Source organism: Periplaneta americana, chromosome 6, assembly GCF_040183065.1.
Source record: "Periplaneta americana isolate PAMFEO1 chromosome 6, P.americana_PAMFEO1_priV1, whole genome shotgun sequence".
Taxonomy (NCBI): Eukaryota; Metazoa; Arthropoda; class Insecta; order Blattodea; family Blattidae; genus Periplaneta; species Periplaneta americana.
Genome location: NC_091122.1, coordinates 60098589 through 60386946, shown reverse-complemented (window position 1 = coordinate 60386946; position 288358 = coordinate 60098589). Strand labels below are relative to the sequence as shown.

At 36.4% G+C, this 288358-nt stretch overlaps 2 protein-coding genes across 7 annotated transcripts; both read left to right on the top strand.

Annotated features, from left to right (window-relative positions):
* Nucleotides 1-95148: 95148 nt before the first annotated feature.
* On the top strand, nucleotides 95149-234506 carry LOC138701358 (fatty acid CoA ligase Acsl3-like). Of its 4 annotated transcripts, none has more exons than XM_069828164.1 (13): nucleotides 95167-95297; nucleotides 202425-202449; nucleotides 204022-204160; nucleotides 208680-208895; nucleotides 212567-212744; nucleotides 213900-214151; nucleotides 216320-216517; nucleotides 218166-218302; nucleotides 220616-220755; nucleotides 224200-224372; nucleotides 226958-227221; nucleotides 228929-229204; nucleotides 232933-234506. In XM_069828164.1, the coding sequence occupies exons 2-13, from the start codon at nucleotides 202436-202438 to the stop codon at nucleotides 233085-233087; spliced, it is 2142 nt and encodes a 713-aa protein (XP_069684265.1). In that variant the 5' UTR covers nucleotides 95167-95297; nucleotides 202425-202435; the 3' UTR covers nucleotides 233088-234506. The 4 variants fall into 4 exon arrangements, with proteins under 4 accessions (XP_069684267.1, XP_069684265.1, XP_069684268.1 ...); XM_069828165.1 differs by lacking the exon at nucleotides 95167-95297 and adding an exon at nucleotides 150272-150383; XM_069828166.1 differs by lacking the exon at nucleotides 202425-202449 and having other exon boundaries at nucleotides 95149-95297.
* A 4135-nt stretch (nucleotides 234507-238641) lies between these two features.
* On the top strand, nucleotides 238642-283808 carry LOC138701359 (fatty acid CoA ligase Acsl3-like). Of its 3 annotated transcripts, XM_069828168.1 has the most exons (12): nucleotides 238642-238685; nucleotides 240531-240669; nucleotides 242957-243172; nucleotides 250800-250977; nucleotides 251397-251648; nucleotides 258095-258292; nucleotides 260825-260961; nucleotides 262629-262768; nucleotides 270379-270551; nucleotides 271806-272069; nucleotides 275357-275632; nucleotides 282238-283808. In XM_069828168.1, exons 1-12 carry the CDS (start codon nucleotides 238672-238674, stop codon nucleotides 282390-282392), a joined length of 2142 nt encoding a protein of 713 aa, XP_069684269.1. In that variant the 5' UTR covers nucleotides 238642-238671; the 3' UTR covers nucleotides 282393-283808. The 3 variants fall into 3 exon arrangements, with proteins under 3 accessions (XP_069684269.1, XP_069684271.1, XP_069684270.1); XM_069828170.1 differs by lacking the exon at nucleotides 251397-251648; XM_069828169.1 differs by lacking the exon at nucleotides 260825-260961 and having other exon boundaries at nucleotides 238643-238685; nucleotides 258095-258288.
* Nucleotides 283809-288358: the final 4550 nt, after the last annotated feature.

Sequence of the window (288358 nt, the reverse complement as noted above, 5' to 3'; positions counted from 1 at the left end):
AGGATAATATTGAAATGTATTTGAGGGAGGTGGGATATGATTGTAGAGACTGGATTAACTTGCTCAAGATAAGGACCGATGACGGGTTTATGTGAGGACGGCAATAAACCTCCGGGTTCCTTAACAGCCATAAGTATTGTTGTTATTATTACTATTACTACTACTACTATTATTATTATTATTATTATTATTATTATTATTATTATCATCATCATCATCATATTAGAGTGTTTGATTAATATTAAAATATGTTAAAAAAGGAAGTGCATTATATTTGTCTTCTATTTGTGTTTATTGGATTTATGTTACCGTACCTCATCAGTCATCATTTTATTTGTATTTATTTCTACGAATTGTTTTACCTAATTACTTTAATTTATCAATAATATTACTGTTCACCAAAGAGAACATGGTTGTATTGAAGGCTATTAATGTTATAAAAGAAATAAACATTATGTTCTTCAGTTTAAGATTCCACGTTGTATAGATGATTTTATCCACTTTCCGTAATAGTAAACAATTTTGTGTGTTATTTTGAAGTATTTTAGGCAGCGCTTCATGGAGCTCGTTTCTTTCTTTCTTCTATTTTACTTAGCTGCAGAATTTTAACGTTTACGTCATGTTAATTTATTAGCTGTTAGCATTATAAATTATTGTATCAATTTTATTTCGTCTGTCATATATAACAACACTTTAAGGCAAATAGGTCTTTCATACAAAATAATTCCGCAAATAATTGTAATCACGCAAATGAAATTTGCAACCGCCACTTTGCAATGAAGAGAAGCACTTTTTTCTCGTCAATTGGCAAAGTGAAAGCGCTTAACTACAACTCTTTAAAACACGCTTGATTTCACTTTCAAAGCATGTTTTATAATCGACTCAATCTATCTAAATTTTAAATCTGCCGCCACAATCTGTACTCTGCACTGTACTTGGTTCAACCGAGTAATGACGTCACAGTAACTGCTCCGAACCGAACCGCTCCGTCCCCAGTCCTATTTAAGATGCCAAATTTGGCCTGGCAGTGAATTAATTTCTGACATTGATGTCAATTTTCCTTCAATTTCAAAGAAGGGAAGACTAGACACGGATTTTGAAGAGGGTATTGTGAGGACAAAACGAAGGAAAGCAGAAACCCTAAGAAGTTACGAACTTGTGGAATTATTAACTTTCGCAGTGGAAATGAAATACAGGTAAAGTGGGAACACTGATTCGGCACAATCGCTAGCTGAAATGCAAAAAACATCAACAAGACTATTAAACATACAAAAAGTCTGGGCATCAGCATCAAATAGCACTAATTTCGTTGACAGTTATACCAATGATGATGTTTTAGCTCTCTTTCTAGAATCTGTTGATGCAAAATTGTTAACTTTTGCGTAGACACAGAGCAAAACAGCTTAATGCTGAGATCTAACATCATATCAAAACATTTTAACTGCTAAAAGAGATTCTATCCAGAAAATGTTTTATTACAAGACAATGTAGAATTTAAACATCAAGATTTAGTAGAACATACAGCAGTGGGATTGATGCAAGTACAAGAACCAGTATTATCCATGACATAATGAAAAAAACATACCATTTTTAATACTATGTCTAATACTATTTTAAAATGGCACTGGTTATGATGAAATCAGCGGACAGTCAAATATAAGCAAAGAGCAGAACGAGAGTATTTTTCAGACTGAGTTATATTGTTCACGTTCTTGGTACCAAGACAGCTTTACTGTATTGTTGAAAAATCTGAAAGAGTAGTGTTGTGGTAGAGTCCTAAACCTTCTTCTATTCTATTTTGTCGACTGATAAAATTTCAGTTTAATAGAAACAAAAGATCTTGTTAAAGAAGAAGCTTCCAATATGGATACCCAAATAAAAGATCTGAGAAACTTCATGTAACATCAATGGAAAACAGGCACAAGTGACTCAACATTTAATCTTAAATATGGTAGATGGCAAAGTGTGTAACGCTGTAACCTAAACTTCTTCACAGAACTGTTACGTTTCTGGAGTTAACCCGAAAATTATAAACCAACTGGAGGCTTTGGCTGCGAAACATTTTGATTTGGTCTTTCGTCATTTCATGCTTAAATTCGTTTTTCGAATGCTTGCTTCACATATCTTAGAGGCTGGAAGTTAAACAATGGCAAGTCAGAGGAAATCAAAATAAAGTACTGTAGCAGTTGAGAAACTAATGGATTTTAAAAGACCACCCCGTCCTAATTCCTCGTGTAGGTAGAATGTGAGCTTGATGTAAAATTTTAAAATGAAAATGTCAATATTCATAGTTTTAAATTAAATGCTATCTAATGTAATGAAAACTTAATTTAAAAAGGAGGGTTTCGCGAACCACTGGTTGAGAAACAATGGTCTAATTGGTAATAAATATCATGACGTCTTTTTATTTTTTGTGACTTAAGTCAATGTAGTATAAAAAATGTATACAGTGCATGCTAGTTAGCTTTAAATATTTTTAGCTGTGTTTTGAGGTGATCGGTACTACTGTGCAGTCGTCTGATTCACTTATTGAATTTGTCGCAGTTCGTAGAACCTGTTCTTAAATATTTGACGTTAAACATATTAGGTCCTTCACAGAAAGGAAGAGCATTATTTTAACATTCTAACACGAAATTCTCTAGCGTTTTAATAAGACAGTGACAGTAAACATAACATAACGTAACATAACTTAACCCTTAGTTGCCTGACGGTACTTAGAAGTACCGTGATTTATTTTGCATACTGTAAGAGTAATAAACCGGCATAAATTACGTGCAACCTGATAAATAAAATCCATCAAGGATACTGACAGTACTGTACATAGAAATACGACCTTTTTTAAAATAAAAAAATAAAAAAAATAAATAAAAAATTTCTGAAAAAATACTGTATGTTTTGAATTCATATTCTAATAACATTCACTAAAGAAAACGGATTTATTTTAATTTTTTCTTATGTCCGGCAACAAAGGGTTAATGTAACGTAACATAGATAACTCCCAGAGCACGAGTTTTTCCTCCTTCAGGGAAGAATTAAGACTGTATTTTTGTACATGTTATTTTACTAACAATAAACAACAATAAACTACAATCATATCATATTATTAAATAGTTTCTTATCAAAGTATGCAGACAGGAATACGATATCGACGGTCCATTGTGAGTTGGTTTAACTCAAAATTTAATGTTTTGAGAAATCTGAATTTTTAAGGTTTATGTTGTAAAAAATCGAATAATCGTCATGAGCATAAGCAACGGGGGGGGGGGGGGGGGGGTTAACCTGAACTTAAAAAAAAAAGACATTTTTAGATTTGAGTATTTTTTTTATCCACAATCGTTTCCCTTTTTCTAATTTTTCACTGTCAGAGTAACAAAATCTACATCGACATAAGACATAGTCTTCCTACCTCTCCTTCAATATAATCCCAGTCCTAGGTGCTACGGCATATTCGAATTATAACAATGCGATGCTTTTTTTTTTTATAGAGAGGCCTAATGCCTCGTACCAACCTTGTAATAAAATGAAGCTGACACAGTATGAAATTGAGGGGTTGGGTGCAAGAAAGACACTTCTCTCAAATGCAAGTTTTGAGAAAATTGATGTTGAAAATTCAAACCATAATAATGTTACCTATGCACGCCTTTACATTTTTGGTACTCCTGAACTCTATGATCACAGTATTGAACTACAACTTGGTGATCATATGCATAACAGATAAGAGACCACAATAAAGCGTTTTACTCAAAAAGCGCACCCAGCCCTCAATTGAAAAGGTTGTTTTGTCAATTCTGTAATGCAGATGTTAAATATTGTTCGCTGCCGACTTTAACTCAATTTAAGAGTGGTATTCACCCATTCGTTAGAATTCTGACTTAATTGTGAAACGTTCGTGTAACGTTTTGTGCATTTGACAGTTCATATTTTTAATATAAACTTCATATTATCGTTCTAAGTTCTTTGATATGTCTAAGTAACCGCAAAGCACAATTTTACAACTTTTTAAAATCAAAAAGTCGCGTAGTGGTTCTCACGAGTATAGTGAAAATTTTACATTGGCAAATGTTTCTTTGAAGCTGCAGCGTGATAATGTTGTCGCTAACGTTCTTCCTGGAACTAGTTTCACATCCCTCTGTAAAAAAATCAATTGCTGCTCATAATAATAATAATAATAATAATAATAATAATAATAATAATAATAATAATAACAATAATAATAATAATAATATTAATAATAATAATAATAATAATAATAATAGACAAAATTTAAAATACCGATAATGTAAATTGTAAACAATTTTAATAACGCCTCCCCCATTAAAAAAAATTCTGTGTATGCCACTAAAATAATGTATTATTAATTGGATTTTCACAGCAACATGAAGCTTTGAATTTCAGTTTTCTCAAAACTTTAAATTTTGAGTTCTTTCCGTTTAGAACTGCCCCGTGAATATTATGCTTGCAGGCTTGAAATCCATCTGCAATTACTTTGGCAGTCGTCTACCAATATCCCTTTCCCTTTGAGTGCTAATACTGCATACACTACAATGAAAAAATTGTTTATTATTCAAAAACACAATTTAAAAAATAAATGTACTTTAAACTAAAAAATACACAATGAAGCACATTACTAATATTCTTCGTTTTCCTCTGTTAATAGGTTACTTCTCCCTCAATTTTTTATTCCACTTGAATGAATTAGTTTATTTTTTCATTAAAAGTATTCACAAAATACAGAATGGTTTATGATTACTGGGTCAGTTTAGTCAGTATCATTTAAGCTGCGTTTATATTTGAATTTAAATCCCAGACTGAAATTAGTGTAGTGCACTGAAATGTGAGAGAGTTCCATCAAGTCTTTCAAGGCTTGTTTTTTAAGAAATGACGCATGCGAGGTGCGAGGCCGGTTTCGTACAAATCCACACTACACGATCAACAGTGAGTGGTTTGTAAAGCTAAGACGTACGCGGAGTACACACCTTCACAAATTTCCAAGGACAGATAGGCTGCTTCACTGCAAATCCAGCATTCTCCAATCTTCCCTATTTTCCGCCTTTTTTTTCTGAGTCTCTGCATATGATCCATAGGCTATATCTTAATGTTATCAGTGGTTTAACTTGGGAGGACACTTATAAACATGCCAATGTAGGTATAAATTTGATCAAAAACTGGCTTGATGCAAATTTGCTGTCTCTAAATATAACTAAAACTACTTTAGTGCCATTTTCTTTAACAGTCTCTGGATTGAACAAATCGAAATCACTTTCTCATTTAAAATTAATAATCCACAACTCATTTTGTAAACTCTCTACAACCTGTAAATGCCCTTGCCTGAAAGAATCTGTAGATGTGAAATACCTGGGAATTATTGTTGATCAGCACTTGAAATGGGATAGACAAATCACCTTTTTATGTAACAGGATACGTAAAACAATTTACAAATTTGTAAACCTTCGCCATTACTTGCCTACTCATGTATTACGTTTGGTTTATATGGCTATAGTTGAATCTGTTATCCATTATGGTATAACTGGATGGGGAGGCATTATAAAAACTGCTCTTTTTCCTCTAATTATGTTGCAAAAACGTATAATCAAAATTTGTTTGAAAGGCGACTGGATTATCCAACAAATTTGATCCATTCCGAATTGAATGTTTTTAGAATTGACCAAATTTATAAATACTCTTTAATGAAATTCTATCATAAAAATAGAATGAAATTTGTAGCTCAGCCACATGCTCATAATACAAGACGAAATGAAATTCTTAAATTAGTTGAACCTAAATATTTCACATCTGCTGCTTTACTACACAGTACAAATTATGGTCCACGTCTATATAATTCGATAATAAAATTTCATCCAGAATTGACTACTTTAAGCAATGAAATTTTCAGATACAGAATTAAAAAATTTATATGACAGACTTCCCTGTATATATATATATATATATATATATATATATATATAATGTACCATGTATTGTAAAACAAGTTTATTTCTATCCTAAGTGTATTTTTCTATTTTATCTTGGTTACTATATCAACATGACCTGCACTAATTATACTTACTTACTTACTTACAAATGGCTTTTAAGGAACCCGAAGGTTCATTGCCGCCCTCACATAAGCCCGCCATCGGTCCCTATCCTGTGCAAGATTAATCCAGTCTCTATCATCATACCCCACCTCCCTCAAATCCATTTTAATATTATCTTCCCATCTACGTCTCGGCCTCCCTAAAGGTCTTTTTCCCTCTGGTCTCCCAACTAACACTCTATATCCATTTCTTGATTCGCCCATACGTGCTACATGCCCTGCCCATCTCAAACGTCTGGATTTAATGTTCGTAATTATGTCAGGTGAAGAATACAATGCGTGCAGTTCTGCGTTGTGTAAATTTCTCCATTCTCCTGTAACTTCATCCCACTTAGCCCCAAATATTTTCCTAAGCACCTTATTCTCAAATATCCTTAACCTATGTTCCTCTCTCAGAATGAGAGTCCAAGTTTCACAACCATACAGAAGAACCGGTAATATAACTGTTTTATAAATTCTAACTTTCAGATTTTTGGACAGCAGACTGGATGATAAGAGCTTCTCAACCAAATAATAACACGCATTTCCCATATTTATTCTGTGTTTAATTTCCTCCCGAGTGTCATTTATATTTGTTACTGTGCTCCAAGATATTTGAATTTTTCCACCTCTTCGAAGGATAAATCTCCAATTTTTATATTTCCATTTCGTACAATATTCTGGTCAGGAGACATAATCATATACTTTGTCACTACTAATAATAATTTAATATTAATCCATCAATCTCAACATCGTCTCTTTTTTCACTCAGTTATTACTAGTATTATTATTTACTAATTTTATTATCATCTTTATGTGAGCTTTTTTCTTAAGTATTTTGTCTACAAGGTATGTGTATCTATGTAATGGAACTGTTCCCGAACACGAGCTTTGCTCTTTCGGGGTATTTTAATATAACGTTTTTATGTATATGTTATTATTAAATGAAATCTAAAATCTAAAAATCTAACTAATATATTTCTCTGCATAAAAGTTTCTACCGTTCACCATTCCTTCCAGTAAGCAGTTTCTTCTCAGCCAGTGATCCAGCCAATTTCTTTTTCCCTTCCTGATCAGTTTCAGCACTAATCTTCCCTCACCCACTCTTTCCAACACAGCTTCATTTCTTATTCTGTCAGTCCATTTCACACGCTCCATTCTTCTCCATATCCACATTTCAAATGGTTCTAGTCGTTTCTCTTCACTTCGTCGTAATGCTCATATCTATGCCCCTTACATTGGCCATCCTACACAAAGTACTTCACTAGTCTCTTCCTTAGTGTTTTTTCCGGATGTCCACAGAAGCTGCTGCTTTTTCTATTAAAAGCTAGCTATCCTTTTAACTTCCTGGCAGCAGAAGATACACCCAAAATATTTGAAGCTGTCCACTTCGCATATCGTTTTTGGAGGATGCATTTATAACGTAGCTCTGCCTTGAGTAGATAAATAAAGTTTTATTAATAAGGCCGTGAAACTTATTCATTATTACAATAAGATGAATGTTTCTATTTTAACATGTTGATGAACGTTTTAGGTTGAAGGAACCATCATTAGATCTCCAATTAACCTACAAAATCTTATGAACAAAGTATTATAAACAATCAGTGAAATCATGGGTCTTATGAAATAGATTGGGATCCATAATGAATTATGATAGCACATATGGAGTCACAAGTAAATGAATGAAATTTATAATAATACCATAAAACAGTGAAAACTATATATACTAAAATGAAATTGTTAAAAAATAAACGATCACTCCAGTTTTATGAGTATAAGATTAAGCTATATAAATAGCATAAGCGCTATTCATTGTGACTATATAACAAGATTAAGATGAAGTCTGCATTTACAAATGTCGTATCGATGTGCTGATGCAAATTGGCAGAGTAGTAAGAGAGGTGAATAAGCAGCTTCAGGGGTAGTAAAAATGGACGTAATGCTCGAGACGTGTGGTCTTGTAATCTGAAAGTATGTAGAAATTCTTATTTAGGCATACTATGTTGAAAAGATTAATAATTGAAATTATTGTGATTTGTTACCAAATTATGTTAATTCACGAAACACAAAAAAGGGGGGGCAACCAATTAAATAAAGAAATTACTTACGGAGACGGAGCAGAAGAAAATATATCCTTGTTGTAGAAAGTTCAGTCACAAATGTTGACGAACGTTACGCTTAAAATCTAAGTAAAATAAAATTGAAAGGTAGCGGGGGGGGGGGGGGGGGGGAATGGAGGCGTATTGGTGTACCGAAAATCACGTGTGTAAGTAGAATTTAAATTATAAAGCAGACTATGTATGTTCGGGAGTTGCTCATTCAAAAGGGATAAACCTTTGTTTAATGCTTGTGAAATATATAATTCTTCAGCGATATTTATACGTGGACTTTATTGATAGGGTGAACGACGTGTTGTATATAATTTATATTGGTTAATTCATGACCTTGTTCTACCAGATGTGTTGTAAACTTTGATTTTCGTCTATTGTATTTGAAATTGGAAACATGTTCATTAAACCGGGTTCTGTAATTTCTGCGAGTTTGACCAATGTATTTGCTGGGGCAATTCTTGCATTGTGGTATATATATGCCACTATTTTGACATCGATCTCTATTATGAAGCTTATTAGGCATGACTTTATTTAATTTATTATTAGTGCGGAAGGCATTCCCCCCCCCCCCCCCCGGGTTTAGGGGTTACCGGTTCAAGAAAAGTGTGTTGAGTTTTTTGTAATTTGTTCTTACGTTTTTGAGCAGGTTGTATGACATGAATTTGCTTGACTTGCAAATGGACAGTAGAAATATGCAGCTGCATACAAATCCTCGCCCTGTTAATATGCCATTCACTGAAAGCCTGTGAATGCAAGGACACATGCTTAACGATCAAGTTTACTTTATTTCTTGCAGAGTACATGCCAATGATCCCAAACATGCATGGTGCCATGCCCGACTCAGAAGACAAACCGCATTGCGCATCGCTATGGGAATTTCGCATGCCATATTCCATACCAGAATCACAAGACCAACCAAAGTGCGCATCAGTATCGGAATATCGAATTCTAGATACCACGCCAAAATCAGAAGAAAGACCGAAGTGCACACTAATACGGGAATTTGGCATGCCAGATTCCACGCGACAATCAAAAGAAATACCAAAGTGCTTATCAATCTGGAAATTTGGCATGCCAGATTACGTCCCAGAATCGGAAAACATGCCACATTTCGCGACAATCGAATATCGCATGCGAGATCCCACGCGAGAGTCAGAAGATCGACCGAAGTGCGCATCGGTATGGAAATTTGCCATGCCATATTCCATCTCAGAGTCCAGGGCAGCACCCATGTTAGATGATATGTCAGAAGAGTTGCCACCTACCATGCCAGTTGACATTCCATCCCTCATGCCAGATACGATGGCAACACTATCCATTACCATCAAAAGGAGAAGAAAAAGAAGAAGATGAAGAAGAAGAGGATGATGACAGAAAAACGAAGAATGGCCGCTGGTCATGTCTGAGAAGTATATTTGGTGGGGTTTGCCGTCTTTTTAGGCGTAAGATTAGATCGGTTAAGATCAGAACCCAGACGAGATCAGATCAGATCACATCCCAGAATCAGATCAGATCAGATTAGATCCCAGAATCAGATCAGATCAGATCTGATCAGATCCCAGAATCAGATGAGATTAGATCGGATCAGATCCCAGAATCAGATGAGATCAGATCGGATCAGATCCCAGAATGAGATCAGATCAGATCAGATCCCAGAATCAAATGAGATCAGATCAGATCAGATCCCAGAATCAGATGAGATCAGATCAGATCCCAGAATCAGATGAGATCAGATCAGATCCCAGAATCAAATGAGATCAGATCAGATCCCAGAGTCAGATCAGATCGCATCAGATCAGATCCCAGAATCAGATCAGATGAGATCAGATCAGATAATCAGATGAGATCGGATCGGATCGGAACGGGGATCAGATCGGATCGGATTGCATCGCATCGGATTGGGGATCGGATCGGATTGGGGAACAGATCGGATCGGGAACTCGACATGCAGCCACCTCCACGTGGTGAGTTCTGGGTTGTTTCAGTTCATAGAGAATTAAACAAGCAAAGAGCTGCATCTCGACTGTGAATGGTGGTACAAAAATGTACATGATAGAAAGTGTTCCATAACAGTAACTTCATACACTAAATCCTTAACATGAAAGGAATAGAATCTCTCTTCGCCATTTATTCTTTTTTAGTTACTAAGATATTGATTTTTTTCTAGGAGAGACTGCTACACGGCAGTAAATTCAGCGCACTTGCCAAGAGACGGAAATGCTCTTTCCTGCTGCACTTATGGCAGTCACAAGGAAACTGCCCTTACATCCTGTCCTCGCAGTGCTCAGTCTTATTTTGAAGTACGCGTCTTGTAACAGCGTTCCAAAATAGCCATTACTTAAACTGATTTACTACTAATTAAAGTATTAAAATAGTAAATGTAACAACATTATGAATAATTATTTGTTGCAACTGGAAAGTGTAATGTAGGCATGTTCACAATATGTGTGTTTGTAAATGTGTTTAAAATATAATGGTATCAAAAATAAAATAACTTTTTATGCAACAAGTTGCACGAGAGGTGTACAACACTGCAAGTGCTTAAAATTGCTAGTTTCACATGTGTTTCATACAAGATTTTTTAGGCAGTTGCTAGAGAATCCCTTATGTATTTATATTTTAAAGAAATGGCGAACTTCTGATGTTAAAGACAAAAGAGTATTACTTTGGTATGGAAAGAGATATCTCACGGCTGGATGTTAGTAAGTTTTATTCTGCTTTTCATGCAATTTGGAATGTACAATTACTGTATAATAACGAAAGTGATAAAATATAATAATACCTAAGTAAAATGAGTGATTCGGAAGTGAATAATGTAGGTATCAAATCTCCAAATGTTGCAATTTCTTATTTAAATAATTGTGTTGTGAATATTTATAATAAATAAATAGTTGGAATTTATTTATGTTTTCAGTTTTTGTAATTAGCGTGCTTAAAAGTACTTTTAGGCACGGAAATTTACTTTTGGGTACTCTAATTTATGGATGTGGAAATTAATGACTTTTTGATGCTAAAATGAGAATCGAAAAGTCGTCTTTATGAAAGAAATGTCCGGAAAATAATAAAATTATTTCTGAGAAATGTAAGCCTAAAGAAATGATATGTTAGGGAACTTTTCCAGTTACACTATGCTTAGCATTCATATCCCAAAGGACTATTACCGAAATTGTTCCGTCCCGTGTAATCTGTATTCATTTTTACAGTGAGATAAAATATCAGAAATAGTTTTCAATTTAGTGCTTAAACTTCATAAAATGTAACAAGGATAAAAGAAGCAGAAACACACATTAATTAGCAGAGTCCATTAAAACAAGAGAATAAAAATATTAGTTTCTTCAGAAAAATTACATTGAGGTATGATTAGGGTAACTCATCAAGATAAAGAAAATGTTCAAAATCGCTCCTTGGCTCCTTGGGATAACAAGTCAGCATAATCAAAGAAAAATCGGGCTTCCAATCATGTAATAATTTATCAATCATTTAAGAACTAATTGACGTATATTTTCCATTCTTAAAATCGCGCTCTCATAACTTGAAGGGTTGTCTACTGTGCTAAGTCTTTCGCGTCTCGCTAGTTAGTCTCTAATTGTTTGGATAGCTAGATGACCTGGGAGATTAAGCAGTCTTCAGTTTTTGGGGACTTGGCCCTTTTGATAGTACCAGAAACTAGGGACTGATAATTAAATCTCGATTGGACAGGCACATTTAAAAACATTACGGAACGCGCGACGCAATTAAGAAATTACTGAAGTGAATGAAGTGTTATGGTTTCAGTACATTACATTGTTTTATGGCCATCCTAACTTATCAATAAATACAAAAAAATAAATCGTATAATTATTGTATTTAATTATTATTAATACTATTAAAGATCTAAAAAGAAATATAATATTGATTAGTTTCATATCTGGATTTTCTGCGTTTTTATCTCGAAAATAAATGCAGAAATAGGAACTAGAATACTGCTTTCCGCCCTAAAACTCGGTAATTATACAGAGCCATTCCATTTGTAACGGATGTTACAATTTTACTCATATAAAGTTCAGTATTTATTAAAGTTTAATACATAATATCAATTCTTGCCATCCTAATTCACTTGAATATTAATTTGTCTGACTACTGAAAACAGGAACCTAAAAGTACAAACCATATAGGAGCCCCATAAAAAACAGTTTTAACGGATGTTACAATAAATGGAAGTGTTGCCTCACTTAGTATCCATTTTCTAAAAAAACTCTGTTCACTTTTGATTCTCATTTTTGATGAGCTGATGCAGAAAGTTTGAAAGAGGTCTGGTAAATATTGAACTCACAGAAATATTTAAATATGAAGAAAAATTGTTTAATATTCTTTGTAACGGATGTTACAAGTAAGTACCAAACAGCAAGTTTATATAAAATATGCAATGGAACCCTACAAATGGAGATATACCGGTACAAAATAAAACAACTTGAAATAATTTCCTGGGATCACTTTTTGACATTATAAGTTATTCATCTCACAATTTAAAAAATTTTTTTCATACACATCGACAGGATTAGTGAACTCATAAGAGACCCTGGCTCCCTTTGTACAAATAATTTGTTGCCTTTAAAAAGAAACATATGTAACTTATTCTCTGAATGTATTCAAGGTAGAATCATGAAATTTTGCACACTAGTAGACAAGAATGTTTTTAATCATCCTTGGATTTTTCAGATTATAATGTTAGAAATATTGAGATTTGTTACCAAACATACCTACATTCTCCCCTTAAATCATCCTTGAAGACTAACTTTCTTTTTTCTGTTCAATAAGGATGTTAGTTGGTCTTTTTAAAATGATGATCTTTGTAATGCTTTAGACTCAATAAGGGGGGCAAAGGCTAATTGGGATTTCCCAGTCTTTGATCGGGTCAAAAACCCTGATGGAACTGATATTTAACCTTTGCGGTGAATTTCGGTGAAGTCCGGAGGGCCTAATTAGTCAAATCCACTCTCCTCACCTCCACGCGGGGCCCCCTGGGATCTTTTAAGATGCGAAAGAGAGAGTGGTGTGCGGAAGCAATGGGGAACTTCCGCATCTATCTGTCCTGGAATTGAATTGAAAAGTGCATGATGAGTTCGGCCCTGGTAAAAAATTCCGGACATAAACTATCCCCCCAATCGGATGTCCGGGTGGGGGATACCAGGGAAGGGCACATTATGACGCAATTTAGTAGAGAAGAAGAGAGAAGATTGCCTATTGGAACCCTTTCGTCGCCAGGTAAGATGAAAATTTGAAGAAAGCAATGAGAAAAAATAGAGGAGTGAATGTGATGGGAATATCAGAAGGGAGGTAGGAAAATAGTGAAGAGTTGGTGAGTGTTGAATAGGGCCGGAAGTTGATGAAATATCCTATTTTTTCTGAGATATCACAGACAATGCAGGATACAATACAAACTCGTTTCATTTTAACACGAATCAATATAGTCTATGCCTACTTTTATTTTGCATTTATTTGCATTTTTTGTCTTTCATTGTTTATTGGTCAATTTTTAGGAAATGTTATTAGCAAGTACAAGTAGTTGCAAACTAACTTACGCTGGTCAGATTAGTTTACGAGCAGAATAATGTTAAGAACATTTTTTTCATAACCGGTTTTTGTTTTATTTGTTATTTTGTTTGAAGAAGACAAACTATCTCCCAAGTAATGTTCGTTTTTTATATATTTTTTGACGAGGTAAAACGTAATAATAACTGATAGGATTTGGGCAATAATATTATTCAACTGGGTCATTGATTATACAACAAATCCATTTTCTTCGTATTTTCTCAAGTGCGTTTCAGAACGGTATACGACAGCACTCGAAACAGAACGAATTTCATTAACTCCCTTAGCGATAGCTTGTGTATCTATGTTCTATGTCTCTGAGCATGCGCAGTTTCTTGTATCTGGAAATTACAATATTCAACGACTCATTACCTTTTTCTCATAGAAGCAACAGTGAGGAGGAAGAAGAAGAGAGACGCTGCAACACAGGTGCCCGAAGTCATTGAGAAGAACGACGCATGGACGCAGACGGAGAAAATAGAGTGTCCTTCTTCTGAAGGTACAGTTATTATTTACATCAGTGACTCGTAGTAATATTTCAAAGTAGGGAAGCAGTAACTAAGTATGGTACAATGAATATTTAGAAAATAAATTACCTACTCATCTATAATTTAAACTGCAGCACGACTTTCCCGTTATGTTTGTGAAACTCGTCTATGACGACATCGTAAAATCGAAATTGTTGTGACAGTTTCTTAATAAAAGGTTTACCAATTTCAAAGCTGCTGACTGTGACATTCGCTCTTGGCGTATAGAGTTTCTCATAAATGAGGCACTCAGAAGCAAAGTAATATAAGTGACATTTTTTTAAAAAGTGAGATAAGTATATATTCTAAATCTTTAACGTCACTTCTGTTCAGAGAAAAAGTAATATAAGTGCAGTTCCAGTCAGTGCTGCTACATGTTGGCCTTACACTTGTATTACAATGCATACAGAGTTTTCACTGAGAGGCAAACTAATACAAGTGCGTTGTTTACATATTGTTGTTCCGTTTCTTCTGTGTATGACTAATTCATTTGCCATAATGGAGAGAGGTAATAGATTACATATTCGTGTACACATTAAGCTGGACCAACTATACAATAAGGATAACTTTTGCTAAGTGGAGCAACTTGCAATAGCTAACGAAATTCATCCCACTCATACACCACTCTTTCTTTGATGACCTGAAGCATTAGGATGGGCCTATAATAAGGACTCTGGGACGTGGAAAAGTGCGTGGAAGAGGAAGTTGAAGGAATATTCGCGGTAGGAACACTACAGATGCACTTCATGACAGAAACATAGATGTTTCAGCAGAGAGAGATGTGACTTCATTAGATGAGGCTAGTAACGTAATGAACAGCGACTGAGGCTGAATTTCATTTAAAATTTGAAATTTTCTTAGCCCTCTTCTTTCGGAGTACCGAAAACCATATCAACTGTTGCCCTAGAAATTGAATATAATATTTAACCATTCAGACACTATGTATTAAAAAATAATCTAAAAGTACATTTAAAATTGCAAGCCTCATCCAGATCTCAGATGTTCTTCAAACTGTCAGATAATATCCTATGTAATTTCTACAAAATAAACAAAGAAGAAATACCAGTCTATATCACAGACACACTCATTGCTAAAACTCCAGTTGTAAATGAAATTCCTCCATGAAAATGGATAATTCCAGAACATAGCCTACAAATTCCACGAAATCATTTCAAAAATGATCCTCCATACATTCTTAAGTTAGATGCCATGAAACTACTCTGCAGCACATATAAGGATTACCTTCAAATTTATACAGATGAATCTCTAAACCCTGATGATGGAACACCAAGAGCAGGGTATTATATTCCAAAATATCAAGAAAATTACTTCATACCATGTTCATCCTCCTCCAGTCTTGACACTGAATTGCTAGCTATTGATGCTGCTCTTTAGTGTGTTACTCAAATTTCTAAAAGATCTATTTGCATAATTACTGACTCCAAGGGGGCTATATTTAATATAAACAAATATGTACCACACCTATACGCACATAGAATTATTCCAATTCAGAAAAAACTAAATGAACTAAAAAAACTCCAAAAGAAAATATAATTTCAATGGATACCTAGTCATTGTGGTCTACCTGGAAACGAGAAAGTTGATAACGTTGTGAAACAGGCAACATATTTGCAACCAAGACCTCTTCAAGTGATATCTCTATCCAATGCCTTTACTTCAGTAAAGTTTCATTTTATAAACTTATAGATCAACAATTGGCTCTCTTCTGACAAAGAAAAATTTTACAGACCGTTAAAAAGAAACCGAATGACCTGGAAATTCACAAAAACTTGCCCAGACATGTTCAAACATTTTTAATAAGAGCCAGAACAGATCACATTCTCACTCAATTGTACCTACACCGATTTCACATTTCTGATAATCCTACTTATCTGTGGTGTAATAATCATGATGAAGATCTGGAACAATTCTTCTATACTGTCCATCCATAAACCACAAAAGAAGTAAATTAAAATAATCGGTATCAGTTGCAGAAGACACATCTCTGCAATATATATTGACTACACCCCAACTCTGGCTACTAGCAACAGGCGTCTATAATGAACACCGATCAAAATACCCCTAATTTACTATGAAAAAGAAGAACTGAAAATACTACAGTGGACTATAGTTGACTTCATGTTGTCTGCAAACAACTGGATACATTAAGAAGATTGATTGATTCTTTCAGTTATACAGACACATTTTTTGTTATAATACGATGATAAGAAAGCTCAAGTGCCGTTAAGACAGAAATGTTTCAATGTTGTAAGCAATGTCCTTGTTCTTGTTTTAAATAATATAAAAATACTGAAAACCCTTGCACTTATATTACTTTTCCACAGAAATATTTTCGTGGAAAAATAATGCAAGTGACTTTAGAACCCTATTTTACCTAAACTGTTTTAGAATAGATAATTTCTATTTAGAAGTTAAAAAATATAGGTACCAACATACACAACTGTAAATTTACAGCAACATAGTCCTGTAACAGATTTTTTAATTTCCGTTTCAACTTCAAAGTCACTTATCTCAAAACTTACTAAATGTCACTTGTATCACTTTGCTTCTGAGTGCCTCAAATGTCTTTACCCTCTTGCGAATAGAATGGAAGTAGTGGTAGGAATTGTTAGTGTAAGTTCACAAACTTGACAACTGCAGAGTAGCGGCCTCTAGTTTATTTTCCTTACTAAATTGCAACAACTCAAGATAATACAATATAATGGATCTTGAAACTCTTAACTTTCTGTGCTGTGAAAACAGTAAAACGTGACTTATCAGAGTTTTCCCTGTACTATTCATATCATATGATATATGACGTGACATGTGGTTTGATGTAATGATGATATGATATTACAGTATGATATATTATATAATTATGATATGATATGAAGAGCAGAGTGGAAAACGTGATAAGTCCAAAATTATTCAATTTAATTTTTAATAATAATAATAATAATAATAATAATAATAATAATAATAATAATAATAATAATAATAATAATAATCCGTGGCATCACAGTCGTTGAAGGGCCCAGACAGACCAGCCTACAGCTGGTCTTGCATTCCATGCCGAAACAGAGGTGGACGATCATCCAACCAGAATGGAGGTATTATGTGGTTAGCACGATAACCCCCCAGCTGTTATAGCTGGCTTTAGCAATCGGATTTTGCCAGACGAAACACTAATTACTGCAAAGCGATGTATGGAGATGGATGGACATATTGTTGGCGTACTTGACAAACAGATTTTTTGTAAATCATCTTCTGATTTAGCGATGAGAACCTGATCTTGGCAAACAGTAATGTATCGAGAAGCATGTTTCGATTAATTTGAATTCCAGCATGATGATTTTGACTCCAAATGTACAAAGTATGGTTCATAAATAGAAGAGGGGAAAAACCTCACCCCTGTCTAATACCTTGGTTTATTGAAATCCAACTAGTAGTTCCACGTTCAGTTCTTATGGCAATTTCACTTTGTTGATAAAAATAGATGAAAAAAAAATGATTTGATTTGCTACATTAACATGGAAAAAAAGCTCTAAAAATTTATTTGTTAACTTTATTGAATGCTTTTACGAAGTCAATAAATGCTAAGTGTGTTTCGATATCAAACTCTCTCTCTGTTTTTTCTATTAAAATCTTCATAAATAGCTATCACAACATGATCTTCCTTTCCGAAGTCCATTTTGATCTTCAGTGATTTTGTCTTCATAAGAATGTAATAATTTATTTTTGATTATCTATAAGTAAATTCTTCTCCAGCGCATTTAAAAGGCTCTATATTTAAACCATCTTCACTTGGAGCTTTCCCGTTATATACCGTACTTCATGAGTTCGTCATAAGTAATAACATCTGTTATGTTGTTGTTTGAGTTCTTTAATGTAAGAGGCATATATCTGTGGAAACATATACGGTATTTTAAAGTGATTAAGTAGAGATTCATTTGGGATAGGGTTTATAACAACATTTTCTTTTATCTCTGAGTTTATTTTCTTTAAAATTTTGTAAGTTTTAGGCCTTGGTAATGATAAGTCTCTTCCTAATCTTGAAACAAAATCATTCCATTTCTCACTGTGTCGATTTCCTGTTTTGCAATATTGACCGCTTTCTTTCATATTCTATTTCAAATTTAAGTTTTTTTTTTTTAATTGTAAATATCGGAGATATGCTTCCCATTTATCATTTATCACCTCTTTGATATCCTCATCCCATATCCCTCTTTTTCTCTTTCGTCTAAAATTTTTTAGGCCAATACTTTCAAATGCGATCCCTCTTAAAATATCTGTTAAGTTCTTCTATTCTTCTTCTATGTTATCTGAAATTTTGATTTCTTGAAAGTGTTCCTTTATACTAGATTCATAAATCCATTGAATACTACTATCTCTCAATAAAGCTACTTAAAAAAATAAGCCTATTATTTTCTTTCTTGGAATTTTTATTGTTTCTTGTATGCCATGGTGATGTTATTATAATAGGGGATACAACTAAATAAAGATCGGTCTCTAATTGAGGACCGTTTTCACAAAACTCAACGAACGCCATTTAAAAAATTTTGCAGGAAACTTTTTTTTAGTTTACTCTCAGATCTTTGACATAATAATTCTGAAAAAAATATATATTGTTTCTACTTCAGAGATGTATTAATTGATATAAAATGCAACTACTATTCTTATCTTATTTGGAAAAAAATATGACAAAAGTTAAGAATTTTACAGAACTCAACATATCCACTTTTTTAAACGCACATACCTTAAAATTGTCAATTATTTTTCATTTGCAGGTGGTAAAATCTTCATCAAAATTATTACTGCGTATTTTAAAATAATGCTTGAGTACTGCTGAATTAAAAAACAGTTAATTGAACACAGTAAAACCTAATTTCAAGCCCTTTCCTTTTTTCTTATTTTTTTTTTCAAAATTTGGTATTGACTTACAAGAACTCTTTTATTTGCGTTATTGAAATATTTTTATTTGTGCAATACATTACCCAAATCACTGAAAATCAAAATCGTGCAGAATAATCTCAGTGCAATAGTTTATCATAATCCATTCTATTGTCAGAATCTTTGGCACATCTCTTTAAAACTTTGTGATAAAATTCCTTGTCCTCTACCGAAATATCATTATGGAACTAACTCTTAACTTCCTCACATCATTAGCTTTGTTTTTGCTGACATGGTTCACCAGTGGAAGGTCAGGTGCTTTAAACATTACAGAAGCACTTGTCTTTCTTGGTTTAAACACTTGAACTTCTATTGGTGCGGAAAAATATGTTTTGTACATAACACTTTACACGATTCTTACCCGTACAAGGTCTTCGGTATGTAGGCCTAAGTATCCTCATCTCTGACATTTTAAATGGTAATTTGGTTCTACAATATTTTTTCAATCGATTTTAAGTCATAAGTATGCCAGTCTTTGCCCAAAACTTTTACGTCCCCAAACATTGCCATAATTTCATACTATTCTGATTGCAATGTGATGTATTCATGTGTTCTCAGCCCTTTATCAATCGAAACACACGGTCCAGAGGCATATAGCTTTCCACAGATAGGAAAGAAATGTTTACTTTCTTTAAAAACTTCAGAGCTTTCCAGATAACCAACAGGGCATTAGTCATCATTATGCAATTTTTATTCTGAGATCCATAGGAATCTGAAAACGATCTAGGAGTCAAATTTCTGGATTTTTCTGTGAGTAAACATTTTTTCTAAATTACCTATGTAATCCTTCAATGTCATAATAACAATGTCTAAACTTAGCAGCACATATTGGGAAATCTTCTCCATTTTCACCTCTTATGAAATATGAAATAGACAGATCTTTCTAGCTTTTTGACGTCTTCCTTTACTCTACGCCGTTTAGGTAGATCAAATTTCATAAGTCTTAGTAAAAAATTGTCCTGTTCAACATTTGTACTATTTCTGTATAAATTGTCTCGAAAATAATTTAGATCATTTAACCACAAAAACCTGCAGCAAGATTTTTTCACCCTGTTCTCAATTATTACAGTTCATTTTGGATGAATGTCGTTATTTTTAGGCCCAACTGTATGTTTCTTCCTCTTAGATTAATGTACTCTGCTCTTAATCTTCGTGCCCCTTCCAGTAGCTTGAACGGATTTGAATACTCAGGGTTCTTATCCATTTTTCATCACTACTCACAGAATACATGCACTTAGGCTACAACAGCGGCCAGATTTATACTGAATTAATGCGGAAACAACAAAATATTATATAATGTTTGATCTCCGAAATGTGTTACTGTTGTCAAAATGCAAATGTATTACATTGTTGTAAAATATTTTAGCTTGTGAAACAGGATAAAAGTGTGAAATGTTGAGTTAGAGGATATGTTGAGTTTTGTGAAAATTTAAGATATGGATTTGTGAAAACTCTCTACATTGAGGCACAATTTTCACCGGAAAATGTTGAGTTTTGTGATATTATGAGCATTGCATCATTTTCCTCTCATTACAATTGACCAGAATCCGTCAAAACCCGCAATTCGAAAAAGAATGGCGTTTGTTGAGTTTTGCTAAAATGGTCCTCAATTCGTTTACTCCAAAGTGTTTAATACATACAGCTGAATGCTTTGTTAACGTGAAGACATTTCTTGGTACGAGTAGCTTCTAGCCATGTAACTTAATCTTTTCGGTTGGAAATTTGAGAACTGTAACATAACGTTCTCATTTATACCAATCTGGTAATTGCTGGTACACACAGGCATACAACATTTAGGAGCCACCTGTAAATAAAAGAATATGGATAAATTAATTTCATTTTTAATTAAAGTCTAAACTTTCTTTATTTCAGTTCCCTGAATTTATTTATCTATTTTTTTTTCAGGTTATACCTACATTAGAAGTATTGGTAACCGTTACCACAGTCTACTATATACAGTCGCGAAGCTCAATATGTAGTAAAAATGCAAACATGGATAGTTGCCCACCACTAGGATCGCTACTATCGCCTCATCATCGCAGATCTCTCTCCTAGCAGCCGACAAAATATGTTACACTTTCGTTGTGTTCTTTTGGAAAAATTAACACCTTCCTTCCATTATTGAAATATTAAATGCATAAAGTCAATTATTAGTTTAATGAAGTATATTAAATTCCACCATAAACTCGAAGGTACCTGCAAGAAATAGGTTAATATTATTTTTGTTTGTGCAAAACGAACTGAAATTTACTATAATCGCTTCACTCATTCAAGATTATAGCGAAATTAACTATGAAACCAATAAATATTAATTTGCATTTCCTTTTACAACAATAATAATGGAAATATGAATTATTGGATTAACTTATGTGTACCGGTACTTGTAGTGTAGGCTTACGTAGTTAAAGTGGGATGAGGTTAAGCAATAATAATCACACCAGAATTGGAAATAAAACGTGATTAATAAATTTTATTGTAACAGACTTCTTCTACGTCTCTAGTAAAGTAACAAATAAAAATAACAACAAAATTAACAGCTATAATTAAAAACATATCCTTTGAAAAAAAGTAGGCCTAAGCAATGATAATACCACCAGAATTGAAAATAAAACGTGATCAATAAATTTCATTAAAACGAACTTAATTTTTCTACGTCTCTAGTAAAATATTATTCCAATTATTGTATTTAAGCCATTAACATTTTCATTACAACCAATAACGAACATTTCACAAGCATCAATGTGAAATACGCAACGAGCTAGCACTCGATGGAAATACGATTCAGTCCAAAGTCGACCATGGACAGTCTATTGTTTCTAGTTGCTAACCGCTTGGAGCGCTTTATCACGAGATTTGCAAAAAATCACCTCAAGCTTCGTGACTGTATATAGTAGACTGTGCCGTTACTATGTGCTTCATCTTTCGATTATTTTTTTCAGACTTTACTTTTATAATTCACATATTGTTAAAAGTTTGGTGACGTACATGTTGTCATGCTATTGTTCATTCGAGTGGTTATGTCACATGGTCGTCAAGACAGGGGAAATCACATGACATTTACTTACTTAAGGGGACCTTTTTCTTTAAATTACTTTAAGCAGCTGTATAATACTACGCAAACTTCCAGTCCCATACAGAAAATATTTGCAGACAAGAACCTAACAACTCAGGCACTAGCCCTTATAGAGAGGACAGGAGAAACAAGTGGGACAAACCAGGATGCGACATAACCATTCGGCTGGACAGTACCTATTTATCCTCTTCATAGTTAGCAAACAGTGTATTATGAAAATTTCAACTCAGAATTACACTGTCTTTTAGCTGAACATAAAAAAACTGCAGAGAAGAAAATGGTAGATGCTGCCACCAACAGCAGCGATCCCGAGACCAGCAAGAAAGATGACCACTTAATGCAGGTGCAGAAGCAGCAAGAGCTGCAGAGTAGTCTTGGAGCCTCCGAAATCGGTGGAAGTTTTGGAAGGGAAGGTACAGTAATTGTTTATTTCTGAAGTAGTGGCGTTTTCAGCTATGCACAAGTTCAGGAGATTTGAATTATTATTGGTACAAGTATGCCTCGGAAATTAGATAATAAGAGCCTACAATGGTTTGGGCACCTTAAAAGAATGGACAGGGAAAGTCTGTCAAGGAGAATATTAAATTTAAAAGTGACAGTACCTATTTATCCTCTTCATAGTTAGCAAACAGTGTATTATGAAGATTTCAACTCAGAATTACATTTTCTTTTAGCTGTACAAGAAACAGAGAGTTCATATCTGAAGAGATGGGACGAAGAGTTACTGGATTTCAACAGACGGCACAGGGAGTGGTTGATAAAAATACGGGAGATTGATTTCATGGAAGCTGCTGAAAGAAGAAAAGGTACAGTAGCTAATTGTTTATATTCTGAAGTAGTGGTGCTTTCAGCTATGCACAAGCTCAGGAGATTTGAATTATTATTCGTACAAGTACGCCTCGGTAATTAGAAAATAAGAGCTTACAATAGTTTGGACACCTTAAAAGAATGGACAGAGAAAGTCTGTCAAGGAGAATATTAAATTTAAAAGTGAAAGGAAGAGGACCAATGGGAAGACCACGGGAAAGATGGATAGATCAAATTCAGAAGAACTTAAAAGAACGGGGATACAAGTGGGATGAAATAAACAGGAAAAGGCCACCGGCGTGGCTCAGTCGGTTAAGGCCCTTGCCTGCCAGTCTGAAGTTGCGCTCGGGCGCGGGTTCGATCCCCGCTTGGGCTGATTACTTGTTTGAGTTTTTTCCGAGGTTTTCCCCAACCGTAAGGTGAATCCCAGGTAATCTATTGTGAATTTTCGGCCTCATCTAGCCAAATACCATCACGCTATCACCTACCTCATCGACGCTAAATAACCTCGTAGTTGATACAGCGTCGTTAAATAACTAAAAAAAAAATAAAAATAAATAAACAGGAAAAAAGCTTGGGAAGATAGAGATGAATGGAGGCATATTTGGAATCGACCTTCGGAAATGAGGACACGATGATGACTGGTAGCGAATAGGGCTTTATCCAGAGGTGTCATTCAGCCATTGCTCACCAGTTGTCCAATTCACTTATTGAATTTGTTGCAGTTCGCAGAACCTGTTCTTAAATGTTTGACGTTAAACAAATTAGGTTCTTGACAGAAAGAAAGAACATTATTTTAATATTTTTACCACGAAATTCTCTAGCGTTTTAATAAGACAGTGACAGTAAACATAATCATATAAATATTATTAAATCGTTTCTTATCAAAGTGTGCAGGAAGTCAAAACAGGAATGCAATATTGACGGCCCATTTTGAGTTGGTTTAACTCAAAATTTAATGTTTTAAGAAACCTGCACTTTTAAGCTTATGTTGTGAAAAATCGAAGAATCGTTCAACTGACGAGGGGTGGGGGGGTTAATGGGTTTGAACCCCCCTGAACTTAAAAAAAAGACATATTTAGATTTGAGTATTTTTTTATCCACAATCGTTTCCCTTTCTCTAATTTTTCACTATCAGAGTAACAAAATCTACATCGACATAAGGCATAGAAAGGTGTATTAATAATTATTGACGTTAAATAATTATTAGAAAATGTATATAATTCTTCAATTCTTCCTACCCCTCCTTCAACATAATCCCAGTCCTAGGTGCTGTGGCACATTCGAATTATAACAATGCTATCTTTTTTATAGAGAGAGATCTATCACCTCATACGAACCTTGTAATAAAATGAAGCTGACACAGTATGAAATTGAAAAGGTTCTTTTGACAATTCTGTAATGCAGATGTTAAATATTGTGCACTACCGACTTTAAATTCAATTTAAGAGCAGTATTCACCCGTTCGTTAGAGTTCTGACTTAATTGTGAAATGTTCATTTAACGTTTTGTGCATTTGACAGGTCATATTTTTAGGTCAGGGCTGGGCATCGGGAGCGAAACTACACTCTAAACGGGGACACTTAATATTCATCAGTCACTGCATCAACGGTGTGTGGTGTTCGGCGGGGAAGAAAGGGGATGAAGAGAAATCATATGGCTCCCCATGAGAGAGTAGAATCCGCTCTTGCTGCCCAGCCCTGTTTTAGGTGAAGTTTCAGTCATATATTGCCAGTATTGTGAATTAAAACCAGACACTGAAAATACCTTAGTTTTGTAGTGTGGAGTAGTAGGAACTCGATGTGATCACTGGGAGAGCTGTGGTCCCACCCAACCCACCCTAAATAGGTTCCTTACTTAGATATGAAAATCGTCGTACTTGAAGGAAGAAGGCGGCCATATTCCGTCGTTGTGACGTTATTTGAGATGGAGTGGGAGAATGATTGCAGCATCGCCAACTGTGGTAACCATTCATATCTTACACACCTAACAAAACCTAACCTAATGTGCTACACACCTATTGTAACATGCCTCACAGTTTCGTTTCGTTTGCCGATATTGGCATCCCTGCTACGCCTGCTACGCTACGCAATCTAGTGGAAGTGAAGTAAAACTGCAACTGTTAATTACGATTCCGAAGTTGTTTTTGTGTTATATGCAAGAATTATTGTCATTGTAGTGATAATTGCATTTATATTGTACAATAAAAATTGAAATGTGTTCTAAATTGATTTCTAGCGCCACAATCCCAGTGATAAACGTGTGAATATTCGTTAGGAATCCATTGGAAGTGCCTGTAGGGGACCGAAACTTGACCTATTTTTAATATAAACTTCACATTATCGTTCTGGGTTCTTTGATATGTCTAAACAAACGCAAAGCTCATTTTACGATTTTTAAAATAAAAGAGTCGCATAGTGATTCTCACGAGAATAGTAAAAATTTTAAATTTTAAATGTTTCTTTGCAGCTGCTGCATGACGATGTTGTCACTAACGTCTTCCTGGTAGGCCTCTGTACAAAATATACCGATAAGCAAATTGTAAACAATTTTAATAATGCCTCCCCCATTTAAAAAAAAATTCTGAATATGTCACTGGTTGAACTTAATCCAAACTGAAATCATGTTTCATTAATTGGATTTCCACAGCAACATGAAGCTTTGAATTGAGGGGGTCCCGGAAAGAAAGTGCCAAACCACATTTTTGTCCAAATTGAACTAATCATGCGTTTTCATGGGAAATAATACATTTAAAATTATGGTGCCAAGTGTTTCTGCAGAAAACCTAACAGATGGCTCTATTATCCGTTGTATGTTCTTACCCTAATATTTCATGCACCTTCTATAACGGCAAGACAATGTCAAGCAACAAAGATAGTTTGGAGAGAATGGTAAATATGTAGGAGGAAGCTTAAGTTTTCTAATGAATCGAATGATGAAGGAAGTAATTCCAGCTCTGATTCTGAATATTTGCCACTTTCTGAAGAAGATTTAACATCAAAAACTGAAATATAGTTAAATGTTGCTTGGCATTATATTGCCCTCAGAATGTTAAATGTAGATGTGTTGCTTGGACAAAGTACGCATTTCATTTCATAAAAGATGTTTCTAATTGATTTTTCATTATTTATTTAAATTAATAATACTGTCCATTAATGTCTAACGTTTTGTTCCTTTTGTTACCTTATGTGAGTCAAGATATTCTTAAATTTAAAATTGTTGCTTGGCATTTACTTGCCCTAAATTTTTGCAATATGTTGCTTGGCATTCTCTTGTCCTAAATATTTAATATTTATATGAGTGCATTACCATATTATTGAATTGCCATCAAGTAGATTTTTGAGTAGTATAAATATATGAACTAATTTGACTTTTATAATACGGTATTTTATTTTGGGTAGAAAAAATTCATTATTAAAATATTGTTTCAAAAATCAGCTTAAACATTAAACCCCTATAAATATTATAATATTTGGGATGGGAAAAAAACCAAAAACATTACAGTGCTGGGCAAACAACAGGGTTTACAAAACATTGGGAAGATGTCCGTCGTTCTCTTGTTCAACGTATAGCATTCTGTCAGATAATGTCTTGGAATATTGGCAATTTCTTGCGAGATGGCATCTTTCAGTTGCAGCAGGGTTGTTGGATGTGTCAGAAAAACTCGTTCTTTAAGGTAACCCCACAACCAAAAGTCGGCCGGATTGAAATCTGGAGATCGTGGAGGCCACATTGTTGGAAAGTGCCTACTGATGACACAATCACCAAACATCTGCGTAATTTTTTTGCAGGGATAAAGATGTGGGGTGGAGCGCCATCTTGCATGAAGATTATGTTTTCCATATCGTGATTCCTCTGTCTAGGGATGACGAAGTACTTGTAACATGCTGTAGTAGTGTTCCCTGTTTACTGTAAGTCTGTTTTATTGCAGTATTGTCCGCACCTGTGGAGTGACGGTTAACGCATTTGGCCGGGAAACCAATTGGCCCAGGTTCAATTCCCGGTCAGGGCAAGTTACCTGGGGTTTTCCCTCAACCGAATATGAGCAAATACTGGGTAAGTTTCGGTGCTGGACCCCGGACCCTTTTCACCGGCATTATCACATTCATCTCATTCAGACGCTAAATAACCTAAGATGTTGATAAAGCGTCGTAAAATAACCTACTAAAAATTAATGGTGGAGTTAACACGCGTAATTAAGGTTCGTTTTTCGACCAAAGTCATCAGTAGGCACTTTCCAACAATGTGGCCTCCGCGATCTCCAGATTTCAATCCGGCCGACTTTTGGTTGTGGGGTTACCTTAAAGAACGAGTTTTCCTAACACATCCAACAGCCCTAAAGATGTCATCTCGCAAGAAATTACCAATATTCCAAGACATTGTCTGCAAAATGCTGTTGAACAAGAGAACAGTGGACATCTTCCCAATGTTTTGTAAACCCCATTGTTTGCCCACACTGTGATGTTTTTGTTTTTACCCTATCTCAAATATTATAATATTTATAGGGGTTTAATATTTGCACTGACTTTTGAAATACCCTATATTTTAGGTTACTGTTTGTCTTTTGAGAAGTAACGAAATTAATATCAAGTTTGTTTGTCTTAAAAATGATAAAATAATAGTTGAAAATATAACATTTCTAATGTCAATAAAACTTCACACTATAATATAATTAGTAATTCTTTTGACCAAGACAGTGTCAAGCCACAGAACAGTATAGATTATACATTAAAATATAAATTTGTAATATAAAATAATAAAAAATGTGTATAATGTATTTCATATTTTCATTAAAAGTGTATCAGGGAAATTAATTATATCTATAGAATCAAAATTTAACTCTTTCTGTGATTTGAGGATTTGATCAAACATTCAACTTGCATTATCTCAAAAGTGTAAAAATGTGGCTTGGCACTGCAATTACTACCAATACCCATTTCCCTTTGAGTGCTAATATCGCATACACTACAATGAACCACTGTTTATTATTCAAAAACACAATTTAAAAAATAAATATACTTTAAAGTAGAAAATACACTATTAAGCAAATAACTAAGATAGGGTACTTCGTTTTCCTATTTTTAATAGGGTATTCCTTCCTCAATTTTTTATTTCACTTGAATGAAATAGTTTATTTTTTTCATTAAAACTATTCACAATTCAGAGTGATTTATGATTACTGGGTCAGTTTAGTCAGTATCATTTAAGCTGCACTTTATGTTTGAGTCTAACTCTCAGACAAAAATCAGTGTAGTGCACTGAAATGTGAGAGCATTTCTTCGACTTGTTTTCTAAGAAACGACGCATGCGAGGTGCGAGACCGGTTTCGTACAAATCCACACTACACGAGCAATAGTGAGTGGTTTGTAAAGATAAGAGGTGCGTGGTGTACACATCTTCACAAATGTCCAAGGACAGATACTTCACTGCAAATCCAGCATTCTCCAATCTTCCCTATTTTCCGCCTCTGGATCTAGATCTGGATCTGACAGGCTCATGTCAGTAGATTTACCTGCATGTAAACACACCGGCAATGCTGATATAACCTCTGCAGTTGCTAGCGTCATTAAATAAATCATAATTTAATTTAATTTCTATCAACTGATATATATCCCTGCATCAAATTTTTTCTACTGTTCACCACTCCTTTCAGTACATCCGTCAGAAAACAGTTTCTTCTCAGCCAGTGACCCAGTCAATTTCTTTTTCCCTTCCTCATCAGTTTCAGCACTATTCTTCCTTCACCCACTCATTCTGTCAGTCCATTTCACACGCTCCATTCTTCTCTATATTCACATTTCAAATGATCCTAGTCGTTTTACTTCACTTCGTCGTAATGCTTATATCTATGCCCCTTACTTTGGCACATCCCACACAAAGTACTTCACTAGCCTCTACCTCAGTCCTTTTTCCTGATGTCCGCAGAAGCTGGTCCTTTTTTTATTTTAAAAGCTAGCTATCCTCCCTTTAACTTCCTAGCAGCAACTCGTGTTTACTTGTAGAAGATATACCCCAAGTATTTGAAGCTGTCCACTTCACATGTCATTCTGGGAGGATGCATTTATAACGTAACTCTGCCTTGAGTAGGTTAATAAAGTTTAATTAATAAGGCCATCAAACTTGTACAATATTACAATAACATATGTGTTTTATTTTAACATGTTGATTAACATTTTCAGTTCAAGGAACCATCATCAGATCTCCAATTAAGCTACAAAATCTTATGAACAAAGTATTATAATTTATAAACAATCAGTGAAACCAAGGGTTTTATGAAATAGATTCGGATGTATAATGAATTATGATGACACATATGGAGTCACAAGTAAATGGATAAAATTTATAATATTACCATAAAACAATGAAAACTGTATATACAAGAATAAAATTGTTAAAAAGTAAACAATCACTCCAGTTTTATAAGATTAAGCTATATAAACAGCATAAGCACCATTCAACGTGACTGTATAACATGATTAACATGAAGTCTGAGTTTACAAAATGTCAGATCGATATGCTGATGCAAATTGGCAGAGTAGTGAAGAGAGGTGAATATGCAGCTTCATGCGTGGTAAAAATGGATACACGTGTGGTCTTGTAATATGGAAGTACTTAGAAATTCTTACTTACTATGTTGAAAAGATTAATATTGGAAATTATTGTGATTTGTAACCAAACGATGTTAATTCACGAAACATAAAAAGGGGGGGAGCAACCAATTAAAGAAAGATATTACTTACAGAGACGGAGCAGAAGAAAATATATTCATTGTTGTAGAAATTTCAGCCACAAATATTGACGAACGTTACACTTACAAAATGACTAAGTAACATCAAATTGAAAGATGGGGGGGGGGGGGGAGGAAGCGTATTGGAGTATCGGAAATCACGTGTGTAAGGAGAATTTAAATTATAAAGCGGACTACGTATGTTCGGGAATTGCTCTTTCAAAAGGGACAAACCTTGGTTTAATGCTTGTGAAATATAAAATTCTTCTGTGATATGTATACGTGGATTGTCATTCATAGGGTGAATGACCTATAGTGTATCATTTATATTGGTCAATTCATGATCTTGTTTTATCAGGTGCGTTGCAAACTTTGATTTTCGTCTATTGTATTTGAAATCGGAAACATGTTCATTAAACTGGGTCCTGTAATTTTATGCGAGTTTGACCAATGTTTTTGCCAGGACAATTTTTGCGTTGTAGCATATACAAGGTGTATGACGAGGTTTTCCCCCCGTTTTTGGAGGTGATACCTGGTGTTATTTGAGACTAAAAATGTAAAAACAGTAATGGGGTTACATTCATAATTAAGGAGTTATGGCAATTTGAAAAAAGCAGAAAAAACATTTTTATTTGGGGATGTCACTGACAAAAATTGAAATCATAGTTAGAATACAAACAAGTACTTCATTTTGTACCAGTCTCTTGCATGTAGAGTAGATTTAAAGGAAATAATCAAAATTTCCTCCCAGCATCTGAAGGCAAAGATTCGCACGGGTGTGAACTGCGCGTGTAGCATTTCGTAACTTCACATCGACGGCTTAGTGTCAAAGGACACTAACTCCAAAAATCGACTTTTTGGGTTATTTATAGTATCATATTGTACAAAGTAGCCTTTATATATTGTGAAAGTAATATGTCTCTACAAATAATAGTTTTATTTTTTTTTTGGAGATAGTGTTGTGTTAATTTAGACAGATGCTGAGTGTCAAACAACACTATCTCGACTTAGTTTTCTTTGACAGTAACAAAATATAGACTAGAAGAACACTAAGTCGAGATAGTGTTCTTTGTCTCTAAATTATATATCATTTCTAAGATTTTATTGTTGACACTGCCTCAGAACATACAAGCAAGAATGTAATACAGTCACCATACTGTTCATTGTTAGAGTACTGATAATTTTTTAATTAATAGAACAAGCATTCTTAAATCAATTCAGTTTGTAAGAAATGCACCACAGGATTGCTCTGATAATTTGATACTCTTTTATTAGAGCTAAAAAATACTCAGTTCGAATACTAGGGGCAGGTTAATGGTGAAGATGGCTTTAGCGACATCTAAAATTTCACAAGGAATGAGTGATGAAGCTAATAAGAGCATAGTTGTTAGTAGTCCATGTCCAATGCTGGATAACAGGGAAAGCCCACAAGTCCTTAAATAGTGGAAAGAAATTGCTGGTAAAAAAAGTTCTAGACAAAGATTGTACAAAATGTCCCCTTAAATGCAACCTCTCATTTAGTGCTGAAGACAAACATGACATTCATAAACAATATTGGAATATTGAGAATAACGATGTGAAGCGGCAATTTTTTATGGGCCTGCCTTACAAAAGTGAAGGAAATCCAAATTCAAAAAGGATGAATCTAGAAGGCAAAACACCATTTTTTGTCTTGTAAAAAATAAAGAAAAGATATGGGTATGCAGGGGTTTTTTTCTCGCCATCTTTGACATATCCAACACAATAATAGAACATATTGTATTTTCAAAGAAAGTGACAATTACTTAGTGGATACTGATCGAAGAGGAAAGCATGAACACGAAGTAAAGAAATCTAAAATACTCGTGAATGTATAGTGAACCACACAAACATTTTCAAGAGTACTGTCCAACACGAGTACAAGAAACGACACTGCAAGAGAGTATCTGTCTTGTGATTTAAATTTACAAAAAAGATACTCAAAGCAAATACTGAATCAAATAAAATATAATATATTCAGATTATAATTTATTCAATGTCATTTAGGGTATAAATTCTGAGTTAAGTGTGTATTTTCTTTTTATTACGTGCAGACAGACTTTTAAATCAACTGAATTTGTAGGCTTTGCTATTTTTAAAAATAAATTGATCATTAGTTAAATAACTTTTTTGTCCAAACCCCTCATCAGCTGTGATAAATTAAAGTAGCGTAACATTAGCAACTATTTAAAAACACTGTTGTTCTAAAATGCAATGTAAATTGAAGATAACTTTGCTCTTTTATTATTTTATAAATGCACTGTTAAAATTATTATTTCAGATAATAGTATAAATTAATCTAATAATGATAATATTATGCTTTTATGCTATTAACTGGCACTTTTATAATAATGCTGATAAGTTTTGAGTGTAGATAATGTTCCTTTATAAACAAGAAAAAATATGATAATTGTAGCTCTCCACAATAAGTTAAATTTATTAATTTGCATTGTCAAATAGATATATAATTTTTTATTAGAGTGTTTAAATTCAATGTTTTGGCATTTATTTTTAACACTATCTACTAAATTGAACGCTTCGTGTTAGTAACAAAGAACACTATCTCCAAAATGTGTTAATTTTTAAGACAATATTAAATATTGCTAGAAAATATGTATTGTATTGTCTTTAAGGTTATATTCTATATATATGGTTTAAATTTTATCAACATATCTCTTAAATTAAAGCAGTAACATAAGAAAATGTACACAATTAAACTGTTTTTTGCCTCTCCTGAAAAGTTGTGATTTTGGAGTTAGTGTTCTTTGACATTAAGCCGTCGACATGTTCGTTCCTTCTTGTTGCTGTGGCATCAAGAATGCGTTGAATCAACTCTTCTCGTATTTGCACTCTAATCCAGTACACAATATCTTTCATCCACCCCAGATGCAGTAATCTAGGGTGTTAAATCTGGGGATCTGGCAAGCAAATGGTTGGCATGATCATGTGGTTCTAAATGCTTCACTTTCTGCACATGAAAAGGATACAGTCCGTTCTCATGAAGAATTCTCCATACCTTGGAATGTGAAACGTTAAATCTTCCCTCCATACATCGTTAGACCTGGGCAAACATGTCAAGTGCTACATACATCATGGCATGTTTCGAAAATCTGTTGTAACTCCTTAATTATGATTGTCACCTCATTACTGTATTTACATTTTTTGTTCCAAATAACACCAGGAATTATCTCCATAATCCAGGGGAAAACCTCGTAATACACCCTGTATATGCCACTATTTTGAAATCGAAGCATATTACGTATGATGTTATTTAATTAATTATTAATGCGAATGGCAATATTTATGTTGTGTTTTCTTAAGAATTTGTTCAATTGGTTAGAATGCATGTCCATACTTTTTTAGACTTAGAGGTTATCAGTTCAAGTAAAGTGTGTTGAGTTTTTTTGTAATTTGTTCTTACGTTTTTTGAGGAGGTTTTATAAAATGATTTTGCATGACTTGCAAATGGACAGTAAAAATATGCATCTCCATAGGAAACCTAGCCCTATTAATATGCCATTCAATGAAAGCCTCTGAATGCAATGACATATACTTAACGATCAAGTTTATTTTGTTTCTTGCAGCAGAAGAAGATGCCAGAAGAACGAAGAAAGGCTGCTGGTCCAGATTCCTACATACATGTTCTGGGGTTTGCCGTTTTATTAGGCGTAAGTTTAAGCGTAAGCGTAAGTAGATCTGATCTGGATCTGCGGGTCTGGATCTGGATCCTGGATCTGCGGGTCTGGATCTGGATCCTGGATCTGCGGGTCTGGATCTGGATCCTGGATCTGCGGGTCTGGATCTGGCTCCTGGATCTGCGGGTCTGGATCTGGATCCTGGATCTGCGGGTCTGGATCTGGATCTGTGGGTCTGGATCTCGATCTGCGGGTCTGGATCTGGATCTGCAGGTCTGGATCTGGATCTGCGGGTCTGGATCTGGATCTGCGGGTCTGGATCTGGATCTGCTGGTCTGGATCTAAATCTGCGGGTCTGGATCTGGATCTGCGGGCCTGGATCTGGATCAGCGGGTCTAGATCTGGATTTGCGGGTCTGGATCTGGATCTGCGGGTCTGGATCTGGAACAGCCGGTATGGATCTGCGGGTCGGGATCTAGATCTGCGGGTCTGGATCTGGATCTGCGGGACTGGATCCTGGATCTGCGGCTCTAAATCCTGGATCTGCGGACCTGGGTCCTGGACCTGCGGGTCTGGATCTGGATCTGCGGGTCTGGATCCTGGATCTGCGGGTCTGGATCTGGATCTGCGGATCTGCACCCGGATCTGCGGGTCTGGATCCCGGATCAGCGGGTCTGGATCCCGGATCTGCGGGTCTGGATCTGGATCTGCGGGTCTGGGTCTGGGTCTGCGGGTCTGGATGTGGATCTGCTGGTCTGGATCTGGAACCGCGGCTCTGGATCCTGGATCTGCGGGTCTGGATCCCGGATCTACGGGTCTGGATCCCGGATCTGCGGGTCTGGATCCCGGACCTGTGGGTCTGGATCCCGGATCTGCGGGTCTGGATCCCGGATCTGCGGGTCTGGATCCCGGATCTGCGGGTCTGGATCCCGGATCTGCGGGTCTGGATATGGATCTGCGGGTCTGTATCTCGATCTGTTTGTCTGGGTCTGGACCTGCGGGTCTGGATCTGGGTCAGCGGGTCTGGATCCTGAATCTGCGGGAATGTATCCTGGATCTGCGGGTCTGGATCTGGATCTGCGGGTCTGGATCTGGATCTGCGGATGTGGCTCTGCGGCTCTCGATCTGGATCTGCGGGTCTGAATCTGGATCTGCGGGTCTGGATCTGGATCTGCGGGTCTGGATCTGGCTCTGCGGGTCTCGATCTGCATCTGCGGCTCTGGATCAGGATCTGCGGGTCTGGATCTGCATATGCGGGTCTGGATTTGGATCTGCGAGTCTGTATCTGGATCTGCGGGCCTGGATCTGGATCTGCGGATCTGGATCTGGATTTGCGGATCTGGATCTGGATCTGCTGATCTGGATCTGCGGATCTGGATCTGGATCTGCGGATCTGGATCTGGATCTGCGGAACCGGGTCTGGATCTGGATCTGGATCTGGATCTGCGGATCTGGATCTGGACCTGCGGATCTGGATCTGGATCTGGATCTGCCGATTTGGTTCTGGATCCGGATTTGGATCTGGATCTGCGGATCTGGATCTGGATCTGCGGGTTTGGATCTGGGTCTGCGGATCTGGATCTTGTTCTGCGGGTCTGGATTGGTATCTGCGGGTCTGGATCTGGATCAGCGGATCTGGTTCTGGATCTGCGGATCTGGATCTGCGGACCTGTATCTGCATCTGCGGGTCTGGATCTGCGGATATGGATCTGGGTCTGGATCTGCGGAACTGGATCTGGATCTGCGGATCTGGATCTGGATCAGGATCTGCGGATCTGAATCTGGAACTGCGGATATGGATCTGGATCTGCGTATCTGGATCTCGATCTGGATCTGCGGATCTGGATCTGGATCTGCGGATCTGAATCTGGATCTGCGGATCTGTATCTGGATCAGCGGATCTGGATCTGAATCAGCGGATCTCGATCTGGATCTGCGGATCTGGATCTGGATCTGCGGATCTGGATCTGCATCAGCGGATCTGGATCTTGATCTGGATTTGGATCTGCGGACCTGGATCTGGATCTGCGGATCTGGATGTGGATTTTCGGATCTGGATCTGGATCTGCGGATCTGGATCTGCGGATGTGGATCTGGATCTGGATCTGCGGATCTGGATCTGGATTTGCGGATCTGGATCTGGATCTGCTGATCTGGATCTGCGGATCTGGATCTGGATCTGCGGATCTGGATCTGGATCTGCGGATCTGGATCTGGATCTGCGGAACCGGGTCTGGATCTGGATCTGGATCTGCGGATCTGGATCTGCAGATCTGGATCTGGATCTGGTTCTGCGGATCTGGATCTGCGGAACCGGATCTGGATCTGGATCTGCGTATCTGGATCTGGATCTCCGGATCCGGATCTGGATCTGCGGATCTGGATCTGCGGATCTGGATCTGGATCTTGATCTGCGGAACTGGATCTGGATCTGCGGATCTGGATCTGCGGATCTGGATCTGGATCTGGACCTTCGGATCTGGATCTGGATCTGCGGATCTGGATCTGGATCTTCGGATCTGGATCTGCGGATCTGGATCTGCATCTGCTGATCTGGATCTGGATCTGCGGATCTGGATCTGGATCTGCGGATTTGGATCTGGATCTGCGGATCTGGATCTGCGGCTCTGGATCTGGATCTGGATCTGCGGATCTGGATCTGGATCTGGATCTGCGGATCTCGATCTGGATCTGCCGATTTGGATCTGGATCCGGATCTGCGGATCTGGATCAGGATCTGCGGATCTGGATCTGTGGGTTTGGATCTGGGTCTGCGGATCTGGATCTTGATCTGCGGGTCTGGAGCGGGATCTGCGGGTCTGGATCTGGATCTGCGGATCTGGATCTGGATCTGCGGATCTGTATCTGCATCTGCGGATCTGGATCTGGATTTGCATCTGCGAATCTGGATCTGGGTCTGCGGATATGGATCTGGATCTGCGGGTCTGGATCTGGATCTGCGGATCTGGATCTGCGGATCTGGATCTGGATCTGCTGATCTGGATCTGCGGATCTGGATCTGGATCTGGATCTGGATCCGGATCTGGATCTGGATCTGGATCTGCGGATCTGGATCTGGATCTGCGGATCTGTATCTGGATCAGCTGATCTGGATCTGGATCTGAATCTGCGGATCTCGATCTTGATCTGCGAATCTGGATCTGGATCAGGATCTGCGGATCTGGATCTGGATCTGCATCTGCGGATCTGGATCTGCATCTGCGGATCTGGATCTGGATCTGGATCTGCGGACCTGGATCTGCGGACCTGGATCTGGATCTGGATCTGCGGATCTGGATCTTCTGATCTGGATCTGGATCTGCGGATCTGGATCTTCTGATCTGGATCTGGATCTGCGGATCTGGATCTGGATCTGGATCTGGATCTGGATCTGCGGATCTGGATCTGGATCTGCGGATGTGGATCTGTGGATCTCGATCAGGATCTGCGTATCTGGATCCGGATCTGGATCTGGATCTGCGGATCTGGAACTGGATCTGCGGATCTGGATCTGGATCTGCGAATCTGAATCTGGATCTAGATCTGCGGATGTGGATCTGGATTTGCCGATCTGGGTCTGGATCTGCGGATCTAGATCTGGATCTGCGGATCTGCATCTGCGGATCCGTATCTGGATCTGTGGATATGGATCTGCGGATCTGGATCTGGATCTGGATCTGCGGATCCGGATCTGGATCTGCGGATCTGGATCTGGATCTGGATCTGCGGATCTGGATCTGAATCTGGATCTGGGTCTGGGTCTGGGTCTGGATCTGGATCTGCATCTGGATCTGGATCTGCGGGTTTGGATCTGGGTCTGCGGATCTGGATCTTGATCTGTGGGTCTGGAGCGGGATCTGCGGGTCTGGATCTGGATCTGCTGATCTGGATCTGGATCTGCGGAGCTGTACCTGAATCTGCGGATCTGGATCTGCGGATATAGATCTGGATCTGGATCTGCGGATCTGGATCTGCGGATCTGGATCTGGATGTGCGGATCTTGATCTGCGGATATGAATCTGGATCTGCGGATCTGGATCTCGATCTGGATCTGCGGATCTGGATCTGGATCTGCGGATCTGGATCTGGATCTGCGGATCTATATCTGGATCAGCGGATCTGGATCTGGATGTGAATCTGCGGATCTCGATCTGGATCTGCGGATCTGGATCCGGATCAGCGGATCTGGATCTGGATCTGCGGATCTGGATCCGGATCTGCGGATCTGGATCCGGATCTGGATCTGGATCTGCGGATCTGGATCTGGATCTGCGGATCTGGATCTGGATTTGCGGATCTGGATCTGGATCTGCGGATCTGGATCAGGATCTGCGGATCTGTATCTGGATCTGGATCTGCGGATCTGGATCTGGATCTGCGGATCTGGATCTGGATCTGGATCTGCGGATCTCGATCTGGATCTGCCGATTTGAATCTGGATCCGGATCTGCGGATCTGGATCAGGATCTGCGGATCTGGATCTGGATCTGTGGGTTTGGATCTGGGTCTGCGGATCTGGATCTTGATCTGCGGGTCTGGAGCGGGATCTGCGGGTCTAGATCTGGATCTGCGGATCTGGATCTGGATCTGCGGATCTGTATCTGCATCTGCATCTGCGGATCTTGATCTGGATCTGCGGATCTGGATCTTGATCTGCGAATCTGGATCTGGGTCTGCGGATATGGATCTGGATCTGCGGGTCTGGATCTGGATCTGCGGATCTGGATCTGGATCTGCTGATCTGGATCTGGATCTGCGGATCTGGATCTGGATCTGGATCCGGATCTGGATCTGGATCTGCGGATCTGGATCTGGATCTGCGGATCTGTATCTGGATCAGCTGATCTGGATCTGGATCTGAATCTGCGGAACTCGATCTTGATCTGCGAATCTGGATCTGGATCAGGATCTGCGGATCTGGATCTGGATCTGCATCTGCGGATCTGGATCTGCATCTGCGGATCTGGATCTGGATCTGCGGACCTGGATCTGGATCTGGATCTGGATCTGCGGATCTGGATCTGCGGATCTGGATCTGGGTCTGCGGATGTGGATCTGTGGATCTCGATCCGGATCTGCGGATCTGGATCTGGATCTGCGGATCTGGAACTGGATCTGCGGATCTGGATCTGGATCTGCGAATCTGAATCTGGATCTGGATCTGCGGATGTGGATCTGGCTTTGCCGATCTAGGTCTGGATCTGCGGATCTAGATCTGGATCTGCGGATCTGGATCTGGATCTGCGGATCCGGATCTGGATCTGTATCTGGATCTGCGGATCTGGATCTGCGGATCCGGATCTGGATCTGGATCTGGATCTGCGGATCTGGATCTGGATCTGGGTCTGGGTCTGGATCTGGATCTGCATCTGGATCTGGATCTGCGGGTTTGGATCTGGGTCTGCGGATCTGGATCTTGATCTGTGGGTCTGGAGCGGGATCTGCGGGTCTGGATCTGGATCTGGATCTGCGGATCTGTACCTGAATCTGCGGATCTGGATTTGCGGATATGGATCTGGATCTGCGGATCTGGATCTGCGGATCTGGATCTGGATGTGCGGATCTTGATCTGCGGATATGAATCTGGATCTGCGGATCTGGATCTCGATCTGGATCTGCGGATCTGGATCTGGATCTGCGGATCTGGATCCGGATCTGCGGATCTATATCTGGATCAGCGGATCTGGATCTGGATGTGAATCTGCGGATCTCGATCTGGATCTGCGGATCTGGATCTGGATCCGGATCTGCGGATCTGGATCTGGATCTGAATCTGCGGATCTGGATCAGGATCTGCGGACCTGGATCTGGATCTGCGGATCTGGATCTGAATGTGGATCTTCGCATCTGGATCTGGATCTGCGGATCTGGATCCGGATCTGCGGATCTGGATCCGGGTCTGGATCTGGATCTGCGGATCTGGATCTGGATCTGCGGATCTGGATCTGGATTTGCGGATCTGGATCTGGATCTGCGGATCTGGATCAGGATCTGCGGATCTGTATCTGGATCTGGATCTGTCTTCTGCGGATCTGGATCTGCGGATCCAGATTTGGATCTGCGGATCTGGATCTGGATCTGGATCTGCGGATCTGGATCTGGATCAGCGTATCTGGATCTGGATCTGGATTTGGATCTGCGGATCTGGATCTGCGGATCTGGATCTGCGGATCTGGATCTGGATCTGCGGATCTGTATCTGGATCTTCGGATCTGGATCTGGATCTACGGATCTGGATCTGGATCTGGATCTGCGGATCTGGATCTGCTGATCTGTATCTCGATCTGGATCTGGATCTGCGGAACTGGATCTGCGGATCTGGATCTGGATCTGGATCTGGACCTGCCGATTTGGATCTGGATCCGGATCTGCGGATCCAGATCTGGATCTTGATCTGCGGATCTGTATCTGCATCTGCGGATCTGGATCTGGATCTGCGAATCTGGATCTGGGTCTGCGGATATGTATCTGGATCTGCGGATCTGGATCTGGATCTGCGGATCTGGATCTGGATCTGCGGATCTGGATCTGGATCTGGATCTGCGGATATGGATCTGGATCTGCGGATCCGGATCTGGATCTGCGGATCTGGATCTGGATCTGGATATGCGGATCTGGATCTGGATCAGCGTATCTGGATCTGGATCTGGATCTGCGGATCTGGATCTGGATCTTCGGATGTGGATCTGGATCTGCGGATCTGGATCTGGATCTGCGGATCTGGATCCGGATTTGCGGATCTGGATCCGGATCTGGATCTGCGGATCTGGATCTGGATCTGCGGATCTGGATCTGGATCTGCGGATCTGGATCTGGATCTACGGATCTGGATCTGCGGATCTCGATCTGGACCTGCCGATTTGGTTCTGGATCCGGATCTGCGGATCCAGATCTGGAACTGGATCTGCGGATCTGTATCTGCATCTGCGGATCTGGATCTGGATCTTCGAATCTGGATCTGGGTCTGCGGATATGGATCTGGATCTGCGGATCTGGATCTGGATCTGCGGATCTCGATCTGGATCTGCTGATCTGGATCTGGATCTGCGGATCTGGATCTGGATCTGCGGATCTGAATCTGGATCTGCGGATCTGGATCTGCGGATATGGATCTGGATCTGCGGATATGGATCTGGATCTGCGGATCTGGATCTGGATCTGGATCTGCGGATCTGGATCAGCGTATCTCGATCTGCGAATCTGGATCTCTATCTGGATCTGCGGATCTGGATCTGGATCAGCGGATCTGGATCTGGATCTGAATCTGGGGATCTCGATCTGGATCTGCGGATCTGGATCTGGATCTTCGCATCTGGATCTGGATCTGCGGATCTGGATCTGGATCTGCGGATCTGGATCCGGATCTGCGGATCTGGATCCGGATCTGGATCTTGATCTGCGGATCTGGATCTGAATCTGCGGATCTGGATCTGGATTTGCGGATCTGGATCTGGATCAGGATCTGCGGATCTGTATCTGGATCTGGATCTGCGAATCTGGATCTGCGGATCTGGATCTGCGGATCTGGATCTGGATCTGGATCTGCGGATCCAGATGTGGATCTGCGGATCTGGATCTGCGGATCTGGATCTGGATCTGCGGATCTGGATCTGGATCAGCGTATCTGGATCTGGATCTGGATCTGCGGATCTGTATCTGGATCAGCGGATCTGGATCTGGATCTGAATCTGGGGATCTCGATCTGGATCTGCGGATCTGGATCTGGATCTTCGCATCTGGATCTGGATCTGCGGATCTGGATCTGGATCTGCGGATCTGGATCCGGATCTGCGGATCTGGATCCGGATCTGGATCTGGATCTGCGGATCTGGATCTGGATCTGCGGATCTGGATCTGCGGATCTGGATCTGGATTTGCGGATCTGGATCTGGATCTGGATCAGGATCTGCGGATCTGGATCTGGATCTGCGGATCTGGATCTGGCTTCTGCGGATCTGGATCTGGATCTGCGGATCTGGATCTGGATCTGCGGATCTGTATCTGGATCTTCGGATCTGGATCTGGATCTGCGGATCTGGATCTGGATCTGGATCTGCGGATCTGTATCTCGATCTGGATCTGCGGATCTGGATCTGGATCTGCGTATCTGGATCTGCGGATCTGGATCTGGATCTGGATCTGCGGATCTCGATCTGGACCTGCCGATTTGGATCTGGATCCGGATCTGCGGATCCAGATCTGGATCTGGATCTGCGGATCTGTATCTGCATCTGCGGATCTGGATCTGGATCTGCGAATCTGGATCTGGGTCTGCGGATATGTATCTGGATCTGCGGATCTGGATCTGGATCTGCGGATCTGGATCTGGATCTGGATCTGGATCTGCGGATCTGGATCTGCGGATATGGATCTGGATCTCCGGATCCGGATCTGGATCTGGGAATCCGGATCTGGATCTGCGGATATGGATCTGGATCTGGATATGCGGATCTGGATCTGGATCAGCGTATCTGGATCTGGATCTGGATCTGCGGATCTGGATCTGGATCTTCGGATGTGGATCTGGATCTGCGGATCTGGATCTGGATCTGCGGATCTGGATCCGGATTAGCGGATCTGGATCTGCGGATCTGGATCTGGATCTACGGATCTGGATCTGGATCTGGATCTGCGGATCTCGATCTGGATCTGCCGATTTGGATCTGGATCCGGATCTGCGGATCCAGATCTGGATCTGCGGATCTGTATCTGCATCTGCGGATCTGGATCTGGATCTTCGAATCTGGATCTGGGTCTGCGGATATGGATCTGGATCTGCGGATCTGGATCTGGATCTGCGGATCTGGATCTGCTGATCTGGATCTGGATCTGCGGATCTGGATCTGGATCTGCGGATCTGAATCTGGATCTGCGGATCTGGATCTGCGGATATGGATCTGGATCTGCGGATATGGATCTGGATCTGCGGATCTGGATCTGGATCTGGATCTGCGGATCTGGATCAGCGTATCTCGATCTGCGAATCTGGATCTCTATCTGGATCTGCGGATCTGGATCTGGATCTGCGGATCTGTATCTGGATCAGCGGATCTGGATCTGGATCTGAATCTGGGGATCTCGATCTGGATCTGCGGATCTGGATCTGGATCCGGATCTGCGGATCTGGATCTGGATCTGGATCTTCGGATCTGGATCTGGATCTGCGGATCTGGTTCTGGATCTGCGGATCTGGATCTGGATCTGCGGATGTGGATCTGCGGATCTGGATCCGGATCTGCGGATCTGGATCCGGATCTGGATCTGGATCTGCGGATCTGGATCTGGATTTGCGGATCTGGATCTGCGGATGTGGATCTGGATCTGCGGATCTGGATCTGGATCTGGATCTGGATCTGCGGATCTGGATCTGCGAATCTGGATCTGCGGATCTGGATCTGCGGATCTGGATCTGGATCTGGATCTGCATCTAGATCTGCGGATCTGGATCTGGATCTGGATTTGCGGATCTGGATCTGGATCTGCGGATCTGGATTTGCGGATCAGCGGAACTGGATCTGCGGATCTGGATCTGGATTCTGGATCTGGATCTGGATCTGGATCTCTTGCCCACATGGTAGGGTGGTTGGGATGGGCAGGGCGGAACTCGACATGCAGCCACCTCCACGTGGTGAGTTCTGGGTTGTTTCATTTCATAGAGAATTAAACAAGCAAAGAGCTGCATCTCAACTGTGAATAATGATGATGATATGGTTTATTTAACAACGGTGGCAACAGGAGAGGTGTGCCGGAATTTTGCCCCTGAGTAGTTCTTTCACATGCCAGTAAACCTACTGACATGAGCCTGCCGCATTTAAACACACTTAAATATCATCAACCTGCGCCGGAATCGAACCTGCAATCTCGAGCATAGAAGGCCAGCGCTATGCCAACTACGCTACCGAGGCCGACTCTCAACTGTGAATGATGGTAAGAAAATGTACAGGATAAAAGGAGTTCAATAAAAGTAATTTCACATACTAAATCCTTAAAATAAAATGAATAGAATCTTCCTTCGCCATTTTTGTTTTCATTATTTATAAGAAATCGGTTTTGTTTCTAGGAATGGTCGCTGTGAATTCAGTAGCACTTGCCAAAAAACGGAAACGCTCTTCCCTGCAGCTCTGATGGCAGTCACGAGGAGACTGCCCTTACACCTCATCCCCGCGGTGCAACTGGAAAGTGGAATGTAGGCATGTTCACAGTATGTGTGTTTGTAAATGTTTTTAAAATATAATGGTATCAAAAATAAAATAACTTTTTATGCAACAAGTTGCAAGAGAGGTGTACAACACTGCAAGTGCTTAAAATGCTAGTTTCACATGTGTTTCATACAAGATTTTTTTTAGACAGTTGCTAGAGAATCCCGTATGTATTTATATTTTAAAGAAATGGCGAACTTCTGATGTTAAAGACGAAAGAGTATATCTTTGGTGTGGAAAGAGCGATATTTCACGGCTTGATGTTAGTAAGTTTTTTCTGCTTTTCATGCAATTTGGAAAGTACAATTACTGTATAATAACGAAAGTGATAAAATATAATAATACCTAAGTAAAATGAGTGATTCGGAAGTGAATAATGTAGGTATCAAATCTCCAAATGTTGCAATTTCTTATTTAAATAATTGTGTTGTGAATATTTATAATAAATAAATAGTTGGAATATATTTATGTTTTCAGTTTTTGTAATTAGCGTGCTTAAAAGTACTCGTAGGCACGGAAATTTACTTTTGGGTACTCTAATTTATGGATGTGGAAATTAATGACTTTTTGATGCTAAAATGAAAATCGAAAAGTCGTCTTTATGAAAGAAATGTCTGGAAAATAATAAAATTATTTCTGAGAAATGTAAGCCTAAAGAAATGATATGTTAGGGAACTTTTCCAGTTACACTATGCTTAGCATTCATATCCCAAAGGGCTATTACCGAAATTGTTCCGTCCCGTGTAATCTGTATTCATTTTTACAGTGAGATAAAATATCAGAAATCCAGATATAATAATGAGATATACGAACTGTACAAGGAATCGGATTTGGAGGCGCACATAAGATGTCAAAGACTGAGATGGTTGGGACACGTCACAAGGATGGAAACAACAAGGAAAGTGAAGATTGTCTTCAATAACAACCCAGATGGAACCAGATTAAGAGGAAGACCGAGAACAAGATGGTGGAACTGTGTACGAGTGGATGTGAATAGATTAGGAATAAGGAATTGGAGGGAGTTGGCGACGGATAGAGAAGGATGGAAGAGAGCCATAGAGGAGGTTAAGGCCCACCTGGGCTGTAATAGCAAATAAGAAGAAGAAGAAGAGAAAATATCAGAAATAGTTTTCAATTTAGTGCTTAAACTTCATAAAATGTAACAATGATAAAAGAAGCAGAAACACACATTAATTAGCAGAGTCCATTAAAACAAGAGAATAAAAATATTAGTTTCTTCAGAAAAAATTACATTGAGGTATGATTAGGGTAACTGAACAAGATAAAGTAAATGTTCAAAATCGCTCCTTGGCTCCTTGGGATAACAAGTCAGCATAATCAAAGAAAAATCGGGCTTCCAATCATGTAATAATTTATCAATCATTTAAGAACTAATTGACGTATATTTTCCATTCTTAAAATCGCGCTCTCATAACTTGAAGGGTTGTCTACTGTGCTAAGTCTTTCGCGTCTCGCTAGTTAGTCTCTAATTGTTTGGATAGCTAGATGACCTGGGAGATTAAGCAGTCTTCAGTTTTTGGGGACTTGGCCCTTTTGATAGTACCAGAAACTAGGGACTGATAATTAAATCTCGATTGGACAGGCACATTTAAAAACATTACGGAACGCGCGACGCAATTAAGAAATTACTGAAGTGAATGAAGTGTTATGGTTTCAGTACATTACATAGTTTTATGGCCATCCTAACTTATCAATAAATACAAACAAAATAAATCGTATAATTATTGTATTTAATTATTATTAATACTATTAAAGATCTAAAAAGAAATATAATATTGATTGGTTTCATATCTGGATTTTCTGCGTTTTTATCTCGAAAATAAATGCAGAAATAGGAACTAGAATACTGCTTTCCGCCCTAAAACTCGGTAATTATACAGAGCCATTCCATTTGTAACGGATGTTACAATTTTACTCATATAAAGTTCAGTATTTATTAAAGTTTAATACATAATATCAATTCTTGCCATCCTAATTCACTTGAATATTAATTTGTCTGACTACTGAAAACAGGAACCTAAAAGTACAAACCATATAGGAGCCCCATAAAAAACAGTTTTAACGGATGTTACAATAAATGGAAGTGTTGCCTCACTTAGTATCCATTTTCTAAAAAAACTCTGTTCACTTTTGATTCTCATTTTTGATGAGCTGATGCAGAAAGTTTGAAAGAGGTCTGGTAAATATTGAACTCACAGAAATATTTAAATATGAAGAAAAATTGTTTAATATTCTTTGTAACGGATGTTACAAGTAAGTACCAAACAGCAAGTTTATATAAAATATGCAATGGAACCCTACAAATGGAGATATACCGGTACAAAATAAAACAACTTGAAATAATTTCCTGGGATCACTTTTTGACATTATAAGTTATTCATCTCACAATTTAAAAAATTTTTTTCATACACATCGACAGGATTAGTGAACTCATAAGAGACCCTGGCTCCCTTTGTACAAATAATTTGTTGCCTTTAAAAAGAAACATATGTAACTTATTCTCTGAATGTATTCAAGGTAGAATCATGAAATTTTGCACACTAGTAGACAAGAATGTTTTTAATCATCCTTGGATTTTTCAGATTATAATGTTAGAAATATTGAGATTTGTTACCAAACATACCTACATTCTCCCCTTAAATCATCCTTGAAGACTAACTTTCTTTTTTCTGTTCAATAAGGATGTTAGTTGGTCTTTTTAAAATGATGATCTTTGTAATGCTTTAGACTCAATAAGGGGGGCAAAGGCTAATTGGGATTTCCCAGTCTTTGATCGGGTCAAAAACCCTGATGGAACTGATATTTAACCTTTGCGGTGAATTTCGGTGAAGTCCGGAGGGCCTAATTAGTCAAATCCACTCTCCTCACCTCCACGCGGGGCCCCCTGGGATCTTTTAAGATGCGAAAGAGAGAGTGGTGTGCGGAAGCAATGGGGAACTTCCGCATCTATCTGTCCTGGAATTGAATTGAAAAGTGCATGATGAGTTCGGCCCTGGTAAAAAATTCCGGACATAAACTATCCCCCCAATCGGATGTCCGGGTGGGGGATACCAGGGAAGGGCACATTATGACGCAATTTAGTAGAGAAGAAGAGAGAAGATTGCCTATTGGAACCCTTTCGTCGCCAGGTAAGATGAAAATTTGAAGAAAGCAATGAGAAAAAATAGAGGAGTGAATGTGATGGGAATATCAGAAGGGAGGTAGGAAAATAGTGAAGAGTTGGTGAGTGTTGAATAGGGCCGGAAGTTGATGAAATATCCTATTTTTTCTGAGATATCACAGACAATGCAGGATACAATACAAACTCGTTTCATTTTAACACGAATCAATATAGTCTATGCCTACTTTTATTTTGCATTTATTTGCATTTTTTGTCTTTCATTGTTTATTGGTCAATTTTTAGGAAATGTTATTAGCAAGTACAAGTAGTTGCAAACTAACTTACGCTGGTCAGATTAGTTTACGAGCAGAATAATGTTAAGAACATTTTTTTCATAACCGGTTTTTGTTTTATTTGTTATTTTGTTTGAAGAAGACAAACTATCTCCCAAGTAATGTTCGTTTTTTATATATTTTTTGACGAGGTAAAACGTAATAATAACTGATAGGATTTGGGCAATAATATTATTCAACTGGGTCATTGATTATACAACAAATCCATTTTCTTCGTATTTTCTCAAGTGCGTTTCAGAACGGTATACGACAGCACTCGAAACAGAACGAATTTCATTAACTCCCTTAGCGATAGCTTGTGTATCTATGTTCTATGTCTCTGAGCATGCGCAGTTTCTTGTATCTGGAAATTACAATATTCAACGACTCATTACCTTTTTCTCATAGAAGCAACAGTGAGGAGGAAGAAGAAGAGAGACGCTGCAACACAGGTGCCCGAAGTCATTGAGAAGAACGACGCATGGACGCAGACGGAGAAAATAGAGTGTCCTTCTTCTGAAGGTACAGTTATTATTTACATCAGTGACTCGTAGTAATATTTCAAAGTAGGGAAGCAGTAACTAAGTATGGTACAATGAATATTTAGAAAATAAATTACCTACTCATCTATAATTTAAACTGCAGCACGACTTTCCCGTTATGTTTGTGAAACTCGTCTATGACGACATCGTAAAATCGAAATTGTTGTGACAGTTTCTTAATAAAAGGTTTACCAATTTCAAAGCTGCTGACTGTGACATTCGCTCTTGGCGTATAGAGTTTCTCATAAATGAGGCACTCAGAAGCAAAGTAATATAAGTGACATTTTTTTAAAAAGTGAGATAAGTATATATTCTAAATCTTTAACGTCACTTCTGTTCAGAGAAAAAGTAATATAAGTGCAGTTCCAGTCAGTGCTGCTACATGTTGGCCTTACACTTGTATTACAATGCATACAGAGTTTTCACTGAGAGGCAAACTAATACAAGTGCGTTGTTTACATATTGTTGTTCCGTTTCTTCTGTGTATGACTAATTCATTTGCCATAATGGAGAGAGGTAATAGATTACATATTCGTGTACACATTAAGCTGGACCAACTATACAATAAGGATAACTTTTGCTAAGTGGAGCAACTTGCAATAGCTAACGAAATTCATCCCACTCATACACCACTCTTTCTTTGATGACCTGAAGCATTAGGATGGGCCTATAATAAGGACTCTGGGACGTGGAAAAGTGCGTGGAAGAGGAAGTTGAAGGAATATTCGCGGTAGGAACACTACAGATGCACTTCATGACAGAAACATAGATGTTTCAGCAGAGAGAGATGTGACTTCATTAGATGAGGCTAGTAACGTAATGAACAGCGACTGAGGCTGAATTTCATTTAAAATTTGAAATTTTCTTAGCCCTCTTCTTTCGGAGTACCGAAAACCATATCAACTGTTGCCCTAGAAATTGAATATAATATTTAACCATTCAGACACTATGTATTAAAAAATAATCTAAAAGTACATTTAAAATTGCAAGCCTCATCCAGATCTCAGATGTTCTTCAAACTGTCAGATAATATCCTATGTAATTTCTACAAAATAAACAAAGAAGAAATACCAGTCTATATCACAGACACACTCATTGCTAAAACTCCAGTTGTAAATGAAATTCCTCCATGAAAATGGATAATTCCAGAACATAGCCTACAAATTCCACGAAATCATTTCAAAAATGATCCTCCATACATTCTTAAGTTAGATGCCATGAAACTACTCTGCAGCACATATAAGGATTACCTTCAAATTTATACAGATGAATCTCTAAACCCTGATGATGGAACACCAAGAGCAGGGTATTATATTCCAAAATATCAAGAAAATTACTTCATACCATGTTCATCCTCCTCCAGTCTTGACACTGAATTGCTAGCTATTGATGCTGCTCTTCAGTGTGTTACTCAAATTTCTAAAAGATCTATTTGCATAATTACTGACTCCAAGGGGGCTATATTTAATATAAACAAATATGTACCACACCTATACGCACATAGAATTATTCCAATTCAGAAAAAACTAAATGAACTAAAAAAACTCCAAAAGAAAATATAATTTCAATGGATACCTAGTCATTGTGGTCTACCTGGAAACGAGAAAGTTGATAACGTTGTGAAACAGGCAACATATTTGCAACCAAGACCTCTTCAAGTGATATCTCTATCCAATGCCTTTACTTCAGTAAAGTTTCATTTTATAAACTTATAGATCAACAATTGGCTCTCTTCTGACAAAGAAAAATTTTACAGACCGTTAAAAAGAAACCGAATGACCTGGAAATTCACAAAAACTTGCCCAGACATGTTCAAACATTTTTAATAAGAGCCAGAACAGATCACATTCTCACTCAATTGTACCTACACCGATTTCACATTTCTGATAATCCTACTTATCTGTGGTGTAATAATCATGATGAAGATCTGGAACAATTCTTCTATACTGTCCATCCATAAACCACAAAAGAAGTAAATTAAAATAATCGGTATCAGTTGCAGAAGACACATCTCTGCAATATATATTGACTACACCCCAACTCTGGTTACTAGCAACAGGCGTCTATAATGAACACCGATCAAAATACCCCTAATTTACTATGAAAAAGAAGAACTGAAAATACTACAGTGGACTATAGTTGACTTCATGTTGTCTGCAAACAACTGGATACATTAAGAAGATTGATTGATTCTTTCAGTTATACAGACACATTTTTTGTTATAATACGATGATAAGAAAGCTCAAGTGCCGTTAAGACAGAAATGTTTCAATGTTGTAAGCAATGTCCTTGTTCTTGTTTTAAATAATATAAAAATACTGAAAACCCTTGCACTTATATTACTTTTCCACAGAAATATTTTCGTGGAAAAATAATGCAAGTGACTTTAGAACCCTATTTTACCTAAACTGTTTTAGAATAGATAATTTCTATTTAGAAGTTAAAAAATATAGGTACCAACATACACAACTGTAAATTTACAGCAACATAGTCCTGTAACAGATTTTTTAATTTCCGTTTCAACTTCAAAGTCACTTATCTCAAAACTTACTAAATGTCACTTGTATCACTTTGCTTCTGAGTGCCTCAAATGTCTTTACCCTCTTGCGAATAGAATGGAAGTAGTGGTAGGAATTGTTAGTGTAAGTTCACAAACTTGACAACTGCAGAGTAGCGGCCTCTAGTTTATTTTCCTTACTAAATTGCAACAACTCAAGATAATACAATATAATGGATCTTGAAACTCTTAACTTTCTGTGCTGTGAAAACAGTAAAACGTGACTTATCAGAGTTTTCCCTGTACTATTCATATCATATGATATATGACGTGACATGTGGTTTGATGTAATGATGATATGATATTACAGTATGATATATTATATAATTATGATATGATATGAAGAGCAGAGTGGAAAACGTGATAAGTCCAAAATTATTCAATTTAATTTTTAATAATAATAATAATAATAATAATAATAATAATAATAATAATAATAATAATAACAATAATAATAATAATCCGTGGCATCACAGTCGTTGAAGGGCCCAGACAGACCAGCCTACAGCTGGTCTTGCATTCCATGCCGAAACAGAGGTGGACGATCATCCAACCAGAATGGAGGTATTATGTGGTTAGCACGATAACCCCCCAGCTGTTATAGCTGGCTTTAGCAATCGGATTTTGCCAGACGAAACACTAATTACTGCAAAGCGATGTATGGAGATGGATGGACATATTGTTGGCGTACTTGACAAACAGATTTTTTGTAAATCATCTTCTGATTTAGCGATGAGAACCTGATCTTGGCAAACAGTAATGTATCGAGAAGCATGTTTCGATTAATTTGAATTCCAGCATGATGATTTTGACTCCAAATGTACAAAGTATGGTTCATAAATAGAAGAGGGGAAAAACCTCACCCCTGTCTAATACCTTGGTTTATTGAAATCCAACTAGTAGTTCCACGTTCAGTTCTTATGGCAATTTCACTTTGTTGATAAAAATAGATGAAAAAAAAATGATTTGATTTGCTACATTAACATGGAAAAAAAGCTCTAAAAATTTATTTGTTAACTTTATTGAATGCTTTTACGAAGTCAATAAATGCTAAGTGTGTTTCGATATCAAACTCTCTCTCTGTTTTTTCTATTAAAATCTTCATAAATAGCTATCACAACATGATCTTCCTTTCCGAAGTCCATTTTGATCTTCAGTGATTTTGTCTTCATAAGAATGTAATAATTTATTTTTGATTATCTATAAGTAAATTCTTCTCCAGCGCATTTAAAAGGCTCTATATTTAAACCATCTTCACTTGGAGCTTTCCCGTTATATACCGTACTTCATGAGTTCGTCATAAGTAATAACATCTGTTATGTTGTTGTTTGAGTTCTTTAATGTAAGAGGCATATATCTGTGGAAACATATACGGTATTTTAAAGTGATTAAGTAGAGATTCATTTGGGATAGGGTTTATAACAACATTTTCTTTTATCTCTGAGTTTATTTTCTTTAAAATTTTGTAAGTTTTAGGCCTTGGTAATGATAAGTCTCTTCCTAATCTTGAAACAAAATCATTCCATTTCTCACTGTGTCGATTTCCTGTTTTGCAATATTGACCGCTTTCTTTCATATTCTATTTCAAATTTAAGTTTTTTTTTTTTAATTGTAAATATCGGAGATATGCTTCCCATTTATCATTTATCACCTCTTTGATATCCTCATCCCATATCCCTCTTTTTCTCTTTCGTCTAAAATTTTTTAGGCCAATACTTTCAAATGCGATCCCTCTTAAAATATCTGTTAAGTTCTTCTATTCTTCTTCTATGTTATCTGAAATTTTGATTTCTTGAAAGTGTTCCTTTATACTAGATTCATAAATCCATTGAATACTACTATCTCTCAATAAAGCTACTTAAAAAAATAAGCCTATTATTTTCTTTCTTGGAATTTTTATTGTTTCTTGTATGCCATGGTGATGTTATTATAATAGGGGATACAACTAAATAAAGATCGGTCTCTAATTGAGGACCGTTTTCACAAAACTCAACGAACGCCATTTAAAAAATTTTGCAGGAAACTTTTTTTTAGTTTACTCTCAGATCTTTGACATAATAATTCTGAAAAAAATATATATTGTTTCTACTTCAGAGATGTATTAATTGATATAAAATGCAACTACTATTCTTATCTTATTTGGAAAAAAATATGACAAAAGTTAAGAATTTTACAGAACTCAACATATCCACTTTTTTAAACGCACATACCTTAAAATTGTCAATTATTTTTCATTTGCAGGTGGTAAAATCTTCATCAAAATTATTACTGCGTATTTTAAAATAATGCTTGAGTACTGCTGAATTAAAAAACAGTTAATTGAACACAGTAAAACCTAATTTCAAGCCCTTTCCTTTTTTCTTATTTTTTTTTTCAAAATTTGGTATTGACTTACAAGAACTCTTTTATTTGCGTTATTGAAATATTTTTATTTGTGCAATACATTACCCAAATCACTGAAAATCAAAATCGTGCAGAATAATCTCAGTGCAATAGTTCATCATAATCCATTCTATTGTCAGAATCTTTGGCACATCTCTTTAAAACTTTGTGATAAAATTCCTTGTCCTCTACCGAAATATCATTATGGAACTAACTCTTAACTTCCTCACATCATTAGCTTTGTTTTTGCTGACATGGTTCACCAGTGGAAGGTCAGGTGCTTTAAACATTACAGAAGCACTTGTCTTTCTTGGTTTAAACACTTGAACTTCTATTGGTGCGGAAAAATATGTTTTGTACATAACACTTTACACGATTCTTACCCGTACAAGGTCTTCGGTATGTAGGCCTAAGTATCCTCATCTCTGACATTTTAAATGGTAATTTGGTTCTACAATATTTTTTCAATCGATTTTAAGTCATAAGTATGCCAGTCTTTGCCCAAAACTTTTACGTCCCCAAACATTGCCATAATTTCATACTATTCTGATTGCAATGTGATGTATTCATGTGTTCTCAGCTCTTTATCAATCGAAACACACGGTCCAGAGGCATGTAGCTTTCCACAGATAGGAAAGAAATGTTTACTTTCTTTAAAAACTTCAGAGCTTTCCAGATAACCAACAGGGCATTAGTCATCATTATGCAATTTTTATTCTGAGATCCATAGGAATCTGAAAACGATCTAGGAGTCAAATTTCTGGATTTTTCTGTGAGTAAACATTTTTTCTAAATTACCTATGTAATCCTTCAATGTCATAATAACAATGTCTAAACTTAGCAGCACATATTGGGAAATCTTCTCCATTTTCACCTCTTATGAAATATGAAATAGACAGATCTTTCTAGCTTTTTGACGTCTTCCTTTACTCTACGCCGTTTAGGTAGATCAAATTTCATAAGTCTTAGTAAAAAATTGTCCTGTTCAACATTTGTACTATTTCTGTATAAATTGTCTCGAAAATAATTTAGATCATTTAAGCACAAAAACCTGCAGCAAGATTTTTTCACCCTGTTCTCAATTATTACAGTTAATTTTGGATGAATGTCGTTATTTTAAGGCCCAACTGTATGTTTCTTCCTCTTAGATTAACGTACTCTGCTCTTAATCTTCGTGCCCCTTCCAGTAGCTTGAACGGATTTGAATACTCAGGGTTCTTATCCATTTTTCATCACTACTCACAGAATACATGCACTTAGGCTACAACAGCGGCCAGATTTATACTGAATTAATGCGGAAACAACAAAATATTATATAATGTTTGATCTCCGAAATGTGTTACTGTTGTCAAAATGCAAATGTATTACATTGTTGTAAAATATTTTAGCTTGTGAAACAGGATAAAAGTGTGAAATGTTGAGTTAGAGGATATGTTGAGTTTTGTGAAAATTTAAGATATGGATTTGTGAAAACTCTCTACATTGAGGCACAATTTTCACCGGAAAATGTTGAGTTTTGTGATATTATGAGCATTGCATCATTTTCCTCTCATTACAATTGACCAGAATCCGTCAAAACCCGCAATTCGAAAAAAATGGCATTTGTTGAGTTTTGCTAAAATGGTCCTCAATTCGTTTACTCCAAAGTGTTTAATACATACAACTGAATGCTTTGTTAACGTGAAGACATTTCGTGGTACGAGTAGCTTCAAGCCATGTAACTTAATCTTTTCGGTTGGAAATTTGAGAACTGTAACATAACGTTCTCATTTATACCAATCTGGTAATTGCTGGTACACACAGGCATACAACATTTAGGAGCCACCTGTAAATAAAAGAATATGGATAAATTAATTTCATTTTTAATTAAAGTCTAAACTTTCTTTATTTCAGTTCCCTGAATTTATTTATTTTTTTTTTTTTTTCAGGTTATACCTACATTAGAAGTACTGGTAACCGTTACCACAGTCTACTATATACAGTCGCGAAGCTCAATATGTAGTAAAAATGCAAACATGGATAGTTGCCCACCACTAGGATCGCTACTATCGCCTCATCATCGCAGATCTCTCTCCTAGCAGCCGACAAAATATGTTACACTTTCGTTGTGTTCTTTTGGAAAAATTAACACCTTCCTTCCATTATTGAAATATTAAATGCATAAAGTCAATTATTAGTTTAATGAAGTATATTAAATTCCACCATAAACTCGAAGGTACCTGCAAGAAATAGGTTAATATTATTTTTGTTTGTGCAAAACGAACTGAAATTTACTATAATCGCTTCACTCATTCAAGATTATAGCGAAATTAACTATAAAACCAATAAATATTAATTTGCATTTCCTTTTACAACAATAATAATGGAAATATGAATTATTGGATTAACTTATGTGTACCGGTACTTGTAGTGTAGGCTTACGTAGTTAAAGTGGGATGAGGTTAAGCAATAATAATCACACCAGAATTGGAAATAAAACGTGATTAATAAATTTTATTGTAACAGACTTCTTCTACGTCTCTAGTAAAGTAACAAATAAAAATAACAACAAAATTAACAGCTATAATTAAAAACATATCCTTTGAAAAAAAGTAGGCCTAAGCAATGATAATACCACCAGAATTGAAAATAAAACGTGATCAATAAATTTCATTAAAACGAACTTAATTTTTCTACGTCTCTAGTAAAATATTATTCCAATTATTGTATTTAAGCCATTAACATTTTCATTACAACCAATAACGAACATTTCACAAGCATCAATGTGAAATACGCAACGAGCTAGCACTCGATGGAAATACGATTCAGTCCAAAGTCGACCATGGACAGTCTATTGTTTCTAGTTGCTAACCGCTTGGAGCGCTTTATCACGAGATTTGCAAAAAATCACCTCAAGCTTCGTGACTGTATATAGTAGACTGTGCCGTTACTATGTGCTTCATCTTTCGATTATTTTTTTCAGACTTTACTTTTATAATTCACATATTGTTAAAAGTTTGGTGACGTACATGTTGTCATGCTATTGTTCATTCGAGTGGTTATGTCACATGGTCGTCAAGACAGGGGAAATCACATGACATTTACTTACTTAAGGGGACCTTTTTCTTTAAATTACTTTAAGCAGCTGTATAATACTACGCAAACTTCCAGTCCCATACAGAAAATATTTGCAGACAAGAACCTAACAACTCAGGCACTAGCCCTTATAGAGAGGACAGGAGAAACAAGTGGGACAAACCAGGATGCGACATAACCATTCGGCTGGACAGTACCTATTTATCCTCTTCATAGTTAGCAAACAGTGTATTATGAAAATTTCAACTCAGAATTACACTGTCTTTTAGCTGAACATAAAAAAACTGCAGAGAAGAAAATGGTAGATGCTGCCACCAACAGCAGCGATCCCGAGACCAGCAAGAAAGATGACCACTTAATGCAGGTGCAGAAGCAGCAAGAGCTGCAGAGTAGTCTTGGAGCCTCCGAAATCGGTGGAAGTTTTGGAAGGGAAGGTACAGTAATTGTTTATTTCTGAAGTAGTGGCGTTTTCAGCTATGCACAAGTTCAGGAGATTTGAATTATTATTGGTACAAGTATGCCTCGGAAATTAGATAATAAGAGCCTACAATGGTTTGGGCACCTTAAAAGAATGGACAGGGAAAGTCTGTCAAGGAGAATATTAAATTTAAAAGTGACAGTACCTATTTATCCTCTTCATAGTTAGCAAACAGTGTATTATGAAGATTTCAACTCAGAATTACATTTTCTTTTAGCTGTACAAGAAACAGAGAGTTCATATCTGAAGAGATGGGACGAAGAGTTACTGGATTTCAACAGACGGCACAGGGAGTGGTTGATAAAAATACGGGAGATTGATTTCATGGAAGCTGCTGAAAGAAGAAAAGGTACAGTAGCTAATTGTTTATATTCTGAAGTAGTGGTGCTTTCAGCTATGCACAAGCTCAGGAGATTTGAATTATTATTCGTACAAGTACGCCTCGGTAATTAGAAAATAAGAGCTTACAATAGTTTGGACACCTTAAAAGAATGGACAGAGAAAGTCTGTCAAGGAGAATATTAAATTTAAAAGTGAAAGGAAGAGGACCAATGGGAAGACCACGGGAAAGATGGATAGATCAAATTCAGAAGAACTTAAAAGAACGGGGATACAAGTGGGATGAAATAAACAGGAAAAGGCCACCGGCGTGGCTCAGTCGGTTAAGGCCCTTGCCTGCCAGTCTGAAGTTGCGCTCGGGCGCGGGTTCGATCCCTGCTTGGGCTGATTACTTGTTTGAGTTTTTTCCGAGGTTTTCCCCAACCGTAAGGTGAATCCCAGGTAATCTATTGTGAATTTTCGGCCTCATCTAGCCAAATACCATCACGCTATCACCTACCTCATCGACGCTAAATAACCTCGTAGTTGATACAGCGTCGTTAAATAACTAAAAAAAATAAAAATAAATAAACAGGAAAAAAGCTTGGGAAGACAGAGATGAATGGAGGCATATTTGGAATCGACCTTCGGAAATGAGGACACGATGATGACTGGTAGCGAATAGGGCTTTATCCAGAGGTGTCATTCAGCCATTGCTCACCAGTTGTCCAATTCACTTATTGAATTTGTTGCAGTTCGCAGAACCTGTTCTTAAATGTTTGACGTTAAACATATTAGGTTCTTGACAGAAAGAAAGAACATTATTTTAATATTTTTACCACGAAATTCTCTAGCGTTTTAATAAGACAGTGACAGTAAACATAATCATATAAATATTATTAAATCGTTTCTTATCAAAGTGTGCAGGAAGTCAAAACAGGAATGCAATATTGACGGCCCATTTTGAGTTGGTTTAACTCAAAATTTAAAGTTTTAAGAAACCTGCATTTTTAAGCTTATGTTGTGAAAAATCGAAGAATCGTTCAACTTACGAGGGGTGGGGGGGTTAATGGGTTTGAACCCCCCTGAACTTAAAAAAAAGACATATTTAGATTTGAGTATTTTTTTATCCACAATCGTTTCCCTTTCTCTAATTTTTCACTATCAGAGTAACAAAATCTACATCGACATAAGGCATAGAAAGGTGTATTAATAATTATTGACGTTAAATAATTATTAGAAAATGTATATAATTCTTCAATTCTTCCTACCCCTCCTTCAACATAATCCCAGTCCTAGGTGCTGTGGCACATTCGAATTATAACAATGCTATCTTTTTTATAGAGAGAGATCTATCACCTCATACGACCCTTGTAATAAAATGAAGCTGACACAGTATGAAATTGAAAAGGTTCTTTTGACAATTCTGTAATGCAGATGTTAAATATTGTGCACTACCGACTTTAAATTCAATTTAAGAGCAGTATTCACCCGTTCGTTAGAGTTCTGACTTAATTGTGAAATGTTCATTTAACGTTTTGTGCATTTGACAGGTCATATTTTTAGGTCAGGGCTGGGCATCGGGAGCGGAACTACACTCTAAACGGGGACACTTAATATTCATCAGTCACTGCATCAACGGTGTGTGGTGTTCGGCGGGGAAGAAAGGGGATGAAGAGAAATCATATGGCTCCCCATGAGAGAGTAGAATCCGCTCTTGCTGCCCAGCCCTGTTTTAGGTGAAGTTTCAGTCATATATTGCCAGTATTGTGAATTAAAACCAGACACTAAAAATACCTTAGTTTTGTAGTGTGGAGTAGTAGGAACTCGATGTGATCACTGGGAGAGCTGTGGTCCCACCCAACCCACCCTAAATAGGTTCCTTACTTAGATATGAAAATCGTCGTACTTGAAGGAAGAAGGCGGCCATATTCCGTCGTTGTGACGTTATTTGAGGTGGAGTGGGAGAATGATTGCAGCATCGCCAACTGTGGTAACCATTCATATCTTACACACCTAACAAAACCTAACCTAATGTGCTACACACCTATTGTAACATGCCTCACAGTTTCGTTTCGTTTGCCGATATTGGCATCCCTGCTACGCCTACTACGCTACGCAATCTAGTGGAAGTGAAGTAAAACTGCAACTGTTAATTATGATTCCGAAGTTGTTTTTGTGTTATATGCAAGAATTATTGTCATTGTAGTGATAATTGCATTTATATTGTACAATAAAAATTGAAATGTGTTCTAAATTGATTTCTAGCGCCACAATCCCAGTGATAAACATGTGAATATTCGTTAGGAATCCATTGGAAGTGCCCGTAGGGGACCGAAACTTGACCTATTTTTAATATAAACTTCGCATTATCCTTCTGGGTACTTTGATATGTCTAAACAAACGCAAAGCTCATTTTACGATTTTTAAAATAAAAGAGTCGCATAGTGATTCTCACGAGAATAGTAAAAATTTTAAATTTTAAATGTTTCTTTGCAGCTGCTGCATGACGATGTTGTCACTAACGTCTTCCTGGTAGGCCTCTGTACAAAATATACCGATAAGCAAATTGTAAACAATTTTAATAATGCCTCCCCCATTTAAAAAAAAATTCTGAATATGTCACTGGTTGAACTTAATCCAAACTGAAATCATGTTTCATTAATTGGATTTCCACAGCAACATGAAGCTTTGAATTGAGGGGGTCCCGGAAAGAAAGTGCCAAACCACATTTTTGGCCAAATTGAACTAATCATGCGTTTTCATGGGAAATAATACATTTAAAATTATGGTGTCAAGTGTTTCTGCAGAAAACCTAACAGATGGCTCTATTATCCGTTGTATGTTCTTACCCTAATACTTCATGCACCTTCTATAACGGCAAGACAATGTCAAGCAACAAAGATAGTTTGGAGAGAATGGTAAATATGTAGGAGGAAGCTTAAGTTTTCTAATGAATCGAATGATGAAGGAAGTAATTCCAGCTCTGATTCTGAATATTTGCCACTTTCTGAAGAAGATTTAACATCAAAAACTGAAATATAGTTAAATGTTGCTTGGCATTATATTGCCCTCAGAATGTTAAATGTAGATGTGTTGCTTGGACAAAGTACGCATTTCATTTCATAAAAGATGTTTCTAATTGATTTTTCATTATTTATTTAAATTAATAATACTGTCCATTAATGTCTAACGTTTTGTTCCTTTTGTTACCTTATGTGAGTCAAGATATTCTTAAATTTAAAATTGTTGCTTGGCATTTACTTGCCCTAAATTTTTGCGATATGTTGCTTGGCATTCTCTTATCCTAAATATTTAATATTTATATGAGTGCATTACCATATTATTGAATTGCCATCAAGTAGATTTTTGAGTAGTATAAATATATGAACTAATTTGACTTTTATAATACGGTATTTTATTTTGGGTAGAAAAAATTCATTATTAAAATATTGTTTCAAAAATCAGCTTAAACATTAAACCCCTATAAATATTATAATATTTGGGATAGGAAAAAAACCAAAAACATTACAGTGCTGGGCAAACAACAGGGTTTACAAAACATTGGGAAGATGTCCGTCGTTCTCTTGTTCAACGTATAGCATTCTGTCAGATAATGTCTTGGAATACTGGCAATTTCTTGCGAGATGGCATCTTTCAGTTGCAGCAGGGTTGTTGGATGTGTCAGAAAAACTCGTTCTTTAAGGTAACCCCACAACCAAAAGTCGGTCGGATTGAAATCTGGAAATCGTGGAGGCCACATTGTTGGAAAGTGCCTACTGATGACACAATCACCAAACATCTGCGTAATTTTTTTGCAGGGATAAAGATGTGGGGTGGAGCGCCATCTTGCATGAAGATTATGTTTTCCATATCGTGATTCCTCTGTCTAGGGATGACGAAGTACTTGTAACATGCTGTAGTAGTGTTCCCTGTTTACTGTAAGTCTGTTTTATTGCAGTATTGTCCGCACATGTGGAGTGACGGTTAACGCATTTGGCCGGGAAACCAGGTGGCCCAGGTTCAATTCCCGGTCAGGGCAAGTTGCCTGGGGTTTTCCCTCAACCCAATATGAGCAAATACTGGGTAAGTTTCGGTGCTGGACCCCGGACCCTTTTCACCGGCATTATCACATTCATCTCATTCAGACGCTAAATAACCTAAGATGTTGATAAAGCGTCGTAAAATAACCTACTAAAAATTAATGGTGGAGTTAACACGCGTAATTAAGGTTCGTTTTTCGACCAAAGTCATCAGTAGGCACTTTCCAACAATGTGGCCTCCGCGATCTCCAGATTTCAATCCGGCCGACTTTTGGTTGTGGGGTTACCTTAAAGAACGAGTTTTCCTAACACATCCAACAACCCTAAAGATGTCATCTCGCAAGAAATTACCAATATTCCAAGACATTGTCTGCAAAATGCTGTTGAACAAGAGAACAGTGGACATCTTCCCAATGTTTTGTAAACCCCATTGTTTGCCCACACTGTGATGTTTTTGTTTTTACCCTATCTCAAATATTATAATATTTATAGGGGTTTAATATTTGCACTGACTTTTGAAATACCCTATATTTTAGGTTACTGTTTGTCTTTTGAGAAGTAACGATATTAATATCAAGTTTGTTTGTCTTAAAAATGATAAAATAATAGTTGAAAATATAACATTTCTAATGTCAATAAAACTTCACACTATAATATAATTATAATTAGTAATTCTTTTGACCAAGACAGTGTCAAGCCACAGAACAGTATAGATTATACATTAAAATATAAATTTGTAATATAAAATAATAAAAAATGTGTATAATGTATTTCATATTTTCATTAAAAGTGTATCAGGGAAATTAATTATATCTATAGAATCAAAATTTAACTCTTTCTGTGATTTGAGGATTTGATCAAACATTCAACTTGCATTATCTCAAAAGTGTAAAAATGTGGCTTGGCACTGCAATTACTACCAATACCCATTTCCCTTTGAGTGCTAATATCGCATACACTACAATGAACCACTGTTTATTATTCAAAAACACAATTTAAAAAATAAATATACTTTAAAGTAGAAAATACACTATTAAGCAAATAACTAAGATAGGGTACTTCGTTTTCCTATTTTTAATAGGGTATTCCTTCCTCAATTTTTTATTTCACTTGAATGAAATAGTTTATTTTTTTTATTAAAACTATTCACAATTCAGAGTGATTTATGATTACTGGGTCAGTTTAGTCAGTATCATTTAAGCTGCACTTTATGTTTGAGTCTAACTCTCAGACAAAAATCAGTGTAGTGCACTGAAATGTGAGAGCATTTCTTCGACTTGTTTTCTAAGAAACGACGCATGCGAGGTGCGAGACCGGTTTCGTACAAATCCACACTACACGAGCAATAGTGAGTGGTTTGTAAAGATAAGAGGTGCGTGGTGTACACATCTTCACAAATGTCCAAGGACAGATACTTCACTGCAAATCCAGCATTCTCCAATCTTCCCTATTTTCCGCCTCTGGATCTAGATCTGGATCTGACAGGCTCATGTCAGTAGATTTACCTGCATGTAAACACACCGGCGACGCTGATATAACCTCTGCAGTTGCTAGCGTCGTTAAATAAATCATAATTTAATTTAATTTCTATCAACTGATATATATCCCTGCATCAAATTTTTTCTACTGTTCACCACTCCTTTCAGTACATCCGTCAGAAAACAGTTTCTTCTCAGCCAGTGACCCAGTCAATTTCTTTTTCCCTTCCTCATCAGTTTCAGCACTATTCTTCCTTCACCCACTCATTCTGTCAGTCCATTTCACACGCTCCATTCTTCTCTATATTCACATTTCAAATGATCCTAGTCGTTTTACTTCACTTCGTCGTAATGCTTATATCTATGCCCCTTACTTTGGCACATCCCACACAAAGTACTTCACTAGCCTCTACCTCAGTCCTTTTTCCTGATGTCCGCAGAAGCTGGTCCTTTTTTTATTTTAAAAGCTAGCTATCCTCCCTTTAACTTCCTAGCAGCAACTCGTGTTTACTTGTAGAAGATATACCCCAAGTATTTGAAGCTGTCCACTTCACATGTCATTCTGGGAGGATGCATTTATAACGTAACTCTGCCTTGAGTAGGTTAATAAAGTTTAATTAATAAGGCCATCAAACTTGTACAATATTACAATAACATATGTGTTTTATTTTAACATGTTGATTAACGTTTTCAGTTCAAGGAACCATCATCAGATCTCCAATTAAGCTACAAAATCTTATGAACAAAGTATTATAATTTATAAACAATCAGTGAAACCAAGGGTTTTATGAAATAGATTCGGATGTATAATGAATTATGATGACACATATGGAGTCACAAGTAAATGGATAAAATTTATAATATTACCATAAAACAATGAAAACTGTATATACAAGAATAAAATTGTTAAAAAGTAAACAATCACTCCAGTTTTATAAGATTAAGCTATATAAACAGCATAAGCACCATTCAACGTGACTGTATAACATGATTAACATGAAGTCTGAGTTTACAAAATGTCAGATCGATATGCTGATGCAAATTGGCAGAGTAGTGAAGAGAGGTGAAAATGCAGCTTCATGGGTGGTAAAAATGGATACACGTGTGGTCTTGTAATATGGAAGTACTTAGAAATTCTTACTTACTATGTTGAAAAGATTAATATTGGAAATTATTGTGATTTGTAACCAAACGATGTTAATTCACGAAACATAAAAAGGGGGGGAGCAACCAATTAAAGAAAGATATTACTTACAGAGACGGAGCAGAAGAAAATATATTCATTGTTGTAGAAATTTCAGCCACAAATATTGCCGAACGTTACACTTACAAAATGACTAAGTAACATCAAATTGAAAGATGGGGGGAGGGGAGGAAGCGTATTGGAGTATCGGAAATCACGTGTGTAAGGAGAATTTAAATTATAAAGCGGACTACGTATGTTCGGGAGTTGCTCTTTCAAAAGGGATAAACCTTGGTTTAATGCTTGTGAAATATAAAATTCTTCTGTGATATGTATACGTGGATTGTCATTCATAGGGTGAATGACCTATAGTGTATCATTTATATTGGTCAATTCATGATCTTGTTCTATCAGGTGCGTTGCAAACTTTGATTTTCGTCTATTGTATTTGAAATCGGAAACATGTTCATTAACCTGGGTCCTGTAATTTTATGCGAGTTTGACCAATGTTTTTGCCAGGACAATTTTTGCGTTGTAGCATATACAAGGTGTATGACGAGGTTTTCCCCCCGTTTTTGGAGGTGATTCCTGGTGTTATTTGAGACTAAAAATGTAAAAACAGTAATGGGGTTACATTCATAATTAAGGAGTTATGGCAATTTGAAAAAAGCAGAAAAAACATTTTTATTTGGGGATGTCACTGACAAAAATTGAAATCATAGTTAGAATACAAACAAGTGCTTCATTTTGTACCAGTCTCTTGCATGTAGAGTAGATTTAAAGGAAATAATCAAAATTTCCTCCCAGCATCTGAAGGCAAAGATTCGCATGGGTGTGAACTGCGCGTGTAGCATTTCGTAACTTCACATCGACGGCTTAGTGTCAAAGGACACTAACTCCAAAAATCGACTTTTTGGGTTATTTATAGTATCATATTGTACAAAGTAGCCTTTATATATTGTGAAAGTAATATGTCTCTACAAATAATAGTTTTATTTTTTTTTTTTGGAGATAGTGTTGTGTTAATTTAGACAGATGCTGAGTGTCAAACAACACTATCTCGACTTAGTTTTCTTTGACAGTAACAAAATATAGACTAGAAGAACACTAAGTCGAGATAGTGTTCTTTGTCTCTAAATTATATATCATTTCTAAGATTTTATTGTTGACACTGCCTCAGAACATACAAGCAAGAATGTAATACAGTCACCATACTGTTCATTGTTAGAGAATTGATAATTTTTTAATTAATAGAACAAGCATTCTTAAATCAATTCAGTTTGTAAGAAGTTAACAGTTTGTAAGAAATGCACCACAGGATTGCTCTGATAATTTGATACTCTTTTATTAGAGCTAAAAAATACTCAGTTCGAATACTAGGGGCAGGTTAATGGTGAAGATGGCTTTAGCGACATCTAAAATTTCACAAGGAATGAGTGATGAAGCTAATAAGAGCATAGTTGTTAGTAGTCCATGTCCAACGCTGGATAACAGGGAAAGCCCACAAGTCCTTAAATAGTGGAAAGAAATTGCTGGTAAAAAAAGTTCTAGACAAAGATTGTACAAAATGTCCCCTTAAATGCAACCTCTCATTTAGTGCTGAAGACAAACATGACATTCATAAACAATATTGGAATATTGAGAATAACGATGTGAAGCGGCAATTTTTTATGGGCCTGCCTTACAAAAGTGAAGGAAATCCAAATTCAAAAAGGATGAATCTAGAAGGCAAAACACCATTTTTTGTCTTGTGAAAAATAAAGAAAAGATATGGGTATGCAGGGGTTTTTTTCTCGCCATCTTTGACATATCCAACACAATAATAGAACATACTGTATTTTGAAAAAAAGTGACAATAACTTAGTGGACACTGATCGAAGAGGAAAGCATGAACACGAAGTAAAGAAATCTAAAATACTCGTCAATGTATAGTGAACCACACAAACATTTTCAAGAGTACTGTCCAACACGAGTACAAGAAACGACACTGCAAGAGAGTATCTGTCTTGTGATTTAAATTTACAAAAAAGATACTCAAAGCAAATACTGAATCAAATAAAATATAATATATTCAGATTATAATTTATTCAATGTCATTTAGGGTATAAATTCTGAGTTAAGTGTGTATTTTCTTTTTATTACGTTCAGACAGACTTTTAAATCAACTGAATTTGTAGGCTTTGCTATTTTTAAAAATAAATTGATCATTAGTTAAATAACTTTTTCGTCCAAACCCCTCATCAGCTGTGGTAAATTAAAGTAGCGTAACATTAGCAACTATTTAAAAACACTGTTGTTCTAAAATGCAATGTAAATTGAAGATAACTTTGCTCTTTTATTATTTTATAAATGCACTGTTAAAATTATTATTTCAGATAATAGTATAAATTAATCTAATAATGATAATATTATGCTTTTATGCTATTAACTGGCACTTTTATAATAATGCTGATAAGTTTTGAGTGTAGATAATGTTCCTTTATAAACAAGAAAAAATATGATAATTGTAGCTCTCCACAATAAGTTAAATTTATTAATTTGCATTGTCAAATAGATATATAATTTTTTATTAGAGTGTTTAAATTCAATGTTTTGGCATTTATTTTTAACACTATCTACTAAATTGAACGCTTCGTGTTAGTAACAAAGAACACTATCTCCAAAATGTGTTAATTTTTAAGACAATATTAAATATTGCTAGAAAATATGTATTGTATTGTCTTTAAGGTTATATTCTATATATATGGTTTAAATTTTATCAACATATCTCTTAAATTAAAGCAGTAACATAAGAAAATGTACACAATTAAACTGTTTTTTGCCTCTCCTGAAAAGTTGTGATTTTGGAGTTAGTGTTCTTTGACATTAAGCCGTCGACATGTTCGTTCCTTCTTGTTGCTGTGGCATCAAGAATGCGTTGAATCAACTCTTCTCGTATTTGCACTCTAATCCAGTACACAATATCTTTCATCCACCCCAGATGCAGTAATCTAGGGTGTTAAATCTGGGGATCTGGCAAGCAAATGGTTGGCATGATCATGTGGTTCTAAATGCTTCACTTTCTGCACATGAAAAGGATACAGTCCGTTCTCATGAAGAATTCTCCATACCTTGGAATGTGAAACGTTAAATCTTCCCTCCATACATCGTTAGACCTGGGCAAACATGTCAAGTGCTACATACATCATGGCATGTTTCGAAAATCTGTTGTAACTCCTTAATTATGATTGTCACCTCATTACTGTATTTACATTTTTTGTTCCAAATAACACCAGGAATTATCTCCATAATCCAGGGGAAAACCTCGTAATACACCCTGTATATGCCACTATTTTGAAATCGAAGCATATTACGTATGATGTTATTTAATTAATTATTAATGCGAATGGCAATATTTATGTTGTGTTTTCTTAAGAATTTGTTCAATTGGTTAGAATGCATGTCCATACTTTTTTAGACTTAGAGGTTATCAGTTCAAGTAAAGTGTGTTGAGTTTTTTTGTAATTTGTTCTTACGTTTTTTGAGGAGGTTTTATAAAATGATTTTGCATGACTTGCAAATGGACAGTAAAAATATGCATCTCCATAGGAAACCTAGCCCTATTAATATGCCATTCAATGAAAGCCTCTGAATGCAATGACATATACTTAACGATCAAGTTTATTTTGTTTCTTGCAGCAGAAGAAGATGCCAGAAGAACGAAGAAAGGCTGCTGGTCCAGATTCCTACATACATGTTCTGGGGTTTGCCGTTTTATTAGGCGTAAGTTTAAGCGTAAGCGTAAGTAGATCTGATCTGGATCTGCGGGTCTGGATCTGGATCCTGGATCTGCGGGTCTGGATCTGGATCCTGGATCTGCGGGTCTGGATCTGGATCCTGGATCTGCGGGTCTGGATCTGGATCCTGGATCTGCGGGTCTAGATCTGGATCCTGGATCTGCGGGTCTGGATCTGGCTCCTGGATCTGCGGGTCTGGATCTCGATCCTGGATCTGCGGGTCTGGATCTGGATCTGCGAGTCTGGATCTGGATCTGCGGGTCTGGATCTGGATCTGCGGGTCTGGATCTAAATCTGCGGGTCTGGATCTGGATCTGCGGGTCTGGATGTGGATCTGCGGGTCTGCATTTGGATCTGCGGGTCTGGATCTGGATCTGCGGGTCTGCATTTGCATCTGCGGGTCTGGATCTGGATCAGCGGGTCTGGATCTACGGGTCGGGATCTAGATCTGCGGGTCTGGATCTGGATCTGCGGGACTGGATCCTGGATCTGCGGCTCTAAATCCTGGATCTGCGGACCTGGATCCTGGCCCTGCGGGTCTGGATCTGGATCTGCGGGTCTGGATCCTGGATCTGCGGGTCTGGACCTGGATCTGCGGATCTGCACTCGGATCTGCGGGTCTGGATCCCGGATCTGCGGATCTGGATCCCGGATCAGCGGGTCTGGATCCCGGATCTGCGGGTCTGGATCTGGATCTGCGGGTCTGGATCTGGGTCTGCGGGTCTGGATGTGGATCTGCGAGTCTGGATCTGGAACCGCGGGTCTGGATCCTAGATCTGCGGGTCTGGATCCCGGATCTACGGGTCTGGATCCCGGATCTGCGGGTCTGGATCCCGGATCTGTGGGTCTGGATCCCGGATCTGCGGGTCTGGATCTGGACCTGCGGGTCTGGGTTTGGTCTGCGTGTCTGAATCTGGGTCTGCGGGTCTGGATCTGGATCTGCGGGTCTAAATCTGGAGGTGCGGGTGTGGATCCTGGATCTGCGGGTCTGGATCCCGGATCTGCGGGTCTGGATCCCGGATCTGCGGGTCTGGATATGGATCTGCGGGTCTGCATCTGGATCTGCGGGTTTGGATCTGGATCAGCGGGTCTGGATCTGGGAGGTGGGATCTGGATCTGTGGGTCTGGATCTGGATCTGCGGGTCTGGATCCTGGATCTGCGGATCTGGATCCTGGATCTGCGGGTCTGGATCTGGATCTGCTGGTCTGGGTCTGGATCTGCGGGTCTGGGTCTGGATCTGAATCTGGATCCTGGATCTGCGGATCTGGATCCTGGATCTGCGGGTCTGGATCCTGGATCTGCGGGTCTGTATCCTGAATCTGCTGGTCTGGATTCTGGTCTGCGGTTCTGGATACTGGATCTGAGGGTCTGGATCCTGGATCTGCGGCTCTGGATCCTGGATCTACGTGTCTGGATCTGGATCTGGATCTGCGGGTCTGCATCCCGGATGTGCGGGTTTGGATCCCGGATCTGCGGATCTTGATCCCGGATCAGCGGGTCTGAATCCCGTATCTGCGGGTCTGGACCTGGATCTGCGGGTCTGGATCTGGTTCTGCTGGTCTGGATCTGGGTCTGCGGGTCTGGATCTGGATCTGCATCTGCGGGTCTGGATCTGGAACCGCGGGTCTAGATCCTGGATCTGCGGGTATGGATCCCGGATCTACGGGTCTGGATCACGGATCTGCGGGTCTGGATCCCGGATCTGCGGGTCTGGATGCCGGATCTGAGGGTCTGGATTTGGTCTGCGGATCTGGATCTGGGTCTGCGGGTCTGGATCTGGATCTGCGGGTCTAAATCTGGAAGTGCGGGTCTGGATCCTGGATCTGCGGGTCTGGATCACGGATCTGCGGGTCTGGATCACGGATCTGCGGGTCTGGATCCCGGATCTGCGGGTCTGGATCCCGGATCTGCGGATCTGGATCTGGATCTGCGGGTCTGTATCTCGATCTGTGGGTCTGGATCCTGGATCTGCAAGTCTGGATCTGGATCTGCGGATCTGGATTTGCGGATCTGGCTCTGCGGCTGTCGATCTGGATTTGCGGGTCTGAATCTGGATCTGCGGGTCTGAATCTGGATCTGCGGGTCTGGATCTGCATCTGCAGGTCTGGATCTGGCTCTGCGGGTCTCGATCTGCATCTGCGGGTCTGAATCTGGATCTGCGGGTCTGGAACTGGTTCTGCGGGTCTGGATCTGCATCTGCGGGCCTGGATCTGGATCTGCGGGTCTGGATCTGGATCTGCGTGTCTGGATCTGGATCTGCGGGTCTGGATCTGGGTCTGCGAATCTGGATCTCGATCTGCGGGTCTGCATCGGGATCTGCGGGTCTGGATCTGGATCTGGATCTGCGGAACTGGATCAGGATCCGCGGATCTGGATCTGGATCTGCGGATCTGGATCTTGATCTGGATCTGAGAATCTGGATCTGGATCTGCGGATCTGGATCTGGATCCGGATCTTCGGATCTGGATATGGATCCGGATCTGCGGATATGGATCTGCGTATCTGGATCTGGATCTGCGGATCTGGATGTGCGGATCTGGATATGGATCTGCGGATCTGGGTATGGATCTGCGCATCTGGAACTGCGGATCTGGATCTGGATCTGCGGATCTGGATCTGCGGGTCTGGCTCTGGATCTGCGGGTCTGGATCTGGATCTGCGGATCTGGATCTGGATCTGCGGATCTGGTTCTGGATCTGCGGATCTGGATCTGGATCTGGATCTGCGGATCTGGGTCTGGATCTGGTTCTGCGGATCTGGATCTGGATCTGGATCTGCGGATCTGGATCTGGATATGCGGTTCTGGATCTGGATCTGCGGATCACGATCTGGATCCGCGGATCTGGATTTGGATCTGAATCTGCGGATCTGGATCTGGATCTGCGGATCTGGATCTGGATCTGCGAATCTGGATCTGGATCTGCGGATCTGGATCTGGAACTGCGGATCTGGATCTGCGGATCTGGATCTGCCGATCTGTATCTGGATCTGCGGATCTGGATCTGCCGATCTGTATCTGGATCTGCGGATCTGGATCTGCGGATCTTGATCTGGATCTGCGGATTTTGATCTGGATCTGGATCTGCGGATCTGGATCTGGATCTGCGGATCTGCATCTGGATCTGCGGATCTGGATCTGCGGGTCTGGATCTGGATTTGGGGATCTGCGGATCTGGATCTGGATCTGGGGATCTGGATCTGGATCTGGATTTGGGGATATGCGGATCTGGATCTGGATCTGGGGATCTGGATCTGCGGATCTGGATCTGAGGATCTGGATCTGGATCTGCGGATCTGGATCTGAATCTGCGGATCTGGATCTCCGGATCTGGATCTGCATCTGGATCCGGATCTGGAGCTGCGGAGCTGGATCTGGATCTGCGGATCTGGATCTGGATCTGCAGATCTGGATATGGATCTGCGGATCTGGATCTGCGGACCTGGATCTGGATCTGAATCTGGATCTGCGGATCTGGATCTGCGGATCTGGATCTGGATCTGCGGATCTGGATCTGGATCTGCGAATCTGGATCTGGATCTGCGGATCTGGATCTGGATCTGCGGATCTCGATCTGCGGATCTGGATCTGGATGTGCGGATCTGGATCTGGATCTGCGGATCTGGATCCCGGATCTGCGGGTCTGGATCCCGGATCTGCGGGTCTGGATCCCGGATCTGCAGGTCTGGATATGGATCTGCGGGTCTGTATCTCGATCTGTGGGTCTGGGTCTGGATCTGCGGGTCTGGATCTGGGTCAGCGGGTCTGGATCCTGGATCTCCGGGTCTGTATCCTGGATCTGCGGGTCTGGATCTGGATCTGTGGGTCTGGATCCTGGATCTGCGGGTCTGGATCTGGATCTGCGAATCTGGCTCTGCGGCTCTCGATCTGGATCTGCGGGTCTGAATCTGGATCTGCGGGTCTGGATCTGGATCTGCGGGTCTGGATCTGGCTCTGCGGGTCTCTATCTGCATCTGCGGGTCTGGATCTGGATCTGCGGGTCTGGATCTGCATCTGCGGGTCTGGATTTGGATCTGCGGGTCTCTATCTGGATCTGCGGGTCTGGATCTGGATCTGCGGGTTTGCATCTGGATCTGCGGGTTTGGATCTGGATCAGCGGGTCTGGATCTGGGAGTCGGGATCTGGATCTGCGGGTCTGGATCTGGATCTGCGGGTCTGGATCCTGGAACTGCGGATCTGGATCTGGATCTGCTGGTCTGGGTCTGGATCTGCGGGTCTGGGTGTGGATCTGAATCTGGATCCTGGATCTGCGGATCTGGATCCTGGATCTGCGGGTCTGGATCCTGGATCTGCGGGTCTGTATCCTGAATCTGCTGTTCTGGATTCTGGTCTGCGGTTCTAGATACTGGATCTGCGGGTCTGGATCCTGGATCTGCGGGTCTGGGTCCTGGATCTGCGGCTCTGGATCCTGGATCTACGTGTCTGGATCTGGATCTGCGGGTCTGCATCACGGATGTGCGGGTTTGGAACCCGGATCTGCGGATCTTGATCCCGGATAAGCGGGTCTGGATCCCGTATCTGCGGGTCTGGATCTGGATCTGTGGGTCTGGATCTGGTTCTGCTGGTCTGGATCTGGGTCTGCGGGTCTGGATCTGGATCTGCGGGTCTGGATCTGGAACCGCGGGTCTTGATCCTGGATCTGCGGGTATGGATCCCGGATCTACGGGTCTGGATCACGGATCTGCGGGTCTGGATCCCGGATCTGCGGGTCTGGATGCCGGATCTGCGGGTCTGGATGCCGGATCTGCGGGTCTGGATATGGATCTGCGGGTCTGGATTTGGTCTGCGGGTCTGGATCTGGGTCTGCGGGTCTGGATCTGGATCTGCGGGTATAAATCTGGAAGTGCGGGTCTGGATCCTGGATCTGAGGGTCTGGATCACGGATCTGCGGGTCTGGATCCCGGATCTGCGGGTCTGGACACCGGATCTGCGGGTCTGGATCCCGGATCTGCGGGTCTGGATCCCGGATCTGCGGATCTGGATCTGGATCTGCGGGTCTGTATCTCGATCTGTGGGTCTGGGTCTGGATCTGGGTCTGCGGGTCTGGATCCTGGATCTACTGGTCTGTATCCTGGATCTGCGGGTCTGGATCTGGATCTGTGGGTCTGGATCCTGGATCTGCAAGTCTGGATCTGGATTTGCGGATCTGGCTCTGCGGCTCTCGATCTGGATCTGCGGGTCTGAATCTGGATCTGCGGGTCTGGATCTGGATCTGCAGGTCTGGATCTGGCTCTGCGGGTCTCGATCTGCATCTACGTGTCTGAATCTGGATCTGCGGGTCTGGATCTGGATCTGCAGGTCTGGATCTGGCTCTGCGGGTCTCGATCTGCATCTGCGGGTCTGAATCTGGATCTGCGGGTCTGGATCTGGATCTGCGGGTCTGGATCTGCATCTGCGGGTCTGGATCTGGATCTGCGGGTCTGGATCTGGATCTGCGTGTCTGGATCTGGATCTGCGTCTGCGGATCTGGATCTGCGGGTCTGCGGGTGTGGATCTGGATCTGCGGATCTGGATCTGGATCTGGATCTGCGGAACTGGATCAGGATCTACGGATCTGGATCTGCGGATCTGGATCTTGATCTGGATCTGCGGATCTGGATCCGGATCTTCGGATCTGGATATGGATCCTGATCTGCGGATATGGATCTGCGTATCTGGATCTGGATCTGCGGTTCTGGATCTGCGGATCTGGATATGCGCATCTGGAACTGCGGATCTGGATCTGGATCTGCGGATCTGGATCTGGATCTGCGGATCTGGATCTGGATCTGCGGGTCTGGCTCTGGATCTGCGGGTCTGGATCTAGATCTGCGGATCTGGATCTGGATCTGCGGATCTGGTTCTGGATCTGCGGATCTGGATCTGCGGATCTGGGTCTGGATCTGGTTCTGCGGATCTGGATCTGGATCTGGATCTGGCTCTGCGGATCACGATCTGGATCCGCGGATCTGGATTTGGATCTGAATCTGCGGATCTGAATCTGGATCTGCGGATCTGGATCTAAATCTGCGAATCTGGATCTGGATCTGCGGATCTTGATCTTGATCTGGATCTGCGGATCTTGATCTGGATCTGGATCTGCGGATCTGCATCTGGATCTGCGGAACTGGACCTGGATCTGGATCTGCGGATCTGGATCTGCGGATCTGGATCTGCGGATCTGGATCTGGATTTGGGGATCTGCGGATCTGGATCTGCGGATCTGGATCTGGATCTGAGGATCTGGATCTGGATCTGCGGATCTGGATCTGAATCTGCGGATCTGGATCTGCGGATCTGGATCTCCGGATCTGGATCTGCATCTGGATCTGGAGCTGCGGATCTGGATCTGGATCTGCGGATCTGGATCTGGATCTGCGGACCTGGATCTGGATCTGAATCTGGATCTGCGGATCTGGATCTGCGGATCTTTATCTGGATCTGGATCTGCGGATCTCGATCTGCGGATCTGGATCTGGATCTGCGGATCAGGATCTGGATCTGGATCTGGATCTGTGGATCTTGATCTGGATCGGCGGATCTGGATCTGGATCTGCGGATCTGGATCTGGACCTGCGGATCTGGATCTGAATCTGCGGATCTGGATCTGGATCTGCGGATCTGGATCTGGATCTGCATCTGGATCTGGAGCTGCGGATCTGGATCTGGATCTGCGGATCTGGATCTGGATCTGGATCTGCGGATCTGGATCTGGATCTGCGGTTCTAGATCTGGATCTGCGGATCTGGATCTTGATCTGCGGATCTGGATCTGGATCTGCGGATCTGGATCTGCATCTGCGGGTCTGGATCTGGATCTGAAGATCTGGATCTGGATCTGGATCTTCGAATCTGGATCTGCGGATCTGGATCTGGATCTGCGGTTCTGGATCTGGATCTGCGGATCTGGACCTGCGGATCACGATCTGGATCTGCGGATCTGGATTTGGACCTGAATCTGCGGATCTGGATCTGGATCTGCGGATCTGGATCTGCGGATCTGGATCTGGATCTGCGGATCTGGATGTGGATCTCCGTATCTGGATGTGGATCTGTGGATCTGGATCTGCGGATCTGGATCTGGATCTGCGGATCTGGATCTGCGAATCTGGATCTGCGGTTCTGCGGATCTTGATCTGGATCTGGATCTGCGGATCTGGATCTGGTTCTCCGGATCTGGATCTGGATGTTCGGATGTGGATCTGGATCTGCGGATCTGGATCTGGATCTGGGGATCTGCGTATCTGGATCTGGATCTGGATCTGCGGATCTGGATCTGGATCTCCGGATCTGGATCTGGATCTGGATCTGCGGATCTGGATCTGGATCTGGATCTGCATCTGGATCTGGAGCTGCGGATCTGGATCTGCGGATCTGGATCTGGATCTGCGGACCTGGATCTGGATCTGCGGATCTGGATCTGCGGATGTGGATCTGCGGATCTGGATCTGGATCTGCGGATGTGGATCTGCGGATCTGGATCTGGATCTGCGGATCTGGATCTGGATCTCCGGATCTGGATCTGGATCTGGATCTGGATCTGCGGATCTGCGTATCTGGATCTGGGGATCTGCGGATCTGGATCTGGATCTGCGGATCTGGATCTGGAACTCCGGATCTGGATCTGGATCTGCGGATCTGGATCTGGAGCTGCGGATCTGGATCTGGATCTGCGGATCTGGATCTGCGGACCTGGATCTGGATCTGGATCTGCGGATCTGGATCTGGATCTGCGGATCTGGATCTGCGGATCTGGATTTGCGGATCTGGATCTGGATCTGGATCTGCGGATCTGGATCTGGATCTGCGGACCTGGATCTGGATCTGCGGATCTAGATCTGGATCTGCGGATCTGGATCTGGATCTCCGGATCTGCGGATCTGGATCTGGATCTGCGGATCTGGATCTGCGGATCTGGATCTGGATCTGCATGTAGATCTGCGGATCTGGATCTGGATCTGCGGATCTGGATCTGGATTTGCGGATCTGGATCTGGATCTGCGGATCTGGATTTGCGGATCAGCGGAACTGGATCTGCGGATCTGGATCTGGATTCTGGATCTGGATCTGGATCTGGATCTCTTGCCCACATGGTAGGGTGGTTGGGATGGGCAGGGCGGAACTCGACATGCAGCCACCTCCACGTGGTGAGTTCTGGGTTGTTTCATTTCATAGAGAATTAAACAAGCAAAGAGCTGCATCTCAACTGTGAATAATGATGATGATATGGTTTATTTAACAACGGTGGCAACAGGAGAGGTGTGCCGGAATTTTGCCCCTGAGTAGTTCTTTCACATGCCAGTAAACCTACTGACATGAGCCTGCCGCATTTAAACACACTTAAATATCATCAACCTGCGCCGGAATCGAACCTGCAATCTCGAGCATAGAAGGCCAGCGCTATGCCAACTACGCTACCGAGGCCGACTCTCAACTGTGAATGATGGTAAGAAAATGTACAGGATAAAAGGAGTTCAATAAAAGTAATTTCACATACTAAATCCTTAAAATAAAATGAATAGAATCTTCCTTCGCCATTTTTGTTTTCATTTTTTATAAGAAATGGTCGCTGTGAATTCAGTAGCACTTGCCAAAAAACGGAAACACTCTTCCCTGCAGCTCTGATGGCAGTCACGAGGAGACTGCCCTTACACCTCATCCCCGCGGTGCAACTGGAAAGTGGAATGTAGGCATGTTCACAGTATGTGTGTTTGTAAATGTTTTTAAAATATAATGGTATCAAAAATGAAATAACTTTTTATGCAACAAGTTGCACGAGAGGTGTACAACACTGCAAGTGCTTAAAATGCTAGTTTCACATGTGTTTCATACAAGATTTTTTTAGACAGTTGCTAGAGAATCCCTTATGTATTTATATTTTAAAGAAATGGCGAACTTCTGATGTTAAAGACGAAAGAGTATATCTTTGGTGTGGAAAGAGAGATATTTCACGGCTTGATGTTAGTAAGTTTTTTCTGCTTTTCATGCAATTTGGAACGTACAATTACTGTATAATAACGAAAGTGATAAAATATAATAATACCTAAGTAAAATGAGTGATTCGGAAGTGAATAATGTAGGTATCAAATCTCCAAATGTTGTAATTTCTTATTTAAATAATTGTGTTGTGAATATTTATAATAAATAAATAGTTGGAATATATTTGTTTTCAATTTTTCTAATTAGCTTGCTTAAAAGTACTTTTAGGCACGGAAATTTACTTTTGGGTACTCTAATTTATGGATGTGGAAATTAATGACTTTTTGATGCTAAAATGAGAATCGAAAAGTCGTCTTTATGAAAGAAATGTCTGGAAAATGATAAAATTATTTCTGAGAAATGTAAGCCTAAAGAAATGATATGTTAGAGAACTTTTCCAGTTACACTATGCTTTGCATTCATCTCCCAAAGGACTATTACCGAAATTGTTCCGTCCCGTGTAATCTGTATTCATTTTTACAGTGAGATAAAATATCAGAAATAGTTTTCAATTTAGTGCTTAAACTTCATAAAATGTAACAAGGATAAAAGAAGCAGAAACACACACTAATTAGCAGACTCCATTAAAACAAGAGAATAAAAATATTAGTTTCTTCAGAAAAAATTACATGAGGTATGATTAGGGTAACTGATCAAGATAAAGAAAATGTTCAAAATCGCTCCTTGGGATAACAAGTCAGCATATTCAAAGAAAAATCGGGCTTCCAATCATGTAATAATTTATCAATCATTTAAGAACTAATTGCTGTGTATTTTCCATTCTTAACATCACGCTCTCTAACTTCAAGTGTTGTCTACTGTGCTAAGTCTTTCGCGTCTCGCTAGTTAGTCTCTAATTGTTTGGATAGCTAGATGACCTGGGAGATTAAGCAGTCTTCAGTTTTTGGGGACTTGGCCCTTTTGATAGTACCAGAATCTAGGTTCTAATTTGAATCATCTGAGATGTTAAGTGTTTGTGTACTGTTGAAAGCCAAGCCGAGAAAACCTACAGTGGAATATTATCAAATGCATTATGATTTTTATATTTGGCTTTTGGCTCCGGTTAATACTTGTGAATGAGACTAATTTAATAAAACATACAAGTAGTGTTAAATCTATTATGGTAGTCCTAAATTAAGGAGCCACGGGAAAAACAGAATTTGCTGCAGATTGAATGCTAACCCTCCAGGTGAGTGGATACTAGCTTATTTCACTGTAATGCGACTGGTCACCAATAATGTGCAAGACAAGGTAGGTTAAAGCTGTTGAGTTCTCACAATAAACAATAAAATCATTCTGTACATACTTTTAATATTTCACATCACTGATTGAAGACTGAAAACAAAATGAAACTCGGAGATTATGAATGTAGGTTGAAGACTGGAACATTGGCCTACAGTTCCAATTTCTGAACTGTAAATTAACTAGAATCAAATTAAATTTGATATTTGTGGTTATGACAGTAACTGTGTGATTTAAAATATACACTTTAGGCTACATTTGTAAACACTTTCAACGAGTAAATCTGAATACGAGTGGGAACTTTACTGATTTTATTAATCAACTTAATATGCCTAATCTATGGTTTCGTTATATATAAAGATTTACTTATATCTAAAATTACAACGTCATCTTTAACTATTTCAGCCGTTAGAATTTCCTTCTTGTAAAACATTAAGAATGCCATTGAATTTCAGAAACTGATTTTTTTACAACCGCAATATTGCAATAATGTCACAGTTTAGTATGTACATTCGCGAAGCTCAATACGTAGTAAATATGCAAACATTAGATAGTTGCTCACCACTAGGATCGCTAATATCGCCTCATTACAGGCAATGCAAAATAGTACCGTCACAGTCTATTGTTTCTAGCACCCTCAAAACTCAAGCTTCGTGACTGTATATAGTAGACTGTGATAATGTCTTAATAATCATACATTAATACAGGCAGGCAGACAGAGATAGATAGGTGGATGGATGGATTTATTTTACTTATTTATTTATTCAGCAATATTATACATACAGATACATTACACCAGTGATCATCAACTCGCATATGAACGGGCGCGGGAAATGCTTGGCTGACGCGTGCTACTGTACTGGGCAGAGGACCGGTTTGTGATGTTGCATTGTAGTGAATAGAGGCGGTTCTTGCCATCCATTCAAACAAGAGATGTGAGGAGCAGAAAACACTTCAAAACGTAGGCCACACTGAAAAAATACAACTTATAGATACATTATACAACTCACAGTAATGAATATGGCAGATATGAAGGTGAAGAGCATCCAGCATTAATTCAACAATTGAAGGAAAATGAGCTAGAAGTTGTTTAAGATAAATAATACTAGTGAATCGGCTGTGTGACAGAGTTATAACATTTCACTTGTAATAGTAAGATATTAGAAACCTTTTAAAGATTGAAAATTTGAAGAATACAGTAGCGTGCAAATTAATCCGAACACAACATATTTTTACATTTTCTGTCATTGTTGGCCTCACAGCTGCTCATACCGCATCTGTAGTACGTGTAATTCCATTGTTGAAGGTCTGTCGTTATTATTTTTTTTATAATATGTAACATTTTGCCTGTCGCTTTGTACTTATAAGCATTTCAGTTGTGTTGAAGACTTAATACTGTACATTCTGTCGTCTTCACAAATGGATACAACTCCACGAAAACGGTCTAAAATTATAACATTAGCAGAGCATTCTTCTATGACACAGAGGCAAATTGCTGCAGAATGTCACATCGGTTTGGCTACTGTTAATTCGATCATAAAACGATACAGGGAGACTGGATCCATCACACCCCAGAAAAAAGGAAACTGTGGCCAGAAAAGGAAGACTTTACCTGCAGATGATCGTTTAGTTGTCAGGAAAAATAAATTAAATCCTAGACTAACTGCTGTCGACTTAACCCGCGAGTTAATGGCTACCACTGGGGCGAATATTCACGTCACAACAGTGCGGCTTAGGCTTTTGGAAGCTGGATGAAGGGCTCGTAAGCCTATTAAGAAGCAACTGCTAACTCCTGTTATGTGCAAAAAACGCTTAATGTGGGCAAAATTACATCAACACTGGACAGTGAATGACTGGAAGAATGTACTTTTTTCCGATGAGTCTCATTTCGAGGTCCACGGCCACCATGTTTCTTACATAAGGAAAGGATCCGAAAAAGTAACAGCAGCTCATCTCCAACAAGCACCCAAATACCTCCCTAAAGTAATGTTTTGGGTTTGTTTTATACATGAAGGGCCTGGAGCATTAATACCTATCAAGGGAATGATGAATTCTGACAAATATATTCACTTATTGGAAACCAGAATCGTACCCCAGCTGCAAAAATCATTTCTGGTTGGCAGAGTGTGTCCCAACAAGACCTGGCACCATGCCATACGTCTCCAAAAACTACAGAATTCTTCAGCAAGAAGAATATTCAGGTACTCCCCTGGCCAGGCAACTCACCCGACATCAACCCCATTGAGAACTTGTGGTCAATTTGCGAAAGAAGAATGCAAAAAATGGATTGTTCTACAAAGGAGAAGATGAATTCTGCCCTCATTGGTGTATGGTTTCGCGATGAAGAAATGAAGAATATTTGTGGGAAATTAGTGGAATCCATGCCAAAACGTCTCAGAGCTGTTATAAGGAACAAGGGAGGCCACATAGATTACTGAGGTATGTCTTAGATCCTTTTTTTTATCCCGTTTGAGTGTTTTTGCATAAGTAATTACGTTGTTCGGAATAATTTGCATGCTACTGTATTTCATTACATCTGAAGAACTTCTCACAACAAGTGTAGGAGTTTGAATCTATCAGCTTGTCTCCTTCCACCGTGATGCGTCCCATCCGAGGTCTAGCCGAGGATGTTCAGGTGCAACTAGTAATTATTTGTCAGTCTTTCATTTATTATTCTTTGACAGTAGATGAAAATACTTATGTAAGTGATAATCCCCAAGTGGTGATTTTTGTAAGAGGCATTATTGAAAACCTTCAGATTAAAGAGAGCTCTTACATATTGTTCTCATAAAGGATACTATTACTGGTTCCGACTTTTCATGTAGAGGTTGTAGAAATTATTTTGGACTTCCTTGGAATAAACTTATATCCTTGGCAACTTGGCATTGTTCATGGAGAAAAAAGAAAAGCCTGTATCATAAGTGAAAAACGAAAAAAATAATGAATTTGTGAATTTGCCTTCTTAATGGAATAATCTGAATGCTTTAAATTGTTTTCGACAAGGTAAGAACAAGATTATTATACAGTTAAATGACAGAGTGAAGATGTTTAATATGAAACCACGTCTAATTGTGGAACATTAGGTTAACTAAAAGGATAAGTTACAGCATATTTTTCAAAATTAACAACGATATAGGCATACTAGTTTCTTAAGACTTTGGATTTCGAAGAATATATTCACACATCATGCGATCTGCGCCAGGAATTTGATTCTAGATTTAAAGACTAGGAAAATTTTCAATTTGATTTTTTATTATTATTTGTAATTGAAACTTATTGATTTACTGTACGATAGTGAATTGAAGGGCAAATATCAAAATAAAAGAAGTTATCTGACTTTTATATGAACTTTCCATGTGTTAGATTTCCCCGATTGTACCGACATGCATTTTCGGATTCACATATCTGTGCGAACAGTAATTTTTTCGTATGATGAAGATAAACAAGCCATGTCATGGAAGCCAAGTATCAGATCACAACTTAAAATGTGCTGTCACATTATGCACTATACAAACAATAGTTCCAAACGTTGAGAAATTGCTGAGGGAAAAGAGAATTAAACAAATCCTGAAAAATCAGTGCTAATGCCAGTGTTGAGTGAACTGAATGGAGTTAATTCCTACATTACTATTCCTAGAGTTTATATATGTTTTGTTCAACATTTTCTTTAACAGAAGCAGTTCATACATTTACAGTAATTGTCATGCATTGCCCGAATAATTAACATGAAATGTGTATTACATTTCTGAAAGTAATTATAAATTTCTTAACTTCTAACTTTGTTGAAAATAGGCTAGAATGTTTTTTTTTTTTTTTTTCATATTGCTTAAGATAGTTTATTTAGTTATTTCTATTTAGCCCGTATCTTTTTTCATCAAAAAACAATCATAAACCTGTGCAGTAAATTCATATTGTGGTCCCGCAGCTGAACGTCTTACCTGCCCTGTTACGACTTTCCCTTGCCCAGCGGGCAAGCGGGCAAGGCTTGATGACGACACAGTGCTCTGAGTTGAGGACTACTGTATTACACTATCAGAATTTTCTCTTAAATCCAATGCACGGGTCTTTTGACCGTACGTACTTTACAAAACAAGTCCTATTTTGTAGGTTTCACCTCCCTCAACTATTTCATAAAGTACGTAATATGAACCGTGCAGAACGCATTCTATGGACAAAAATTAAATGATTAAGTTCATGTATCCATGATGGAATTATGGCGAGCATTCGCGGAAACAAGCAGCGACAGTACGTGGGAATCTTTCCAGTGGTCGGCCTATTTACATGATGTCACTGTTCACTGTGACTTCGAATTTTTAACAAGTCTGTACAGCATCAGAAATTATGATTTATAAATAAAGAAGAATGCTAAGAGTTCTTGCCAATGTTCTTTGAATGTTCGATATAAGAGAAAGAGAAATGTGTTATGATATAAAGAAAAATAATTCAAGTGTACTCTCTTGTGTGACAGAGAAAGACGTAAGTAGAAGAATAAGTTTGGCGAGGAAGAAATTTGGAGTTTGAAATTCACAAAAAATAGCACGAAAATAAAATTCGCCATCACAAGAACAGAAGAGGCAACATCTGATAGTGCTGTACATATTCCAACTCTCATTTCCGGTCATGGGATCCTGGGTGAAAAATCTGCACGATATAACCTTCCATGTCCACACCTGTGGAGTAACGGTCAGCGCGTCTGGCCGCGAAACCAGGTGGCCCAGGTTCGAATCCCTGTCGGGGCAAGTTACCTGGTTGAGGTTTTTCCCGGGGTTTTCCCTCAATCCAACACGAGCAAATGCTGGGTAACTTTCGGTCCTGGACTCCAGACTCATTTCACCGGCATTATTACCTTAATTTCATTCGGACGCTAAATAACCTACATGTTGATACAGCGTCGTAAAATAACCCAATAAAATTTTAAAAAACTCCATGTCCCCCAAATTTTAAATAAATCGTTCAGTTACATCACGATGGCAGTGGTATAGCCAAAGACATTATAGTTATATTATTATAGCCCTGATCATTCTCTGCATTTAGTATCCAGCGGGCAGTGAAATTTTCACGGTTTTCTAAACTGCAGACCTATTCTAAAGTCTCCACACCACCAGTTGCGCACTGCGCAGAAATTACGACGAGAGACAATTCAGGGGCGTAAGCAAGGGGGGAGGGGGTGTTACCAGGTTTGAACCCCCCTTGAAGTTTAAAAAAAGGATTACATATATTTTATTGTTTTCATGGATTTTCCTCTTATGTAGAGTCTCTTACTTAGTATATAGCCTACAAATAAATGTTGACTATATACCAGGATATTCGAAAAGTAATGGCCATAGATTTATTAGGTAATGGCAACATAGTTGCTGTTTCACACTACATTTATTTAGGTTATTTTTGGCATTACACACTTCAAATATAGTCCCCTGCCATGTCAACAATATGTTGCCAATCTTTGGAAGACGACGGGCTTCATCTGTAGGATCATTTCTGGAGCTCTCACTGATCGATCTAAAGCTCTTTGGATGTCAACTGTTGATTGAATGTGTATGCCTCGCTTCCATCATCTTGCAATAGTTATGGTTGGGCTACTCTCCAACAAGCTTCTTGTAGGGCCGGCTTCTGAAATGTGTACCGGTATCTACTACATAGCTTTTTCCAATAGAGAAGTGTTGCCGAAATATGAGATAGCATTTATCCAATGTATAAATTTCAAAATAACTTATCCCCCGAAAAATGAAGGAATAACTCTTTATCCACTGAATAAGTTATACAGTATGGCGAAAGCATAAATGTTACAAATTACTAGTAAATATTGTATTAATAGCAAGATGAACATTTCTTCATTCTCATCACCATCATCTTCCTCGTCAGAAGAAGAAATGTTAATGCTGATACGACAGCAACAATTTCGTGACCGAAATAACTCTTTTGATGTATATGATGATGGTGAATTCAAGAAACGATTCCTGTTTATCGAAAGAACTTGTAATGAATCTCCTTCATGAAATTGCCCCACATCTGGAACCAAGAACAAGAAGAACAAGGTCGTTGGTTGTTAGCAATACAAACTTTAGAACCTTTACTACAATATCCATTACAAAGGTTTGACAGTTATTACGAATTCAAGGATGTATTAAAATTTTAACATATCTTTGCAATTATTTTCTAGCAGAAAAATGAGCTGTTTTCTTGCTTTTCTTCTTCTGACAACAAGAACACATGGCAAAATGAGAAAGCTTCCACTCTACAGACATTCAACTGTCTCAGTGATTATGAAGACATGCACATGGCGTTCTCTCTTGGAAGAATGTGAAAGTACAAAGCAATAAGCATCTTCCCTCGATAATCATCTCCCCCCGATTCACTCTGTTTGTCATGGTACTTATCGTGGTTTTGGTCCTTATCGTGGTTCTTTCATATTCCTAGTCGTGAACTATATCGTAGTCATTATTGTAATCCTTGTCGTGGTGCTTTCCGTTGTCCATCTCGTCATCATTATCGTAGTCCTTGTCGTTTTTCTCGTGATTCTTATCGTCATCTTGTTGCCTTTGTTGTAGTGCTAATCATGGTCATTGTTGTCTTTGTCATGGTTCTAATTGTGGCCTTGGTGCTTATCATAATGCTTGTCATGGTCCTTGTTGTGTCCATGTTGTAGTCCTAATTGTTATCCGTATCGCAATGCATGTCCTGATCCTTATTGCGGTCGTTATTATTCTTGTCTTTGTATTTGACCGTTTCGTGGTCCTATAATGGTCGTTGTTTCTTTGTCGGAATACTTGTCATGGTCATTATTGTTGTCCAAGCCATGGTGTCTTATTGAGATTATTGTCGTGGTGCATGTCATAGTCCATGTTATGATATTTATCGTGTGGTCCTTGTCCTTATTGAGGTCCTTATAATGGTCCTTGATGTCTTTGCCATGGTTTTTATCGTGATCATTATTGTCTCTGTTGTGGTTATTCTCTGCTTTGTTGGGGTCCTTATCACAGTACTTGTTTCCATTGTAATGGCCTTTTTCGACCTTGTTTTTGTCATGGTCGGCATGGTCCCTATCGTGGCCTTGGTCCTTATCGTTGTCCAGCCCTTGTCTTTGTTTTGTTGTTGCCATGGGTCTTAACATCGTCCTTGTCTTTGACGAAGTCCTTATGGTGATTATTCCGTGGTCCATGTCATGGTCCTTATCATGATCATTGCCATAGATCTTGTAATGATCTTTGTTGTCTTTGCCACGGTCCTTATCGTGGTCACTGTTGTCTTTGTCACGTTTCTCATCATAATCCTTGTCTTTGTTGTGGTCCTTATCATGGTATTTGTTGCCTTTGTTATGATCCTTATCACGGTCTTGGTCCTTATCGTGGTTCGTGTCGTGACTCTTATCATGAACCTTGTCTTTATCATGGTCTAATTTGTAATTATTATCGTGGCCCTTGTATTTATCCATATCGCGTTTCTTATATTGCTTCTTGTTTTCCTTGTCATGGTCCTTATCGTGATCCTTATTATTTTGTTGTGGTCCTTGTTGTCTTTGACATGTCTCTTATCGTGATCTATGTTGTCTTTATTGTGGTCATTGTTGGCATTGTAATAGTCCTTATCGTCCTCCTTGCTGCTTTTGTCATGGTCATTAATAAATGTTTGTTGTCTTTGTCATAGTTCTTATTTTGGTAAATTTCAAAGTTCTTATCGTGGTATTTATCGTAATCATTGTCTTGGTGTTTGCCGTAGTATATTATCATGGTCATGATTTTGGTCCTTATCGCGGTCCTTGTTGTCTTTCTAATAGTCCTTTTCGTGGTCCTGTTTCTTTTAATCCTTATGGTGGTCTGTGTCATGGCATAATCCTTGTTGTAGTGTTTGTCGTGTTTCTTGTATGTAACAATAGTCCTGATCTTTGTCCTTGCGTGGTCCTTGTTGTCTTTGTCGTGGTCCTTACAATGTTCCTTGCTGTCTTTGCCATATGTCTACATTTGTCATTTCAAAATTAATATTGTTTTTGCACTTTTGCAAATGACTTTTGTATTGCACGATATATTTCAATCTTTCATTAAAGGTAAACGATCAAGGACGTAAAAAAAGACCTACACCAGAATACACAGATAACTGATAATATTTTGCACTGGTGTGCACTTTGGAGTAGGATGAAAATAGGCCTACGCATGCACGACCAGATGTCTTCCTGGCTATGTCGATATTGAGTGAACTGCGCTGTAGAACTTATCTTCCAACGACCAAGAGTCGCCTCATTCTTTTTAAGGGCAACTGTACATTCCATTCTTTCATATGGTGTAATGCTTTGGGGCATGTCCTCTGAAGCTATAAAATATTTAAACTTCAAAAGAAAATAATAAAAATAATAAAACAAGTCCCTATATACACTCCAAGCAAAGAAATTTTTCAAGAATTAAATATTTTACCACTCCACTCCTTAAAGATTCAATCACTCTTCAAATAAATCATCTCAGATGATAAACATGTTTAATGTAATCTCATTGTGTAGGCCTATCTATATTAATCTATTTATTTAATATCTTGTAAACTGAAAATGTATTACATTTCTTGTTTTTTATTGTGTCTTTTGGTAGTTTTACTATTCTTTGGAAAAAAGAGTGTTAAAATTAAATTCATACTAGAAATCTTATTTTGTGTAGCCTGCATGTGTGTGTGTTTGTATCTAATGACGAACCTATAATCTGTATTAGATTGGACAGGGAATAAATAAATACAATAGAATACAGAGTATTATTACAAAAAAAAATAATTCTGTGGTGTTTGGGTAAAGGGAGATAAGTCATAAAAATGAGTTCGGAGATAAATGAAAATTAAAGTTGGAATCCTTATTACAAATAATTTTCTACACAAATAAAATACATCAACTGCTAGTATTCTTTGATTTTTTGCATACCCACTTGTATAATTTAACTTGTGTGTTAATCTGGGGAACAAAATTCCACCACAGAATTAGAATAATAGTAAGTGCCAAATCTAGGGAATCGTATAGACTATTAAAAAAAAAACTACAAATAATGCCCATGGCTTGTCAGTATATTTTTTCATTAATAAATTTCCTCGTATGTAATCGCGAAAACTTTGTAACTAATGCAACAGTTCATAGCATAAATACTCGCCCAAAAGATGACTTTCATACTCCATCGGAAAGTCTATCATGCTATCAAAAAGGAGTGCGTTATATGGCAGTAAAAATTTTAATAGCCTCCCTATGAATATAAAAAGCCAAACTCAAAACATAAGATTACTTAGTGCCATGTTAAAGAAGTACTGGTACCTAATTTCTAATCCCTTCTATTCTGTAGTAGAATTTATGACATTCAACAATGCTGCATGAATATTTCTGTCTTGTATTAAGTATCGATACTAACCCCTTGTATTGTTAGTATATTGTAAAAAACCTCTGTATATATTTTAAATAGACTGTAACTATTGAGACTTTGTAGTACTATTAAGATTTTTTTGACATGCTCCATATTCTAGCTGTGAAGCAATATATGAAAACCATGGAATGTAAATAAATATAATACAATACAAACAGATACTTCAGAAATCTTATCTGCATAGGTAGGTCATAAATTGTTTGAAAGAGAATGAAAGTGTGTGTATATGTATGAGCGTGAGAGAGATGAAGAAAGTATTATTTCATTCAGAATTGGCAAATATCTCAGATGAAGCGAGCTTCAGTTGAGACGGCACCCTTGCACCCGATTCAACCTAATAACTCCCAGCACATAATCCCTTTCTCGCCCCTCAAAAACACATTCGTTACAGGCCTGTAACCGAAGCACGACATGTCGACATAGCTAGTGCTGTCATGGTAATTTTTTTCTTGGTCATATGACCCACCCCTTGTTTTTTCCCTTGAAATATATCTTATTCTCCTCACTCTATCTTTCCGACTGTCATTTAATGTTTTTTTTTTTTTATATTAAAGAAGAAGTAAAGAAATTGTTTTGCTTTACATTTTAATTGTATAACAAGCTTGATTTAAAGAATATATCATGTAGCATCACCATAGATGCACACTTGTCTCCACGAATCTTGAAGTATGTATTTGCAGCACTTCTTGTTTTTCAACCTTTATTTTATATAATTGTGGATTTCAGTGCTGCAGAGGTGGACAATTTTTGTGTATGAGCATAAAAAAAAAAATACATTAGGAACAGTAGGAGATGATCTAAGATCTGTACAGATCTCTGCGTACAAAAGTTAGGCACCTATATTCCGTATGGCTCCATATGGACAAAATTTTCTTTTCCCCATACGATTAATTAAAAAAATTGTAGGTTCCCATACGATGTATGGCCATATATGGCAGCACTGGACATATGATCTCTTTGCAATACTTTTCTATAAAGAAGTTTTAACAATGAATTTTCATTGGTGTTCCAAAGAATAGTGGCACTGATCACACTGAATTAGTTTTAAACTGGTTTTTTTTTTTTTTTTTTTTTTTTTTTTGTGCTGGATCTAATCATCATTAGACCGAGTTTTATGCGATATTACTGATGTAGCACATAGATTTCCGTACTTGTTTTTATATATTTCCATTTTCCATTTACTGAAGATATTTTGTTGAAATTGCGAGATTCCATTTTTGGTAATATCACAGTGTACTCAAGTACATCTTCAGCATTGTTTTCACAATCTCTGTCCACATCAGAATTTTACTAATAAGCGTATACTCACAGAGAAGTAAGAATAAGAGAAAAGAAAAAGTGGGTATAACAATTTTTAAATATTAAAAGGACACTGAAGAACACAGTACTTGAGGTTCTTAAAATTGTATTACTATTAAACTGTTAATTTTACAAAAAATGCCATTTACCAGTATGTTTATCTCGTCACAATTTCTCACACTTGAAATCGGGGGGGGGGGGGGGAAGCACGGCGAAACTAGCCCACGGGAAAGTTCAAGTGATTTTAAAAATGAAAATCGTCAGATATATAAGGGTTTCTTTGTGGAGTTGAAATTTAATATTTAAGTCGCTCTTCTGTAGTGAGTCACTGTAGTACTATTTGTAGAAGACGAATATTTTCCCTGGACCAAAAATACAATACAAATGTACTAAATCAAAATTATCATACATTATTATTATAGATACAAAGCTTGAAATTATGGTAGTTAATATATGATACAGAAAAAATTAAAAAAATGTTGAAGGTTTTGAATTTTTTGTTCAATTTTGGAGTAAAATGCAACGACAAATTTAGAAATTAAAAGAAGATTAATTGATGGTAGGGGAATTACGGTAATTGGAATGTTGAATTCAATTTCATGGAGTATGAATAACTTATTTTGCACAACACTACAAAAATTAATTTTTTTAAGGCACTACTACAAAGCACCCATGTATGGTGGGTCCCTATCACCACAGCATGGCACGTCCTCAGGTTGCGGATAGAGGAGACGGCCTCCAGATATGGAGGGTAGCTGCGAATATATTGAATAAGCAGTCGTGGACAGCCAATAAGGGGTGGTCCTCCAGCTTGGGGGTTGGGCGAAGGGCTAACAACCCATCACCGTAAAAAACAGCTTGTTACGAATTCCTACAGTAAGCCTCGGAATAGGACTGATTCTCTGGCACGATCACAGCAAAGGAATAAGGTTTTGAGATTTGGCACTTGGAACGTAACTAGTCTTTATAGAACAGGAGGGGTAACATTAGTAGCAAAAGAATTAGCTAGATATAGAATAGACTTTGTGGGAGTACAAGAGGTTAGGTTAGATGGGAATGGCATATCACAAATAGGAGATTACTTGTTGTATTATGGGGAAGGAAACAATAATCACCAATTAGGAACAGGATTCTTTGTACATAAAAGAATAAAATCAGAAGTAAAAAAGGTCGAATTTATCAGTGACAGGTTATCATATTTAGTACTTAAGGGTAGATGGTGCGACATCATAGTTATAAATGCTCACGTCCCTACAGAAGAGAAAGACGACTATATAAAGGATAGCTTCTATGAGGAATTGGAACATACTTTTGATCAGTTCCCTAGGTATCACATGAAAATTTTATTGGGGTATTTCAACGCTAAAGTAGGATGGGAGGATATTTTTAGACCAACTATTGGAAAAGAGAGCCTACACGCAATTAGTAGTGACAATGGAGTTAGATTAGTCAACTTTGCCACATCGAAAAATTTAATTGTCAAAAGTACAACATTCCCCCATAAGGATATACATAAATATACTTGGACTTCTCCAGATGGATTGACACACAACCAAATAGATCACATCTTGATAGATAAACGGAGACATACTAGTATAGTAGATATTCGAAATTTCAGGGGTGCAGACTGTAATTCTGACCATTATTTGGTGATTGGAGAATTAAGAGAAAGATTATCAGTAGCCAAGCGAGTAGAGCAACAAGTTAATATTACTAAATTCAATATTTTGAAATTAAAGGACGAGGAAGCTAAGCAAAATTATCAGGTCGAAATTTCGAATAGGTTTGCCACTTTAGAAAATTCCGACGAAGTTGAGAAAGAATTAGATGTTAATAGCGTGTGGGAAAATATCAGAGATAGTATCAAAATTGCAGCTGAGCAGAGCATAGGTTATTATGAAACTAAGAAAAAGAAACCGTGGTTTGATGAAGATTGTTGCATGGTAGTAGAAAGAAGGAAACAGGCAAAATTGAAATTCTTACAGGATCCAGTTGAGGAGAAGAGAGATAATTATTTCAATGAAAGACGGGAAGCAAGTCGTACACTTAGGAATAAAAAGAGAGGTTACTTGAAGGAAAAACTGAATGAGGTAGAAACAAATAGTAAGAATAAAAACATTCGAGATTTATATAAGGGTATAAAGGAATTTAAGAATGGATATCAGTCAAGGGTAAACGTGATCAAGGATGAGAATGGTGACTTGCTTGCAGACTCTCCATCAATTCTAAACAGATGGAAAAACTATTTTGCGCAACTACTAAATGTACATAGGCCAAATAGAAATGATCGGGACGATATTGAAATACAAACTGCTGAGCCATTTATACCCGAACCCACGCTTTCAGAAGTCGAAATTGCGATAGAAAATCTGAAAAAGTACAAGTCTCCAGGTATCGATCAAATTCCAGCAGAATTAATACAAGAGGGTGGAAGTGCATTATATAGCGAAATTTATAAACTTATACTTGCTATTTGGGAAAAGGAAATTGTACCAGAACAATGGAAGGAGTCCATAATTGTACCTATTTTTAAAAAGGGGGACAAAACCAACTGTGGTAACTTTCGAGGAATATCACTTTTGTTGACGTCGTACAAAATTTTGTCCAATATTCTTTTGAGGAGATTAATTCCGTACGTAGATGAAATTATTGGGGATCATCAATGCGGTTTTCGGCGTAATAGATCGACTATTGATCAGATTTTTTGTATTCGGCAGATAATGGAGAAAAAATGGGAGTATAAGGGTACAGTACATCAGTTATTCATAGATTTCAAAAAGGCATATGACTCGGTTAAGAGGGAAGTATTATATGATATTCTTATTGAATTTGGTATTCCCAAGAAACTAGTTCGATTAATTAAAATGTGTCTCAGTGAAACATACAGCAGAGTCCGTATAGGTCAGTTTCTATCTGATCCTTTTCCAATTCACTGCGGGCTAAAGCAGGGAGATGCACTATCACCTTTACTTTTTAACTTCGCTTTAGAATATGCCATTAGGAAAGTTCAGGATAACAGGCAGGGTTTGGAATTGAACGGGCTACATCAGCTTCTTGTCTATGCGGATGACGTGAATATGTTAGGAGAAAATACACAAACGGTTAGGGAAAACACGGAAATTTTACTTGAAGCAAGTAAAGCGATCGGTTTGGAAGTAAATCCCGAAAAGACAAAGTATATGATTATGTCTCGTGACGGGAATATTGTACGAAATGGAAATATAAATATTGGAGATTTATCCTTCGAAGAGGTGGAAAAATTCAAATATCTTGGAGCAACAGTAACAAATATAAATGACACTCGGGAGGAAATTAAACGCAGAATAAATATGGGAAATGCGTGTTATTATTCGGTTGAGAAGCTCTTATCATCCAGTCTGCTGTCCAAAAATCTGAAAGTTAGAATTTATAAAACAGTTATATTACCGGTTCTTCTATATGGCTGTGAAACTTGGACTCTCACTCTGAGAGAGGAACATAGGTTAAGGGTGTTTGAGAATAAGGTGCTTAGGAAAATATTTGGGGCTAAGCGGGATGAAGTTACAGGAGAATGGAGAAAGTTACACAACACAGAACTGCACGCATTGTATTCTTCACCTGACATAATTAGGAACTTGAAATCCAGACGTTTGAGATGGGCAGGGCATGTAGCATGTATGGGCGAATCCAGAAATGCATATAGAGTGTTAGTTGGGAGACCGGAGGGAAAAAGACCTTTGGGGAGGCCGAGACGTAGATGGGAGGATAATATTAAAATGGATTTGAGGGAGGTGGGATATGATGATAGAGACTGGCTTAATCTTGCACAGGATAGGGACCGATGGCGGGCTTATGTGAGGGCGGCAATGAACCTTCGGGTTCCTTAAAAGCCATTTGTAAGTAAGTAAGTAAACTACAAAGCACTTTATTATATGGGACAGAAACATGGATGGATAGTGACCAGACTACAGGCCGAAATTGTCGGTATTCTCATCGATGGAAACCCAAATTGGACCATCTTTAATTTCATCTCTTATCTTCTACACTGTTTCATGGTGGATGGATGGCGTATACTTCTTCCTAAGTGTTAACTCATCCAGGATTGTATGTTCAAGGAATTCCCTGAAGCATTCATTCTTCAGTTTGTAGAGAGGAATGTCAGCAGAGATGAGAGAGTGGCATAGGTCGATGTTGAACTCGAGCCTTACATTCGATGTTTTTGGTTCTGTTAAAAGCAATTGTCTCTGCTTGGAATTTCGTTGTTTGTTAGCCTTATGTTTGAATATCAGGGGCGTATATTGCTGATGTTCAAGGTGTGTGCTGGACACCCTGTAAATTCGGTAATCTCATTTTTTATTTTAAGTTGTTTTATATAATGCAACAATAATTTTAATTTATCACAATTTAAATGCGTGGTAATCTCATTGGAAGTTGACGTATATAGTTCAAGACTAATTTAATTCATTACCATTTAAATATTTTAAATGCCTGCTGGTTGAATGTGCACACCATCCCCAGAACGGCTTTCGTTTTATAACGTACGCTCTGCCTGACGAAGTGGGATGAGTTCTGGTCTGGTTGTCCTGTCCGTACAAAAGAACATCCCCTGCTGAGAGTTACTGCTATAATTCTCTGCACGTGCAAGGTGGCATGGTGGGGATACTCGCGTCTCTCAAGATTGCAGCTCGTCCTGTATACAGGCAGCTCAACTTGTCAATAGCGTTACAAAATATTGTTTGACGTGTGTGTTTACTGCTTGTGTGAGTGAATTTACTGCGTTTAGGTTTTACTAGGGTTCATAGTTGTGTGCCAGCGCAGGTGAACAATTTAAATTACTTATTTAATGATAATAGTACTTGGAAATGTACACTATAAAAGATCTTTTGCAAAAGCCATTCTCTTCTCGCCCACTAGGAGAGAAATTACATGTAGTGAATAAGGGTAAACCTACCCCACCACTTCCGAATTTAGTGTAACAATATAAAACAAAAAGCGAACAATACACTAGACATTTTTCTATTTCACAATATGAAATTGTAGAATAGTTAGTAGGTTGTGGAACTTCAAACAGGTTATTTTGCTGGCCATGCTTATTGTTTGATCATAAATAATGCAATTTTGAATAACGTTATTTGTAGTTGCCTCCTTTCTCTGGCATTTGCAGGGCAGTCATTGAAACAAGGTGATTAATTTTTAAGAAGTTGTGGTGCGAGTACTTTGAATAATATTTAAATGTCATTTTCTTTTAATTTCATGTCATTTTTCCTTTAGTTTAAGGGCATTTTAATGATCATTTAAGTAGATTTTTAGGTCATCAACATCCGCCCCATAGTTGTTATTTATAAGTAATACTAAATTATATATTAAAAATGGCAGTTAATATTGACCCGATATTTCATTTAGGCCTATAATAATTGTGCGACATAGACCAACTATATATTTTTTAACAGAACACCCAAACTCCAGGTTCAGCATATGCCACTATTGAATATGTTGTTGCACGAGGAACTTTTATGTAGACGTTACTACACACTGACACAGATTACAAAATAATATTTTATTGTCAGGATAAACCGCCATCTTTAAATTTTGAAATGTAGAGTGGTTAAATGTGATACTTTTGTCATTTTTACCATCGTTATAGAATGATTAACAGAACTGAACCAATGTGTATCTGACTGGCATATACCTGTGGAGCTACACATCTGTTTTCTGTTACTTACAAACTTCAAAATTAGAATAATACAATTTTTTATCTTGCTTTCCCATTGTTGAGAGGACTGTTAATTTTCAAATAACTTTGATTTTAAAGGAATTAGTGAAAATGTTTAAAACTCTATTGTTGAGATGTATTTTTAAAAGTTAAATGGAATTTTATTTTGTTTTATTGTTAGTATGGACTTTTTATGTCAAATATGAAAAATTTGTGCAAATTAATTAATCCTCTCATTACGAATGGACCCCACTACCGCACTTTTTAAATATTATTGAAATCTTGAACTCCTATCTTGTGTTATTTTTTCTTTGCCTTAATTGCACTAAGATAAATATATATTGAAAATAATTTTCTCTTCCCACTTAGGGAAATACTATTAAAAAAATCTGGATCAAAATGATCTCCATACTAACTAATAATAATAACTGTGACGAAGCTACTATTCACAAAAAATGACTTTACACAGCTGCGAAACATATTGTTGATAGATCCCAAGCTGTTTATTGCCCTTTACAGTTATATTGGTGGCAGTTTTCCCTCATGGCGTAGATTTCATCGACAAACTGGCAAGAAAGTACATGTGTGGAGGAATGCATCAATGCCCTTCAGACTCTTCTGCAACATGGTGGACATAAATTGCATAAATGCATTCTTCCTATTGAAGCATCCAGATTGGAAGACTAAGGTGCGACATCGTCGACAGTATTTCTTGTTGGAACTGGGAGACGAAATGGTGTGACCATATTATGTTATAGAAAGGGCTTCGAATTGCAGTTTCAAGAAGCCAATTCGTGTAGCAATGGAAGCTATTGGAGTGAATCAGAACATTTCTACAGTAATCACGCCACCCCATCAAGGGAAAGAAAAAGGGGTCGCTGTCACATGCGTCTCAGAATACCAGACAAGAAGACAGAATTTAGGTGTGGAAAATGTCACTGTGGGCATGCATAAGCAATTCCATAAAGAGAACTGTAATCCAGTACGCTAAGTGCAATGAAGACTAGAACTGACATGAAATGTCAAAGATTACATCACTGAAAAATGTTCCTTTGCTCGTGATGGGCCCAAAATTGATAATGTTTAATATAAATAAGCCATGTAATGCAAAACTATGTATTTAATTCTCATATCAAATAAATAAGCAAGAGGTCCAAAATGGACCCCATGCAGTAAAAGGTGTGAATAATTTTGTTCAGTAATGCGAAAGTTAAAATATGTACTAAACTCTGAAATAAGGAAAATAAAAGTAGCATTTTTCAACTCTACACATTGTGAAACAAAAAGATAATGCAAAATATAATTGATATTAGCTTTATTAGTAAATATGTATTTACATAGAAATCCTTTCCCTGATGATAATTATGTGACATTACTGACATTTTTGTTTTTCCGTGACTAAAATTAGTGTAAATTTTCTTCGTTTCAACTTTCCCGCCCTTTACGCCTGCGTACTGATAATATGAGTGGATACTAGTTCATTGATCGCCGTACCGCCAAACGCTAGTCCTGTGTTTCATGCGTGTCTACGTCAGCAATCACGCCACTACCCTCCCACTAGTGTTCTCGTTCCTGATTGGCTAATTGTGAAGGTCCGAAAATACGACCGAAGCGCCGCGGTATTGTGTTTTATCCAGGCATCAGTAGTGGTTGGTATGTGTACGCAATTGTCATTTAGGTGCTGAATATAGCAGATATAATCAATTATTGGATTATAGAAGCTTCAATATTGTGAGTATATTTAACAATACTACTTATTACGATAGTTACAGTAGTAAATTCGTTTTTTAAAGTTGATGTTTATTTTTTTAAAATAATTTTCCATTTTGTTTGTATCAAGTGACAGTTCACTACTTTCGTACTAACATACGAATTTATGGAATGTGACAAATTGTGAAAATTATCATGTTATTAAATCTAACATTATGTGACCTTGAATTAGTTTCGCAAACCTTTTTAGGTGTGGAAACTAATGCCATGCGTATTTGGGGAGGTTGGATTTGAACAATTTTGTTAAGAGTTTTCTTGTACTATTCAAGTGTAGCCGTACTTTTTGTATTAAAACTAAAAATACACTTCACTTTTACATGATCAGTAGGCTGTGTGATATTTTCCAAATTCATTGTGTTGGATTATATTTAAAAGTAGGCCTAATTGCACAATTTTTACATTAATGTTAAATTGAACACATTTGTTACGTTCATTCGGCACTTAAAAATGCACCAAAAGTACAACACCCACTGGTCTCCTGCAAAGAGAAATTCCTCGTTTGTACAATTATTCTCAATTTACAATAATGATTACTTCTATGAAAATTGTAGTTTGTTTTCTCTGCAGTATTTTTGCTTGTAATGTGTATGTTGATGCTGGATAGCATTTGAAGTTATTACTTCTCTCACTTTAAGCTTTGATAAGTAGCCCCTGTTTCTTTCAGCTCAGAAACTGTTACATACGCCTTTGGCTTTCTAATTCATGGCTATTTCGAACAGGGGTGAAACGAGCGTTGAGGGACTTCCGCCGATTTTGGAATAGACACCTACGCACTTGAACTGCCAACATAGAAAACAAAAAATTACACTCAATCGCTTTCACTTTCATCTTGACGGGATAATAAAAGCCTAAACTAACCTAACCTAAGTGCGTCGGTGTCTATTCCAAAATCGGCGGAAGCCCCTCAACGCTCGTTTAACCTTTATAATTTCCTCAGTACCGTATTAAATGTCGGCTTATTAAAAAGAGCAAAACAAACGCGTGGAACGACTGACGAATGAGTATCACGTGAACGAAACAAAACAACTATAAAGATTAATTTAGGAAAGATCATTAATTTAATGGTATTAAATGCATGTGCCGGTAATTGTAATACTCGTTGATCAGAAAAATGTAATACTCATTGACAAGAAAAATTGATATTTCAGTGGTGACCGAAAAATTACTGTAATACAATCTTGTGTGCATTTTCTGACGGAGTCATTGACTGTCTTCGAATAATAAAGAAGGAATTTGTTTTCGCCGTATAATAGGCCTATATTGGATTCAGATTCGAAGCTAAACTACCGCTGAGGTAGTTTCCTTCATACTTCGCTTATACACCTTCCATATACTAATGTGACAGATTAGGTTTGGTTAGTTTAGGCTTTTATTATGCCTTGCATATACGATCAACTGGAGCTCCACCAAAAAATCCCTTTTAAATTGAACGATTTTCGCTTCCTAAATCACCGGAACTATCTCAGCACTAGTTTCACCGGTAATTTGAGAAAAACCAAGTTTCCATATTCGTAAAACTGTTGAAGATTGTAATTTTACTCTTTCGCAGTTTCCTCGCATTGCTTACGAAATTTCAATTACACATGTAGATACAAAAATGGTACAATAGTGAATTTAATTAGGCTAATCTTTAACACATGCCTAACTTACATACATTTATCATATTTGACACACTGACAATGTTGGTGATTGTTTAGTCAACTGTCCGAAGACAGTCTGAACCTCTCAAGTGATACCAACAAGGCACCACTCATGAGGCAACTAAGGCAGGAGATAATGGGGTAGGGTGGCCAGTTTCTTTTTCCCTCCATTGCATACATTGCCGACTACTAACAATATATTACACTAATCAGACTTCAGATGTATATAAACTGTTGTTCTTCCTCTGACACATATCGTCAAGTGAGATGTACTGCCTGATAATAGATGTACATATTAGCCAGAATCTCAATTATTGGTTAGTAAGTACACTAACGTTTAATATGACTTACACTGCCTTTTCGTTCTTTGCTTTCCTTTGCAGACAAGTAGTTAAAAAATTACTGAAATTTCGATGTATGTATTGTGTTGGCCAGGTTAGGAAGGGTTGAATTGCCAAAAAAATCTAACACAATCTGGTCGATAAAGGTAGTAATTAATTAATACAATTTCATTTAATTAAATAATATCCTCATTTAGTGGAACACATAATACTGTCTGATCATAATGTAGAACTTAGTCTGTACCAACATCAGAAGAGATTTTGTTCATGTCAAGCTCCGATTCATTGGAAAGAGTCGCCCTGGGTGACGCTGTTAGTTTAGTGCTGGCCTTCTGTGCCCGAGGTTGCGGTTTCGCTCCCAGTCCAGGTCGATGGCATTTAAGTGTGCTTAAATGCGACAGGTTCATGTCAATAGATTTACTGGCATATAAAAGAACTCCTACGGAACAAAATTCTGGCACACCGGTGATACTGATATAACCTCAGCAGTTGCGAGCATCTTTAAATAAAACATACATTTAAATTCATTTGAAAAGATCTTAATTTGAAAGCTACATATTGTGTACAACAAGTCAAGAGTTATAAAATTTTTTGGCGAGATAAAGCGAAATGAGAACAGGGTTGAAAGCTCTGAAATAGGAATGGGGAGAGGGACTTATGTTATATGAGGTTTGTGACTGGATAGGTCTTTTATGGGTACATTTTTCGTGTATCAAATGTATGACCGTTGTGAACTAGCAATGCTGCAAGAACGTGGACATAAATTTTGCGAAGATACCCTGAAACTTGATTTTTTTATGTCAGCTGTTGGCATTCTACTTAAATTATCGGTGTGTTGGGAGATAATTATAGCTTTCGCAGTCATTGAATCTGAATTTTCTCACTCACTGTGGTTCTGGACTTCACTCAGCTTCCAACAGTTATGAGTACCTGGGATATTTCCTGAGGACAAAGATGGTCAGCATGTAGGATTGGCATTCCTACTGTTACTTAGTGCTGATTGTCTTCCGAGATGGGAGGCTTAACATCTTACTACCCAAAACACCTTTCGAGGCCTCAAATGGAACAGCTTTATCATCACGAAAATCTTAATATTAATTCTAGTTTCCATAGAGGAATGAAATTATTTGTTAGAGTAAATTGAATTAATCTGCTTATTAGGTCTTTGTCTTATTGTATATTTTTGAATAACTTTTGACTTTTTTCACATCTAAGAGCTACAATGTTGATGTAAGATCTGTGGAACACAATAAATGAATTTAAAAAAATGGTAATGAAAATGAAATCAATCTGTAGGCCTATTTAAAAACATTTTGACTTTCGACAGCCATTAGACTGTTTTATAAGAACGAATTGAAGCCATAATTCAGGTTCGGACAGGGACGAATTTTTCTATCTATCTATCTATCTATCTATCTATCTATCTATCTATCTATCTATCTATCTATCTATCTATCTATCTATCTATCTATCTATCTATCTATCTATCTATCTATCTATCTATCTATCTACCTATCTACCTACCTACCTACCTACCTACCTACCTACCTACCTACCTACCTACCCACCCACCCACCCACCCACCCACCCACCCACCCACCCACCCACCCACCCACCTACCTAGCTAGCTAGCTAGCTAGCTAGCTAGCTGCCTGCCTGCCTGTCTGTCTGTCGTGTATCCAGCTATCTGCTGACAACACGTGTTCCACCACGTTTCGCTATGAATTTCCTCCTCTTACAAATGATGGGTAAAAAGCACGATGCTTGTTGTATATATCAGCAGCCACATTCCAAGATGAGGTGTATTCAATATGTTTGGAGAGAATTGTCCAAGGTTGCAGGGATTGCAGATTTTAGATTAGTTCTATGGATGTTTGTGACAGGGCAGTTTAAGAGGATATGTTCCAAATCATCTTCGTTATAGTTGCACCAGCATCAACTACTGGAGTCAACAAGATTAAAGTGGTGAAGATACTTCTGAGTGATAATATGGCCTGTCCTGGCTCTTGCTAAGAAAGTTTGTATGTGTCTGGGAATGTTACGGAACATTTGTAAATAATTAGGTTTCTTTTGAATGTTTTGAAGTACTTGGCCTTTATCAGAAGAAAGTCATAATTCGACCCATAAATTTGTTAAGTGAGAATTAACTGCAGAATATGCGGAATTTTTATTTCAATATAGGCTATAAAAATGACTGAACTTGCCAGATTTTGAATAGTTTTCGGTATGGTAAGACAGTCAAATTAGAGATATTAAATTAGTAAAAGAAAGATTGTTACGTACGGAATGATCATGGATAATAGTCTAATCTTAAAAGTACTACGTAACTATGTAGGACACGACATTCGTAGCGTCTGTGGGACATTATCATATCTCATAGAACTGTAAATATATTATGGGATGACGACGTTGCAGTCGCCAGGCCTGAGAATTTCCAAAGTTGAAAACACCTGACGCACCTGTTAATGCTCCGTTTTCTGCAAGTTCGCTTAAACATCGAAAGACAGTAAATTATCGATTAAAATTTGTTTAACAGTAACATCACAGGATGCAATACATGAACAGAATGTATTGAATTTCATATTACTTTTTAATCTTTTGGGAATACATTGATTATATTAAGACAGACAGGAATTGGTCATTAAAGTAATTTAAATAAAATTTGTTTAAATTGAGAAAATGATTACTTTTAAAATACAAATTAACTTGTACTAATTTTAAAACGCATATACATAAAGAATGGCGTTGAAACCGAACAAAAGAAATGCCCAATGGTATCACTCCTTGCCTGTAGGAACAGGAAACATTCGATTGACCTTTTTGCAAATAATCAGGATATTCAAGCATTTATTTTGCTTTAAATAGGCAGGCTTAAAAAGAACGTTATGTTCCTTTTAAATAAGCACCAAAATAAGATCTGTACCTATTCCCATTTTTTTAAATTTAATTTAATGTAACTTTGAATTTTTTTCCATTGTTAATTTAAGTACATATTGTAAATCTAAAATTGCATATTATGAATACGCCTATAAACAAACAATACACATAAATACAAAATATGTAACAATAGAAATAGAATAAAATAAGTAAGTATAAAATAATTCGTATACAGTAGAGCATCGATTATCCGAATACCGATCAACCGAAACGTCGGTTAACCGAAAGCGTTCCATTCGGAAAATTTGAATATTTGCGCGTGCCATGTAGAAGTTTCGCTGGCGCTGTTTGCGAGATTTAGCGCCAAAAAACGAGTCTCAGCTCTGAAGCAAAAAAAAAAAGTTTGGACTTCTTTTCCTAAACTGTAGGCCTACTTTAATGGCCGTTTTGAACTTGTCAAACTAGACTAGTCAGTTTTCTGTGTTATTTTATAAGACGTGTGATACAAAATGTATACTCTATGTAGAGTTTTATGTTTAATATCAATGATTGTTTATTTCATACTGCTCCTATATCACCGGCACAATTTGTTTTCGTAAATGATCGGTTATCCGAAAAATCAATTATCCGAACAACCCCCGTCCCCATTTGTTTCGGATAATCGATGCTCTACTGTAATTCGATACTTGTTATGTTCAATGGTGCTGCATTACAGTTCCATTCTTTACCTTTACAGATTGCACATCATTAGTTTCTTCTTAAAGTTTTCTTCAGTTAAATTGTCGTTTCGGAGAAAGAATATATTTCAATAGAAACTGATCGTTCCACGACCTCAGAGTTACAAGGGGGAACATGCTTAAAGGAAGCTGCTGTAGGATGATTAATGTCCGTGACAGTTGAACCCTCCCCTTAAAAACGTTACATGTTATGTTTTTGATGATTTCGAGGTCCTGATTTACGCACGTGAAAAAATTTGCCTTTTTAATACACTGCCTTTTCTATTCGCCTGATAGAATATACTTCAGACAATTGATTTTCTTCCACTGTGTCCATAGTTGCCACTAGTTTTTTTTTTCTTTTATTTTAGTCTTGGCTGGCATTCACATCTATTGTTATTGCGCGGAACACTTGTCACCATACCATAGGCGCCGACTTTGAAAAATCGGAGCGGGGGGGGGGGGCAAGATTCTACACAAAGGTCTGAGAGTCCAACGCTGTGGAGTAACGGTTAGCATATCTGACTGTGAAACGAGCGGGCCCGGGTTCAAATCCTTGCTGGGACAAGTTAATGGTTGAGGTTTTATCCGATCCTCGACCCATTAAGAACAAACTGTGGATAACTTTCGTCACTGAACCCCGGACTCATTTCGCTGGTATTATCATCCTCATTTCACTGAGACGCTAGATAACCATAACAGTTGATAAAGTGTCATAAAGTAAACCAATAAAAAGTCTGAGACAACTTTAATTGCAGTTTCTCCAAAATGTTATGGTACGAATTTTTAAGAAAACCGTCTGATTTTTCGTACAGTACCCATGGAAATTGTTTACCCAAGATGGTTGACAACTATAGCTTTTAACATTACCTTTTCCCTTTCAGTGCTTTGCTCGCCCTTCGTTGATCCTGGCAGCGATGATGCGATGAATTATAGTTTTACTGCCACTACTAGAACCCAATTTATCATTCTGTTTCTGTTTATTGGAGTTTTATTTTGAACGGTTTTGTTTAATGAGAATTTATAGGCCTACATTATCAATAATAGTTACATCGCAGTCGCTGATCACTGATCGCTTAACAAGCACACACCCGCGATGACGATCCTCACACGATCATCGAATCTGCATGTTGATAACGGTTACATTTAGATTTCAAACATTCTTAATGAAAACAGTTGAAGATTAATAGGCTACTTCAACTGATATTAAGCAAAAATAGAGTCGAATATACTGTTAATTTGAACTGTTCCGTATTATTATTTTTGCTGGATAATACTTAACTTATGAGTTATGACCATTTCTGTTTGATCGCAATAGTTGAACAATTTGAACTGAACTGAAAAAAATGTGAATCATAGACAAAGAAGTGGAGTCACCGTTGCATCATGTGTTTCATCAATATCAAATGCAGGAGGAAAGAAAGGGAGGGGACATTGTGAGTAGCGTCACTAGCATGTTCATTGCGACAGCAGGCCATCACTGTGGATTTGAAATAACTACTTTTGGCTTCTATCCTAGTTCATCTTTCAAACAAATTAATTATCTCCTTTAACACGAGAAATCTCATCGAAGTATTTGGGGAGGGGACGAGACCTATTAATTTTATTGGTAGGCTCTAGAAGCTCTGGGGCAGAAAGTGCCTTGCCTCCTCCCCCCCCCCCCAAGTCAGCTCTATGCTTGTTGCTATATAGTATATTTCGTCTTCAAATTCTACTGATCCAGAACTTCACTGATTGAGGTACTTCTTACTGATGTACGAGTATTTTCTCTTCAAACCCTACTTAACCTCATCACTGGGGCTACTTGTCACTAATCTATCTCCTTTTCACACCCTACCTGATCACTGATAGTAGAGCTACTTGTTACTGATCTATCTTCTCTTCACACCCTACCTAATCACTGATGAGTAATAGAGCTGCTTGTTACTGATACACCCTACCTAATCACTGATAATAGAGCTACTTGTCACTGACCTATCTTCTCTTCAAAGTCTACCTAATCACTGATAATAGAGCTACTTGTCACTAATCTATCTTCTCTTCACACCCTACCTGATCACTGATAATAGAGCTATTTGTCACTGATCTATCTTCTGTTCACAGTCTACCTAGCACTGATAATAGAGCTACTAGCGCTAATCTATCTCCTCTTTACATCCTACCTGATCACTGATAATAGAGCTACTTGTCACTGATCTATCTTCTCTTCACAGTCTATCTAATCACTGATAATAGAGCTACTAGTCACTAATCTATCTCCTCTTCACACCCTACCTGATCACTGATAATAGAGCTACTTGTCACTGATCTATCTTCTCTTCACAGTCTACCTAATCACTGATAATAGAGCTACTTGTCACTAATCTATCTCCTCTTCACACTTTACCTGATCACTGATAATAGAGCTACTTGTCACTGATCTATCTTTTCTTCACACCGTACCTAATCATTGATACGAGTAATAGAGCTACTTGTCACTAATACGCCCTACCTAATCACTAATAATAAAGCTACTGGTCACTAATCTTAACTCTCGTCAAACCCAACCTAACCTTTGGGATACTTATCACTAATTTATCACTTCGTCAAATCCTACGTAATCTTATCACGGCCAGTGGAGCTACCCGTTACTAATCCATCTCCTCGTCAAACCGTACGTGACCCTGCTGCTTGTCATTAAGCTAGAGAGTAAGGAGACAGTGAAAGAAACCAAGTTTTTTCCGGTAAGAACAGCGCATTATTCTTCTGTTCGAAATTGATAACACGTATTTGCGGCACAAATTCAAGAAATAACTTGCCTTCCTTACATTCAAATAAATTGCCCTTGACCAAAGATTTTAGAAGCTTAAATCAGTTTCAAAACTCCGGGAGAAAACTCACACATAGGCCTATTTATCATTTCACCAACAAATAACAAATTAATAGTTCTCAATATGTTATAAACTAAAAAGCGGGAATATTTAAAGTACCGGTACATATTATAAAGTACGGTTTTTATGCATAATTAATTTAGCCAATAGAAAAAGGCATTTTATTAGACACCCGGGTTCTATTTGTGAAGCATAAAACTGTGGACAAGAATACAGTTCCTTCTCTGTGATATAAATGTCAACGTTCTAGGTTACAAAGCCAACGCATTTGAGTTCGATTCTCGGTATGGTAGTGGAAATGATCTTCTGCTCTTTTTCATTCGTTCCCCCTATGTAGTGTTAGGGGTGGCCTGCACCACACTGGATCACATGACAAGTCAGTCCGCTACTTGTCAGGGACTAGTGTTCTTATTATTCTTACGTAAAGACGAAACGGATCTAAGAATCCAATCCTAGGAGAAAGAGAAATCAGCGGAGAAAACCAACTTCTGTACTATAACTATAAAATTTGAATGTTAAATTCTATTAAAAAAACTTAAGATCGGAACACACTTTAGTTTAAAGTATGTTTTTTTTTATTTTATTTTATTGGGTTATTTTACGACGCTGTATCAACAGCTAGGTTATTTAGCGTCTGAATGAAATGAAGGTGATAATGCCTGTGAAATGAGTCCGGGGTCCAGCACCGAAAGTTACCCAGCATTTGCTCGTATTGGGTTGAGGGAAAACCCCGGAAAAAACCTCAACCAGGTAACTTGCCCCGACCGGGATTCGAACCCGGGCCACCTGGTTACACAGTAAAGTATGGTAGTTACGGTTGAAATATCACAAAGATTGCAATGTGTAGTTCTGAAGTTCTGTTATGCGAGACTGAATTCTTATTCTGGATTGGTTACTTTCGTTACTATACAGATTTCTCGAATATAGTGTCTTATAGCTAAAATGCGTTGCTTTCTAAATCTATCGTAATATGAAAGACAGCCGCATTTGTGGCTAAAGTACTAGCGCTCTGGCATTCCATGTAGGCGGCCCGGGTTCGATCCCCCGGACAGGTCGTGATGGAATTTGTGGTGGCTAAAGCAGACGTTGCAGAGGTTTTCCACGGATTACTCCCGTTTCCCCCTATTATTCCACCAGTGCTTTCCACCTTCTCCTCTTTTCATCTATCATTCAAAACAGTGGTGTGAGAGGTTCTTCCGTAATAATTCGGCCACAGTTCCACTAATGTTCCATAATTGTTTAACCTCAATTGCTAAAATTCTTCCGGATTTTATTTCTGATGCATTTTACTCTTATCGCGAATTCGACTTATCCCTTCAACTTAAATTTAAATTTCACACAAGAAAGACAAGTGGCGGAATTCTTGTGACGTGAAATCTGCACAATATTAGATCTTCACATTCATTCATAATGTTCTGCCCAAGGGCAGGACTTCCACTGCAAAACTAGCATTTTCCAATCTTTTCTATTTTCCACCTTAGTCTTTCTTAGTCTTCGCATATGATCCATGTATCTTAATGTTGTCTATTATCTGATAATCTTCTTCTACCTGAAACGTTTCTTCCGTTCACCATTCCTTCCAATGCATCCCTCAGGAGGCAGTTTATTCTTAGCCATTGGCCCAACCAATTTCTTTTTCTCTTCCTGATCAGTTTCAGCATTATTCTTTCTTCACCCATTCTCTCTAGCACAGTTTAATTTCTTATTCTGTCCGTCCATTTCACATCTTTCATTATTCTCCATATCCACATTTCAAATGCTTCCAGTCGTTTCTCTTCACTTTGTCGTAATGTCCATGTCCCTGGCTCATACAATGCCACACTTCACTAGTCGTTTTTAGTTATTTTTCAAGAGGTCCGCAGACGATGCTCCTTTTTCTATTAAACGCTTCCTTTGCCATTGGTACCCTCAGTTTGACTTCTTGGGAAAGATAAATGCTGCTGCTTCTCGTTCAATACACAAAATATTTGTCAGTGATGTGGATGGGTTTCATACCACGACTGAAGCTTCCATTCTTGAAAATTATGCGTTTCAACCTTTGAGTACACACGGCTGACTCAGTATTAAGCCGCACATGATCCTGCTATGTAATAAACACAACTCTGTGGGCATGCAATAAAACTGCACTCCTATCTTTATAAATGAACATTTCCCTTTAGTTAGAATATCGATAACCGTGGTTTTCCGAGTGTTTTTAATTGAATGCTCAGATAGAAATGTGGAATGGATCGTGATGGGTACTAAAGTTCATGAAACATTTTCACTTCTGTATAAATTTACAGTGACTGATAACGCGATTAAATTACCGCTGCAGTTTCAGACGTATTTAGCCTGTTAAATGAACAGTCACATTTTCATATTTTCGTGTATTAACAGTTGAGTGGTCAGTTTTGAAGCTATAATGCCCGATAAGGGGAAAAGGAACTGGCCATCCTACCCCATTATCTCCTTGTCTTGTCGCCTTATAAGTGGTGCCATGTTGGTATCACTTGAGAGGCTCAGACCTGTCGTTGGACAGTTGACTGTAAAAGAAAGAAAGATCGCTTATTTCAAATTCAGTTGTTGCTTCATTTCGGGTGCTTGGAATGGAATTTACGGAGGGGGGGCATTATGGCCAAGCACTGCGACCTGTTTAGATCTATTGCGCTAACCCTATAGTGGCACATACCCAAACCACACCAGCTGACCACACTAAAGTTCTCTGTGTACCCAGGTTTCGAGCAGGCGACCCCACTCGTCCCTAGGCCAGCACCCTCCGTGCGTCGCCAGCCGGCGATCGGGGAATACGGAATGATAACGATATGGAGAAATGGGGACGGAATGATGTAAATGCCTAATATGGGGGAAAACGGGAGAACTCGGACGAGAAAAACCCAACTGCGACCTTGTTCGCCACAAGTGACACTATAGATTTTTCAATGAAAAATCTCAGACCTAACCGGGAATCGAACCCGGGCCGAATGCGTGACAGGCTGAAGGTCTGACCACTCAGCCACCGCAGACGGTTTTCGGGTGCTTAGAAATACAGGGACAGATAATTGGCTACTAAGGTCTGTTATACCTCTGATTGAAGTTGTGAGTAGGCCTAATAATATGTACCTCTATTATCAGGCAGTACGATGCTGTAAGTTATACATCTTACGTCTGATTAGTGTAATATGTTACTAGTCAGCGATGTATGGAATGGAGGAGGAAAGGAACTGGCCACCCTACCCCACTATCTCCTGGCTTAGTTGCCTCATGAGTGATGCCTTATTGGTGTTAGGCCTACTTAGGAGGTTCAAACCTGTCTTCAGACAGTTGGCTAAACAACAAAACTTTACTTTATTATATTAAAATTCCAGCTATAGTTCTGTTCACTGGTAAAAATACTCGTAGTTTGTGTTATATGCTGTTGATATTTTTAAATGCATACTTCTAGTAACAGTGCCTCCAGATTATTTTCATTCATTTGTTTATTACTGAAAGCGCCCAGACTGCAGTATTATTTTCAGGAATAGTAATAGGTCATTTTAAAAATCTCCAATTTGGAGCATTTGCTGCTTAATCTCACCCATTCGTAGTTTGCAGATTTTTTGAAAAGGAATTTTCCATAAATAATGGGTTTCCGTCACCCAAACTTAATTTTAGTTCTCCATGAATCTCTATCTGCCGTATCTTCTCTCTAAGCCCATTAATGACTTGATCTCTTGTGTAAGTCTTAAGAGAAGCGAATTCAAAGGCATTGTTGCTGCTGTTTTTGATCTAACAAAACTATCAATTCAGTGAGAAAGATAATGCTTGGATATGGTTGACTTCATAGTGAGGATTACTAAGAATACTTGTATACAATATTAAGATAGTTAGAATATAGTAGTTAATGTTTCTGTTGAGTAAGCTTTCGATAGATAATGGAAAAATGGAAACATCGTGAAACTTTTTTTTTCTCATCTGTTTAAGGTTGCTGCCAAAAGACTTTAGTTTTATCATTTACCGGCAGAATGAGTTCATAAAAAAATAATGCGTGGAATCTAGAAATGTTGTAGTCCCGACTGAACACTGTTAGGACGCGGAACATTGTCTTAAAAATTGATACAATTCCAACTGCAGAGAAATCGTAAATTTAAACAGAGTTGAGTGCTTGTCTAGCGTTTTGTAGTGCAAGTTGTCTAATGAGCACGGCGTATTTCTTTCGTTTCATCAAGTTTATTTTACGCTCATGCCTTAAGCCAGTGATTCCCAACCTATTTTGACTGATGACACACTTTACTGAACGCCCACTATATCGCGACACTTATTTGTTTTTATTAATAATCTATGGTATATATAATTTGAACTGGTAATGGAAATTACGGGAAAACAGCTGAACGGATTTTAATGAATGACCCGTCATTTTGAAGCTTGGCATCCAAGGATTTTCAGAAAAATAGTAAGTTTCAGCGAAACGTTAGTTTTCCTACATAATTTTCCTATTTTCCAAAATCCATCTTTCGTCAGTTTTGAGAACTAATTGCATTTCAGAATAAAACAAAACACACACTACAATAAACAATAGGCTATTACACGAAGGCCGTGTGGGACCTGCAGAATTGCTGACATATTTAGAGTTCAGATGGCTCAGATTCACATCATAATGCCAATATGTCGATCTTCATTTGTGTAATTTTTTTATAACTGTGTATTGGATATTAAGAACTACAAAACATACTTCTATTTTAGCTGCGTAAACTAGACTACATCAAGATTAATTTCATATTTCTTTGCTTTAATCGGTTAGATTTGTGATCGCTGCCAAGCATATTTTGTGGTTGGGAAAATAGCAGGCCATGTCACTTCTTGCTACCGTGATGAGTAAGTTTATTTCCCGCAACCAGCAACGAATGAAACATTGAAATTGCTAACGATTTACGACGAACAATTTTATTTAGGGCGCATATAAGATTCTACAACTCTGATATATCATTCGCCTCATTTTCCGCATCTCAGCAATAGATTCCTCACAACAGCCTATACTACTGAAAATATTCGGCATAATACATTACCGATAAAATAAGAGGTCTTTAAGATTTTGTAGTCTCTTGATCGCCTCAGCAAGATCTCTTAGTGGGGGAAAAAGTGATTCTGCTCTTTACATTTCAGGGTAGTTCGCGAAACATGCAGCAGCTATACCAACATGCTAAGTCTTTTGTTCAAAGCATGACAAACCTGACATTTTCTTAACTCTCACCTACAATCCGCAATGACCTGAAATAGCTACTACATTACTCCCACATGAAAAACGCGCTGATCGTCCTGACATTGTTACGTTTTCGCATTGAGAGTCAAGAACTGAAGATGGATAGGTTCAAGGAAAAGTATTTGGCATAAAAAAAAACATTCAGAGGGAGTATGTTTCACTATTATGAAAGCAAATGACTCAAAATGTCTGGTATTCTTCATCGAAAATAAATCTGAACAATTTTTATATGAACTTCTTATAACTTAGTTTGCATTTGCTGCACAAACCACTAGTAATAATATAATAATAACATCCAGTGATTTTCTTCTATATAAAAAGGTGGTGGAACTCTGTGTAGAAATTTTATAGCCGATGGAGAGATTATTACTGCCGTTTTTAACCTCCTTTTCGTCCAACTAAGACTTCTAAGGCCTAAGCGGAATTCAAAGAAAAATTATATTAAAAACATAGTTATTCACATGTAATTCGGTTTCATGATGAAAAATGCACGAAAAAGGTGCCGGAACGCCGTTCAAGCGCGTTCCTCCAGAAAGAAGCACTGATAACTTTTTTGTAGTGTCGGACATTCTGTGCTGCAGATAGGTCGATGTTAACACGCAATCGAAAATTCTAAAAAACAAGCAGAAACTTGAGTGACATTAGAGAAAAACAAAGGTATGTATAAAAAAATCCCAACCCATCCTGGATGCCCGATGAAAGTTTTTATTATCGTTTTTGAAAACTCGTTTATTTAAATTAATGTGAAGTCTGCGCTCGGTGGGTTCCACAAAGTTTCTCTATACGTGGCGTGGCCTTATGATTGACAGGCCAACACGTAAATAATCTTCAAGATGTAGCAGTCTATTCCTTTGTTTAGATTTCACTATTTTCATGGTAGAAAATGCTGATTCACACAGTTAACGTTGTAAACGGTAGTTACAAATATTTTTTTAGTTTATTCGGCACCATCGACTGATTTGACAAAACACTTTCGCATATAAGACACTCGGGATTTTGTTTATATTCATCGTCACAACATGTAAAACCGTATCATTCATCACTATATTTACGCAATGGCAGTACTTTTTTGTGAACCCTGAAAGGAATTTTCGCTCACATTATTTGAATTAGCACTGTTTTTTTTTTTTTTCGAAATAAAAATTTGTCCATGATAAAATCTAAATAAAGCACTTGTAATAAAATAGTCGCACTATCACCCGCTCACACGTATGTACTGACACTGACCAATATTTTCTGACGATTCTAAACTCTGTTTATTACTAAGTGGGAAAAGCAAACGAATTACTAAGCATCGTTGCAGGGTTCACTTTCACTCGAATTATCGCCACGAAGAAAAAAATAAACTGAGGATTGTTGCAGGTGTTCACGTTTCATTGGTAAAGTCTGTCTCAAAATAAAATATACCATATCAAAGACTTCGTTGTAAATAAAAAAAAATGCGTTGTAAAGAGACTTTCTGGATGGCATAAAATTTATTTTTCATTTTCAAAATTTCGCGACACACTCCATGGGGCTGCGCGACACACCGGTTGGGAACCCCTGCCTTAGACAGCCATACAGGTGTAATATACAGTATTTTAAATTTTTATTCCTTTTCCCTTAGTTCATTCCTTCCTTCTACCATAAACATCTTAACTACTTATTGTGGTTATTAATAATACAGTCTTTACAGTTATTGAATTTAATTTCTGCTGAACAAAAAGACTGGATTTATAGCATCACAATACATTATTTCAACTGCTACCTTGATAATTAGCTTCAATTTTCTGCTTCTTAAAAAAAAAAGATACATTTTTAAACTTCAAATTATTGTTGCTTATTTTTTTTTGAACGAGTGTAGATAACATATTGTACAATAAGTATGTATGATAACCAGTGCTGCTCATCGGAGTGACTACTACCGCGGAGGAATCGGAGATTACGAATAAAGCTCTCCACCGGTGATCTTCGGTACTACCTTAGGTGGAACAGGGGACAGGGATGCGGTGGCGAAGCGACAGTTAGTTCAAGGACGACCGGCGCGTACGGACTGACTGTAGATGTGAGTGGAATAAAATGGCACAAAATCGGATATCCGTCGCATGGAAATTCTTTAATTTAGTTGAATGTAATAATAAAGCCGCACATTGTAAACTTTGTGGGCGAATTTACTTTAAGGGTGGTGGAACTTCGAATGTGTTAGACCATTTGAAGCGATCGCACAAACGCGAACTTGATGAAAACAATTACCGCAAAATATTTGATACGATTTATTTTTAAATTGTTTAAGTGCTATTGTTCCCAAAGGCCCACAGTATAGGAAAAAGTCTTCAAATTTATCTAAAACGTAACTTTCGAGGCAATAAAAAACATATGAAATTTAAAAGACGACTTGGGTTATATTTTGCTGTTTAGACAACTTGAGTTATATTTTACTGTTTGGATTAAAATATTGAGTTTCTGAATGAAACTAAAGAAACATGTGGTAATTTATTATTCTTAAGCTGATATCCCTTATATTTTATTACAGAGAAAGAGTAGCGCGTTTTAGAAGAGGCAGTTCAAATACCGACACCCTTTAACACAATAATCATAATCCTGTCCGGTGAAGAATCTGAATAAATTATGTTGGACAGTAAATTTTAACCCATTGATAGCCCACGTTTCTTTTGTTCCATACTGAAGCTCCCTCAATATATTTTACGTCAAACTAAACCAATTAGAATAATAACTGACAAACACTGTTTGCGATTAAACAAGAGTTTCTAGGAGAACTACAGTATACATATTTACATTGGCTACTGAAAAGCTTTACTTCTGCGTTAGTTTTGCAGTTAGATTGAATGTTATTAATTTGATCAATGACATAAAACTAATACGCCTTTCCAAATATACAATGAATTTTAAAACTAGAAAAAAAATCTGTCAGCTAACGTAGCACTTCAAGGAAAAAAAGAAAAAAGAGCCGAAGAAGATTGACATAAAAGAGAGAATAAACAACAACAAATTACAACTTATTTTAAAAGATACGCGGACGTCAGCGGACTCGAATCACTACCTGATCCAATTAAAGGAATGCTCAGCGGAAAGGTGTATGTCTGCGCCACAGCACATATACAACCTGCGCGGCATCAATCGGAGGTAATCCGGAGATCTCCGATTGAAAGCGCGCAAACAACTGCTCCGGAGAAAACCTAATCATAAGCAGCACTAATGATAACACACTATTAATATACTTGTGTGGTTACGTGACTTGTGCTACGCACTCGTGCAAACTTTCATACGCGTATATTAATAATGCTCTTATCCCATTATCGTAAATATCTATTATTGTTAGTGAAGATCGTGCATAATGTGCCACATTATTGCATTAGTGTCGTAAAAATATTACCATGACAACTCAAACGTCATGACTTCTATTAAGAAGGCATAATTTGTACCCTATAATTAACATTACGAAACGATTTGCTAACGCTATATCATTGTTGTCATAGCAACCTCTTTCTTCATAGACCATTACAAATCTAATATTACTTTATTAAAGCCTCAAATTCAAAACTCGCCTTATCAAAAAAAAAAAAAAAAAAAAAAAAAAAAAAAAAAAAAAAAAAGAGAGAGAGAGAGTAGTTACATATAGGATGTTTTACTTCTTGCAGCTCTCTATCTACTGATATAGTCGGTTTGTGCAAATGCAAAACTGTCCATATCCATAACGGTTTTTCCTGTTTTCTGACAAATTACTTTACCTAGATAAGGCGAGTTTGCATTTGATAGTCTCATTATTATTTTATAATGCTGTCGTACAAAAATAGCGTATGAAACACGTTTATAATGTTGCACAATTATTACATTATAAACTTATTTCATAATATACTATTAATATTACTTAAGAAGGAAAAGAAAAGTGGGAGTTCCATATTAAGATAATATTGAACGGAACACTGTCACTTAATAAATACGGTAGGTAAATTTACTTATCATTCCTTTCTCACGTTAAAAATTCAACTTGGCTTATCTTAACCTGTTACCTTATCATCGAGAACAATTAATTGTACTTCCATGATGGGTTTATTTCGTAATGAATGGATGTTAAATGGAATTCAGTGCTACAAAGTTCAAGTCACTATTTTTGGCGATCGAATGGTAGCATATTTGCAAGTTGTGGGCGATAAAAGCACTGTTTCCTTAGAAGAGAAAGTAAATATGAGATGCTCGTGTCTGAGATTTACGAAATTTAAAATGACCCTATTCTTGAATGAGAGGGCTGTAGACAAAATCTATCTGACGGTTTTTCGTCAGTACAGAAGTTAGCAGAATAATCATATGGATACCTTCACTTCCGAAACTGTGTTCATACTTACAGACTGAGTCCATGAGTCCCAAAGTTACAGTCTGTAGTCCGGATCAGCTTACTTAATACCCCAAGGGTGAAACCTAACCATTTTTCCACTGTTACTAAATATGGTAATGGATTATAGTGATTTTCTAGCTCTCAGGTTGAATTTTCTTTTACCAACTTCGTTTCGAATTTTGGGTACTGACAAATACTACAACTGAGTTATTTTCTAGCTTTTACGTTGGCAGCAATGATTTCGGTTTCCAGTAAAGCAAACATGAAAATGCAAGTAAGTAAATACATTTTTAGGTTAGGTCTCATGAATCGTAAACTCTTTACTCAAAGCAATAAATTTCATCTTGCCTGACAAAATAAATTGTAATATTAGATCATACTAATCCTAATTACCAACATAAATGCGGGAAGTCCAGGAGGAAAATAATATACTATTTCATAAATAAATTATTGAACCATTTAGGAAACACCTCGCAACATAAAGATAAAATGTGTTAAATAAGCAAGACATTGTCATTAACACTGTATTATTATTATTATTATTATTATTATTATTATTATTATTATTATTATTATTATACGTAGCATTGTGATTTTACCCTCTTTGGTGGTATCTGGTATTAGTTGGTAACACTGAAGAGATGGCCGAATTATAGGGTGCTATTCATAGATATTTCACTAGCCCGCGCTACGAGCGTGCTAAACTAGCCCCGGCTATCCACTGGTTACTTGTACAGGATTCATATCATGTCATATCGCTAACACTGGTTTATGAATAAGAAAAACGTTAGTTCGCTGATCATCCACCGAAAGCCCGCTCTAAGAATGTCTATGAATACGGCCCTTAAGAACTACTCTTACGTGGTCCTCACTACATTTTGAGGCATTGGCCACCATGTAGCAGCGGTTGTCATTTTTAAAATATGGCATAATGATGTAACAATGATGTTAATTTTATGGTAACACGCCTTTAATAGAAAAGGGTCTAAATTTGCTCATTACATGTGAAATGTTCTGTAGCTTATTAGCAGGAGTCTGACTGTTCAAAAATGTTTGTATTTTATACTTGGAAATAAATTTATTGCGAATTTTAATTTACGCACAAATTCATGCGTTATAAATGTAATTTCATAATTCAAATTCACGTTTTTTTCGTTCTGTTAATAAAGTGTAAACGTTACACCTGTGACTCTTGAGTTGCTGTCCATCTTGGTTAAGAATTTAATTATTTACTGATTAGTGATTGGTTATGTTAAAGCAAATCGACAATTCCAAAACGTTTAATTTCAGCGCTTTTAAGATATTCTGTTGTGTCAAATCAGACATCAGAACTATGTACTTCGAAACGAGGGAGCGTTATAACGAAACAGACATGGCTTGCGAATGATCCTCCTGTCTGCTTGAGAACCCGATAGGTCTTCAGTGCGCTACATATAGTTGATCCACTTAGTGTTCAGACTTCGCAGTTCGCTTAAAAGAGAGCGGCATATCTTAATCTGCAACCCAGTGTTTGCGCGTTTTATTAATTTAGTACATTGTCTACGTTTTCAATTAGTCAAATTATAAAATGAATTGATAAAAAGCTATGTTAAGAACGTCATTTTCAGGAATGGTTGTTGGTATTTGCCTGAAAAGATTGAAATGAAGCGCAGTGGTAGTAGTGCTGCTTATGATTAGGTTTTCTCCGGAGCGGTTGTTTGCGCGCTTTCAATCGGAGACCTCCGGTTACCTCCGATTTATGCCGCGCAGGTTGTATATGTGCTGTGGCGCAGACATATACTTTCCGCTGAGAATTCCTTTAATCGAATCAGGTAGTGATTCGAGTCCGGTGACGTCCGCGTATCTTTTAAAATAAGTTGTAATTTGTTGTTGTTTATTCTCTCTTTTATGTTAATCTCTCTCTCTTTCTTCGGCTCTTTTTTTTATGTTGCTTAAAGTGCTACGTTAGCTGGCAGATTTTTTTTTTTCTAGTTTTGAAATTCATAGTATATGTGGAAAGACATACTAGTTTTATGTCATTTATCAAATTAATAACATTCAATCTAACTGCAAAACTAACAAGTGGATATCAACCTAAGGATAATTGTAATTACATTATTACCACATGTTTCTTTAGTTTCATTCAGAAATATTTTAATCCAAACCGCAAAATATAACTCTAGTTGTCTAAACAGCAAAATATAACTCAAGTCGTCTTGTAAATATTTCATATGTTTTTTATTGCCTCGAAAGTTAAGTTTTAGAGAAATTTCGAGACTTTTTCCTAGACTGTGAGCCTTTGGGAACAATAGCACTAAAACAATTTAAAAAGAAATTGTATCAAATGTTTTGCGTAATTGTTCGCGATTGTGTGATCGCTTCAAATGGTCTAACAAATTCGAAGTTCCACCACCCTTAGAGTAAATTCGCCCACAAAGTTTAGCCTACAGTGTGCGACTTTATTATTACCTTCAACTAAATTAAAGAATTTCCATGCGACGGATATCCGATTTTGTGCCATTTTATTCCACTCACAACTACCGTCAGTCCGTACGCGCCGGTCGTCCTTGAGCTAACTGTCGCTTCGCTCCGAACCACCGCATCCCTCCGCATATCCCCTGTCCCGCCTACGGTAGTACCGGAGATCACCGGTGGAGAGCTTTATTCGTAATCTCCGATTCCTCAGCGGTAGTAGTCACTCCGATGAGCAGCACGAGTGGTAGCATTAATAAGGTAGGGAAGGTTGTTCCTGAGCACTAGCCGCAACGGCGCATTGGACCTACTTTTGGCCTCAATTCTATGGCCTACAAAATCAGTACGATAACTTCTATCCTAGTTTTGCTGTCAGTAACTCCCCTTCAATTTTATCTAGCCTTGGGTTATCTTCGAGCAGACTCAAGGATATGGATCGGTGAAATTTCTAACTTCTACAATTTTACACCAATTAGTCTGAAACTTTTACCACATATTTCTTACAATGTGGACATGCAATATACAAATTTTCACTTTGATATTCCAATTAGTTTACGTACAGTTAATTTTTAATACTAAATTGTAATTGTCCCAATTTTTAAAGTTTATATAATATTTCTTTAAATTTATATTTAATTTATTTGTGAAAGATGTATGTAAAATATGACACATGCTTTTCATATTCTTCCAATTACTTTTTGAGAAAAAAATATTTACTCTTTTAGTTAATTTTTAAGTTTTTTTAAAACTTGTCATATCCTCAACACATTGTGATTTGAATGCTTTCGATAGCAGAAGAAAACACATGTGTCAGTTTACTTCATATGCTTTTGTGTACGTATGTGCAAAATTTCAGTGACAAGTGAGATTGGAGGAAAACTGCATTTATTAGAGCATTTTGAATGTTATAAGTGTTGAAAATTGGAAAATCGAGGAAACAGGTGTAAAAGTACAGCATGTAGGCCTATATGATATATAGTATCTGGTGGGATGGAAGAGAAGGCCTTATGGCCTTAATCCTGTCAGATTAAATAAATAAATATAGCTAAATATAGTATCGCTCTGGTCCCTTTTAAATCCATCCTGAGTGGCTTTAAATTGTTACAGAGTCAAAATAAGCATATAGGCCTATAAAGAAAACCGAAACATTATTTTTATTTTTGTAGAGTTAAAAACAAGCTTTCAATTTTTAATTCCCCCCCCCCCGTTATTATCACTGATCCATAGCCTCAACTAAAACGTCAGATGATACCACCAGAGTCTAGTCACGAAGCTTGAGTTGTTGAGGGTACTAGGAACAATAGACCGTACCAGTAGTATTTCGCATTGTCTGTGATGAGGCGATAGTAGCGATCCTAGTGGTTAGCAACTATTTATGGATGCATATTCCCTACGTATTGAGCTTCGTGACTATATACTAGACTGTGATACCACTGTAATGAATTAATAACGATCGGAGTGGCATTCTGTGTGTGTATTCCCCCCTCCCCCCATGAGCACTGGAGCAACTCAAGATTATCTTACGGATGAGAAACTTCTTATAAGTTGAGTTTGCCATCGTTCATCAAATCCGTGAGGACTGTCCACGTTTCGTTGTATGTTTTGTAATGAATAGAGAAAATGTGGATAAATGGAGATCGTTCTTAGTGACCACAAATTCCACTTGGGCTCGCCGGAATTTGAATTCGTCTCCGGATTGTAAAGCTGACATTTTAGATTTAGGCGATCGGTTAATGATGTAGCGTGAACCTATCATTTTACGTAACAAATTATATAAAATTGTAGCGGCTAGACAGTAGGGAAATGATAGTGATTAAATCTTAATGTAGCTTTAGTTTGTTTAAACTGTTCTTGCTTCGACATTTCGGACGCAGCCTATGGTGATAGCGTAGAAGTCAATACGTCAACAATATGATAGTAAATGTTAAGGGATTGCACCTGAAAAATAACCACTGCGTAATTTCTGAACTTTGAATACTAAAAATAACACCGTTGAAACACTAAGAGCCAAACAACCACCTAACTACAATGAGAACAAATCTCATAAAATTGAGTAATTGTGGAAATTGTGAACTACTGCATCGCTATCCTAGCCTCATAGTTGGCGTAAAAGGAATGTGAGAAATAAATAAAAATCTATCGTACCTTATTTCTTCCATTGTAAATACTGATTAGTTTCAACTTTGCATATGATCCACATATCTTAATGTCGTCTATAATCTGATATCTTCTTCTGCCCCGAACTCTTCTCCCGTTCACCATTCCTTCCAGTGCATCCTTCAGTAGGCAGTTTCTTCTCAGCCAGTGACCCAACCAATTCCTTTTTCTCTTTTTCTGATCAGGTTCAGCATAATTCTTTCTTCACCCATTCTTTCCAACGCAACTTCATTTCTCTCTCATTTAGTAAAAGGAGTCTTTTATGTGCCTTACTACCGGCATGGATCTCCAAGTTTGCTTCTATTCAGAACAGTCGTACACTTTTTTTTATTACTCTTCAAAATCCATGGCTCTCCGCCGGGTTCGAACTGTGTGAACTAGGATTTAATAGCAAGCATGATAACCAGTAATCCGGTAGTAAATAAAGGAAGTATCAAAATCGTTCGTGTATGTATTGCCATCGATCTACATTTAAATCAGTGCGCATGATAAAGGAGTCGGGCAGAAATTGTCATTATGCGGCCGTTAACGTACAATTGGAGCTCGTGGTGGGAATTTATCTGGTAATAATTGCCCATTAAGTACATAATGAGGTATAAAAAGATCAAATCGTGTATGGGTTTTGTGTTGACACACATTGCGAGTATTGCATCAGTGCATATTTCTTCCCTTTTATAAATAAATATTAACGAAGAATTACTATAATCTTAATTAGGAAACTACGAATTTTGCACTTCTGCTTTTGGGATTATTCCTTATTTATAATGTGTGTGCGGAAAAGTCTCCATTGTCCGTTGCTTGCTCTGACACCTTCTGAAACTACAGTATTTTCTATTTTGTTGCTTGAGTAGAACATGTCTTCGGCAGAAAAGGCAACGTTTCGGTCGCGGCAACTGAAAAGTTTCCACTCGTTTCTTCAAAGGCGATTGAATGTTGCTCAGTTCAATGTGACAGAGAAGTTTGATCATTTTCTCAAGGATTGTCGACTTAAGTACTTCATTATTGAATCAGTGGCCACACGGCTTCACAGTATTTCGTTTATTTAGTTTTGAGTTGAGAATTTTCTTATTTTTTTCCTATAATATGTTCGCAAACTTTCATTAACAAGTCCACACCTGTGGAGTAACGGTTAGCGCGTCTGGCCGCAAAACCAGGTGGCCCGGGTTCGATTCCCGGTCGGGGCAAGTTAACTGGTTGAGGTTTTATCTGGGGTTTTCCCTCAACCCAATATGCGCAATTGCTGGGTAACTTTCGGTGCTGGACCCCGGACTCATTTCACCGGCATTATTACCTTCATCTCATTCAGACGCAAAATAACCTAACATGTTGATAAAGCGTCGTAAAATAACCTACTAAAATAAAAAAAAATCATTAAAAATATTTAATTCGCATAATACAGTAATGAGTCGTCTAATTTTTCTCACGTGAAATAAGAGATAATTCATTCATTCATAGTTTTCTGCCCAAAGGCAGATCTTTTACTGCAAACCCAGCATTCTCCAATGTTTCCTGTGTTCCACCTTCTCAGTCTCCGCATGAGAGATCAAATAGCAAATAATTTATGGAAACTGTTAATTTTAAATACTTGCAATTATTTCTTGGCAACCGTACATAAGTTCCCCAGTCGTTGGATTACATAACTCAATTGAATCGGGCACTATGTAATTCCCTGGCGTTATATTCGAAGGATCGAGAATTCATTTCCCAAACTCGTATATACCTTGACAAGACTCTTACCCCACATCACACATATAACAGATTGCTCACCCTTATAGGCTTTGACGCCAACAACTTTTATCGCCTTCATTATGCTGCCATCTAGCTACTGCATAAGAAGTCACATTATAACTCTCATTTGAATTGCATGGAACAACTGTACTTCCATCTAAAGGTACTGTCACACGTCGCTACTTTTGCAGCGCTGCAGTACAAAAAACTGCGCAACTCTCGTACTGCGACTTGTGAACAACGGTGCAACCCGAAAAGTAGCGGCTGCTGAACCTGCTGTCCGCTACTTTTCCATGCTGCGCGCAGCTTAAAAGTAGCGACGTGTGAACAGGGTTCTCAGAGTTGCAGCCGCAACATTTTTGATATCGGTTTTGTTGAAACTTTTGGTGCGGTTGCAACCAGTGTTACCACCCAAATGTGCCAATGATACTTTTATTGTTTGGATATATTTTAATGTTAAATGTGATGAAAATAAATTATTTGTAACAGTTATTTAAATACACAACACAGTCTGAACATAATTTCTGACGATATAATTCATTTTTTTTTTTTTTTAATTTCCCGTAGCGTAGTTCCAAACAAGAGGGTTGCCAACATTGATTACGTGAATATACTGTTGGCTATCATTTAAGTATATAGGCGTTTTTAAAAGATTTATAGTAAAAATAATGTCAATTTCTGAATACTAGATACGACAGAAAAGCAAATAGATAAGGAAGCTTTCGCAGGAGTTTCTTAATAATGCGAACATAACCACAAAATATATATTGAGAAGTCAACACGGATATGGAAACCTGCAGCATGACTGCGGCTGCAAAAGTAGCGCGTTGTATGTGAACAGACTCGCAACCTCCAGTTGCAACTTTTGCAGCACTCGGGTTGCGCAGCACGAAAAGTAGCGTGCAGCGCGCTACTTTTGGCTTACGTGTGAACACGACACGCAACTTTTGCAGCTGCAGTACAAAAGTAGCGATGTGTGACCGTACCTAACGGTAGTTCCCAATCGACAATGGCGATCCTGGTGGTTGTTCTCTTCCACATGTTACCGTTTTAAATATGGATTTATTTATTTATTTATTTATTTATTTATTTATTTATTTATTTATTTATTTATTTACTCTGGTGGAGTAAAGGCCATCATGTCTTTTCTTCCACACCACCAGAAATGTAATACAACTACAAGAAAAATGTATATATATATGATCAGGGCTCTTACTAAAGAGACCTTTCAGAATACCTACAGTTGAGCATCGTTTAATCAGTGAGTGCTGTACGTAGTTCGTGTAAATACACTTCAGAATGGAAATGCCCGTTAAAAATTTTTGGCTGCACCTTGATCTAGTTATTTTCATTGGCAGTTTTTAGGAGACACAGAACTCAGAAAATCTTTCAAACGACAGTGGCTTACGTTTTCAGGGTTATCTCAAATTTCACTGTTGAGCTGGCCCAGGAGTCTCTTATTTACAATATCAATTATCACTTGTTTTTAACCCTACAATTACGATGGATTGAAAACCGAATGGAATGTTTTTATATTTTATGTTAATATACTGCGGCTGATGTTTCGATGACTGGGTCCTTGCATTCAGGATTGCTTTAGTGTGCGCACTATATATGCGATGATTGTAGAGTCCGACAGGTGTCTGGTGGCATTCGTGAATCCAGTTCTGAACCCGTAATGTTCCCAAGACTCCACCGCAGTCTATTTTTAACTATTGGAGATGGTAGATGAAATGAAGACAATATGGGGGTGTGTCGATGATGTGAGAGGGAAATGGGAGTGCCCCGAGAAATCTTTTGCAACGTTTACTTTATCCACCATAAATTTTAGTCGCGATCTAGTCGGGACAGAACCCGGAACGCTTGGATGGAAGACCACAGACGCGTTAACGGTTTACATCACATAAGGTTATTATAAGTTGGATCAAAATTTTGAACTCTACCGATCAGTGGGAGGCTAGAATGGCTGGAAAACACACGAGTAAACGTGATACGGTATTATCTTGAAATGTTTTTAACCAGAACACACTGTTTACTATATGCAGTTCGAACGCAGTTTTATCTCTATTTAATCTAGGTCGTATCATTTTACCACAGTCTAGTATATACAGTCACGAAGCTTGAGTTTATTAGGGTACTAGACACAATAGACTGTGCAGGTACTATTTCGCATTGTCTGTGATGAGGCGATAGTAGCGATCCTAGTGGTTAGCAACTATCTATGGGTGCATATTTACTACGTATTGAGCTTCGTGACTGTATTATACTAGACTGTGATTTTACCATGACGTGTCCAGGAATTCGCCATTTACGTTCGCCTTACTTGGGAAAAGCTAAAATCAGCGGGATTCGAAACCACTTCTGATCGCTGCTGATCGCTGCCTCTGAGCACGAATCTCACTTACTACCCTCGAACTACGCCGGGGAGGCAAGTTTGTTAATGTGGAGAAGTTACGTTTATAATCGATTCAAATTCAAAAATACGTGATGATAAATATACTATATACCTACACATTCAATGCAAATTGAAACTTGAAAAAATCGAGCTTTTTTTCTTGCGAAGTACAGTGCAAAATAGGCCTATATTTAGTCATCACCAGCCTTCGAGACTTTAGACCCGATAAAATAAGTTTACTGTGCATGTACTATAGGTTGTTGACTCGCTGCAAGTAGTGAAAGGTAGAGATGTGTTGAGGTAACAACGTTGCTGTTTAGAATAGAGTACGGTAGTATGGGGGAACACACATATACGTAGATTCTGAAAGTAAATATACATTACACAATGATAATGTCAAAAGAATGTGAAAAGCATTTATTCTCTTTTGTTTTATAAGCATGTGTGTTTAATTATACAGTGTTAATGGTGAAAATAAACATGTAGCAGTTTTAATTTCTTCATTTATCCTATTGGTTGTCTTTAGGAAGTGCAGTTACAGTACCGAATTGCAATGTACTACAAGATATATTTTCAGTGTCTCAAACATAAATCTTTTTCGGTTATCTGCCAGTACAGTTTGTAATGTAGAAAGCTGCGCTCTACGTCGCATGACGTGATAGGAGCAAAACGAAAAATCCTAACATCGCAGTCTCTAAGAGACAGTCCCTTATTCTCGGGTGACTCTATGTCCACTAATTTGCTGTTTATATTACACAATGTTCCATATCAGTTATCTTTACATAAAATTGATTTCCACTTCTATTTTACACATTCAGTAACCGGTGTACTTGGTGTCTCATTAATTCTCTGTGTCATTTCCTCAACTAATTTGAGGGTTTCCGGCATCTCTTGCTCTGACTTTTCTAACCGTGTAGTAGTTTCAGACACAGTTTCAAAATGGGTTTGTATGAAAACCGAATAATTATTCGTCAGGACCTTCAAATCCGGAGCGTTTTCCTTTGCGTATTTGTTGGCATCCATTCTACAGTACTCCCACCCCACTGTACGCTTTACCACTATACTCAGTACGCCGTTATGCGGATTTCCCACTCAGCTACTCTATTGGGTCCGAAGTCTCGAAGCCTGGTCATCACTGTTTGTACATTTACACTAAAGAGAATGGAATAGTATTATTAACGGAATTAGTTTATGTGCGCTTAGGCGTATTGATAATGTGCTTAATATTGCAATTTTTAAGACGATGCGGATTATGGCGCTCGTGGTCTATTTCAGTTGTTTTCCTTTGTTTTCTCTTGATTACGATGTAAATTCATTAGATATTATGGGGTTTCTGCGAAAACCCTGAAACTCCAATTTTGCTGAAAATTCGGCCACAAAAGACTGATATTACGTTAGTCATGACCGTAAAAAATGCTGCTTGAAAGCAACATCATATAATTAGCAAAATTTGATTTGTTAAATTGAATTATTTCAACTTTACAATTGCTTGTTTGTTAAAATGTGCGTATGATAAAGTTATGCGATTTGTGTTCTTTTGTATTGTGTGTTTTTTTAGAAAATATAATTTCAATTAATGCTCCGCCATAAATGTTGCAACTAAAACCTTGTGCATCCCCCGTGTTTATCGTACCGCTCGTCCTCTCCCCACACGTTACCTGCACTTTGTTTACCTTTTCACTGTGCTTAAACGAGACGCTCTACTGTACTTTAATATTAGGAAAAACCCTATCCCGACAATGTTTGTGCACCACAAATATCACTGGAACTTAGCGAACTTCACAATGGACAACTTTACTCTAAAACTGCAGGCTATTGTTGCCAATATTTTCAGTTTTCTTAGCTGAAATTTACATGCTAATATTTTATATTCTCAGTGCCCGAGTGGTCTTAGATCTGAGTTCTTAGGGTTTAAATCGAGCCACGAGTAATGGATTTTTGGAGCAGTAAATCAGTAGCAAGACGGAGGGGTAGTCGGTTGGCCCGAGTCGCAGATTTATGACATACAAAGAACGTTAGTGATTATGAGATAACTAGGAACGAAGTTCGGACACCAAAACATTGCCTAGATGCGGCTACAGGTTTAAGGACAATGACTTTAGGATAACGTCAGTTGTTTACTGACATAGGTTCTTAAATGAAAGTTGTTCGTAATTTTCTCCTCTGCCACCTCTAAAATTTGTAACATAGTACTGAATCACCCTGTATAGGTCTACTTAACGATTGAGAAGGTAAATTTCAGTACCGCATAATGTTTATTTCGCATTCACAGCTTGTAACGTTGTAAGGAAAACTATTGGGCGAGAAACCGTATCAACGAGCAAGCTAAATGGGAATAAAATAGCAAATTCTGGGGTGCATCGGGGATACAGCGGCACATATTATAAGTCACCCAGTTTCGGGAATGAAACTACAGTTGCGTCGGTTAGAGTGTTTTATTGTTTCGGTTTACAAATAGTATTATATGTTTTATTTGTTAATTCTGATGTAGTTAAGGGCATCATGCCTCCTCTTCCACACAGCCGTTTGTTAAGGGGTTAGGTACAACTGAAAGGAGTAAAATTTTTGAAATGTTAAACATTGTTTTCCTCCATTACTGTATCTTGTACAATAATAAAAATTAGTATGTGTAAAAATACTGTCCTTCTGCTATATGATAAAAATATTTTGACGATTTAATTTTTTTTTTTTTTTCAAAATTCAAAATTTACTGTGCAGTGATATAGCGTTTCCCTTAACTCAAAAAGTATTCAACATTCTGTGATTAATTTTTTTGTGTGTATTTATGCATGTTATATCTACAATATGATGCAAAATCACTTCTATACCTTTGATAGATTGCCTGATAAAAAATAAATTCATTTTAAAAATGGTCAAATATCACTATTTTCTTCTAACAGAAAGTAAAAAAGATAGCTTATTATTTATTAAGGAATGTAGTTGAAAGTATTGTAAACATGAGTTTCAGCAATAAAATAAAAGATAACATGAAAAAGTTAACAAGTTTGAGTCATGAGGGAAATGCTTCATCACTGCACAGTGAACTGAATGTGAATTTTGGAAAAAAAAAATGTATATATTTTTTTAATCGTAAATATATATATATATATATATATATATATATATATATATATATATATATATTCACATAGCAGAAGGATAGTGTTTTACACATACCAATTTTCATTATTGCACAAGATACAGTAATGGAGAAAAAAAAAATGTTGAATATTTCCAAAAATTTTACTGCTGTAAGCTGTACCTAACCCCTTAAGAGAAGTAATTAATGAAGGTCATAGCCTACAATATGTTTTCTTTTGATATGAAGCGATATTTCTAAATTAGTCCCAGCTCACAAGAAATTTTTCACTCAGTCGTACTTTTACGTACTTTAATATTGCAGAACTCGCGATTAAAAATCAAACTGGTGGTCGCACAGGTCTGTAGTTGCTCTCGATGGCGATGCCGAGATATTACTGAGACCTCGCGGCACTGCTAATTTTATACGTAACTTTGGCACCTCATCCCCATAACGTAGGGAGGTACTGTCAGTAAGCATTTGAAATTCTGCTAGTACTTTGTTTCACCACGGATCCCGGAACGGATGCTCATTCATACTTGGAGCGGGAAAATACTAATTTCTACATAAAAAAGATAGATTACTGGAGCGGAGTTCGTGTCATAAGCGTTTCTTACTCTAGGCCCCTAGGACGTCGTACAGATTCTCATCTTCTCGATAAAAGTTGGTATCCATGAGCGTATGCGAATATTAGGGCCTACTCGTATTTGAAAAGTAATCCGAAATAAATAATTTCATTTTGTATTAAATCGTCGTCATATATTTAAAGGATTGAACCCTTGTGAGGATTGAACCAAAATGAGGTAATGCACAAAACTTGTAACTCCTTAGCCATTGTGGTCAGCATGACGCAAGCCACAGCCTAAGCTAAAAGATATGTACGGTACTTAATTTTATTTCTGTTAACGTAGAATAAACCTTCGCTTTCTGTCGGGAATTGAACTAAGTTTACTTTGATTTGTAATTAAATACTGTAGTTCGTAGTATTTCACATTACTTTATCAATAGTCAATTATAGAACTTGTTGTTTGCATAATACATCCCATTTCATACTCCAGTTTTGTTAGCGGAACATAAAAAATGCGTTATAATTACCTGATTTTTTTTTCAGAACTTGATATATCGCAATGAATTTTCTTTCGCAGAATATTGTGTTCGGAGAAACAACATTTCTGTGATGAAGTGGTATACCTGGAATCTTATACTGAGTTTCATATTAACTGACACTTGAGTGAAGTCTGAAGTCCATGCATTTCAAACTTTATAGAACCTCATTTCTCGAGTTGTGCAGGACTTTGACTTGTTCGGAAGTAATGTGAAATCATGTTGCACTTTCTTCCGGTGTACATGAGTCCAGTTGGCTTCATAAGAGATAAGGTCTATAGGTCAGACGTGACGAAGAGATTCTGTCGGTAAAAATGAAACGTTTGACTCAAAGTGGAAGTTCCTCGTATGATACGGACCCAGCCTTGCCACAACATAGACAACATAAAGGACAAGGCTTCTAGCTCTTTTTACAGCCTCCCGAATCCCAGAAGAGTTGGAATAAAATTATGACCATTTTTTTTTTCAGAATATTTCAAAGATATTGCAACAAATTAAATGCCTTCATTCCAGTATCTCTCATAAGTTACTCAAATTATCCGGAATGTAAAGTTTTTAACAAAATCGGTATTAAACACTGAGCATTGCCTTCTCTTTCGGAAACTAGTACTGAAGTAACTTTGTGGGTTAAACTGTATTAGCGACATAAACATTGATTTTTTTTTTATAGAGATGTAGATATGCTTATCGGGCGGGACATGGCACATCCCTAAGCACTGCAGCCCAAATAGGCTTAAGGTTTTTGTGCAGCCGGTGCCGACTATGCTTCCCGGTCAAACTGGCTACACCATCTGCCACACTACTGTTTACTCTCCAGCCATCAAATTCAGCGTATATCAGCCGGTGGTATGCCGAACATCACAGGTGTACAAAAGTCATTTTCCCGTTAGGCAAGCGAGAATCTGAGGTGGGAACTGTACGCAGATCTAGGCTCTATGAGTAGTCTAGAATCCACCACCAATTCCAATTACCAATGCCTGCATACCGTAAGCAATAACCACGATGACGGAAGATAGCTTCAGTGTCACGCGTCATGCAAACACAAGTGATGTGCTATTTTTTTCGAGACGAATTGTGGAATGACGAGGAAAAAATGGAACAACTCCGAGAAAAACCCTCTTGCTTTGGCTTTGTCACCACAATTACAACGCGCGGTCGCTGTAAGCAAGCGCTGTGCCAACCAATCTACAGAGACGGCTAATGGTAATTGTAACCTAATTTAATATCCCTATTCCTCCTTCCCAAGAAACATTTGTGTCTTATACGGGGAGAATACCATCGGAGAAAGCACTGCAAGAAAATGGTTGTCGTTCCAACGCACAACATCACGTACAAAAGTTAGTGTCCATCCACAGAAGATGTTATGGGTCTGATGGAATAAAGAAGGCGTCGTATGAATTATTTCCCAGGAATGTAACCATAACTGCTGCCATTTATTGCCTTGCAGCCGCAGTTAAAGAAAACCCGGGAAGATTGTATCAAGTGCTGTGCAAGATGATAATGCACGCCCGAACTCCGCTAACATGACGAAAGTAGCTATCTAGAGCTTGGTTAGGAGGTGATTTCACATTCTTCATATCTTGTGTCCTCAGATTTCCACCTTTTCTGTTCTCAATCCACCAATCTTCAAGGGAAATCCATTGATTATGAATATGCTTTACAAACTTGGCTTGACGACTTATTTCACTCCAAACCAGCACATTTCTTCGGACGTGGAATCGAAAAACTGCCCCAGCGTTGGTAGAGAGTCATAGATAATGTAGGAGAATATATTGAATAATTTCTGTTTCTTATTCATCTCAAAAACTCTTGCATAAACCCAATACTTTACGTCAAAATTAGAATGTTTATCCATTGCCAGTGTGATATATTTCGTTGAGGCTGTCAGTCTAATGTGTAGACATAGATTGAAACAGTTTATCTGTAAGTATTTCAGCATCCAAAAGATATTGTGCCTACCTCTTAACGTTAAAAGGGCGAGATTAAACATTTCGGAAACTTCATCTAGTTTGTGGAGCGTAGCGATTTTAAGTTACTCAGAATTTCATGCAGTTGATATCTTATAAGGCAGGCATGTCCAAACCCTGCACATTGTGCAGTCGCGCACATTGTGCACTGGTCCTGTGCAACGTGCAGTTCCTATTCCCCTACCTGGAGGGAGCCAATCGGCTTGGAGAGGAACGCGACAGGGCTGTACAGCACCTATAGTAGCAGATCAGCTTTTGTTTCAGTAACACAGATCAGTACGGGTGCTCATTGAGCTGTGAATGTGAATGCGTTATGGAAAATAAAGTGAGGAGTCCACAGATATAACGAAGAAGAGAAATCTCGAATCATATAACATAACTGTTATGATGTTTTCCTCAGCCAATAGTAATTATTTTAAAATGAAAGATTTTCATCATATCATGTGGACCTAATAGTGATATGAGAATTTAAATCATATTAGTAAAGTTCTCAAAATATGATATTCGCCAGCTCTTATTTCTTAATTAGTACTCTCACGGCAAGACAAACATGACAATGATGTTGTTTTGGAGTCTGTACTAACACAGCCATCAATGGCACTTACAACTTTTATTTGATAAGCTGATAAGTGATGAGAATATAGTGAGTAATACATGTGAGACTCTTGAGGTTGTAAGGGAAGGAAGAAAGCAACTATTTGTAAGGCGGAAAATTTTTCTGGAAAAATAATACATAACGGCGAATTTTCCACCTCACGTTACTATATTATCTTAATACACTTACGTTAATGAATCTTTAAACCTGACATAAAGAAAATGTCCTCGCTTCACTGCTTGTGAAGTACTCTTTTAACTCAATTCAGTAACGCTCCCAACTTGCTGATACTTGCTCTCAACGTTTTCCAAATAAACTATATATAAATTTAAATTCAAGCTTAATTTATCCAATTTATTAATAATAATGTGAATTTATATTAATATACAGCAAGGAAATAATTCCAGTGTAAAAGCCTCACAATGTTCTATTGCATGTAATTGGGAGTAAAATATTTTCTTTCTTAGCATTTGTGCACCAATGGTCCCAATAATGCCTGAGGAACAGTGAAAGAGTATTACTTTGAAATAATCAGTACCTACTACGTAAAATGAAATAGTGTGTTCGGTTTTTGTTGTTTCGAAATTACTGCAATATTTATATTTTCTTCAAATACTGTATACAAATAATGTAAATAAATTATTCTTTACAAACGACTGCATTGTGAATTGTAACTGAGTAAGTCTGTTGTTTCTTGTGTTACAATTATTGTCAAATATAGACACTGACAATAATTGTGTTTTTTCCTTCTGCTGAGTATGTTTATAATGTCCAAATGTCAATTTAATTGAACACAAGAAGCTCAGAATAGATTCTTGTACACCCCTCCCGCTAAGAACTGGTAAGAGCAACACGTGAATGACGCAATCTGCACAGACCGGCGTTCCACGCACATACACTGCACTTTCGGTGTCTGATTTTTGACATGCCTGTTATAAGTAGACATCGGATTTTTAGGCACTAAAAATTGCAGTTTTAGGCGCCTAAAATAAGCTCAAAATTTGTAAATTTAGGCTCTATTTTAATGTAAATAGGCATTTTAGGCACATCAAGGTATCATACTTATTTCTTTCACTCAAATTTTTAGTTATACACTAAAATACGCACAAAAAGTATCTTTAAACATTAAAAAAGAATACTATATTATATTTATAAACAGAGCTGCACAAATTTAATATATTGAAACTAATGAAATAATGATTATTGATATCAAGATTACTCATTTTAAGTTATTGAAATTCAGTTCCATGCTCAGACTTTATTATAATTATCTGCACAGTACACCACCAGAATTTTTTCTAAATTCTCCACAGTTAACCTTTGCCTTTTGTCACTGAGAATCATTTTGAAAGCAGAAAAACTTCTTTCAACCGAAACTGATGTGAGAGGCGCAAATTTTAAATTAGGTATAATAGAAACATCAATACTTACTGGAACATTTACACTTTCCCCCGATATCACTCTTGATACTTTTTCCAACAATGAAAATCCTACATTCTTATTTAATACGTTGTCCCACTTATTTTTAACTTTTTTCCCAGTTTCGCCCAAAGCAGAATGTATGTTCACTTGAGCTTCCTTTACTATTGCTATTTGGCTACAAAGAGATTGTTTTTCACGTTCTAATTGTTCAATGCTTGCAGGTATGAAAGAAAAGTTTGATGTTATGTAGGCAATATCGTTTTTCACTCGGAAGTCATTCAGACAATCTTTCACTGCTTTCACACACGCTGCACTATCAGTTTCAGGTAATTTATCAATAACTGTGACCACTTCTTTAAAATACTTAGAATAATACACCACTGACTGAATCCAGGTTCCCCATCGTGTAACAACCGGCTGAGGTGGGAGTGGGATATCTGGAAAGTTCTCTCTGAATATTGAAATCCTGGATGGGGCTTTACAAAAACATTTTTTTTTGTGTTAGAAATAAACGAATTGACGAGAGGAAATTCATTCCGGATTGTTTCAGAAACCCTGTGAAGGCCATGTGCTAGACAGGTTACATGCGTGAGGTTAGGATAAAATGTTTTAAGAAGTGGAGCTGCAGCAACCATGTATGAGGTAGCATCAGTACAAAACAACAGAAATTTAGAATCGTCTATATTACCTGAGTATAAAGACTGTAGGCCTTTATTTACAAAATAAGCAATGGCTTGGCTATTCACTTTCGAAAGTTCCTTAACACATACGAGGTGTGGAATCGAAGGTCCATCAGGACTAAGTTTTCCTACTACCATATTTGCTATATACCTATTCATAGGATCTGAGGTTTCATCCACAGAGACCCATATGTAAGAATCACCTATATCCTCCCGAATGGAAGCTAAAGTTTCATTGTATATTCTGTCTAAGTAATTTTTTCTTAGGGTCGACTCAGATGGGATATTTTGTTTGCAGTATTTTTGTAAAAACTGTCTTAAAACCGGATTTTCAATTGCATTCCAGGGAATGTTAGCAGCAACTAACGCTCTGGTTAAATCAGCATAGAAATTGCTGCTGAGATTGGATGAAGTAGGCTGTGTTAGTAAAGTTTGTTGCAGTTGATTTTTCTGCTGAGCTTTAGCCTTATGAGTCGCTCCTTGCACATGCTGCTTTAGGTGGCAATTCTTTTCTTGCGAAATCTAAAAATGTAAAGTAAACTGAATTAAAATAAAATCCTAATTGTTGTATTGCCGTATTTCTATCACAAAGTTAGTGAGTTCGAACAATCAAAATTTTAATGACCTGCAAATATTTTAACTATCGGAATTTAAAAGGTTAAAGTGTAGTGGTCTTAAAAAGAATTATACCTCAGGATAGCTCAGTCAATGTATAAATATTATAGGCCTACTCATTAAAATTAATAGAATTTATATATTTCAACTATTGTTACATACCTGTTTGCTACAAATCTTGCAGAATATTATTTTTCCATCATAAGTGAATTCTGAATATTCTGTTAGCTATTGCCGGATCAATGTAGATTTTGCACTCATATTTTTCGGCATTATCGCGTTAAACTTCACAGGAAAACGTCCTACCGCTCAAAACTTCTCAACACAAATAAGGTGAGGGAAAGAGTAACTGTTAACGAGCATTCAAATGAACCGTTGTTATTGAGATTCAATTGGACAAAAATACAAAGTTCCACTTATTGTTGCATTTCCTGGTAGTGTGAACACTAGGAGGGCCATTCTTTTAAATATTTTGTAACGGTTTACCCTACTAATTCGCAGTTTTACGACTTTTCATAAATATTTCAAAAACACTCTTTCTCCAAAAATTGTGATTTTATGACACTCTGAAGGGCAGTACAGCTAATCGGTTTCAGACCGAAAACAGTCATTTTTATAGTATAGTATATCTCTGAATCGGTAGCAGCACATGTTGTGATTGTTGCCTGCTTCAAAACTAAGGTTGGTTCTTTGTCGGCATTTATGCCTCCTAACATGTTAAATTCGGTGAAATCTATTGCGAGTGTCGTGAGATTCAAAACATTTTGTTTCCTTTATCAATGGCTTCATGGCCGGTGTGAAGCAAACTTTCCACTTTTTAAATGCCTTAAATTTCGCAGTGAATGCATGTATAAATTATAAAAAGTAAGAGTAAAATGCGAAACTTTACAGTGAGTTAGGCATTTTTAGGCGAATATTAACAAATTAGGCTCTAATAACCGTTTTAGGGCATTTTAGGGCACTATAAAACTCTTTGAATACCTTTCAATTTCCATGAAACACAAATATTAATAATTATTTTTACTTTTCTCCTAAAGAAACAAAATAGGCATTTGCCCTAGAATCCGATGTCTGGTTATAAGGTATACTAAATTGTATTCATGGATTGCATGCAGAGCGGTTTTTCTTCTCCCAGAGGCCTATTCTAGAAGTTTTTATCAGTCTAGTATTTTACCATGCATGTACAGTATCTAATTATTCAGTTATCCGATAGGAAGTCTTATCAACAGAGACCGGAAGTTTAGGCATTATGAATCATTAAAATAGGCAAGCAAAAAGGGATAATAAATAGCTAAATTAGGCAGGTAAAAGGGCATTATAAACAGCTAAAATACGCATTAAAAGGCAATTACAAAAACCTTGCACTAGACCCACAACCTTGCCCTTTCCACAAAGGGATTTCGGTAGCAAGAAAAGCTTTACATAAGTCGAATGTAAATTGAGATTTTCGACTCGATGTTGCAATTACTGTTGGAAGCAAAGAAATCTTCTTCCCAATAGCCTTGGAAAGTGAATTTTTATGTTTGGTTGTACTGAAATGTTGCGATATGAAATATTTAGCTAGCTACAACAACGTCGCAATGAAAATTGAAAGAAAAATAACCATTAAAAATAAAGTTAGACCCGCACTCATTGTTACCATGTCAAATAAACATAAGCGATAATTAAAACGCTTACTGTTATACATTTTTGCACGGCAGCACTCATTGTTGCAAAGAGAATATGAACTGACTGAAAGACAATAATATACATTCGGTGAAGTCACTTTCATTGTAGCGGTTATAGAAATAAATTAAAATATACCTGTAGGCAATTTTTAATAATAAATTAATAAATAACAGATAAATAATTATATACAGGGAAATAAAGCATTTATTTTGTAAACTAGGCATTTATATTTAAAAAGGCAGAAAAGGGCAACATAAAACCGTGACGTTTCAATCATAAAGGTATAATTCGTACAGATTTACTTTCAAAATAAAGATAGATTTAAGACATTTAAAAAGGCATTCTGCCAAAGTTCTGGTCTGTGCTTATCAAAAATACATTATTAGTTTTTCTTCAGGACCAATACGTGCTCTGTAACAGTCTTTCAAGCATATCGTTGGCTTACTGCAAAAAGTCCGTAACTACCTTGGAAAGCAGTGAGGCTTGGCAACTTTTTCCAGAATGGCCACATTATGTATCGGACCGATGCAAGATGTCAGCCTTGAGAATGCTTTTTCCACTCACTAACTTAACTGCGTTAAACCACTTGAAAGCTCGCAGAATTATTTTGATCCAAAAGAAGTCTAGGCCTATGGTATGCAGGTTTAAGAAATGAAATTTTGAATGCAGCATATTACAGAGAAGGCCTGATGGCCGTAACACCACCAGAATAAAATTATTATTATTATTATTATTATTATTATTATTATTATTATTATTATTATTATTATTATTAATAATAAATGGGACACTGCAACAACGGGATATTTAAAATAATTTCTTACTACAACCAGTCAAATTAGACAAATGTTAAAAAAAATTGACTTATGCAATAAAATATTGTTTTCTAATATACCTGTATTATTATTCTTGATTTTTTTTTATTTTGCAGAGTAAACTGACAAATGAAGTAGCTTGAATGTTTTCAAGCAGACAAAAATATAAATTATGTATGGGGCCTATGAAGATTTATTTATTTTATTCATGACTGGTATCTGAATTGGTCTTCATTTTACCGTCCTTAGCAGCCTAAATAATGGTGCTATTCACATCAGTGAATTAAAATGTTGTAAGTTACTCTCTCCATGACAACCAACACATTACAAAGAAAATACCCAATTTAAAATTAAATTTAGATTCCAGTAATGGATAAAATATTGTAGAGCACACGAGAGTAAACAGATTTTATGCGCTCGTGGAAATTATTACTCTAAGCAAAGTTAAACTTTCCACTCGCGGATAAAATTAATTTTATTCTCTTGTACTAACATTTAATATTAGTTGCTACTTCATTGTTGACTTCAGTCCGGCCAAATGACTGCATATGTAGTGAGTGAAAATATCTTTTTAAAGGAATGCCTGTCACTAATTGTAAATACTTAGGCCGTATGCTTTTGTTTCTTAAGTAATAAACTGTCGCAATTTGTAAAACTCAACTGTGTGTGTGTGAATTCACAAGAGCAGTGTTCAAATGAAAAGAAAGAATATGCTTTAGTTGTATTATAAATCAGTAAGGCCTATTATATGTTAGTATTTTTTACTTCTAAATATTTATTTTCGCTAATAAAAATCATTAGAAATGATTACAATGTATGAATAGCTATTTTATTTGAATTGGTGCAAAACTTACATGTACCTTTTTAAACTGTACAGTTTAATTGAAGACATTACAAAAACAACCCTTGTCAAAATTGCTATTTTTCAGGAGAACAATAAAAAATACAAGAATAACACATGTCAGCTATTCCCGTTCAACTGGTGTTTTATCCTTGTGTATATTTCACTTGACATGGGCCGTTTTTGGAGTCTATAAACATTTAAAATAGTAGCAAATGTGTCCTTAACTTAATTTCATTAAAAATGACTTGAACGGATGACATACTTGAGCAACGATAAACATTTGTTGAAACCGTATAATTTGTAAGTGAAGCAGTCTTTTTATTTATACAGGGACATCACTTTATTTTTACCAACATTTTTAACATTAACCTGGCTATATTCGGAAACACTGTTACCCCCCTTCCATTACAGGAGTTTGGAGTTGCTAGTGCAATATGTAAACAAATTATTTTACTAGCTATAGGAGGAGAAAAAAGTAGTGTGTCCATTTATGTTACAGGGAAATAAGTATTACGATTTTCAATTTGATCATTACTTTACAGTATTTTATAAAAAAAAAACAGTAGAATAGTGACAATTTTTTTTTTTTTCACAAACTCAAGTCTTCAGGCGGTTATGTATATTATGTAATGTCTACATTATTCAGCATATTACTAATCTAATTTATTCCTGAGAATTTTGTGAGCACTTCCGTAAAAAAAAACCCAATTTCTACAGCTAACTTCTTGACCGACTTATTAGGACCTCGCCGCATCCTTTCTCTACCATCTTCTACAACATCTTCTGTCACCTTTGGTGGCCATCTTACACTTTTCCTCCTTTCTGTACACTCTGTTGCTCTAAATTTATCTACCAGATTAATGACATTTCTACGAAAATATTCCGTAATGATATAATCAGGAAATTGTGAAAAAAAACTGTTGTTCACATTCGGTTATATTGTAATTCCAGTTTCCATCATCGTCTTTCATACCTACAAATAGTAAAACAAAACTCTTGTTTAAATAATGCTGTTAAGTACCGTACCAAATTATAGGGTAACGTACTTTCGGTAACTCTAATCTTCACTTGTGCTCAGTCCACACAGATAGATTCAGTTATGCTACACACCATACCTGTGTGAAAATAAACTTCAATAATATAAGCTCTTTCTTCTATAGAAAATGCAACATATTTCTGAAACACACTGTACTCTGTACTGTTTATTTCACTACTAGCAACAGCGGCCGTAAGTTTGTGTGACTGACGTTAGCAAGGACATTAGTGAAAGGGGTGGGAGTCAAGTACATTTAGAAACGCAGGTGCAATAAAAATTGAAGTAAAAATAAAATGATGTCCCTGTATTATACAAATACTAATTTATGAAAATTGTTGTGTGTATATTGCAGAAAAGACTCTATTTTCTTCGGTTTTTATTTTGTTACATGTAAACGTCTTGAATGCAGTTCAAGAACTGCGAACAGTGGTATCATTAGGAACACGATAAAGGGATTGAATTGTTGCGGAACGTTAAAACGTTTTATATTCATGATTGTTATAGTAGACATCGGATTTTTAGGCACTAAAAATTGCAGTTTTAGGCGCCTAAAATAAGCTCAAAATTTGTAAAATTAGGCTCTATTTTAATGAAAATAGGCATTTTAGGCACATCAAGGTATCATACTTATTTCTTTCACTGAAATTTTTAGTTATACACTAAAATACGCACAAAAAAGTATGTTTAAACATTAAAAAAGAATACTATATTATATTTATAAACAGAGCTGCACAAATTTAATACATTGAAACTAATGAAATAATGATTATTGATATCTAGATTACTCATTTTAAGTTATTGAAATTCAGTTCAATGCTCAGACTTTATTATAATTATCTGCACAGTACACCACCAGAATTTTTTCTAAATTCTCCACAGTTAACCTTTGCCTTTTGTCACTGAGAATCATTTTGAAAGCAGAAAAACTTCTTTCAATCGAAACTGATGTGAGAGGCGCAAATTTTAAATTAGGTACAATAGAAACATCAATACTTACTGGAACATTTACACTTTCCCCCGATATCACTCTTGATACTTTTTCCAACAATGAAAATCCTACATTCTTATTTAATACGTTGTCCCACTTATTTTGAACTTTTTTCCCAGTGTCGCCCAAAGCAGAATGTATGTTCACTTGAGCTTCCTTTACTATTGCTATTTGGCTACAAAGAGATTGTTTTTCACGTTTTAATTGTTCAATGCTTGCAGGTATGAAAGAAAAGTTTGATGTTATGTAGGCAATATCGTTTTTCACTCGTGAGTCGTTCAGACAATCTTTCACTGCTTTCACACACGCTGCACTATCAGTTTCAGGTAATTTATCAATAACTGTGACCACTTCTTTAAAATACATAGAATAATACACCACTGACTGAATCCAGGTTCCCCATCGTGTAACAACCGGCTGAGGTGGGAGTGGGATATCTGGAAAGTTCTCTCTGAATATTGAAATCCTGGATGGGGCTTTACAAGAACATTTTTTTTGTGTTAGAAATAAACGAATTGACAAGAGGAAATTCATTCCGGATTGTTTTAGAAACCCTGTGAAGGCCATGTGCTAGACAGGTTACATGCGTGAGGTTAGGATAAAATGTTTTAAGAAGTGGAGCTGCAGCAACCATGTATGAGGCAGCATCAGTACAAAACAACAGAACTTTAGAATCGTCTATATTACCTGAGTATAAAGACTGTAGGCCTTTATTTACAAAATAAGCAATGGCTTGGCTATTCACTTTCGAAAGTTCCTTAACACATACGAGGTGTGGAATCGAAGGTCCATCAGGACTAAGTTTTCCTACTACCATATTTGCTATATACCTATTCATAGGATCTGAGGTTTCATCCACAGAGACCCATATGTAAGAATCACCTATATCCTCCCGAATGGAAGCTAAAGTTTCATTGTATATTCTGTCTAAGTAATTTTTTCTTAGGGTCGACTCAGATGGGATATTTTGTTTGCAGTATTTTTGTAAAAACTGTCTTAAAACCGGATTTTCAATTGCATTCCAGGGAATGTTAGCAGCAACAAACGCTCTGGTTAAATCAGCATAGAAATTGCTGCTGAGATTGGATGAAGTAGGCTGTGTTAGTAAAGTTTGTTGCAGTTGATTTTTCTGCTGAGCTTTAGCCTTATGAGCCGCTCCTTGCACATGCTGCTTTAGGTGGCACTTCTTTTCTTGCGAAATCTAAAAATGTAAAGTAAACTGAATTAAAATAAAATCCTAATTGTTGTATTGCCGTATTTCTATCACAAAGTTAGTGGGTTCGAACAATCAAAATTTTAATGACCTGCAAATACTTTAACTATCGGAATTTAATAGGTTAAAGTGTAGTGGTCTTAAAAAGAATTATACCTCAGGATAGCTCAGTCAATGTATAAATATTATAGGCCTACTCATTAAAATTAATAGAATTTATATATTTCAACTATTGTTACATACCTGTTTGCTACAAATCTTGCAGAATATTATTTTTCCATCATAAGTGAATTCTGAATATTCTGTTAGCCATTTCCGGATCAATGTAGATTTTGCACTTATATTTTTCGGCATTATCGCGTTAAACTTCACAGGAAAACGTCCTACCGCTCAAAACTTCTCAACACAAATAAGGTGAGGGAAAGAGCAACTGTTAACGAGCATTCAAATGAACCGTTGTTATTGAGATTCAATTGGACAAAAATACAAAGTTCCACTTATTGTTGCATTTCCTGGTAGTGTTAACACTAGGAGGGCTATTCTTTTAAATATTTTGTAACGGTTTACCCTACTAATTCGCAGTTTTACGACTTTTCATAAATATTTCAAAAACACTCTTTCTCCAAAAATTGTGATTTTATGACACTCTGAAGGGCAGTACAGCTAATCGGTTTCAGACCGAAAACAGTCATTTTTATAGTATAGTATATCTCTGAATCGGTAGCAGCACATGTTGTGATTGTTGCCTGCTTCAAAACTAAGGTTGGTTCTTTGTCGGCATTTATGCCTCCAAACATGTTAAATTCGGTGAAATCTATTGCGAGTGTCGTGAGATTCAAAACATTTTGTTTCCTTTATCGATGGTTTCGTGGCCGGTGTGAAGCAAACTTTCCACTTTTTAAATGCCTTAAATTTCGCAGTGAATGCATGTATAAATTATAAAAAGTAAGAGTAAAATGCGAAACTTTACAGTGAGTTAGGCATTTTTAGGCGAATATTAACAAATTAGGCTCTAATAACCGTTTTAGGGCATTTTAGGGCACTATAAAACTCTTTGAATACCTTTCAATTTCCATGAAACACAAATATTAATAATTATTTTTACTTTTCTCCTAAAGAAACAAAATAGGCATTTGCCCTAGAATCCGATGTCTGAATTATAAGTTATGAACTACCCTGTTGATCACATACGAAGAAACAAACCGTAGAGGCAAATCAATTTCGTCAGACCGTTGATGGCTGGCAGACAGATTGGCGACTACGATGTGAAGGGACAGCCGGCCTACTATCCATTATCTAGCTTGTTATTACTTGAAATCAACTGTCAATTTTGGAGGCGAAGGGGGACGTAACAGACTTGAAACGCAGTCCTCTTATGTACGAATGTAGCTCAGTGTGTATAACTAGTTGAGATTAAAGTCCTTCAAGTTTCTTTTTACTGTTCGTGCTATTAAGGAGTTTAGGATATTTTCCCAAGACATTCTCAGTGGTAGTTGTAATTCTTGAGTATACAAATTTCGTCATGGTTACATTGTATTCATACTTCAAAACATTTGAAATTGCACCATAAACCTTGTATGCTTTACTATTTTCTACACACCTGACTGCAGTTAAAGCACTAAATCTTAAGTTTATCGTGTGTAAACCAGTTTAATCAATCAAACTATGCAGAAATTTGGAAACGAATTCTTTTTCATGTAAGAGGATTTTATTGAAGAAAACATTGTATTTTATGTAACATCGCGTACAAAAAGAAGATCATAATAAAAACACGTTAATTTATGTGTGCGGAAAGTTAACCACCACAAAGAAATTAGTACCATGAATCAATTTCATTTCTACATCACACAGAAATACAAAAAACCGTGGTTTCAATTCATTATGCAAAATTGTAAAAGTTTTATCAGATGACAAGTGCGATTGTTATAAACTTGATGTAGGAATGAAATTGATGATGTGAAATATTTTACATATGCGTCCTTGATTTCAGCCGATGTAGAACGCAGTTTTTCCGCATACAAGGTTATACTATCCGACACTCGGCGGTCATTTTCATTTGAAACTTTGAAAATGAATGTTGTTGTTCATTGCAGCAGGAACCGAAACCAGGCGAACAACATGCAAGAAAAGTGAGGTACAGACAGAATAGATGTGATTAATAAATTAATGTAACAGTAAATATAGGGAAAGCAAAATTGTACGCTATATACGTTTTCGGCATTCTAAAACTGTATTGCAAAACTGTAAATATAAAGAAAAACATCTTTTCAGACTTATGCGTTACCACTTTGTGACAATTTAAGTATGATTTCCAACAATTATTCTCAACCTCACCAGTATTTTAGACCTTTCCGATATTAATTCTTATTATACAATAATTGTATTGTCTTGATTTTTTAACACGCAATAATCGTATACAAGACAGTAGACACGGAACGTACTTGCTTAGGCGTGTGTCAAATTCGTTTTCGCTGCCTGTACTTGAAACGCCGACTACATTCTGACCGGCGTCGTATGTTCACTTCACACTAATACAAATATACCGATGTCACGGCCCTAATTATGATCTATATATCTTAATGTCCTCTATCATCCGATATCTTACTCTGCCCCTAACTTTTCTCCCGTTCACCATTCCTTCCAATGCATCCTTCAGTAGGCAGTTTTTTTTTCTCAGCCATCGGCCCAGCCAATTCCTTTTTCTCTTCTTTCTTCACCGATTTTTTCCAACACAACTTCATTTCTTATTCTGCCTGTCCACTTCACATGCTCCATTCTTCTCCGTATCCACATTTCAAACGATTATAGTAGCTTCTCTTCACTTCGTCGTAATGTTCATGTTTCTGCACCATACAATGCAACACTCCACACAAAGCACTTCACTATTATCTTCCTTGGTTCTTTTCTCAGAGGTCCGCAGAGAATGCTTCTTTTTCTATTAAAAGCTTCCTTTGCCATAGCTGTCCTCCTCTAGATTTCCTGACAACAGCTTATTTTAATACTTATAGTACACCCCAACTATTTAAAGCTGTGCGCTTGCTCTACTGCCTCATTTAGAATTCGCAACGTTTACCGTAGTTTTCTTTCGATAGCAATGGTCTTCGTCTTGTTTGCATTTATTTTAATTCCATATTGCTCACAGCTGTCATTTAGCTTCAGTTATATAGACACTATATTGAGGTATGGTCTCAAATGACGACAGAGAAAGTAGAAAGGGAACTAAAATCATTTCTATCTCATTTCAGGAGGGTATAAAGAAAGTTAGCAGAAGGTAAGAAGCCTCGGAGTGGTGCTTTCATTTAGAAATTAAAGTTGTTTGTTTTTGGAACATTGCACTTCTTTTCTTACCTTAATGAACCGAAAGTGCTGCACAAAACATTAATAAATTAATATTAGCCTTCGCGACGTACTTAATCACACACAACCTTCTTCACAAAGTGAACCAAACGCTTGTCATCTGCGAACATGTTCCTAAACAATGCAATAATTCTTCTGGTTTTCACGTATTCAGAGTCAGTGTGAGGGATGAAAGTTGTTTCGGATGCAACTCTTCGAAGGTACTTCATAAAATGAAGTGGAGCAAATCGTACCGTATTAAAATCACGTAATTTTCCCCATTTTATTTTCTCTAAAAATTTGGGGATGAAAAATCGAGAGCGGGGGTGGTGGGAATTACGCGATAAGTACCTACAAAATATCGGGAATATAAACTGGTCCTAAATAACATAACAGTTCATGTACTAATCAAGTAATTGTTTAAATAGACTATAAATGAAGGGTTCAGAGCCATAGTGGGCCAAGCACCATTTATTAAAAACGGAGAAAGCAAGGGTTAAAGTTAGGTGAATACCATAGTTTAATGAAGATTGACATATCATTTAGTTTTACTGTGTATACTTTATATTACTTGCTATATGTTTTCATTGAATTATGGCAATAACTTCATTTTAACCCGTGTTTTCTGTGGTTTTAGTAAATGGCTCTTTGGCCACTATGGTTCTGAACCCTTCAAATGTGTGTAAAATTTCAGTAATTTTTGGCATATTTGCGGCTTTTTCTTTGTACTGTGTATATCTGTTCTAATGTCAGTAGTATGATCAGGATTAACCTCGGTTCATGTTGTTAACTTCGCGTGTAAAATATTCGTATGAAAATGAATTCATAAATTACGTAAAAATAACGTACATATATTTTTTACACTCTACTTCTTTATAAAAGAAATTCAGTACTACTTTATAAGATAAATTCAGATCATATCCCGTGCCGCCACAGAAATAATCGGCATTTTTCACTGCAAAAAAGTTTAAGGACTTTGAGTTTCTCATGAGTAGACATCGTTGAATTGCCACACGCAGGATGCAATCAGGTTGCCGATGTACGGTAGTATAGATCAGGCGAGCCACCGCCCGGTCGCGTAGTACAGGGACATCATTTTATTTTTACTTCAATTTTTATTGTACCTGAGTTTTTGAATGTACTTCACTCCCACCCCCTCTACTAGTAAACTTCCAACCGTTCTTCACACAGAATCAAGCGTATACAGTCAAAGTCGCCTTACAGTCATAGTAAACACAAACAGTACTGAGTTAGTGAATATAATACGGTCCATAAATATGTTCGCTTTCAATATTGAACCATATTCTCGCACAGGTACTGTCGTCCGTTGCCTATGTCACATCCCGGTTTCTCCCACCCACTTCTGCCCGTCCCTTTGTGGCTGGGCTGTCTTAGCTCTTTTCTGAAAACATTAATTTCTGTTAGGAATTGGACGTTTACGTAATATTATACAACTGTTTAAAATAACTTAAATAAAAGGGCCTCGTTAAGTAATTAACTGTCACGTGATTTCCCCCCTTTCTACGATCCTGCGGCATAACTACTTGGACGGACAGTAGATAGCATGTCTGAGTAATTTTATCTTTTCGGATCGGACAGAAGTGAAGACTGAATTTACAGTACGTAAGGTACTCTTTTATAGAGTAGGTACAGAATTATTTCAACATGAGTTACTAGTACGAAGGACGAAACTGGCAATTGGAATTAGATGCAATAGTCTATAGTACGATAATATGCACAAAAGAACTGAAGCCTGTATCGAAATGAACGGCCACCATTTAAAAAAAATGCGTTTAAATATTCATATTATGATTATTTTTCAATTTAATTTTTTTCTCTATATTGTACGCTAATGTGCTATAGACAGTATAATATACACTGCATAATGAATACGCTCGCATGGATAACTCAGTTCGTGAGTAAAAACGCTTATTCTTAATACAGTACTGTATTTTGATTAAACAAAAACCTAATGAAAATTATCGAACTCAAAATCGCGATATTTCCTAGTTTACGTAAATGGATGAACTACTTTTCTTCCCTCCTATACCTAGTAGAGTGATCTGTTTGTGTTTTACGCCAGTATCATCGAATTACAGTCGTGGAAGGGGATAGCAAACTGTGTTTCCGGTTCTCTAAAGGTATAGCCAGGTTAATATTAAAAATGTTAGTAAAAATAAAATGATGTCCCTGTATAAGCAGTTCATGTTAAGAGATATGACTGGTCCAAATAGAGCAGCTACAGCTAATGTATACCTATGTAAGCACTTGTTTTTGCATTACTGTGGTTGGAATAGTCAAAGCTTAACATTTGTTCAGTGTAGACAAGAATTCAGTCAACCATACTACGAGGGGGATCCAGGAAATAACGACCGTTTTGTTGTAATAATTAAAAAAATATATATTTATTTGAAAAAACAAAGTCTGTTACATAACTGAAGCTTCCTTTACTTCTCTACTTAATCACCACCTACATTTAAACATTTGTCGTATCTGTTCACTAGCTTTAGAATTCCCGTGTTATACTCCTCTGCCGCCAGTTCATCAAGCCAGGTGTTCACTGTCTTCTTCAACTCTTCATCACTTCCAAAACGCGTACCATCCAGAAAGTCTTTCAGCAATTCGTCGAGTGATGTGCGCCTGTCTTGCAAGATTCTGTCGTTCACTTTAGTCTTCAGGTCTTCTGTGATGAGTGATGGGCGTCCGGGTCGAGTTTCATCGTGGACATTTGTTCGCCCACTGTTGAACATTTCGCACCATTTTCTCACATTTCTTTCATTCATTACAGTATCACCATACACTTCTTTCAATTGCCGGTAAATTTCTGCAGGTTTCAAATGTCGGGCATTCAAAAATCGAATCACACTCCTCACCTCACAGTCAGCGGGATTATCAATCACGTCGTTCATTTTGAAGTAACACAAAATACACAGTGGCGACTTGTTGCAACCAGTACTCACAACATTATGAGAACACATGTTAAGGAAGCCAGTTGACCTTCGAACAAGGAAGGGGAGTTAGCTGCGCGGCGGGTATGCGCGAACGGTCGTTATTTCCTGGATCCCCCTCGTACAATGAGAGTGTTGCTGTCCCAAATAATTGCCCTGGAATACCCTTACCCCCGCAGCCAGTCTTGACCCGTTGGGGAACGTGGTTGTATGCTGTTAATTATTATGCAGAACATTACAGCAAAATAATGGAGGTAATTGATGCATTGAATAGCACAGACAGTTCCGCTGTTGCAGCTATAAAATCATTGCCTTCTGAACAGCTATTGGAAGATATTCTGTTCATTGATTCTAATTTTAAAATCGTGTCCAAAAGCATCATTCTGTTAGAATCGTCTAAACCACAACTCTCAGAAGCCCTTAATATAGTGGATAAAGTATCACATACCGTTATCCAAAATAACAATTCACTAATTTCAGAAAAAGTGAAATGTGAGTTGAGAAACATTATTGCTAAAAATTCTGCCTATTCACAACCTTCGTATTATAAATGATGTACTATCAGGTCACGACAAGACGTCTGAAGTTGGTGTACTAAAAAGTAGTAACTTTCCGATCTTCAAATATGCACGTATTACATTGTGTGATGTTGAACGTACATTTCTCAATATAAAAACTGTTTAAGTGACCATCGGAGGAGATTACTTTGCAGTCGCTCAAAATGTACGTAACTCTTCACTGCGATGCACATATTCAAGGATGATGTGAGTATTTTACATTAAATTTTAAGAGTTAATCTATCTCACTATAAAATAATTGTGTATTTACATGTTCAGACATTTCCTACTTCAAAGATCATTCATTATATTTCTTCAATGCAGGATACAGGTTTTATTGTAACCGCAGTATACTGCTCAGTGTTTACATCAGAGGCATACTCAATCCTTTCCACGCCCCCTTCTCATATAGTCTATACTGCGTGCGCAGCAAACCTTGCGATTCTCGTGGCAATTCCACGAAGTCTACTCATGAGTATTTTTACGATACTTAGGGCTGTATTAAAAAATCTCACTTCAACTTAACTTCGAGTCAGAAGGTAGGTAGGTCATATGAAATAAAATTTCGGATCCGTATTCAGAGACGGTACCTATCTTTCCCTTGACTTACAACTTACAAATGACTTTTAAGGAACCCGCAGGTTCAATGCCTCCCTCACATGAGCCCGCCATCGGTCCCTATCCTGTGCAAGATTAATCCAGTCACTATCATCATATCCCGCCTCCCTCAAATCCATTAATATTATCCTCCCATCTACTATCTTTCTCTTGACAAAGTAAAATAAAATAATAGTAAAAAGCAAGTGAATTTGGCGTTTGACGTTGAAATTGAAAGAATTGCAGGTGAAAATGTAGACCTACGTCAGAGAACTGGCTTATGAACAGACATCGGATTCTAGGGCAAATGCCTATTTTGTTTCTTTAGGAGAAAAGTAAAAATAATTATTAATATTTGTGTTTCATGGAAATTGAAAGGTATTCAAAGAGTTTTATAGTGCCCTAAAATGCCCTAAAACGGTTATTAGAGCCTAATTTGTTAATATTCGCCTAAAAATGCCTAACTCACTGTAAAGTTTCGCATTTTCCTCTTACTTATTATAATTTATACATGAATTCACTGCGAAATTTAAGGCATTTAAAAAGTGGAAAGTTTGCTTCACACCGGCCATGAAACCATTGATAAAGGAAACAAAATGTTTTGAATCTCACGACACTCGCAATAGATTTCACCGAATTTAACATGTTTGGAGGCATAAATGCCGACAAAGAACCAACCTTAGTTTTGAAGCAGGCAACAATCACAACATGTGCTACTATCAATTCAGAGATATACTATACTATAAAAATGACTGTTTTCGGTCTGAAACCGATTAGCTGTACTGCCCTTCAGAGTGTCATAAAATCACAATTTTTGGAGAAAGAGTGTTTTTGAAATATTTATGAAAAGTCGTAAAACTGCGAATTAGTAGGGTAAACCGTTACAAAATATTTAAAAGAATGGCCCTCCTAGTGTTAACACTACCAGGAAATGCAACAATAAGTGGAACTTTGTATTTTTGTCCAATTGAATCTCAATAACAACGGTTCATTTGAATGCTCTTTAACAGTTGCTCTTTCCCTCACCTTATTTGTGTTGAGAAGTTTTGAGCGGTAGGACGTTTTCCTGTGAAGTTTAACGCGATAATGCCGAAAAATATAAGTGCAAAATCTACATTGATCCGGAAATGGCTAACAGAATATTCAGAATTCACTTATGATGGAAAAATAATATTCTGCAAGATTTGTAGCAAACAGGTATGTAACAATAGTTGAAATATATAAATTCTATTAATTTTAATGAGTAGGCCTATAATATTTATACATTGACTGAGCTATCCTGAGGTATAATTCTTTTTAAGACCACTACACTTTAACCTTTTAAATTCCGATAGTTAAAGTATTTGCAGGTCATTAAAATTTTGATTGTTCGAACCCACTAACTTTGTGATAGAAATACGGCAATACAGTTTACTTTACATTTTTAGATTTCGCAAGAAAAGAAGTGCCACCTAAAGCAGCATGTGCAAGGAGCGGCTCATAAGGCTAAAGCTCAGCAGAAAAATCAACTGCAACAAACTTTACTAACACAGCCTACTTCATCCATTCTCAGCAGCAATTTCTATGCTGATTTAACCAGAGCGTTTGTTGCTGCTAACATTCCTTGGAATGCAATTGAAAATCCGGTTTTAAGACAGTTTTTACAAAAATACTGCAAACAAAATATCCCATCTGAGTCGACCCTAAGAAAAAATTACTTAGAATATACAATGAAACTTTAGCTTCCATTCGGGAGGATATGGGTGATTCTTACATATGGGTCTCTGTGGATGAAACCTCAGATCCTATGAATAGGTATATAGCAAATATGGTAGTAGGAAAACTTAGTCCTGATGGACCTTCGATTCCACACCTCGTATGTGTTAAGGAACTTTCGAAAGTGAATAGCCAAGCCATTGCTTATTTTGTAAATAAAGGCCTACAGTCTTTATACTCAGGTAATATAGACGATTCTAAAGTTCTGTTGTTTTGTACTGATGCTGCCTCATACATGGTTGCTGCAGCTCCACTTCTTAAAACATTTTATCCTAACCTCACGCATGTAACCTGTCTAGCACATGGCCTTCACAGGGTTTTTGAAACAATTCGGAATGAATTTCCTCTTGTCAATTCGTTTATTTCTAACACAAAAAAATGTTTTTGTAAAGCCCTATCCTGGATTTCAATATTCAGAGAGAACTTTCCAGATATCCCACTCCCACCTCAGCCGGTTGTTACACGATGGGGAACCTGGATTCAGTCAGTGGTGTATTATTCTAAGTATTTTAAAGAAATGGTCACAGTTATTGATAAATTACCTGAAACTGATAGTGCAGCGTGTGTGAAAGCAGTGAAAGATTGTCTGAATGACTCACGAGTGAAAAACGATATTGCCTACATAACATCAAACTTTTCTTTCATACCTGCAAGCATTGAACAATTAGAACGTGAAAAACAATCTCTTTGTAGCCAAATAGCAATAGTAAAGGAAGCTCAAGTGAACATACATTCTGCTTTGGGCGAAACTGGGAAAAAAGTTAAAAATAAGTGGGACAACGTATTAAATAAGAATGTAAGATTTTCATTGTTGGAAAAAGTATCAAGAGTGATATCGGGGGAAAGTGTAAATGTTCCAGTAAGTATTGATGTTTCTATTGTACCTAATTTAAAATTTGCGCCTCTCACATCAGTTTCGGTTGAAAGAAGTTTTTCTGCTTTCAAAATGATTCTCAGTGACAAAAGGCAAAGGTTAACTGTGGAGAATTTAGAAAAAATTCTGGTGGTGTACTGTGCAGATAATTATAATAAAGTCTGAGCATGGAACTGAATTTCAATAACTTAAAATGAATAATCTTGATATCAATAATCATTATTTCATTAGTTTCAATATATTAAATTTGTGCAGCTCTGTTTATAAATATAATATAGTATTCTTTTTTAATGTTTAAACATACTTTTTTGTGCGTATTTTAGTGTATAACTAAACATTTCAGTGGAAGAAATAAGTATGATACCTTGATGTGCCTAAAATGCCTATTTTCATTAAAATAGAGCCTAATTTTACAAATTTTGAGCTTATTTTAGGCGCCTAAAACTGCAATTTTTAGTGCCTAAAAATCTGATGTCTACTTATGAATACAAAGACGTGATGGGAAATAGAAATCAGACATTTTTGATTTCGGAAAAGAATAAGAAATGAAACCAAATTTAGAACACAGAAATGTAATGTAAGTAATACTGATCATATTGATTACATTAAAATTTATTATACAAGTAGTCTTAATCTTATGTTTAATATAGTATTAATTATAAGATTGTAGGGAATTTTGATTCTACGTTGAAAAAATAATCATAGTACATAGAAAATACTTTTTACTTAAACTGCATTGTGTTACGTGAACATTTACAATTTAAACAATTAAAATAAATTAAATATTTGTTCTTCATTAATTCCTAGATGATAACAGTAATGAGAAATTTAAAATAAGTTACACCTTATAACTACATAACTAGTAAAATAGGTTATAAGAATGGGATTATGATTAGCCTTCATAGACATCAGTTGAGAATAAAGAAGCAAATAATGAGTCAGAACTCACAATTCATGAATTCTTGGAAATTACCATCGTCCAAATCCATTTCAACCCATAAACTTAAATTTATCGTAGTAAAGGAATGTCTCATTAGTTGTTAATCAGGCAAATTATAGCACCAAGTTAGGTATAAGGTTGGTCTTCACGTATCTTCAATCTTACTAGGTTTTGGCTAAGTTACGACTAAAGTGTGAGTTAAGGGCAACTCTGAATACGCATTCTGCGTTTTCTACGTAATAAAATCGTATGTAGGTTCCTGGATACAGCCCTTAGAATCATAACGAAAAAGACTTTTGAAGGGAAAAGGTGCCCTTTTTTTTTAACGAAATTACACTAAGAACAAACAATTCTGAAAAATGCCCTAAAAATCTTTGGGGGCAAATTCGCGAGGGGGAAAATTATGTGAGTAAATACGGTAGGTTGGTTTAGCTTGAAGGGGTAGTGTCTTTATGTGTACATTTGTTCTTTCTACAACAGACTGGAGTTCTGTAATGTTATTTCATTCCCCAGGTTATTTTATGTGAACTATGCCCTCTGAAAGAAAAGAGAGGGGGAGAAGGTTAGACTTCTTATAAGAAACAATTACCGAGAACGAGCGTATTATGTAAAAAAAATTAACGGAGCGAATTATAAAGGTACCCGTAACTCTTAAAGCTTGTCGCATTTGCGTACTGTCTGTTGTCTCGTAACAAAATTAATATTGAACTAAAAGGGTTGGCAAGAAACTTGTTCGTAAATCAAAACATAACTAGAATATTTCTACAGAACCAATGGGCTAGAGCTAGACGATCAGCATATTTTGAGCTTTGTAGAGATATACAGGTTGTCATCTTTTTCCCTATTCAACATACATGCTTTACAAAGTGGCGCTGTTGGGACAAAATTGTTTAAAGTTTTCTAACGTTCTCACTCGGTGAATTGGGCACAATGTTTTTTTTTTTTTTTTTTTTTTTTTTTTTTTTTTTTTTTTTTTTTTTTTTTCCCCCCCCCACAGCAATATCTTTCCGCCCAGGGTACAAACATATTTTACCTGTAAGCAAAGTGCAATTGCCCAATTCATATCCTTGAAGACCAATATGCAAGCCAACTGCGGATCATTAGGGCAGTGGGAAGGAGTGTAGAGGCGAGTCCCATTGGCTAGGCTTGTACCACGTGGTGAACTCGCACGCTGTGTTTTGAAGGAGGTCTATAGCTTCTTTCACTTTTCGTTCAGAGTTGCAGAGGTTACGCTGAAGTACGCTTCGTGTGCCAAGCCAGCTTCTAAATTCATCACTGGCCTTCAGACAAGGTAAAAATAGGCCTGCCTATGTATTACTGTAATAGCATTGTTAGTGTTCATTCATATTAAAATCCTGGAATTCTTACAGTCGAATAGTTTTTAATATTTTTTTACGGAAGGAAATGGAACTTGCTTTCATCTTTTCGCTTAGAAGATTGCAAAGTAAATAAGGGAAAGACTGAATTGCTTGAACTATCTTTTCCAGCTTTTGCATGCTGGCTTTTACTGGTAAACATTTATTGACCAGAATCCCTCTTGTCCATTTCTAATATTCAAAAGATTTCGTCAAGAGTGTTTTAAACTCCATTATAGAAAATATGAGGCTTTCGTCTAGTAGCCAATTTCGTATTGGAAATATCTCCCTAGTTCGCAGTTTTGTTGGGGTTCAGTGGCATTATTTAGTAACTTAGACTTCCTTTCGAGCTTCGAGATTTAGGAACTTTAATATCATGATTTATTCATTTCAAATTCTGTCGTATCACTTCAAGAGAATTAAAATTATTTTTTGATTTACTGAATTGTTAGACGCTTTATTTAATGCCGGTGTAAACAATCTTATGGGTGATAATGAGCTATTATGTAAAAAATAAAAATACATTTCCGTGAAATTTGTGTAGTAATCGCTTCATCCTGCCATCTGAGCAGTGTCACGTTTTTTGTAATATTTTTTACAAACTAGCCAATACGAACTAAAAGATGACGTTTCGAAATCTTGTGATGCATTAACTTCGCTTAAATGTTGAACCAACATTGACTGAAATGAGTCCTTAACGTACTGGAGACTTACGAAGCTGTGCGGGTTTGTGTTCAATGTTTTTGTACTGTCATTGTATTAAATTCATACATCAATTTATAGTGGGTTGTTTTCCGTTTACAATTATGCCATGTTCTTTTCTCTATTTCATGTAAGCATCTAAAATGTTAATTCAACAGTTTAGTCCACTGTTCGAAGACAGGTTTGAAACTCGTGACTTCAATAAGACAGCACTCGTGAGGCAACTATACCAGGAGAAAATGGAGTAGGATGGCCAGTTTCTTTCCCCCTTCCATTGCATACATCGTTGACTAGTAACATATTACACTAATCAGACTTCATAAGTGTAGAAACCATTACTGTTCTCAGACACATAAAGTAAGATGTAAGTACTGCCTGATAATAGATTCACATATCATCCAGAATCTCGGAGGTAAATTTCACAGAATATTTTAAAATTACTTGATTCAGTCTTTGAGCTGGTTAAAAAGGAAATTCGTGTTCTGTAAAGAAATGTCTACGGTTAATGTTAGTGAAATACCTATTTAGAATTAGTCCAGTAGACGCTCAAAATTTTCTAATTACAACACAAATATTCCAAAACAATATATTTATATATTTTTTCAATAAAAGTTGCAGCTGTTTCCTGGTTGAATAAATACGGGTTTTCTTAATCATTATTAATTGAGCCGTTCAGAGCAGAAGTGGTGTAAGTCATAATTGGGTAATGAGGTTTAACCTCTTACCGCATGGGACAGTCTTGCACACACCGGTTTAGTATTCAAGTAACTTAAGTAATTTTCTCAGTTGATGTCACCCCATGGTCAAATCCAATTCTTGACCTGTGCCAGTATGCAGTTTGAAATATTATATGGTTATATTATAAATTATATGAATATGAAACCAGTATGTGCCATATGTCCCAGAATGCAGTAAGGGGTTAAAGTAAAAATTCTGTAAAATACAGCGCAAAGTACCAATTAATATCATTCGTGCTATCCACGGACTATCAATAGCTTAAATAAATGTAATATTAATTGGTATTTTGCGCTGTATTTTACAGAATTACTTTAACCCTCATTATTCATTTTTGACTTACACCACTTCTGCTTTGAACGGCTCAATTAGTAATTACTGAGATCTGTAAATCATAATGAATACAACTAGGATTTCACATTAATTCCAAGTCGTATTTCCTCGAAATTTTAAATTTCTAATGTTCTTCTCCAATAGTTGATGTAGGAAATTATAATATTATCAAAACATTAAGTCGCAATCTGGATGAATGGTTCGAGACAAGTTTCTTTCTACAAAATATATTTATTTATTGTCGACTTTATACTTTCGTAATTACTAGTATAGATGTAATTATTATAGTATGTGACCTCAATCATCTGTAATGGCTGCTTGTAGTAAAATCCAGGAAATCATTTTGAAGTTAGATGTTTACTCTAAATACTACAATTTATTACTTGTTCTGTGTAAAACTGCGAACGTTATTTGCATCTCTGAATTCTTAGTGTCCAGATTTACTGTTAAACACTTAATATTCCATGAAAATCTTCCTGTCTAGATTCATTGATGTAAAGAAATTAATACTAACTTCAGAAAAAAAAATATATTTGGCAATTAAATGCAAATGTTCATGGCATATCTGCATAGAAACAGAAGTACCATTTTAATATAAATGTTCAGTAAAATGACACATCAAAGGTTGCAGTTTGAAAAAAAAAAACATTTTTAGGGACGGATTGGCGATAACGAGCATGCTTTGCGCGTAAGAACCTATTTTTTTTTTAATTAGGCTTTGTTCGGAAATTTTATTCTCATTAGTCGTTTCAACTGATTAGTTTCTGGCAAGCTTCACATATTCAGATTAGTCTGAATCGGACTAATTTGTAGAAAAGTCATATATAAGTATAATACTGTTACATTCGTGAAAGATTAATTCTGCATTTCTCGGCAATGTTTGTGAACTACTAAACATGAGCTTTCCCTTGAGCAATGTTTATTCCTCCATTAGCACAATGAAAGCAAGTTTTGAACGGCAGTCATAGGACCAAACGAAACGAAGTGTCTCGACAGCAACTAGTTTGCCGAAGTTTGTTGAAACGCTGATCTACATCATTTCCATGGGTACCGGTATATTTTTAGTCTGTCTGGGACCGTACAATTCCTTAAAATACCGTCTCTTTTTTATTCTCTCTCGTTTTCCATTTACACCAAAAGATACTAATGTAATTTAGAGAACTGTTGACCATTTTGTCCCAGAAACATTGCAAGCTTGAAATGTTTTATCGTTCAGTAGGTTTCGGTAAATACAGTATATTTCGTTTAGTAACTTAATATCTAGAATGCTGTCTCTGGATTCCTTTGATATCATAATCCTTCAAACTAGAAAGTATTTTGTTAAATATTTTAACATTCAATTGACTTGTGATCATTTCCAGTATAATTTTTTTTTTAAGATTGTTTGCCATTTTCATTTCCTTCGTGGAATAAACGCACAAGGTTAGGATACTGCAACAAGAGATTTTTTTTCCTGGTTTTCTCAGTAAATAATTTTTAATTTGGTTACTATTGCACTAAATTTTATTAACTGAGACGGCAAACAATTTTCAACTTTGAGTTTAAGTAAAATTTTAGATTTTCCGACCTATACTTTTCGGCGAAAGTGAAATTAGCATACATTTATAATACCGAAAGTTTTATTTTCTTAAGTTTTCGTTTAATGAATTGGATGTTACATAAAACTATTCACAAGGTAAAAGTGAATGCACGGATTTCACATTTAAAATAGAACAAAATAAAATTGCCATTAAATCTGTCCATAATTATCTAAAAGTAAGAGATTTTGTATATTGATTAAACGATTTGAATACGTAAGACAGAACCTGCTTCTGCTGCTTCATAAACCAAAACCATTGCCCAAGTAGCTGAAATGGGGACATTATCCCACTAAATTTAGTGTTTCAACAAAGACCTAATCCTTAACTGTACATACCAAATACTATAGACCTATAAGATTGGATATTTATGCAAGTAAGAAAATCTTTTTGACCAAATAATCGTAAGCCTATGGTTGAGTATGTGTTCAGATTTTTCGCCTCTGTAAAGAACTATTCTCGAACTGTGGATAATGCTCCACTGGCGAGGTCCGGAACCAGTACAGATGTTAATTGGTTTGATCTACTTCCTACTGGTAGAATATTTACAGTTCTTTGATGTGGGTTTCGGACAAGGTTCGAGGACTACTGTAATAAGCGGTAGTAAGAAAAAACATAGTTTAAAGAATATGATCACATTTTAATGAGGTATACCGCTGCGGTTTTTAAACTCGGACAATATTTTTTTATTTCATCAGTACTTCCTGCTCAGTAGGGGATCACAAATTTCGCAGTCCAGTTATTTTTCTGTATTATATGATAGGTCATAGCGTGTAATCAGGTTTTATCGGAGGTATGGCTATGAGTAGGATATTGGAACTCCAATTCCAGAGAAGGGATGTTTTTTTTGCTTTTTCTAGGTAAATGTTGGTAGTTTGAATGTAACCCTACTATGAAGTAGTAACGAGATACTTGCCACTGTGCCCTGATCGCTTTAAATTTGTAAAGGCCGTGATGTAACCTCGTCAATAAACTTGGGCGTGTGTAACTTCACTTAATTGTTCCGGCATGCAAGTTTTCATTTTATTTTTACTGTCATTGCGGACTCTGCTTTTGAATTTCAACTGATGCGAGGACCTCAGTTTCACAACACACTATTCTTGCGGTAACACCACAGTCTAGTATATAGTCACGAAGCTCGAGTTTGAGGGTACAAGGAACAATAGACTGCAGGTACTATTTCGCATTGTCTGTAATGAGGCGATAGTAGCGAGCCTAGTGGTTAGCAACTATATATGGATGCATTTTTACTACTTACGAGCTTCGTATTGAGCTTCGTGACTGTATATACTAGACTGTGGTAACATACGGAAATGTTAGGTCGCTCTGGCTACCGGCGTAGCTCAGTTTGCAGAGGCGCTTGCCTACCAATCCAGAGTTGCGCTCGGGCGTGGATTCGATTCCTGCTTGGGCTGTTTACCTGATTGGGTTTTTTCCGAAGTTTTTCTGAACCGCTAGGCGATTATCAGGAAATCTAAGACGAATCCTCGGGTTCATCTCGCTATCACGAATCTCATCGACGCTAAATAAGAGTAGTCTATACAGCGTCGTTATACAGGATGTTAGAAGAAAGTATCCAATATTTTAGGGGGTGCTAGTATGCAGCAAAACAAGAAAAAATGTCTAATAAACATGGGTCCTACAACACATACTTTCTGAGATCTGAACACTTGTTGCTCAAAGTGACGTCCATTCATGGCAATGCATTTCTCTGCCCTTCGGCGTAAGGAATCGTGCATTCTTTGAAATTGACCTGGTTCTTGATAATCAAAAGTCTAGGGGATTTAGATTTGAGGAACGAGCAGGCCAAGGTGTGGGGCCTCCCAATAAATTTGGTATAAAACGACACATCTAGTAGGCTTCTGTCTGAAGAAGACGGTACTATGACCAACGATGTGGTATACCACCAGTAATAACGTTTTGGCTACTAAAAAATTTAGTTTTCATGACGTGCTATTTCTGCAATCTCCGATTCAACTATTGTCAGAAGTGAAGCGTGCATAGGTCACCAAAAACTGAGTATGAGCAACCACGCTCTTGGAGCTGTAAAATGTGCATCTTGCAAAGGCGCAGTATAAACCCTAGTTCCCCAGTTCATTATCAAAAGTGGAGGTTTCATTATGCATATTAATTTTTTTTTAATTGTTTTAATTTTTAATGTGAAACTGTTGCATTGTTCCACTAATTGAATTCATAGAGAGAAATCCCTTAGATTGTAGTTGCAAAGTTTCCAATTGTGATATTGGGCAATTCACGAAGTATTGTAAAAATAATTTCAGCCCTTCATTCCCTATTGAGATAAATGGAGTCTCTCTTCGCCTGTAATACTAATAAAAGTGCACTCATCTTCTCTTGGTTAACTCATCTCATGACTCAGATGATCTTGAGTCATAAAACATGAAGTTGATCAGTTATAAATCTTGGTTTATTCGACTTTGACCAATTTTGTTTTATAGTTAGTTTTTCCGAAGGGTGACACAACTGAACTTCATACTACGATCTGTAATGAGATTTTGCTGCCCAAGGTCAAGATCTGTGAAATTTGTAGAACAGTGATATGGTTTGGAATTGGAAACTATTTCCTCTCCTCCCCTCCCCTCCCTTCACAACGAAGGCAGTTTCGTATTGGACAGCGTTCACAGGTCTAACACGATTGATTGACCCATTCTGCCACACTGACAATGTGGAATCCTTGACCTTGTCATGTTATATGGACGCTTTGAACTTTGAATCATCGCATCCTATTGAACTTGAATTACTAGACACAAACGCGACAAGTGTTTGTGCTGATACGAGAAATGACTGATTGTGTAACACCTCTTTCTGATTATGCAAAGTGTAAAGCACAGGCGGGTAAAATATGTTGCAACACGAAACAAATTGTGATCGCCGTGAGGTCGGGCAACCCCCTCAACCAACCGTAGATATCAGTAATGTATTTATTTTTCTACCCACCTTGTCATTTTGTCATGCAGGCTGCATCAATTGCCCCTTACATTTTGCCCTCTGGTGTAAAGAGAAGTGCTGTCATACTGCAAATTGTGGATTTCGTTATTTTTGGGGATTAAGGGGAGCAGGCAGCGATGGCTGTGCGGTTAAAGAATTTCGGTATTTCCAGGCTTTGTGTTCAGAGTGAAATAAAAATGTCTATGGTTATGCAATAAATCATTCTTAATTCAGTGGTATAAAAGACAACTAATTAGTTTATCAAAGTAAGGCCCTGAAAACCTGTTTGCCCACTTTGTTAAATGTAGATCTACCTCAATCTTCAGGTGAACATTACTAACTGCAATCTTCACTCATACAGTTTTTTTTTAAGTTATCAAGGAATGTATGTTGTAAATTCTAAAGCAGAATTTAGTGAAACAAAGTTTTACTTTGATTAACAATTTTTGCCATTTTTTTTTCCAACGCATATACTTACAGTATATTTTTCTCTCGTATTTGATACTCATAAATCCGTATATCTACTTTGTAGAACACAAGGTGCAGATAATACTGTAAAAGATGACGAGAACTAATTTCTGTCCTACATTAGTGAATTATTATAAGCCGGTTTTAAATATTCCGACATGGGTATCTAATTATGCCCTTGTGTTAAGCTGTTGACATACAGTTCTTGCATTCCTTTTATGATTAGTTCCTCATCCATTCGGATACATTCGGCTCTCTTCTTAGGGATTTGTGTTGCGTTCTCTTCATTGTTGTCAGTACCGCCATAATTGTTAGATTTTAATAGTCTTACGTACTTACAAATGGCTTTCAAGGAACCCGGAGGTTCATTGCCGCCCTCACATAAGCCCGCCATCGGTCCTTTTCCGAACAAGATTAATCCAGTCTCTACAGTCATAACCCACCACCTTCAAATCCACTTTTGTTATCTTCACATCTACATCTTGGTCTTTCCGAAGGTATTTTTCCCTTTGGTCTTCCAACTAACACTCTATATGCATTTCGGGATTCGCCTATACGTGATACATGCCCTGCCCATCTCAAACGTCTGGATTTAGTATTCCTAATTATGATATGTGAAGAATACAATGCGTGCAGTTGTTTAACTTTATCCATTCTCCTGTAGGCTACAGTAACTTTTTCCTCTTAACCCCAAATATTTTCCTAAGCACCTTATTCTCGAACACTCTTAACCTGTCTCTCTCAAAGTGAGAGTTTTAATATAGTTTATAATTTTGTATTGTTAAATTTCTTTAAGAACAAAGTGCACACTTTTCTTGGTAGGCACTTTAACATAACTAAGTAAAATTTTATTTGTCCTGCTTTAATAATGGTGATAACATTATGTATAAAAGTATAAACAGTAATCTACTCTTTATGTTAAACCAATATTTGTCTAGGTTGTGATGCCTGGATTTCATTAAATTACTTCGGGCAATTGCATTCATTAGCTTTCATATTCATATCACCCTTGAAATTTATTATACGCCTTTTTATTTACGTAGTACATCCAGTTTTTTTATTTTTTTTAGACTTCCATAAGCACTTTTGTTCCTAATATTTGTGTGTTTGGTCAGAACATGACTAAAAAAGTTTTTTTTTTTATTTTTTTAAGCTGAAAGCTCAGCTTGTATATAAAAGTTCTGTCGTTTGGTATAGCTGTGATATTTCAATCTAATGTTACTTTCATTCACATTTGTATGTAAACTAGAATTATGACTTCTGTAGGAAAAGTGAAAATAAAAATGGTTGTATTTCAAAATAGGTTTTTTGGAGTTATGTTTTGACCAAAGTCCACGAATTACTTTTGAAATGGTCGAATACCTATATGAATGTCGCGTAACTTACATCACGACTTCAGCTATCAGTTCCCAGATAAAATTTTGTCGCGTGTGATTGTCAGTACTAAAAGTCTTTCATTACAATCACTCGTTCGAGCGATAAGGTTTATCCTTGTAGTCCTGGATTTTGCAAGTCCCATAATCAGAAACTTACAGCTAAAAGAACAGCAAGTCCACGAAGCTTGGCTCAACAAACGCTTGGAAAGACAACCTTGATGATGTAATACTTACACGCAGGCACGAATACACGAACCGTGTTCGTACACGTGTATTCATTCGTCTCTTGCGCAAGTGACTATTTCACGTGAAAATGTGGTCAATTTATTCATTGTCATTTTCGATGACAGTGTACTGTTGAGGATTTGAATGTTGATGGAACATTATCTGTACCGATATCTTGTTACTATCACTCCCGAAACTTTTAATTATAATCAAGAAAAGCACTAAAACCCCTATCTGATGGAGGGGCCCCGGAATTTAAACCCGTGATATTCCAAATTCAAGTAGCTAGTGTTTTACCAGTTACATAGCTCGGTAACATTATTAGATAGTAGTAATAAATAATATTATAAAATATCGACTGCCAGTTCAAAAGAGAAAGAACCCAAGATTTCAAGTTTTGAGCAACCTGAACTTTTAAAGTTGCTTAAAGTTTTTAAGCTGTGAAAAGTCCAATTGACACACTCTAATTTGAAACTTATAGTACCTGGTAAATAAAACATTTATCAAAACCTTAAATTTTGAGTTCTTTCCCTTTTGAACAGGGCCATCGATATATTTGTATATAATTCATAGGCCCTACATACAAATTGTCATTTCGCACGAATTACTTAGTTTTAATAGATCAAAACTAATGAATTGTGACTAAGGTATATAATAAATCGATCGAAGACTATATTATAATAAAGTAAATGAAACGCAGAATTTATTTATAGAGAAACTACCCATACGTCGTAAGATCTACTTAGTTACAAATGTTTGGAAAGAAGTACACTTGCTATAAAAGGATTTGGAAAGCTATAAGTTAGATGATTAGAAATGTCTTCTATCCAATTTCGAAATTGAGAGTGACATGGTCTCTCGCCGATTTAGGGGAAGTAATTCGTATTAATTACCTTGCGAATTCAAAGCCAATAAATTCTAATATCTAGCTGTAAAGTATAAAATAAAACAAATAAATTAAATATTTTAAATGATAATTCTCACATTGCCAATTTATTTGGTTAAAATAAATTTTCTAAATCAACAATTGGAAATGTAGATACCGGTACGTCAATGGTCAATTTTTTTCTTAACGGTTGCAAATCTTCATCGCCTATTTCTTTGATATTAGAGGAGAAAAATTCGCTCCGGCGCCGGGGATCGAACTCTGGTCCTTGGGTCTACGTACCAAGCGCTCTAAACATTGAGCTACGTCGAAGTTCAATCCACAGCACCGGATCGAATCCTTCTCCTTCAATGTTTTTTCTCTTTGTGGCCTGACTCCAAGTTCGACATAAATATGTTGACATTTATATTAAGCCAACTGCCATTATACAAGGAGCGCAGTCAATTGAGCGACTTGGTGTCAGAGATTCCACAGTAATATGCACTGTTGGACGAAGAATCTAGGCCTACGTAAAGATTAATTTGGGTTAGCTCCTATTAAAGATCACAAAATCCACAATAACTTATTGTTATTCATCCGATAACAAATTCGTACGAGTCACAGAAGAATAAGCAATTAAAGATGTTAAATCAGCTTGATGTATAAAAGTTAAACTTGCAAACATGATTGTAAATGTAAGGTCCGATCCAAGTAAATGATGAATTCGAGTTGGGGCATTAGTCTTACTTTCTTATTTGGATAAATGTCGGTTTTTCCTAAAACTTGGTATAAGCCTACTGATATTAGGAATTTTCAGAATTTTCATTGGACATTGCTCTGTCATCGTGGGTTTTCTCGTCTCTCGAATTAATGGAATATGGGGATGTGTAAGCATGTACGAGCCTTTCCCACCTCTGACTGGATCGCTCTTCCTGGTTATGTGGTATTTCTAGGAAATTGTTTCCCAGTACATCCGTACACTGTACTATTTCAGCATTCCGGGACATCGTACCCTCTATCGATGTGAAGTACAGTACATTACTAGAATGTAGTGTGTACTGTGTGTGAATACACGTTCAGTTCCACGAAAATAATCATAGTTGTACTGCACCGTTTTTTGTAGGAAGTGGGGAATTTTTCTTTTTTTCATTTCAGTTATTATATTCCATAGACCTTAAATCAGCAATGAAACTTTAAGATGTGGAACAAGTCAACATTTTACAAGATTACAATTTTTACAAATTTTTACAATGTTCTACAATTTTTACAGTTTTGCATTTTTCTACAATTTTTTTTTACAATTGTTTACAATATTTTGGAGAGATGTGGCGAGGCTCGAGGATTCGCCAAAAGATTACCTGGCATTTGCCTTATGGTTGGGGAAAGCTCGGAAAAAACCCGAGCAGACGAAAGGAGGTGAAATGAAGTGAGGCCGCAGATTCGCCATAGACCATCCGGCATCAGTCCCACTGCTGGAGAAAACCTCGGAAGAAACTAATCAATGGGACAAACGGGGGGGAACAGCAGGCCAGCGAGTCTGCCGACTGAGCTACATCGATGGTTCTACTAAAAATATACAATACATAGCCAATCAGATTATTAAATTTACAAACGCAAACGATCATTCATCAGTTGAGCTGTAGAATATATTACATAGCAAGTTAAGTCAATTTAAGGCATAAACAATTCAATCAATTGAGATATACAGAAATTGATAATACATATCATGCAAATTACTTCGAATTACAAAGATAAACAATTCATCAGTAGAGCTACAACAGATTACTATTCAATTTAAAGCATATACAATTCATCAGTCAAACTATACAAACATATACAATACAAAGTAAACAGATTAATTCAATTTACAAGCATACTTTCGTTCTATACAGATTACTATTCAATTTAAAGCATATACAATTCATCAGTCAAACTATACAAACATATACAATACAAAGTAAACAGATTAATTCAATTTACAAGCATACTTTCGTTCTATACAGATTACTATTCAATTTAAAGCATATGCAATTCATCAACCATACTATACAAACATATACAATACAAAGTAAACAGATTAATTCAATTTACAAGCATACTTTCGTTAAACTATAGCCTACAAAGACTGCTGCAATTCTCTCAAAATTCCTAAACTTTTTTTTATTAAAACTGAAGTAGTAGTTCGCGAAGATGCAATTTTAATATACTTGTTCGTTAGACTAACTTAAAAGCTACATAAAATTGAAATTGTTAGTGAGTGCGTGGACTTAATTGCTTTCATTTATGGACAGAAGTATCTACAGTCAAATCAAATTTTTGTCCCCCCCCCCCCCCCGAGTTCGAAAAACTTGGATCGTAGGTTTCTAGGGTAGTGGTGAATTGCAATATCTGATGGCGTGTGTAGTTAAACGGATGTTGCTGAGTAAAACCAAATCTAGTGATGAGAATAATCCAAATCTAATTTTTAATTCTGCAGTGCTTGGGAAAAGTGACATAAGTTAGTTTCCACAAACCTTTTTTGATAATTTGACAACTTACACTGGTTTATGTCTATTTGATTTTTTTCTGTTATGAATTATTGTAATGGGAGAAATACTTATGTATTTTTTTTTCCAAGCGAGCAGATGTTCCGTAAGTTGTTAATAAATTATCAAAAAAGGTTTGTGGAAACTGACTTATGTCACTTTTCCCGAGCACTGCAGAATTTGTCATTGTGTAGGCCTAAGAGACCTCCATTTATTTTGTTAAAAGTGAACTATTTTCTTAAAGTAGTTTTAAGTATGAACTCTTGTTAATTTCTTTGACGTGCAGACTTCTTGAATATTATAATATGAAGTGGTTTGTCTCCACTATTAATACGATAAATTGAGTGTAGATAACCTACCTAAAGCTCCAGTTCTTACGCTTGAAACACTTGAAGCTATATGAAATTAGAGGAGGAAATGTTAGGCAATTTTTTTTTCGTGATTACTCTGTGTTAACAATTTTCGTGAAGTTTGATCAGAAACTGTCTTTCAAAGTGTTAACATTCTCCTCCATATAGTGGAGGTCTCATATCTGACCAAGCATTTGAACAGAAAAATTAAGATTTTCTGGCTGCAGCTGTAATGGATCTAATATCGGAAAAAAAATATTAGATTTGTGCAGTATAATTTCTCTGGCTTAAAATCACAGAAAACATGTCTGCTTTACCCGACACAGGAGCTCAACCGCTCATTAAGATATTTTATCGGTTATAGTTCAGACCTGTTGAACTGTAGCAGCTTGAGAATTACAAGACAGCAGTAGCTTTAATAAATTTTGTTGACAATTGGGAGAATTTTCGTACCATGTTCTTCTGTACTCCGCTCATTCATGTCTGATTCTAGTTCTTATTCTATAATCTAAAACTGATTTAACAATAATCATTTTACTTTCCAGTCCTTTTTCAACATGAATTCTTACATTCGCAACATTTTCTGGTAATCTTGAACATTATCAGTCGCATAGAAGTGTTGGTAGAATCTCATTCTGCAAGTCATTGACACGTGCGTTTGAGGGACCAATCCCTGAACAGCTGCTAGAAATTTCCGACACTACGAGGATGTTTTGGTTTGAGCTTGAGTATGCACCTTGTCCCATCACTGAAGTCTTGTTAATGAAGTGTAAATACGTTTAGTGGACTTGCTTTCCTCGACGCTTGATACCAGGCGTTAAGTGTTAGGATTACTATAACTTTGATACAATCGGTTGGGTTTAAAGTCTTTTCAAAATTCAAAAGCGTAGGCGTTCAATGATTCCCCAAAATTCAGAAGTGTGGGCATTTAATGATTCCCCCGAAATTCAGAAGTATAGGCGTTTAATGATTCCCCAAACTTCAGAAGTGTAGGCGTTTGATTCCCCCGAAATTCAGAAGTGTAAGCGTTTAATGATTCCTCAAAATTCAGAAGCGTAGGCGTTTAATGATGCTCCCAAAAATTCAGAAGCGTAGGTGTTTAATAATGCTCCCAAAAATTCAGAAGCGTAGGCGTTTGATTCCCCCAAAATTCAGAAGCGTAGGCGTTTGATTCTCCTAAAATTCAGAGGCGTAGGCGTTTGATTCTCCTAAAATTCAGAGGCGTAGGCGTTTGATCCTCCTAAAATTCAGAAGCGTAGGCGTTTGATTTTCCTAAAATTCAGAAGCGTAGACATTTGATTCCTTCAAAATTAAGGAGCACAGGCGTTTGATTCCCCTAAAATTCAGAAGTGTAGGCGTTTGATTCCCCCAAAATTCAGAAGTGTAAGCGTTTAATGATTCCTCAGAAATTCAGAAGCGTAGGCGTTTAATGATGCTCCCAAAAATTCAGAAGCGTAGGCGTTTGATTCCTCCAAAATTAAGAAGCGTAGGCGTTTGATTCCCCCAAAATTCAGAAGCGTAAGCGTTTAATGATCCCCCAAAATTCAGAAGCGTAAGCGTTTAATGATCCCCCAAAATTCAGAAGCGTAGGCGTTTAATGATTCCCCAGAATTCAGAAGCGTAGGCATTTAATGATTTCTCCAAAATTCGTTTGATTCCCCAACAGAGATTCGCGGTAGTCTATTTTCATATTACTTTCCATTAACATCATTTGTACGTATTCGAGACTGTTCTGCAGTTGATAGTTTAATATAAATGATACATTAAATAATTTTGATCTTTGAATATGTTGGTTGCCTATTTTGTATTCTGTGAAATAAATCCTTTCCTTGTTGATTAATATTTACTCGTGATGTAAAACTAGCATTGTGCATTATAACTGCAGGGCTAGGGTCTTTGGTAGAAATGCTTCAAAATTGCCTGAAAAATAATTATACTTTCGGTTAAAAATGAGTATTTTCTCGTGAAAATTTCGTATTTTTTTTCACCGTGTAATGCCATAGTCGTACACTATCTTAATTAGCAATAATGTGTCTAGTGAAGTGGAGATGTGAAATCGATTCGATCTTCAAACTTTTTTTTTTTTGCCTCAAAACGATAAATTTCCGGACATTGGTTCTAATCAAAACTTTATCTACATAGTCCTCTCTATAACCCCTAGAAGTTTGTAATGGAAATTATGAAACACTCTGTATATTCGTTCATTATTACTTTAGATTATGAATTTTTCACAGTGAATGTACCTTATCACAGCGCTAATTGCCGAGGTGGCGTGGTTAGCTCAACAAAGCCTGCCTAGTAGAATTCTAGCTCTTAGAAAGAACTTCACTGGCTGTGTCCATTTACATGGGTTTCTGTTAGGAAGTACACTTGAAGCTCTGTGCGCTCTTCCTATGTTAACAAGCCTGGTTAGCCATGAGTATGTGAAACTAAATATTCAAAAAATCAAGTCATTTCACTCGTTTCGCAACTATGGAGTTACTTTATCACGTTGTGAATGATAACGATTTACAAAACGTTTCTCTTTGAGCTGTAGTTAGAAACACAATTAAATGAAAACATTTCCTATGAATCAAGACAATTAGCTGTGCACTGGATTAAAAAAAATAAATGATCATTTATAAAGTCTACGGTTCAGTTAATACCGTTAAAATTGCATGAATTCGCATAAAATAGCGACTAGTCGAATAATACATTCGAGTACTTTTTCACGAAACCGGAGGGCGTTACGAATTAAGTCTACTACTGAGTTTTTCGTCTCGTTATGAAAGGTTGAAATCTGGCGGAAAATTTGATTTCTCGAATGTCTCCTTAGGCAAGCTTTTCTCTGATATACTAGACTATTTTCTAGATTCTTTCTATTCTTATTCAAATTGTAGCATGCTTACTAAATCATAATTCTTAGGTTCAAACCTCGCCTATACCGCACCTAAAAGGGAGGAGTTCATGAATGACGGATTCCGGGCTAAATTAATAGACTATTTTTCGTCCCTCTAGGTTCAGCTAATGTCATATCACAGTAGAAATTGCCATGGAGAACATGAAGTTGTCAATATTGTCTGACTCTGTCCAGGAAGGTCATAGTCAACCAAATTGAAAGAGTTAAGTTTTAATGCATACCAGTAACCATTCCTGTGTATCTTAACTCTACCATGTGATCGATAGTTACGCTGGCCTGCTGTCTTGTGACGCTAGTTTCAGTAGCCAGTCGTAAAGATAACATTTGCATGCAAGAATAATTCCCGGGTACCCTCGGCCTTATTTCGTTAAGTTTCATATGGGGACGTTTGAAGAGTTTGTATTTTCTTTGCAGTAGTAAATGTTGATATAGAACTGTGAAAGTATTGGCCACTCAAAAAAAAAAAAAATCCAGGTGTGGGTAAAAACTACTCATTTGTAACGCCCCTCTTTAATGCAAAGAATAAGGAATTGACTTGGTTTTGTTTCTTAGTTCTTTCGATTAGTAGATAGAAGTTTTAGGCTACGGCTAAAGTGGATGCGTATTTTGATGATTTATGCAAACTATTAGTGAAAGTGCGTGGTTATATACTGCTCAAACAATTGAGGAATATTTCTGTATCTTCCAGAGTTTACTCGAAAAGGAACCTGGTCCACTTTATTAACTGAAACCATAAATACAGACATTACATTTTAATTTGTTTGATGGAATAAAAACAAAGCCTTGTTCAGAGCACTTAACATTTTTCGCTTTTAAAAGGAACAAATTGAAACTTCATAAACCATTAAGAGGAGGTCTGGTTTCCTGCTATGGCTAGAACAGCTTCACATCTATGAGGCATAGGCAGTATGAGGTTGTCGAGGCTTTCTTCAGGAATATGTCTCCACTCTTCAAGGTAGTGGGTTGATGTCCGGGGATCGAGCTGGCCAGTTCATTCGATGGATACCATTTTCATGAAGCACATTGTGTACTCGTGCATTATAATCCACAAAAATGGATTATCCGACTGCTCTTGAGTAAGGAACTACTATGGGTGTGAGAATTTTATTCCTATACCTCACAGCTGTTGAGTATGTACCACGGACAACATAGAGGTCTGTGCGATCTCTAGTGCCAATTTCCCCCCAAACTATTAGTCCTTTTCCGTCATAAGCTATCTGTTCATGGTAAAATTCAGGTTATTTCTGGTTCCTCGTTCTCTCCATTTGCGGATACGTAGATTATTGGGCTGTAAACAGAAGCGTGAATAGAACTGAACGTCATTGTCGTGGGCCCGAATTTAATCTTCTTCGGCCCATTCTCTCAAATCTCTCCAAGCAGCTACTGCTCGAAGTCAGATATCATGTAAACCAGACGTCTCCAAAAGCGTACTCGCGAGTAAGCCAGTACGTAATGCGCGCGCTCCGCCTCACTCATCCCCACCTGTACTGTACTCAATGTTTATACGCAAACGAAGAGCAGTGGTAGACTGCCATTATCATTGTTGGTCGGCGTGTTCCACCGTTTCACAATGTCTTCTAATCATGGACGTAGTACGTTAAAGGATGAAAGGGAAGAGAAATTTATTTTAGTGTTAGTGGGAAGAATATGAAATGTTTAATTTGTTCGAAAAATCTTCAGCGTGTGTTAAAATTCAACATGTGAAACTAATTTATTTTGGGACGTCTATATAACTGTTGATTATACATAATAATAAGTATATTACGTTACGTTTACACTCAGTTTCGCAAGGTATACTTAGTTTTCGTTTCATTTTAGGTGAAATACATACAAATATTTTGATTAATTTGAAACAAGAAAATACAAACACAAATCACACACGTATCCTCACTCTTAAACAAAAAAACTTCTTGCTAGCTATGTTCTAACTTGGAATATTGGAAAATCAATGAAGCCCTTTACAGAATGAGCATTTGTAAAATCGTGCATACAGAATGTCTTCTAGATGTAATGCGAGATGAATTATTCCATTATTGAATATTCCCCATTCAAAAGTAGAAGCTTCCTAATATGTCAAAATAATATACAAACGTATATTTCTTATCCTTTCGATGTTATTTGTAAACATAAGGGAGATCGTTGCCGCAATGCCTCACTGACCGCTCCCATCTGTTGAGGTAAGAGTCTCTCCCCACTTCTACAGCCTTACAGCACACTGTGTTCGGCGGGCAGCATCGGGATCACGAATGGACTTTACGCGTTTTGGAGACCTCTGATGTAAACGATTTCGTATAGTTTGCGACGACGATACAAGTCTTCCTGCTGCCAAAACAAACTTTCGTTGAAGTAGAGAGGCATGAAGATGACGTTCCTGCTAACCAAATGACAAAGGTAACGATCCCGTGGTGCTGTCGATCTAGGACGACCTTGGAAGATCGTGTGTCAACAGTTTCAATATCCCTATACGTCTCCACTCTCCATAGTCTACTGATAACACTTTGTGAGATACCTAGGCTTTGGACTACGTTCTGCTCTCTCTCCCATTTTGTAACATGCCAATGGCTCTCCGAGCAGAATGTGTGGCTAACTGACGATGTCGATCTTTGGTATGGATGTACTGTCACCGCGATGTCTGATTAGTAAACAACCCCTAAACAGGAAATGGTATTTATAGGCGGTGGGGTCACAATCGTATGATCAGCATTTCTGTAGCTAATTAGCTGATTTAATCCCGAACCTCAACGCCACTATTTTAATTTAACGGCGTCTTTACTATGTTTCTTTAGGTTTGCAGAGTTAGTTACATAACGTTGTAACAGCATTATCCCTTACTTTTTCAACATCCATTGCAGAATTCTGACGAATTCGGATGAAAAATCAAACCAGTTTGAACGACAAACTGGTTCCGACGTATTCGTGCGACAACTGAAGAGTGCGCACGCACTGCAACCTCTTCCATAAGGTAGCCTAGTTATTTTTTCTAACGTATTCATCAGAATACGCATAAAGTGTAACCGTAGCCTTAAATGTTCGCAAATTATACTTACATCGTGTTAAACGGCGGAGGTAATAAGATTTTTAAACTTGAAGCTAAATAATCTTTACTACTGCAGTTTTTATAGGTATAGTGGTTGCAGTGTTGGCTGCTGTAATGAGATTCGCGGCTGTGAGTGACATTTTAAGGGGAAAGAGTTAAAATAAAATATTAACATTTTCCTTTGGAAGAAAAGTAAAACCGGCGTGTCCCGTAAAAGATTAAGAAACTTAGATTAGCTTACAGTAAATACACAAATTTCATGCACAGCTGATAAACTGATAAGTAATAAGATGATTATGTCCGTGTAGTGACTTGCGAATCGTAACAATTGCATGATTAATAAATGACGAGATCTAAGAGAGGATTGTCACTTGATTGCATGATATCGGTAAATTATGGATTTCAGTAACCAATCAAATTCTCTTATATCCTTTACATGGTCTTTCACTGGCATTTGAGTCGAGAGCAAGAGAAAATTAACTCCATCCATAGCAACGCAAACACTTGGTGTATTTTTAACTTTTGTACTTTAAATTATCGACCTTCGTTAAACTTGAACTTCGATATCAAGGTATTGTCAAGTGATGTCAATGGGTTTACGTAAACATTCATTCACGCATATCTAGCATGGTGTAGGCATGCTTCATTCAAAGAAATCTTGATGTAAATAATCCTTGATGATTATATATAGGCCTACGTATGTCAAGTGAGTTTTTCGTGTTCTATATTAGAAAGTATTTAGACTGAGGAGTGACGATTTAATGAAAAACTTTTCCTACCGAATTTTCAGAATTTACACTGCCGACAACAGTTCCTGCTGCTAACATAACAGAAAATCACTATAAGTTGTAATATTTCTCAGTATCGAAATTCGAAACGAATTTAGCAAAAGAAAATTCAACCTTCAAACTAGAAAATCAACGTAATCCACTAGGATATGTAGTAATGGGGGAGGGGGAATGGTTAGGTTTCACCCTTAAGGTATTAAGTGAGCTGATCCAGACTATACAAAATTCTAATACTGTCTTCTAACTGTACATTTAATCTTCTTCAGTACATGGGCAAAACACGAAAGCTCGCTACAGATAAAAGTCCTGGATTGTTAAGATACTATTAGTAAGAATGGGTGTTTCTAGGATTCTGGCATAGGCGAGGAAATATAGTTAGGAGGCCAAGTGTGAACATTCGCTCATTGAATAATGGTAATAATGGTACCGGTTAATGGTAATGGGATTGATGATACACAGGTAGTCTTTTAATCTTACTTTTAACGTCTTTGTGTCTTATTCAAAGCTATGAAAGTCTTGGTCATCCCAGTAGCCTACGTGCATGTGACAGTTCTTACTAAAAGCCTCTTCAAGTGTTTCCTTCCTGGGTTCATTCCCTATCCACTTTAACCTTTTAATTTTGATTTTTGCGACTGTTGGGGTCTCCATCACAGTCTAGTATATAGTCACGAAGCTCAATACGCAGTAAATAGGCATCCATAGATAGTTGCTAACCACTAGGATCGCTACTATCGCCTCATTACAGATAATACGAAATAGTACCTGCAGTCTATTGTTTCTAGTACTGTCAACAACTTAAGCTTCGTGACTGTATTTACTAGACTGTCTCTACATAGTGAAGTGGTGCTTGTTATGCACACATTTGTCTGCCGAAAAAGTAATTTCGGGAAATATTGTGAGCATTCTACTACATGCCGGTAGTGATTTTGAAAATCCTTCGTTCGCTCTCCCCCCCCACTTTGTGCCCCCTCTCTTTTTAACCATTGCTCAGATGGTTCATTCTAAACATCTGAGTAATATTCCAAAAAGTATGCGTATACAAATTCGAGATTTGAAGACTGATTCAAAATAGTCCTATATTGCGTAAATGGACCTACTTGAAACAGGATGTAGCTAGCCTACAACACACTTTGTGATTGGCCAAGAATAGCTACAAAGTTATGCCTCAAATTTTCTTATTCTCCCCATCTACATGCAGGTTAGTAAATGCAATATCTCGCGTTAATGACTAAGCTATGGGTGTAGGGAATTGTGACGCAACTCAATGTACAGTTTGAGCCTTATCTTCTGTTCTACTTTACGTTGTAAGTAGCCTTGAAACTAGAATATATAAATAAGAATAGAAATGTTGCTGATAATATAAAAATGTGATTGCTGATAGTGTTTTAAAATAATAGTAGCTATCGTCATGGCTCGAGTGGTAGCGCATTTGCCTGCAGATCCTGAGCTGCGCTCGGGCGTGAATTCGATCCTGCTTGATCGATTAGCAGGCTGGCGGAGTTTTTTCCGAGGTTTTCGCAACTTGTAAAAGAGAATTTCATACGAATTATCGGCCTCGTTTCTCCAAATAAAATTTATCACAAACTTAATCCACTCTAAATAACCGAATAGATACGGTGTCGTTAAATAAGGCTAAAAAGTAGTAGTTTTTATTTACTACGTGATGTTATTTAAGGACGTTGCTAATGAACTTTGACATGATTCTTAAAAATCTCTATTCAGTCAAAACAGGAAAACACTTCAACATTTGTTCAATAAAACAATAAAGATTAAACTTCATCGTGAAGTGTTACTAGGGCTCAGAATTTGAGGACCTAAAAGTTAAAAATGACACTGAGTATATACTGTAGAATTAGGCAGCGCATTTTCGTTCCCAAAAGTACAGCGAATCTAGTAGTTTCTTCCGGTAGCTACATATATTACGTCACGTGGATGCGTAAGCAAGATCGAATTGCAAGCGGGTACGCATGGGATCATTAAATAATAATGTAATATATTATGAATATGCCCCTGTAACGCCATACGATGTAGAAACAACATTCTCTTAGTTTAAACAAATTTTATGTGATGTTCGTAAAAGATTTGCATTTCATAATCTCAGAATATATGTTTTCGTTCACTGCAACGGGATAGGTTTTGATAAACGAATTATTTGTATATATTGTGTAAAATATAAATATTGATAATTAGTGTAACGAAATCAACTCCGTTACAGTAAACAGAAACATATATATTCTGAAATTAATATCTTTTACTATAACTGCAAGTAAAAGTATGTTTAAGCTAAGAAATTGTTCTTCCTAGGCCACATTATATTACAGGGACAAAATAATAACAAAAATCAATATACAAATTATACCGGTACTACGTTGCAATACTAACTTCTCCGTTACATGTAATAACGAGACTATCAATCCATGCTACCACCACAATCTGCATTAGATCAGCCTTCCATACTGCTGACGGAGATTGCTTGTGCAAACTATGTGGTGAACTATGTCGGCAATATCACATACTAACGTATAAGAGAGGGCAGAGAAATCAATAACTGACATAGGAAAAAGTGATATTTATTGGTAACTCTAACAATGCACACTCGTGCGCATTTCTAGTATTAATAATAATAATAATAATAATAATAATAATAATAATAACTTTTAGGTCCTCAATTTCCTAGCCCTAATGTTTACAATTATACATTGAGATTTTTATAACTGCAAGTTAATAAAATTCATTTTTCTTTATTGTAGACTTTACTGTATTCACACATCCGTAGTTCAATGTTTAAGCTAATTAGTTTTCAGTGAAATTTATAACGCATAATTGCAGGGGTTTTCCCTATTTTACATATAGGCCTAGCTATAATAAAAGGAACGTTTAAAGAAATTTCCTGCTTTAAAATTCCTGAATGCTTCCTGCTGAATTGACTGAAATTACGTATCCACCCTTTTAATTTGAGTGGATAAATTTATTCTAGTAATGGTGTAGCTTATCTTATTTTCATGGACGGTTCCGAGTTATCGATTAGGAATGTTATTTGTAATGTTAGACTCGCATCATATTTATTAGCTAATGCCATCCAATCGTCATGAGCCTTAGAAACTCTTCGCTGCTGAACATTTTTATACCGAATTGTTTTGTGAGAAGATTATTCAGTTATCTGCATTTTGTAGTTAGCCTTTTTCATCGTTGTCTGTTAGTGTCATCATGGTGTCTCCCTGTTTCCCTCAGTGGCGGATTTTCAGGGGAGACAATACGACGGTATTGATTCCAGTTGAAGTTCACAAACAAGTATAGCAAATGTTGTATATTTTTAATTTTATATTAATTTTACTGTTTAATATGACTAAGATGTACAAAGTTAGATCAAGCCGACCGCATCTAGTTGATGCCCACTCGTTATAGATAGTACAAATAATTCGTCAGAAAGAAAACAGCGTTGTAACCTGTACAATCGACATCGAGCGGCCTTCAGCGTCTATGCGAGAGTGGGACAGCGGAGACAGTTATAGGACTCTATTCCCCATGACAACAGAAGTTGAATCTTTAAGATAGCTGGTTAGCGGAGTGTTTAAACATGATTAAAATCCGCGAGAGGAAGTGAATTTGGAGAAATCCTACTCACCGCTGGCAAGTGTACCAGTAGTCTCGGCTGTTTTTGGCTATTTACGGCTGTATTGACAAGCTCTCTTTTTTACTCCTCTTTCTTTCTTCTTAGCTTTAAGAAATTGCATCATGTATTGTTGGCTCTCTCTCTCTCTCTCTCTCTCTCTCTCTCTCTCTCTCTCCCTCTCTCCCTGCGTAAAAGTTTTTTTATGTTTGCAGATTTTTTGTTTGCGGGTGTCCATATTATTTTTCCTTTCGTGTTACGAGATATACTTATTTATACAGTATATGAAATATTGAAAGTTTAGAGATAAATACAGATTTCTCTAGTTCTTTCTAGTAGTAGATGTTCAGTATGTTGTGACTAATTGACCGGTTTACGAAGGAAGAGAATCGTCGAAGGAAGAGTAACGATTAGCACGTCTGGCCGCGAAATCAGGTGGCCCGGGTTCGATTCCCGGTCGGGCAAGTTGGTTGAGGTTTTTTCCGGGGTTTTCCCCTCAACCCAATATGAGCAAATGCTGGGTAACTTTCGGTGTTGGACCCGGACTCATTTAACCGGCATTATCACCATCTCATTCAGACGCTGAATAACCTAAGCTGTTGATAAAGCGTCGTAAAATAGCCCACAAAAAATCGTCGATTGCATTTGTTGTACAAGTATGTAATGGTAATGTGGTACGTTACAGGTCCTATATTTTTAAAACATTAAGTATAACCGCTTATCAGTCACGTTTTGGCCTCAACTTTCAAATAATCTGTCCACCACTGCTTTCCCTGTACTGTAGGCCATTGTTCCGTGACACGCTATTTTCTTTTGTGGTGCTTAACATATCACCAATCTAATCACGTCGTATTTAGATTAGATTTATAATATTTCATGCAATAGAAATTTTAGAACTATCAAATTACCTCCGTATGAATAATGTACTGTTTTCGGAGACCTTTTTGCTGAGTCTGCAAATACTAGATAGACATATTGTGGGGCTCGGTGACGTGGGGCCGACACGTTGACAATTATCCTTCAAGAAAACAAATTTCCACATAGAAAATGTTTGATAGAATCTTCTAAGATAACTTGTGTTGTACCGTGCCTACTGAAAAAAAAAAAAAAAAACTTGATTCTTAGATTTTATATAAAACTTAAATTCACGAGCATTGTGCAAAATGCAAGCAGTCCTTGTTTTTTTTTCTCTAGTAAGCTATACGAAGGAAGGAATCTTCTTTTTAACAAGGCTGCCTTCCACATCAGATCGATACCCCTTTTTAAAATTAGTACACAAATACAAATATGGTAGTGGCCTACAGAAACGTAACTGTCAGTGCACACCTAAGGCACAGGCCAAAAGTGTGTAAAACATTCCGTTCGTAAGCTATATTATTTCAATAACGTACATTCTAGAAGAGACAAAACGATACTTCACACTTGAAGCAGATTGATAAATTGTCACAATTTAACTACATAGGTCGGTGTATTACCTGTGTATTGTAGCGTACTAGCTGTAATCTGTAATGACGTATGATAAAGTAGAAGAGTTCATTATTCGATGTAGAAGTGCAATTGATAAGCGAATGATAAGCTTGTTTGCTCGAACAGCCTGATAAATACTACAATGCAAATATTGTTGTACTTCTGGATGCTGTTCTCCTTAAAATTAGTATTGGCGGTTGATTTTTAAGCTTTCTTCCATGTGATCAACTTATTAGCGAGTTGTTTCGATCTGATTATGTATGTTCTCTTGTGACGAATCGTCTGTCGGATTGTTTTTGTCTTCGTGAAACCTACTCTCAGGCTAAACGTGAAGTGACGGAAAAAATGAATTCTGGTAACATTAATTCTATTAAATTTTTAACGCGATAGTTCTCTGAATGTATTTTATAGCCCTAAGGATGTAAATTACGTTCTAATGAGGAAAGAGGATAAAACGTTAGGAAATGCGCTTCCTTGCTATGTTAATACTGGAGTGTGTAATTAATAAATGTGGAGATGAGCTGAGCTTGAATGGTGCTCGTGTAGTGCTGGGTAGATTCGGCATGTGTGAAGAACGGAAGTGACATATTACTGACCGTGAGGTTTGTGGTTTTCCCTACGCCAGACACCAGTGTCTGGTTTGCGGAAGTACGCTTCTGAACACATACGTAACTCGGATTCTTAAAAGTTAATAGTGCACATTATAGGTGTTTTTAGTGCTTTTAAGCCTAATAATTTACATTTGTATGTAAAAAAAACTGTTTGAAGTCATTAATAAAAGTTCGTGTAGAGGGCTCCTTGATGCTGTTACTTCGTTCAGTTTTTTAAAGTTTCTTGGTCCCAATATTGCTAAAAATTCTGGCGCTGCTCATGAAATTCATAGTGTAGCTTTGAAAGTGAAGTAATTTTATTGAGCTGTGTGTATGTGTGTATAATATGCAAATAATAATAATAATAATAATAATAATAATAATAATAATAATAATAATAATAATAATAATCATAATAATTTATTTTAGCTGGCAGAGTTAGGGCCTTCCCTTCCACTCAACCAGCAAAAAGTGTATATACATATGCATGAACTTACAAAGAATTCAGCAATTTTATTTAGATGAGTTACATGTATATGAGTTATTTACGAATTAAACAAAATACTATGAACTATTAATTAAACACTGAAATAAACTGTGTAGCAGAATTAAGCTAAAATACATAGAATGTTAATATATTTCAAATAATATTAGATAATAGAAAGAAATTATTATGAGACAATTTTGAAAATACAGCACTATCAGGATGATGTCTAAAGAAAGAAGTAACAATGTAGTCGGTGATAGTTTAAATCAGTATGATTGGAGTGAAATGCTAATAAGGTTATCTTTTAAGCTGTTATATGCACACCTATACGCATATAGGCTATACATACACGCATATATGCATACATATACGCATATGCATACATACTCATACATACGGCATACATATAGTGCAGGAGGCAAGACCTGTTCTGTGACCTTATCGCGCGCCGTGGCTATATCACCATTGGTTATGAGGGGGATAAGATTTTAATCTGAACTGAATTTCCTTGTCTGTAGATTCGTATAGTATGTCCCATTCCTTCCCCTCTCGCGAAGCTCACATGCAAGGTCTTCTCTCTCGATCTGTACATACGTAATATGATGGAAGTGATAACTGTGCAGATTGAAGCGGCAGTATAATAAATTTAAATAAAACTGTATGTGTTTAAAATTAAGTGCATGGTTAATTATGCCTATGTGTATGAATTAATCAACCTAGATTATATTTGTATTCCATAATTTTGAAATATATATTAGTCCTACTTTTCACGTGCGATATTATTCTTCTCTAGTGTTAATATTATATTATATAATTCCATTGCCGCTGTAATTATATTTTAGTTCCTATTTTATTTCACTTATTTATTTATATTATTATTATTTTTTATTTTAATATTATATCTGAACTGCGACCGAGCACGAGCGCTGCTCATTCGGTCTCAAATTTTGTTAATACTACTGTATGTTCTTTTTATATTGCTTGTATTATTTTATTTGTATTTCTCTTTGTTTGTTTTGTAATTATATTTCTTTATTCTGTATATTTAAATTTAAATAATAAAAAAAAATTAGGAAATGAGGCTGAAAATCTGCGTAATTTGGTAACATCGCTTCGTCGGCTCACGTATGAATACATACGAACTCGGGTCTGAATAGCAGAATTCCGTCTCTTAGTCACTGCAATAGGTTTTTTCTAATGGCAGGAAATAACGATAAGTGTTACTACGGTATTTTTAACTTGAAAGAAAACAGTATTTCATTTAAACTGCAAAGCGATAAATAATTCCTTATATTTCTCGGTGATATGAATAAAAATCAGAATCGTACGGTTAGTATTCGAATAAAAGTGTTATTTAGGGGGAATTTTTTCTGAGGAAAGTAGTATTCATTTGGGTTAAAATTTCTTTGATGTACTTTATCCAAGAAATAAGCTGTTAAAATCTATATGCATATATATTACGAACTACAGCTGTTCATACGTAAAAGTAGTTTTCCCTCTCCATCTCCATATGTTGCAAACATATTACAGGTAATGTCGATACGTATCGATCATGGTAAACAGCGGCTAGTGATATGGACATTAAACAGCGATTGCATTTCTCATGCGTTTTTAGTTTCACTAGCATTATTACAAGATTATGATGGTGAAAATTATCTGGGGGAGGGGAAATTGGTAATATAAAAGATGTTGGGCCAAAATCTGAGACTACTTTCATGTGAAAAAGTTCTTTGTTTTAACTAAAATCATGAAGGTTTTATAATAATGCAGGTTCCATGATTTAAAATATTTAAATGTAGAATAAGCAGTGATCTTAATTTCACCGAGGTTCTAGCATAGGCTATTGCAGATTTTCACCACTTCAGCTTAATGGCTATACGTATCTCCACGTGACATAACATATGGCAGCAGGCCTATTACTGCAGCTTTAGATTCCCTCTTCCTCAAAGATCTTAATAGGGTCTGGGTGGGGAAGAAAATCACGCACAGAAAGTGGGGGGGGGGACAGCTGTATTGTGATCGGTGAACTGTAGTTCTTGGCTGTTTCATTGATTATGATTCCAGAGGGGTCTATTCATTTTCATAGTATTCTGCCCAAGGACAGATCTTTCACTGCAAACCCAGCATTCTCCAGTCTTTTATATTTTCTGTCGTCCTCTTTCTCATATGATCCATATATCTTAATCCTGTCTGTTACTTGATATCTTCTATCCCGAACTCTTCTCCCGTTCGCTATTCACTCCAGTGCATCCTTCAGAAGGCAGTTTCTTCTTAACTAGTGACCCAGCCAATTCCTTTCCCTCTTTCTGATTCGTTTCAGCATCATTCTTTCTTCATCCGCTCTTTCCAAGACAGTTTCGTTTCTTATTCTATTTAACAGCTCCATCCTTTTCGATATTCACATTTCAAATACTTCTAGTCGCTTCTCTTCACTTCGTCGTAATGTCCATGTTTCTTCCCCATACAGTGCTACACTCCACACAAAGCACTTCACTAGTCTTTCTTCTTTTTTCAGAGATCCGCAAAATATGCTCTTTTTTCTTTTGCGTCTATACATTTATAATTTAATTCGTCTCATCAATATACGTTTCCTAATAAGATTATACATTTTAAAAGAAAAACGTTATTTTTTTTCCCCACGTATTGAGAAATTGTGTTTTAAGAGTTGCTAGCAAGTGAAACATTGTTTAAATTTATGACCCATGAAACTATTATTGTCATAGGCAAACAGAAAAAACATATCTTTTCGTTTTTCCAGTTATTGTTTTCCCCACATATTGAGGAACAGTTTTATTTTCTTATATACGCCCATAGACCATTGTTTTTATGCATTATGTATTAAAGAAAATTGAAATATTTAAGCTCATACTTGTTTATATTTTCCAACCACAACAGTATTTCAACTTTGATATAAAGTATGGGGTTTTTTCTTCCCCACCCAGACCCTACAGGTTTATATTCGGTCATGATCGAACTGTGAATTGATGTTAATATTGTGGGATTGTTTCTAAAACTTGTGCTGTCTACATGTAAGCATACATAGGAGTAAAACCTACAATATTTGTCTCAAAGACACGTCCATGTACTGTCATGTAAGGATCGTTGCACAGTCTTCGTGGGCCTTATCTAGCTTAACATCAAATTTTTTAAACTGCAAGATCTCTCATGTAACGCCCTTGCATAAAATGAGTTCTAATGATCAGAACGAGAGAGAATTAAATTCTTCCGGTAGCATTCCGTTGACCTCACCAGATTTAATTAAAATCATTTTTTTTTTCTAGTGTAAGTGGACAAAAAGGCAGGCATGTTGACATGAGACTTTGTGGTTCAGCAATTCATACGAAGAGATAAATATGCTGAAACAGGACCTACGTTCTTTCACAACGTACTTGGTTTCGTTACGTGAAGGTCAATTGTGAACTTACGTAGACAAGCACATTGGTGGTGTGTGATGTATGAATAAGCTGACCACGTTCCCGACACGAGATCATGTGGGGTCAGCAGTCATGAATTTTATTGCATAATTATTGTTTTATTGGTAAAGTAACCTTTTCATTTGTACAATGGAGTATTTTGCAAGATCGGATTCAGTCGAACCGTCCGTCATTGGATAATTGTCTACGCTCTCTTTATTCTGAAAACCTAATAGTCGAGATAATGGTTGTAGGGTTGGCTTTTTAATTCATCTTGATTGTTTAATTACTCTTTAACTTCAGACGAACATTTGTTAAAAGTAAGAACTATAATAATCATCCTTCACGTTGATTAACGCAATCTTAGGGAGACAAAACAGGATTAAACCATAGACAGCTGAGTTAGGTTGTGTTGACTGTTCGCAACGGAAGTTAGTTTGCTTTGCTTGTATTGCTGAATGGCGATTTCTGATAGAAACAAAGCCGTCGGTGTAGTCCAGGTGGCAGGCGCGTTTGCCTGCTATTCCAAAGCTGCTCTCGGACGTGGGTTCCATTCCCGCTTAGACTGATTATCTGGTTAAACTGAGATGTAATGTTATCTTTCTTCTGAAAAATGATTGATGTGTAACTTTTAGAAGAACACACGATACTGAAACTGAGGAAAATGTGACGTACCAGTTAGAATAAGTAGCAAAATATATTTATCAATTTTCATATCGAGCATAGTGATAGACCAAAACTGCATAACCAGAAGCTCAAAATATACCATGTTAGTGCAGTTTTAGGCTTACACTTCATGAACATCCTTTTTTTTTTTTTTTTTTTTTTTTTTTTTTTTTTTTTTTTCTTCAGACGGAAGATCTAATTTGTGTCCACACCTGTGAAGTAACGGTTAGGTGTCTGGACGAGAAACAAGGTGGCCCGGGTTTGATTCCTGGTCGGGACAAGTTACCGGGTTGAGGTTTTTTCCCGGGGTTTTCCCTCAACCCAATATGAGAAAATGCTGGGTAACTTTCGGTGTTGGACCCCGACTCATTTCACCGGCATTATCACGATCTCATTCAGACGCTAAATAACCTAAGATGTTGATAAAGCGTCGTAAAATAACCTACTAAAATAAAAAATCTCCTAATTTGTGGGTAATGGAAGAAGTGTTGACAACGTCACCATGCAGTTGAGGGAAGAGAGATAATTGCTGCGAGGTTGTTGCACTTTGAGCCCATTTAATGAAGGTCAGAAGTACCTCCGTGGGATGAGTAAATGCTCCAGGGGCGTACGCAAGGAGGGGGTGTTTACCGGGTTTGAACACCTCGAACTTTTTTTAAAAAATTACATATTTAGATTTTTGAGTATTTTTTCATCCATATTAATAGCTTTCTCTTCTACATGTACATAAGGGGTAGTCCTCGTATATATAATACCTTTTGTTGGTGCTGCGTCATGTTCGAATTATAACAATGCTATATTTATTGTAGAGACCTACCGCCTAGTACAGACCTTGTACTAAAATGAAGGAGACAGTGTCAAATTTAACTTGTTGTGAAACACATTAAAAATGTTCTTTTGACAGTTCTGCAGTGCAGATGTTAAATATTGTGCATTGTCGATTTTAAACTCATTTTAAGAGCTGTATTTACCCGTTCGTTAGAGTTCGGACTTTATTGTGAAAGTTCATTTAACGTTAGTACATTTGACAGTTCATATTTTTAATCTAAACTTAACATTATCGTTCCGGGTTCTTTGATATGTGACAGCAAAGCTCAATTTTACAATGTCGCGTAGTGATTCTCACGAAGTTAGTGAAAATTTCATTTTGGCAAATGTTTCTTCGCAGATGACGATACACAAAATTTAAAATACCGGCAATGTGTATTGTAAACAATTTTAATAATCTCCCTCCCTTGACAAAATGCTCTGCGTACGCCACTGAAATGCTGTCTTAAATAGTTAAGTTCTTCTTTCAATGCTTAATTTCATTGATTACAATGAGTCAAATTGAATGAAATGTTGGGAGAAACGGGCGTAACATGAGAAATGGTTCCACCAGTTTTTATTCTCGAATTACACTACCCTTCCCTTTAATTTGAACTCAGGGCTTTGGCTTTGAAAGTTGACGCTTTTGCCATCGGCTAGACGCTCAAGGGTTTGAAGGGTGAGTGAGCACGTACACGTGCTACTGGTGGGACTCGTGCTACCAGTATTGGAAGCAGAATTGTCTAATAGAAGTACATCTTAAAGCAAGAGTTTGTATCCCGTCGCACTACTCGAAAAGTAATAAACATCGTCAATGAAAATTAAATATACCGAGCAAAAGACTTTCGAGACCTGAACCCTTTACCCGTGGACAATAGGCAAATTGCCAGAAATTTATACAACCATAAAACTAGCGAATGAAAATGGTTGTGAGGGAAGTGAAAATGTGCGGAGAAAGAGAAATGCTAGAACATGGAGAATTTGTATATACTAATAGCAGCTATTCCGTATTACGGCGGGTGGGAGTAAATTAATGTAAAGAAAGCATTAAATTCTTATCTTGTATTTTGACGCATCTTCAGTGATGGAAAATCATGCAGATTAAATTTTGAGTTAATTTGAAATTCGTTGAAGAGTAGTCTGATTATGACCTATAGGCGTACAGGCTATTGTGCAAATTTTAAACTGTTCGGTGAAACACAATGGAATTTTAACGCTCAGGAAAGCATGACCTTCACTGGTTAGAATCGAGCAACTGTATAATTACTGGGTAAGTCTACAACGAGAACTACGTAAACTACATTGCAGTCACGCGAAAATTGTAAAATACATTAGAATGAGACAAATGTCGATAAGCGTGTACTAGTTTGAGCAAAATGCTATTTCAACGTAACTTTGTTGCTAGAGAACGAAAATATTTGTATAAAAACTGATTAGATTGGTAATTATTTTAGACTCTAAGCAATACCTAATTTTAAAGTACCATACTTCAGAATTATTACCATATATTACGTGAGCATACTGGCCTTTTCCCCCAATTTGTTACCGTTTCTATTTTTGCCATCGTTTGTGGGTTGTAATTTAGAACATTTTGTATTTCAGTATCTTGTCACCTAACTTTCTATATGAATTGAAAATTTTCAAATACTTCTCCGAATATTGTTTCTGGGCTATATAATCACGTGTATTTAGAAAGCACAAGTTTGCCTACTCAATTCGTAGTTTATTTTAAAAACTCTTGCATAACATTCGTTGGGTGGGGAGGGGGGTTCTGGCATGGTTAGAGGCTTATGTGATTACTTCCTTTATTATATCCCTGTAATTGAATTTAGATTTGAGGTGCTTGTCTGCCGATCCCGAGTTACGCTCGGGCACGGGTTCGATTTCCGCTTGGGATGATTACATGTTTTTTCCGAGGTTTTTCCCCAACCGTAAGGCGAATGTCGGGTAATCTATGGCGAATCCTCGGCCTCATCTCTCCAAAAACAATCTCGTTATCAATATCGTCGACGCTAAATAACTTAGTAGTTGATACAGCGTCGTTAAATGACGAACTTAGAAAAAATCTAATTTACTTCTAATAGTATTGAATTTAGTACTTTCTGAACAGAGGTTCGTTTATTTAATAATAGTGATACATTAGTTTCCATTCAAAGTTATGGAAATTAATGTGCCACCCAGCCCACAATCGGAAGACTCTTGTTCTTGCTTGTGCATCTAGCGGAGCAATTTCACGAAAAGAACTAGGTTTTGCGAAACCTAATAGCATCTTATGATTCTATACATAGTTATGCTTACTTCGTAATTTCATTGTAAACTGGAATCCGTTCGTCAAATTTTTTTGTTTGTCCGAGTTAAATCTGTTGTATGATTTGAAGGCAATTTTCAGGATCATAATCTCCTATAATTTATACCACGAACCATCACTGATGTAATAGGCGGAAATGCGCTAAATGTAAGCATTCCTGGACTTTGAGGTTAGTTTCCAATATCATTTATTGACATGTCCATTCTGGTGTGAAATGGGAGGAGACGTTAGCTGTCCAGTTTAATTACCAACTGGCGTAGTACTGGTATATTGCTGTACGAATTCATGTGCTTTGTCCAAACTGTTAAATGCTACAAATTACAAAGTCACGACTTGATACCGATAAATCACGTCAGTCATTGCTTAATTGTACTAGCTGCGTACACATGTTGCCTTCAAAACATGTCGAGTGGTATGGACTTTCAGGCGGTTTCCATCGATGTTGCATTTACATCAGTAATAGATACACTACATGTTAAAGATACGCAGTATTTTTTGTTCTTATTAACAGGCAATTTTTGCGTCAACATTCTTCTCGTGTTGCCTAGTGATAACCATTGTAAGCATAATACTGGAGTGTAAACAATAAAGCAGCAAAGGTTTTAAGAGCTTTTGTCATTTTTTAAGCGGTTGTGCATGTACAAATTCAAAATGAAAGTAGGCCCTGCTTAATATATGTAGTGGATTTTTTAAAAATTGTTTTATTTAACGGTGCTCGCAACTACCGAGATTATAATATATCAGCGTCGCCGGTGTGCCGGAATTTTGTCCCACAGGAGTGGCATGAGCTTGTCGCATTTAAGCACACTTAAATGCCGTCGACCTGGGTCGGGATCGAACCCGCAACCTAAGGCATAGGTCAGCACTATACAGATTGTACCACCCAGGACGATTTGTATGCAGTGACAGGTCATATCATTAGATTTGGATGGAGAAAATATTTTTTCTCTTGAAAAATGTTGTTCTATGCACTTACCTTTGTTGTTTCTTCTCTCCATTCTGCTTAGAGAAGAATGGAGACTTGTAGCTATATTAAAAATCTCGTTGGTTCACAGCCTGTGTGTAACGACCCCGTCGACAGTGTCGAGACCAGTTTAGAAGAACCAATGATTTCGTCTCTATATTCAAAGTTATGTTTATTGATTATCAAGAAATTCACCTGGTATGGATCAATAGGGTGACATTTCTAGCGACATTCTAAGCTCTAGGGTTCTATTCTCAGCAGAGAAGTAAACATTTTCTCCCAAGGGTGTGTCGTTTTAAGACATTCGTGCGAGGTTCTGATCACATGATCAAGTATTGAAATATTAGTAAATGGTATATTGGTTCACAAAATTACTATACGAATAAGAACGAAATGGACATAAGAGGTGTCAAATCTTGGACAGATGCATGTGAAACGTCTTAAAGTTCAACTGAAGTTCTCAGTTATATTTTCGAAAGCGAACTTATCCCATTTTCTACAATAGCATCTCTTAATGCATGTAGATTTTAAGGGAATGATTAGATCGTGGGTTTTTCTTTTGTGATAAAATAATTTAGTAGGCCTACCTCTTCCCAAATTTTGTGACTGCCTAATGCACAAAACGCTGTATTAGATCTAAAATCATACATAACCAGGACATGTTTCAAGTGGCTTTATAATTGCTAGTTATGTTTATGGTATACTTGAGACACACGTAGGTAGATCAAGGATTGTAAACTAAACGGTCGACGTTTACCTAAAAAAAATAGTAGGACCTACCTTGCATTAATATTGGGTCTTCTGCCTATTAGTAAGAATTACGAACCAACATAAACATTCAGTGGTGGAATTCACGGCCGTGTTGTCGACATGATAAAAAAAGCCACCCCTTGAAACATTGGAGAAAAACAAAACTGTCAGGTGTCTATAGGAATGGAAAATGGAAGGGTTCAGAACCATAGTGGGCCAAGCGCCATTTACTAAAACTGTAGAAAACGAGGGTTAAAACGAAGTTATCACCATAATTCAATGGAAACATATAGCAAGTAATATAAAATATACACATTCACACTGAATGATGTCAATCTTCTTTATATTATGGTATTCACTTAATTTTAACCCTTGCTTTCTCAGTTTTTAATAAATGGCGCTTGGCCCACTATGGTCTGAACCCTTCAACTGTTTTACTTTTCTGCTGGAAATTAAATCGAATCACTGTATTTGTAGTAAGAAACTACATTGCTTATAGCATAGCGCACGACGTATCACGTACTTACATGAATGTACTTCGTCGACTTCTCTTATTGGATCGGTGCCTCTGCTTAAGTCTGCCGTTGTATGGCCCCGTTCCCAGTGCATCTTGGCAACATTTTAAAAATCTGTCCAAGTTTTCATGTTTTTGCCTGCCAAACACGTATGGTTAATGAGCTACACTTCATTCTCTCAAAGTTAAGAGTACTAAACCGCCAGTGCTTACATTAAATCACTAACGAATTCATGTTTGCGGAGAGCTCTCATATTCGAAGATTTTATTAGAATACCGGTACTAAATGAAGTCTGAATTAATTTCTGCCAGAGACAAATATTACCAGAGATCTAGACAATATTAATCAACCAAGATTGACAAGGATACTGACAGCATCGTTCAAGTTACACTGTGGATATGAATATAAAGTAATACAAAAACCATTTTATCGAAGAAATAGTCTTTAAAAAAGAAATATTTTCCGATAAATAAACGATATGGTGCTGGTGAAGAGCAAAATGTAGGCTATATTGTCTTCATTAACAGTTGTTTCGTCAACTGTCCGAAGACTGGTCTGGACCCCACAAGACACCAACAAGGTATCACTCATGAGGTAACTAGGCCAGGAGGTAATGGGATAGAAGTTTTTTAAATGTAACTTATTTCACTTATGTATTCTTCACCTGTTATAATTAGGAACATTAAATCCAGACGTTTGAAATGGGCAGGGCATATAGCACATGGACGAATCCAGAAATGCATATAGTGTTAGTTGGGGAAACCGGAGGGGGGGGGGGGGAAAGACCTTTGGGGAGGCCGAAACGTAGATGGGAGAATTATATTAAAATGGATTTGAGGGAGGTGGGATGTGATAGAGACTGGATTAATCTTGCACAGGATAGGGACCAATGGCGGGCTTATGTGAGGGCGGCAATGAACCTACGGGTTCCTTAAAAGCCATTTGTAAGTATGTAACTTATTTCACTGACTATTACTTTTACTACGTCATACTACTTTTGACCAACAAAACGGTACAAAAGGACGTCACTCAACCAATAAAGGCTGCTTATCGCATAATTAAGACGTGGAATCGTGGTTTCCAACATTTGCAGGTATTTCTCACCCGTGACGGTCCCTTCGAAGAAGTACGGCCCAATTATTCCTTTGGAAGACAGGCCCCACCATACTGTTACTCCTGGAAGATTGACGGCCTTTTCTTGAAAGATGTGTGGGTTTTCGTTAGCCCAGTACACATAATTGTGCCCGTTAATTTTATTGTGCCATTAAGTTGAAAATAATGTGGTTTCATCTGAACAAACAAGTCTTGAAAATATTCCCTTCCATCACACATGTTCAAGAACCACTCACAAAATTTCAGTCGCCTATCTGGGTCGTCCTCATTTAGTGCGTGGACAAGTCTCTGAATGTAAGGCTTCCATTTTTGAGCTCACAAAATTCGATGAACACTGTATTTGCTGATACCAATCTTACGAGAACATTGGCTCACGGACTACTCGGGGGATTGTGCAAAAGCTTGCATGACTGCATCAACTTCTTTCTTCCGCACCGCCCTTTCAACACACCTTGCACCGTTCCGTCGACTTCAAACTTTCCTCGGATTCTTGTGATAGTTAACCTTGTTGGTGGTTGTTCCAAATTCAACCTTCCAACGTTGTTGAACCTCAACATTCTCCACTTTACAATAACATTTCAGTGTCCATTGCATTCATCGAACGATAATTGCACCGCCATATTTGTTTATAAGCAGATGAACAGGTTTCCATGCTTTTCGCTGCCTTCTGAATCAAAAACCGCAAAAATCTTATTTCTATCTCATTTCTTTGCTGTGAAATAGTATTTCAAAGAGTGTATATATAAATTTTGGAAACTCTGTATTTTGTTTTTCAAATATTAATACATTGCAATTAAATTAAGTGGCTCGCTTTTTCTGGCACGGGGTGCATTTTTGAAATGCAGCTTCACGTATCTGTTGTGACAATCTGTTTTGAATGGTACGTAGTTCAAGAAATTGAATTGTGAATAGCAGTGTCATTCATTATTGTAAAAGAACTGAATTGTTATGAAACTCGTAAAACATGTCACCTTCGTGACACTAATTCTTTCCATTATTGATCATCTTCCTTGCAAATATCTCGACGGAAAAATGTCCTTCCTCCATTACTGATTAAATGCAATAAAACTATGTTCAAAAGATGCACAATACTTTCGTCTTTAGGTAAATAATGTGTGTTACTGATTGGAGCCGTTAAAAAATGTAATTTACATGTTTAATGTATTTTTGGAAATTTATTTTCAAATTGTCACAATTGTACGTCTCTTGTGAGTTGACTGGCAAATGCAAGAACTTCTTTAAAAATACATACATAAACTTCTACTTTAAAGTACGTGGAACGGCGATTGTAGTACGTTTCAGTGAAGTCTTAGTCTGTAAAGTACACTTCAGTAAGAACCGTCGGCTGCGGGGATCAAACTCCATAATTCAAGAATCCGGTCGTCTGATCAAGATATTTGACTTGGTAGGCGGAGTCGCTGGCAGTAGAATGTAAACCCTTGGCCATAGTCTGAGGTTAAACTCGTGAGATAATTCCAAGAATTGCTGTGGCCTTGGTCAACTCCAGACATCCGTTTCTTGTTTCAGACGAGACATTTTAATCAGATTGATAACACAATCGATAATTCACTGGGTCCTCAGCGTCTAGACGCGATCATATTCGGGTCTCGGAAGTTTCTGCGGTGTCGCAAGGCCTTTCTTTCCGTCCGTCCCCTTTATTTTGCCTTTAGCCGTCGCAATACTCGTAGGATTACTGGTAGAAAGCGTCAATCATGTACTTCATATTTGTATTTTGAAGTTGCTGGTAATAACGTTAAACTTGTGCGTGCGTTATGTGTTACAAAAGAATTAGTACTTTATACAGAAATTTGCTTGAACGTGCTCATGCGTTTTGTCTGAAAAAGTTGCATGGTACTTGGTGTGAAATTTTCATTACATGTATGCAAGCCATCTGCTGGTTGACAAAGAACGTGCTAAATTGAAACTAATGTATAAAGAAACGGTGATAAGATACACAATAAGAGAAAATTAGCTTAAGTTTGGGATTGTCAAAAGTAGACACGAATTGATGCATGCATTTTGGCGAAAAACATGAAATTAAAAATTTCTATTTTCCCCACAGTAAAAACATTTCAATAACTGTAAACTTCACATGATTATAGAGGGGTGTGTGGAAAGAAAGGGGTACGAGTTTCTTCGGAATATTGGAAAAAATATATAAACTTTTTTGAAACGATAGCGTACGCGAAATAAATGCAACAAACGACCAGAATATTGTAGAGTACAGAAAGACGGAAATTGTCACGTGAGAAGAAAGATGAACGTATGACTGTCCGAAGAAATAATGTAATGGAGTATTTTCTAGGAAGACAAAAAAAAAAAAGAGTACCCAGAAAAGGCTTGTCTAGGCGAACAGATAACCATAGGTGCTCGAGAACTATCTTCCTGATCCGATTTACTGCACTTCAAATTGAGACACACAGTGTGCTACCAGTGAGATAGAAACAAGGCTGTAAACCAATCTCATATTAGTAATATTGATTGGCCCCTAATAATAGAGGAATAGGTAAAATACTGAAGCTGTACTTGGACAGGATTTTAAGTTCCATCTTTAGAGCACGAAAGATCTATCCAGCTTTGAATGTGTGAAACTCATTCGTAGTATGATCTTGTGATTTGTATACCGTAGACGTGGGTCGAGTAAAATCTTGTTTTGATGTCTTCCGAGGTTTAGTTTCGGTCCTTCGCTATATTTCCTCAGATATTTAGTCGTTCTCGGTAGTTTAATGGTAACTATGCTAGACGTTGGATCAAAGGTTCCTGCCGAGAACTATGGTTTTAGAGGTCATTAAAATCCTTGGGTAGCGTCTTCCGGGAGGGAAGTAAAACTGTAAAATTGTAGTGGAAATAGATAACAAACTTAATTTTGTACCGACTCTGCTCTATCGTAAGGCAAAGCAACCGCAAAGAGTTTCGTCCAGCTAGCAGTATAGGAAGACATTTTTTTTATAGTATTTCCCTTGTCGAAACATTTTGTACAGATCTAAATATTTGAGATACAATTTATTGCTCAAAAGTAAAAGTTTTTTTCTCTGGCCTGGAAGATCATTTTATTTCAACTACAGTTTTTTGAAGTACACTTCAGTTTTCATTGAATTTTATTCCATAACTACGAAAGTCCGATTTTTTTTGTATGTTATCACTAAACTTTGGGAAAATGATGTGAAAACATTCTCAGTATGTGCTCCATTGTCCACAGCTGTGAAGTAACGGTTAGTACGGCTGACCGTGAAACGAGCGAGCCCGCGTTCAAATCCTGATCGGGACAAGTTACCTGGTTCTGGTTTTTTCCTCAATTGAAGCAGAATTGCTGGGTAACTTTCGGGGTTGGACCTTACTCATTTCGTCATCATCAATTTACATATTATCATCCATACCGCAGCCCGGGTTAAGTTCATGGTGCAACGTGCTGTTCTTGTACAAGAGCGCTGCCTTTCGGTTATCCAATCATTCACAGAATAGGAGTGTTGAGCACAATACGCCTCAGACTGCAGTGTAAACCTTCGGCAAATGCAACAAGCTTCCGGTCTCTTCTCCGTACACGAGAAAAAAAATGTGCTCCATTGCCATCCAAGATTTGGAACAGATTTCTGAAGTTCTCGAGTTTTTGCTATGCAGGTTACTAATGTCAAAATTGCAATATTAATTTCTTTAGTACTGTATGGATTATCCCATACATGACACCCTTGAGTAAACCCCACAGGAAGTAATCACAGGGATTATCGGGAGAATATGGTAGCCAGAATCATAATAGCTTTGAAAGCGGATCAGAAAACACTGTCATGCTCGTTGAGAATATTCAGGATTTCATTTGCAATATAGAGTCGAGCCCCATCCTTAAAAAAAAAATCAACATTGCCATTGTTTTCTTGGTGAAAAGTCTACTTTAAGTACACGGCTATAACAAACTATATCCACTTAATCCTTTGAATGTTATTACTCTCGTATTTTCGAACTTATTAATGGTTATTGTAAACCTGCAGGACGACGTATTTTCATAGCTATTGTAGTAGGTCATATTTATTGTTGCACTATGGTTACCATTTTTCAAAGTAATTTGCTTAGTTCTGAAATAAAATTAAATAACTGAAGGATTTTTCTTGAATCTGATTTGTCAATATCGACACAGAAATGTATTCCAAATTAGTAAGTAAATTTATGGATGGCTAGACTTAAGAACCTGTTGAAATGTGCCTCATTATGTAAACCGCTACTGTTGGCAGCAACTTAAGCTGAAATATCTGTAACTATTGAAATTTAAAACACATCTCGGCACATTTAACTTGATTGGAAGTTCTCTTGATTGAAGCTAGACTTTACTAATCATATCACTCTCTTCAAATGTTTTACCCTTCGGATTTATCTTCTATGTTATATCCGGTCGTCTCTCGACAACTGATATCATAAAATCTCTAAACGAATAAGGCGTCTAGTTTTTAGGATAGCTTTCATATTAACCGGCTGATCAGATATTGAGATTAGGCTTGACCATATTTGAGATGCAAATAGTACCGTACCTTGCTTTATTTATTTACATGAATTGGATTGAGAACTGTTGTAAAGTTCCGATAAATTTTGTGACTTAAAAATTGATTTTTACTCTTCTGTATATTGTCACAGTCTAGTATATATAGTCACGAAGCTCAATACGTAGTAAATATGCATCCATAGATAGTTGCTAACCACTAGGATCGCTACTATCGCCTCATTACAGGCAATGCGAAATAGTACCGGCACAGTCTCTTGTTCCTAGCACCCTCACAACTCAAGCTTCGTGACTGTATATACTAGACTGTGGTATTTCATTCTTACGATGACGTTTCATATCTGAATGGGCATGCCTTCCAGACTCTTTATTCTGACTTTTTCTCTTATTTTCTTGGCGTTCTTTATCCCCCCCCCCCTTAATAATGCATCGTACACAGAAAATTAAATGTCCAAATTCCACTACTGAAAATGAAGAGCTAGGAAAATAGCAGATACACTAGAAAATGTGTTGTATTAAATTATATTCTTAAGTTCACAAAATTTCAGTTCTCGATTGTATCGTTCACGACTGGTAGTTTTCCTCTCCGCCCTCTTCATTGAGCCACACTCCACACAGAGCTCTCGTTGTGTATCTGATAAAGTGGATCATGAAGGAATGTCCCCTCTTTTGGTTTGTTTAATGCATTTTAATGGGTTGGAAGGATGATGTAGTTACTCCATCTGACCAGTCAGTCATGTGGTCTGTGGGCGGCACTGGACATAGGAAGCTAGCGGCCTACAGTACGATAAGTCACTGGAGGTGGGACCTTGTTCAATTTGCTTCGTATGAATGCACTCAAAGCACTTTCTATGCCCGATAAAGTTACCGACCATGATATTTTGTTGGATATATGACTTATATCTCGTACATCGTGTCAGTTATTGGTAACAAGTTGCATATCATCAATTAAATTCAAAATTGACTCTGGTGTTAAGTTCCGTCACCAGTGGCACTCATGTGACGTGGACAAAATGTAAAGGTCTGGTGTAAACTCAATGTCACTTGGAGTAGGTTTCGTAGGCAATAAAATGATTCTTTAAGTGAAACTGTGTAATGAACTGTAATTGAGAATCACGAAATAGGTTCGATGGCTTAATTGTTGAAAGAAAAGGGAAATATATCGGAGAAAAAATGGGAGTATAAGGGCACGGTACATCTTTCTCATAAATTTCAAAAAAGCATATGACTCTGTTAAAAGAGAAGTTTTATATAATATTCTTATTGAATTTGATATTCCCAAGAAACTAGTTCGATTAATTAAAATGTCTCTGTGAAACGTATAGCGAGGGCATATATGCCAGTTTCTGACGCTTTTCTAATTCACTGCGGGCTAAAGCAAGGAGATGCACTATAACCTTTACTTTTTAACTTTGCTCTAGAACAGCGGTCATCAGCAGTGCACTCTCGGGCTAGCGTCTCTTACCCGCGGATGTTACACGCAATGTAATGCCAGATGCTACACGCAGTGTAATGCTGAACAATCAGATAATATATATATATATATATAGAAATGTTCATATTTATTTTATAAGGAAAATTTTCGCGTTTTATTTGGAAGAAAGTCACTTTTCGTGCGAATTTTCCATAAAACTGATGTTTTTTTTTTGTTGAAAATATCGTGATTATGAAGTAATTTCATTGATTTCTATCAAATTCGCAGATATTTCACTTTTTTACTTTCATTTAAGAGATTTGCATTTTTCATGCATAAAATAAGCTTTTTTTTTAAACACATTTCGCGTATATTGTTAATACACCCCTACTTATGGACAAGTGATGAACTTTATTCATAAACAACCTGAAAGCTCATCACTGAAGTTAACTTCGATTTACCCTTGTACAAACTTCTACAAAATGCTGCGTGATAAAAGAAATTTATGAAAAAGATTTACTCTCCCAGAAGTACCAGCTGTAAATGCAGTTTGTTCGGAGAGGTTGGCTGGAATGCGATGTTGTCAAACGATATAAGGAAATATGCTTTCGCATCCGAATTTTCTTTCACTGAAAAAAAAAAAAAAAAAAAAAAAAAGTTTTAAGTATGCACATTAACTATACATGGGGGCTGCCTTAATGCCTGTTAAAGTGCACCATTTTTCTTAAAATATTATTTTGGAAACTTAAATCGCTCAAACTTCAAAATAGGCACGCATGCTTCTTCATACAGGATACGTCTGCTAATTTCTGGTTATAGTATAGTCACAGTCTAGTATATAGTCACGAAGCTCAATACGTAGTAAATATGCATCCATAGATAGTTGCTAACCACTAGGATCGCTAATATCGCCTTATTAGACAATGCGAAATAGTACAGACACAGTCAATTGTTCCTAGCACCCTCAAAACTCAAGCTTCGTGACTGTATATACTAGATTGGCATAGTACTGACTTAGGATTACGTAGTTTCAAAATTGTGACGTTACTATAATCATGTTCTGTTTTTTCGCATTTTTTTTTTTTTTTACTGTTCTGGACGTCCGGATTTCGTAAATTGAAAATATGGTCGCCTTGATTGAAGTTGAATTGAAACGTGCCACTTTGTTGCCAAAATTACACTGATTCTGCCAACAGTTTTGTAACAACATTCTACCGTTCTTCATGAGAGTACACTCAGTAATTTTGAACTTCCCCATTGTGCTTACAATCGCGCGCGCAATAGGCTACGCTGACAAGAGGGTGAAATATGCCAGTACTGATAGAACTGTACTGGAAAACTTGACAGTGTGTCTAAATTATTTAAGTAAAATATGCAAAAAGAATTGTCAATTGAATTTTTTTTCTATAATAAAATTGCAACATGTTCAAATACAGTATCTCGTATTACTCATTTGCTGGTGTCACATTTTTCGTTAGTTTTTTCTAATACTCGATAAAAAAATAAGCATAATACCGGTACTCGAAGGAAAATACAAAAAGCAATTGAAAAGTAGACAGATCTAACTCAGGTTCTGTATAAGCGATGCACATTCTGGGAACTGAGCATGATTAAGAATCAAGATTTTTACACCACGCCTGTATAATTTCGAACCTATTCTGTTTTGAATTTAGATTTGTCGGAAGGCTGGACAAACATGTTCGTGCTCTGTAACATTGTTATTCATTGAATTTTGTTCAGGAATTAAATTTTTAATGTCATTATGCTGGACATTCAGTAAACAAGTCTTCACGTGCACAATGCCTGATAGTGTTCATAGGACTTTTAGAGATCGAAGCTTAGCTCAGTTAAGTCTTAAGTTGCGATTGCTGATAACTGATTAAGAATACGATAAGTATTCTCTTGGAGCTAAGCATGATAATGTCGAGAGACAGGATTAAACCTTGCCTACATACAAACACGTGAATATCGGTAGGTGGACTACATTCAGATCAGATATGACAATGCAGTGTCCATCGTTACCAATATTCCATTGCGTGTGGCCTCGTTCAGTAATGTAGTGGTAACTATTACTGCGACTAGATTTATTTTAAAGCCTGGCTGGGAGCATTGAACCCTAAGGCGCCACGAAGCTGAGTGAAATGCGTAAGATGTGAGAATTGTATTATTCGAGAAATATTTCCAATCTTAATATTGGAATACGCAGGAAATTTCAGCTGTAAAAACTGTCATGCACCATATTATGTAGCTGTTAATGGTTGACTTGCGCCTAGAAATTGAGAGCCTAAAATATTTTTGTTAGTGATATTTAAAGCTAGGATTTTGATGACCTATAAATCATGAAAAAATGTCCTAAAACAATGCATTTATGACCTAAAAATCTTTGAAAATGCCCTAAAATTGATCTTACATAATTGGCTTAGTAAGAAAGAGGTTTTGTACAATTTAATATTTAGACTAGTAATTAAATTAAATTCTAGTACCAACATTTAAGTTTATTTAATTGTACATAATTTTTACTAAGTAGTACACTTTAATTATTTTACCTGATGTAGTTTCCATGTAGTCTCCACAAGCCCACTTTTATCCGGAACTAGCAGGTATAGAGGAGTCTATATTGAAGTGGTGGTTGGACTGATCCATTACATGGGGTGTACTACTTTAAAAGAGCAATAGAATTCGTGTAGAAAAACGATTAAAATATTAGACAAAATAATGGGTATTAATGGACAAAATATGTAGAGAAAATATCAAAGGAAATAAACATTATTTTACATTAATGGGGATTTATGGCCAAAATTAAATGAAAATCCCTCAAAAATGACCGAATAAAATAAAAGATGCTGTTATGAGTTGAAACAGGCAAAAACAAAATGCCCTAACAAATGTCTTAAAACACTGTTTATCATATAACATATAAATACCAAAGCAGCTATGTTTCTGGCTTGCTAGAAAAAAAGATGCAATTTCATCAAAATCCTAGCCCTAGTGATGTTATTTTCAAGTAAAATATTGTTGTAATTCGTCATTCATCACGTTTTTGCTGAGTTCAGTGTTTTGTACAGATAAGCTACTTACATTAGTGATTATTTTCAGAACGTTTTGCAAGCTAGCATTAAAATTACTTTTAGAATTGTCATGTAATGTCCGAAAAAATCATTAGCTGCAGTTTAATTTATTATCGAATTCTTGCAATATGTGTACACCATATAAATAGCACCACCTCAAAATAGTTTTCCCCACCTGCAATTCGAAAAACCACATCTGCTAGTCGATATGTATTTGCTGCGTAATCTTGTTCACAAAGAGAACTCTGAGAGCCATTATTGGGGATATGTTCCATATTAGTGTCGTTTCATACGTGGCCAGTTTTCTTACATTTGAAGCATATCGCAGAATGCAATTTTTAATGCAAGGCTTCAAATAGATTCTTTGGAGTAAACTTTTACACTCAAGAGTACTCAATTCGAACAAATAGAATAACTTTACCTCTAGGCTACTAAAATTTTTTCTTCCTAGGAAAGGAAGCCATCAATGTTCCGTAAGGTTCTCTACAAATAGGCATAAGCTGAAACCCTATTACAGTATTACGTACCGCTATGAGAAGCGACAAGTCCGAATTCCCGTTTGTAACCTATGTAAGTATTCTCGCTAGTAGCGACATGCTAAAAGAACTTTTCAATACTGGAGTTGCTGAAGTGCTTTTCCGTAAATTATATATGAAGAGAACAGAGGGAAAAACTTAGTAAGTCCAAAATTATCGATTTTATGTTTTAGATGTCTTGTAATAGCTCAAGTATTGTAGATTTCTAGTTTAACTGTACAGAATAATTACCTCACTAGTTCAAAGAAATTTGAAGAATAACCCAAAGACAATAGAATGTAGGCTAATGGGTCTTGAAACTCTCTTATAAAAACAGTAAAATGTGTGACTTGTCAGGTTTTCCCCTACGCTTTTAAATCTAATGGATTTTGTACGCTGACACAGTACCGTTAATTTTTATATTTTGAGAAAGTGATTCTGAGGCTTGAGCATTAAAATAGGAATTAATGTGCTAAATATATTCGGCATTTCCATGATGTTACAGACTTTAGGGATGATGGCCTAAAGCACCAATTTGAGATATGAAATCCCGGTCCGGAAACTCCTTCGAAAATTAAAAGCCAAAACCTCTCTTCGTAGATTGCAAGAGGCATAATAGCAGAAGGGTATGCAACCCTGCAAACATATAGGCGTACGTTACAAGGGGGTGGGGAAAGTACTGATGTACTGTAGTATGTGATTTGTATTTAGACGTGATTGGCTCTGAGGTACGTGTGTTCAGAATGCAGTCTGTGCTTACATGTTGTGGAGTGCACTTGATCAGTCTGAGTGAAATGTTGCAGACTCGCAGATATGGTGTTTGCGGACAAGCAAATGGAAACTGTAGGGAAGCAGATTGTTGTTTCGGGCCACGTATCCAGTTTATGCCATGTATCAGACTTCCAACGGTTACGAAAAATGGGGTAATTCCACCACAATTCTACGAATCATTTTATTTTTTTTATTTTAGGTTATTTTACGACACTTTATCAAGATCTTAGGTTAATTAGCGTCTGAATGAGATGAAGGTAATAATGCCGGTGAAATGAGTCCGGTGTCCACCACCGAAAGTTACCCAGCATTTGCTCATATTGGGTTGAGGGGAAAACTCCGGAAAAAACCTCAACCAGGTAACTTGCCCCGACCGGGAATCTAACCCGGGCCGTCTGGTTTCGCGGCCAGACGCGCTGACCGTTACTCCACAGGTGTGGACAAAATATATAATTATTTAATTACAGAAATAAAGCAAACTTTTTCAGTTAGCTAATGTTTTCTTAGAGGTTGTCAGGAGCTAACGCTGCTCTTATCTGTAGCCAGTAGCAGCATTCCCCTTCACCTGCAGCGAAAACAAAATACCGTTTTTCCCCTGCACGTCGCCATATCATGGATTAACTCCTCGGCCCCCTTGGTAATCCATATTTTTAAGTGTTTTTTCTTTAACAATTCTAGGCCTGGTTTTATTAGTTTTATCCACATTTATTAATGTTTATTTTTCAGAGAGTCTATACAAATGACTCGATATCCTAAACTGAGAATTCAACCTGCCAGTGATTTTCACGTGATTTCCTTAAGGCGTTATGGGATGAGCCCTGAAAAAAATGGGGATTATGGTGGACGACCTGTTACCCACAAGTATATATTTCGGATTTCTGAATTCTGTCGTTCATTTATCTTTGGCTGACGATGGAATCTTGATATTAGCGGTACTTCTTAAATCTCCGGCACTTGACTTTGGCGGTGCTGCTTTTCTCTCTCGGCTAGACGATTGGGCCGGGGTGCTAGTGGGATGCGGCGGACTACTAAAAGGTGTCTTTGCTATTGCGAGTACATGCGCGGATGGTTTAATTATTGCCCATCTAGTTGACGATTCTTCCACCGTTTCCCTCTGCAAAATTTAAGTCCCCTAAGTGGGACAGTGTGAACGTAGCGAGACAGGTGGTCTTTACGCTGGGAGCTCACATAAAGGATCAGATGAGTCCCGAGATCCTTTGCAGTGACGCGATTGTCATTGTGTACGTTTTAATTTACACTTCTCCCTTCTTGCTCTTTGATTTATTCAGTTTATGGTTCATGTCTTGAAATTAAGAGTACTTCTGTTGTCTAAAAATTAATCCTTTTCATAATGACAAATGAATAATCGAATCTGCGTATTCTCAATACCGAAGAAATACTGAATTCTGGGGCACAAACTGGAACTACCAACAATTGCTTACAAAAATAAATTTGATTTGAAATTGGGCAGTGTAGTAGGCCTATATTTTTATAGAGGTTGTTGACCGGTATAGTTGCATAACCTGTCGTTGAGCATACTTTCTCGAAAACCTGATTATAACCGGTTTTGCGTTAGTCTGTGTTGGAACTGTCGGCGAGATCACCTCTTCGCAGAATTTTTTTCTTTCATGTAGCTTGTGCTAAAATTGACATTCAATTGTTGTAACCTTGGTTTTTTATATGAAACACATCAGCACATTACATGAAGAAGTATACCTGGAAACTGCGCAGTATTTTATTCTGATGTATCAGAACTCTTGAAACTAGGCATTCAGACATTAGCCATGGGGTCTTTAGTCCTGTATTCGGAAACTCTTAGTTTAGTTTTTGTAAGAATGATGTACAATGCATATTTAATTATTAATGGTTTAAAATATTGAGTAGTTACGTGAAATAATACGCTGAAAGTAGTTTTAATGCTTTCCTTTGGCCTCTGCGTAAAATACTGTTAAGATTCTTATGCCGATTGCGGTTGGAATTGCACGCGAAAACGCAAGTGGAGAAATAGTTCTCCAGGTAATTTCTCAAATTTTTCTTCCGATGGGAAATGTAACATCAGTCCAGGTAGTAAAAAAAAAAAAAAAAAAAAAAAAAGCCAGCTTATTTTCAATTTGAAATAAAAATTGTCAGATCGATTAATAAGAATATGAATGAACAAGATTCGTCCAATAAATTAAATCATAAAACACAGGCGGTCACCTGAATTTCTCATTAGGGCTGAAATGTTCTATTCGTATGGAGAGAAAAAAAAATCAATTCGTTGAAGGGGCTTGAAAATAAACTCCTGTAACCCAGTTTAAATAGATATGCCGAGGTTTTCCTTACACTTGTATTTTGCCATAATATACAGGTTGGCCCACTTAACTTTCACTTTCGATAGCGTCTGAAATATTTCAGATATGCACAAACCGAAAATTAAAAGTTAAATTACATCGAAGGGGACATCTGATACATGTTATGTATTTTTTGTACATGAAATAATTTGCAAGATATTAGTCAACTTCTTTTAAATGGAAACAAACTATGTTTTGTATTGCAAATGTTGCGTTAGCTCTGTCTAATGACAACTGGCTGCTTTACTGTCACTGGTAAGGGTAAACATAAACAATGTCTGACGCACCCTTCCCTATAATGTTGACTTAATTGAAGATCGAACACGCCTATAGTACTGTACATTACCTAATACAACCCTTATTTCTTCAGTTTTGTACTGGAGATTATTGAATGATAAGACATCGGCGACAATCTGATTGCACACTGGAGATTTTGTTTTGTTTTTTAGATAATAATTTTTTTATTATACACTACTTTTGTGTGTCACTTCACAATGTTAAACATTTCCATAGTATTAAAATGTACAGTACATTGTGGTTGTGATTTAATTTACGCACAAATCTAACCAGAGATGCCATCCTTCTGTTCGATCCTTGGTCAGACATTGCTTACGTTTACTCTTACCGGGTGACATTCAGTCGGTAAAGTAGCCAGTTATTATTTATTAGATAGAGCTAAGGCATCATTTGCTATACAAAACATTAGTTGGTTCCCATTAAAAAAAAAAGAAGAAAAAGGAAAGTTGACTATAGTATCTTGAAAATTATTGCATGTAAAAAAAATCATTGCGTGTATCAGATGTCCCCTTCGATGTAATTTAACTTGCAATTGTCGGTTTGTGCATATTTGAAATATTTCACACTCTATTGGAAGTGAAAGAGTTAAGTGGGCCACCCTGTATGGGCCTATTTGAGCTTAAGTTTTAAACTTAACAGTAAACTGAAACTGATTTACTCGAGTTTTAGTCCAAATAAAAGTGAACATCGTATTCATAAACATTCCCTAAGAGGGTGGTTCGAACCCCGAATATTTGACGTCTCTTGGGACTTGCAGTACTGGGTTACGTATGATAAAATTGGTCTTTAAATGCATTAAACTGTTAAGAGTTAAGGCTGGTTCACAGTAAACCGGAAACGGAAACGACAACAAAAACGAGAACGGAAATAATGTTAAAATGAATGTATTTAAATGTGAGCATTCACAATAGTTAATTGTGAATACTCACATTTAAATGCATTTATTTTAACAATATTTCTGTTCTCGTTGTCGTTTTTGTTCCCGGTTTATTGTGAACCAGCCTTTATACTCAAATGTATGAGAGCGTTCTAAACGTATGGAAACTAGTGAGGCCCGACGTCTCGCTTAATTTATCCAATTTTACGGAATAAAATGTGGATTCAGTTAATTGCTTCCACTTCGAGAGCACAGAGATCGTTAGTACGTACGTGCAACTTCAAAGTACTGCCTTTATAGATCGCACAGCCTTAAAAAACTGCCAACCTTGACATCATTCGTAACCGTATGAAATGAGCGTTGCTGTCGGTCGACGGCGGATGCCCTCTTTGTGGCGGTCTCTTGCTGTTCCAGAGAAACAAGCACATATTATGTAGGCTACATCGGGATAGTTGGGAATAGCGTCTGTCCTGCCTTTTTAAAGTACTATGCGAAGTTATGCTAGATCTACAGTATATTTTATACAAAACATTTATGGCCCAGATTTTGTTTCACAAAATCAAACTCCTTTCCATTCCTGATTATGAATTAAGTCGTTTGCTCTGGGTATGTATTTTGTTTAAAAAAGAAGTATGTTTTGCTAGCCACACGATAGCTTTTTCAGGACTAGGAGGAATTGTGCCGAAGTGTAACCGGAGGTCGAGATGAAAGGGCGTAATGAGAGAAAAAACTGTTGGCTAAATTAGGTTAAGGAGGAGAATGAGTGAATTGCATAGTAGAGTAATAACGGTTGTAAATTTAAAAAAAAGACTACGACATACGTTCATGTGTGTACAGTACACATGTATACTGTATCTGTATTAAAACATAATGTAGCAGGTAGACTTGTTTGATCCAGTGTAACATGTAAATACGAAATAATGAATTAAAATGAGACGAGAGGATACCAAACAAAACTAAATTAAACTACATCTCAAGTGCACAAGCTCCGATAATTAAGAACAACCAGACATAAGTTTAAAAATTAAAAAGGACTGAATGAAGAACTGAATGGCCCCAGTAGCTCAGGTAACAGGTCACGTAGTTGAGTCTGGCTACTAAACTTTCCCTTAACCACCCCCAGTTAAAGCTATCTGGATGTGCAGACTGGAGAATAAGATGAAAGTATATGATATAGATATAGAAAATAAAATAGAATGTAGGTGGACGAAATAATAATCAATTCTATGAAGGCCAAGTACTTCTACATAGTTTACTGTCTTTGCCCTTGGTTTTGAATAAGGAAACTTCGGAATACAGTAAGTGCAGGGTGGTAAAAATTCCATATTTTCTTGATTTCAGCTCAATATGATGTAGTCATACGAATCTTCGGCTCCTTTCATTTTTTGGAAAGGATCCGGTACCTACTAAATTTTATAGGAAGCAGAGTGTACACCAGAAATATTTTGGAAATTATGAAAATATAATTCAGTTTTCTTCGATTGAATCTGGGCTCGTCTACATGGTGTTCAATAATTCCATGCCCAAACTTTTAGGCTTGATGGAGACCAAAACAAATATTTTTTGTTAAATAATCGTAGGTCGGAAAGCCATTTGAGAGAGTACTGAGCATGCATGGTAAAATGAGGGGAAGAGAAGACAAAACAAATGATTGTTTATAAATCATGACGCTAAATGCTGATTTTGTGTACGTAATTACGTTGTGATGTCAAACTATTAGACATTACGTACTGACTTGAGTGAAGTGTGTAGCACTAGTAACTACGTCACAATTAGTGTCTACAAGAAAAGCTACATGTGGAGAAACTTAGGGACATGCACTTTTTCGGTGCAGCTAAAGGCATTGGTATCGCGAACGTTTCCCTGAACGAAGATTATCTCATTATCGCATATTTTTTTGCAATCCACGATAGACTGGGAAAGACCAGCATTTTGGAGTAACCAGCTCACTTTACAGAGCCGTTCGTGAAGTAGTAAGACACTTTCATCAATCAGATTGGCTGGGGTGGACCTGTAAATTGGTCTGCAGGTTACCCGGACCTCTCTGGACTTTTGTGGCATTACGCGAAAATCAAGGTGTTCTTCCCCTCTTAACTCAGAGATGGTACTTGTTGCATGAATTCTTACAGCAGCCACAATCATTACAGGACACACCTCACATGTTCTAGTGAACATGGGACAATTGGCTGCTTTGCCTCCAGCTGAGAAATGAGGCTGATGGTCATTTTGAGCATTCTAATTAACTGAACACTCATTAATCACAAATTAATACAGAAATAGAACATAATTTTCTCAGTCCCACCAGATCATCTCCACTCAAGTACTGTGTTTCACCAGCACGTGACCAGTACTAAATGAGTTTCTGACCCAGGATTATTTAAGTGTTGTTTGTTTTGGTTTCCTCCATCATTCCTAGAAGTCTGGGCAAGGAATTCTTGAATACTCTGTATAGTGTCACTATATCAGCAGAGCTAACTAGCGATTATAAATTTGCTGCACTTTTGTAATATTAAAACTACTTATGATCTTCACATAAAACTGAAATATTCATTCCTATAACAATTACGAAAATGGAGACTGGTGATGAGCAACATTTTTCATTCAGTAAAATATTAGACCTATCAACTTTGAAGTTAAAATTTATTATTTCTTGAGTCTGTTTCAACCAAATAACTAATTGCGTTTTCCTCCTTGTTCCAGCAAATCCAAACATGTTTGAAGAAAAGTGAGTAAATGTGCAAAAAAAATGTTAGCCTGTTTGTAATCCAGCATGTACAAAAACTATTTAGCATATCACCTGCATTGCTTATGCTAGGCATGAGATTGTAATGGCGCATTCAATTATAATTAAAAGTATGACGTTACAGCATAATGATACTTCTAGCTCGTTTCTTCTAGTAGAAAAAACGTTTATTTAAACTTGCTTGTATAGTAGTATGTTCTCATACATCAGAATTTCTGCTACTAGTTACACATTTGACTTCAGATATCTATATAAGAATGTTTTGAATTACTTCATCTAATTAAATAGGTACACAACAAAGTGTTAATTTGGTTTTTTCACTTTGCATGTCTTGACATAAAATGCACAACCATACTGATTTCTACCCCACTTTGTCGATAAAATTATTAATTTTATTCCAGAGATCAATAAATCAATATAAATGCAGTTACATTTTAAATGTGCATGCAGATAATACATGTTATATTTTCGCTAATAGGTCTAGTTTGTTCTATCCATTATATTAGGAAATATGTTCCATATTTTTAAACTTTCCACATTCATTCATTGTTTTCTGCAAACCCACAATTTATATTAGAGGAAAAATTTGTTTCGGTGCCAGGGATCAAACCCGGGTCCTTGGCTCTACGTACCAAGTACACTAACCATTGAGCTACACTGAAGCTCAATCCATAGCACTGGATCGAATCTTTCTCCTTCGGTGTTTTTCCCTTTGTGGCTTGGTGTGTAGAACCAAGGACCCGTGTTCGATCCCCGGCACTGGAGCTAATTTTTCTCCTCTAATATCAATTGTTACCATAACAGATGTATTCTGTAGGACCAAAAAATTCTTTACGTAAACCCATAATTCTTCAATTTCCGTATTTTCTACATTCCATTTAGTCTCTGCATATGATCCATATATCTTAATGTTGGATATCATGTAATGTACAATTTGACATTGTAAGTATTGGGAAGTTCACATGCATGAGCCTGTTACATAGTAAGCTTACATATACTTCAACTTTGCCCATTTCACCAACAGTATGGCTTCATATTACCCTATAAATTTCAGCATTTTAATAAGTGAAGTCAAATGTTCAATAGAAATTTCTAGCTTCTAGATGACGTAATTCAATAGTTTCGCTTCATATATACTGTAATTTTAAAATTACTGAAAGAATTAGTCTGGAAGTAGCTTAAAAATGTACAGTGATAGGATTATCAGAAAGGGGTAGACAAGTACTGTTAAAAATATTACTGTTAACCAGTTCATACTACTTCTACTGCAGTATTTTCTATGTGATTTAAGATTTAAGAATCTTATCTTCTCTGAAGAATCTTAAATCACTGGGAAGATATGACAACCGAATATGCAACAAAATGTCACAGCATGTTTACTTAAACAATCAGCAGTATTAACACGTTTCGGCTTATCTCTCGAAATATTTGATCAAAATCCGAAGTATCTTCGAAAACAGACAGGGTCCACCTGTAATAGATAAGAACTCCTCCTTTGACGTGAAAAGCAAATGGTCTGAAGGTGCAGAGCTCATTGCAGTCGTTTCATTGCAGGAACATGGGCAGCTTTTGGATAGAAGGCACCATAGGCGCCATAAAAGCTTTGGCTTTTGTGTGCGATATCATCACATATCCAGTATACCTCATATTACACAGGCCATGGGAAAAGAAGACGTTATCAAGAAGAATTAAAGTAAGTACTGATAACAAACAAGAGCTTTGTAGTATAGACGTTAGTACATTCAGAATTGAAATGTAATGTATGTAGATAATGAACATCATCATCATCATCCTGTCAAGTACTAGTCCCAAAAGAACTATTGAGGCTAGTTGATATTAAGGGAATAAATGATAATAAATTAATCTCTAATCCTATTCATGCTGTTATGGCCTGAAAAAGCGATTTTCTTGCCATCTTTTCATGGGTTGACCAAGTGACAGTTTCCCATTTGGACGATACTTCATTATTGCCTTAGGGATCCTGGATGAAACTATTCTTAAGTGTTCCTTCCAGTTTAACTGATATCTGGAGATATAGTCCAGTATTGATGACACATTAAGTTCTTGAAGAATATCTCATTTTTCTTTCAATGCCATTTAGTGTAGCCAGCTGTTCGGTGCATGAATCTCATCTCGCAAGCTGTTAGTATGCTTTCATCTTTTGTCCTTATAGTCTACGCTTCACTCCCATAACAAAAGACTGGTCGAGCTATTATTTGATAATGACGAGTACGAGTTGATTTTTGTACTAATGAAGGTTTTAAAACTCTATTAATGGTATATATAATTTGAACTAGTAATGGAAATTACGGGAAAATGACTGAACGGATTTTAATGAATGACCCGTCATTTTGAAGCTTGGTATCCAAGGATTTGCAGAAAAATAATTATTTTCAGTGAAGCATTAGTTTTCCTACATAATTTTCGTATTTTCAAAATCTATCTTTCGTCAGTTTTGAGAGCTAATTGCATTTCAGAATAAAACAAAACACATACTACAATAAACAATAGGCTATTACATGAAAGCCATGATCTGCAGGATTGTGGAGTTCAAATTCAATTGGTTATTAAAAACTTCGACTTGCTAAAAATAATTTACAGGTCTGATTCTGCAGTGTGTAATTTTCTGAGTACACCTGTGTACTGGATACTAAAATCTACAAAATTTGAGGTGGTTTGATGACATTATTACAATTAGAAATGAAATATTATAGTTAATGCCATGATGCGACTATTTTTCATTAATTATAGGCTACATATTAATGCTATATTGATGATATGAAAGTGAAACATTTTGGGGTTATATAAGTAGCTGTAGAGAATATCTTAAGTTAGATCTTAATTTCTATAATTTACTGAGTGGCGGCTATTATATAATATAAACTACAAAACTTACGTAAGATAATATTGTTATTAAGAATCAAATATTTTTATAGTTATCAAGTGGGGTTGGGTCTTTTTCATATACTTAATGGCGGTGTGGTGTAGATATTTGTGTATTCTCTTCAGTATTGGCTCGAGAGAGTGCAAAAATTGCAGTTCCTAAGGAAAGACCAAAAGGTATTACGTACTGATAAAATAAGAGGCCTACAAAATTTTGTAGTCTCCCGATCATTTCAGCAAGATTTCTTAGCAGGATAAAATTATTTTACTCTACATATCAATCTCTACATGCAGCAGCTATACCAAGATGCTGTGTCAATTGTTCGAAAGCATAGCAAACCTGACTTTTTTTAACTTTCACTACAATCCACAATGACCTGAAATAGCTATTGCTTTACTTCCACATGAAAAACCCACTGAGCGTCCTGATATTGTTACTTGCATTTTTGCATTGAAACTCCAAAAACTGAAGGTGTATAGGTTTAAGAAAAAGTATTTGGCATAAAAAAACATTTAGAGGGAGTATGTTTCATTATTATGGAAGCAAATAACTTTCAAAATGTCTGGTATTCTTCAGTTGAAAATAAATCTGAACAATTTTTATTTGAACGTCTAATGAACTTAGTTTGCAGCATTTGCTGCACAAGCCACTAGTTGACTATAATGCATAAATGACATGACTTTTTTTTCTTTCATAACATTCAGGTACATTGTAGAAATAGAGCAACATAGTTCTGTAGTCGAGAATAAAACAGACCCAAATTTCATTTCATTGAACATAAATTCATAAAAATAAAAGTAGAAAATACATTCTTCAATATAATATGTACTGGTATTCTGACTTTTACTGTGCTTGAATTGTTTTATTGACGATGTGATGGATGCCATTTTCATTTTTAAAAGGACACTTCAAATGAATGGTGACAATGTGGTTAAGAAATATAGTTTAATAAAAATTTTGGTTCTTGGTCGTGTTATAAACGTACTACAAATTAATTCAATTAAAAAAAATTGGTTAAAGCAGTAAATGATTATGTAGAATGAACGTGAAATTTACTATACTAGTCCAAAGTTTCCAGTTACAGGCTTTCAGATAAGAGCAGTTAGTGATAAGGTTGAAATACCTACTGTACAACAAATTTGTTGGTCCTGTTGTTGATGCTCTACTTATCTGATAATTTAGAGCCTATATTAAATATGATTACTGGAAGGCTGTTATTTGTTACTTTGCATTTATATTATGCCCCCAAAAAACATGGTTTGATTTGTTTCCTGTCTGTATATAGACTGGTATCTATACTTGTGATAGTAATGTAAAAAAATGTCAGATGATATTCGGCAGTAAAATCCTTGATAAGACTTTCCTTACAGTTGGATTATAAATCATTTAATGTTTCACTTACTGCTGCTGAATTTATGTAATGTTCACTTCACTTTTCCCTCTTAATATTTTTAAATATTACTAATGTTTAAATTTCTTAATTACTGTCTGCTTTAGTTTTAACGAAAGGACCATTTTTATGAATTTTAGGAAAATAGTTTTTCCTTATTTAAGGATACTGAGACATGACTTGTCTATTTTAGCTCTTGAACTTGCAAATGACATGTAGGTCTAGGCTCTACTGAAACATTCCTGTCACAGGTTTACGAAATTTATACCACGCATTAAACAATGCTTACAGTAGGCTATCTTTTGATGAAAAATTAAATCACTTACCCCAACAGAATATTTATAGGATGTCCTCAAATACGGTAATTAGAAAATAAATTATTATGCATGGTTCATCAGTTAGGTAGGCTACTTATACAGTATCTCATAGACTTTGTCAAATCTCTCTAGTTTTTTTCTGGTATAATGAGAATATATCACATGACAAAATGAATGCACTACTTTCTTGACTAAACACCACATATGTTATATATATATATATATATATATATATAAAATTTTTTTTTCCCCCAAAATTTTCCTTAGTTTTGAATTTTTAAAATTTCGATGATTGAGTTTAAAAGTAAATCACTACATTCATTTTGAAGAGCTAATTAATATGTACTTGCCACAAGAATTTCATGACTTTATCGTCATTAGTTTGAGATAAATGTACCTAAGTTTTGAAAAATCAAGGTTATGAGAGATTCTAGTTACCATATTTAAAGATAAAACACACATGTTAGGTTAATTATACAGTGTTCATAGATTTGATAAGATACATTAAAGGTGATATATTACAGTTATATGAACACTAATAAATACAATAAAATTATTAAAGAAATTAGTTATAGTCAGACATGTTTCAGAGATGCTTCTCCATCTTCAGTGACTATTTACCACGATGGATGGTTCAGGTGATCGAACCGCGTTGTCGAGTCTCCTTTAAGCCAAGCAACAATGCGGTTCGATCACCTGAACCATCAGTCGTGGTAAATAGTCACTGAAGATGGAGAAGCATCTCCGAAACATGTCTCACTATAACTAATTTCTTTAATAATAATATTATATTTATTAGTGTTCATATAACTGTAATATATCACCTTTAATGTATCTTATCTAGTTACCATATTTGGGAGCACCCTATAAATATTGTTTGGGATAAGTGATTTAATTTTTCATCAAAAGATACTATAAGCATTGTTTAATGCATGGTATAAAATTCGTACATCTGTGACATAGGAATGCTTCAGTAGGGCCTATATGTTATTTGCAAGTTGAAGAGTAAAAATAGGCAGTTGTCATGTTCCATTACCCTTAAAATAAACATTTTATACTCTTACTACCGTACTTCAGGAGATTATTACATTGTGCAGCTGATTTTTGATATGTGGTATGATGTGTGTTTGGGAAGTAATGTAGGTAATGTCTATTTTCGTGTAATATTCTTGGTTGTCTTCAAAAACCCAAAGCAGTCTTTGGGAATGAGTGTTCAACTACAGTATGTGATTTAAATAATACACTTTGTTTTCGTAAGAACTCTAAGGTTTTCGGAGCATCTTGCTTTAGGAAAAAAACTAAAGGAACATTTTTGAAAATGGTAGAAAAATTACTATTAAGCAAATTAGGAAATGCATGGGGAATCATTTGCGTAAGCCCACTGTGTGTGTGTTGTGTTAGTCTGTATATAGTTCCTTTGCGTACTCTAATACAATGCAAAAATGCAATGTGGGTAGGTGGAAGTTAATATTTAATGACTAATATTACTAAACTCTCGAAAATTCTTAAGTCATTAGTCTTCTTCTTTTGCACAAGCCTACATTAGATTCTATAATTTACAATAGTAGAATTTGTATCATAATTGGAGTAATGGTTTTAAACTGTATATGTTTTGTTGAAGGCCCAACCTGTTGCTATAGAAGAGAAATCCATCACATACCGAAGTTTACAAGATCCTCGTGAAGCCCATGTTCAGCTATTGAGGGAAGGAGTAGATACAATGGAGAAGATGCTGCATTATGTTGCAAAGCTGCACAAGGATAAGCGTTGCTTGGGGACACGAGAGATCATTGCTGAAGAGGATGAAATCCAGCCTAACAAACGGGTATTCAAGAAGGTGAGGTTTAATTTCATGGTCAATGTTTTATTTTGTCATTAAGTTAATTACAAGTTATTTTATTTTGCTGGAGAGCAAGAACGCTAATGGCTTCGTTGCCAAAGCCCAGCATTAGATAACAACTTGTTTTATTTTGTCAATGTGTTTTGTAACTGCCTTGTAACTGGTTGTGATAGTAATGTTTCTGATGGATTAAAAATTAGTTGTTAAATTTAGCATAGTTTCTCATGCTGCATACTAGGAAGATATGTCAAATTATTAAAGATATAGTGGTTTACAATCTCTTTAAGAGTGGAATATTCTACCTCCTGTAGTCTAGCTCAAAGATCTTAGTCTTGCTTCCTTTTCATGTTCTATGATAAGTGTAGACAAATAGCCTAAATTTTTAATAATTTCGAGGGAAAAATTGTTCCGGGGCCGGGTATCGAACCCGGGACCTTTGGTTAAACGTACAACGCTCTGGGGGAGAGCGTTGGTACGTTTAACCAAAGGTCCCGGGTTCGATACCCGGCCCCGGAACAATTTTTCCCTCGAAATTATTCAAATTAACTTTACAGGGAGTTATTCCTGAAAGCTTAATTTGCATAATACACGTCAATGTACGTAACAGGAAACCACAATTTAAAGTCACACAGAGTTAGTGTGCACTCAAATGTTGGTTGCTTGACTGTTGTCAGCCCACTTTGAGGTCTGTGGATATAGAGGGAAAAATTGGATCCGTGTCGGGTAGAGTTCCCAGGTAGCTCAGTGGGAGAGCGTTGGTACGTTTAACCAAAGGTCCCGGGTTCGATACCCGGCCCCGGAACAATTTTTCCCTCGAAATTATTCAAATTAACTTTACAGGGAGTTATTCCTGAAAGCTTAATTTGCAGCCTAAATTTTGTTTTTACAAGTTATTCCGACCCATACATTGGTGATGCATGGCCTAAACTGATCATTTGCCTGTGTTTGTGTATGTGTAATAAGAAGTTAATGAACATGACATACTTTCTCGCAAGTTTTTCTTATTTCACAATTGTTATGTTGCAAAATTGTTGACTATTTACATAGCAAAACTTCTAATGGAATCTCACAGGACACATTATTTGTGTTATACTTAGTTTCTGCTCAATGCAGGTGGGGCCTATTAGCATGTACTGTACCTTAATTCTTTACTTTTGGTCCTGAAATCACGGATATAAAAAGATTAGTATGTATTTCTAAATAAGACCATACTATCTAGATTATAGAGTAGTTTATTGCTACAAACTTTCCTTCATTAAAGGGTTGCCATAAGGACAGTGTTATAAACAATTAAATTAAGTAAATATGAAATGTTTCGTTAACAAACTGAAATATGAAGTTTACAGTTAAAAAGTATATAATCATATACAATTGCCATAATCATTAATCAGTTCTTAAATTAACAAATTATTAGATCCATGAAGGAGTTTTCTCAAAATTGAAACAGATCACTCCCCTTAGTGATAATGGCCAATCTGAGTGCTCTGTCTAATTCCACTGATACCCTGAAATTAGCAAGAAATTTGTGGAATGGTCCCCCATACTCATCAACCCTGTTACTGTTAGATTGTATTTAATTTTATAATAATCAACTGTGGGGTGATACATAGAATTTTTTCCTGAAAATCGACTTCTTTTGGCTGACCACAATGAGATTCAAAACACACGAAGCATTACAAGACTTGTAAAAAAAATAATAAAAAAAATAAAAATAAAATAAAAATTTGTTTTAAGAATGTTTTCTGTTGATATAAGTACTTAAAACCAAATTACCCACCACCAAAACAAAAATCTTCACCTGTTTTTTTCTAAACATGACAATCTGTTGGTTTGCAAGAGATATTAAAGATCATTCCAACTTGCTGGATGGACATTCATTGTATAGCAGTGTCTGGTCAGGTGAACTGTAACAGGACTGTTGGGAATGGGAAGTCATTTGTTAGGCTGCCTGCACAAGTAGCTGGACAGTGTTATAAAGTTTCTAGAATGTCCAAACTTAAACATTTATATTCTCCTTGAAGAGTTCCCTTTTTTGTTGAATGCCATGTGGTAAACTGTAGACTGAAATCTTATTGAAATTAATAAATAAGTACAGCTTTGATTTTGCTATAAATGACAAAAATTTATATACTTTCCTTCATAATCGAGATTTTCATTTGTTCCTCTTTCTGCTAAATGTGGGTAGTTCTACAGAACTTTATAACAGTAAATTAACAGGACCAGGATTATTTATTGCAGGTTCCCTTGTACATATACGGATATATTTACTTACTTACAAATGGCTTTTAATCCTTTGAAGCACAAATTATTTTTTTGTTTTTCATATCATGGATCATAACAAAGCTTCGATCAATTTTTTTTTTTTTTCAACATTTTAACTCTGCACACAATTTCAAAACACACATGGCACCTCTATGTATACTCAAGAGGTGGATCCTTGGTGGAATATCTGTGCCATAAAATTTAGAAAGAAAGAAACTGGTGGTTCTTCTGAATAACCACTATGCTGCAAAGGGTTAAGGAACCCAGAGGTTTATTGCCACCCTCACATAAGCCCACCATCAATCCCTATTCTGTGCAAGATTAATCCAGTCCTACCGTCATACCTCACCTCCCTCAAACCTATTTTAATATTGTCCTCCCATCTATTCCTTGGCCTCCTCATGTCTTCCCCCCCCCCCTCAGGTCTTCCAACTAACACTCTATATGCATTCCTAGATTTATCCATACGTGACATATATGGATATATATTTTAAGTATTCAGAAACAGATACATTGTCATTTGATACTCTCAAATAAGATTTTTTTTTTTTTGGCTCGCACAGCCATGGTTATTAAAGTGGATGAAATGCTCTTCACTGAAGTAGTTAACTACCTTGGTTGACATGCATAAATTCCTCCAAAACATGTGAGGCTGGGGATATAATGCTCAGCTCATTTCATTTCTCATCTTGTGCAAGAAAAATTATTGAAATCATTTGAGAAGAACATGGTTGCTGTTTGTGTTTAAGTATTGTAGTTTTAAATTTGCATCATTACATTATTTTCTCTAATGAAATAAAAAGAGAAATGTTCAAGTAAATTTTCACGCAATTTTGGTATAAGGGTCTCAAATTTTCTGTTTCAAAACAAAAACTTAATTTTGTGTAATTCTCGGATAAATTGACTTTTAACAAAATTAGGAATAAAAACATTTGTTCAGTATGTGCGTTATGGAGAATGTATATATTCATATATCCTTAGAAGTATAAAAACTTGTTTTTGTAATACAGCGAAATTTGTATTTTGTATGAGAAATTAGTGTCAATTTTGGCCAAACAAATTTACAAAATTTTAATATTGCTTTATTCATTTGCATGGATAATTGTTCACATTAATGGTGCAATAAGCAGAAGGATGTTGACATATTTTGAAAGTATTGAATTTTTTTTAAAGAATTCATACATATTTGTAATAGCAAGTGGTTTATTTGCTTTTGAAATATGGCTCAAATAGTAGTGATTAAAATAAAAGAACCATTAAAATAGAATCTACTTTTTTGTTAAAGAGCAGAAGCTAATGCTACAGTGATGTTAAAGAAATGTAGCATTTCTTGGTTTCTCTGCAGCACAGATCATTTATTAAATTTCTTTCACTAGACTGATCAGTTAAAATATTGCTTTTTACAGTACGTAATGGGAGAATACAAGTGGAAAACATTCCAAGAAGTTGAAGGACTTGCTGCTAGTTTTGGTCGTGGATTGAGGCTGCTTGGACAGGTTCCTCGAGCAAATGTTGTGATCTTTGCTGAAACTAGAGCTGAATGGCTAGTGGCAGCTCATGGTTGTTTCAAACAAAGCATTCCTCGTAAGTTTTGTGCATAATATTTTACGTTTTATTAATAAAAAGTATCTTTGGCACGCACACACATACATGCACGCTCATACACACAAAACTTAATGAATGGGCCAGATTTAGAAACCGGCAGACTTTTACAATTTGTAAAACAAGAGAACATCTTTTATGGTTGCTAAGTTAAAGCCTGATAATTCTCTTGTTTCACAAATTGTCGAAACCTGTTGATTTCTAAACATGGCCTGCTGATTAACTTTTTATACACCAGGTTTCTTATGGCAGTGTTAAATCCTTATGTCCTATACCCAGAAAAATACATGGTGTGTCTATGCATGTATATGCAGGACGATTTAAGAGGATTTACCATCCCTTACGGAGCTTATTTACGAAGACATTCTGAGCAAAAAATGTCGTCTAAACATGTGTTCTAATTTCAATATTTTCAAAATTACACCAATTTGAAGTGTTTGTAAAATACCATTATTCTTTAGTTTTAAGGGTAAAAGAATATTACAGATAAAGAATGAACTATTCAGGAGTATCATTTCTTTAATTAGCTAATATTCTGAAGCTAGAAAGGTGTTGTGAATTCCATATTTGTTTCATAAAATTTTTTTTTTCTCAGATTTTTAACTACAAAATTAAATTTTCTTACGCATTTATCACAATTGTTACAAATCACGCCATTTTTTGTAAATTCTTTAAGACTGCACATTAGGATGCATAATTAAACTGTAAAGAATCAACTTCCTAAAGTTGTATGATTTGTAACAATTTTTGTGATAAGTGCATAAGAATAATGTAATTTTTAGTTAAAGATTGAAAAACAAAATCTGTACAAAGCAATTAACACATTTTTAGTTTCAGAACACTAGCCAATTAAAGAAATAATACTTCTGAATAGTTCATTCTCTATTTGTAATATTCTTTTACCCTTAAAACTAAAGAAAGAAAGTTATTTTACTAAGAACTTCAAATTAGTGTAACTCTGAAAATATTGAGATTAGGACACGTGTTTATGACATTTTTTGCTCAGAATATCTTCGGAAATAAGCTTCTTAAAGGACGGTAAATCCTTTTGAATCACCTTGTATAGATACATACAACTTGGGATTTAAAATATAGATGAAATATCTTCTTTTTTGAGACTTTCTTGTTTCTTTCCAGTGGTAACCATATATGCTACTCTGGGTGATGATGCAATTGCTCACGGCATAAATGAGACTGAAGTGTCTTTAGTCATCACATCACATGATCTGTTGCCCAAATTTAAGAATATACTAGCAAAGACACCTAAAGTAACACAAATTATTTACATGGAAGATCAGCTTGTGAAGACGGACACATCAGGATTTAAGCCTGGTGTAGAGATTGTACCATTCACTGAAGTTATAAGACGAGGATCAACATCTGATATAGGTAAGCTTATCATTTAATTGAATGTCCTCTGATTCTGAAATTTTACCTGCAGATTTTGCGCAGTTTTTTTTTTAAGATGAGAAAAGCTGTTATTTTGATTTGTGATGCAATGGAAGTCCTCATATATGCTTTCTATGATCATGAAATTCACCAAAATTTTGTAAATAAGTTGCTTTCCTCGAAAGTCCACATTTTTCACAGCTTTTTGTACGGTATTTCACATGATATACAAATTTTCTCCTAAGATTTCAATAGGACTAGTGCAGTGTCTCATATAGTGCCAACTCACCTAGTCGTTTGCTTGTCCTCTGAGCCTTCTTTCTGGTACTTATAATAAAGTATCTATGCGACAACAAGATTGTACATATCGGCCAGAACCTCAGAGGAAACTGAAGTATTAGCTTTTCAAAATTGTTTATTTGAAATCTATATTGTAGAACATGTCAGCTTGTGTAGAATACCACACTGGAAGATTGCAACTAGTTTAGAACTAATGGCCTTACATTAATAAGGATAATACTCGATATCTTATTGTTGTAAGTTGGATTATGAGAATGATTGTGTGAAAGTTAATAATGTTAATGAAAACAAAATGTTAGGATAGGCTATATAGACTAATAAAAAAATTGACAGACCTGCATACAATGAATGTTGTTGTTGTTTTCTAATGCCAGGCGTTTGACAATAAAGTCATTTGACCTGTTGCACTCCAATATTTTTGAAAGATATTATCATGACCAGCCACTGAAGCACAGATTTTGAGGTGTTCCGAATCCATTTCTTGGTTTGAGTTGCACAATGAATGTATGCATTAAATATTGTCTGGAGTTGCATATTTGTTGAGCCTAAAATGTGTTGTACCTGATAATTATGTATGGTGTACATTCTTTCACTTAATTATAAAATACGGCCTTATGTTGTAATGCAAAAGCAGCAGTACTAATGATCATAATTGGAAAAAAAAAATAATAATAATAAAAAAAAAAGCTAATAGAATTGTATCGAAATCACATTTCAGAGCATGATATAAAATTTTTTTTATTAAATTTATTATTCTTACAGTAAATAGCCTATATATTTTTCAGTGTCTACTAAATGTGTGGAGGGGGGGGGGGAATAAATGAAAATAACCATATGATTAGAAATGAAATAATTCATAAAACACCAGAAGCCAGTTGTTACTGATATACTTTTTATAGGTTAAGTAAGTCTCAAAATAGTTTCAATGTTACTGGATTAAAATTTGTTCACAGGCTTGACATTAGTGCGAAAATATTAAATATGATTGTTAGAGTGAATGTTTTTAAGTGTAAGTTATATATAAATTGACTAATTGCTCATCCATTTTATAACAAATACTATAATTTTAATTTATTCTTTTATATTGTAATGCAATTAAGATTACATAACATTACATCAAAATCTGCTCTCCAATACGGAAGTGAAATTTGGATTTTAAATAATAGAAACTCTCATAAACTTAAAATAGCCCAAATGCATTTCTTGTGATCATTGTTAGGAGTCACTAGATTAGACCACCGAAGGAATACTGCCATCAGAGAAAAACTTGGAGTACCCAGTTTAACCGAGGAGATAACAAGATACCAACAAGAATGGAAATAACTAGACTCCCAAAATTAGCATTCCAGTACTCTCCAACAGGACATCGGGTCAAGGATGACCAAAACATCAGAAAGACCAAGACCATCTTTGCTAGGTTCACTGTCACAGGCTATTTTGACCTAAAACGAACCTGTTCATGATGATGATATTGTAATGTTTTGTCACGTCTGTTGCAATTTTTGTAATTGCATGACTGAAATGCAAGTTATTAAATTGAACTATACAAGAACTATACAATAGGTAATTGACGAAAGTTTAAAAATATGCAATGTTAAAATAACATCCTACGAAGATTTATGCTGTACAGATTTGTAGATAAGTAGAATATGTAGGTGAGGATGTGGCTTTTATTGATCATGAATTCATGGAGTTATTAATATGTACATTACTCGGTAATAAAGGTCCTAAAATGCATTTTATAGGTACATGAATTAAGGAGGAATAAAATTGTAATTAGTGTTGCATATTAAAATTAATCATAGCATATTGTAATGACTTGTTTGATAATATTGCTATGGCCTTACAATTGCATTTCTTTTTTCCAGCTGGGGTTCCACCTTCTCCTGATGATATAGCCATTATTATGTACACTAGTGGATCTACAGGGGTACCAAAAGGAGTTCTGATCACACACAGAAACATGATGGGTACAATGAAAGCTTTCTCAGATGCTGTCATTATTTATAATGACGATGTATTCATGGGTTACTTGCCGTTGGCACATGTATTCGAGCTCTTGGCAGGTAAAATATACATATTATAAAAGCTTATACTTTAAAGCAAACTATAACCTTGTGGTTCAGTGCAGGAATCCTACAATCATTGCATAGCTTGTTCTGAGAAAATCAAAGTTAAAGAAAACTGTAAGTATTGTGCGTAATGGTAATGCAACATGTTGTGGATATTTAAGCCTATACAGTAGTCAATACAAGGGATGGTAAATAAAAAGGTTTAAGTTCATATTAATAACATTTAGTTTTTTGGGGATTACAGGTTCTTGCACTGAACTAAAGTCGTCGGTTTTCATAGTTACATTATATAACATATCCATAAATAGGACAATTTAGGCATGAGTTTGTTTTGTTATACATGTTATATGATAATGTCTCCCTTGATGGTCTAGTGGTTAGTGTTTGGTTCTGGGCCAAAGTACGGCAATTTCACACCTGAGAAGACTGTGAATTCTTCATACAAAATAATTAGTAGTATCGGTACTGTATGATTTTTCTGGGAGTTTAGTGAAACAGAAGATCCTTAGTATTGTTCACATACAGATCTTACTTCAGATGTCTGCTTACTCCCAATGATGTCTTCCAGTGTCTGATAATAGGAATTTGTTGGGAGCAATTTCAAAGCAGGAGAAGGAACTAAGATCCAAATCAAGACTGACTGACTAATGCAACTAGGAGATAGTTCAGGAAGCAGTGATGAAGGAAGAGGGGAAAACAAGGGGAAGGGGAAAGCAGTGTGACTTAAGGAAATGGTGTGGAGGGGAAATAAATCGAGAGAGAAGAAAACTAAGATGTAAAATAAAGTAGCAATGTGGAAAAATTAGCAGTGAAAAGTGCAAATAGGGACGTGAAGTGAAGGGGGGGGGGGAAATGTGCCATACAGGAGAGGGTCAAGAATTAGAAGTATTCAATGTTTTTCGGAAAACGTATTATTTGTCTTGTGTTAAATTTTATATTACCTTGTTAACATGTTTCAGCCTGCTGTTGGCCATGATCAGAACTGGTTGTTGCTGGTCTTGGCACCTGTTGTTTTGTTTCCTGTGGGGGTGTGTTTGTGTAGTGTAATGTGGAGTCAAAACACTTCCACATATGCAGAACACATCTCAAATGCTAACCACACCTACAGAGACATCAGTACAGATATGGAAATTCTACACATCCAACCAAAAAGCCAGAAACTAAACACACTAGAACAATACAGAAATTTACAGACACACAAAAACACATCCAAATGAAATTCTTAACACACAACTCAATTTCAGAATGCACACACTCATTGACTCCACATTACACTACACAAACACACGCCCACAGGAAACAAAACAAAAGGTGCAAAGACCAGCAACAACCAGTCCTGATGATGGCCAATAACAGGCTGAAACATAACAAAGTAATATAAAATTTAACACAAGAAAGACAAATAATACGTTTTCCGAAGTAATGTAGTGTTATAAGATGTGTAATAGAGATGTACAATGTTTTTCGCACTAAAGATGTCTAGTTTTAAAATTTATCCTGAAAAATTTTAAAAGTTTTTATATCATTAATATAACTCATGTGAAACGGAATAAGGACACAATATTGATAAAAATAAAATGACAGATTTTGTTGCATTGCTATGAGCTTCAGAAAACCAAAATTAAGAAATGATGTTTTTCAGAGTCTGTTTGCTTACTTTGTGGAGTTTCAATTGGGTACTCAACCCCTTTGACAATGATCGATAGTTCGAGCAAAATCAAGAAAGGCACCAAAGGAGATGCATCTGTTCTCAGACCTACTTGTCTTACTGCAGTGCCCGTAAGTAAATCATTATCAAGCTCATTTCAGAATTTAAAATCACTTTTTCAAACACTGAAAGCATTAACAGCAATTAGAGTTAAGAATTAAATACAAATCTTGTGAAGATGTTTCATAATCTAATCGATAGCGACCCAAAGTGCACATAGTTAAACCATTTAATTTTTTTTACAGTGGTATTGCAGATAATTCTGATTTTACTGTCAATGTATATAATGGAAAAGGGAGGGGGCAGAGGCTTTTTAAAACTTCACATTGTGAAGGAATATCAAAGTACACATAATGTGACGGTATTTTTTCTTCATTGAATTCAGTAAATGGAATAATCTACAGTAGAACCCCAATTATCCATCACTGGTGGGTTATCTGTCTTTCTCTCGCTTTTTTTCTGTAGAAATATGTTATTTTCTAATACCAGGAGTTTGACAATAAAGTCATTTGACCTCTTGCACTCCAATATTTTTCAAAGATATTATCATGGTCAGCCACTGAAGCACAGATTTTGAGGTGTTCCAAATCAATTTCTTGGTTTGAGTTGCACAATGGGCAGTTATGGGACTGATATATTCCAATTCTATGCAGGTGTTTGGCCAAACAATCATGGCCTGTTGCCAATCTAAATGCAGCTACAGACTATTTTCGTGGTAAATCGGGAATTAACTGTGGATTATGATGCAGAGTGTTCAATTTTTTCCCTTGAGATTGTGGTATCAAATTTTGTTTGTTGAAGTCTAAGTATGTAGATTTAATAAGTCTTTTCACAGAGTAATATAATACGTAGATTTAGTAACAGGTCTGTAAGTAGCAGTGCTGCCCTTCTTTGCTAGTGCATCCGCATTCTTGTTTCCCAGGATTCCACAATGGGATGGTATCCATTGGCATACAATTCTTTTATAGAGTGATATTAATTGAGGGAGCATTTTAGTTATTTCTGCTGTTTGAGATAAAGGTGTGTGTTTAGAGACTATTGATAGAATAGCTGCTTTGGAGTCTGACAATATAACTGCATTCTTAAATTTATTTATGTGAAATAGAAGATTCCTGAGACTTTCACTTGTTGCAACGATTTCTCCATCAAAACTTGTTGTTCCATATCAAAGAGATCTATAAAGTGAGAAGAGACAGCACGTAACACCTGCACCAGCACCTTGTTCTCTGGAGATCAAGGCTCCGTGAGTGTATAAATTAAGCCAGTTTTGTCTCTAAATATTGTCTCGAAAGACAATTGTTTCATTATTTCAGTGCTTACTTCTGATTTCAGTATTTCTTCTGTTAAATTTAGATTATATTCTATATTTAATAGAGTTAGGGTTTGGTTTAATTTGTAAGTTTTCTTTTAAATTCGGGATATTGATTTTCTGCTTTAATTCTTGAACCATGGATATGAAACTTTTTTTAGTTTTCGAACTACAGAGGACTGTATGAATGCCAATTGTTTCCTGGTAATCTGATAAGTTTTTCATATTGAATCAGTGCTTTTTCTTCTATTGTCATTTTGATGCTGTTAATATTAGTGAGGAATCTCGTAGAATCTATTGGAGTTGTTTTGATTCCACCAGTAATGAGTCTGAGAGCTTGGTTTTGAACATATTCTATTTCGTTTAAGAAAGGTGAATGAATTAAAATTTCTCCACAGTATGTCAGAAATATATAAAGTACTGTACATTGTATTAGCACGTTATTTTTTCTAGAGTGTGTTATTACAAGCCTTTTCCCTTACACAGTATAGTCTACTGTTCGAATTGTGGTTTGTATAACTTCTGTCTATAAAATGTCTTCTACGGGCTTCAAAAGAAATTTTGTTGTGCTAAGTATTGCGGGAAGGGGGGGAAGTGTAAATAATTGAATGGTTTGGGGAAAGAGAGGCTGTGGTTCATCTCACAACAGAATACGAGTTTAGAGTGTATAAAGTATGTAAATCTAAAACATGAGACCTTCACTTTCCACAGGCACCCATTACAAGGAGTTTTCTTGCCCTTCAAAACCCATCATTGACAATAGACTCTACCTAGCGTGTTAAATAAAAGATCATAGAGAAATTTACCAAAGTGTATTATTCACTGAATTTACGAAAACATTTCATGGTACGGATTATCAGATTTTTGGATTAACCGTTCAGTCCACCCCCTTCATTATAACAGCTAATAGAGGTTCTACTGTAGTAGATATTAAAGTAGTAGGAATAAAATTTAAAATTTGCCAGTTTATTTAATTGAAGTGACTGTTTCTAAATAGTGTACCTAATGGAAAAATAAAATAATTATGCAAAAGAGAGATTTTGTTTCCTGAAGCTTGTAATATAATCTCTTTCAGTTAATTCTAGATAGGATATCTAAAGGAGTCCATGATAAAGTTTCGAAAGGAAGTGACTTCACTCAAGCTTTGTTCTACTTCGCATACAAATACAAGAAAGTTTGGATGAAGAGGGGCTTTGACACTCCACTTATGAACAAGTTAGTATGGATGTTTTTTACAGATTGTATGATTGAAACTTGGTGCAATACTTTGTCCCAAATTGACTTGTAATCACAATATTTGATATATTTACTGGAACTGGAACATAAGTTAAGAGAATTACATGTGAAGAGTACAGGGGAAAAATGATTAGTCCAAATTCTCTTAAGGGTGATGTAATCTTCTAATTCATATATTACTGCAAAATTTATTGCTGTTCCTAATGAAGTAGGGATGGATGACTGTATCAGTGATAATTCTCCTTTGCCGGTTTTGATAAAAAAAAATCACTGAATTTTGGAGTTATATACAGTGGAATCCCTCTTAGCTGGCACCAAAGGGACCAGGCTAGTTCCAGATACGAGATTTTATCGGATAATTGAATAAATACCGGTGTATACAAAACAAATTCGTATTGCATGGTGCCAAAGGTTGAAACTGCAGCCATATGAAGCTTATTTCTCTGTCACTTGCTCATAACTGAATAAACATAACAGTGTGAATGTTCTTTATTAAAACATATCACACATTACAAATAATACACTAATTTGAGGTTAGAATATTCACTAAAATTGAAAGTTCGTGCCATCTTCCTAATGTGGTAACACTGACGACCCAAACTAAATAAACATGAAAACTGTGCGGATTTTCTTTATTAAAACACATCACGCAGCACAAATAGGCCTAATACACTAATTTTAGGTTCGAATATTCACTGAAAATGGAAGTTGGTGTGAACTTCCTAATGTGGGAAAACTGACTGCCCAGACTGGCAGTGTAGTAGATTTCACTTTTTTTTTGGCCTAGCGGGAAGTGCCGTTGTTTTGATACTGCTGGTTATTTGGGTGCTGGTTATGAGGAATTTCACTATACTGAATTAGATGATTACTTATGAGAACTGGGACTGCAGATACTATTTTCATTAAATCATTTTCCCGATGAAATGATTTCAGAAGTTAAACTTCTTGTCATTATATTAGATTCAAAGCTTGCTTGGGTAGGTCACATTGGGTTTGTGTGCAAAAGGTTATCCCGTGTACTTTCTCTCTTGTGTAAATTAAAAGCTCTTGTATATAGTAGATATTTGAAACAAGCCTATCATGCATATTTTCCAGTGTATTTCATTATGATATTTGTTTGTGGGTAACTGTGCTAATGTTAAGTGTTCTAATCTTGCAGAAAAAAGAATTATGCATCATTAAAAATTAATGTTTTAATGCTCGTTGTCCACTTCTATTTCGTAATGCTAATATTCTTACTGTAATTAATAAATATATTTACGACTGTTTAGTCCACTAAGATTAATTTAAATAGTCATGCTTCACAAGCATTTTACCGGGAATAATCATTATATTGTTACACCTACTGTTAGGTTGACAAGGACCAATAAATGGTTCAATGTTATTTCTTTAGATATGTTTAACAGATTGCCTAAGAATGCCCACTCAGTTGGCTTATTTAGATTTAAAGTTGTCTTAAAAAATGGCTTTTAGATTATCTTTTTTATCATATTAATGAACTTTCTTTTAGACAGCCATATAAACTTGGAATTTTAATCAGATTGTTTTTATTGACTATTGTCTATAATTACGTAATTGTAATTCTGACAAGATTGATTGATCGATTGATTGATTGATTGATTCTGATCTTTTTTTTCACTGTACTCGTGTTCAATTCTAAAAATGGCGCATGTTTATTGTAGTGAAGTGCTGAAGTTTATAATGTGACAATTTTGTACATACCGAAGTTATGTTGTAATTTACGATGTGTGTAAATTTCTAAAGGTGGAGGAAATCTTCAAAAATTGTTATTCCACAACATCTTGCTACAATAATGGCGATTCATATTTTCTACTGTAGGTTTCAAAGTGATTACGTAAATGATCACCCATCTGGAATTTGAGGGAACTTTAGTTAAGTTCTCTCACATTCAGATATGACCATAGTGTACATAGCTTTGCATTACTGCTTAAAGGTATTAAATATTCTTCATGTCATAGTTTTTTGCTCAAGGGCAGGTCTTTACTGTAAACCCAGTGTTCTCTATCTTCCCTATTTTCTACCTTAATCTCCACATACAATCCGTATATCTTAATGTTCATCATCTGATCTTCTGTCTCGAACTTTTTTTTTTGTTCACCATTGCTTCCATTGAATCCTTCAGTAGGCCTGATCAGTTTGAGCATTGTTTTTTCTTCATCTACTCTTTCTAAGACAGCTTCATTTCTTATTTTGTCTGTTCATTTCACATACTCCATTTTCTCTATATTCACATTTCAAATGCTCCTAGTAGTTTCTCTTGACTTAGTCGTAATGTCCATATTTCAGCCCTGTGCAGTACCACACTTCACACAAAGCACTTGACTAATCTCTTCCTTAGTTTTTTTTTTTCCAGAGGCCTGCAGAAGATGCTTTCTTTGCAATTGCTATGTTATTACTCAACCATAGTCTTCGTCTTGTTCACATTTATCTTCATCCCATACTGCTCACAGCTCCATTAGCATATCCCTTAACATTATTTCCTCTTGTCGCCCTTAGTAGAGCAGTTGGTATAGCACTGGCCTTCTATGCTCGAGGTTGTGGGTTAGATTCTGGCAGACGTTGATGGCATTTAAGTGTGTTTAAATGTAACAGGCTCATGTCAGTAGATTTACCGGCATGTAAAAGAACTCCTGCGGTACAAAAATTCCAGCACACTGGCAATGTTGATATAACCTCTGCAGTTGTGAACGTCATTAAATAAACCATAATTTAATTTTCATTTCCTCTTCTGCTAATAATGCCACTTCAGCAGCAATATGCACTATATTCTTCGTCCTACTATCACTTCCATGTTCTGAAAAGTTCTTCACTAAATTCTCCAAGTAGATTTTGAACAGGGTAGGTGATAAAGGGTATCCTTGTCATAATCTCCTCCCTATTAGACTTCCTTTCGACATTCCTTTGCCTATCCTGACTTTGACATTGTTTCATATAAATGTTACTCAATAGCCTCCTCTCTTTCAAATCTCATCATTTTTCTTCAGGACACAATTCACTCTATCATAAGCTTTTCAAAGTCCACAAATACTACATACATTTCATTTTTTTCTCTATGTATCTTTGTCGATTATTCGAAGCAGTCCAGTTGCATCTCTGGTGACTTTTCTCTTCCTGAAGCCAAATCCCTCTTCTTCTCTTTCCATCTTAGGATATAAACATTGATTCAGTATTTGCAGGAGAATCTTCCCAGAGTACAATATCAGGCTGATAGTTCTGAACTTGTTACATTTCTTGACATTTTTTTTATATGTTGCAACTTAAAAATTTTAGATACAATGTTAGAAAAATCTGTAGTGATTGTGAGCAAATAAATTAGAATTTAAATTGGTGAAAAATTTATTTCAAATAAGTGTGAAATATCCAATTTTACTGTAATGTTAACCTTAAAACTTAAACTTTCAGACTAATATTTGGTCAGACGAGACAACTAATGGGTGGAAAACTGAGAATGGTTCTAAGTGGTGGAGCACCATTGTCTCCAGATACACATGAGCTTATCAAGATCTGTTTGTGTGTCCAAGTGATTCAAGGTTACGGATTGACGGAAACATGTTCTTGTGCAACTGTTATGGACAGTAAGTTTATATTAAATGACTAATTTCTCGCAAAATACTAGAAGGAACTGACACTGTTTCTATCGCTCCCTCCATTAAATACTAAAACTTCAGGTAATGTCAGCAGTGTTACTCAGCATAGGCAGAACATTTCCATCGTGACATGTTTAATAGTTACATAATTTAAGTTTGTACCTTCTGCATTTAAAGTAATATAAATCGCATATTAAATTCATCTGTAGTAAATGTTTAGTGAGAATCAAATGAAGAAATGAAGTTTCATGTAGGGTGACCAGATGTTCTCTTTAATCAGACCTGCCCTTTTTAGGATTCTGTCCGGGGTCCAGGTAGATTTCTAAAAGATCAAGAAATGTCCTCCTTTTTGTAACTTGTATGCCTGATATTTTGAAACTATTTGATTTGACGCCTTTTTCAAGTAATTTGCCAGTAGGTTGCAGTAGCATCATAACTCTCTTTGCTTCTCCTTTTGATAATTATAGTTCCCTTGGCTTTCATATGTAGCCAACAGTAAAATCATTTTATATTTTTATCATAAGTATGCTATAATAAAAGAGATATTGACATAATTTTAAATACAATATAGGCCTAAGCCTAAATATAAATATATTTTCTGTCCTCTTTAATTATTATAGTTCCTTGACTTTCGTATGTGCCAATTGTAAAATCATTATTATTTTTATCATATCTATTTTGTATTAAATAGATATTAACATACCTTTAAGTATGTCTAAATCTGTACTGTATATCGACCTAATTTAAAGTATAATATAGGCCTAAGCCTAAATCAAAGTAGGCTACATATTTTGTCATTTTTTTCTGGACAGTTTCCTCTCTCTCTCCCTCTTTTTTTTTTAATCAATGTGAATCTGATCACCCTATTTTTATGTAAAATCGTCAAATTCCAATTGTAACTGGAACTATAATAATTTATTGTTGAATAAAAATGGTCAATAAAAAAACTTCGTTAAATCTGTCATTATTTAAAATCTACGAGGTCTGTCTAAAAAGTATCCGACCTTTAGCCAGAAAAAATATTTCAAATACCTGACGGGGTTGGGACCCTAATCCCCTTCAAAGTAGGCCCCTTGTGCTTGCACACACTTAGCCCACCGATCCTTCCACTGCCGGAAACACCTCTGGAAGTCTTCTTTTGGAATGGTGTTCAGCTCTGTCGTCGCATTCCGCATTATCTCTTCTCTACTCTCAAAATGGGATCCTTTCAGTGGTGTCTTCAATTTTGGAAACAACCAGAAGTCGCAAGGAGCCAGGTCTGGAGAGTAGGGAGATTGGTGAACGGTTGTAATTCCATGTTTGGCCAAGAAAGTGTGTATCAATTGGGATGAATGTGCGGGGGCGTTGTCGTGATGCAAGTGCCAGTTGTTCGCCGTCCACATGTCTGGTCTTTTGCACCGAACTGCATCACGGAGTCGCCAGAGAACATCGTGATAGTACTCCTTTGTCACCATTTGTCCTTCCGGTGCGTATTCGTGATGCACAATTCCACGGACATCAAAGAAAACAGTCAGCATCACCTTGATTTTGCTTCGCACCTGCCGCGCTTTCTTCGCCCTTGGAGACTCGGGATGCTTCCATTGCGACGACTGTCTTTTTGTTCCTGGGTCGTACCCGTACACCCATGACTCATCTCCAGTTATCACGGTGTTCAGAAACCCAGGATCAGTGTTGGCGGTGTCCAGAAGGTCCTGTGCAACGTCACGACGGAGGTCCTTTTGTTCCGGGGACAACAACTTCGGCACGAATTTCGCAGCCACTCGGTTCATGTTCAAATCATCACACAAAATTGCATGTGCAGAATCTTTACTCACTCCAACCTCTTCGGCAATCTCCCGCACGGTCAAACGATGATCTGCCATCACCAAATTTCGCACCCTCTCAACAACAGCTGCACTCCGAGCAGTTTGGGGCCTGCCACAACGCTGCTCACTCTCCGCTGATGTGCGGCCATCTTTGAATCGGTTGAACCACTCCTTAATTTGTGTTACACCCATCGCATCTTCCCCAAACACCTGCTGAATCTTACGAATTGTTTGACTTTGAGAATCACCAAGCTTTTGACAAAATTTGATGCAGTATCTTTGCTCAATTCGTTCAGTCATCTTGCGAGAAAACTAAATCCGACAAACACCTAGAACAGCACCTTACTTGGCGACCACCAGCCAGTGACTGGCACAAGCGAATGCGGTGAAAAAATTCAAGCATGCGCATTACAGTTCCTCCTTCCACCATGCACAGTGGCGCCGCCTTAGAATCACAACTTTACGCGGGAAAAATTAAGGTCGGATACTTTTTAGACAGGCCTCGTATATCCAATTTTATCTTCATTTGTGTGTGAAGAAGTGGCTCCACAAATTACAATACTGGTACTGAATTTTCTTATTTTAACCTCTCATTGTCTTTTTATCACTGAGATTTCATACGAATCAGTCTTTTTTGGTACATGTACATTATCTTATTACTATTGTTAAGATGACACGAATTCCACACATATTTAGGTATTACTCACAGTATGTGACTACCTGGTATAAATTTGTATTATCCATCTGACAAATTTTTCTTTCAAACAGGTTATGACAGAAGCACTGGACGTGTTGGAGCACCAACTACTGTGTGTGATATAAAACTGGTAGACTGGGAAGAGGGTAATTACCGGGTAACTGATAAACCATTTCCTAGGGGTGAAATTATCATCGGTGGTGACAATATCTCTCCAGGTTATTACAAGATGCCAGAGAAAACAAAAGAAGACTTCTTTGAAGAAGGTGGCAGGGGATGGTTCAAAACAGGAGATATTGGTGAATTTCATGCTGATGGAGTAATCAAAATTATTGGTGAGTTGATGAATTTGCATAAAAGTGGATTTTCTGAGTTACATTATTTGTTAGTACGACATTAACACAAGAGTAATATTCTTTTTCTCCAACAGAGGATGAATCCATTTGTTGTCTAGCACTAATAGTGTGTTGAAGTTTCCTGCTTGATAATTTTTTATCAAGACTGGAATGGACTAGTAGGTGGTTGTTGTCCATTTTAGGATTCTAGCAGCAGTGAATTTAACAGTAATTTATATGGTTCATAAACGCACATTAAATTTGATAAAATTTACTAAAATATGAAGATTTTACCAATTAACATGTAAGTAAAAGATTACATAGCATATAAAGCGCATTATAATGTGAAAGTGGAATGAAATTTGTATGGATGTCCATGATGATAATTGGAGTGATGGTAATATAAAATTGAATATACTATTGAACAGGTCTAAATTCACTACTTCCACTGCGAAGCTGTGACCTATGTAGTGGAAGATATATCAATTTAGTATAATTAAAGGAAAAAAGTTGTTGTGCATACACAAGTCCGGAGATAGTCTAGAGCAGCGTTTCTCGAACTTTTCTGAAGTGGGGACCACTTTTTTAAGTCAGGACAGTTCTGCTGACCACCTTACTCTTGTTCCCTTCGAAAGCAAATTGATCATTTATGTAGCATATTTTAATATCAATTTACATACATTTTAATGTAGAAATAATTAATTAAAATTAATTTGATTAAATTAATTTTATATTAGTATTAACTAATTAAGTTAATGTTAATAGAAGAAAATTTCTTATATCGTCATCTGCAAAAGGAGAAATAAAAAAAATTAATGCAGAAACATGCCAGATTTTAACAAGTAAAGATGTAATTTTGCATGTTCTGTTATTGGTGTACGACGTACAGTACGTGACCATTTCAAAGTGGAAACTATTAAGAAAGTCATAAGTACATGAAAAGTTTGGTACTTGGTCTTGTTATGAATTCGGGTAGTCCCTAGCTGGGTTACAGGAGGCATGGTGTCAGGTGTGCACAGAAAAGATAGCGAGAAATGCCACGTTCATAGTGCTTAAAACCCCTCTTTTTTTTTCTTCTTCTTCTTCTTCTTCTTCTTCTTCTTCTTCTTCTTCTTCTTCTTCTTCTTCTTCTTCTTCTGAGAGTAGAGTGGGAAGTCGATAGACAGTTAGGGTAAATAAATTTCATAAAACGTTAGAACTGGGAGAAAAAGTGAAAGGCGATTGCCATGTGTCATTTACAAACTCTCAGATTTTCAGTTATAGTGTGATATGCAATTCATTTGAATTTTATTTTTTCTTCTGTCTTTTTTGAAGAACAAAAAGGGCATATCTCGAGGACCACAGGTGGTCTGCGGACCATAGTTTGAGAAATGCTCGTCTAGAGTAATTTACCAACATTTTGTTGGTGCTCCTTGGGGAAATAAGCTTTCAATAATAGTGTGGTACAAACTGTAGTAAAAGGAAAGACATTATTCTGGAAATATTCTGGGATTTTAAATTCCACAATTTGTTGGCTCTAGCCAATTAAAATTAGTCTGACAGCATAATCTGTCATGTCTTGGCCAATATTCTAAGGGAACTTGCAAGTAGTTCCAAAACATTCGAGAAATACTTTTATATTGTTACGAAAACCTTAAATTTTAAATGTAAGGAACATTATACTTTTAGAATCTGAAATTTTAGCAACTTTCTTTCACTTTTGTCCAGATCGGAAGAAGGATCTAGTGAAGCTGCAGCTGGGAGAATATGTTTCACTTGGGAAAGTGGAAGCAGAGTTGAAAACGTGTCCAGTGGTAGAAAACATCTGTGTCTACGGTGATCCTACTAAACAGTACACAGTGGCATTGGTTGTGCCAAATCCTGCTCATTTGATGGCTCTTGGCAGTAAACTGGGCTTGAGTAATCTGAACTTCGAGCAGTTGTGTGTGAATCAGACTGTCGAGAAAGCTGTTCTTCAGGAAATAGGAGAACATGGAAAGAAGTGTAAGTTCATTTGTTTTTGTACTTCAAAATAATTACATCAGCAAACGACACATCAAAAAGGGGGAAGGGGAATTCTGTTAGATTAGACTTGGAGAATATTGGCAAACTAGTTATGCATAGATATGTACTTTATAAACGGAGCATTTAATAAATGGATGCAATATCATTGATAATTTAACATACACCTTGAGACTTTATCTTAGAGATAGTACTTTTAACAAATCTTTAGAGATAGTACTTTTAACAATCAAGGCCAAACTCTGTCCTCTAGGAATCATAACCTGCACCTCATTTCAAATTTTCATTCTTCACTTGGTGGCTCTACGAAGTCAAGTATTCCAGCTTAAGGCTGAGATAGTTTGTCAAGCTAGGTCGTTAAACTGGTAGAATAACTTTTAAGATTGAACGGGAGTACTGAACAGAGGTATAAAAAAGAAAAATGGTGAGAGGTGGCTTGTTAGTACCTCTGATCTCACATGAGTCGTATAGATGCAAATCCTGACATTTCCATCTTTAATTTTTCAGGAAATGGAAGAAAAAAAATGATTTACTAACAAACTATGTTAGATAAAATGTCTAAACTGTACTAACCGTTTAAAGACGGAACTAACACCATAATTATTCCTTTAAATGGCAAGAAATGTTGGTTGTTTTCTATAAATATGACGATGATATGGAAATGTCTGAGTTTGTTTTTTAATGATTATCTTAATTTTTTATTAATGTCCATTATAGCATTATTTTAAATCTGCCACTAACAAAACTACATGAATCTTACATACTTATTTATAATATATATTTCATATAATATTATTAAAAAACAAAAGTAAAAAATTAATTCAGTGTCAGATGTAGTACTAAGACTACTTCAGAATTACCACTTCTTTTATACATTTTTCTTTGCAAAAAAATGTTTTAAACTTATGTGAAAGTATCCACAGTTTATATTTTATACACAATATTATAAACCTTTTTATTTAGAAAAAAGATACTAAGAACTACCACTGCACACAGTTCAAATCCTCAATAACTCCACTTCATTCTGTGCTTCACAGAGGCATTCTTCCACTTGCTGTGTGCTGCATTATCAACCACTCGCCTATAGAACTCTAGGCCACTTTGTTCCTTCCACTCATGGCTGAAATGACATTTTAGTAGTGAATCAATATCAGAACAATTTTCTTTTTTAACTGGCACACCTAAGGATAAAAAAATTGACCTTGTCAATGTTATTACTTTTTTGAAAACCGAATTTGCAAATCATTGACAAGATCTGTAGAATGATTCACCTCTGGTTTTCAGAATTCCATTTTCGAGTCAGGATCATCCTCTTATTCTCGTTGAATTTGAAATGCCACTGCCCGGGAATTTCCATAAGTTTAGCATACTTTTTTCAGTCATACTGCTGCGTCTCTACCAAGTTTTGTTAAACTAAATTGCTGGAATATATCTTTATACTTGGGGACTAATAAATAATTGTTTCTTTTTCTTGCAATTTTTTCATTTGCCTGAAAACCCTATTAGAGGGAAGATAACTATGGCCTGCTACCAGAAGTACTTATACTTTATTACTTTATAATATTTTAAGTAACAGTCACAATATCCAATTCACCAGCAACAAAGTACAGCTGATAAGTGATAGCAAAGGTTGGTAATCATGTGACTTAATTTGCATCAGGTATTGGCTAACGAAAATATCGGAGATTACATCTCACTGCTCAGAGAAAATGTGGCGTTTGAAACTAAACCAAGCATTTGCAGTGTTCAAATGAATAGGAATTGTCGCTATTTGCTTATAAATTATTAGTGAACATTTATATTTCAAAGTGGAGAAATTTTTGCGTGAAAATCTCATTTTTGCTGAAAAGTGGAAATGTCAGGGTTTGCATCTATACAACTCATATCAGATTGACCATTCCCATGTTATGAAATGGCAACATAAAAGGAGAACAACCACCAGAGTCTTCACCATCAAAAGAAATTTTTTGGTAATGACCGCTAGATGGAAGTACAGTTGCTCCATGCAATTCCATAAGGGTTATAATGTGACTTCTTTTGTAGTTGTTAGGTGGCAGCATAGTGAAATTGATAAAAGTGGTTGTCAAGAGTAATATTTCTGTGAAATTTGAAAATTTATGTTCCAAAGAATTACATTAGCGTTCTCTTTTTTCTTATTTTCATAATATACTTTCTTACAGAGTACTTTTATGGGGTAATAGTACTCATATTAATAAGGTTCGTATGTTAAAGCTATTACCTATCTTCGTAGTGTATCCAGCTATTTGCTGACAACACGTGTTCCACTATGTTTCACTATGAATTTCTTCCTCTTACAAATTATGGGTAAAAAGCACGATGCTTGTTGTACTGTATATATCAGCAGCCACATTCCAAAGATGAGGTGTATTCAATATGTATTGGAGAGAATTGTCCAAGATTACAAGGATTGCAGATTTTAGATTAGTGAAAAAGCTATTAGAATTATAACAAATTCATCAATGAAGGCACACTGCAGACAGTTATTGTGAATGAAAAAAATGACTAACATCATTGTATATTTATCAAGCCCTAAATTTTGTCGAAGATAATTCACAAATGTTGACACATAGGAATGATGTTCACCTATACAACACCAGAAACCTCGACCTTTTTTATATACCTAAGTGAAGGCTAGATAGATGAATAGATAGATAGATAGATAGATAGATTTATTTGTTCCATAATACTCTTACATTTGCTTTATAGCATAGAATAAAGAACATGTCCAATTCTTACGTTTAACAATAAGATGCAATACATATAAAATGCAAATATGAAATATGTACAGAATTAATACCTTAATAACAGTAATATTTTATACAATGTAATATGTTTACCATTTAATAGTATTATAATATTTAACAGTACTGTGAAATGTCAAGAATTCACCTACAGAATAGAAAGTGTGAGATATTAAGTAATTTTTTAGTTTTACCTTAAATAATGCAGGGTTTTGGCTACGATTCTTAATGTCTTCAGGAAGACTATTGAACATTTTTATCGCCATGTAACGTACTCCCCTTTGAAAGCATGATAAATTTGATTATGGCGTATGGCTAACCAAAACAATGAATAATTATTTTATGTCTTTAGAAATTGCAAATAAATTTCCGACACATGTTTTCAATCTGGAAAGGAAGTCTTTTAACAGACATGTCTCTGGTTGGTTGATAAACAAACCCTTTTATGATAAGAGTTTTTTAATGTTAATATTGTTTGAGGTTTTTGATACAATCGTTTTTTTATGTCTGTTATTTATTTTGTATACATTATTTGATTTTGTCAATTGCACAAATTTGTGTTCACTGACTGTACAATACTCAATATACCCTTTATTGGAAAGTCAAGGGTGAGTGGTGGAGTGAGATGCTGTGAATGGAAACGGTGATAAAGGAAGGTGTAGTTGTACATGCTTCGATTTTTGAAGTCTAGCACACTGCTATTCCCTTGTTTAGTTGGGTTTTCGTGATTAATGGGGAGAGGGGGCATATGGGAAGACCATCGAATAATATGATCAGTCGATTGCAAGGAAGATAAGAGATTCCACTGTATAATAATTTTCTTAACTTCCTTTCAGGATATTGCATGTTCCGAAACTGATGAAGTGTTAGTTGTATATAGTGCTTTACTAAAATGTACCATAAAAATTAACTGAGTAAATTTAACTTTTTTTAAATTCATTTTTACAGGTAAACTGGAAAAGTTCGAAGTTCCAGCTGCAGTTAAACTCTGCACAGAAGTGTGGTCTCCAGATATGGGTCTAGTTACTGCTGCTTTCAAGTTGAAAAGGAAGGACATTCAAGACAGATATCAGCACGAGATTAATCGTATGTACGCTTCATGATCTTGGAACTGACTCTATTGAGTGAAATTTCTGCGAGATTATGTATAATCTACTAGAAGCATTTCTCAAGGTTGTCTGGCAAGAGAATTAAGCTGTAGCTGTTTGGTCAGGTTGTGGGGTCATTCAGCAGGCTGTGGTCCTACATTTAGTTTCGTCATGTAGCAGAATTGAGTATATTTGCAGTATTTTTTTTTCTTTTCCCCCCAAATTTACGTAATTTTGCTGTGAGACTTTTCTTGTGACAAAGCTGAAGTATTGTATACAGTTCTTTGCATAATGAAGCCAATAACAGTATTTTGCATAAAATGTTTTATATAAAAATGTTTTGCTCTTGCATATGGTACATGATTTTTCTATGTATGTGTAAATTTTCCCATGATTTTCAAAATAGTTTCTGAAGTGAATTTGGAAGTTGGAGTGCTTCGGCTCTGAACGGACAAACTGTAAATGGAATCAAGTGAATTTTGTGAGTTGAACAGACTTGTGTAATGTTCTGACATGCTGTGCATGAAACAGGGATCTTTTACCAACAATTTGTGTGGTGTTGAAATTTAGGAAAGTGCTAGTCTAATTGTGTTCCCAATTGCAAGGACGTGTAAATCTGGCCAGATCAACATGGCTTCATATGAATTGCACTGCACTAACATCACATTCATCTGGTAGGCGACATTAGATATACTAATTATGTGATAATCTATTTTTGTATGTACCTTTATTCTGTTTGGTTTATATGAAGATCACTTCGCTTCTTGCTTATGTATGTCTGAAATTAGCATTGTACCTCTTGGTATTAAGTGTAATGAATACACGAGAAATTGTATGTTACGAATGTTTGTGTACATAATTTGTTGGGGCTCATCTTTATAGCCCAAGCTGTATATATATATTTTGTGTTTATTGCATATTCCCCCCCCCCCCCCCAATTCAATTGGAAAGTGCCGTAATCTCTTCCATCAAATGTAGTTTACTAAGTTCAGCTATTTGAACTGGTGGATTCTCTTCAATGTTTAATTGTGGAGTATGGATTAGTGCATTGAGATCTCTTTCATTCTTGTTATATTCCCCTTTCATTGTTGAAACTGAGCTGTCATGTCGGGGAACACTGAAGCTTGAATGTGTGCGCGTGTGCGTGTGTTATTTATCTTTTATAAGGATATATCTATTATATATATTGTCAAAATTACTTCAGATCGTATATGCACTTTCAGTGAATTAATTTAATCTGCAATAAGGTACACAATTGAGTGGACTTGGTGCATCAGTTTATACAAGTCTTGTTATATACATTGTTTGTATGTGCAATAAATTTGAGAATGAAGTCAGTTAAAAATTTAATTTTGTCCACATTTAAGCATTTGTCATATTGAAATTAAAATAAATTATGGAATGTTTGAATAAATCTTTTGATTGGAAGTTGTACTATATGGGAAATTCTTTACTGATTAACTCGACATTCCATATTTGCATCCCTTCCACTTTCCATTTTCCCCATTATGTTCCTTCATCTTGAAACGGATGTGGGTGAGACTGTAATTTAAACTTAGGTGAGTTTATATAAATGTAAACAAGAGGGACTCTGATAATAATCAAACCCTCGGAACATCCTGTGTTCATTAAAACTACATAAATGTATTAGTTTTATTAAGTACATTCTAATTTCATGTATGTAGCTGTCCATTGTTCCTTGCTTCCAATGAAATGGATAATTAAGGCTTATAAATTAAGGGAACTGTAAAATCATATTCTTAACCCCTGGCAGTATTCACGTTAAATGAGGCAAATGTATCTCTTCTTTTTCTTTTGAGGGTATTTCCACTTGTCAGCAGTTACCCTGTATTCCCATCTTCCATATTTCGGTCTAGGCAGTCCCCTTCCTTCAGATTATGTTGCTTCGTCATTTGGATTACACCAGACTTCTATGATGCTCTTGGCTATCCACGCTTTCTTCTTCCAGAAGGTGACCAATGGAGGAAAGTCTTAGGAAGTCTTTCACAATCCATTTTATTGACGTGACCATACCATTGTAGAGTTCGTCTTTCAGTTCTCTTGATAACAGATTCCTCCATTTCCATTAGCTATCTTATATCTTCATTTCTCTTTCTTTCAAACCTAGATATCCTGGCCCCTCTTCGGATCCCATCCATCTCTACTGCCAACATTCTACTTTTCTGCCTCTACTAACGTCCTACTCTCGGCACCATAAGTTAAAATACTCTCAATGACTGTTTGAAGGATTCTCTTCTTTGTCAACTAAGATTCCTACTTCATAGAATCCCATTCAGCATTTTTATCGAGCTTCTTGAAATGTTTAAAATGCATAACAGTCTTGATGGTCCCTTGAGGCAATATAATATCTTTCCCTCTCCTCCAATAACTAGATAGACATTGTCTTCATATTGACTCCAAGACCTCAAAACTTCAAATGCTTCCAAAAGCTTTATCATACATTTAGCATCCTCTCGACTTCTGGCTATGACAACCTGGTCGTCTGCAAACAATGAATGCATCTCCTACCACAAAATTGCTACCTACCACTACAAACGAGACGACTTCGAAGTGGGGATATAATTATTTGTTTAATCATTTATACTTGCTGTGGAAGAAGTGGAAAGCAACCAGCATAGCCAAGAGAATAGGATTTGCTGTATTTACCTGCATAATGGATGCATCCCAATTGTTTGCGTTGAAATTAAAAAAAAAAATCCTGTGTAATAGATGCATCTTATTTTAAACGAAGATCCTTTTAATAATATCGAAAGTCGTAAGATTGAGTGCACTGCTTAAGTTTGAATTCAAGTTTTTTTTAACAATGATAGCAGTGATGCTGAACCTGACAGTGTATGATGTAAGGGTAGTATTAATAATGATATAAAAGCCTTTTCAGATAAACTCCAGAACATGGATTGCACCCTTCCCCTCTACCCCCACCGCACCTACCTTGCAACTAGCTACTTTCCTTGCAGACTTCTCCCTCTCTTGTGTTCTCACGCTTCATCTCTCTCCATTTGAGAAATGCGCCACCTCGAGGTGGGAGGGAAAGGAAGAGGGAAATTACCCTCAAGCAGGTAATTTTTTTCCCCCCACATCTTATGTTGCCGTTCTCCCCCCCACCCTATATTACCCACAGTTCCCACTGTCCCCTAGTGACTTGGGGAGGGGATGGCAGGTGCAATCCATGTTCTAAAATTTTCCCGTTAGTGCAATATATTGAAACGGTTTGTTTAAACATATGTTATGTGGTCAGTCATCAACGCTTCTTTGTATTTAAGCAAGCAGAATTATCATTTCGGGCCATGACGAAAACATTTCTTTGCTTAATGTGGAAATTTCAGATAGACCTATTGCACTATGCTAGAATTTTGAACGTAGCGAAAAGTAGAAGTGAATTCTCAGGGAGAAAATACAGACTGCTACTACAGTGGAAAAAGTGATGTAGAACATGATCGTAATTACAAGATATTGTTGTTTGAGATCATTGACAACATCATCATGCAGATCAGTAAAAGATTTGGGGATTTAGAAAAATTTCGTTTCATCTGCCTTGCTGACACTTCCAAATTTGACAATTATAGTAGAAACTTCCCACATGATCCGCTTTTTTCACTATAAGCTAGCTATTTGAGCATATTAAAAAAAGATGCAGGTTCTAAAAACTGAACTTCAGTTTTATACCAGAACGGTGAATATAGGAATGTACCAGTTGGGAAAGTGCTAGACTTCTTCGTGACACAAAGATATATTTGGAGAAGTGTGTAAATTATATTCCCTCATTTTAATACTACCATCTACTAGCGTGTCGGTCGAGAGGAGCTTCTTGTGTTTAAACGAATAAAAACAAAACAGAGAAACTCATTGTCACAGTAGAGACTGTTAGCGTTAGGGAATATTTCGCTCCAAAAATATATGTTGGACAAGATGATGGAATCACAGCCCCTCCATGAGAACGTTATTGGCAGGTTCGCAGCCCTGAAGGAACAGAGGATCAACTTAGTGTACAAAAGATAGGTAAGCAATAAGTTGTTGTTGTTGTCGTCTAGTGCCTTGTATCTGGCAATGAAGCCATTAGCAGTCGTGCTTTCCAATACTTTTGAACTGCAGTTTCTTCTGATCTTAATGCTTCACAGGTGTGCAAGTGGTCTTCATTCATTTCTGCTGGATTGTTACACAGGACACATATGGGTGAAGCTGAGATAACTATTCTGTAGAGATGACTTGCTAGACAGTCATTATTTGTCAGTAGTCTGAAGGCTGCAACTGCTGTTTTCCTTGGTCTCTGGGGGATTATATTTGGGTTGGAAAGTAGTGTAATCCATTTTTTGTCTTTAGCTTTTGATTCTATTTCTTGTAGGTATGAATGAGAAAATTTTGTAGTGATCAAGCGTTTTATTGAGGAATATGAGAAATTAAATTTAGACTTTTGTTTTATTGTGCCTTTCTTTGCAAGTGTGTCTGCGGTTTCATTCCCCATGACTCCACAGTGTGCTGGAATCCATTGGAGATGGACAATCTTATTAACTTTTTGGAGTTGTGTTAACATTTTGTAGCATTCTCGTATTTTTGTTGACTTCCTTGTAGCATTTGAACATATTCCCTGAATTGCAGCTTTAGAATCTGAAAGAATTACTGTCTTGTTATATTTATTTAAGGGAAGATTTAATAATTGTCGGAGAGCAACGTGTATAGCCTCTATTTCACCATCATAATTTGTTGTGTCTCTGCCAACAGAATGATGAAAGGAAAAATGTATACATGTAACTCCAGCTCCAGTAAGGTTTTCTGTGGTGGATCCATCGGTATTTATGTGTAAGCAATAAGTATAATATCTTAATTTACATGTACCGGTAAGTGCGTTGATAGCTGTCAGAAATGAATACAATAAAAAACACTTTCACGATTGAATATCATGGGAATTTATGGGAGGGAATTACTTTAGTTACATAGAGTTCCGATTATCAATGCAACTAGCCTACATGGCCTTTGAAAACCTTCCAATAATTTTGTGCTTCACCTCCTTTTTCAGGTACGAGCCACTACTGAGATGCTTTCTCCAGTCCGTGCCTATTTCAGATTTCGGAGTCTGTAAACCAGGCTTAAACCCTTTTTAACGGACGCCACATCCACTCTAATGCACTCGGTACCATTCTTAACCTATAGTGTGTATAAATCTGGGGATCTACTTACTAGAATTAATTGTACTGAGAGGCAAATGTCGCAAATGGTCCCCACAGCGCAATGCATGTGCGATGTTTTATATATTAATCACTCCTGGTTTATTTCGGTTTACTAAAATGGGACACAAGCGAAAGTAAATTTTAAATAAATAATTCGAAGTAAATTAAACTTAAGATGGATATATTCTAATAATTAATGTGTACTGAATTCAACGAAATGCTTCACAAAATCAAACCCCTTTCCATTCCTGATTATAAATTAAGTCGGCTCTGGGCATGTATTTTGTTTAAAAAAGTCAGTTTTGCTAGCCACATGATAGCTTTTCTAGTCTTGAGTATATATATTTCAAAATCATACCTATTTCAACCAAATAACTAATTGCGTTTTCCTCCTTGTTCCAGCAAATCCAAACATGTTTGAAGAAAAGTGAGTAAATGTGCAAAAAAAATGTTGTTGTTTTCTAATGCCAGGCGTTTGACAATAAAGTCATTTGACCTCTTGCACTCCAATATTTTTCAAAGATATTATCATGGCCAGCCACTGAAGGACAGATTTTGAGGTGTTCCGAATCCATTTCTTGGTTTGAGTTGCACAATGGGCAGTTAGGGGACTGATATATTCCAATTCTATGTAGGTGTTTGGCCAAACAATCATGGCCTGTTGCCAATCTAAATGCAGCTACAGACGATTTTCGTGGTAAATCGGGAATTAACTGTGGATTTTGATGCAGAGAGTTCCATTTTTTCCCTTGAGATTGCAAAGAAAATGTTAGCCTGTTTGTAATCTAGCATGTACAAAAACTATTTAGCATATCACCTGCATTGCTTATGCTAGGCATGAAGACTGTAGTGACACATTGAATTGTAATTAAAAGTATGATGTTACAGCATCATGACACTTTTAACTCGATTCTTCTAGTAGGAAAAACAATGTTTATTTAAACTTGTACAGTAGTATGTTCTCAAACATTAGAATTTCTGCTACTTGTTACACATTTGACTTCAGATACCTACGTATATAAGAATGTTTTGAATTACTTCATTTAATTAAATAGGAACACCACAAAATATTAATTTGGTTTTGTTTCCCTGGTAAAAGTAGCAAATTTTTCATTTTGCATGTCTTGACATAAAATGCACAACCATATTGATTTCTACCCCACTTCATCAATAAAATTATGAATTTTATTCCAGGGATCAGTAAATCAATATAAATGCAGTTACATTTTAAACATGCATGCAGATCATACTGTTTCATATTATTTAATTTCCTCATTCATTCATTCATTCATTGTTTTCTGCAAACCCAGAATTGATATTAGAGGAGAAAAATTCGCTCCAGTGCCAGGGATCGAATCCAGGTCCTTGGTTCTACGTACCAAAACTCTAACCATTGAGCTATGCCGAAGTTCAATCCACAGCACCGGATCAAATCCTTCTCCTTCAGTGGCGTAGCTCAATGGTTAGAGTGCTTGGTACATACAACCAAGGACCCAGGTTCGATTCCCGGCACCGGAGCGAATTTTTCTCCTAGATTATCAATTGTTACCATAACAGATGTATTTTGAAAGACCAAAGAATTAATCTTTACTTAAACTCAGAATTCTCCAATCTTTCCAATTTTCTGCATTCCACTTAGTCTCCACATATGATCCATATATCTTAATGTTGGATATCATGTAATGTACAATTTGACATTGTATGTATTGGGAAGTTCACATGCATGAGCCTGTTACATAGTAAGCTTACATATACTTCAACTTTGCCCATTTCACGAACAGTATTGCTTCATATTGCCCTATAAATTTCGGCATTTTAATAAGTGAAGTCAAATATTCAATAGACATTTCTAGCTTGTAGATAATTATTGAAAGAACTGGTCTGGAAGTAGATTAAAAATGTTCAGTGATAGGATTATCAGAAAGGAGTAGACAAGAAATACTGTTAAAAATATTACTGTTAACCAGTTCATACTAGTTCTACTGCAGTATTTTCTATGTGATTTAAGATTTAGGAATCTTATCTTGTTGCTGAAGAATCTTGCATCGCTGGGTAGATGTGATAACCGAATATGCAACAAAATGTCGCAGCATGTTTACTTAAACAATCAGCAGTAATAACACGTTTTGGCTTATCTCTCGAAATATTTGATCAAGATCCGAAGTATCATCGAAAACAAACAGGGTCCACCTATAATAGATAAGAACTCTCCTGTGACGTGAAAAGCAAATGGTCTGAAGGTGCAGAGCTCATTGCAGTCGTTGCATTGCAGGAACATGGGCAGCTTTTGGATAGAAGGCACCATAGGCGCCATAAAAGCTTTGGCTTTTGTGTGCGATATCATCACATATCCAGTATACCTCATATTACACAGGCCATGGGAAAAGAAGACTTTATCAAGAAGAATTAAAGTAAGTTCTGATAACAAACAAAAGCTTCGTACCCACTGAGCATCCTGACATTGCTACTTGCATTTTCGCATTGAAACTCAATAACTGAAGGTGTAGAGGTTCAAGAAAAAGTATTTGCCATAAAAAAAAAACATTCAGAGGGAGTATGTTTCATTATTATGGAAGCAAATAACTTTCAAAATTGAAAATAAATCTGAAAAATTTTTATTTGAACACCTAATGAACTTAGTTTGCAGCTTATGCTGCACAAGCCACTAGTTGACTATAATGCAATGTAAAAGCTGTAAGGCATAAATGACTTTTTTCTCTCATAACATTCAGGTACATTGTAGAAATAGAGCAATGCAGTTCTGTAGTCGAGAATAGAAACAGACCCAAATCTCATTTCATTGAACATAAATTCATAAAAATAAAAATCGAAAATGCATTCTTTAATATAATATGTATTCTGACTTTTACCACAGTCTAGTATATACAGTCACGAAGCTTGAGTTGTGAGGGTGCTAGGAACAAAAGACTATGCCAGTAATATTTCACATTGTCTGTAATGAGGTGATATTAGCAATCCTAGCGGTCAGCAACTATCTATGGATGCATATTTACTACGTATTGAGCTTCGTGACTGTATATACTAGACTGTGCTTTTACTGTGCTGGAATTGTTTTATTGTGATGGATGCCATTTTTATTTTTAAAAGGATAGTTCAAATGAATCGTGACAATGTGGTTAAAAAATTCAATGTAGTAAAAATTTTGGTTCTTGGTCGAGTTATAAACTTACAACTAATTCAGTATAAAAAATGATTAAAGCAGTAGATGATTATGTAGAATGAACGTGAAATTTACTATGCTACTCCAAAGTTTCCAATTACAGGCTTTCAGATAAGATCAGAAAGTGATAAGGTTGAAATACCTACTGTACAGCAAATTTGTTGCTCCTGTTGTGTTGATGCTCTACTTATCTGATAATTTTACAGCCTGTATTAAATATGATTACAGGAGAGTTGTTAGTTGTTACTTTGCATTTATATTATGCCTCCAAAAAATATGAATTGATTTGTTTCCTGTCTGTATATAGACTGGTATCTATACTTGCGATAGTAATGAAAAAAATAATTTCAGATGATGTTCTGCAGTAAAATCATTGATAAGACTTTCCTTACAGTTGGATTATAAATCTTCATTTAACGTTTCAATTATTGCTGCTGAATTTACGTACCCATAATGTTCACTTCACTTTTCCCTCTTAAAGGTAAAAAAGGTAAAGGTATCCCCGTAACATGCCATGAAGGCACTTGGGGGGCATGGAGGTAGAGCCCCATGCTTTCCATGACCTCGGCACTAGAATGAGGTGGTGTGGTCGGCACCACGCTCTGACCGCCTTTTACCCCCGGGAAAGACCCGGTACTCAATTTTATAGGAGGCTGAGTGAACTTCGGGGCCGTTCTGAAAGTTTGGCAACGAGAAAAAATCCTGTCACCACCTGGGATCGAACCCCGGACCTTCCAGTCCGTAGTCAGCTGCTCTACCAACTGAGCTACCCGGCCGCCTCACTTTTCCCTCTTAATTTTTGTAAATATTACTAATGTTTAAATTTCTTAATTACTTTTTACTAAAGATTGTCTACTTTTGTTTTAACGAAAGGACAATTTTTATGAATTTTAGGAAAATGTGTTTGTTTAAAATAAACATTTTCTACTCTTACTACCGTACTTCAAGAGTATTACATTGTGTAACTGATTTTTGATATGAGGTATGATTTGTGTTTGGGAAGTAATGTAGGTAATGTCTATTTTCGTGTAATATTCTTGGTTCAGTCTTCAAAAACTCAAAGTAGTCTTTGAAATGAGTGTTCAACTATGTGATAAATAATACACTTTGTTTTCGTAAGAACGTTAGGGTTTTTGGAGCATCTTGCTTTAGGAAACAAATTAAAGGAACATTTTTTAAAATAGTAGAAAAATGACTTAAGCAAATTAGGAAATACACGGGGAATCATTTGCTTAGACCTACTTTGTGTGTTGTATTAGTCTATATATATATATATATATATATATATATATATATATATATATAGTTCTTTTGCGTACTCTAATACAATGCAAAAATGCACCGTGGGTAGGTGAAAATTAATATATAGTGACGAATATTACTAAACTCTCGCAAATTCTTAACGGTCATTAGTCTTCTTCTTTCGCACAAGCCTCCATTTGATTCCATACTTGACAACAATAGAATGTGTATCATAATTGGAGTAATGGTTTTAAACTGTATATGTTTTGTTGAAGGCCCAACCTGTTGGTATAGAAGAGAAATCCATCACATACCGAAGTTTACAAGATCCTCGTGAAGCCCATGTTCAGCTATTGAGGGAAGGAGTGGATACAATGGAGAAGATGCTGCATTATGTTGCAAAGCTGCACAAGAATAAGCGTTGTTTGGGGACACGGGAGATCATTGCTGAAGAGGATGAAATCCAGCCTGACAAACGGGTATTCAAGAAGGTGAGGTTTAATTTCGTGGTCAATGTTTTATTTTGTCAATGTGTTTTGTAACTGCCTTCTATGGTTGTGATAGCAATGTTTCTGGTGAATTAAAAATTAGTCGTTAAATTTAGCATAGTTTCTCATGCTGCATACTACATAGTAGTTATTTTAGGGGAAGATATATCGAATTATTCAAGATTCATTGCATTTACAAACTCTTAAGAGTGGAATATTCAACCTGCTGTAGTCTGTAGCTCAAGGATCTTAGTCTTGCTTCCTTTTCATATTCTATAAGTGTAGACAAATCCATGTATTGTAGGTCCCTATCACCACAGCATGGCACGTCCTCAGGTTGCGGATAGAGGAGACGGCCTCCAGATATGGAGGGTAGCTGTGACTATATTGAATAAGAGTCGTGGACAGCCGATAAGGGGTGGTCCTCCAGTTTGGGGGTTGGGCGAAGGGCTAACAACCCATCACCGTAAAAAACAACTTGTTACGAATCCATACAATAACAGGAGAATGGAGACAGTTACACAACGCAAAACTGCACATATTGTTTTCTTCACCTGATATAATTAGGAACATTAAATCCAGACATTTGAGATTGGCAGGACATGTAGCACGTATGGGCGAATCCAGAAATGCATATAGAGTGTTAGTTGGGAGTCTGGAGGGAGAAAGATCTTTGGGGAGGCCGAGACGTAGATGGGAGGATAATATTAAAATGGATTTGAGGGAGGTGGTATGTGATGATCAGACATCGGATTCTAGGGCAAATGCCTATTTTGTTTCTTTAGGAGAAAAGTAAAAATAATTATTAATATTTGTGTTTCATGGAAATTGAAAGGTATTCAAAGAGTTTTATAGTGCCCTAAAATGCCCTAAAACGGTTATTAGAGCCTAATTTGTTAATATTCGCCTAAAAATGCCTAACTCACTGTAAAGTTTCGCATTTTCCTCTTACTTATTATAATTTATACATGCATTCACTGCGAAATTTAAGGCATTTAAAAAGTGGAAAGTTTGCTTCACACCGGCCATGAAACCATTGATAAAGGAAACAAAATGTTTTGAATCTCACGACACTCGCAATAGATTTCACCGAATTTAACATGTTTGGAGGCATAAATGCCGACAAAGAACCAACCTTAGTTTTGAAGCAGGCAACAATCACAACATGTGCTACTATCAATTCAGAGATATACTATACTATAAAAATGACTGTTTTCGGTCTGAAACCGATTAGCTGTACTGCCCTTCAGAGTGTCATAAAATCACAATTTTTGGAGAAAGAGTGTTTTTGAAATATTTATGAAAAGACGTAAAACTGCGAATTAGTAGGGTAAACCGTTACAAAATATTTAAAAGAATGGCCCTCCTAGTGTTAACTCTACCAGGAAATGCAACAATAAGTGGAACTTTGTATTTTTGTCCAATTGAATCTCAATAACAACGGTTCATTTGAATGCTCGTTAACAGTTGCTCTTTCCCTCACCTTATTTGTGTTGAGAAGTTTTGAGCGGTAGGACGTTTTCCTGTGAAGTTTAACGCGATAATGCCGAAAAATATAAGTGCAAAATCTACATTGATCCGGAAATGGCTAACAGAATATTCAGAATTCACTTATGATGGAAAAATAATATTCTGCAAGATTTGTAGCAAACAGGTATGTAACAATAGTTGAAATATATAAATTCTATTAATTTTAATGAGTAGGCCTATAATATTTATACATTGACTGAGCTATCCTGAGGTATAATTCTTTTTAAGACCACTACACTTTAACCTTTTAAATTCCGATAGTTAAAGTATTTGCAGGTCATTAAAATTTTGATTGTTCGAACCCACTAACTTTGTGATAGAAATACGGCAATACAACAATTAGGATTTTATTTTAATTCAGTTTACTTTACATTTTTAGATTTCGCAAGAAAAGAAGTGCCACCTAAAGCAGCATGTGCAAGGAGCGGCTCATAAGGCTAAAGCTCAGCAGAAAAATCAACTGCAACAAACTTTACTAACACAGCCTACTTCATCCATTCTCAGCAGCAATTTCTATGCTGATTTAACCAGAGCGTTTGTTGCTGCTAACATTCCTTGGAATGCAATTGAAAATCCGGTTTTAAGACAGTTTTTACAAAAATACTGCAAACAAAATATCCCATCTGAGTCGACCCTAAGAAAAAATTACTTAGAATATACAATGAAACTTTAGCTTCCATTCGGGAGGATATAGGTGATTCTTACATATGGGTCTCTGTGGATGAAACCTCAGATCCTATGAATAGGTATATAGCAAATATGGTAGTAGGAAAACTTAGTCCTGATGGACCTTCGATTCCACACCTCGTATGTGTTAAGGAACTTTCGAAAGTGAATAGCCAAGCCATTGCTTATTTTGTAAATAAAGGCCTACAGTCTTTATACTCAGGTAATATAGACGATTCTAAAGTTCTGTTGTTTTGTACTGATGCTGCCTCATACATGGTTGCTGCAGCTCCACTTCTTAAAACATTTTATCCTAACCTCACGCATGTAACCTGTCTAGCACATGGCCTTCACAGGGTTTCTGAAACAATCCGGAATGAATTTCCTCTTGTCAATTCGTTTATTTCTAACACAAAAAAATGTTCTTGTAAAGCCCCATCCAGGATTTCAATATTCAGAGAGAACTTTCCAGATATCCCACTCCCACCTTAGCCGGTTGTTACACGATGGGGAACCTGGATTCAGTCAGTGGTGTATTATTCTATGTATTTTAAAGAAGTGGTCACAGTTATTGATAAATTACCTGAAACTGATAGTGCAGCGTGTGTGAAAGCAGTGAAAAATTGTCTGAATGACTCACGAGTGAAAAACGATATTGCCTACATAACATCAAACTTTTCTTTCATACCTGCAAGCATTGAACAATTAGAACGTGAAAAACAATCTCTTTGTAGCCAAATAGCAATAGTAAAGGAAGCTCAAGTGAACATACATTCTGCTTTGGGCGAAACTGGGAAAAAAGTTAAAAATAAGTGGGACAACGTATTAAATAAGAATGTAGGATTTTCATTGTTGGAAAAAGTATCAAGAGTGATATCGGGGGAAAGTGTAAATGTTCCAGTAAGTATTGATGTTTCTATTGTACCTAATTTAAAATTTGCGCCTCTCACATCAGTTTCGATTGAAAGAAGTTTTTCTGCTTTCAAAATGATTCTCAGTGACAAAAGGCAAAGGTTAACTGTGGAGAATTTAAAAAAATTCTGGTGGTGTACTGTGCAGATAATTATAATAAAGTCTGAGCATGGAACTGAATTTCAATAACTTAAAATGAGTAATCTTGATATCAATAATCATTATTTCATTAGTTTCAATATATTAAATTTGTGCAGCTCTGTTTATAAATATAATATAGTATTCTTTTTTAATGTTTAAACATACTTTTTTGTGCGTATTTTAGTGTATAACTAAACATTTCAGTGAAAGAAATAAGTATGATACCTTGATGTGCCTAAAATGCCTATTTTCATTAAAATAGAGCCTAATTTTACAAATTTTGAGCTTATTTTAGGCGCCTAAAACTGCAATTTTTAGTGCCTAAAAATCCGATGTCTAGTGATGATAGAGACTGGATTAATCTTGCACAGGATAGGGACTGATTGCAGGCTTATGTGAGGGTGGCAATGAACCTGTGGGTTCCTTAAAAGCCATTTGTAAGTAAGTGTAGACAAATAGTCTAAATTTTGTTTTTACAAATTATTCCGACCCATACATTGGTAACGTATAGCCTAAACTGTTCATTTGCCGCGTGTTTGTATATGTGTAACAATAATTTGATGAACATGACGTACTTTCTCGCAAATTTTTCGCATTTCAAAATTGTTCTTTGTCATATTGCAAAATTGTTTACTGTTTACATAGCAAAACCTCTAATGGAATCTCACAGGACACATTATTTGTGTTATAAATTGAGTTTCTGCTTAATGTAGGTGGGGCCTAATTAGCATGTACTGTACCTTAAGTCTTTACTTTTGGTCCTGAAATCACGGATATAAAAACAGATATTTCCAAATAAGACATATTACCTAGATTATAGAGTAGTTTATTGCTACAAACTTTCCTTCATTAAAGAGTTGCCACAAGGACAGTGTTATAAACAATTAAGTGAATGTAACGTGTTTCGTTAACAAACTGAAATATGAGGTTTAAAATTTAAAAAAATATATATAATCACATACATATTGCCATAATCATTAATCAGTTCTTAAATTAACAAATTATTGGATCCATGAAGAAGTTTCCTCAAAATTGAAACAGATCCTCCTCTTAGTACTGATACTGGCCAATCTGAGTGCTTTATCTAATTCCACTGATGCCCTGAAATTACCAAGAAATTTGTGGAATGGTCCCCTATACTCCAGTCATCAACCCTGTTACTGTCAAATTGTATTTAATTTTGTAATAATAAATTGTGGGGCCATATGTAGAATTTTTTCCTGAAAATCAACTTCTTTTGGCTGACCACAATTGAGATTCAAAACACACGAAGCATTAAAAGACTAAACTAGTTTAAAAATAATACAGATGTATGTAAGTCCGTGATCTGGTTTCGAAGTAGGCCTAATGCAAGAAAAATAAATTTAAAAACTTGTTTTAAGAATGTTTCCTAATATAGCTTTAGTAGAATTCCTCTTAACTGGCACCAAAGGGACCATGCTAGTTCTGGATTCGAGATTTTGCTGGATAATTGAATGGATACCAGTATAGAAAAAAGTTTGTATTTCATGGTGCCAAATGTTGAAACTGCAGCCATGTGAAGCTTATTTCTCTATCATTTGTTCATAACTGAATAAACAAAAACTGTGTGGATTTTCCTTATTAAAACATATCACACAACATAAATAAAATATAATTGAATTAGGAATTTGCAAAAGGGGACTAAGTCCGAAAAGTAAATTTTAAGAAAACAACAAAAAAAAGCTTTTTGTATGGATTTGGATGTATAACAGTCCAAACATGTTGTTACACAATTTAAATGTGTACATTCTATAGGACTTGATTCCTTTCAATGCTGAAATTCAAGAAGAGTGTATGGAGAGCCAGAAACAGGTATAAATTCAATTTGCAAAAAATATGGACTTGGTCCTTTTTGCAAATTCCTGATTCAGTTCTAAGTTTGAATATTCACTGAAAATGGAAGTTTGCGCGAACTTCTGATGTGGCAACACTAACAGCCCGAACATAACTAAATAAACATAAAAAACTGTGTGTATTTTCTTTATTTAAAAACATCACACAACACAAATGATAAACATAATTTTAGGTAATATGTAAGTTTGTGTGAACTTCCTAATGTGGCAAAACTGATGGCCCAGACTATGGCAATGTGACAGATTTAAACTTTTTTTCTGGACCAGCCGAAAGTGCCATTGTTTTGATATTGCCAGTTATTTCGGTGCTGGTTAAGAGGGATTTTATTGTAGCTACTTAAAACCAAATTATGCATCATCAAAACAAAAATCTTCACCATGTTCTTTCTGAACATGGCAATCTCTGTTGGTTCACGAGAGATATTAAAGATCATTCTAGCTTTTCGTTGTATATAGCAGGTGTCTGTAACAGGAGTGTTGGGAATGGGAGTTCATTTGATAGGCTGCCTAAACAAGTAGCTGGTCAGTGTTTTAAAGTTTCTAGAATGTCCAACCTTTAGAAACATTTATATCCTTCGTGAAAGTCCCTTTTTTCTTGAATGCCATGTGGGAAGTTGTACAGTGAAGAAATATTATTGAAAGTAATAAATAAGTACAGCTTTGATTTTGCTATAAATGACAAAATTTACATAGGCTACTCTCCATTATAGTCGAGATTTTTCTTTCTGTTTCTGTTAAATATGGGTAGTTCTGTAGAACTTTGTAGCAGTAAATTAACAGGACCAGGATTCTCGTTTATTGCAAGTTCCCTTACGCATATATGGATATATTTTAACTACTCAGAAAACATAAATGAAGTCATTTGATACTCTCAAATAAAATGAATTTCAGATTTTTGGATGGCTCTCACAACTGATAAATCAAGTGAATGAAATGCTCTTCACTGAAGTAGTTGACACCTGGGTTGACATGCATAGAATTCCTCCAAAACATGAGAGCCTGGGGTTATAATGCTCAGCTCATTTCATTTGTTATCTTGTGCAAGAAAAATTATTGAAATCATTTGAGGACAACAGGGTTGCTGTTTGCATTTTTTAAAAATTGAACATTATATTTAAAGTGCATAATTGGCCTATAAATTGTCTGAAAAATGTCTGTGCAGATGGACAGACGTGCTCATAATCACTTTTGCATTATCACAGGTACTCAAGTCTTCTATTTTCACGAGAATATAGAAGTAGTTTTCAATTTGTATCATTACATTATTTTCTCTAATGACGAAATAAAAAAGAGAAATTTTTCAAGTAAATCATTTTCACGCAGTTTTGGTACAACGATCTCAAACCTCGGTTTTTAAAGCAAAAATTAAATGTGTAATTCTCAGATAAATTGACTTCTAACAAGATTAGGAATAATAAAATTTGTTCGATATGTAGGTTATGTAGTCATATGTATATATGTTGTCATGTATCTGTAGAAGTATAAAAACTTGTTTTTTTTAGTACAGAGAATTTTGTATGAGAAATTAGTGTCTCAATACAAATTTCCAAAATGTTAATATTGCTTTATTCATTTACATGGATAATTGTTCATAATAAATGAATGGTGCAATAAGCAAAAGGACATTGACATTTTTTTAAAATATTCGATTTTTTTAAAGGAATTCAGACATATTTGTAATAGCAAGTGGTTTCTTTGCTTTTGAAATGTGGATCAAATAGTAGTGATTAATAGTACATTATGCAACGAGCCTATAATGATAGTAATTAAGACGCGAGGATGTTTATGAAACGAGCGCTTGCGCTCGTTTCATAATTTTCATACGAGCGTCTTAATTACCATTATAGGCAAGTTTCATACGACTTTTTATGCTCGACCATATTTCTAATTTGAAATTATTCATAAGTATTCATGTTTTTCTTAAGTGACTGGGGAGCGAACTGACCTTGTGCAATCTCGTAAATTGTGAGATGTGCACAGACGCGAAAGTATTGATTTTTTCCAAGCAACGAATGTCGACGACCTTGGTATAATCTAGAGAGTAAGATAAACGTTAAACTTGATATAACCTTGAAATTGAATTCGACATTGAAAAACGAGATGACAAATTGAATTTATTTGAATATTATTTACAATTAACGCTAATTATTATAGTTACAGAACAGAACCTTCTGCGACAGTATTGGATTTCCAGCCTGCGTGATGTTTTGCTAGTTGTCTTTCGATTGCATATCCGAGAATAATCGAAAACCTGAACTTTAATGAATACGTGTACTTTAATGACATGCATTAAAGGACTGCTACCAGGTGTATAATTACTACATTTCAGCATGATCGAGCATAAAATAAAATGAACCATTAAAATAGAATTAACTACTACTTAAAGAGCAGAAGCTAATGCGACAGTGATGTTAAAGAAATGTATCATTTCTTGGTTTGTCTGCAGCACGGATCATTTATTAAATTGCTTTCACCAGACTGATCAGTTAAAATATTGCTTTTTATAGTACGTAATGGGAGAATACAAGTGGAAAACATTCCAAGAAGTTGAAGAACTTGCTGCTAGTTTTGGTCGTGGATTGAGGCTGCTTGGACAGGTTCCTCGAGCAAATGTTGTGATCTTTGCTGAAACTAGAGCTGAATGGCTAGTGGCAGCTCATGGTTGTTTCAAACAAAGCATTCCTCGTAAGTTTTGTACATCATATTTTACGTTTTATTAATAAAGAGTATCTTCGGTGTACATACACACACATACATGCACGCAAATGCAGACACACAAAACTTAATAATTGGGCCATCTTTAGAAATCAGCAGGCTTTTACAATTTGTAAAACAAGAGAACATCTAAGTTAAAGCCTGATCATTCTCTTGTTTTACAAATTGTCAAACCTTTTGATTTCTAAACATGGCCTGCTGATTAACTTTTTATACACCAGGTTTCTTATGTCAGTGTTAGATCCTTTTGTCCTATACCCAGAAAAAATACATGGTGTATGCGTGTCTAGTCTATATACATGCATGTATATGTAGATACGTACAACTTGGGATTTAAAATATAGATGAAATAATATCTCCTTTTTTGAGACTCTCTTGTTTCTTTCCAGTGGCAACCATATATGCTACTCTGGGTGACGATGCAATTGCTCATGGCATAAATGAGACTGAAGTGTCTTTAGTCATCACATCACATGATCTGTTGCCCAAATTTAAGAACATACTAGCAAAGACACCTAAAGTAACACAAATTATTTACATGGAAGATCAGCTTGTGAAGACGGACCCATCAGGATTTAAGCCTGGTGTAGAGATTGTACCATTCACTGAAGTTATAAGACGAGGATCGACATCTGATATAGGTAAGCTTATCATTTAATTGAATGTCCTCTGATTCTGAAATTTTACCTATAGATTTTGCGCAGTTTTTTTTGAAGATGAGAAAAGCTGTTCTTTTGATTTGTGATGCAGTGGAAGTCATCATATATGCTTTCTATGATCACGAAATTCACCAAAATTTAGTAAATAAGTTGCTTTCCTCGAAAGTCCACATTTTTTTACAGCTTTTTGTACGGTATTTCACATGAAATACAAATTTTCTCTTAAGATCTCATTATGCAGTGTCACATATAGTGCCACCTCAACTAGTCGTTCGCTTGTGAACTATGTTGCTTGTCCTCTGATCATGCGCACTGCCTCCTTTCTGATACTTACTCGTATAATAATAAAGTATCTATGCGACAACTTCTTTAAGATTGTACATATCAGCCAGAACCTCAGAGGAAACTGAAGTATTAAGTATTAGCTTATCAAAATTGTTTATTTGAAATCTATATTATAGATCATGTCGACTTGTGTAGAATATCACACTGGAAGATTGCAACTAGTTTAGAACTAATGGCCTTACATTAATAAGGATAATTTTTGACATCTTATTTTTGTAAGTTTAATTATGAAAATGATCGTGTGAAAGTTAATACTTACTTACTTACTTACTTACTGGCTTTTAAGGAACCCGGAGGTTCATTGCCGCCCTCACATAAGCCTGCCATTGGTCTCTATCTTGAGCAAGATTAATCCAGTCTCTACCATCATATCCCACCTCCCTCAAATCCATTTTAATATTATCTTCCCATCTACGTCTCGGCCTCCCTAAAGGTCTTTTTCCCTCTGGTCTCCCAACTAACACTCTATATGCATTTCTGGATTCGCCCATACGTGCTACATGCCCTGCCCATCTCAAACTTCTGAATTTAATGTTCCTAATTATGTCAGGTGAAAAATACAATGCGTGCAGTTCTGTGTTCTGTAACTTTCTCCAGTCTCCTGTAACTTCATCCCTCTTAGCCCCAAGTATTTTCCTAAGCACCTTATTCTCAAACACCCTTAACCTATGTTCCTCTCTCAAAGTGAGAGTCCAAGTTTCACAACCATAAAGAACAACCGGTAATATAACTGTTTTATAAATTCTAACTTTCAGATTTTTTGATAGCAGACTGGATGATAAAAGCTTTTCAACCGAATAATAACAGGTATTTCCCATATTTATTCTGTGTTTAATTTCCTCCCGACTATCATTTATATTTGTTACTGTTGCTCCAAGATATTTGAACTTCTCCACCTCTTCAAAAGATAAATTTCCAATTTTTATATTTCCATTTCGTACAATATTCTGGTCACGAGACATAATCATATACTTTGTCTTTTCGGGATTTACTTCCAAACCTATCTCTTTACTTGCTTCCAGTAAAATTCCCATGTTTTCTCTAATCTGTGGATTTTCTCCTAACATATTCACGTCATCCGCATAGATAAGCAGCTGATGTAACCCGTTCAATTCCAAACCCTCTCTGTTATCCTGGACTTTTCTAATGGCATACTCTAGAGCAAAGTTAAAAAGTAAAGGTGATAGTGCATCTCCTTGCTTTAGCCCACAGTGAATTGGAAACCATCTGACAGAAACTGACCTATACAAACTCTGCTGTACGTTTCACTGAGACACATTTTAATTAATCGAACTAGTTTCTCAGGAATACCAAATTCGATAAGAATATCATGTAAAACTTCTCTCTTAACCGAGTCACATGCCTTTTTGAAATCTATGAATAACTGATGCACTGTACCCTTATACTCCCATTTTTTTTCCATGATCTGTCGAATACAAAATATCTGGTCAATAGTTGATCTATTACGCCTAAAACCACACTGATGCTCCCCAATAATTTCATCTACATATGGAGTTAATCTTCTCAAAAGAATACTGGACAAAATTTTGTACAATGTCAACAAAAGTGATATTCCTCGAAAATTACTGCAGTTAGTTAGTCTTGTCCCCCTTCTTAAAGATAGGTACGATTATGGACTCCTTCCATTGTTCTGGTACAATTTCCTTTTCCCAAATAGCAAGTACAAGCTTATAAATTTCGTTAGATAATGCGCTTCCACCCTCTTGTATTAATTCTGCTGGAATTTGATCGATACCTGGAAACTTATAATTTTTCAGATTTTCTATCGCAATTTCGGCTTCAGAAAGTGTGGGTTCGGGTATAAATGGCTCAGCAGTTTGTATTTCAATTTCGTCCCGATCATTTCTATTTGGCCTATGTATATTTAGTAGTTGTCCAAAATACTTTTTCCATCTGTTCAGGATTGAATGAGCGTCTGCAAGCAAGTCACCATTCTCATCCTTGATCACGTTTACCCTTGCCTGATATCCATTCTTGAATTCCTTTATGCCCTTATATAAATCTCTAATGTTTTTATTTTTAATATTTTTTCTACCTCATTCAGTTTTTCCTTCAAGTAATCTCTCTTTTTATTCCTAAGCGTATGATTTGCTTCCCATCTTTTATTGAAATAATTATCTCTATTCGCCTCAACTGGATCCTGTAAGAATTTCAGTTTTGCCTGTTTCCTTCTTTCTACTACCATGCAACAATCTTCATCAAACCACGGTTTCTTTTTCTTAGTTTCATAATAACTTATGCTCTGTTCAGCTGCAATTTTGATATTATCTCGGATGTTTTCCCACATGCTATTAATATCTAACTCTTCCTCAACTTCGTCGGAACTTGCTAATACGGCAAACCTATTTGAATTTTCGACCTGATAATGTTGCTTAGTTTCCTCGTCCTTTAATTTCGGAATATTGAATCTTTTATATTAACTTGTTGCTCTACTCGCTTGGCTACTGATAGTCCTTCTCTTAGTTCTCCAATTACCAAATAATGGTCAGAATTACAGTCTGCCCCCCCTGAAGGTTCGAATGTCTACTATACTAGTATGTCTTCTTTTATCTATCAAGATGTGATCTATCTGGTTATGTGTCAATCCATCTGGAGAAGTTTAAGTATATTTATGTATATCCTTATGGGGGAATGTTGTACTTTTGAAAATTAAATTTTTTGATGTGGCAAAGTTGACTAACCTAACTCCATTATCATTACTAGTTATGAATAGGCTCTCTTTTCCGATAGTCGGTTTAAAAATATCCTCCCGTCCTACTTTAGCATTGAAATCCCCCAATAAAATTTTCATGTGATATCTAGGTAACTGATCAAAGTGTGTTCCAATTCCTCATAGAAGCTATCCTTTATGTGGTCGTATTTCTCTTCTGTAGGGGCATGAGCATTTATAACTACGATATCGCACCATCTACCCTTAAGTACTAAATACGATAACCTATCACTGATAAATTCGACCTTTTTTACTGCTGATTTTATTCTTTTATAAATAAAGAATCGTGTTCCTAATTGGTGATTATCGTTTCCTTCCCCATAATACAACAAATAATCTCCTATTTGTGTTATGCCGTTCCCATCTAACCTAACCTCCTGTACTCCCACAAAGTCTATTCTATATCTAGCTAGTTCTTTTGCTACTAATGTTACCCCTCCTGTTCTATATAGACTTGTAACATTCCAAGTACCAAATCTCAAAATCTTATTCCTTTGCTGTGGTCATGCCAGAGAATCAGTCCCATTCCGAGGCTTATTTGAAGGATTTGTAACAAGCTGTTTTTTACGGTGATGGGTTGTTAGCCCTTCGTCCAACCCCCAAGCTGGAGGACCACCCCTCATTGGCTGTCCGCGACTGCTTATTCAATATATTCACAGCTATCCTCCATATCTGGAGGCCATCTCCTCGATCCGCAACCTGAGGACGTGCCATGCCGTGGTGATAGGGACCCACAATACATGGGTGAAAGGTAATAATGTTAATGAAAACAAAATGTTAGGGTAGGCTATATTGATTAATAAAAAATTGACTGAGACCTGCATACAATGAATGTACCGGTATGCATTAAATTGTCTGGAGTTGCATATTTGTTAAAGAGCCTAAAATGTGTTGTGCCTGATAATTATGTAGCCTACTATGTGCTTATTATGCATTCTTTCAATTAATTATAAATTACGAACTTACGTTGTAGTGCAAAAGCAGCAGTACTAATGGTGATCATTACTGCAAAAAAATAAATAAATAAATAAAAATGCTAATAGAATTGTATCCAAATCACATTTCAGAGCATACTGCAAACAATTATTTATTAAATTTATTATTCTTGCAGTAAATAACCTATATATTTTTCAGTGTCTACTAAATGTGAGGGGGGGGGGAGAGAGAGAGAGAATAAATGAAAATAACCATACGATTAGAATTCAATGTTACTGGATTAAAATTTGTTCACAGGCTTGACAATAGTGCGAAAAGATTAAATATGAGTGTTAGATTGAATGATTGTTTTTAAGCGTAAGTTATATATAAACTGGCTAATTGCTCATCCATTTTATAACAAATAGTATAATTTTAATTCATTCTTTTATATTGTAACGTATGAGGTCTGTCTAAAAAGTATCCGACCTTTAGCCAGAAAAAATATTTCAAATACCTGACGGGGTTGGGACCCTAATCCCCTTCAAAGTAGGCCCCTTGTGCTTGCACACACTTAGCCCACCGATCCTTCCACTGCCGGAAACACCTCTGGAAGTCTTCTTTTGGAATGGTGTTCAGCTCCGTCGTCGCATTCCACATTATCTCTTCTCTACTCTCAAAATGGGATCCTTTCAGTGGTGTCTTCAATTTTGGAAACAACCAGAAGTCGCAAGGAGCCAGGTCTGGAGAGTAGGGAGGTTGGTGAACGGCTGTAATTCCATGTTTGGCCAAGAAAGTGTGTATCAATTGGGATGAATGTGCGGGGGCGTTGTCGTGATGCAAGTGCCAGTTGTTCGCCGTCCACATGTCTGGTCTTTTGCGCCGAACTGCATCACGGAGTCGCCGGAGAACATCGTGATAGTACTCCTTTGTCACCATTTGTCCTTCCGGTGCGTATTCGTGATGCACAATTCCACGGACATCAAAGAAAACAGTCAGCATCACCTTGATTTTGCTTCGCACCTGCCGCGCTTTCTTCGGCCTTGGAGACTCGGGATGCTTCCATTGCGACGACTGTCTTTTTGTTCCTGGGTTGTACCCGTACACCCATGACTCATCTCCAGTTATCACGGTGTTCAGAAACCCAGGATCAGTGTTGGCGGTGTCCAGAAGGTCCTGTGCAACGTCACGACGGAGGTCCTTTTGTTCCGGGGACAACAACTTGGGCAAGAATTTCGCAGCCACTCGGTTCATGTTCAAATCATCACGCAAAATTGCATGTGCAGAATCTTTACTCACTCCAACCTCTTCGGCAATCTCCTGCACGGTCAAACGACGATCTGCCATCACCAAATTTCGCACCCTCTCAACAACAGCTGCACTCCGAGCAGTTTGGGGCCTGCCACAACGCTGCTCACTCTCCGCTGATGTGCGCCCATCTTTGAATCGGTTGAACCACTCCTTAATTTGTGTTACACCCATCGCATCTTCCCCAAACACCTGCTGAATCTTACGAATTGTTTGACTTTGAGAATCACCAAGCTTTTGACAAAATTTGATGCAGTATCTTTGCTCAATTCGTTCAGTCATCTTGCGAGAAAACTAAATCCGACAAACACCTAGAACAGCACCTTACTTGGCGACCACCAGCCAGTGACTGGCACAAGCGAATGCGGTGAAAAAATTCAAGCATGCGCATTACAGTTCCTCCTTCCACCATGCACAGTGGCGCCGCCTTAGAATCACAACTTTACGCGGGAAAAATTAAGGTCGGATACTTTTTAGACAGGCCTCGTATATGTTTTGACAACATCTATTGCAATTTTTGTAATTGCATGATTACTGAATGCAAGTTATTAAACTGAACTGTACAAGAATATATAGGTAATTGTCAAAAGATTAAAAATACGCAATGTTAAAATAACATCCTACGAAGATTTATGATGTATAGATTTGTAGATAAATAGAATATATAGGGGAGGATCTGGCTTTTATTGACCATGAATTCATGAGTTGAGTTATTAACAATATGTACTTTACTCTCATTACTTGGTAATAAAATTTTAAAATACATTTTATAGGTACATGAATTAAGCAGGAATAAAATTGAATCGGTCGAAGCTAAAAGGAACTAAGTCAAAATATACAGTTTTTGGGTTATGGCAACAATTTGAACAACAGAAGTCATGCGCATCGAATGGTGGAAGAAGGAACGAAGTCAGACTTTTAAATGTTCTTTGGTCTTCTATAACATAAAAATATACACATTTGTGGAATGTTTTTGCTTTTCTGGAAAAGTTGTGAAAAGTGACTTAGTTCCTTTTAGCTCCGACTGATTCAATTGTAATTAGACAGTGTTGCATATTAAAATTAATAATTTGTAATGACACATTTGATAATATCGTTATGGCCTTACAATTACATTTCTTTTTTCCAGCCGGGGTTCCACCTTCTCCTGATGATATAGCCATTATTATGTACACTAGTGGAACTACAGGGGTACCAAAAGGAGTTCTGATCACACACAGAAACATGATGGGTACAATGAAAGCTTTCTCAGATGCTGTCATTCTTTATTATGACGATGTATTCATGGGTTACTTGCCATTGGCGCATGTATTAGAGCTCTTGGTAGGTAAAATATACACATTATAAAAGCATTATACTTTAACTGTAACCCTGTGGTTCCATGCAGGGATCCTACAATCCTTGCATAGCTTGTTCTGAGAAAATCAAAGTTAAAGAAAACTAAGTATTGTGCGTAATGGTAATGCAACATGTTGTCATCTCTCTTATAACAGATCCATAAATAGAACAATTTAGGCACGAGTTTGTTTTGTTATACATGTTACTTGATTATGTCTCCCATGATGGTCTAGTGCAGTGATTCCCAACCTTTTTTGACTGAATGCCCACGACATTGCAACACACTTATGTTTTTATTAATAATAATATAATAATAACAAATAACTTCTATGCAGTGTCGGACATCCAGTGTTGTAGATATGTCGATGTTAATATGCAATCGACAATTCTAAAAAGCAAGCAGCAACTTCAGTGGCATTAGAAAAAAGCAAAGGTATGTGTCAAAAATTCCAACCTATCTATGCAGGATATCCGATGAAAGATTTTTATCATTATTTTTGAAAACTCACCTATTTGAATGAATATGAAGTCTGAGCTTTGTGGATTGCACAGTTTGTCTATATGTGGCCTTATGTTTGACGTGCCAACACGTAAATCATTTTCAAGATGCAGGAGTCTGTTCCTTTGTTTAGATTTCACTATTTTTATGATAGAAAATACTGATTCACACAAGTATGACGTTGAAAACGGCAGTTCTAAATGTATTTTTAGTTTATTCCGCACCATTGACTGAATTTATGAAACATTTCTTCATATAAGACACTCGGGATTTTGTTTATATTAATCTCCACGCCATGTAAAACCACATAGCGAGTATCCATCACTATATTTACGAAACACGGTGCGTTTTTGTGAAACCCAGAAGAGAATTTTCGCTCACATTATTTGAATTAGCATTTATTTATTTATTTATTTATTTATTTATTTATTTATTCTGGTGTAGTTAAGGCCATCAGGCCTTCTCTTCCACAACACCAGGAATACAAATACAATAATATAAATAAACAGAAATAAATACACTATAATATACAAAGTAAAGCTGCTCAAGAAATAAAGAGAGAGAAAAAAAAAACACTATAAACAAAGTAAAGCCACACAAAAATATACAGGTTGCAGTCACACAAACTTTAAATGAGTGATTAAGCATTGCTGTCGTCTAACCCAGAACTTGATTCAGATTGTCTTTTTCGAATTAAAAATTTGGCCATGACAAAATCTAAATAAAGTACTTGTGATAAAATTGTCGCACTATCACCCCCTCACACATGCATACTGTTTATACTGAAACTGACCAATATATTCTGACGATTCTAAACTCTGTTTATTACTGAGTGGGAAGAGTAAACGAATTTCTAAGCATCATTGCAGGTGTTCACTTTCATTCAGGGGCGTATTTTGCGGGCTACCGGCGGTAGCCCAAGGAAATTACAAAAGAAAAAGTTTATAATATAACATAATGTAATAATTTTGTATTATTAGTTTTACCATAGTAATTAAAATTAAAGTAATTGTTAGATATATTTTGTGTAATAATAGGGTCAGCGGTAGCCCAAACCCTTTAACCAGTATACGCCACTGCTTTCATTCGAATTATCACAGGCAGAAAAATTAAACTGAGCATTGTTGCAGGTGTCCACGTTTCATTAGTGAAGTCTGTCTCAAAATAAAATATACTATATCAAAGACTTCGTTGTAAAGAGACTTTCTGGATGACATAACATTTATTTTTCAATTCCAAAATTTCGCGATACACTCCATGGGGCTGCGTGACATACCAGTTTTGCGACACACTGGTTGGGAACCACTGGTCTAGTGGTTAGTGTTTGGTTCTGGGCCAAAGTATGGCAATTTCACACCTGAGAAGATTATGACTTCTTCATATAAAAGAATTAGTAGTACTGTGTGATTTTTCTCGGAGTTCAGTGAAACAGAAGATCCTTAGTATTGTTCACATACAGATCTTACTTCAGATGTGTCTGCTTACTCCCAATGATGTCTTCCAGTGTCTGATAATAGGAATTTGTTGGGAGCAATTTCAAAGCGGGAGAAGGAACTAAGATCCAAATCGAGACTGACTGACTAATGCAAGTAGGAGATAGTTCAGGAAGCAGAGATGAAGGAAGAGGGGAAAACAAGGGGAAAAATCAGTATGACTTAAGGAAATGTGTGGAGGGAAAATAAATCGTGAGAAAAAAAGAAACTAAGATCTAAAATAAAGTAGCAATGTGGAAAAGTTAGCAGTGAAATGTGCAAATAGATAGGGGTGTGAAGTGAGGGGAAATGTGCCATACAGGAGGGGGTCGAGAATTAGAAGTATTCAACAATGTGTTCGCACTAAAGACGTCTAGTTTTAAAATTTATCCTGAAACATTTTAAAAGTTTTTATATCATAATATAACTAATGTGTGAAATGGAATAAGGATACAATATTGATAAAAAAATAAATAAAATAAGGACAGATTAAATTTGTTGCATTGCTATGACCTTCAGAAAACCAAACTTACGAAACGAAGTTTTTCAGAGTCTGTTTGCTTACTTTGTGGAATTTCAATTGGATACTCAACCCCTTTGACAATGATCGATAGTTCGAGCAAAATCAAGAAAGGAACTAAAGGAGATGCATCTGTTCTCAGACCTACTTGTCTTACTGCAGTGCCTGTAAGTAAATCATTAAGCTCATTTCAGAATTTAGAATCACTTTTTCAAATAATGAAAGCATTGACAGCAATCTGAGTTAAGAATTATGTACAAATCTTGTGAATATATTTTACAAACTAATTGATAGTTATCAGAAGTGCACATAGTTAAACCATTTAATTTTTTACAGTAGTATTACAGATAAATTTTTTGATGTCGCAAAGTTGACTAACCTAACTCCATTATCATTACTAGTTACGTGTAGCTCTTTTTTCCAATAGTTGGCTTAAAAATATCCTTCCGTCCCACTTTAGCATTGAAATCCCCCAATAAAATTTTATTGTGTTATCTAGATAACTGATCAAAAGTTTGTTCCAATTCCTCATAGAAGGTATCCTTTATATGGTCATCTTTCTCTTCTGTAGGGGCATGAGCATCTATAACTATGATATCACACTATGGAGATGCACTATCACCTTTACTTTTCAACATCGCTGTAGAATATTCCATTAGGAAAATTCAGGATAACAAACAGGGTTTGGAATTGAACAGGATACATCAGCTTCTTGTCTATGCGGATGACGTGAATATGTTAGAAAATTCACAAACGATTAGGGAAAACACGAAAATTTTACTTGAAGAAAGTAAAGCGATAGGTTTGGAAGTTTATCCCAAAAAGACAAAGTATATGATTGTCTCGTGACCAGAATATTGTACGAAATGGAAACATAAAAATTGGAGATTTATCCTTTGAAGAGGTTGAAAAATTCCAATTTCTTGGAGCAACAGTAACAAATATAAATGGTACTCGGGAAGAAATTAAACACAGAATAAATATGAGAAATGCTGTTATTATTCGGTTGACAAGCTTTTGTCATCTAGTCTGCTGTCAAAAAATCTGACAGTTAGAATTTATAAAACAGTTATATTAGCAATTGTTCTGTATGGTTGTGAAACTTGGACTCTCACTTTGAGAGAGGTACAGAGATTAAGAGTGTTTGAGAATAAGGTTCTTAGGAAAATATTTTGGACTAAGAGGGATGAAGTTATAGGAGAATGGAGAAAGTTACACAACGTAGAACTGCACACATTGTTTTCTTCACCTGGCATAATTATGTACATTAAATCCAGACGTTTGAGATGGGCAGGACATGTAGCACGTATGGGCAAATCCAGAAATGCAATAGAGTGTTAGTTGGGAGACGAGAGGGAATAAGACCTTTGGGGAGGCTGAGACGTGGATGGGAGGATAATATTAAGATTTCAGGGAGGTAGGATATGATGATAGAGACTGGATTAATCTTGCACAGGATAGGGACCAAGGGCGGGTTTATGTGAGGGCAGCAATGCACCTCCGGGTTCCTTAAAAGCCATTTGTAAGTAAGTATTACAGATAATTCTGATTTCACTGACAGTGTATAGAATGGAAAAGAGTGGGGACAGAGGCTCTTTAAAACTTAACATTATGAAGGAATATCGAAGTACACATAATGTGACAAAGTATTTTTTTTTTTGTTCTGTATTCTATTCAGTAAATGGAATCCTCTAGTAGATAATGTAGTAGGAATAAAATTAAAATTTGCCAGTTTATTTAATTGAAGTTACTGTTTCTAAATAGTGTAATAAAAAATAAAATTATGCAAAAAATAGATTTTGTTTCCTGAAGCTTGTAATGTAATCTCTTTCAGTTAATTTTGGATAGGATATATAAAGGAGTCTATGATAAAGTTTCGAAAGGAAGTGACTTCACTCAAGCTTTGTTCTACTTTGCATACAAATACAAGAAAGTATGGATGAAGAGGGGCTTTGACACTCCACTTATGAACAAGTTAGTACAGATTTATTTTTACCGATTGTATGATTGAAACTTGGCGCAATACTTTGTCCCAAATTGACTTGTAAGTAATCATAATACCTATTTGATATATTTATTGGGTCTGGGACATAAGTTAAGAGAATTGCATATGAAGAGTACAGGGGAAAAATGATCAGTCCCAATTCTCTTAAAGTTGATGTCATCTTCTAATTCAGCAAATTACTGCAAAATTTATTGCTGTTCCTAATGAAAAAGTAAGAAAGGATGACTGTATCCGTGTGATAATTCTCCTTTGCCGATTTTGGTAAGAATCAATCAATCTTCTTAATACATCCAGCTGTGTGCTGACAACTATAGTCCACTGTAGTCTATTTAGTTGTTGTTTTTCACGAGAAATGAGTAGTATTTTCATTGGTGTTCATTATAGATGCCTGTTGGTAGTAGCCAGAGTTGGGGTGGAGTTAATACATACTGCAGGGCTGTGTCTTCTGCAACTGGTACTGATGATTTTAATTTACTTCTTTTGTGGTTTATGGATGGACAGTATAGAAGAATGTGTTCCAGATCTTCATTATGATTATTACATCCCAGACAAGTAGGATTATCAGAAATACGAAATCGGTGTAGGTACAATTGTGTGACAATGTGACCTGTTCTGGGTCTTGTTAAAAATATTTGAACATGTCTGGGCAAGTTTTTGTACATTTCCAGGTCATTTGGTTTCTTTTGTACAGACTGTAAAATTTTTCCTTTGTCAGAAGAGAGCCAATTGTTGATCCATAGGTTTGTAAAATGAGACTTTACTGAAGCAAAAGCACTGGATAGAGATATCACTTGAAGAGGTCTTGGTTGCAAATATGTTGCCTGTTTTGCAATATTATTGATTTTCTCGTTTCCAGATATACCACAATGACTAGGTATCCATTGAAATGTTATTTCCTTTTGGAGTTCTTTTAGTTTACTTAGTTGTTTCTGAATTGGAATAATTCTATGTGCATATAGGTTTGGTACATATTTAATTATATTAAATATAGCCCCCTTGGAGTCGGTAAGTATGCAAATAGATTTTTCAGAAATTTGAGTAACACACTGAAGAGCAGCATCAATAGCTAGCAATTCAGTGTCAAGACTGAAGGAGGATGAACATGGTATGAAATAACTTTCTTGATATTTTGGAATATAATACCCTGCTCCTGATGTCCCAATATTAGGATTTAGTGATCCATCTGTATAAATTTGAAGGTGATTCTTATATGTGCTGCAGAGTAGTTCCATGGCATCTAACTTAAAAATGTATGGAGGATCATTTTTGGAATGATTTCCTGGAGTTTGTATGCTATGTTCTGGAATCACCCATTTCCATGGAGGAATTTCGTTCACAACTAGAGTTTTAGCAATGAGTGTGTCTGTGATATAGATTGGTATTTCTTCTTTTTTTTATTTTATAGAAATTACACAGGATATCATCTGACAGTTTGAAGAACATCTGATATCTGGATGAGGCTTGCAATTTTAAATGTATTTTTAGATTCTTTTGTAATACATAGTGTCTGATTGGTTGAATATTACATTCAATTTCTAGGGCAACAGTTGCAGGTTTTTTTTTTTTTTTTTTTTTTTTTTTTTTTTTTTTTTTTTTTTTTTTTTTTTACTCCTAGGCATAATCTTAGGGCTGAGTTTTGAAGAACAGAAATTTTTTGTAGACGAGTTGCTGATGCTCCTCCCCATATTTCACATCCATAGGTCAATTTTGATCTATATAAGCATTATAAAACAGACACATTGTCGTGATATCTGATCCCCATTTCTTATTAGCTATGATATTCAAGAGATTTAATCGTGGTAGACACTGCAAAGCAACATTGGTTAAATGTGTTTTCCATAAAAGTTTCTCATCAAAAATAAATCCTAGGATCTTAGGAGTTGGATTGTACTGAATTTCTTGATTATTCAAATAAATGTGAGGTTTATAGTTTTTTAAGCTATATCTTCTTGTGAAGACAGTATATTCAGTTTTTGATTGTGAGATAGATAGATTCCATTTGGATGCCCAATTACTGATATTATTTACAGCTGTTTGTATAACTCTTAATGATTCGTTTGGATCTTTATTCGTAGCCCATATTGTAACATCATCTGCATAGATACTTATTTTTACCTGAGGTGGAACATCAGGTAAGTCATGTAACATTATATTAAATAAATTTGGGCGTAAAACAGAACCTTGAGGTATTCCACCTGTAATTTTTTGGATAAAGATAAAAGATTATTTACTGAGGTTTAAATTGTTCGTTCATTAAGAAAAGAATGTAGAAATCGTAGCATTCTGCCTTTGATACCAAGTTCCATTGATTGTAATAAAATGGATGTGTGGAGTATTATCAAAAGCGGCTTCAAAGTCTATCATTACAGCTAATGTGGTCTTCTTTTCTGTGAAACCTTTATAAATTTCTTGAGCAAAATATAATAGAGCTTCAGTTGTGCCACATGATGGTCTAGAGCCAAACTGATATGGGCTTAAAACATTGAAAGTTTAAAGTCTCCAGGTTAATCTTCTATGAACAATGCATTCCAGTAATTTAGAAATGCAGGATGTTAAAGATATCGGTCTATATTATTTAGGGTCAAATTTGTCTTTACCTGGTTTGAGAATAGGAATTACAATTGCATTTTTCCAAGTTTTAGGATAAAAGCCGGTTTTCCAAATATTATTGAAGAGATGAAGAATTTCTTGCCTAATTTTATCAGAGGAATTTAATAACTTGCTATTACGGATTTCATCCTCTCCTGTAGCAGAATTGTGTAGCTCTGATATTGCAGAGTTTATTTCTTCAGTGGTAAAAGTATTGTCTGTTATATCATTATGATGAAAAATTAGTTGAAAATTACTTGTAAGATATTGTTCTTCTTTATTCATATATTTAGGCCATGATGAATTATTAGTCAGCCCTTGGGCATAGTGTGAATTTAAGAGTTCTGCCTTTGTAGCATTTTCTGTTATTATTGTTTGGTTACTATCTTTAAGGTGAGTGATGTGTTCATAACTCTTGCCTTCTATGGCTTTAAATCTTTTCCATACAGTTGTAGGCGAAGCATTTGGGTTTAAGGACCCAACAAACCGCTGTCAACTTGTTCTTTTGGCTTCAAGAATACTTCTTCTGAGATTTACCTTGCTTTATTATATTTTATTTTGTCATCAACTGTCCTCGTTTTCATCCATTGTCGCCGAGCAGATTGCTGTTGTTTTCTCATGTAAGTTAAATCATTATTCCACCAGATGTTCATAGGTCTACAAGAGTGTTGTTTGATAGTGGGAATAGACTGTTTTGCTGCAGTTATGATGATATCAGTAATTTTTGAAGTTCTGGAATCAATAGTTTTTTTAGGCAATGCTGTTTCATCATTAAAATTGTTAAATCTTGTAGTTTCATTATTGAATTTACACTAGTTTGCGGACTTTATTTTCCATTTTGTTTTAGGTAGCATGTTATCTGGCGAGTTATTTGTAGAGAATGAAAATGTAATATAAATAGGAAGATGATCATTTGACAGATCTTCACCAACACTCCAGTTTTTGAAATTATCATATATGTTTGATGAGCAGAAAGAGAGATCTAGAGTACTTGTAGATCCTGTACTTGCACATTGATATGTTGCTGTTTTGTTGTCATTAAGTAAAATGATATCATTATTCAGTAACCATTTGTAGATTATGTTTCCATATTGATTTGAAGGTCCATTATTCCATATGTGATGTTTACTGTTAAAGTCACCAACTATGGTAAACTTAAGATCAGATGGGATCAATTGTTCTATATCATCCATTACTATACTTGTTTTTTTGAAAGATGGGACATGACAGGAGCATTGCGATCGGAAAAACAACTGAATGTTACATAGTGCAGTAGGCCTGTTCCTATGGTAACTACGGTTGAGTTGCCAAACTTACAGTTCCCACATGGCGAGTGCTTAATAGCTCCCTTGGCGACATTTATTGTGCATACAATGTTAGCATTGGCACGTTTCGTCTTTGATTCTCTGTCGATTTTTGTATTGTTTTCTTACCTTCGCGTCAATTGTTTAATGAATGTTTTAACATCAGCCATCTTAACGACAATTGCTAGCTTCCATCAGCTGGCAGCGTGGTAGTCCATATTGGCAACATGGCACTGTAGTTCCAAGCTCGGTCGCTTAATTGTCATGTCCCATCTTTCAAAAAAACAAGTATAGGTTTAGCCCTGGAGTATATATACATTGACAAGTGAAAATGAAACGTTATTTTGAAGTAATAATTTTGTCCGAATATATTCAATTTGGATTTTAAATTGCTGTTTAGATTCAATTACATGAATGGAGTTGTGGATCATGGTAACAACACCCCCACCCCCTCTATCTTCACGAAACAGATTAAAAATTTTGTAGTCAGCAAATTTGTAAAATTTTAAAATATCACCAATCTGAAAAGATTCTTGTATGCATATTATAGAAAGCTTTTTGTCTTGAACTTCTTGCTTTAATAAATCCATTTTGTTTCTTAAAGACCTAGAGTTCCATTGTAAAATTTTTAGAGTAGTCTATATCCTTTTCGTTTTAATTCTCGGTCTTTAAATGTACTTCCCAATGAGACATGGAATTTATTCTTTTTAGCCTCATTTTTTATATTACAGAGAATAGATGTTGCTTCTGCATTGGACTGACACCATACTTCAGTCCTTTTGGTATTATATTTGCCTCTTTGTCTCATTATATGGTTCTTTTCAATATTAAACTCAGCTCTGATTGACTGGACGGTGTGACTTTTGGTGTTCCAAATAAGTACTTTAGTACGATTCTTGGCATCTCTCAGTGTAGTCCCTACCCGAAGATCCGATTGAGGGACTATTTTACCTCCGGAGAATTTTATACTGAGGGACTCCATTAATCATAAGCAGTGAAAAATATAGTGGGACTGCGTTGGTGTTAATGCAGCTTCTGTGGGTACCTTTTTGTTACTTGTTAGCTTAAACAACAAGTTTAAGCCCCCTCACTACGACAAGGTGAGTACTCACGAGGGGGTAAGAAAAAACGCTGAATTTTGCAGTTATATACTGAATTAGATGACGACTTATGAGAACTGAGACTGCGGATACTGCTTTCATTAAATCATGTTCTCGATGAAATGATTTCAGAAGTTGAACTTCTTGGCATTATATTAGATTCAAAGCTTACTTGGGCGAGTCACATTGCATTTGTGTGCAAAAGGTTATCCCATGTACTTTATCCCTTGTGTAAATTACAAGCTCTTGTATCTAGTAGATATTAGAAACAAGGCTATCGTGCATATTTTCCATAGTGTATTTCATTATGGTATCAGTTTGTGGGGTAACGGTGCTAATGTTAGGTGCAGAAAAAAAATTACATGTTATTACTATTTCATCTTTTAATGCTTGTTGTCGACCTTTATTTCGTAATGCTAATATTCTTACTGTAATTAATAAATATATGTACAATTGTTTAGTCCACTAAGATCAATTTAAATAGTCATGTTTCACAAGTATTTCACTAGAAATAATCATTATATTGTTACACCTACTGTTAGGTTGGCAAAGACCAAGAAATGGTTCAATGTTATTTCTTTAGATATGTTTAACAGATTGCCTAAGAATGCCCACTCAGTTGGCTTATTTAGATTTAAAGTTGTCTTAAAAAAATGGGTTTTAGATGATACTTTTTATCATATTAATGAATTTTTAGGCAGCCATATAAACTTGGAATTTCAATCAGATTGTTTTCTATTGACTATTGTCTATAATTACGTAACTGTAATTCTGACAAACATGATTGGTTGATTGATTCTGATCGTTTTTCATCTGTACTCTTCATGTTCAATTCTAAAAATGTTTATTGTAGTGAAGTGCTATAGTTTATAACGTGACAATTTTGTACATATTGAAGTAGTGTTGTAATTTACGATGTGTTTAAAATTTTGAAAGGTTAGAGAAAATCTTCAAAGATTAATTTATTCCACAACACCTTACTACAATAATGACGATTCATATTTTCTGCTGTAGGTTTCAAAGTGATTATGTAAATGATCACCCATCTGGAATTTTAGGAAAATTTAGTTAAGTTCTCTCACATTCAAATATGACCATAGTGTACATAGCTTTGCATTACTGCTTAAAGGTATTAAATATTCTTCATGACATAGTTTTTTGCTCAAGGGGAGGTCTTTACTGTAAACCCAGTGTTCTCTAATCCTCTCTATTTTCTACCTTCCTCTTAATCTCCACATACAATCCGTATATCTTAATGTTCATCATCTGATCTTCTGCCTCGAACTTTTCTTCTGTTCATCATTGCTTCCAGTGAATCCTTCAGTAGGCCTGATCAGTTTGAGCATTATTCTTTCTTCATCTACTCTTTCTAGGACAACTTCATTTCTTATTTTGTCTGTTCATTTCACACACTCCATTTTCTCCATATTCACATTTCAAATGCTTCTAGTAGTTTCTCTTTACTTCGTCATAATGTCCATATTTCAGCCCTGTGCAGTACCACACTCCACACAAAGCACTTGACTAGTCTCTTCCTTAGTTCTTTTTTCTATAGGTTCGCAGAAGATGCTTTCTTTGCAATTGCTATCGACTTTCTGGTAGCAGCTATGTTACTACTCATACTTATATACACTCGAAGTATTTGAAGCTGTCGACTTGTTCCACAACCTCATTTCAAATCGCACGTTTGCCTTTATTTTTCTTCTGATAACTGTAGTCTTCGTCTCGTTCGCATTTATATTCATCCCATACTGCTCACAGCTCCATTAGCATATCCCTTAGCATCATTTTCTCTTCTGCTAATAATGCCACATCAGCAGCAATATGCACTATATTTTTCCTCCTATCACTTCTCCCATGTTCTGAAAAGTTCTTCATTAAATCCTTCAAGTAATTGTTGCACAGGTAGGTGATAAAGGGTATCCTTGTCATAATCTTCTCCCTATTAGACTGTCTTTCGGCATTCCTTCTCCTATCCTGACTTTGACATTTTTTTCATATAAATGTTATTCAATAGCCTCCTCTTTTTCAAATCCACATCAATTTTCTTCAGGATCCAATTCACTCTGACATTTTTTTCATATAAATGTTATTCAATAGCCTCCTCTTTTTCAAATCCACATCAATTTTCTTCAGAATCCAATTCACTCTATCAAAAGCTTTTTCCAAGTCCACAAATACTACATACACTTTTTTCTCTATGTAATGCATCTTTCGCCAATTGTTTGAAGCAGTCCAGTTGCATCTCTGGTGCCTTTTCTCTTCCTGAAGCCAAATTCCTCTTCTTCCAACTCTTTCCATCTTAGGATATAAACGTTGATTCAGTATTTACAGGAGAATCTTTCCAGAGTACAATATCAGGCTGATAGTTCTGAACTTGTTACATTTCTCGACATTTTTTTTATATATTGTAACTTAAAAATTTTAGATATGTTAGAAAAATTTGTAGTAATTATGTGAGCAAATAAATTATAATTTAAATTGGTGAAAAATTTATTTCAAATAAATGTGAAATATCCAATTTTATTGTAATTTGTAATGCTCGAATGTAAAGTTCAATGTTAACCTTAAAACTTCAACTTTCAGACTAATATTTGGTCAGACAAGAGAACTAATGGGTGGAAAACTGAGAATGATTCTAAGTGGTGGAGCACCATTGTCTCCAGATACACATGAGCTTATCAAGATTTGTTTGTGTGCCCAAGTGATGCAAGGTTATGGATTGACGGAAACATGTTCTTGTGCAACTGTTGCGGACAGTAAGTTTATATTAAATGACTAATATCTCGCATAATACTGGAAGGAACTGACACTGTTTCTCTCTCTCTCTCCCTCCCTCCATTAAATATTAAAACTTCAGATACTGTCAGTAGTGTTACTCAGCATAGATGGAACGACTCCATCACTTCATGATTAATAGTTACAAAATTTAAGTTTGTACCTTCTGCATTTAAAGTAATATAAATCGCATATTAAATTCACCAGTAGCAAATGTTTAGTGAGAATCAAATGAAGTTTCATGTAGGGTGACCAGATGTTCTCTTTTATCCAGACATGCCCTCCTTTTTAGGATTTTGTCTGGGGTCCGGGTGGATTTTAAATGTCCTCCTTTTCGTAACTTGTATGCCTGATATTTTGAAACTACTTGATTTGACGCCTTTTTCATGTAATTTGCCAGTAGGTTGCAGTAGCATCATAACTCTTTGCTCCTACTTTTGATAATAATTATGGTTCCCTTGGCTTTTATATGTAGCTAACTGTAAAATCATTTTATATTATTAAGTTTTATTATAAGTATGCTATAATAAAATAGATATTGACATAATTCTAAATACAATATAGGCCTAAGCCTAAATATAAATATATTTTCTGTCATCTTTAATTATTACAGTTTCCTTGACTTTCATATGTGCTAATTGTAAAATCATTATTATTAAGTTTTATCATATCTATTTTGTAATAAAATAGATATTAACATACCTTTAAGTATGATATAAGCCTAAATCTGTACTGTATATTGACGTAATTTAAAGTATAATATAGGCCTAAGCCTAAATCAAAGTAGGCTACATATTTTGTCTGCTTTCCCCTTCCCCCCCCCCCCCTTCGAACAATGTCCTCTTTTTTATCGTTGTGAATCTGGTCACCCTAGTTTTATGTAAAATCGTCAAATTCCAATTGTAACTGGAACTATAATAATTTATTGTTGAATAAAAACGGTCAATAAAAAAACTTCGTTAAATCTGTCATTATTTAAAATCTATATCCAATTTTATCTTGTTCATTTGTGTGAAGAAGTGGCTTCACAAATTACAATACTGGTACTGAATTTTTTTTTTATTTTAACTTCTCTGAGATTTCATATGAATCAGTTTTTTTGGTACATATACATTATCTTGTTACTACTATTGTTAAGGTGACACGAATTCCACACATATTTAGGTATTACTCACAGTATATAACTACATGGTATAAATTTTTATATCCATCTGACAAATTTTTCTTTGAAACAGGTTATGACAGAAGCACTGGACGTGTTGGAGCACCAACTACTGTGTGTGATATAAAACTGGTAGACTGGGAGGAGGGTAATTACCGGGTAACTGATAAACCATTTCCTAGGGGTGAAATTATCATCGGTGGTGACAATGTCTCTCCAGGTTATTACAAGATGCCAGAGAAAACAAAAGAAGACTTCTTTGAAGAAAATGGCAGGAGATGGTTCAAAACAGGAGATATTGGTGAATTTCATGCTGATGGAGTAATCAAAATCATTGGTGAGTTGATGAATTTGCTTACAAGTGGATTTTCTGAGTTACATTATTTGTAAGTTGGGGAGACTGGTTGTATCTTGAAACATTTTACACATTTTATTTATTTATTTTTTTTAAATTTTGGGAAATGAAATTTTTTTAATGAAAAAATGCTTGTGATAATTATTGAAGATTCCTTTACAACTTCTTGTATGTATTTTCCTGTTTTACAGATATTTTAAGGATGGAAAAAAAAATAAAATGAATGGATATGTAGTGTGTTCAAAGATACAACAGGTCTATGTACCTTGGGACATACCCTCTTGTGAGTTGGAACACGTGAAATACAGGTGGGAATATAAGCTGTAAAAACTGACAATCATATTTAAAATGTATTTGCGACCATAAACCAGAGCAGGCCTCTCTAATTGAGATTTTGTTTCCTGATGGAGCAATAACTGCTTCATCAGCTTTCTTCAAGACAGACTTACTTCGTGACATGATCTGAAAACAAAATAAAAAAAAACGATAGTATTGTGTACCTTGGAACATGTTCCATGGTACAAGATGTTTTGTGTTCAAAGGTACAAGAGGGTGCACTTTTAAACAAATATGGCTCCGAAAACTAGATATTCGAATAAATCATGAAAATTAAAATATATTATTATTCACCAGATGATAGGGAACACTTGAAAGATATTAACATTAATGAATTTAAATACTTTATAGTCACAATCCTGCCATGGTATGAAAGAAAAATTTTACAACCTTGAGCGGGATTCGAACCTGCGACTTCCTGTACTCCGGTCAGGCTCTCTACCAACTGAGCTATCGAGTTCATCTCACGCTAAACGCTCGAAATCATCCTTTCATATTGGCGACTCTGTTATAGAGTACTGTCCCTAGCGTCTGATACAAATACAATCTGGTTTTGTGTTAGAAAACATATATCAATGAACGAAATGTTTACTTTTGGTACTAAAAAACTTCTGTTCACATAATTCACTCTTTGCAGTAAATCAAACCGAAACTACGATCAGAGATACTTAGTGGCTTTCTCTACAATCTACTTCAGTTTGAGTCCTCTAGATAGCAGCAAAAATTAAAAAAAAAAAAAAAAACAAACAATGTTCAAAGGTACAAAAGTCTCCCCTACAACATTAACACAAGAGTAATATTATTTTTCTCCAATAGAGGATGAGTCCATTTGTTGTCTAATACTCTAATAAAGTGTGTTGAAGTTTCCTGCTTCTTGATAATTTTTTATCAAGACTGGAATGGTCTAATAGGTGGTTATTGTCAATTTTAGGATTCTAGCAGCAGTGAATTTAATAGTAATTTATATGGTTCATAAACACACATTCAAGTTGATAAAATTTACTAAAATATGACAATTTCACCAATTAACATGTAAGTAAAAGATTATGTAGCATATTTAGCACATTATAATGTGGAAATGGAATGAAATTTGTATGGATGTCCATGATGATAATTGGAGTGATGGTAATATAAAATTGTATTTACTATTGAACAGGTCTAAATTCACTACTTCACTGCAAAACTGTGACCTATTTCGTGGAAAATTGATCAATTTAGTATGATTAAAGGAAAAAGTTGAGTTAGGCATACACAAGTCTGTCCACACTTGTGGAGTTTTCAATAATGACTGACTACTCGGCCTTTACCTCCTTCACAAACACTCCCCATTCTCTTCTATTTCCAATTTTGATTTTATTATCCATTATATTCCCCAGATAGCGGAATTTTGCTATTCCCTTAAATACTTTCTGCTCAATCTGCGAATCACACGGTGTTTTTTTTTCCTCTGAGGCTGATACTATCATATATATTGTCTTTTCTATATAACTCTGTCCCATTTTTCTGCTTTCTTCTCTAATTCTTTATATATTTCTATTATTTCATTCTTAGTCCTGGCTACAATGGCTATATCGTTAGCATATGCACAAATCTGGCTCCTCTTATTGAAAACAGTACCTCTTTGATCTATATCCTTCATAACATCGTGGAGAGCCAGTGCGAATAATGTGGTAGACAATCAATCTCCCTGTTTCATACCTCTATTGAACTGAAAACTATCACTTATTTTATTATCAATATTTACTTTAGCTTTGGTATTTGTCATAGTCATTCTTATCAGTCTAATTTCTATGGAATTCCCATTATTTGCATAATAATAATAATAATAATAATAATCCGTGGTGCTACAGCCCATGAAGGGTCTAGACCGACCAGCCGGCTGCTGGTCTCACGCCCACATGCCGAAGCAGAGGTGGACGGTCATCCAACCAGAATGGAGGTATCGTGTGGTTAGCACAATGATCCCCCCAGCTGTTATAGCTGGTATTCGCAACCGGATTTCGCTACCTATCGTAGCTCCCCAAGTGCATCACGATGCTGGGTGGGCACCGGTCCCATACACTGGCCGAAATTTCATGAGAAAATTTCTTCCCCCATGAGGACTCGAACCAGCGTGCATTCTGTAACACGAGTCCTAGGCAGGATGCCTTAGACCACGACGCAGGACCATTATTTGCATAGCTTCCTATAATTTCTTTCTATTAATATTATCAAATGCCTGTTGGAAATTGATAAACAATAAATGTAAATTCAGCCCATATTCATAATGCTTTTCCAGTATTTGTCTTACGGTAAAGAGCTGATCAGTAGTTCCCCTACTGGGCCGAAATCCACACTGATATTCACCTGTTACTGTCTCTGGTATGTGTTTAAGTCTCTCATTAATTGCTGCTGATAATACTTTATAAGCTATGTTCAATAGAGTTATACTTCTATAATTTCTACATTCTAATTTGTTCCCTTTTTTAAAAATAGGGCAAATTAGTTCTGTATTCCATTTTGTTGGCATTTCCTCGTTCTCCCATATCATTGTAATTATTTTATGTAGAGCTTGATTTATTGGCTCTCCACCATACTCGAATATTTTCGCAATCATGTTATCTTCCCCCGGTGCCTTGTTATTCTTTAATTCTACAACAATATGCATAAGCTTTCAATAATAGTGTGGTACAAAGCTGCAGTAAAAGGAAAGAACGTTATTCTGGGAATATCCTGGGATTTTAAATTGCACAGTTTATTGGCTCTAACCGATTAAAACTTGGCTGAGAGTGTAATCTGTCATGTCCTGGTCAATACACTTAAGGGAACCTGCAAGTAGTTCTAAAACATTGGAAAATACTTTTATATTGCTACGAAAACCTTAAATTTTAAATATAAGGAACATTATACTTGTAGAATCTGAAATTTTAGTAACTTTTTTATTTTTTGTCCAGATCGGAAGAAGGATCTAGTGAAACTGCAGCTGGGAGAATATGTTTCACTTGGGAAGGTGGAAGCAGAGTTGAAAACGTGTCCAGTGGTAGAAAACATCTGTGTCTACGGTGATCCTACTAAACAGTACACAGTGGCATTGGTTGTGCCAAATCCTGCTGATTTGATGGCGCTTGGCAGTAAACTGGGCTTGAGTAATTTGAACTTCGAGCAGTTGTGTGTGAATCAGACTGTCGAGAAAGCTGTTCTTCAGGAAATAGGAGAACATGGAAAGAAGTGTAAATTCATTTGTGTCTATACTTCAAAATAATTAAATCAGCAAACAACACGTTAAGAAAGGGGGGGGGGGGCAGGTAAATTCTATTAGGTTAGACTTGGAGAATGTTGGCAAACTAGTTATGCATAGATATGTACTTTATAAACGGAGCATTTAACAAATGAATGCAATATCATTGATAATTTAACATACACATCGAGACTTTATCTTAGAGATAGTACTTTTAACAAATATTATTTATTACTTTTATGGCCATCCTTGTTTCTCTAGGAATCATAACCTGCACCTCATTTCAAATTGTCATTCACTTGGTGGCTCTACGAAGCCAAGTATTCCAGCTTAAGATTGAGATCATTTGTCAAGCTAGGTCGTTAAACTGATGGAATAACTTTTAAAATTGAACAGGATACTGTTCTATCGAACAGAGGTATAAAAAAAGAAAAATGGTGAGAGATGGCTTGTTGGTACCTCTGATCACATATATATCAAATTGACCATTCCCATGTTATGAAATGGTAACGTAAAATGAGAACCACCGAGCCTCCACCGTCGAAAAGACATTTGTTGGTAACAACCACTAGATGGAAATACAGTTGCTCCATGCAATTTCATAAGGGTTATAATGTGACTTATTTTGCAGTTGCTAGATGGCAGCATAGTGAAATTGATAAAATTGGTTGCCTTGAAATTCCATTAGGCGATCAGTCTGTTGTGTGATCAGGGCTAGTACATAGAGGGTAGAGTAGTAGAGTGTACCGTATTTTCTAGATTACCCTGCACCCTCAAATAAAGTACGTACCCCACTTTTGAAATGGGTAAAAGGAGGAAAAAATACAAAAATAAAACTTTCAATGCATTCACGACAAATTGAAAATAATTACACATATACCATTCAGTTAACAATAAATTTTAAATAAATATTATTCTGGAACAGGATGTATTTTAAAGCCATCCCATGCGCATGCACTGCATGCATGTTGGTTGTGTTACTTAATCTGCCATTTACATGCTATTCTTCAGAATTAATAGGACACATCAGTAAATTGTCTTGATTTTGTATGATGATACATGATTTGTTATAATAAATACCTGTCATTATTATTAACTTAATCATTCTGCACTGTTTTCGTCATTCCCATCACCATCGTTGCCTGGATAATTGTCTTCTCCATACACAATTGTTTTCAGTTCCATCCAGCTGTGATACACTTTTTGTTTGAAGCTCTTTTCAGCAAGAGGGAATGATACGTGTGCCCATGGATCACGAATCCACAGAAAATATAAGACACACAAACACTGTAATTATCACACTTGAACTTGATTCTGAAGCATGTACTGTTAATCGAAACTCCATTTAACAGTATAAGAGAGAAAAATGAAATATATTAGAGCATTAATGCGAGAGCTGTGATACGGTGTCACGGAACTGAGGATCTGAGTGCATGCAAGAAGTGGCATAAGTAGCATCGATTTTCAAGTGATATTTCGTAAACGAAGAAAAAGCGAAATGAACGACTATCACCACGTTTTTTAACGAACGAAAATTAGTTTGAATATGCATTTTTGTTAAATTCAAGCTACACAACCTGGAATAGTTCCCTTGTGAGAAATGTGTCTGTAGCCTGAAGTCTACTAATGTCTCAACACCGCATGTCAAAATAGGTTTTGTAATTGGTTTTATACATTAATTGCTCAGTTCGTAGGTAGGTATATCTTTGTTCCATAACGAATCTTTTATGAACTGATAAATTTTTAATTTTACTGTGTTCAGCTCATTCCCCCTCCCCCCTCATTTAGCAATTTCCTAGCTGTTATGTTTACTTCATTACTGGCAACACTTCCTTGAATACACGCATGTTACAGATAAGAGTATCAAGATATACATTTTGTACTGTAACTGTTAGGTTTTCACATTTTGAGATGTTTCTCAGGCATGCTAACCAAACAAATTAAATTCACCAATTCAGAGCTATATTATGTGCAAGTATACTTTATATCAAAATTATTTTTAATATAATATTATATTGCAGAAACATAATAATTCTTTCATGTAGCGAGTTGTATGATCAATTTCTTAATGTATCCAGCTGTTTGCTGACAACATAAAGTCCACTATAGTCACTGTAGTCTATTCAGTTCTTGTTTTTCACGAGAAATGAGGGGTATTTTGATCGGTGTTCATTATAGATGCCTGTTGCTAGTAGCCAGAGTTGGGATGTAGTCAATATATACTGCAGGGCTGTGTCTTCTGCAACTGGTACTGATGATTTTAATTTACTTCTTTTGTGGTTTATGGATGGACAGTATAGAATAATGTGTTCCAGATCTTCATCATGATTATTACACCACAGACAAGCAGGATTATCAGAAATGTGAAATCGGTGTAGGTACAATTGTGTGACAATGGTACCTGTTCTGGCTCTTGTTAAAAATGTTTGAACATGTGTGGGCAAGTTTTTGTACATTACCCTCTCATGGGTACTCACCTTGCCGTGGTGAGGGGACTTAAACTTGTTGTTTAAGCTCACAAGTAACAAAGAGGTACCCACATAAGCTGCATTAACACCAACGCAGTCCCACTATATTTTTCACTGCTTATGATTCATGGAGTCCCTCAAGTATAAAATTCTCCGGAGGTAAAATAGTCCCTCAGTCGGATCTCTGGCTAGGGACTGCACTGAGAGATGCCAAGAATCGTACTAAAGTACTTATTTAGCGAGTTGTATGTGAAGTTACTGTTTTGATGACATAGTACATCTTTATAATGTGGTGAAATTGATGCTTTAGGTTCAAGGTTGGTATTACTTAGGTGTCAGCCAGCTAGGATTCATGGTACCTCGCCACATATTGTTTCGGGCATAGATGCAGAAAATGGTGTAGTAATTTTAACTTTCTCACGAAACACTTGTCTATTTCGTTAGTGTAGACCCATTTATCGAAGCACCTTAACTTAGTTTCTGTTGAAACCATTCAATTAGGGCATCGTCCAGTCTCGAAACTAGATTGCTTTGTGCGTTTCCTGTTCTGAAGTTCATGGACTGTCGGAATGAAAGGCAAACTGCAACATGTTTTTGTTTTTGATGTCCCATATCTGGACTATACTCATTTATCAAATTAGCCTTCATTTCTCCATTTGATTCTTTGTATGATTTTCACTTTAGTTCCATTATCCCACACCTTTAAGTTTTCTCTTAACTGTATTTGGTAACTTCATGGCACGAAGTTCCACAACAAAGACGAGATTTATGCACAAAATGAGAACTCAAGCTAAATCAAAACTGGCGTACATACTGCTGATCAGCAGAAAACGAGCTTTGAAGTCTGTTACCAACTTTGAGTCCTATTCTGTTTTTAATAATGGTTAATGATTTGATGTGCAATGTCTCTGCTTATTCTGTGGTATTCACTGATGATGCCACTTTTTTGACAAGTCATAGTGATATTAATGAATTGAAAACTCTTACCTGTACTAATTCAGTTTTCACGGAAGCCAAGAAATGGTTTAATTTCAATAAATTTCTTCTAAATGAAAGTAAAACTTCATATCTGTTATTTAGTAGTACAGTCATGGAAAATAATTTCAAACTTCTTGGTATTACTGTAGACATTACACGGGCAGACCATGTTGATTGATTTTGTTTGTAAAAAAATATCGAGTAATATTTCTTCTGCGAAATTTGAAAATGTATGTTTCGAAGAATTACATTAGAGTTGTCTGTTTTCTTATTTTCATAGTATACTTACTTACGGACTACTATTATGGGGTAATGGTACTCATATTAATAAGGTTCTGATGTTAAAGCTATTATCTATCTTCGTAGTGTATCCAGCTATTTGCTGACAACACGTGTTCCACTATGTTTCACTATGAATTTCTTCCTCTTACAAATTATGGGTAAAAAGCACGATGCTTGTTGTACTGTATATATCAGCAGCCACATTCCAAAGATGAGGTGTATTCAATATGTATTGGAGAAAACTGTCCAAGGTTACAGGGATTGCAGATTTTAGATTAGTAAAAAAGCTATTAGAATTATAACAAATTCATCAATGAAGGCACACTGCAGACCATTATTTGTGAATGAAAAAATAATGACTGTAACATCACTGTATATTTATCAAGCCCTAAATTTTGTCAAAGATAATTCACAAATGTTGACGCATAAGAATGATGTTCACCTATACAACACCTGTACAAAACCGTGACCTTTTTGATATACCTAAGTGTAGACTAACTAAAACAATGAATAATTATTTTATTATGTCTTTAGAAATTGCAAATAAATTTCCGACACATGTTTTCAATCTGGAAAGGAAGTCTTTTAACAGACTTGTCTCTGGTTGGTTGATCAACAAACCCTTTTATGATATTAATGAGTTTTTTAATGTTAATATTGTTTGAGTGTTTCTGATACAATTTTGTTTTTTATGTCTCTGTTGTTTATTTTATATGCATTATTTGACTTCGTCAATTGCAAAAATTTGTGTTCACTGACTGTACGATGCTCAATATACAGTGGAAGCTCTTAAGTTTTCAGAAATAAAGTTCAATTAGACACGCCCCTATATGGACACTAAGAAATGGGTTTGCCATTTGAATGGGAATTGGTTCTGTGTCTTGTAGTGTTACTTTTGTTAAAGGAAAACAGAATATTTTATTGATTAGGACATTCATATTGATCACTGATTTTAAATTAATGAACTCTTCTTTTTCTATTTGAGAATTGTGCCGTTTGTGAGACGGAACTGTCAAAACCCAATGTGGTACTAGAAGCACATACACAAGTCTCGGGGCAGGCAGGAAATGCAAGTACACTACTGTATTCGTTGATGGATAACCAATAAGAATTTGTATTCATTTCACCTGCCACATCCACTACTCTTATTGGACTGAACTTTCAATTCTGTTCTGTCGAGGAGAGTCCACTGTACTCAATATACCCTTTATTGGAATGTCAAGGGTGAGTGGTGGGGTGAGATGCTGTGAATGGAAACGGTGATAAAGGAAGGGGTAGTTGTACCAGTGGCAGTTCCTCGTGGGAGGGAAGGGAGGAACGTCCTCATCACATTTTCTTCTTTTAAAAGTAAATACCAAATAAAATATGTGCCTTGAAATTCGAGGAAGACTCGATAATTTTTAAGTTCACAGCTATAAGAAAAACTCGGTTGATCGAGTTTTAAATGACGCACGCTCATGTGCTGTAGAAAACTGTAAGAAAGATGCGAGATTGTCTGTGTGGAGGAAAGGCACTCCATTCCTCCTCTACTGCAGTTAACACACATGACAACAGCGCACTAGCGGCCAGAGAAAGAAGCAGAGTTTTAAAGCAAGTAAATGAATGGAGAGGGAGGAGATCCTCCTCTGAATCAGCGCATGGGCGGGAAATAGAAACTGACTGGTCATGCAGCAAGCTCGCTACCGCTGCCATTTAACAATGCTGCATTCAACCAGACTATAACACATCTAGGAGGAGGCACAATAAAAACAGTTTTAACGCAAAGTTATAAGACAATATGTAAACTTTTTTTTATTATAGCCTAAATCAAAAAGATTATTCATTGCACTTTATATAGGCTACTATTCATGGTTTGAAACTTTCGTAGATATTTGAAAGTTAAAGTCGGGTTTATGTAAAACAAAGAGGAAGTAGTTCTACGTAATTGGCCCCTGAAATTCACTTCTATTCATTGTTTACTAGACAGGGCAACAGCCAAGTTATCAGTTTTGTACAAATATATTTGAAACTGAAAGTAGGTACTCCAAACTATATTATTTTTAACATAAAAAATTAATCGGCCACCGGCAGCTTTGAACAATAATGATAGTATTACTTTACAAGAACTGACATTCTTCAAAAGCATATGATACTGAACTTGTAAAATGTACATGTGGCAACAAGACCACGTGGGTGGGTGCAGTGTTCTCGCTTTCCTAACAGATTATTTCCCATTCCGATTTCCGTAAAAAGTTCCAGTTACGTGTTAGTAGCTGGTCTCTTCCAACACGTGTGATGCTGTAGTGTGCTCGAAAAATGCTACGAGGTTGTGAATTTCCTTGTAATTGTTAATTTGCGCAATTATTCAACAATGAATGGAAGTGAAAACATAATATATTTTGGACAATTTAGGAAACTCAGTTTACAAGAACAGATTATTGCTATACAGAAGGGAAGGCCAACCCCAACACTACCTGGTCTTACATGTATGCCTGTAGTCTAATTTGTAGCATGTTTCATTCAAAAAGGTGTCATTTCGTGCTGTTAACTTCTTTCCTCCTCTTAAGAAATATGCAGGAGCCGCCACTCAGTTGTACATGCTTCGATTTTTGAAGTCTAGCACACTGCTAGTCCCTTGTTTAGTTGGGTTTTCGTGATTAATGGGGGGAGGGGGCATATGGGAAGACCATCGGATAATATGATCAATTGCAAGACAGTTAAGAGATTTCACTGTGTAATAATTTTCTTAACTTGCTTCCAGGATATTGCATATTCCGAGACTGATCAAGTGAGAAGCAAAATAATTCTATTAGTTGTATATAATGCTTTACTAATATGTACCATAAAAATTAACTGAGTAAATTTAACTTTTTTAAATTCGTTTTTACAGGTAAACTGGAAAAGTTCGAAGTTCCAGCTGCAGTTAAACTCTGCACAGAAGTGTGGTCTCCAGATATGGGTCTAGTTACTGCTGCTTTCAAGTTGAAAAGGAAGGACATTCAAGACAGATATCAGCACGAGATTAATCGTATGTACGCTTCATGATCTTGGAACTGACTCTATTGAGTGAAATTTCTGCGAGATTATGTATAATCTACTAGAAGCATTTCTCAAGGTTGTCTGGCAAGAGAATTAAGCTGTAGCTGTTTGGTCAGGTTGTGGGGTCATTCAGCAGGCTGTGGTCCTACATTTAGTTTCGTCATGTAGCGGAATTGAGTATATTTGCAGTATTTTTTTTCTTTTCCCCCAAATTTACGTAATTTTGCTGTGAGACTTTTCTTGTGACAAAGCTGAAGTATTGTATACAGTTCTTTGCATAATGAAGCCAATAACAGTATTTTGCATAAAATGTTTTATATAAAAATGTTTTGCTCTTGCATATGGTACATGATTTTTCTATGTATGTGTAAATTTTCCCATGATTTTCAAAATAGTTTCTGAAGTGAATTTGGAAGTTGGAGTGCTTCGGCTCTGAACGGACAAACTGTAAATGGAATCAAGTGAATTTTGTGAGTTGAACAGACTTGTGTAATGTTCTGACATGCTGTGCATGAAACAGAGATCTTTTACCAACAATTTGTGTGGTGTTGAAATTTAGGAAAGTGCTAGTCTAATTGTGTTCCCAATTGCAAGGACGTGTAAATCTGGCCAGATCAACATGGCTTCATATGAATTGCACTGCACTAACATCACATTCATCTGGTAGGCGACATTAGATATACTAATTATGTGATAATCTATTTTTGTATGTACCTTTATTCTGTTTGGTTTATATGAAGATCACTTCGCTTCTTGCTTATGTATGTCTGAAATTAGCATTGTACCTCTTGGTATTAAGTGTAATGAATACACGAGAAATTGTATGTTACGAATGTTTGTGTACATAATTTGTTGGGGCTCATCTTTATAGCCCAAGCTGTATATATATATTTTGTGTTTATTGCATATTCCCCCCCCCCCCCCAATTCAATTGGAAAGTGCCGTAATCTCTTCCATCAAATGTAGTTTACTAAGTTCAGCTATTTGAACTGGTGGATTCTCTTCAATGTTTAATTGTGGAGTATGGATTAGTGCATTGAGATCTCTTTCATTCTTGTTATATTCCCCTTTCATTGTTGAAACTGAGCTGTCATGTCGGGGAACACTGAAGCTTGAATGTGTGCGCGTGTGCGTGTGTTATTTATCTTTTATAAGGATATATCTATTATATATAGTGTCAAAATTACTTCAGATCGTATATGCACTTTCAGTGAATTAATTTAATCTGCAATAAGGTACACAATTGAGTGGATTTGGTGCATCAGTTTATACAAGTCTTGTTATATACATTGTTTGTATGTGCAATAAATTTGAGAATGAAGTCAGTTAAAAATTTAATTTTGTCCACATTTAAGCATTTGTCATATTGAAATTAAAATAAATTATGGAATGTTTGAATAAATCTTTTGATTGGAAGTTGTACTATATGGGAAATTCTTTACTGATTAACTCGACATTCCATATTTGCATCCCTTCCACTTTCCATTTTCCCCATTATGTTCCTTCATCTTGAAACGGATGTGGGTGAGACTGTAATTTAAACTTAGGTGAGTTTGTGTAAATGTAAACAAGAGACTGTCTCTGATAATAATCAAACCCTCGGAACATCCTGTGTTCATTAAAACTACATAAATATATTAGCTTTATTAAATACATTATAATTTCATTTAAGTAGCTGTCCAGTGTTCCTTGCTTCCAACGAAATGGGCCATCTGTTGCTACGACGTTCAAGTTATACCGTACACGTTCTCAAGTTCAGATTGAAGAACGCCTTATATAATAGGCAACTTCTCTGACATATAAGCTGAAACTCGCTTCAAATCGGTGACCCAACAACAGTGATGTCATGTCACACTTTGAAATGAATACCCAGTATATATTCATTAAGCCTGTACTTCTGAAATTTTCAGTACCTTTATTGGAATTGGTAAGGCAACAATAACCGTAAACATTTTGAAATCTGAATTTGCATACTCTAGAACTGTTTAAATGAGTGAGGTGGTTAAGCGCGACTGCTTAAGGGTTAACAATGTTAGCAGTGATGCTGAACCTGACAGTGAATGATGTAAGGGTAATGTTAATAATAAAGATATCAGTCTTTTCTTATTGTTGCTGTATTCATTGTTATAAGTTATCTGTTTATACAACTGCTGCTAACTGTCAATTGTCTTAAGTGCGACGCAATCGATATATAAATTAGTTGTGGCCCATATATCATTACATATTCTGTTGATTATTTCAGCATTTGTCTTACACAGGATAGGGACCAATAGTGGGCTTATGTGAGGGCGGCAATGAACCTGCAGGTTCCTTGAAAGCCATTTGTAAGTAAGTAATTTCAGCATTTAAGTTGGCTAACCTTTAATAGGTTTCCCCCACTAAATTTTTTTCCTTGCATAAAGGACGCACCTTAGTTTTTGTTATAAAAAAAAGTCTATTACATGGGTAAATACAGCAACCCTTTACAGCTATGGTTGGGCAAGAGTTCGAATCCTGATTCAGTTGATTACATAGTTAGGTTTTTCAGAAGTTTTCTCCAACTGTAGGACAATTTTTTTGTCAAAACAATCTCATTAGTCCACTGCTATGGAGTAATGGTTAGCACGTCTGATCTTGAAATGAGCCTGGGTTAAAATTCTGGTTGGGACAAGTTACCTGGTTGGGTTTTCTTCCAAGGTTTTCCCTCAACCAATTGAAGCAGAATTACTGCGCAACTTTCGGCATTGGATCTCGGACTCATTTCACAATCATTCACATATCTATACCATAGTCTGGGTTCAGTTCACCGTGCAGCGTGCTGTATATGTGCAAAAGCACAGCTGTTAGGCTACCCAATCATTCACAGGAGTGATAAGCACAATAAGCCTCAGGCTGCAGTGCAAGCCTTCAGGTCCCTCACTAAAATTCTACCAGTACTAGATAATGATCCCTAAAAACCGTGTGATTAAATTATCTGTTAGGCCGTATTCTCAATAGTAGTTTGAACTGCATTTAATTTAAACTGCCTGCAGCTTAATCCATGTCTTAAACTATGTTCCATATTTTCAACTCTCTTGAAGGCAGATTAGCTTAAACTGTTATTTAACCTAAGCCTTGAGTTTAAACCAATCAGTTGGTAATCCTGTGTTTCAGATTAGTTGTTCATTACTGAAATTGTTAATTGTTGTTAATAAATCATTTATATTACCTTATTTTGTATTTAAGATCAATATTTTATTTAATATCTTACGAATTAAATAATGTTAATTATATTCATATTATTGCATTATGATGATGCAAAAAAAAAAAGGCTGAAATCAGGCAGTTTAATTTCTTAGCTCATGATGGCTGGTTAGAAATGAAGTATAATTTAATAAAATGGGAAGAAAAAAAAGTGCAAGAGCTAAAATTTCAGGGAAAAGGAATGTGAATTAATTTTAAAATTAGAAAATGAAAGGAAGGACATATCACAGTCTAGTATATACAGTCACGAAGCTCAATACGTAGTAAATATGCATGCATTAGATAGTTGCTCACCACTAGGATTGCTAATATCACCTCATTACAAGCAATGCAAAATAGTACCGGCACAGTCTATTGTTTTTAGCACCCTCAAAACTCAAGCTTCGTGACTGCATATAGTAGACACTGGACATATGGTCAACTGCTCCAATACACAGAGAAAGTCTCTCTTTTTGATAAAAACCATGCTTCACTATGGTCATTGCTTCTCTTGAAGATGGCATTTTAATATAACTTTATGATAATCCTACTATTGCTTTAGAAAATTTGTTTTACTGTACTTGCAACACTTTGATATATGCTGTAACGGTCTCCAACATTTATTTGAAAATTTCCTGATGCATAATACCTTAAAGCTGTAAAAAATTCCAGATAAAATTCTTATATCTTCATCTTCATTTTCATTAAAAATTTCCATCAATTCTTCCATTTACAATTACTAGCAATATTTTTCTCCAATAAACTGTTTGCTTTTAGATTATAGTAAGAATTTCAACCATCTTGAATAGTTTAAACCAGTGGTGGTCAGCACTCACTGAAATGGGTAACAGGTAAGAAGTGCGTCACAATATGCACCATCATGGAGGAGGAGGAAGCATACCCGCCAGCAACCACGGATGCATGTCAGTGCAATGTTTTATCTGCAGGTAAGAGACGCTAGCCCGAGGGTGCACTGTGCTGATGATCACTGGTTTAAGCTATCACACTTGGTGGTTGGAGCTAAACTAGTGTTTAAACCGAGTAAGGCAGTTAAACTGAACTTGAGAATATGCTTTTCTGTTTAAACTTGCAGTAAGTTAAGTTAGTTTAAACTACTATTGAGAATATGGGCCTTAACGACAATTAATAGTAGTTAATTATTAATTGGTGACAGAAAACTATCCTCTGCTGCTTTTGCCAAGGAGGGACCCGAAAACTTGCACTGCAGCCTGAGGCTTATTGTGCTTACCACTCCTATTCTGTGAATGATACTTGTAGCCAAATGGCTGTGGTCAGCACACTGCACTGTGAACTTAACTTGGGCTATGGTCTGGATGATATACGAGTATGTGGAGGTTGCAAACAAAATCAGTCATTTTTCACTGAAGGCAAAAAATGAGTTTTTTTTTTTTTTTTTTCTGTACCGGTATGTTTAGAGGCATCTTTCTGAATGTTACTGTTTTTATTCTAACTCGGTCATGTCCATGAGAAATAGTATGGTAAAATCAATATTTTCAATCAAAACCAGATAATTCCATATTATACTAATGTCAATATTTTCATCTTCTTTTTTGTATCAAAGACGGACATTTCCAAAATACTATGTGTTGCAATTACCAATCCATTCAAAGTCGGTCATTTCCACTTCTATGTGCAAGAGTGATGTTACCTTATTGCTAATTTAAATTGTTGTACTCATTTTTCTATGATACAGTAGAATGAAAGTGAAGAATATCTAGGGAGATAAGCTATTCGATTAATATTTTTATTTCCATCCAATGTGCATTCACATAGTTGAGCTAAATGTATTTTAATTGAAATTATTGTAAAAGTGTTATGCTACAAGTGATTATGTAGTAAGCACTGGCAAAACCGGGATCTTCCCACTATAGAGATCCTGGGCACATATTTTCCCATTAGAGTGTAAAGGGATTCGTAATATGCTAGTCACAAGAAAGTTTTCAAAATTTGAATTAGAAATATATTTGGTAATGTAAGCTTATGTGCTCTGGACCCCTATTACTGGCAGATTGCCTGGCCCGATGCTTACTACATAATTACCATCATTTCATTTCATTTAATGTTCTGCTCAAGGGCAGGTCTTTCACTGCAAACCCAGCTTTCTCCAGTCTTTCCTATTTTCTGCCTTTCTTTTTGTTTCCTCATATGATCCATATATCTTAATGTCGTCTGTCATATGATATCTTCTTCTACCCCGAACTCTTCTCCCGTTCACCATTCCTTTCAGTGCAACCTTCAGTAAGCAGTTTCTTCTCAGCCAGTGACCCAACCAATTCCTTTTCCTCTTCCTGATCAGGAGCATCTTCTACGGACCTCTAGAAAAAGAACTAAGGAAGAGACTAGTGAAGTGCTTTGTGTGGAGTGTGGCATTGTATGGGGGCAGAAACATGAACATCACGACGAAGTGAAGAGAAACTATTAGAAGCATTTGAAATGTGGATATGGAGAAGAATGGAGCGTATGAAATGGACAGACAGAATAAGAAATGAAGCTGTGTTGGAAAGAGTGGGTGGAGAAAGAATGATGCTGAAACTGATCAGAAAGAGCAAAAGGATTTGGTTGGGTCACTGGCGAGAAGAAACTGCCTACAGAAGGATGCACTGGAAGGAATGGTGAACAGGAGAAGAGTTTGGGGCAGAAGAATATATCAGATGATAGAAGATATTAAGATATGTGGATCATATGCGACGTAGGCAGAAAATAGGAAAGATTGGAGAATGCTGGGTTTGCAGTGAAAGACCTGGCATTGG

What these genes read in the sequence shown, in the direction of transcription:
- LOC138701358 (XM_069828164.1), top strand. An exon ending in ACAAACGGGTATTCAAGAAG is followed by an intron (nt 208,896 to 212,566) that starts GTGAGGTTTAAT and finishes TGCTTTTTACAG; the next exon opens with TACGTAATGGGAGAATACAA. An exon ending in GACACTCCACTTATGAACAA is followed by an intron (nt 220,756 to 224,199) that starts GTTAGTATGGAT and finishes TTAAACTTTCAG; the next exon opens with ACTAATATTTGGTCAGACGA.
- LOC138701359 (XM_069828168.1), top strand. An exon ending in GACACTCCACTTATGAACAA is followed by an intron (nt 262,769 to 270,378) that starts GTTAGTACAGAT and finishes TTCAACTTTCAG; the next exon opens with ACTAATATTTGGTCAGACAA. An exon ending in TTGTGCAACTGTTGCGGACA is followed by an intron (nt 270,552 to 271,805) that starts GTAAGTTTATAT and finishes TCTTTGAAACAG; the next exon opens with GTTATGACAGAAGCACTGGA.